Source organism: Globicephala melas, chromosome 4 (genome assembly GCF_963455315.2).
Source record: "Globicephala melas chromosome 4, mGloMel1.2, whole genome shotgun sequence".
Classification (NCBI taxonomy): Eukaryota; Metazoa; Chordata; class Mammalia; order Artiodactyla; family Delphinidae; genus Globicephala; species Globicephala melas.
Genome location: NC_083317.1, coordinates 132,275,320 through 132,563,677, shown reverse-complemented (window position 1 = coordinate 132,563,677; position 288,358 = coordinate 132,275,320). Strand labels below are relative to the sequence as shown.

Here is a 288,358-nt window from a genome sequence, read left to right as displayed (position 1 = left end):
GGCCCCCTGAGCACCTTTCCGCTGTCAAAGTCCTCCAGATCACCTCTTTGAATGCAGAATGAGAAGCGACAAAGTCTCCTCTTTGCTGTAGAGCTAGATAGCCACGACATTCAAAAGTGCCCCTGAACAGTGGTGTAGAAGGTCCTAGATAGCATGCCAGGGGCTCCCACTGCTGACGCTGAGGAGCCATGTGAGACACGGTGTGTAGTGTTCATTCTGGGTGTACTTACCTACCGGCTCTTCCTGGCAAGCTGTAACTCGACCTTTGATGCAGTCTGGAAAATGGACAGTTTCCCCCCCGAACACTGCTAGGCTTTTGGCAGGTTCAGGGAGCACCTAAATCTGATACCTAGCACCTTTAAGAGTTCATGCCATTCGCACAGCGCACAACCAACTCCCTGGCTACAAAACTATTCAGAGAAGGTGCCACCGTCCTCCTGGGGTCCCCTTTGGTTCCTGAGAAACTATACGCACGTGGGCTGTGTGCAACTCTGAGACCGGGACCCTTAGAGAACTGTAGTACCTCCCAACGGGAAAGAAGGATCGTTCAGCGTGAAAACTGCCTAAAATACAGTGCTCTGTCAGTCCATTCTTGCATGCTGGAATGTCTTTGGAAGGAAAGTGGAATTTTCTTGAGAGCGGTGGTGGGTTTCCGCTTCCATTCCTGGGGCATCCCAGAGCCGCCTTTACACAGAAGGAACACGACACTGAGCGCCAAGCTGAAGGCAAGGTCCAGGAATTGCATCCACCAATGCCAGGCAGGCGTGCAGCATTTCCCAGGGAGCCCTACTCAAAGCAGTGGCTAAACGCTAGTGGGCTTTTCAGGACTCCTGGGACTCCCGCGCCCTCACCACATCTCACGGCAACACCATGTGTACCGGTTGTCACGTCTTAGGCGACCTACCGACGTACAGGCACCTAGGCCCTTCGCATCGTCTCTTGGAACGAAGAGTGAATTCAAGGCAAAACACTGCTCTCTTTGTTGCACCGTTGGCCCATCTTTCAAAAGTCCTCCCGAACACGGGTCTGGCAGGTCTTACGTGGACCGCAAGCGGTCCCCGTTGCTGAACCAGGACGGCAATGAAAACACCCCCTGCTTAGCGTTCGCACTGGGAACACGAAGCTGCCCTCGCTTGCCAAGCATACCGTCGACTTTAGGCGCAGCCTGACAAACGGACTTGTTGCCCCTGCAACACTGCCTGAGCTCTGGTAGGAAAAAAGGACACTTTTTGGCCTCACCTAAGGAATTACGTCGGTCACGCCTTTCAGCTCCCTGTGTGCCGAAGTTTTATCAGGGAAGGTCCAGGGTGCTCCTTGAGTGTCTTTTCGCCGGTCAGAAGCTACACGTACGTGTGCTGCGTCAAGTCTGACCGAGGGGCCTAATGAGAAAAGCATTATTTTCCCAACGGGAAAGCAGGACACTTGCGGCCTCAGATTTAAGTGAAAAACAGCGTTGTTGCCCGTGCCCTCTTCACAGTGGTAATGCCGAGTGATTGAACGGCAGGTTTCCTAGGCTAACAGACAGTTTCCTACTCGTTACAGAAGGCCTCCAGCAGCCCTTGTTCACATAACGGGAAAGCCAGACCTGTCCCGCAGGCTCAACGTAATGGCAGGGTTTCCACGCACGACTTGACGTGTACAAACGATTTCCATGAACCCTTAGGGAAAGCAGCGCATTAACGCTGGAATGCTTCTCCCAGGACTCCCTCTGCCCCACCACGTCCCTTTGGAGGAACACTGTGCACTCAATGACTCCCGTTGACCGATTGAGCACCGTTCGGCGACCCAGGTACCTCCGGATCATCTCTTGGAACGCAGTGTGTGAAAGGCAGCAAACTGTTGCCTTCGTTGGATAGAGAGATTGACAAGTCTTTCAACTGTGCCCCGACCCGAGTTCTGGAAAGTCTTCGGTGTGATGCCAGTGGCTCTCAGGGCTGACCCTGAGCTGCAATGTAACAAGCTCTGTGCTGACTGTTCATTCTCCGCTTGCATACCTGCCATCTCTCCCTGTCCAGCAGAAACTTGACTTTACATGCCGTCCGGAAAATGAACGGTTTCCTCCTGAAGCCTGCTAGTCTTTTGGCAGTTTCAAGGACACCCAGATCTAGCTAGCGCCTTAAAACGCCTATGTCACTCGGACAGTGCTCATCTCCCTGCGCAAGAGATTATTCTGAGAAGGTACCACAGTGCTTCTTGTGTCTCTTCTGGTGCTTGAGAAAGTACACGTACGTGGGGCTGCGTTCAACTTTGATGCCGGGACCTTAGGAGAAACGTTGGATTGTCTCAAGTTGAACGAAGAATCCTCGTAGCCTCAAAGGTGCCTAAACACAGCGTTCCGCTAGTCTTCCCTTGCATGCTGGAACGTGTCTCAAAGGAAAGGGTGCTATGCAAGAAAGAAGAAAGGTCTTTCCACTTCCTTGCCTGAGGCGTTCCAGAGCCCCCTTCGCATAAAGGGCAGACCACACTGGTCAGGAAGATCCAAACAAGGTCCGGGAACGGCATCCACAGTGCCTGCAGGCATGCAGCATTTGCCCAGAAGCCTTAGTCAAAGCAGTGGCTTGATGCTAGGGTGCTGGTTCAGGACTCCTAGGACTCCTGGGTCCTCACCACCTCGCATGGAAAAAGACTGTGTACCCAATGTGTACCCAATTCTTAGGGGACCCAACCAAATACAGGTACCTGGGCCCTTCGGATCGTTTCTCTGCAAGAAGAATGAAAGGCGACACTCTGCTCCCTTCGCTGCCCGTCTAGACTGCCGAGATTTCAAAAGTCCTCCCGAACACAGGCCTAGCAGGTCTTCGGTGTTATGCCAATGATCCCCACGGCTGAACCACTGCTGCTATGAAGAAACACTGTGTTTACGGTTCATGCTGGGAACACTTCCCTGCCGCCTCTCTCTCTCTCTCTCTCTCTCTTCCAAGCAGAAGGTCGACTTCAGAGGCAGCCTGACAAACGTACAATTTGCCCCTGAACACTACCCTGGGTTTTGTAAGACACAAGGACAGTTTGGCCCATCCCCGGGAATTACGTCGTTGAGGCCATTCAGCCCACGCAGGACTACCCTGGTGCCAAAGTCTTATCAGCGAAGGTCCAGGGTGCTGCTTGAGTCTCTTTCTGTGGGTCAGAAACTACAAGTGCGTATGCTGGGTTCAATTTTGATATTGGTTACCTAAAGCCAAGAGCATTATTTTCCCGGCGGGAGAGCTGAAAGTGCGGCCTCAAAGTGTCCTGAGAAACAGTGCAGTTCCTCATGTTCTCTTCACAAGTAGAATGGCTATGTGTGGGGAAAGGGAGTTTGCCTAGAGAAACACTCTGTTTACTACGCCGTGCAGGAGGCCTCTGGGCGCCCTCTATCCATCAACGGAACACTCTACTGTTCCACAACGACCCAAGTGAGGTTCAGGTATTCCCTCCACGAATTGACGCGTGCAGAGGTTTTCCAGGAAACCTTAGGCGAGTAGTGCATTGAAGTTAGTATGCCTTTCCTAGGGTCCCCGCTGCCTCACCACGTCCCTTGGAAGAACACTGTGTACCGAATCTCTTCTTGGCCCCCTGAGCACCTTTCCGCTGTCAAAGTCCTCCAGATCACCTCTTTGAATGCAGAATGAGAAGCGACAAAGTCTCCTCTTTGCTGTGGAGCTAGATAGCCACGACATTCAAAAGTGCCCCTGAACAGTGGTGTAGAAGGTCCTAGATGGCATGCCAGTGGCTCCCACTGCTGACGCTGAGGAGCCATGTGAGACACGGTGTGTAGTGTTCATTCTGGGTGTACTTACCTACCGGCTCTTCCTGGCAAGCTGTAACTCGACCTTTGATGCAGTCTGGAAAATGGACAGTTTCCCCCCCGAACACTGCTAGGCTTTTGGCAGGTTCAGGGAGCACCTAAATCTGATACCTAGCACCTTTAAGAGTTCATGCCATTCGCACAGCGCAGAACCAACTCCCTGGCTACAGAACTATTCAGAGAAGGTGCCACCGTCCTCCTGGGGTCCCCTTTGGTTCCTGAGAAACTATACGCACGTGGGCTGTGTGCAACTCTGAGACCGGGACCCTTAGAGAACTGTAGTACCTCCCAACGGGAAAGAAGGATCGTTCAGCGTGAAAGCTGCCTAAAATACAGTGCTCTGTCAGTCCATTCTTGCATGCTGGAATGTCTTTGGAAGGAAAGTGGAATTTTCTTGAGAGCGGTGGTGGGTTTCCGCTTCCATTCCTGGGGCATCCCAGAGCCGCCTTTACACAGAAGGAACACGACACTGAGCGCCAAGCTGAAGGCAAGGTCCAGGAATTGCATCCACAAATGCCAGGCAGGCGTGCAGCATTTCCCAGGGAGCCCTACTCAAAGCAGTGGCTAAACGCTAGTGGGCTTTTCAGGACTCCTGGGACTCCCGCGCCCTCACCACATCTCACGGCAACACCATGTGTACCGGTTGTCACGTCTTAGGCGACCTACCGACGTACAGGCACCTAGGCCCTTCGCATCGTCTCTTGGAACGAAGAGTGAATTCAAGGCAAAACACTGCTCTCTTTGTTGCACCGTTGGCCCATCTTTCAAAAGTCCTCCCGAACACGGGTCTGGCAGGTCTTACGTGGACCGCAAGCGGTCCCCGTTGCTGAACCAGGACGGCAATGAAAACACCCCCTGCTTAGCGTTCGCACTGGGAACACGAAGCTGCCCTCGCTTGCCAAGCAGACCGTCGACTGTAGGCGCAGCCTGACAAACGGACTTGTTGCCCCTGCAACACTGCCTGAGCTCTGGTAGGAAAAAAGGACACTTTTTGGCCTCACCTAAGGAATTACGTCGGTCACGCCTTTCAGCTCCCTGTGTGCCGAAGTTTTATCAGGGAAGGTCCAGGGTGCTCCTTGAGTGTCTTTTCGCCGGTCAGAAGCTACACGTACGTGTGCTGCGTCAAGTCTGACCGAGGGGCCTAATGAGAAAAGCATTATTTTCCCAACGGGAAAGCAGGACACTTGCGGCCTCAGATTTAAGTGAAAAACAGCGTTGTTGCCCGTGCCCTCTTCACAGTGGTAATGCCGAGTGACTGATCGGCAGGTTTCCTAGGCTAACAGACAGTTTCCTACTCGTTACAGGAGGCCTCCAGCAGCCCTTGTTCACATAACGGGAAAGCCAGACCTGTCCCCCAGGCTCAACGTAATGGCAGGGTTTCCACGCACGACTTGACGTGTACAAACGATTTCCATGAACCCTTAGGGAAAGCAGCGCATTAACGCTGGAATGCTTCTCCCAGGACTCCCTCTGCCCCACCATGTCCCTTTGGAGGAACACTGTGCACTCAATGACTCCCGTTGACCGATTGGGCACCGTTCGGCGACCCAGGTACCTCCGGATCATCTCTTGGAACGCAGTGTGAAAGGCAGCAAACTGTTGCTTTCGTTGGATAGAGAGATTGACAAGTCTTTCAACTGTGCCCCGACCCGAGTTCTGGAAAGTCTTCGGTGTGATGCCAGTGGCTCTCAGGGCTGACCCTGAGCTGCAATGTAACAAGCTCTGTGCTGACTGTTCATTCTCCGCTTACATATCTGCCGTCTCTCCCTGCCCAGCAGAAACTCGACTTTACATGCCGTCCGGAAAACGAACGGTTTCCTCCTGAAGCCTGCTAGTCTTTTGGCAGGTTCAAGGACACCCAGATCTAGCTAGCGCCTTAAAACGCCTATGTCCCTCGGACAGTGCTCATCTCCCTGCACAAGATATTATTCTGAGAAGGTACCACAGTGCTTCTTGTGTCTCTTCTGGTGCTTGAGAAACTACACGTACGTGGGGCTGCGTTCAACTTTGATGCTGGGACCTTAGGAGAAACGTTGGATTGTCCCTAGTTGAACGAAGAATCCTCGTAGCCTCAAAGGTGCCTAAACACAGCGTTCCGCTAGTCTTCCCTTGCATGCTGGAACGTGTCTCAAAGGAAAGGGTGCCATGCAAGAAAGAAGAAAGGTCTTTCCACTTCCTTGCCTGAGGCGTTCCAGAGCCCCCTTCGCCTAAAGGGCAGACCACACTGGTCACGAAGATCCAAACAAGGTCCGGGAACGGCATCCACAGTGCCTGCAGGCATGCAGCATTTGCCCAGAAGCCTTAGTCAAAGCAGTGGCTTGATGCTAGGGTGCTGGTTCAGGACTCCTAGGACTCCTGAGTCCTCACCACCTCGCATGGAAAAACACTGTGTACCCAATGTGTACCCAATTCTTAGGTGACCCAGCCAAATACAGGTACCTGGGCCCTTCGGATCGTTTCTCTGCAAGAAGAATGAAAAGCGACACTCTGCTCCCTTCGCTGCCCATCTAGACTGCCGAGCTTTCAAAAGTCCTCCCGAACACAGGCCTAGCAGGTCTTTGGTGTTATGCCAATGATCCCCACAGCTGAACCACTGCTGCTATGAAGAAACACTGTGTTTACGGTTCATGCTGGGAACACTTCCCTGCCGCCTCTCTCTCTCTCTCTCTCTCTCTCTTCCAAGCAGAAGGTCGACTTCAGAGGCAGCCTGACAAACGTACAATTTGCCCCTGAACACTACCCTGGGTTTTGTAAGACACAAGGACAGTTTGGCCCATCCCCGGGAATTACGTCGTTGAGGCCATTCAGCCCACGCAGGACTACCCTGGTGCCAAAGTCTTATCAGCGAAGGTCCAGGGTGCTGCTTGAGTCTCTTTCTGTTGGTCAGAAACTACAAGTGCATGTGCTGGGTTCAATTTTGATATTGGTTACCTAAAGCCAAGAGCATTATTTTCCCGGCGGGAGAGCTGAAAGTGCGGCCTCAAAGTGTCCTGAGAAACAGTGCGGTTCCTCGTGTTCTCTTCACAAGTAGAATGGCTATGTGTGGGGAAAGGGAGTTTGCCTAGAGAAACACTCTGTTTACTACGCCGTGCAGGAGGCCTCTGGGCGCCCTCTATCCATCAACGGAACACTCTACTGTTCCACAACGACCCAAGTGAGGTTCAGGTATTCCCTCCACGAATTGACGCGTGCAGAGGTTTTCCAGGAAACCTTAGGCGAGTAGTGCATTGAAGTTAGTATGCCTTTCCTAGGGTCCCCGCTGCCTCACCACGTCCCTTGGAAGAACACTGTGTACCGAAACTCTTCTTGGCCCCCTGAGCACCTTTCCACTGTCAAAGTCCTCCGGATCACCTCTTTTAATGCAGACTGAGAAGCGACAAAGTCTCCTCTTTGCTGTAGAGCTAGATAGCCACGACATTCAAAAGTGCCCCTGAGCAGAGGTGTTAAAGGTCCTAGGTGGCATGCCAGGGGCTCCCACTGCTGACGCTGAGGAGCCATGTGAGACACGGTGTGTAGTGTTCATTCTGGGTGTACTTACCTACCGGCTCTTCCTGGCAAGCTGTAACTCGACCTTTGATGCAGTCTGGAAAATGGACAGTTTCCCCCCCGAACACTGCTAGGCTTTTGGCAGGTTCAGGGAGCACCTAAATCTGATACCTAGCACCTTTAAGAGTTCATGCCATTCGCACAGCGCACAACCAACTCCCTGGCTACAAAACTTTTCAGAGAAGGTGTCACCGTCCTCCTGGGGTCCCCTTTGGTTCCTGAGAAACTATACGCACGTGGACTGTGTGCAACTCTGAGACCGGGACCCTTAGAGAACTGTAGTACCTCCCAACGGGAAAGAAGGATCGTTCAGCGTGAAAGCTGCCTAAAATACAGTGCTCTGTCAGTCCATTCTTGCATGCTGGAATGTCTTTGGAAGGAAAGTGGAATTTTCTTGAGAGCGGTGGTGGGTTTCCGTTTCCATTCCTGGGGCATCCCAGAGCCGCCTTTACACAGAAGGAACACGACACTGAGCGCCAAGCTGAAGGCAAGGTCCAGGAATTGCATCCACAAATGCCAGACAGGCGTGCAGCATTTCCCAGGGAGCCCTACTCAAAGCAGTGGCTAAACGCTAGTGGGCTTTTCAGGACTCCTGGGACTCCCGCGCCCTCACCACGTCTCACGGCAACACCATGTGTACCGGTTGTCACGTCTTAGGCGACCTACCGACGTACAGGCACCTAGGCCCTTCGCATCGTCTCTTGGAACGAAGAGTGAATTCAAGGCAAAACACTGCTCTCTTTTTGCACCATTGGATTGCCTATCTTTCAAATGTCCTCCCGAACACGTGTCTGGCAGGTCTTAGGTGGACCGCAAGCGGTCCCCGCTGCTGAACCAGGACGGCAATGAAAACACCCCCTGCTTAGCATTCGCACTGGGAACACGAAGCTGCCCTCGCTTGCCAAGCAGACCGTCGACTTTAGGCACAGCCTGACAAACGGACTTGTTGCCCCTGCAACACTGCCTGAGCTCTGGTAGGATAAAAGGACACTTTTTGGCCTCACCTAAGGAATTACGTCGGTCACGCCTTTCAGCTCCCTGTGTGCCGAAGTTTTATCAGGGAAGGCCCAGGGTGCTCCTTGAGTCTCTTTTCGCCGGTCAGAAGCTACACGTGCGTGTGCTGCGTCAAGTCTGACCGAGGGGCCTAATGAGAAAAGCATTATTTTCCCAACGGGAAAGCAGGACACTTGCGGCCTCAGATTTAGGTGCGAAACAGCGTTGTTGCCCGTGCCCTCTTCACAGTGGTAATGCCGAGTGATTGAACGGCAGGTTTCCTAGGCTAACAGACAGTTTCCTACTCGTTACAGGAGGCCTCCAGCAGCCCTTGTTCACATAACGGGAAAGCCAGACCTGTCCCCCAGGCTCAACGTAATGGCAGGGTTTCCACGCACGACTTGACGTGTACAAACGATTTCCATGAACCCTTAGGGAAAGCAGCGCATTAACGCTGGAATGCTTCTCCCAGGACTCCCTCTGCCCCACCATGTCCCTTTGGAGGAACGCTGTGCACTCAATGACTCCTGTTGAGCTGTTTGCCATTTTTCATTTGGATATTTTTGTGTCAGTGTAGAAGATGCCACTCTGTTCTGTTGTGTTGATGAAATTTGTACACTGCGCGCGAACTGATTTTTCTGAGTCATTCTGTCTCTTCGGGAGGAGGGTGCGGGGCAGAGTGTCACCTTCAACATTTTCTCTGTAGAGAATCAGGTCAGTTGTGCTCTCTCTTCTGCCTTCGGATTCCTCTTCTTCTTTCCATGTAGTTATTTTGGCAAGGACTTCCTCTACCTTGGTGAATGAAAGATGTAAGCGTGCTCAGGGTTAGAGTTAGGTGTAAGCTATATCTGGTCCCCTTCCCCCTCCTCCCTATCTGTCTAAAATCTCAAGTAATGTCAGGACTAGGCCATTCCCCCACAAAACTCAGCTAGTTTCATTGCAGTGCTGTTTTCCCTCTGTCTCTTCCATAATTTGGTATACCTTCTGTGTCCCTTCTCTGGCCAAGGGACACTTCAGACTTTTCCCTGTTTGAATGGGAGGTCTGTGTACATTTCGAGACCAATCCTTTCTTTGTTATGTATGTGTTGGCAAATTGTAGTCCACCCGATGGGTGGTCTTAGGCCAGCCTTTGTTGCAGTCCCGGCACCAGCCTCTGGGGACTTCTCCCTGTGAGCCCCAGACTACTCATGTATGTGCTCTGCTTTGGTGGGCTCCAGTTCCTCCCACTGACTCTGGGTGAAGCTTGGCACAGTGCTCCATTTCAGATCCGCCTGTGCTGAGCTCCACTGAAGCCCGAGTTTGGGCCCCATGGACCTCTGGGTCCTGGTTTGGAGAACCCTCCATGACTACACTCACCCGGAGCCTTTATGGGCAGTGGGAGGGGGGCACCCCACCCCTCACTCAGGGTGTTGCCATCTATGAACTCCTCTCCTGTCTCCAATGTGGTGCTCTGCCATGACAGTGAACAGCAGATGGGCCTTCCCAGCCTTTATCACTGCTTTTTCTGCCCAGTCAACCTTCTGCTCCTAGATTAGGCATAGATCTGCATCTTCTCGTATATCCACCTGGCACAAAAGAGATCCACCTAGAGGGCTTGGCATAAACTTTGGGCCCAAGGGCTCACTCCATCCCACCTAGCCAGCTTAGGCTTGAGGTGATGACATGACCAACCCACCAGGCTTCTGGCCCTTCATCAACCTGCTCTTGCTGTAGGCTAACCACCCCGCAGGACAAGACCACTCCCCTACCCCACACATCCAGGGAAGGGACTGAGGTCTACCCAGCTGACATCAGGGTGGTGGTCTGGCCTGGGGCTCCCAGACTTACCTTTGGGTTTTTCTGGAGAAATGGTCCAAAGCCTATTGGGTGAAACCTTACCCAACGTCTACAGCCCTGAGGACACTTTGACTGTGACCTTTCTTGAGGCCACAATCTCAGCACATCAGGACACAGCAGAACCATATTTCCAGCCAAGTGAGTTTAGGAGGGAGCTCTTCTAGGATATGGATGTCTGGTTACCCAGGTTCCAAGTTCAGCTGTGCCCTATTGCCAGGGAATTGGTGTCACATCTGGTGGTTCCCTGGCCTGGGTTTCTTCCTGACTCCAGTGACACCAATCCAGCCCACCCAACAGCTGTGGGGCAGCTTAGGTGTAGCCAAGACCCCAGATTTGTGGACACAGCTGCTTTCAGACCAGGCTCTCTTCCTTTTCATCAGGGATGTGGCCCAGAACAAGCCATGGGTCTTCTCTGGGTCTCCTCAATGTCCCCATCTGCACAGTAGTGCTCATTCTGGCATTGACTTTCTAGGGAAGCCATCAGGTGGATAGACCTAGAAACACCTACAGTGCCTTTCCCACCTGTGGCCTGGTATGACATGGAATGCAGGCACACACTACACAAAGGAAGGATTCAGTCAAGGGCTGGCTTAGAGCAGAATACAACTGAAACTGGCCTGGGTCTACTCTGGGATCTAGTGAGAGTCACTCATCTTCCAACCTACTTCCCAGGCCCGCTGTGGGAAGACTGAAAGTCAAGAAACTTCAGACATCACCCGCTCTGGCATACAACCTTCCAGGTCCTCCTGTTGCAGGTAGATTCAGGTCCAAGTGTCACCTCTTGGTCTCTGGGTTGGGCTGCCCCTGCAATGGCTCCCAGCATCCTTGTGGATATGTGGTATGGTCACTTACTCCTGGTCACATATCCTTGTGGATATGGGGTATGGTCACATACCCCATCCCTCCAGAATGCATGGACATTGTGATTTGGTCCTTGCCTCTAGATGGATTTAGGGAAAGTCTGTGACTTCTACTCATTTCCTCTCACCTGTGATCGTTTGTGTGTGTGTATGTCTCTGTGTGTGTATATACATATATATGTACATATATGACGCACAATATACATTTGTATTATATATTTATAATGTAGAAAGATTTATGATACATGATATATTTATATATCATAAATATATATCATGATATATTATATATCATATATATATTTATATATATAATAAAGTGTATATATATGCATACACACAGTGGAACATTACTCAGACATAAAAAAGAATGAAATAATGCCACTTTGCAGCAACATGGATGGACCTAGAGATTATCATATTAAGAGTCAGTCAGACAGAGAAAGACAAATACCATATGATATCAGTTATGTGTAGAATCTAAAAATGATACAAATGAACTTATTTACAAAACAGTGATAGACTCACAGACATAGAAAACAAACTTACGGTTACCAAAGGGGATAGCAGGGTGGGAGAGGGATAAATTAGGAGTTTGAGATTAACATATACACCCTACTATATATAAAATAGATAAACTACAAGGACCTACTGTATAGCACAAAGAACCATATTCAGTATCTTATAATAACCTCTAATGGAAAAGAATCTGAAACAGAATATGTATATTTTGGGTGGTATGTGGAAGGAAGCTTTTCCCCAAAGATTGGTGGTTTTAAAATAAGGCCACAAATTCATTGATACTCTTCCCTTTAGAAGGTACAGGCTCCCCTGAGTGTGGACTATCCTTAATGACTGGCTTCTAACAAATAAAATGTAACAGAAATGATGGTTTATGCAAGGGACGATAGCTGCCACATCCTAAGAATATTCAGGCACTCCTGTAAAGTCTAGATGGCAATGAGCATAGGCCTCTTGCCAACAGCCAGCATTAGTTTGTTGACTGTGTGAGTGAGTGAGCCCCTTTGAAAGCAGCACGGCCAGTGGCATCCAAGCCTTCCTCCATGAATAGCTTGATGGCAACCTCATGAGTGACCCTGAGCCATAACCACCTAGCAAAGCTTCTCCTGAATTCTTGTCCCTCAGAAACTGTGTAAGGTAACAAATGTTCATCATTGTTTTAAGTCAATAAGTGACAGGGTAAATTTTTATGCAGCAGTAGGTAACTAATATACTGAGAGCAGTAAGAACTCCAACCCCTAAGACTAATGAGAGGCGAGTAGGGCTCCAGCCCTAGAGGAAAGGGGGCACTGAACTGGAAATGAAGACAGAGACTCAGGTGGAAATTGGGAGCAGTCAAAGCAACAGGAACCACATGTTGGACTGAGTCCTGGAGACAGAGCTATGAATACAGAGATTATTTTATTCCCCTGATTTGGAGTTGCATTGCTGCAGAGCCTGGAGCAGGACTGAGTCTGGAAGGTTGGCTAGTAATGGGTCAGTCTGTGCACAGGGTCCAAAACCTGGTAGAAATGTTGGCTTCCTGATCTGGCTCCAGGCAGACTGACGTCCCAGGGCCTAAACTATCCCAGGATGAGTTGTCTGAACCTGCTAGATACAGGGACCAACAGACAAGTAAAATCACATCGCATGGCAGATCAAAGGTCTTAGTACAATTCGAAAGTTCAGGAGTCAAAAATCAGAGCTGGAGAGGAATACATAATTGAGACAGAGCAAATAGTAACATCTCAGGATGAAGGCTGTAAGAAGGGGACCTGAATCGGGCAGGAGGCCCAGGGCAGGCCAGGTACAAATGCCCAAGCCCTTAATGTGCATCAGCAGACTTCTTTTAAACAGAGATTGCTGCCCTCCCCCAGAGACTCTGAGCCTAAAAAATCAAAGGGGAGCCTGGCAATCTGCATTTCTAACCAGTTCCCAGGTGTTGCTGATGCTCCTGGGGCACTTTGAGAAGCACTGAGCAAGGTAAGAAGGCTGGGATTATGCAGGGCCATGTCCTGGGTCTGTCACCAGGAAGAATCTGTAAGGAAGATCGCTTTGAGCAGAGAAACGTTCATGTTCCCTGAATCCAATTAGACATCTGCATGTCCCACCCTTATGCCCCTTCATATTTCTTAAGCCCCACCCTCTGCTCTATGCTACTTTTTTACCGTTGAAAATGAAGTAACTGTAAAATAATTGCTATCATTTATTGAGCCATTACTATGTACTCTATTTATATCATACAATTCTGACATCAAACAGTAAGGGGAATACTATTATTATCTCCAATGTACAAATGAAAAGAACCTAGAGCTTACAGTGGGCCCAAATCATTCAGGAAATTGGAACAAACCTTTAGACATTATCCTAACTGTATAACAGTGACAAATGTATATCTCTTTGGAAGCAGGAAGCCAAAGTTTTCTCACAGAAAAACAGAATCCACTGGGCACCAAAGTACCACATAATGAACTTTAGCTGTCATTTCTTTTCAAAGAGAAAGAAGACAGAGATGGTACCTAGTTTAATGAAAGCTTAGATGCAGCTCATATCCTTTTAAAGTAGAATATAAGTGAGACTCCGTGGAGTTTTCTCTAAAGAATGCTTGTTATATAGCAAGCTTCAAGAAACATCAAATTGAAGTCAGGGGAAATCTCTACATTGGTTATTTCTTTCCTATCATGTGCACAAATGACCACAAATCTGTGGCTTATGTATTTGTGACTCTGCACTAGAGACATAGCCCCTCTAGCTCCATTTAGCACTGGGTTAATTACAGTTGGATAGGAAAATTGAAAACATCTGAAATGTCTGACGAATTATTTATATAATCCATATGATAAATAACATACAGCATTCAAAACATATATTTTAGAAAAGTTTTAAAATATTTAACATCATGTACAGGATATATTAAATGAAAGAAAATTCAGTTTATATCAACTTCAAAAAATGTCATAGATTGCTATCTTGGTTTGGGTTCCCACAACAGCAGACTATGAGTCAAAAATTCAAGTTCAAGTAACTTATTTGGGGGTGACAACAGGGCACACTGTGAGGAGAGGGGAAGTGGGACAGGAAAGGAGAAGCCAATAAAGTTTGCAAAGTCATGCAAGTTACCACCATGGACAAACCAAATCAATTCAACTGGGAACTCTGGAGTCCAGGCAGACGGCATAATCGGTCAGACTGATCCTGCAGAAAGGGTAAATAATCCGGTATTTAAACAGCAACTTCTGTCAGTCACTGTTTGAAGGCTGTCCCCAAGGGCCATTAATTCTCTGGCACTTCCAGCTTACCATGAACGATGCAAAGTAGGCTCTGGGTGAAAAAAAAACCCTTAGGGGAAGAGGTGTAGATGCTGCCAATTAGAATCAAGCCAGGGTGAACTGTGTAGGAAGGGCTGAAGGGAAAATTGGCAAAGCATCCAGAGCGTCTGCTGTACCTGGGTACCCCAGAACCTAGAGCTTGAGAAAAGCTGTGTACTATTAGTTTTTCAGAAAGTGCCATCCCAGGGAGCAGGAGTGAGGGAAAAGGGAGGGAGGCAGAGAAAGAAAGTTCAATCATTCAAGGGTGAATTTCCAAGCTGGCCTCCACGTGGTAACAAATGCACTAGTTGCCTGATCTCATAAAACTGTCTCGAGAGGATGTATGAACAACTGCATCCCCAGATAATCTGTCCTAAGAAACGAGGAGAAGATTTTAGCCTCAGCTTCTGCATCTCACTGGTGAAAAATTTCCCTGTGGTGCATAAGCTCCTTAACACTTCCAGGTTCTGTATGTGGGGGCACCAACTGGGCCTGTGACCTCTCACACCACAAAAGCATGAAGGAAACCAAGAGTGGGAGGCCGGGGCATCCAGATTGGACAGGAGGAAGACTGCAGGGCATGCCTGGGTGGAGCTGACAAGTCCTTATATACTCAGTTACCCCCGTGGCAGCCAGGACAGAAAAGGTGGCCAAGGACCTCAGAAATGGTCAAGGCCAAGAGGATCTGAGATGCTGCCTAAGACATGCCTAATGCATTTTTGTTTAATAAATATTTACATAGATTCACACAAAAAAAACACTCGCATGTACAAACACAATCACATATAAAAAAGACAAGTTTTTAAAAAAGACAGTGGTGAAGAGCCCACCAAATTTTATTCCCTCCTTTATTCTTTGATATATGTTTAAAATTTTTAAATTTTTAAATTTAAAAAAGGTGTTTTGGTTTTATAGTAGGTAAAGTTCGTGTTGACTATTTTAGAAAGAGAGGCAGAGTAGGAAACATTTATTTTCCAAAGTAAAACAAACCAGTAAAAATGATCATTATTCTATGTTTTACTTGATGGGCACAGACAACATTACTTTCTTTAATGAAGGTTGAATCTTTTAAGAGATTGTTTAGAAAAGTATCAATAAGTAGTGTTTTAAATGTGAGAAGTATAACTCTTGCCTTATAATAAAATTCGTTTCCAAGTAATTTAAAAATGTACTTTATGTATCTTGCTTCATTATTTATTCATTCACTGAATAGCTGTTATTCACCAAATACTTTCTGAGCCCCTATTATGGGCAAGGTCCTTGCCAGTCACTGGTGAAAACAAGAAGAATCAGAAAAAATTTCCACCAACTAGGGGCCCATATTGGAATGGTAGACAGGTTATAGCAAAGAAAATTCATACTCAACAAGTACCCAAAAGATTTCTTACTTTTGCAATCTCCAGTGCAATGAAGTTGGGGCCATATGACTAGTTCTGTCCAACGAACTGTGAGCAGAAGAGATGTATGTCACTCTTGGACTAAGGAAGCTATGAACTGATGTTCTCTACCCCTGGAACGATGATCCTAAGGGCCACATTTTGCTAGATGACATAGCTGCAAGAGGGACAAGGACCACAAAACCTGCATCAGACCTTGCATGAATAGGATACAAATCTTTATTGTTCACCACAGATTGAGTACAGACTATTTTCTTGCTTTGGGATCCACACAAAACCTGACAATCTCATGGGTTATTTTTGTCTAGTAAACATACCAGAGAAACACACCCAAATACATAGCCACCAATACCCAAAGAGGCTCACCAAGCGACACACCTTGTTTTGTGTGGTGTCTCTCACTTTAGAAGGCATAACCTGACATACCTCACATATCAGACCTCTAAAAATTTACCAATGTAGCAGACTTTTAAATTTTTGCATTGTTTTTCTTCCACGCCTAAGAAGATGTGACAGAAAGGACATGGCACCATTGTAATGTTCTTCCCAGAAGTTCATTACCCTGGTCTAATCAAGAGAAAACATCAGATAAACACAAAGTGAGGGACAGTCTACAGAATATCTGACCAGGACTTTTAAAAAATGTTAATACAAAAAAAAGACAAAAAAACTCAAGGAAAGACTGAGCAACTGTTAGAGACTGAAGAGGCTAAGAAGACATTACAACTAAATGCAACCCTGTATTCAATCCTGGAAAAGAAAAAAGACACTGGTGCGAAAACTGGTGAAATCTGAATGAAGTCTTTGGTTTGGTTAACAGTGCTGCACGGATGTTTCATAGTTTTGAGAAATATGCCACAGTTGTGTAAGCTTGTCAACATTAGGGGAAGCTGAGTGAAAGTTATAGGAGACCTCTCTGTACTATCATTACAACTGTTCTGTAACTCTAAAATTACTAAAAAAAAAAAGTTTGTAGAAAGGAAGCTGGAAATTTCTGGTTGATAAGATGAATATAAAGAACCGTAGACATAAAGGTACCTGGGAAATAAAAAAAAATGTCATGAAGAGGCTAGGAATAGGACAGGAATAAAGATACAAACCTACTAGAGCATGTACTTGTGCATACGGGAAGGGGGAAGGATAAGCTCTGATGAAGTGAGAGAGTGGAGTGGACATATATACACTGCCAAACATAGGGTGGATAGCTAGTGGGAAGCAGCCGCATGGCACAGGGAGATCAGCTAGGTGGTTTGTGACCACCTAGAGGGGTGGGATAGGGAGAGTGGGAGGGAGGGAGATGCAAGAGGGAAGAGATATGGGAACATATGTATATGTATAACTGATTCACTTTGTTATAAAGCAGAAACTAACACACCATTGTAAAGCAATTATACTCCCATAAAGATGTTAAAAAAATCATTTCTGGAGTAATAAATGTTCTGAACAGCTCAAAATAAACAAAGTTAAAGTGAGCAAAAAAATAATAAGATAAAGGTACATAAAAGTGCATGTGTGTGTGTATTTTTGTCTATTGGTGTGTCTGGATCTGTGTGTGTGTGTGTGGTTGGGCGACATCTGGTGTGGGGGTGTCTTTGGGTGTCTCTGGGTGTGTGGCTGTGTTTGTGTGTGTCTGGTGCAGGCAGGGTGGGTTTACATGAGCACATAGTTCTACTGTGAGGGAATTAATAAGCCAAGGCGCCTCCATGAACCTGAGAGTGAGTGCCTCCTTAAATTTTTAGCCCTAGGTACCTTGCTTAACTCACCCTAGAGCCAGGCTTTTAAAGAAGCTGCCAGGAAGAACAAAAGAAAAAAACACAGGGGGCACCTGGATTTGAACCAGGGACCTCTTGATCTGCAGTCAAATGCTCTACCACTGAGCTATACCCCCTGATGCTATTATGCCTCCTATAAGCACTTATTCCACTTTTATGAGTTTCATCATACTTCATAAATATCTGTGTGGCTGAGATTTCTGCTAGATTTAATTTCATCCCTGATTCCGTTATAGCCACATCATCTCCTACTTATCCCAGAGCTTGTATGTTCATTCCGTTCTCAGAACTTAAAGCTCAGTGCTCTAATATCAAACTCTCCAGTGTTTAAAATACACCACCAACTGCCCATAAATCTCCAGGCACATCAGTGAATGTTGTAAATATCGTGGGCTGCCATCAAGTATTGGACATGGAGGTGGTCTTAACTGGAAATCCACAACTGGACTACAGAGGTTCATGTTCAGCTCTGAATTACAGGCAAATATTGTATGTGTGCATGGATTGTATATGGTACATGATTTTATCAGATTTTCAAGGGGATCTCATCCAGGTGAACTGTCTCACTTTACAGCTGGAAAAAGAAACAGATAGGAAGTCCAAAATTCACCTTTGAACATCACTGATTCCTAGTTCCTTGAGTTCCAGTCTGAGAACTTTCAATCTTGTGTATTGAGAAGAAAGGTCAAGGAAATCTCTGTCACTGCAGTAAGTTCTCCCTGATGAAGGCTGGAAGCTCTGTGAAGCTAAGGAGCCCACAGCCCCCAGAGCTCCAGCTCACAGCTCTCTGAGGGCTGTAGACGACCCTTCCCAGCCACTCCACTCTGAGGTTCTACCGAAACTTCAGATTGCAAACCCAGTGTGCCCCAAACTACACTTGCTGTTTTCCTGCTCAAACCTGCATCTTCTCCTATTTTGCTTTGTTGTAATAATAGTCCATATTTACTAAACACTTGCCATGTGCCAGGCTCAGTTCTAGCCATAACTTCTGGCTCAATCATCAGAAATAAATCCCACAAAACAGATATTATAGTTAGCATACTGATTTTACAAGTAAGAAAACTAAGGCACAGAGTGGCCATGCAGCTGAGAGGTGGTGGGGCCAGGATTTCATTGTGGGCTCAGAGCTGGGTGCCAGGCCTACCTATGTAACCATCTGATTAGCCTTCTCCCTGTCTTGATTGGTGACACCACTGCATACTGTCATTTGGTCAAAGAATGTAACACAGCACTGGGCTTCTTCCAACCTCTCCTCCCAGTGCCAGTTAATCACTGGGTACTGCTGAGTTTAGCTTTGACATCACTTACGCCCACCCCCACCCTTGCACCTCAGTGCCACCACCTCCTAAATGGCCTCCCAGCTTCCACCCCTGACATCCATCTCCTACTGCTCCCACAGCAGTCATTTTAAAGTCAGGTGCATCTAGACTACTCCTCTTAAAGGCCTTCATGATAAACTGCAAGACTCTCAGCACAAGAGTTCTTACATTTTGATCCCTGTCTGCCTCCTCAGCTTCAGCCTCCTCTGCTGACACTCCCCATAGCACATTTTGTGCTCCAGCTGCCTCCAACTGCATCCATCTGGCTCCAGCCTCTGCCCATGCAGTTTTCTCTGCCTGGGACCCAACCCTCACTCACCGCACCCCTGCCTCTCCTCCACCCTCCCTCTGGTGCGATACTGTTCTTCTATGAGACCCTGACTTGCCATCAGCTCCTCTTGGAAGCCTCCTGTAACCTCCCTCCTCTGGACAGAGGTAATAACTGCCTCCTCTGCATTCCTGAAGCTGGCCCAGCTCGGTCCAGCTCACAGCTATCTGACTTCTTATTTTACAGGCCTGCTTCCTGGCTGAAAGCACACTGAGTCCAGAGGCTGTGTCTTATTCACTTCTGGGTTCACACTTTGCACAATTCTGGCATGTAGTAGGGGCTCAGTGGATGTCATTCAAGCTGATTTTAAAATGCAGCAGTGCCTGAGCGTCAGGCAGGAGTTAAACCTAGACTAAGGCCTGACCTCTGGCCCCACCCTGGCTAGGGAATGCAGGCACCCAAGGTGGGGTGCTCGCTGCAGGCAATGAACTGGGGATGGAAAGGTAATAGAAAGTCCCCAAGCTTTAGATCAGGAAAAGAGTGCAGTTTCCTAAATTTTAGGCCAGTTCATGTTTATCCACAGCAGTGCTCAGTGAACAAGGACTCTATTCCCTGACTGCCCCCAGGACACTATAAAGTGTGGGCATCATCACTGTTACTGGGTTTGCCCTGCAGCCAAAATGTTCTAAAAGGCTATGGACAGTTGTAGCATTTTGGGAGCATTGCTAAATGGAAATTTGTGACAAAGCTTTTAACAGAAGGAGAACAGAATGAGTAGTATAATGAAGTCATTGAGAACGTGTTCTCCTAGTTTAAATCCTGGACCTGTCTTTGTAGCATCTCCAAGTCTCAGACTCCTTGTGTAAAATAGAGATAATGTATCTCGTAAAATTTTGGTGAGAAATGAAGGAGATAATTAATGTAAAGTACCTAGTCTGCTGCCTGGCATATATACAAGGGACATTAGTTATTATTCAACCAGTCATGAGCTACAGAATATATTAAAGTCAAAATCAATCCATATTCTTCTAAAGCAAAAAGAAAAATGTGGAGGGGGCACCTGGATTTGAACCAGGGACCTCTTGATCTGCAGTCAAATGCTCTACCCTTGAGCTATACCCCCAGTGAAATGGCCTTGTTTTTATATTCTATCTCTCTCTCAACATTATAGCTCTAAACACCTGCAGTGACTCAGTGGAGCTATAATTAGAGAGAATGCTGCCTGGAAGGAGTCTGGGCATCATAGAATTTCATTACGAAAAAAGACCTGACTCCTGAGAATTAAGTTCTCTGAGCCTGGAAACTCTCTTGACTTTCATACCCAAAGCCTCTTCTGTCTGCCATAGCTTATACAAAGTGAACCTTGGTTCCAGGTAAAAATCATCAGATTTTCCACAAATAGCATCATCAGTATAATGTGATGATTGGATTCCTGTCATGCTTCCTTAGCCACAGCTCCCAGAAACTGAGATCCTCATTGCACTTCTGATTTCACAGAACTGATCTCATAACTGGCACTCAATAGACATTTGTTTCATTAAATTGATTCTGGAAAATATATGTATAAATAATGATTTGTGTGAGATAGCTTTTCCAAGACGTAACTGTAAGATGTTTTTACTCACACAAAAACAGATGGCCAAGGAGATACACTCTTATGTAACATAACTTGCTTGAAACTTGGAATACTGCCAACTCCAAAATGTCATTTGAAGAAGAGAAACAAGATTCTAAATAAGAGCTTCTTAATCAAGTAAATTATTTATCATGGTCTTACCATCAAGATTCCTTTTCAACTTCCAAACGCCACCACAGTTGGAGCAACCTGTATTTCTGGGCACCATAAACATCCCCTCTTCCCCTAATAAATTCTTCATGTGCTTCTTATGGAGTCTTAAACCTATTAGGAAGGCTCTCTTCTGCCAATTTCCTGACCATATACATTATTGAAATCTTTTCAAAAGATCCTAGTGTGTCAGGGTGGTGGTTGGTTGGGAGCCCAGGAGAGGGGAGTCTCCACTACATTCATTTTCCCTCCTAACTCAGGCTGGAATTGAGAGATAAGAAAAGAACCACAGGTACTCTTTGCTCATTGTTATTTTCTCACCCTGGATTTCAGTGGGAGTAGAGATTTTAGCAGTAACAGATGTATCGTGTGCTTTGTATCGAAGAACTCTGGCGTTGGAAAGGATTTAGAGATCATTTATTTCAACCACTTCCTTTGCAGACTAAGAAACAGATGGAGGGAAGATGGAAAACCCTGCTTAAAGGCACAGACATAACAGTAGCAAAAGCAACAGAACCAAGGGTCCATTCCACTGGCAACTCCTTAGAGGCTATTTGGAAGCCTCCAGTGCTTGGAATGACGCAGGTGCTCATCAAATGTTTGTGGAATAAATATCATACTGTAGTTATATAGTTAGACCAAACATCCTGGTTTGCTGGGGATTCTCCTGGTTTTAGCACTGTATGTCCTACATCTTGGGAAATCTCTCAGAAAACCAGGCTGGGGTTGTTCGGTCACCACAAATATGACCTTATTTTTTATCATTCGTAGTATTTCCTAAACCTAAGGAATTCCTAAACCTAAGGAATTCCTAAACCTATTTCACTTTCCACTGTCTCAATTTTTTTTTACCATTATCACATACCTCCTCTACTAATATTTATTATTTGTCTTGAAATCAACCCACTTTTTTTTTATATTTAGCCTCATCCTAAGCAGAAATATTCTTGAAATCATGCCAACTGTATTTCTTTGTAGTGCACCTCAAAATAAATACACAGCTTTTGAAATATATTAAAATTGTATTTAACACATGTTGCGCTTAACTACTTGCCATGTACCATTCTAAGTGATTTACAAGTATTGATTCATTTAATCTTTAAAACAATCCAATGAGAGAGGAACTATTGTCATCCTCACAGTGAGGAAATTGAGGCACAGTGAACTTAAATAACTTGCCAAAATATTGGCTCTCTGTACACAGTTGCCAAACAGAAATACACAGCTGGTAAATTTATCCATGTTCCCCAAAGTCATCTTGGAAACCCTCAGTGATAATCACAGTGTGATGATAATTTTATGTGTCCACCTGACTGGGTCACAGGGTGCCCAGACATTTGGTGTCTAGATGTGTCTATGAGGGTGTTTCTGGATGAGATTAACATGTGAATCAGTAAAGGAGTAAGGCAGATTAATCCCCTCTTTTTCGGTGGGCCTCTTCCAATTCACTAAAAGACTGAAAGATCAAGTAAGAACAGAATGGAGGTTCCTTAAAAAAATACAAATAGAACTACCATACGACCCAGCAATCCCATTACTGGGCATATACCCTGAGAAAACCATAATTCAAAAAGAGTCATGTACCACAGTGTTCATTGCAGCACTATTTGCAATAGCCATGAGACGGAAGCAACCTAAGTGTCCATCATCCGATGAATGGATAAAGATGTGGCACATATATAAATACAATATTTGCCATAAAAAGAAATGAAATTGAGTTATTTGTAGTGAGGTGGATGGATCTAGAGTCTGTCATACAGGGTGAAGTAAGTCAGAAAGAGAAAAACAAATACCATACAGAGTGAAGTAAGTCCGAAAAAGAAAAACAAATACCGTATGCTAACACATATATATGGAATCTAAGAAAAAAAAAAGTCATGAAGAAGCTAGGGGTAAGACGGGAATAAAGACACAGACCTACTACAGAATGGACTTGAGGATATGGGGAGGGGGAAGGGTAAGCTGTGACAAAGTGAGAGAGTGGCATGGACATATATACACTACCAAACGTAAAATAGATAGCTAGTGGGAAGCAGCTGCATAGCACAGGGAGATCAGCTCAGTGCCTTGTGACCACTTAGAGGGGTGAGATAGGGAGGGTAGGAAGGAGGGAGACGTAAGAGGGAAGAGATATGGGAACGTATGTATATGTATAACTGATTCACTTTGTTATAAAGCAGAAACTAACATACCATTGTAAAGCAATTATACTCTAATAAAGACGTAAAAAAAAAAGTATACCACACACACAAAAAAACCCCCACAAATAACCAGTGTTGTTGGAGAGGATGTGGAGAAAAGAGAACCCTTGTACACTGTTGGTGGGAAAGTAAATCGAGGCAGCCACTATGGAAAACAGTATGGAGGTTCCCCAAAAAGCTAAAAGTAGAACTAACATATGATCCAGGAATTCCACTCCTGAATATATATCCAGAGTAACTGAAAACACTAATTCAGAAAGATACATGCACCCCAATGTTCATAGCAGCACTATTTACAATAGCCATAATATGGAAGCAGCATTGTTTACAATAGCCAAGATATAAAAGCCAAGATAAGTATTCATCAACTGTTGAATGGATAAAGAAGATACAGGTATTGGAACATTATGCAGAAAAAAGAATGAAATTTTGCCATTTGCAACAATATGGATAGGGAATTGGAGGGTAATATTCTTGGTGAAATAAATCAGATAGAGAAAGGCAAACACTGTATGTGTTGCGGAGCACAGGCTCCCGGACGCTCAGGCTCAGGAGACCCCTAATACACGGGACAAATGAAGGAATATAACAAAACAGAAACAGGTTCACAGATATACAGAAAGAACTAGTGGTTACCAGGAGGAGAGAAAAAAGAAGAGAAGTAAGGGAGGGGAGGGGGGGTTAAGAGGCACAAACTACCATGTATAAAATAAATAAGCTACAAGGATATATTGTACAACACAGGGACTATAGCCAATATTGTAAAATAACTTTTTTTTTACATCTTTATTGCAGTATAATTGCTTTACAATGGTGTGTTAGTTTCTGCTTTATAACAAAGTGAATCAGTTATACATATACATATGTTCCCATATCTCTTCCTTCTTGCGTCTCCCTCCCTCCCACCCTCCCTATCTCACCCCTCTAGGTGGTCTGTATAATAACTTTAAATGGAATATAATCTATAAAATTTTTGAATCACTATTTTGTACACCTGAAACTGATATTGTAAATCAACTATACTTTAATAATTAAAAAAATAATCCAATAAGAGGTACCTCCTCCTGCCTGACTACTTTGAGCTGAGACATCAATCTTTTCCTGCCTTCAGAATGATGCTGAGCAGGACCCTGTGGGACTCCTGGGCAGAAAGACCTTCTGTGCCCCCATTTCTTTGATTATAGGAAATAGCCTTCATTCAGTCTCCATGACCTTCCCTGAGTTCCAACGGGCAGATTCAAGCAGCTGTTATTTAGGGAAGGGAGGAGATATGAGACATGGGAGAAACAAAGTCAAGAGAAACAGTAGTTCAGCCTTGGGGCAAGGTCCTGGATCCCCATCAATGGACACACACACAACAATATCTTTGAGCTATTTTGCAGATACTGAAACCCCCTCCAGGTAGGAAAAGTTAACGATTAATGATGATATGCTGCCTACAAGAACAAAGACTGCAGACCAATTAGAACCAGAAGGTTGATGATGCTGACTCCCACTTACCTTACCACCAACCAATCAGAAAAATGTCCATGAGCTTGATCATGGCTTCTTTGAATCATTACTATAAAAACTTCTTACTACCCTCTCCAAGGAGGCACAATATTTGGAGGCACTAGCCTGCTGTGTTCCCTCTTTGCCTGGCAAAGAAATAAAGCTACTCTTTCTCTTTCCTCCTAAATTCTGTCTCCGTATTTCTATTTGGCAACTGTGTACAGATAGCCAATATTTTGGCAGCAGAAATCAAACTGAAACATCAGCTCATCTGGGTCTCCAGCTTGCTGACTACAAATTTTGGGACTTTTCAGCCTGCATATTCATGCGAGTCAATTCCTTATCATAACTATCTTTATATACATACATACATCCTATTGTTTCTGTTTCTCAGGAGACCCCTAATACACAGGACATGCTCTGGGAAGAATTGTTGGGCCTGTACTGGCCTTGAGGCTCCTGTCCATATTGTTGAGATTTCATATACTTCATGAGGCCCAGAACAGCACCTGCCACAAGATGGGGGTTCAGTAATGATGGTTAAGCTGACCTGCTGTTTTATTCCTAACTTCATGTTCCTTTCACCATGATGACATCACATATGTGAATTTACTCTCATTGTCAAAACTTAAACAAAAGTAAAGGTTAATACGTTATAACTATAAGGTATACGAGCCAATAATCTGTCCTGAGTTCCAAAGCCTATACTCAGTCACATTGGACCTACAAAGAGGAGGGGATTACAGCACAAAACATCTTACGGAGACCTTGGAAAAATTGTGATAATCATTCAAAATGTGCTCAACCACAGGAAACTGAGTCTTCCAATATTTCCAGATTTGATAGAACTTTTTTTGTAATGCGGATGAAATAGAATTTAGATTTTTCAGTAATTAGAAAGATTTTTTCCTCTTATATTAATATATTTCTTCACAGTTGAATTCTTTTTCACTTTTTTTTTTTTTTTTTTTTTTTGCGGTACGCAGACTTTTCACTGTTATGGCCTCTCCCGTTGTGGTGCACAGACTCCCGAATGCGCAGGCTCAGCGGCCATGGCTCACGGGCCCAGCCGCTCCACGGCATGTGGGATCTTCCCGGACCGGGGCACAAACCCGTGTCCCCTGCATCGGCAGGCGGACTCAACCACTGCGCCACCAGGGAAGCCCCTCTTTTTCACTTTTTAATCCTCAGTTTTCTCAGCTGTAAAATGGGGATGTTGTAATTAGAATATCTCTTATATCCTTTCCAGTTCCAGCAATCTATGACTCATAAATTCGAAACTTAGCTTCTAGTTCGGGATCATGTCAGAGAGTACAAGTGTGCTCAAATAACAGAAGAAAAGATGACTAAGCTATGTGGGAGGTTTCACATACAGTGCAACATAAAAAAGAAAGGGAGGGACTTCCCTGGTGGTCCAGTGGTTAGAACTCCATGCTTCTAATGCAGGAGGCATTGGTTGGATTCCTGGTTGGGGAACTAAGATCCCACATGCTGCTTAGCATGACCAAAAATTTTTTTTTTAATTTTAAAAATTAAAAGGAAAAAAAAGGGAATATGTTCTTATCATGGCCATGAGATTTGCCATCAATGTTACTACCCTAACTTTTCTTCGTTTTATTCTGCACAAGATTTCTTTTCTTATAAATACTTAGGCTCGATGGAAAGATGCTCAACATCATTAATCATAAAAGAAATGCAAACCACAATGAGATATTGAAGCCGAATCTGGTCTCTGTACCCTGAGACTGAATTAAATCTTGGAGACAGAGTTTTGGGTGAAGTAGAAAAGAATAGCTTTATTGCTTTGCCAGGCAAAGGGGGCCACAACAGGCTAATGCCCACAAAACTGTGTCCCTACCTGGAGCGGGTAGTGAGGAGTTTTATAGTAATGACTCAAAGAGGGCATGATCAGCTCATGAACATTCTTCTGATTGGTTAGTGGTGAGGTAAGTGGGAGTCAGCATCATCAACCTTCTGGTTCCAACTGGTCTGGGGTCTACTCCCGGCTTGTGGGCAGCATACAGTTAACTTCTCCCACCTGGTGGGGGGTTTCAAGTATCTGCAAAACAACTCAAAGACATTGTACTGTATATCCCTTGAGGGGGAAACTGGACCCTGACCCAAGGCTGCACTATTGTTTCTTTTGACTTTTGCTCCCTTATTTCATATCCCCTCCCTTCCCTAATTAGCTTCTCTTTGAACCTGCCCTCAGGGAAGATCATGGAGGCTGCATGAAGCTTATTTCCTATCAAGAAATGGGGGACAGGGGACTTTCCTGGAGGCACAGTGGATAAGTCTCTGTGCTCCCAATGTAGGGAGCCAAGTTTGATCTCTGGTCAGGGAACTAGATCCCACGTGCATGCCGCAACTAACACATGCCACAAGTAAGGAGCGTGCCTGCTGCAACTAAGACCCAGTGCAACCAAATAAATAAAATTTTTTTTAAAGAAAAGAAATGGGTGACACAGAAAGACTTTTGTGCCCAGGAGCCCCATGGGGTCCTGTTTGCTATCAATATCACCTCACGTCCATTAGGATAGCCACTATCAAAAAATAGAAGATAACAAATGTTGGTGAGGATGCAGAGAAGTTGGGACCCTTGTTTATCCTCCTGCTAGTGGGAATGTAAAATGGTGCAGCCATTATGGAAAACAGTGTGGAGATTCCTCAAAAAATTAAAAATGAAATTAGCATATGATACAGCAATCCCACTTCTGGTTATATATCCAAAAGAATTCAAAGCAGGATCTTGAAGAGATATTTTCACACTCATGTGCACTACAGCATTATTTACAATAGCTAAGAAATGGAAGCAACCCAAAAGTCCATTGACGAATGGCTAAAGGTAATGTGAGATATATATATATATATATATATATATATATATATATATATACACATGGAATATTATTCAGCCTTTAAAAAGAAGGATATCCTACCTCTTGCGGCAAGGCAGATGGGCCTGGAGGACATTATGTTAAGTGAAATAAGCCAGATACAGAAGGACAAATACTGTATGATCCCACTTTTATGAGGAATCTAATAAACTCACAGAATAGGATAGTAGATAGAATAGTGGTTACCTGGGTCTGGACAGACAGGGAAATGGGAAGGTATTGGTCAAAGTGTACAAAGTTCCAATTAGAGCAGAAGAATAAATTCTGGAGACCTCCTGTACAACATAAGGCCTATATGCAGTTGACAGTACTGTACTGTATTCTTGAAAATTTGCTAGGTCAGTAGATCTTATGTTCAGTGCTCTTACCACAAAAGAAAAATTATATTAAAAATAAACAAATAAAAATTTAAAAATATAAAGGGGGTAAGAGGAAGCTTTTGGAGGTGAGATGTTGGATAGCCTTGAATGTAGTAGAGGTTTCATGAGTGTATACTTATTTCCTAACTCATCAAATTATTGTTTCCTTTTAGATATGCACAGTTTTTTATGACAATCATACCTCAATAAAATGGCTTAAAAAAATGAAAGAACAAAGAGTACTTGTCAAGGGCTGAGGGGAGGAAGGAATTCATTTTTAATTAATGTAGAGTTTCATATACTTAATACTAATGAACTGTACACTTAAAAATGATTACAATGATAAAACTAATGTTATGTACTTTTTACCAAAAATGCAAACCAACAACTATGTTCTGATATTAGAAAATATTCATTAATGAAGCATGCCACCTCAAAAAACCAAACGCATATTGTAGAAATGGCAGGAACATGTAAGCACTTGTCTCACTGGATGGTAAACTCCTCAGCCTCCAACTAAGTGAACAGATGTTGCCTGATTCACAGACCAAGATAAACTCTTCCTCTATAGCAAACCCAATGCCTCTCACTGCTCCCAACAGGGCACAGCACCAGGTGATGCTGTTCATTCCCTAGATGGTCACTGGGACATTGATTTTAGTCCCTTTTCAGTATCCACCTAACAACAAAGCAAAATAAAGCTAATATTAGCCTCTGTTTTTCTGTTCTGGGAGAAATGGCCTCTGGATTTAGCCCCGTGAGCAAAGCTGCAAATCCACCTGTCCCATGCCCAGAATTTCTCTTCTGTGGCATGTGGTCTAAGGAAGTCTTTCAAGTTTTGTTAAGCCTGCAGACGGATAAGAAAGTCGGGGACTGTGCATGTTAGCTTTATTAAGAGCAAGGGTGGCGGTGTGGGGTGCTTTATTAAGAGCAAGAGTGGCGGTGTGGGGCGGTGTGGTGAATGTCCCAAAGTCCCATGGGAGAATGCCCCATGACCCAAGTGAATTGTCAAGGGGAAGATTAACCAAACGGTATTTTTAGTAATTGCCTTTGCAGTTCATATCTCAAGAACATTCAAGGGAAATTTATCTGTTCTACTTAGCCCTGAGGTCATAGTAAGTGCTGTATTTTATTTTCAAACTCTCTCTCCCTTTCTCTTTTCCTTTCCCTCTCTATTTCTGTCTATCAAATCTAGGTTTTCCCAAGGTTCAGTTTATTCTCTAAGTGAAACAAGAGCTCTTTTACAAAATACTTTTAAGTTATTCAGATTGCAGTGTTCTAATTCAGAAGTTACAATTTCAGGTAGAGATGTGCCTCATTTATGTGAAAGTTTGGTCCTTAAAAGTTACTGTGTACACCGCTTTCAGTGTGGCCTTCCATGAATGCCTCTGCTAATTTGTTTCATGAAATATTGTCTTTGCTGACAAACATGCCCCCTCTCTAAGCTTTCCTAAAAATCTCCAAAAAATAGCCAACCTGCTAACCCTTTGGCTAGCACACTGAATATGAGGTTTTTGGGAGGATAAGGAGGATAATTTAATTCATAGAGGTGGTGGTGGGTATGAAGTCTCTTTAGCTAAGATGGAACTACATCTCCCAGAATTCCCTTCCCTGCATGGTTCTGGGTTAGGGCTGCACTCACAGGAAAGGTGCAGGAGGCGTGAAAGTGTAAGTGACGTATTTCAGGGCAGGTGCAGCTACAGGCCACTCACACTCACCAATCTCATGGCCCACCTTGGCTTTGGGCAGCCCCAGGCTCACAACTCTGTCCACTTCCCACTGGAGCTTCTCCTTAACTTTCTGAATCCTGGGCCAAGTTCATGAGCAGCGTTAGAGTGTAGTGTGCCAGCAGGTCACCCACATTGTTGAGGTTGGAGGTTTGGAGACATTGAGAGACTGCTGTGGGTTCCAGTTTGTCTTTGTGATTCTAGTTTGTCCTTTCTTGCCCCTGCTTCACGTTCATCTTCCCTTCTGGACTGCAGGCCTCAGTGACCTCAGGCCCAGCACAGACACAGGACAGCAGACTCACATACACTGCTAAACCAGCTCCCACAATTGCATGAGGTCTTGTCCCTGCAATAAATCCTTTAAATCACTTACATGGTCCTACCTTTCTGCTTGAATCCTAACTAGTTACTGGAGGAAACGTCAGCAAACAACATGTAGAAGCTGAAATTCTTTTTTATTTTTTTTTTAATAAACGCAAGCTCTTGCACGGCAATCCAAATTTATTGAACTACTGATGCTAAGTTACACAAAATTGTACCACTTTTTTTTGTGTGTGGTACGCGGGCCTCTCACTAAGGCTTTTAGTTTACATTTGGCCACCTCAAAGTAGTTGTAACATTAGGTTGGTCAGTTTAAATACTGTGGCTACCTGTTGGATTAGACATACAATCTGTACACCCAAATGTTAATGCATACAAAGCAACAGGTATTGTTAAATAAAATAGCAATAATTACTGCAGCTTAGGCCTTGTGACCAATTACACATGATCAAAATTACTTCCCACATTCACATCCACAGTACTCGTTCACCATTTAACATTTCAACCAAAACATTACACATGTGAAACAATCACTAACAGGCAAAAATACTAAACCTGTTTATTTGGTATTGCAAATACACTTATGCATGAGCAAGCAGGGGAGTCACAGTGAGAATCTCCAGCTGCAGAAGCCTGAACATTATTTACAAAAATTAAAAAATTATTTGAATATATACACTTCTTGTTGTAGACCCCCACTGTACACACAACTATAAATGTTGTTCCCTATGTAAACAAAAGAAGAAACATATAATAAAAGATTTGAAAAGTCTGGACATTTTCTTCCCAACAGATATTAAAAGCAACGTCTTTAATCTAAGACATTTTTACTGAAAGGACTATCATATTTTAAAGACAAGATCACTATCTCCACAGTTCTTTTAATTAAAAAAACTGTATAGCTGTGTTAATCAAAGTGATTACAATACAAGGTAAGTGAGTAAAATACAATGATAATAACCTTGAATTTCTTTAAAAAAATTACAATAAACTACAAGTATCAAAGAAGCAAAGTTATCTGGAGTAGTCTATATAGGAGCTCTTTGGGCTTTCTTTTATTATGGTAAAATAGTGGTGCTTTTAGGATTTACATTATTATACTCTCCAATACAAAGTATGGGATGTGTTCACCATTTTCATACATATATAACATTGGTGGATGAAAAATGTCTCTTAGCAGTAATACTGGATTGTAGCCTCTGGTTTTACCAGCTGCATACTCTAGGACTATTATATAAGTAAAAAAATCTCTCTTGTGATACTGGAAAGTGATTAGAATGTGCAAACTGATGTAGTAGCTTTCACCTGCCTCTTAAAGTGCTCCGCCACAGAAAATTTAGCATGTTGGTAGGTTTAACAAAGTTGGAATGCTGGCACCATTGAAGTGAGCAACAGTTCTTCAGACCTGGCTCAGAGCTGCAATGCATTTATCAATAGTATATTAAAGCAGCTGACATGATGACATTTTGCGGTCCTTCCTAGGCACTGGAGTTTTTCTGTAAATTTGCTGCACTAGGTCATAAAAGATCTCATTAGCATTTATTTTATTTTGCAGAGGATTCTAAGATGGCATATTGTCTTGCTAGATGTTGACCTTGTTTCTTTCCTACAACTCTTTCATCTATAATCATTGGAACATCATCAGTGTCTTTAACTCGAAGAATCTGTTCTCTCAGACATTGTAAATCATTAAATGTGGACTCTGCTGTGATGGAATAAACTAATGTAACGCTCTGTCCGTTTTTCTTTTTTTTTTTTTGCGGTACGAGGGCCTCTCACTGCTGTGGCCTCACCCCTTGCGGAGCACCAGCTCCGGACGCGCAGGCCAAGTGGCCATGGCCCACAGACCCAACCGCTCCGCGCAATGTGGGATCTTTCCGGACCAGGGCACGGACCCGTGTCCCCTGCATCGGCAGGCAGACTCTCAACAACTGCGCCACCAGGGAAGCCCTTTTTTTTTTTTTTTTGGCTTTGTCCGTCTTTCATGTACAAATCCCTCATTGCTGTAAATTGTTGCATTCCCGCAGTATCCCAGATTTCAAGCATACACTGTTGTGCATCTACTTCAGCTTGCTTTCTATAAAAATCTATATAGGATCATATTTTTCAACAAAAATTTCTTGAACAAATTGTACAGTCAGAGCAGATTTTTCAACTCCTCCCGAGCCAAGAATGACTAGCTTATACTCATGCATATTGCAAACTTGTAAAACCTAGTACCTCTTGTGCTGTCACCGGGTCCCTGCAGCCAGCGTCGCCTCCTGCTCCCTCCGGGTCGCCGCTCCCAGAGCCACGCGGTACTGCTGCTACTGCTGCCGCCGCAGATCCAGCTGGTTTACCGAAGATGAAATTCTTGGACCTGATCAAATTCTGCTTTGTAAAGCCCTTCACCTCAGTGGAAGGTAGTGGCATCCAGACTCAATCTCTCATTTTCTCTGGAGCGTCCCTGCAAGGCAGTGACTGGAAGAATAACTTCTGGCTTCCTTGGGGCCTCCCTGCACAATCTCACCCTTATTGCTCTCTCTTGATTCCACTACCTCAGTCCCCTGGTACTCACCACTGTCCAGCCATGCTGGTTCATGTTTCTTTAGAGTCTCTTTATATCTGAAATAAGACCAGTGTATAACAAATCATAATTTCTTATATACAGTTTTAATTTTTTTCTCGTTAAACTTTATTTAGAAGTAACTCTGAAAACTTCAGAGGTAAGAATTTCTCCTCTATGGTATAAGGGGAAGAATATGGAGCTAGCAGTCAACCCCAGCTCTGCTCCATCAGTCTGACCTATGAGCAAAGCCCTGAATCTCTTTAGATCTTCCAACCTTCATCTGTAGACAGAAAGAACCGAAATTGATGACCTCTCAAGACCTCTCTAACTTCAAACATTCTATACAGAATAAACTTCTAAACAATGCTCTAAATACACTAAGAGAAATTTCATCTTTAAAGGAACTGGAAGTAAATAGCTGTTTGTACATTTTCAAAGATATGTCAGACATAGCTGTGTTAAAGCTTTTTCTGGAATGAAGCTCAGAGCAAATTTAATCACTAATGATAAATTAACTCTAATTTTTAGCATACAGTTTACATAGTTTTTGATCTTTTATTTTGATAATCTTGCTTTTCTTTTAAGTATCCTGCCTCGATACTATTTAGGAGTATGTGAAATATAAACTGTAAGGAGGTAATTAAAATATCCTAGTAGCTCTGAAGGAAAACTACTTCAGGTTAAAGCTCCTTTACTGTGTCACCTGGAAACAGCAAGTTAATGCATTATTTTAATATTACTGTGAAGAATACAGCTCTCAAAGGGCCCTGATTAACTTTTAGGAAGCAAATTAAGTTTGGGGAAAAAAGCAAGCATAAAGTTTTTGCTGATTTAACCTACTTCATATGGATTGAAATAGCTTCACTCTTTGTCTTACAATAATATTCTGCCATCGACCTGGATCCTCCACTCTACCTCACTTTGTGTGAGGGATGTTGGACACTAATTTCTATCTAGTCCCCTGAAGAAGGACCAGGGCTGAATGTCTCACTGTATCTCCAGTCTCTATGCCCAGGAACGGCCAGATCCCTGCTCCAAAACCAAACCCAGGGGCCAAAGCTCTGCTCCCTATGGACAAGTAGCCCAGGTGTCAGCTGCCTCCCTTCTCCAAACTCCTTGCATTACCTGTGAGTCTATTTCTTGAGGACAAGGAAACGTAACTCTGAGGGTAAAACTAAGAGCCCAGAGAGCAGAGTCAAGGGCCACGGAATTAATATTCCCAGATAGTAGTATTGAGCCCTGATAAGAAACTAGTCAAATGTGCCTTGTTGGATTGCAGAATTGCTGGATTTCAGAATTTGAGAATTTCAGTGGCTGCTGTGTGCAACCTGTTTTCTCTCTTTTGGAATGGGAGTGTCAATTGCAGTTACCCCATGCCTATCCCACTACAGTGGGACAGATAATCTCTTCAGTTCACAGGTCTTCAGATTGAGATTAGTACTCAAGGAGCCGGATTTGAGGAACCAGACCCAGGGAACCTCATTTGCACTTAGACCTTGAGGCTGAACCTGATTTCATAATGGGGTGAGACTTCTGTAGGGACTTGGGAGGAGTAAATATATTTTGCACATGGGAGGAATGTAAACAATTGTGGTCAGAGGATATTGTGTTTTAAAACATGACCCCAAATTTCTTTATCACTCCTCCCATGGAAAAGTGGTATCTGTGTCCCCGCTACATGATTCTGACCAGGGACTTGAAACTTCTAAAGGAGAGTAGAGGTATCCAGGAGAGTATGGCAGAAGTAATGATGTGTTACTCCCAAGGTTAGGTCAGAAAGGGATATGCAGCTTCCACCTGCTTCTCTTGGTATTCTTGCTTTTGGATCCCAGCCACCATGCTGTGAGGAAGCCCAAGCTGCCATATGGAAAGGTCACGTGTAGGTATTCAGGCCAACAGTCCCAGCTAAAGTCTAACTACAAGATGTGAGTGATCAAGTCTTTAAGTCATTCTAGCTCTAGCTGTCAAGTCATCCTCAGACTTCAAATCCTCCCAGCTGAGGCCCCAGACAATGTAGACAGAGACAAGCCATCTCCATCATGCTCCTTCCAAATTCCTGACACACAGAATTTGACACACACTTTGGGATGGTTTAATTTACTGCAGTACATAACTGGAACCACCTATCTATATTTGTAGTCACTGTTGTAGCTGCTGGGGTATTCCACCACTTCATGCTTCAAGCAGGACTGGAGTTTGCAGTGCCATTGGGTCCTGTTCCTTTCCTGTCTTGCTGACTATCTCCAACCACCATCACAACATATGAAGCTAAGATCCAGACCTTGTCCCTCCCCTTATTGGCTCTGATTTTACATGTTAAAATGCACTGCTTTATGGATGAAACCCACGATAGCACAGAAACACAATCATGAGTAACATGATTATGAGTAGGCAGTAAATAAGGCAAAGGAAGAGTCTAATAGTTGACACTTGGCAATATGGGATGATGGGCTGAGCCTGAGACTTCTGAATTTTTTGTTTTGTTTTTATTTATCCTGTCACTTATATTTAGAAAGTTACATTACATCTCCAGTTTCCATTTCATCCAGGACAAAGACCAATGACCAGTAGATGGTGAGTTTCTGGCAAATCACCAGCTTCACTTGACAGAACTCCACGCCAGATGCCATTGCCTCAGACTCCTCTAGACAAGCTAGGATTCCCCATGAGGGAAAGAGAGCAGCTAGTAGCAATACTTTCTCTCACTTTCAAATTTCCTTGTCAGCACCCACCATCCCTTCTACACAGTCTCAGTCTCCTTTGGGTCTGAGATATCAAGACTTCAAGGAAAGTGAGATGTTCTTCTCTCAAAATTGAATCTGGCACATAGCTCCTACACCAGTGCTATCAGCTCCTCTTACAGTAAGTAATACATGTCACACATGTACTACAAAGTCTTCAAAATAATGACAGCAATGCAAACAAGAAGACCTATGTTTGGGGGAGGTCTGCAGGATTAGATGAAATAACCACTAGATTCACTAGATTGCCAGCTGCTAAATGTGACAGCAACTCCTTCCCACTGGCCTGAGACCTTGGATAGCATATCATAGAACCAGGTAACAAGGCCTGTGGAGGGCAGTGTGGAAAACTGGGCAGCGGGTAGTGAGACTAAGAAGAAAAAGTGGAAATGGACAGATGGTGGATCCTGCAGCTGAGAGCTGATTCTTCAGTTTGACATGGTTGACCTATAGATTTCAAAGGGAACTTGGTAAAGGTCAAGTTGTTTGACCATAGACCAAACCCTTGCTCTCCATAAGGTCCAGAATTTTTATTTGCTTTGCTCTCACTACTGTTTCTTTACTTCCCAAGAACTTCAGAAGGAGCTTAGGCAGTTGGGGGAGGAAGAAAGTGGGAGATCAAAGAGAATTTAAGTCCTAGATCTAAACTTTGGGACCCTAAAATATTGTGTTATTTTTTTAAAAAAGTGCCACTTCCAGGAACCCAGTTCTGTAAATAGTTTTCAGAAGTGAAGAGACAGAGATTGGCTGATGAAATTTTCATTTGCCTCTAGCAAATATAATTAGAGCTGTCCTGCCACCACCAATTTGCAACCATAAAACCAAAAGAAGAAAAAGAAGGAGTAAACAAGAACAACTCAGCACAGCTTCCAGGAACCAGAACATTTCCCAACTAACCATCTTTAATCAGCCCCATCTTGCCTCCTCCCACTGTGTCTCAACCTAATGTCATAATTCAACTGCAAATATACTTAATAGGAAACATCAATCCTAATCCTATTTGTTCTGGAATCACTCAAAAACCACCAAGGTTTGGTCAGAATAGAAAAGAAAAACAATGAAAACTACAACTTTGTGCACATAAACTACGCTCAAGGATTCTGTACATCCCCAACCGTTTCAGCCATACATGCTTCTAATGAGGAGAATCTAACTCCTTCTGGGCAGGCTGGCACCTGGCTTCTGGCCTGATGGTAATTATTAGGTCTCCCTGACATGGCTTTGACTCTAAGCCAGAGCTGTTCATTGGAAATGTAATGTGAACTGCAAATGTGAGCTCCATATAAAATTTTAGATTTTCCTACAGCCACATTTAAAAAGTAAAAGAAACAGGTGAAATTAATTTGCATAATACATTTTAATCCTATATATGAAAAATATTGTCATTTCAATATTTAATCAATATGTGGCTAGTGTGCAGGTAAGCCTGTCCTTATTTTTGTTCCTTTCTGATAGGAAGTGACACTCCTGAGTTAAGAAAATGAAATGGGAACCCCTGTTCCCTGGAAATAAGCTTGCCAGGTAAAATTTAAGACACGTAGTTAAATTTGAATTTCAGATAAACAATGAACACTTTTTTAGTATAAGTATGTCCCAAGTATTACATGGGACATACCTACACTACAAAAAATATTTCATTGTTTATTTGAAATTCAAATATTTCTATTTGGTAAATCTAGCAACCTGAAAGGCGTTATTAGAATTGAGTCCTTCTTCAGCTAAAAGAGAGTATGTAAGTGGTGAGTGAAGATACCTCTCTCTTATGAGAACCACAATTAAGGTAGTAGGCGGGGGACATGTCTTCAGGTGGCCAGTAGAGGTAGGAAGGGCCAAGATGTGTTCTACCTTGGCCCAGCATAGACAGGAAGGTACTGGCAATCCCACAAAAGAAGGAGGAAATGGAGAGAAAATATGACCAGTACTTGGGGCACTGGTGAAGGGGCACTGAGGTGAAGGGCTTTACAAATGGAGAGAAAATATGACCAGTACTTGGGGCAACAGAAGATGATGGAACACAAGGAAGTCAGAGGCAGGTGTGCTGGGAGAGTCCTTGTGCTCAGGGTGAGAAGCACCCTTATCAAGGATGAGTAATGAGGGCACCTGCTAGGAATGTACACAGGCTGAGCAGCAGGTGGTGCTGACTCACCACCTACTCCTCTCTACCCTGTTTTCTTCTCTTTCCATGAATTTGACAAAATATCTGTGATCCCATATGGATATACCGTTTGCAAGATGTTGATCTTAATGTGGCATCTGCTGCTTTCCAATTTGCTATGGATTTTCTTTAATAAAAAAGTCTTTTATTTTCATTTTATGTGCTAAGAGCTCTAAAAATAGGTGAGGAGATAAACACTGAGGTTGTTCAATTTATTCCTTTGTATGCTACGTGAGAGGGGTGAAATATGCCCCCCCAAAATTCCTAGAAATTCTAAAAGGGTAACCTGGTTAAAGCTAAGGGGCATAGGGATTACAGAACTTTGGGGGTGATATGTTTTCAATTGCTAGGTGTTGAGCACTTATAAAACTCAGAGTTAAGATTCAGAGTGTCTAATACAGTAGATTGGGGCTGGGTCTCGAAAATTTGCATTTCTAACCATTTCTCGGGTGATGCTAACACTGCTGGTCCAGGGACCACACTTTAAGAACCATTGCCTTAGACAATGAGAGAGTCTCCACAGGGATTTAAATAATACCTGTTGAGACTTTTTGTTTTCTCATTAGTTAGAGACCAAAAGAATATAAACTGCATCAGCAGTGGTCCTGCAGAGCCAGTGGTCTCTGCTGCTGCTGTTGATGGTGCACCTGAATTATGTGGGTTTTCACATCATGAGTCAGATGGTTTAATTGAAGCTCTGGAGGTTGGAGGAGGAAGTGTCTAAAAGGTGGTCCTTTGCAATCCAAACCAGATGCTTACCACTCCTGGTCACATCTGCTCTTTCTGCCCTATGTCGTTCATTGTGCTTCCTTCTAATCAGCCCTAAATTTCCCTAGTCTATCCCGCTGCCTCAGCCTCCAGCCAGTCCTACCCTGGGTCAGAGGAAGGTTATCTTCCTTAGCCAATATTCAAGATGATTGGCATCCAAAAATTTGCTTCTGGGTATAGGAAGCCTTCCATGCTATTTTCCTGAGCATGGTGGTTAGAGGACCCACTTGGTAGTGACATCTTCCATTCCCTTGTTACATTTTTGTCTAGAAGGAGAGAGCCCATCAGTCCCAGACAAATGTGGAAGATGGAACTCTACATAAGGCCACTAACAATGAGACAGTGAGATTTTCAGCACTTACAAAAAGCATTTCCTTCTTCTAACCTCTCCTGAGCCTATCCACTTCCTTCCCAGTAGGCTTCTGGGATGCAAGCTTATTCTCACTTTCTCTTTAAGAATTTCGTCCTCTTAGAACTGTCTCCAAGACTTCCTGTCAACCCAGGTCCCCCGTGTCCATCCACTTTTAATTTAAGAACTTAATAACTAAGTTAAATGGAGTTATAAGAGATGTCCAAGATCAAACATAAAGAAACCACAGAGAAGCAGGGGGAAAAGGCCTACACAAGGTCGCACCAGCTTGGAAAAGAAAGTCACACCTGTCCACCAAGATGATTGGACTCAATGTGAGCTTCCTGATTCCTTGGAATGGAGACCCCAAGAAGAAAGAGAAGTCTTCAAAAAGAGACAAGACTGGTTTCCCCCCTTCCTGGTAGGGAAGGCTCTGTGACCCGTCCTGGCCACTGCGGTGTCTTCTGCTGAGACTTCTGATTTCCTTGCTGAGGCTTTCCATTTTTCATCTGTTTCAAGTGTGTTCATGGGCAGTTGCTAGTTGGAGCTTTTTTTTTTTTTTTTTGCTTCAAAATCTTTGTTAGGGGAGACCTTCAAGATGGCTGAAGCGTAAGACGTGGAGATCAACTTCCTCCCCACAAATACATCTGAAATACATCTATATATGGAACAACTCCTAAAAAACACCTACTGAATGCTGGCAGAACACCTCAGATTTCCCAAAAGGCAAGAAACACCCCACGGACCTGGGTAGGCCAAAAGATAAAAGAAAAAACAGAGACAAAAGAATAGGGATGGGACCTGCACCAGGGGGAGGGACCTGTGAAGGAGGAAAAGTTTCCACACACTAGGAAGCCCCTTCATTGGCGGAGATGGGGGTGGCAAGGGGGAAGCTTTGGAGCCACAGAGGAGAGCGCAGCAACAGGGGTGCAGAGGGCAAAGCGGAGAGATTGCCTCACAGAGGATCAGTGCCGACTAGGACTCACCGGCCCAAGAGGCTTGTCTGTTCACCTGCCGGGGCGGGTGGGGGGTGGGAATTGAGGCTCAAGCTTCGGAGGTCAGATCCCAGGGAGAGGACTAGGGTTGGCTGCAGGAACACAGCCTGAAGTAGACTAGTAGCCACAGCTAACCGGAAAGGAGACCGGGAAAACCTCTGACCTGCCTAAGAAGGAAGAGATCATTGTTTCGGGATGCGTGTGGAAAGGGGATTCAGAGCACCGCCTAAATGACCTCCAGAGATAGGCATGAGCCGTGGCTATCAGCACGGACACCAGTGACAGGTATGAAATGCTAAGTCTGCTGCTGCAGCCACCAAGAAGCCTGTGTGCAAGCATAGGTCACTATCCACACCTCCCCTCCTGGGAGCCTGTGCAGCGCAACACTGTGGGACAATGACAATTTCTCCAGGAGAACACACTGTGTGCCTCAGGCTGTTGCAATGTCACGCTGGCCTCTGCTGCCACAGGCTCGCCCTGCAGTCCGTAACAATCCCTCCCCCTGGCCTGAGTGAGCCAGAGCCCCCTAATCAGCTGCCACTTTAACCCCGTCCTGTCTGATCGAAGAACAGAGACCCTTAGGTGACCTACACACAGAGGCTAGGCCAAATCAAGAACTGAGCTCTGCAAACAAAGGAGAGAAAGGGAAATCTCTCCCAGCGGTCTCAGGAGCAGCAGATTAAATTTTCAAAATCAACTTGATTTACCCTGCATCAGTGGAATACCTGAATAGACAATGAATGAATCATCCGAAAACTGAGGCAATGGACTTTGAGAGCAACAACATATATATATTATTCCTTTATCTCTTTCTGTGAGTGTGTATGTATATGCTTCTTTGGGTGATTTTGTCTGTATAGCTTTGCTTTTACCATTTGTCCTAGGGTGCCGTCTGTCCTTTTTTTTTTTTTTCAGTATAGTTACTAACACTTCTTATCATTGGTGGATTTGTTTTTTGGTTTGGTTGCTCCCTTCTTTCTTTCTTTCCTTTTTAAAAATTTTAAAAATTACTTTAAAATTTTTTTATTTTTAATAATTATTTTTATTTTCTATTTTAATAACTTTATTTTATATATATATATATTTTTTCCCCTTTTATTCTGAGCCATGTGGCAGACAGGGCCTTAGTGCTCTGGCCAGGTGTCAGGCCTGTGCCTCTGAGGTGGGATAGCCAGGTTCAGGACATCGGTCCACGAGAGACCTCCCAGCTCCACGTAATTATCAAACGACATAAACATCCCAGAGATCTCCATCTGAATGCCAAGACCCAGCTCCACTCAACGACCAGCAAGCTACAGTGCTGGACACCCTATGCCAAACAACTAGCAAGACAGGAACACAAACGGACCCATTAGCAGAGAGGCTGCCTAAAATCATGATAAGGTTACAGAAATCCTATAACACACCACCAGACGCAGACCTAACCACAAGAAAAGCAAGATCCAGCCTCATCCATCAGAACACAGGCAGTACTCCCCTCAACCAGGAAGCCTACACAACCCACTGAGCCAACCTTAGCCATTGCAGGCAGACACCAAAAACAATGGGAACTATGAACTGGCAGCCTGTGAAAAGGAGACCCCAAACACAGTAAGATAAGCAAAATGAGAAGACAGAGAAACACACAGCACATGAAGGAGCAAGGTAAACACCCACCAGACCAAACAAATGAAGAGGAAATAGGCAATCTACCTAAAAAGAATTCAGAATAATGATAGTAAAGATGATCCAAAATCTTAGAAATAGAATGGAGAAAATACAAGAAACGTTAAACAAGGACCTAAAAGGACAAAAAAGCAAACAAACAATGATGAACAACACAGCAAATGAAATTTAAAATTCTCTGGAAAGAAAAAAAAAAAGCAAGAATAAAAATAGAAAAAAAAATTCTCTAGAAGGAATCAATAGAATAACTGAGGCCAAAGAATGGATAAGTGACTTGGAAGATAAAATAGTGGAAATAACTACCACAGAGCAGAATAAAGAAAAAAGATGAAAATAATTGAGGACAGTCTCAGCGACCTCTGGGACAATATTAAAAGCACCAACATTTGAAATATAGGGGTCCCAGAAGAAGAAGAGGAAAAGAAGGGACTGAGAAAATATTTGAAGAGATTATAGTTGAAAACTTCCCTAATATGGGAAAGGAAGGAATTAATCAACTCCAGGAAGAGCAGAGAGTCCCATACAGGATAAATCCAAGGAGAAACATGCCATGACACATATTAATCAATCTATCAAAATATTAAAAGCAGCAAGGAAAAACAACACATAATATACAAGAGAATCCCCATAAGGTTAACAACTGATCTTTCAGCAGAAACTCTGCAAGCCAGTGGGCGTGGCAGGACATATTTAAAGTGATGAAAGGGAAAAACCTACAACCAAGATTATTCGACCCAGCAAGGATCTCATTCACATTCGACAGAGAAATTAAAATCTTTACAGACAAGCAAAAGCTAAGAGAATTCAGCACCACCAACCCAGCTTTACAACAAATGCTCAAGGAACTTCTTGAGGCAGGAAACACAAGAGAAGGAAAAGACTTACAATAATACACACAAAACAATTAAGAAAATCGTAATAGGAACATACATATTGATAATTACCTTAAATGTAAATGGATTAAATGCTCCCACCAAAAGACACAGACTGGCTGAATGGATTAAAAAAACAAGACCCGTATATATGCTGTGTACAAGAGACCCACTTCAGACCTAGGGACACATACAGACTGAAAGTGAGGGGATGGAAAAAGATATACCATGCACATGGAAATCAAAAGAAAGCTGGAGTAGCAATTCTCATATCAAACAAAATAAACTTTAAACAAAGACTATTATAGGAGACAAGGAAGGACACTACATAACGATCAAGGTAATAATCCAAGAAGAAGGTACAACAATTGTAAATATTTATGCACCAAACATAGGAGCACCTCAATACATAAGGCAAATGCTAACAGGCACAAAAGGGAAAATCGACAATAACACAATCATATCGAAAATCGACATAACAAATCAAAGGAACTTTAACATCCCACTTTCACCAATGGATAGATCATCCAAAATTAAAATAAAGAAGAAAACACAAGCTTTAGATGATACAGTAAACATCATGGACTTGATATTTATAGGACATTCCACCCAAAAGCTGCAGAGTACACCTTCTCTCAAGTGCCTATGGAACATGCTCCAGGATAGATCATATCGTGGGTCACAAATCAAGCCTTGGTAAATTTAAGGAAATTGAAATAGTATCAAGTATCTTTTCCAACCACAATGCTATGACACTAGATATCAATTACAGGAAAAAATTTGTAACAAATACAAACACAGAGAGGCTAAAACATACACAACATAATAACCAAGAGATCACGGAAGAAATCAAAGAGGAAATCCAACACTACCTAGAAATAAATGACAATGAAAACACGATGACCCAAACCTATGGGACGCAGCAAGAGCCATTCTAAAAGGAAGTTTATAGCAATACAATCCTACCTCAAGAAAAAAGAATCATCTCAAATAAACAACCTAACTTAACAACTAAAACAACTAGAGAAAGAAGAATAAAATAACCCCAAAGTTAGCAGAGGGAAAGAAATCATAAAGATCAGATCAGAAATAAATGAAAAAGAAATGAAGGAAAAGATAGCAAAGATCAATAACTCTAAAAGCTGGTTCTTTGATAACATAAACAAAATTGATAAACCATTAGCCAGACTCATCAAGAAAAAAAGGGAGAAGACTCAAATATATAGAATTAGAAATTAAAAAGGAGAAGTAAAAACTGACACTCCAGAAATACAAGAGATCATGAGAGATAACTACAAGCAACTCTATGCCAATAAGATGGACAACCTGGAAGAAATGGACAAATTCTTGGAAATGCACAACCTGCCAAAATTGCCTCAGGAAGAAATAGAAAATATGAACAGACCAATCACAAGCACTGCAATTGAAACTGTGATTAAAAATCTTCCAACAAACAAAAGCCAAGGACCAGATGGCTTCACAGGCGAATTCTATCAAACATTTAGAGAAGAGCTAACACCTATCCTTCTCAAACTCTTCCAAAATATAGAAGAGGGAGGAACACTCCCAATCTCATTCTACGAGGCCACCATGACCCTGATAGCAAAACCAGACAAGGATGTCACCAAGAAAGAAAACTACAGGCCAATATCACTGATAAACATAGAGGCAAAAATCCTCAACAAAATACTAGCAAACAGAATCCAACAGCACATGAAAAGGATGATACACCATGATCAAGTGGGGTTTATTCCAGGAATGCAAGGATTCTTCAATATATGCAAATCAATCAATGTGATACACCATACAAAAAACTGAAAGAGAAAAATCCATATGATCATCTCAATAGATGCAGAGAAAGCTTTCGACAAAACTCAACACCCATTTATGATAAAAAACCCTCCAGAAAGTAGGCATAGAGGAAACTTTCCTGAACATAATAAAGGCCATATATGACAAACCCACAGCCAACATTGTCCTCAATGGTGAAAAACTGAAACCATTTCCACTAAGATCAGGAGCAAGACAAGGTTGCCCACTCTCACCACTCTTATTCAACATAGTTTTGGAAGTTTTAGACACAGCAATCAGAGAAGAAAAGGAAATAAAAGGAATCCAAATCGAAAAAGAAGTAAACCTGTCACTGTTTGCAGATGGCATGATACTATACATAGAGAATCCTAAAGATGCTACCAGAAAACTACTAGAGCTAATCAATGAATTTGGTAAAGTAGCAGGATACCACAGAAGTCTCTGGCATTCCTATACACTAATGATGAAAAATCTGAAAATGAAATCAAGAAAACACTCCCATTTACCATTGCAACAAAAAGAATAAAATATCTAGGAATAAACCTACCTAAGGAGACAAAAGATTTCTATGCAGAAAATTATAAGACACTGGTGAACGAAGTTAAAGATGATACAAATAGATGGAGAGATATACCATGTTCTTGGATTGGAAGAATCAACATTGTGAAAATGACTGTACTACCCAAAGCAATCTACAGATTCAATGCAATACCTATTCAACTACCACTGGCATTTTTCACAGAACTAGAACAAAAGAATTTCACAATTTGTATTGAAACACAAAAGACCCCAAATAGCCAAAGCAATCTTGTGAATGAAAAATGAAGCTGGAGGAATCAGGCTCCCTGACTTCAGACTATACTACAAAGCTACAGTAATCAAGACAGTATGGTACTGGCACAAAAAACAGAAAGATAGATCCAGGGAACAGGATAGAAAGCCCAAAGATAAACCCACGCACATATGGTCACCTTATCTTAGATAAAAGAGGCAGGAATGTACAGTGGAGAAAGTGGTGCAGGGAAAACTGGACAGGTACATGGAAAAGTATGAGATTAGATCACTCCCTAGAACCATACACAAAAATAGGGTCATAATGGATTAAAGACCTCAATGTAAGGCCAGAAACTGTCAAACTCTTGGAGGAAAACATAGGCAGAACACTCTGTGACATAAATCACAGCAAGATCCTTTTTGACCCACTTCCTAGAGAAATGGAAATTAAAAAAAAAAAAACAAATGGGACCTAATGAAACTTCAAAGCTTTTGCACAGCAAAGGAAACCTTAAACAAGACCAAAAGACAACCCTCAGAATGGGAGAAAATATTTGCAAATGAAGCAACTGACAAAGGATTAATTGCTAAAATTTATAAGCAGCTCATGCAGCTCAATAACAACAACAAAAAAAAAACCCAATCCAAAAGTGGACAGAACGCCTAAATTGACATTTCTCCAAAGAAGATATAGAGATTGTCAACAAACACATGAAAGAATGCTGAACATCATTAATCATTAGAGAAATGCAAGTCAAAACTACAAAGAGATATCATCTCACACCAGTCAAATGGCCATCATAACAAAATATACAAACAATAAATGCTGGAGAGGGTGTGGAGAAAAGGGAACACTCTTACACTGCTGGTGGGAAAGTGAATTGGTACAACCACTATGGAGAACAGCTTGGAGGTTCCTTAAAAAGCTACAAATAGAACTACCATATGACCCAGCAATCCCACTCTTGGGCATATACTCTGAGGAAACCATAATTCAAAAAGAGTCATGTACCAAAATGTTCATTGCAGCTCTACTTACAATAGCCCAGAGAAGTGTCCATCATTGGATGAATGGATAAAGAAGATGTGACCACATATATACAATGGAATATTACTCAACCATAAAAAGAAATGGAATTGAGTTATTTATAGTGAGGTGGATGGACCTAGAGTCTGTCATACAAAGTGAAGTAAGTCAGAAAGAGAAAGACACTATATGCTAACACGTATATATGGAATATAAGAAAAAAATGTCATGAAGAACCTAGGGGTAAGATGGGAATAAAGACACAGACCTACTAGAGAATGGACTTGAGCATATGGTGAGGGGGAAGGGTATGCTGTGACAAAGTGAGAGAGTGGCATGGACATATATACACTACCAAACGTAAAATAGCTAGCTAGTGGGAAGCAGCCGCATAGCACAGGGAGATCAGCTCCGTCCTTTGTGACCACACGGATGGGTGGGATACGGAGGTTGGGAGGGAGACAGACGCAAGAGGGAAGAGATATGGGAACATATGTATATGTATAACTGATTCACTTTGTTATAAAGCAGAAACTAACACACCATTGTAAAGCAATTATACTCCAATAAAGATGTAAAAAAAATAGTTATTTTATGACAAGGTCCAACAGACATATACACACACAAGACCACAAAATGATCAGTTGAGGGGTGAACTTTTACTCTAAACAAATCTTATATAAAATTTTGCCTCAAATAAGCTAACATTTTAACAAGGCTCGATTACAAATATTTCCCTTTATATCAATATCATCAGTCAATATTATTGCATGCCCAACATTCCATAAGGCACTGAGAACCAAATAATAGAATCGTAAGGATGTAGCAAGTCAGAGAGTTTTAACACAGCAGTCCTACCTGGGAACAAATAATATACCTATTGATGGATCTCCACTCCAACCCAGACTCTTGCTATCAGAGGCTCACTTGGTGATTTTATAGCTCTTTATCTACCAAGGATCGTGAATTTTTTTTCCCTACAAATATTTGTTCATTGTAATGGATTGTATGCGACACCATCCAGATATCCCTTCATGACCTACAGAGTTAATTTGCCCCAGCTCTCGGGAATTTGTTGTCTGACATCACTCAGCTGTCAATTCCTTTGAGAACTGCCACTGGAGAAGAGAGGTTTTTTGTTTTTCTTAAGTCTCTGAAATGTGCACATTGATACCTTTTATTTTCTTTAACATCTTTATTGGAGTATAATTGCTTTACAAAGGTGAGTTAGTCTGTACTTTATAACAAAGTGAATCAGCTATACATATACATATATCCCCATATCTCTTCGCTCTTGCGTCTCCCTCCCACACTCCCTGTCCTACCCCTCTGGGTGGTCACAAAGCACTGAGCTGATCTCCCTGTGCTATGCGGCTGCTTCCCACTGGCTATGTTTTACATTTGGTAGTGTATATATGTCCATGCCACTCTCTCACTTTGTCCCAGCTTACCCTTCCCCCTCCCCGTGTCGTCAAGTGCATTCTCTAGTAAGTCTTTTCTTTATTCCCGTCCTGCCCCTAGGTTCTTCATGACTGTTTTTTCTTTTTTAGATTCCATATATATGTGTTACCATACAGTATTTGTTTTTGTCTTTCTGACGTACTTCACTCTGTATGACACACTGTAAGTCCATCCACCTCAGTACAAATAACTCAATTTCGTTTCTTTTTATGGCTAATATTCCATTGTATATATGTGCCACATCTTCTTTATCCATTCATTTGTTGATGGACACTCAGGTTTCTTCCATGCCCTGGCTATTGTAAATAGAGCTGCAGTGAACACTGTGGTACATGACTTTTTGGATTATGGTTTTTGCACGGTGTATGCCAAGCAGTGGGATTGCTGGGTCACATGGTAGTTTTTTTCAGTTTTCTAAGGAACGTCCATACTGTTCTCCATAGTGGCTGTATCAATTTACATTCCCACCAACAGTGCAAGAGGGTTCCCTTTTCTCCACACCCTCTCCAGCATTTATTGTTTGTATATTTTGTTATCATGGCCATTCTGACTGGTGTGAGATTATATCTCATTGTAGTTTTGACTTGCATTTCTCTAATGATTAATGATGTTGAGCATTCTTTCATGTGTTTGTTGACAATCTCTATATCTTCTTCGGAGAAATGTCTATTTAGGTCTTCTGCCCATTTCTGGTTTGGGTTTTTTTTTTTTTTATGACATTGAGCTGCATGAGCTCCTTGTGAATTTTGGAGATTAATCCTTTGTCAGTTGCTTCATTTGCAAATATTTTCTCCCATTCTGAGGGTTGTCTTTTGTCTTCTTTATGGTTTCCTTTGCTGCGCAAAATCTATTGTTTCATTAGGTCCAATTTGTTTAGTTTTGTTTATATTTCCATTTCTTTAACAGGTGGGTCAAAAAGGATCTTGCTGTGATTTATGTCATAGAGTGTTCTGCCTATTTTTTCCTCAAAGAGTTTTATAGCCTCTGGCTTGAAATTTAGTTCTTTAATCCATTTTGAGTTTATTTTTGCGTATGGTGTTAGGGAGTGTTCTAATTTCATTCTTTTACATGTAGCCATCCAATTTCCCAGAGCCACTTGTAGAGGCTGTCTTTTCTCCATTGTATATCATTGTCTCATTTATCAAAAATAACGTGACCATATGTGCGTGGGTTTACCTCTGGGCTCTCTATCCTGTTCCATTGATCTATATGTCTGTTTTTGTGCCAGTACCATACTGTCTTGATTACTGTCGCTCTCTAGTATAGTCTGAAGTCATGGAGTCTGATTCCTCCAGCTCCGTTTTTCGTTCTCAAGATTGCTTTGGCTATTTGGTGTCTTTTGTGTTTCCATATAAATTGTGAAATTTTTTGTTCTAGTTCTGTGAAAAATGCCAGGGGTAGTTTGAGAGGGATTGAACTGAATCAATAGATTGCTTTGGATAGTATAGTCATTTTTACAATGTTGATTCTTCCAATCCAAGAACATGGTTATCTCTCCATCTATTTGTATCATCTTTAATTTCTTTCATCAGTTTCTTACAGTTTTCTGCATACAGGTCTTTTGTCTCCTTAGGTAAGTTTATTCCTAGGTATTTATTCTTTTTGTTGCAATGGTACATGGGAGTGTTCCCTTAATTTCACTTTCAGATTTTTCATCATTAGTGTTCAGGAATGCAAGAGATTTCTGTGCATTAATTTTGTATCCTGCTACTTTAGCAAGTTCATTGATTATCTCTAGTAATTTTCTGGTAACATCTTTAGGATTTTCTATATATAGTATCATGTCATCTCCGAACAGTGACAGTTTACTTCTTATTTTCCGATTTGGATTTCTTTTATTTATTTCTTTCTCTTCTCTTGATTGTTGTGGCTAAAACTTCCAAAACAATGCAGAATAATAGTGGTGAGAGTGGACAACCTTGTCTTCTTCCTGATCTTAGTGTAAATCGTTTCAGTGTTTCACCATTGAGCACAATGTTGGCTGTGGGTTTGTCATATATGGCCTTTATTATGTTGAGGTAAGCTCCCTGTATGTCTACTTTCTGGAGGGTTTTTTATCAGAAACGGGTGTTGAATTTTGTCAAAAGCTTTCTCTGAATCTATTGAGATGATCATATGGTTTTTATCCTTCAGTTTGTTAATATGGTGTATCACATTGATTGATTTGCATATATTGAAGAATCCTTGCATTCCTGGGATAATCCCCACTTCATCATAATGTATGATCCTTTTAATGTATTGTTGGATTTTGTTTGCTACTATTTTGTTGAGGGTTTTTGCATCTATGTTCATCAGTGATATTGGCCTGTAGTAGGCCTTTCTTTCTGACATCTTTTTCTGGTTTTGGTATGAGAGTGATGGTGGCTTCACAGAATGAGTTTGGGAGTGTTCCTCCCTCTGCTATGTATTGGAAGAGTTTGAGCAAGATAGATGTTAGCTCTCCTGTAAATGTTTCATGGAATTCGCCTGTGAAGCCATCTGGTCCTGGGCTTTTGTTGGTTGGAAGGTTTTTAATCACAGTTTCAATTTCAGTGCTTGTGATTGGTCTGCTCATATTTTCTACTTCATCCTGGTTCAGTCTGGGAACGTTGTGTACTTCTAAGAATTTGTCCATTTCTTCCAGGTTGTCCATTTTATTGCCATAGAGTTGCTTGTAGTAGTCTCTCATTATCCTTTGTGTTTCTGCAGTGTCAGTTGTTACTTCTCCTTTTTCATTTCTAATTCTATTGATCTGAGTCTTCTCTCATTTTATCCTGATAAGTCTGGCTAATGGTTTATCAATTTTGTTTATATTCTCAGAGAACCAGCTTTTAGTTTCATTGATCTTTGCTATTGTTTCCTTCATTTCTTTTTCATTTATTTCTGATCTGATTTTTATGATTTCTTTCCTTCTGCTAACTTTGGGGTTTTTTTGTTCTTCATTCTCTAATTGCTTTAGGTGTAATGTTAGGTTGTTTATTTGAGAGGATTCTTTTTTCTTGAGGTAGGATTGTATCGCTATAAAGTTCCCTCCTAAAATTGCTTTTGCTGCATTGCATAGGTTTTGGGTCATTGTGTTTTCATTGTCATTTGATTCTAGGTATTTTTTGAGTTCCTCTTTGGTTTCTTCAGTGATTTCTTCATTATTAAGTAGTGTGTTGTTTAGCCTCCATGTGTTTGTATAACTTACACACTTTTTTCCTGTAATTGACATCCCACAATATGATCTATCCTAGAGAATGTTCTATGAGCACTTGAGAAGAATGTGTAGTCTTTTATTTTTGGATGGAATGTCCTATAAATATCAATTAAGTCCATCTTGTTTAATGTATCATTTAAAACTTGTGTTTCCTTATTTATTTTCATTTTGGTTGATCTGTCCATTGGTGAAAGTGGGGTGTTAAAGTCCCCTACTATGATGATGTTACTGTCAATTTCCCCTTTTATGGCTGTTAGTATTTGCCTTATGTATTGAGGTGCTCCTATGTTGGGTGCATAAATATTTACAATTGTTATATCTTCTTCTTGGATTGATCCCTTGATCATTATGTATGTCTTTCTTTGTCTCTTGTAATAGTCTTTGTTTTAAAGTCAATTTTGTCTGATATGAGAATTGCTACTCCATCTTTTTTTTAATTTCCATTTGCATGGAATATCTTTTTTCATCCCCTCACTTTCAGTCTGTATGTGTCCCTAGGTCTGAAGTGGGTCTCTTGTAGACAGCATATATATGGGTCTTGTTTTTTTTCGCATTCAGCCAGTCTATGTCTTTTTGTTGGAGCATTTAATCCATTTATATTTAAGGTAATCATCGTCCCTTTCTTTTTCTCTTCTTCTTCTGTGACCCCTATAATTTGAACGTTGGTGCACTTTATGTTGTCCCAGATGGCTCTGAATGTGTCCTCAATTTTTTTCATTTTTATTCATTCTGCTCTGCAGTATTTATTTCCACTCTTTTTGTTTGTTTGTTTTTTGCAGTACACGGGCCTCTCACTTTTGTGGCCTCTCCCACTGCAGAGCACAGGCTCTGGACATGCAGGCCCAGCAGCCATGGTTCACGGGCCCAGCCGCTCTGTGGCATGTGGGATTCCCCCAGACCAGGGCACAAACCCGCATCCCCTGCATTGGCAGGTGGACTCCCAACCACTGCGCCACCGGGGAAGCCCGTTATTTCCACATTTTTATCTTCCAGGTCACTTATCCATTCTTCTGCCCTGGTTTTTCTGCTATTGATTTCTTCTAGAGTATTTTTAGTGTCATTTGTTGTGTTATTCATCGTTTGTTTTCTCTTTAGTTCTTTAGGTTGTTGTTAAACTTTTCTTGTATTTTCTCCATTATGTTTCCAAGATTTTGGATCATCTTTACTATCATTACTCTGAATTCTTTTTCAGGTAGACTATTTCTTCTTCATTTGTTTGGTCTGGTGGGTGTTTACCTTGCTCCTTCATCTGCTCTGTGTTTCTATGTCTTCTCAGTTTGCTTAACTTATTGTGTCTGATGTCTCCTTTTTGCAGGCTGCAGGTTCGTAGTTCCCATTGTTTTTGGTGTCTGTCCCCAGAGGCTAAGGTTGGTTCAGTGGGTTGTGTAGGTTTCCTGGTTGAGGGGACTAGTGCTCGTGTTCTGGTGGATGAGGCTGTATCTTGTCTTTCTGGTGTGCAGTACCATGTCCGGTGGTATGTTTTGTGGTGTCTCTGACCTTATTATAATTTTAGGTAGCCTCTCTGCTAATGGGTGGGTTTGTGTTCCTGTCTGGCTACTTGTTTGGCATTGGGTGTCCAGCACTGTAGCTTGCTGGTCATTGAGTGAAGCTGGGTCTTGGAGTTTAGATGGAGATGTTTGGGAGATTTTCGTGATTTGATATTACGTGGAGCTGGGAGGTCTCTGGTGGACCACAGTCCTGAACTCGGCTCTCCCACCTCAGAGGCACAGGCCTGATGCCCAGCCAGAGCACCTGTCATCCACACTGCTCAGAATAAAAAGAGAAAAGAAGAAAGAAAGAAAACAATAAAATAAAATAAATTTATTAAAATAAAAAATAATTATTAAAAATAAAATTTTAAGTAATTAAAAAAAAGAAAGAAGAGAGCAACCAAACCAAAAACCAAATTTGCCAATGATAACAAGTGCTAAAAACTATACTAAAACAAAAAACGGACAGACAGAACCCTAGGACAAATGGTAAAAGCAAAGCTATACAGACAAAATCAAACACAGAAGCATACACATAAACAGTCACAAAAAGAGAAAAAGGAAAAAATATATCATTGTTCTCAAAGTCCACTGCCTCAATTGGGGATGATTTGTTGTCTATTCAGATATTCCGCAGATGCAAGGTACATCAAGTTGATTGTGGAGATTTAATCTGCTGCTGCTGAGGCTGCTTGGAGAGATTTCCCTTTCTCTTTGTTCGCTCCGCTCCTTGGGTTCAGCTTTGGATTTGGCCCCACCTCTGAGTGTAGGTCGCCTGAGGGTGTCTGTTCCGGTCCAGACAAGACGGCGTTAAAGAGGCAGCTGATTAGGGGTCTCTGGATCACTCTGACTGGTGGGGCGGGGGAGGGAGCGGCACTGAATGCAGGGCGAGTCTGTGGCGGCAGAAGCCAGCATGACCTTTCAACAGCCTGAGGTGGGCTATGTGTTCTCCCAGGGAAGTTGTCCCTGGATCATGGGACCCTGGCAGTGGCAGGCTGCACAGGCTGCTGGGAGGGGAGGTGTGGATAGTGACTTGTGCTTGCACACAGGCTTCTTGGTGGCTGCAGCAGCCTTAGTGTCTCATGCCCGTCTCTGGGGACCTCGCTGATAGCCCCGGCTCGCGCCTGTCTCTGGAGCTCGTTTAGGCGGTGCCCTTAATTCCCTCTCCTCACGCACCATGAAATAAAGAGGTAAGAAAACGTCTCTTGCCTCTTAGGCAGTTCCAGACTTTTCCCTGGACTCCCTCCTGGCTAGCTGTGGTGCACTGGCTCTCTTCAGGCTGTGTTCATGCAGCCAACCCCAGTCCTCTGCCTGGGACCCGACCAAAGCTTGAGCCTCAGCTCCCAGCCCCCACCCGCCCCGGTGGGTGAGCAGACAAGCCTCTCGGGCTGGTGAGTGCTGGTTGGCACCGATTCCTCTGTGCTGAAATCTCTCCGCTTTGCCTTCCACACCCCTGTTGCTGCGCTCTCCTCCGTGGCTCCAAAGCTTCCCCCCTCCGCCACCCCCCATCTCCGCCAGTGAAGGGGCTTCCTAGTGTGTGGAAAACTTTCCTCGTTCACAGCTCCCTCCACTGGTGCAGGTCCCATCCCTATTTTTTGTCTCTGTTTTTTTCTTTTGCCCTACCCAGGTACGTGGGGAATTTCTTGCCTTTTGGGAGGTCTGAGGTCTTATGCCAGCATTCAGTAGGTGTTCTGTAGGGGTTGTTCCACATGTAGATGTAGTTCTGATGTATTTGTGGGGAGGAAGTTGATCTCCACGTCTTACTCTTCCGCCATCTAGAATCTCCTCCCGAAGAGAGTCATTTTAACCCACTGTCACACTCCCTGCCAGGAACAGCCTGCCTCCCATGACTGGCTAATGCAGGGATTAAAGGCCTGCCTACTTTCCCCACTTCAGGACAACTCCAAAAGGCCATCACAGCTTCAGAATTACTAGCAGCATCAACTGAGGCCCTCTCTCTCTTCCCAGTCCTGTTTATTTCTCCTCCACCTACTGTTTTTGATCCTGAGAGCACTCCCTGATAAATTTCCCCCATGCAAATCTCCACCTGGAAGTTTGCTTTCTGATGAGCCCAATCTGCTCCGCTTATGGAACTTCCTAACACTGGGCCAATTAGAGGTTGAACACTTTACATATGACAAAAGGAGTACCACGAGGGACAAAAGTGATTTCACTAGTAAGTTCTGCTACTTATTGACACTAAAATTATTGCCATGTTCATTGGGATGTCAATAAGTACACCCCACTATTTTTTCAAGTCTCACTTTCGATAATATCATATTCATATATTCATTCCCGATGACATTTTAGGTCTTTACAAAGGCCTTATGAATTCAAGGTTCAAGAGACCAAAGAAGATCCTAAAATGAGATCCATATGAATTTAGAGGACTTTTCAGCCTCAACTTCATGGTATTCAGAACTACATTAATGATCTCTGTCTCCCTTTATAATTTGATGATCAAAGTAGAAGTTAGGATGATGACTGAAATAGAGTAGAAGTAAAAGCCATTCACTTATGTGTTCAATTCAAGTAACATTTTTCTGACACTCTCTATAAAAAGCTGTTGCTGTTATTGTTGTTCATACTTGGAAGGCTAAAAGAAGTTCAGAAGATGTGACACAGAAAAAGTAGGGTCTGTGTCAGAAGTAAGGTTTATCCAACCTAGCACAAGATGGCACAGATAGGTTAGAACCATTATCAGGAAGCACTAAAGCTATAGCCAGAATACTGCCAGGTATCAATCAAAGGGTGAGACAAGGAAGAAGATAGGAGAACAAGGAGCCGGCTGATTCTTGAGAAAATAAGACATTGCACAGAATCAAGTATCTGACACAATTTAAAGCACCTGGTTCAGAACTAAGCCTGTGTGGATGGTAAGTAGGTGGTGGAGCTTCCGTTCTCAGGTTGCCTGGTACATGTAACAGGAATCCAAGTGGTGACTTCATTTCTGCCCTGGACAACCTCTTAGTTTTCATCCCCTTTTCCCTACACTCTTCTCCTCAATATCTCACCCATTAAAAATGACAGTGGGGACTGGCAGGTGGAGAATGTGATGGTAAATAGAGGGTCACAAGTCCCCTTAAATATCAAACCCCAACCATACATGCATTCCTTCTCCACACATATTTCCCCACACTGGAAAAAGCAACAGCTCTCCTATGTACCACATTCTAGGACACCCTGTGATCACATAACAACAGAGGTCTCCCAAGTGCAGTGTACCAGAGAATGGGTTGTTCCCTCTTCTGATGAGGTGGGAGCATCCCGACAGGCAGCTTTGCACAAAAAATCCTGTTTTAGCCTATATGGGGCTGACAGGTCGGGGAGAAAATGGAAATCTAAATTCTCTCAGTCCGGATTATCCTGTTTTGTAACATCCTTGATTAGATCACGGCTGGAGAAGCAAGGGTGTAACTTGCCCAGACTGTAAGACTCCTGGCCAGAGTTGGTGACTAATAGTACAGGGCTGTAGGTTAGTGTGTGGTTGTTGTTGTTTGTTAACTGTGTCAGGTTAGGTAAGGTAATTGTAATCCTAATTTTGAGATACCTCAGATGAGCCCCAAATATCTCAAAGTTTGACTAAAAATTCTCAAAATAAAGTTGCTCTTATTTTTCTTCTACTTAAAAATAGGCTACATGAGAGTTTAGAAAAGGACGCCATGTTTGGCTTGGAGAATACACCCAATATATGTTATTATCTGCAGTTCCTTTCATACTTCTCTCCCTATAATTCCGGATTGCCAAAAAAATTAGGAATCACTGGCCTGAGGTGTCCAAACTTAGGGTCTATCCCTTTCCCAAGTGACAGCCACAAAACAAACATTGTATCAGACTCCATCTAAACAAAGGATAAAGATAAACTAAAAAAGAAATATCTAGTAATGTGCTCTGTGACCTTGAGCAACAGCTCTCCCCTTTCTGGGCCTTAGTGTTCTAACTTAAATCCGGAAGACCATAAGCTCTAACACCCAGTCCAAAAATGATCTGACCAGACACAGGCCAAACCCCACCCCAAGCCACCTGGAGATTTTACTATTCACGAGTCTTGGCTCCTCCCACTTCCCTTTCAATCCCTTGGTTAAATAGCTTCCCCTCTAATGGCTTTTGCCCTGGAAGCAGCACGTCCCAACTCCAGCCAGAAGCAGCTCACCCCAGAATGAGAGCTGCCACCCTCCTTGTGGCCAGGGCAGCAAGCCTTCGCCTTAGCCTCCTGCTTTCCTTCTGGCTGGACCGAGGTGTAGGAGCCAAGGAGTTGAGGTTTGTGACATTGGTGAGTAGACTTTCCTCATTGCTTTTCCTATAAAATTGTTACCAGCAGGGTCTGAAAATCAAGTGTCAGGTTTCATTTTACCCTAGTGTAGTCTCCTGAAGACCAAACTCAGAAAGCTGAATATGCAAGTTTTGCAACTTCCTCATAATGAAGAGCGAACATGTCCTGACAAAAGCCCGTTTGGTTTGGTTATTTTTTACTTTACGAATGTTATTTATCTATTCACTTACTTTACAATGCCTTGAATGTAGATCCCTTTTGATAGCTACTCGAGGCCAGGAGACACCTCCTCTAGGTCTGTTTAGCACCAGAAGCTAAACTGGCTTCATTCAATTTAATGACTATGTGTTGGCAAGCCAAAAAACAGTCATTTTCTAAATTAAGTAGCCCTTTCCCTTTTTCCTGATATATTTATAAGCAGTCTTTGAAGCATTAAAGTAAAACTAAACTCGAGTTGTAGGATGACTTCCTGAAGCATAGATTTGGTTGACCATTAAAATCATGTTTTTCCCAACCCATGGTATGTGTGACAAGTTAGGAAAGGGGGGATGGGGCAGCTACTGTATGTTGTCAAGGAAAGAAAATATACTGTTGGCATCGCCTTAAAAAATAGATAGGGAGAGAGATTGCAAAGTAAAGGGGATTTACTACTTTACTGTCTTGGAATTAATTCCTTTATATCTCTCACTTTCTGTGTGGTCTTTGATTCTCTCTGTTTCTCTATTTCTCTTTTTTCTGTTTTACTCACTGTCTGTCTCTGCCTCTGACTCTCTCCTTGAAATTTGCAGGCTTTCTTGATCTCTTTTTCTTCATCACATTTTTTCATTTGGTAGAGTGAAAGTATGCTGATAAGTACATTTTCTTTCTGAAAGAATATCCAAAATTTATTTTTATAATTTCAAGGAAAGTCAACTTTTACTTAAAAATTAAACACGAAGTTTTTATTTTTCTTAGCTTGCTGTACTCAGGACTCCTTTCTTTACCTTCTAAAGAAAAATTTCATAACCATATGTTTATGCAAATCATGATTTTTAGTCCAATAAATCTTTACTATGAGTCAACAATGAGAGAAAGAGAGAGACCAGCAATGAGAGAGAGAGAGAGACCAGAGAAATATATCATCAATTTGTTTATGAATGATTCACCAGCTGTCAGGCTTCTGTGTTGGAAAAAAAAAAAAGCTGTAGAACACTGTGTACTTTATATAGGGAAATCCATGTAAGTTACACTTTTACTTATATCAGTGTGTTCCTTGCAAACATGTGCATTAAGCAAGTGTAGGGACTCTGCAGGAATTGTACTGTCAACACCATGACAAGCTGGTTGAGGGGAAATCCTTTTTGGGATATTACAGTGAACTCTCAGCTAACAGCATCTGGTCCATTCTTTCCTCCATGTTTTACAACATCAGGCTGACTTCCCTTAGCTACCAAACTGTTGTGGGTTTCCTTTCTCCCTCTACACTCTCAGTTAGCATGTGTTCAGGGACTACAAGTTAATACCTTACAAAGGTAACTCTCTAGGAGCTAAAAAAATTTAACAATTACCACACATGACTAATGTTAACAATTTTTCCTACCTCAAATTTCTTCCATTAGTGGTAGATTAAGGGCAACTTAATACATCTTTCTTGGCTGGAAGATACCACTGTCTTCTTTTTACTGATTAAAGAGAATATCTGACTATAAATGGTTTAATTATATACCGAGGAAATTCCCTAGAAAATTATTAGGAGAACAAGAATAAAAGAAAGTACCTCTGATTAAAGTGATAATATTAATGACAATAACCAATAGTTACTTAATTTTTTACTATGTGCCAGGCACTGTTTTGAAATTTCAATAGATTATGTTACAGTATCCTCCCAACAGCCCTATAAAATAAGGTTACCAGAAAACACAGGATGCCCAGTTAAATTTGAACTTCAGATAAACAGCAAATAAATTTTTAGTATGTTTATGTTTCCATGCAACATTTGGGCATGCTGCATTTTTGTTTGCTAAATCTGGAAACCATTCTATAACATTTTTGTAAAAACCTTATTAACCCTATTAACCCTGTTTTATAGATGAAGGAATTGAGGCACAAAGAGATTAAGCAACTTGCTCATGGTCACACAGCTAGGATTTGAACCCAGGCTGTATGATTCCAGAAGCCTGCCCTTAATCACTAGACACATTCTGTTCCTGCTGCGTGTGCCTAACCCAGCACATGAAGCTGAGGCTTCTCCATCCTGTGTATTGGCTTCACTCATAGTCAGCAAGTGGTTTCCTTGCTTTTCTACCGTGATACAAAAAAGAAAACAAAGCTTCCCCGGTTCTGAAAAACTGTTCTTGGCAGAAAGAGCAGGAAACTGTCCGGTTCTTGTTCTCTCTCATGAACACAGTCACCACATGCTCTTTTGAAAGAGGTTCACCAGTGTGCATCCATTGGAATGCTAGTTTGACAAGTTGTTAACAGGTGTTTCAATAGTCAAATCAGATTGGAGAAGAAAACGTGGGTTAAAATGTTTTTAAAGGTCTCTTAAAGGCAGAACTTTTCAGAGTCTTTAATAGTCTAATATTTACTGTGGCTTTCAAGGAAAGGATCTAGTAAATTATATTTCCTAAATTTTGACTACAGAATACACCTCCTCTTTTTTTCCATAACGTCTCATAGAAAACCCTTAGAGAATTGCTGTTTTATAATTTATAGAGAGAATAATAAGTATGGTGAGTCTCAAGGTACCCATCAACCAGCTTCAGTAATTATCACTCATGGCCAACCTTGTTTCATCTATATGCTGATGCACTCTTAATGGACTTTTAAAAAGTAATCTCATACATCATTATTCCACCCATAAATGGGGAAATGCCATTTTAAAGCATTCTCTCTCCCCTAAGCCAGGAAAAACCACAAGTTCAGGTGATCTCAAAGAGAATAATTCCTTCTCATTCTACCTGGGTTTTACAAAGAAAGGGATGATGTCACAAAGTCTCATTCTTCGTGGTTAACCATGCAAAATTTCTGCTCAAGTAATAGAATATCCTTGATGCAAATAGCCTCCAAATCTTCAGCACATCATCTCTATACTGGGATGGGTAACTTCCATACTGTGGTTAGGTAAACTCAAATTGTTCTGGCCACCACACACTTTCAGGGATGGCAGACCTTCTGGGTTTCTCCTCAATCCTCCAAGGAAAGCAACAGAATGACAATTTACTGCTCAGGCTGGCAGTCTAATACTGTTACCAATTTTCTAATGCTATGTGTTAAAATAAAAGTTCAAAGCCATACCTAGGAAAATACCGAACTTTCATTAATTCAAGTTCTAGCATCATTTACCAGGTATAGGATTGAGAACAGGTCATTTAATCCATCTGAGCCTCAAATTTCCTAAACTTAAAGTTGGGGATAATGATCATAACTATAATTTCTATTTCACAAAGTTGTCTTTAGGTTCAAATGGCATGATATACATATGTAAGTGTGAACCATGATACAAATGTAAGGTGCTGCTGTTAGTCACCTGTCTAAAACAGAAACTTTCCAACTTTTTGGATAAAATCTAGGTGAGACTTAATTATACATTTTTTAAATGGTGGTAAAATATGCAGGACATAAAATTTTCCATTTTAACCATTTTAAGTGTACAGTTCAATTGCATTAGGTGTATTCACATTGTTGTGCTACCATTAAAACTATCCATCTCCAGAATTCCCTTCATCTTGCAAAACTGAAACTTCATATCTATTAAACAGCAATTCCCCAGCCTCCTCCCCCTCAGCCCCCACAAGCACCATTCTACTTCCTGACTCTATGAATTTGACTACTTCACATACCTTGTGTAAGTGGAATCATACAGTACTTGTCTTTTTGTGACTGGCTTATTTTACTTAATGTCCTTAAGGTTCTAGTTGATCCTTCATTATTTTTCAGCAAAGAAAACTTAAGGTATTAGATAGTTATCATGTCCTCTAGAACCACAGGCTAACAGCTTACCTTGTTTGTACTCAAGTCTCCCCCACTTGTGAATTCTAATGTATTTTGTCTTGGGGGAGACACACATCTGTATGTAAGTACGGCTTGAGGAGGGGAGAAGCTGGAGGGGAGAATAGAGAGGGGATACTACCACAGGTCAGGAAAAGCACAGTGAAGACCTGAGTTGGATCAGAAAGCAGTAGAATTGGAAAAGAAAAAAAGAGTTTCTTTTAAAAATTGTGAGGGCAGAAGAATCCCTGTGGGTTGACTGTGGATATTAAGGAAGAGAAAGAAGTCAAAATAACCCTGTTTTCTGTTGGAAAAATGATGAAGCCATGAGATAGGGTACATGAAAGGCATTTAACATTTGAACTTCTTAAAAAGAAATATGAGAGGGAATTCCCTGGGGGTCCAGTGGTTGGTACTCAGTACTTTCTCTGCTGGGGCCCTAGGGTTCAATCCCTGGTTGAGGAACTAAGATCCTGCAAGGTACGTGGCACCACCAAAAATAAATAAATAAATAAAAGAAGAAGAAATGAAATAAGGGCTATAAATACCAAAGAAATTTATAATATTATGTATTACACAACACCATACAGCACAGTGGTTAAAGTACAGGTTCATGAATCAGACCACCAGGGTTTGAATGCCAGCTCAACCTTTTCCAAGCTGTGTGACTTTGGATGAGTAACTTAACCTACCTGTGTCTCAGTTTCCTCATCAGTAAAATGGGGATAATAGTGCTTCATGGAGTTATTGTGAGGCTTAACTGATTTAATACACAAAAGTACTTAGAAGCCTATATGGTAAATGCCTAAAACATTGTAACCATTGTGTTGTGTTGACTATATACAGTCACACAATTATCTCGTGTGTTGTTTATAATGTTCACATAACCAGTTAATTAAAATGTCAATTTTTTCTATTCATTCTTTTTATTCTCAAAGGATGAAGTATTTTCATGTCTTTTTTCATTTAAAATTGATGAGTTTTCTTCCCAGCTTTTGGCCCCTGGCACAATAAAATCTGGAAAAATATGTATATATTTAAAATGTGACAAGAAGTTAAACAGATTTTATTCATTTCAACCATTGTTTGACTTACTAATTGGTTGATTTACTGGTCCTTCTTAACTTTTGTCTAGAATAGATTATTATTGCCCTTTTATTTGTCTTCATCTTCATTGTTGTTTGAACAGTACCTTTGAACACAGACAGAAACTTCTCAAGTCCTATAAACCTTTTTTTCACTTCTATTAAAATAAGAATTACAGTTACAGCTACCATACTGTAAGCATCCACTAGATGCCAGGCTCTTTGTATTTTGAATCCTCCTAATGACACAGTAAGGCATGTGACATTGTCTTGTTATTACATAACAGTAATGGAAAGGAGCTGTGGTATACTTGGTGCTGTAACTCTCTGGTGGCACATCTCCAACTTCTGGACTGGCTTATAGAAGCCGTACCAGATAAAACTCTTCCCTGGAAAACAAAAACCAGGGTTCTTGCCTCAGCTCACAAACAGCCCTTCCATCTCTCTCCCCTGCATTGTGGCTCCCTAATCGCCAGGGCCAAAGAGCAGTGAAGCCATCCATGGGGACCTACAGGTCTTTCAGAGACATTTGCTGGACAGACCACTGTGCACTGAGGGTTTCTACTGGGACAAGTAGAAGGTCACTTCAGTTTACATTCACAGGCCTCTCCCACTTTTATGCCAATGCATTTTGCAAATTTTCAATGTGGTGAACTGATCAGGGACATTATATTGGGCTCATGTCATTTCAGTCAGCGAGCTTGCCACCATGGGCTCTTGAAAGCTTTCAAAGCTCCCTAAATCCAAAGGAAGAATTAGTTTTTCTTTTCAGTCAGGGAAATAAAACTGGGGGAGAGATGATTAGAAATTAATAGAAATATTTCCTGAAGGAGAAATATTTCCCTTTGCTCAACGGGTAGTTCTTATTTGCCCTAATATGCTGCCCATTTTTGGCAGCAGGAAAGGAATACAGCAAGTATCTAAGTTAAGGCCTGAATAATATTTATAATAACAACAACCAAAATTATAGTAACAGGGGCTTCCCTGGTGGCACAGTCGTTGAGAGTCCGCCTGCCGATGCAGGGTATACGGGTTCGTGCCCTGGTCCGGGAGGATCCCACGTGCCACGGAGCGGCTGGGCCCATGAGCCATGGCCGCTGAGCCTGCGCATCCGGAGCCTGTGCTCCACAACGGGAGAGGCCACAACAGTGAGAGGTCTGCATATTGCCAAAAAATAAAAAAAAAAAATAATAATAGTAACACACATAATAACAAATCTCATGTACTGAGTGCATCCTATGTGTTCAGTACTATGATGATGGCTTTGCATATATTACACATTTAATTCTCGTGATCCTCCTGCATAGGAGATAATGATTTTCTCATTTTACAGTGAGGGAAGTCGAGACATGCAAAAGTTTAAGTTAAATCATTTTCCCAGGATCATCTGGCAAGGTGTTGGTCTCAGGTCTAACCGACTCAAGCCCAGAGCTTTTCTGAGATGTCATGCAGTTCCACTCAATATAACACATAGTTTCATCCCTCCCCTCTCCTGCAGGCCTCTGTATTCTCCTATGCCCTGGATACCTCTCATTAGCGTGCCAGGCCTTTCGATCTTCCTCATGGTGAGTGCAGGGCATATTCCTACCCTGAGTCCTTTCACAGCTAGTCAGCTTCCCTTCTTACCTCTGAAGTGGCATTCATTTACTTGACTCATTCATTTCTACCCAACTCTTTCACTTTTTAATTCTCTTTACTAACAGAGTTATTTCTCAGTTCCTAAAAGAAGAAAATAAAATAAACTTTAATTCATGGCAAGGTTTGTGCATCAAGAGATTTTTCATGAGCATACCTAACAAAATAAGGAGTGGAGTTTAATGCCATGAGCGAAGGTCCCTTTTAGAATTTCCAGAATCATCCCAAAGTTGAGTGATGTGTATTGAATTCCAAACCTGGAAGGACACCATGATGGTTTATTGGACTCCCATCTAATCTAGAAGCAGACTCATTGTTCTAGAAGCAAAGTCACAAATGCAGGGGATAAAGGGAAAGATAAGAGAGTGAAATAAAGGAGGAAAAAAGGAGCACACACAGCACACCTTGATGATAAGTAGGGATGAAAACTCAAAGCCCTTCTGAAATGAGAAGATTGGAAAGAAAGCCATTATGTACCTAGAGGTAGCTGGACCCAACCCAAAATTGATTCATTCATTAAAACAAAGCACATTGTGTGTGTACTTACTGTGTGTCTGACACTGTTTTGGGGATAAAGCGGTGTCCATGATGGCAAAGATTCTGCTTTCAAGAAGTTTATGGGGGGCTTCCCTGGTGGCGCAGTGGTTGAGAGTCTGCCTGCCGATGCAGGGGACACGGGTTAGTGCCCCGGTCTGGGAAGATCCCACATGCCGCAGAGCGGCTGGGCCCGTGAGCCATGGCCGCTGAGCCTGCGCGTCCGGAGCCTGTGCTCCGCAATGGGAGAGGCCACAACAGTGAGAGGCCCGCGTACCGCAAAAAAAAAAAAAAAAAAAAAAAAAAAGCTTATGGGGAGAGGAAGCCAGATACTTAAAAACACATGCACACACACAATTAAAAAAAAAAAAAAGAAAATATCAAGGAAAAAAAATGAAACCATGTGATGAGAAAGAGATGGAGCAGGCATTACTTGATACTGGGTGGTCAAGAGACACCTCTCTGCAGAGGTTGCCTTTTCAGGACAGACCTGAATTCAGTGACCGAGTGAAAGTGCCAGGAGATGCAGAAGCAGGGCATCCCAGGCATATGGAACATGAAGGCTCTGAGGCTGGAACACAATGTATTGGATAGAACAGCAGAGGGTCCTTTGGCTAAGTGTGCTTAGCAAGAATGTAAGGGGAGAACATGGTGGTTGGGCAGGGCTATATTAGGTAGGGTCTAGTGAGCCACTGTAAGGACTTTGGATTTTATGCAAAGAGTAATGGGAAATGATATAATATCTGACAGTGAGAGGGAATAAATTAAACAAGACTGGCCACACATGAGTTGATCATTGTTGGAGCAAATGGTGAATTCATAGGGGCTCATTATAAAAATCTCTATTTTTTTATATCTTTTTAATTTTCTGCAAAAGAAAAGTGTAAAAGAATGAGAGAACATTAGAGAGTTCTAAGCAATCAAGAGACTATACTGATTAACATTTTTAAAAGAGCACGTGACTGCTGCCAGGGAAGGGGGACTGGACATCATGTCCTGCAGTCATCAGGGTCTCCACATCCTACACAGTGCACCAAAGCTGGTTAGCAAGCTCGAGGGAGCAGGATCAGTCACATGGGTACCAAACCGTGGTTCTTTCTAAAAAGTTACCTGTGATTTAAAAGGGTGAAGTGAATGTGATGTGGTGGGGAAAACAATGGGCTAGCATTCATGGGAAGTAGGAGATCTGCACGGCTAACTCTATTTCTCTGAGCCTCCGTTTCCTTATTTTTTCAGTGCAGCAATAGTGCTGACCTGTCCTCACAGAGTTGTAAGAATTAAAAGAGATGGCAGGTTGTACAAAACCATGAAGGGTAGCACAAACATAAGGGGTTGTTATTATTTTGGATGTCTTCCTTTTGCAATTACCACCACTACTGCAAATAGTCTTACTGCTAATAATATAGTCTTAGATTTCTAAAGGATTTGTTGGAGTGTGATTGCTGGACTGAGAACAGAGGTTATAAATATGGCAGGAAAGCAGTTAAGAAGATTGCCCTGCACAGACTTAAAAAAATGTCTGGGCATAGTCCAAAGGCTCCAGGTAAACTGGAGATATTTCAGAAGCTCAAGAATACTACCTATGTGTGCTTGAAGGCACAGGTGTGTGAGCACACACACACATTTTGATTTCTAGCACTGGATGTGGGAGATGGTTTATTAAGTGTTTCTGTGGAACACCCCTTCCATAGAGTTCATAGCATGTTTGAGCCACTACCTCAGAAACCATGAAAACCTATGGAAATGACCTGTAAAAACAGAGCAGGAAAGCTTGCCCATGTTCCATGGTTTTGTTCCAGCTCTGCTCTTTAAAACATTCCCCTAAGGGGACGGCACTTGTTTTTCTCCCCAGGCCATGCTGTCATTTAGTTGCATAACCTCAGTTTTATCTTTTAAATAATATTTGGGGATGCTTCTTACATCAAGGTTTTGGTTTCCTCTGATGCAACATAACCCTCCCCCCGCCACACACACACACACACACACACACACAGCTTCCAATCTTAGTTCATAAAAAAGCCCCAGATTCCAGATCGTCCACTGGTGGGACACTGAGGGGTATGTTTGAGCAGAGAGAAGCGAGCCTCTGCATGGGTTCAGAAGATGGTGTCGGATTCACACAGCTTGTGTTTTCACCTCTGCTCTACCACTTATATACTGTGTGACCTTGGGCAGGTCACTTAAGTCAGTTTCCTGGCTTGTGAAATGAAGATAATGATACTAACTGCTTTGTATAATTGATAAGAGGATTAAATGTATGAGAAACACTTAGCACAGCTTCTAGGACAAAGCAAGCCTTCAAAAAGTATTGAGGGGTTATAGTGGTTATAGGCTGGTAGGAAGTGTTGTAAATTATTTTACTACAATGTCTCTCATTCAACTTCTCTTTGGCTAACTCAGTGGCTCTCAACTAGGGGTGGTTTTGCCCCCTAGGGGACATTTGGCAATGTCTGGAGACTTTTCGATTGTCACAACTGCGGAATTCTACTGGCATCTATGGGGCAAAGGCCTTGGATACTGCTAAACATCCTACAATGCACAGGACAGCCCCCACAGCCAAAATGTCAACAGTGCTGAGGCTGAGAAACCCTGGAAACTAAATAATGTGGGCTTTATAATTCAATGAAACCATATAATAACTTTAGTTACTCAGATCTGGGATCCAAAAAGTGTAAAAAGTGTTTTGATTGTAGAAACAGAAGCACTAATGATTAGCCTCGACAATTCCTGATCAAGTCACCCCTAGTGACTAGTAACTGTATGTGCTCATCAGAGAGTATGCAGCCTTTCTTCCAGCCATGAGGTGACTATTTATAACAATAATTCCTTACCTGACCAAAATAGTTTCTTAAGATTCACCACACCATTGTCCCTCTGTTTGCCATAGCCTGTTCTACTGAGATTTCAATTTCTCACCAGTTCAGGGGGACAAAAGATAAGTTTTATTCAGACACCAGAGACATCATCCAGGTTTTAGAAGCCTCCCTCATTTTCCTGGAATCCCATCTCAAAGATGACTAAAGTCTGAGATGGTTCTAAGGACACTTCTGTGTCTGCTGAACTATTTAACAGGATTTAAAAAGAGCAGCCTATTGGCTTTCTTTCCAATGGAGAAATTTAGCCAGGTAATAAGAGTGACAAGTGCAGGAAATTTCAGAAAATCCAAGGTGTTATGCAGCCCTCCGCTGTATTAAAAATTTTTGCTGACATCAGTGCAGACATCATCTTGTATTTATTTTTTCTTTCCTTACCTTTTGCTTATAAAATAGCTTTGTGTTTGCTTTGGTATTCTATTCAGAAAGCATAGTAGAATCAAAAAACCAAGGTTGCAAAAGTATAGACGACTCTTCCCAAAGATTAAATGTGCAATCAAAAAAGTACAATGTTTATTGTGTATGGTATTAGGGAGTGTTCTAATTTCATTCTTTTACATGTAGCTGTCCAGTTTTCCCAGCACCAATTATTGAAGAGACTGCCTTTCTCCATTGTAGATCCTTGCCTCCTTTATCAAAAATAAGGTGATCATATGGACATGGGTTTATCTCTGGGCTTTCTATCCTGTTCCATTGATCTATATTTATCTTTTTGTGCCAGTACCATACTGTCTTGATTACTGTAGCTTTGTAGGATAGTCTGATGTCCAGGACTCTGATTGCTCCAGCTCTGTTTTTCTTTTGCAAGATTGCTTTGGCCACTCGGGGTCTTTTGTGTTTCCATACAAATTGTGAAATATTTTGTTCTAGTTCTCTGAAAAATGCCATTGGTAGTTTGACAGGGATTGCACTGAATCTGTAGATTGCTTTGGGTAGTATAGCCATTTTCACATTGTTGATTCTTCCAAAGCAAGAACATGGTATATCCCTCCACCTGTTTGTAACATCTTTAATTTCGTTCACCAGTGTCTTATAGTTTTCTGCATAAAGGTCTTTTGTCTCCTTAGGTAGGTTTATTCCTAGGTATTTTATTCTTTTTGTTGCAATGGTAAACGGGAGTGTCTCCTTAAATTTTCTTTCAAATTTTTCATCATTAGTGTATAGGAATGCAAGAGATTTCTGTGCATTAATTTTGTATCCTGCTACTTTACCAAAATCATTGATTAGCTCTAGTAGTTTTCTGGTAGCATCTTTAGGATTCTCTATGTATAGTATCATGTCATTTGCAAACAGTGACAGCTTTACTTATTCTTTTCTGATTTGGACTCCTTTTATTTCCTTTTCTTCTCTGATTGCTGTGGCTAAAACTTCCAAAACTATGTTGAATAAGAGTGGTGAGAGTGGGCAACCTTCTCTTTTTCCTGATCTTAGTGGAAGTGCTTTCAGTTTCTCACCATTGAGGATGATGTTGGCTGTGGGTTTGTCATATATGGCCTTTATTATGTTGAGGAAATTTCCCTCTATGCCTACTTTCTGCAGGGTTTTTTTAATCATAAATGGGTGTTGAATTTTGTCGAAAGCTTTCTCTGCATCTATGAGATGACCATATGGTTTTTCTCCTTCAATTTGTTAATATGGTGTATCACATTGACTGATTTGCGTATATTGAAGAATCCTTGCATTCCTGGAATAAATCACACTTGATCATGGTGTATGATCCTTTTAATGTGCTGTTGGATTCTGTTTGCTAGTATTTTGTTGAGGATTTTTGCATCTATGTTCATCAGTGATATTGGCCTGTAGTTTTCTTTCTTTGTGACATCTTTGTCTGGTTTTGCTATCAGGGTAATAGTGGCCTCGTAGAATGAGTTTGGTAGTGTTCCTCCCTCTTCTATATTTTGGAAGATTTTTGAGAAGGATAGGTGTTAGCTCTTCTCTAAATGTTTGATAGAATTCGCCTGTGAAGCCATCTGGTCCTGGGCTTTTGTTTGTTGGAAGATTTTTAATCACAGTTTCAATTGCAGTGCTTGTGATTGGTCTGTTCATATTTTCTATTTCTTCGTGAGCCAATTTTGGCAGGTTGTGCATTTCTAAGAATTTGTCCATTTCTTCCAGGTTGTCCATCTTATTGGCATAGAGTTGCTTGTAGTTATCTCACATGATCTCTTGTATTTCTGCAGTGTCAGGTTTTACTTCTCCTTTTTAATTTCTAATTCTATATATTTGAGTCTTCTCCCTTTTTTTCTTGATGAGTCTGGCTAATGGTTTATCAATTTTGTTTATCTTCTCAAAGAACCAGCTTTGAGTTTTATTTATCTTTCCTATCGTTTCCTTCATTTCTTTTTCATTTATTTCTGATCTGATCTTTACGATTTCATTCCTTCTGCTAACTTTGGGGTTTTTTTTGTTGTTCTTCTTTCTCTAATTGCTTTAGGTGCATGCTTAGGCTGTTTATTCGAGATGTTTCCTGTTTCTTAAGGTAAGATTGTATTGCTATAAACTTCCCTCTTAGAACTGCTTTTGCTGCATCCCATAGGTTTTGGGTCATCTTGTCTCCATTGGCATTTGTTTCTAGGTATTTTTTGATTTCCTCTTTGATTTCTTCAGTGACCACTTCGTTATTAAGTAGTGTATTGTTTAGCCTCCATGTGTTTGTATTTTTTACAGATCTTTTCCTGTAATTGATATCTAGTCTCATAGTGTTGTGGTCGGAAAAGATACTTGATACAATTTCGATTTTCTTAAATTTACCAAGGCTTGATGTGTGACCCAAGATATGATCTATCCTGGAGAATGTTCCATGAATACTTGAGAAAAATGTGTATTCTGTTCTTTTTGGATGGAATGTCCTATATATATCAATTAAGTCCATTTTGTTTAATGTATCATTTAAGGCTTGTGTTTCCTTATTTATTGTCATTTTGGATCATCTGTCCATTGGTGAAACTGGGGTGTTAAAGTCCCCTACTATGAATGTGTTACTGTCGATTTCCCCTTTTATGGCTGTTAGTATTTGCCTTATGTATTGAGGTGCTTCTATGTTGGGTGCCTAAATATTTACAATTGTTTTATCTTCTTCTTGTATCAATCCCTTGATCATTATGTAGTGTCCTTCTTTGTCTCTTCTAATAGTCTTTATTTTAAAGTCTATTTTGTCTGATATGAGAATTGTTACTCCAGCTTTATTTTGGTTTCCATTTGCATGGAATATCTTTTTCCATCCCCTCACTTTCAGTCTGTATGTGTCTCTAGGTCTGAAGTGTGTCTCTTGTAGACAGCATATATATGGGTCTTGTTTTTGTATCCATTCAGCCAGTCTGTGTCTTTTGGTGGGAGCATTTAATCCATTTACATTTAAGGTAATTATCAATATGTATGTTACTATTCCCATTTTCTTAATTGTTTTGGGTTTGTTATTGTAGGTCTTCTCCTTCTCTTGTGTTTCTTGCCTAGAGAAGTTCCTTTAGCATTTGTTGTAAAGCTGGTTTTGTGGTGCTGAACTCTCTCAGCTTTTGCCTGTCTGTAAAGGTTTTAATTTCTCCATCAAATCTGAATGAGATCCTTGCTGGGTAGAGTAATCTTCTTTGTAGGTTTTTCTCCTTCATCACTTTAAATATGTCCTGCCACTGCCTTCTGGTTTACAGAGTTTCTGCTGAAAGATGAGCTGTTAACCTTATGGGGATTCTCCTGTCTGTTATTTGTTGTTTTTCCCTTGCTCTTTTAGTATGTCTTAATATCTTTTAATATGTTTTCCTTGTATTTAATTTTTGACAGTTTGATTAATATGTGTCTTGGCCTGTTTCTCCTTGGATTTATCTTGTATGGGACTCTCAGTTCTTCCTGGACTTGATTAACTATTTCCTTTCCCACATTAGGGAAGTTTTCAACTATAATCTCTTCAAATATTTTCTCAGTCCCTTTCTTTTTCTCTCTCTGGAACCCCTATAATTCAAATGTTGGTGCATTTAATATTGTCCCAGAGTTCTCTGAGACTGTCCTCAGTTCTTTTCATTCTTTTTTCTTTATTCTGCTCTGCAGTACTTATTTCCACTATTTTATCTTCCAGGTCACTTATCTGTTCTTCTGCCTCAGTTATTCTGCTATTGATCCCATCTAGAGTATTTTTAATTTCATTTATTGTGTTGTTCATCGTTGCTTGTTTCACCTTTAGTTCTTCTAGGTCCTTGTTAAATGTTTCTTGCATTTTCTCTATTCTACTTCCAAGATTTTGGATCATCTTTACTATCATTATTCTGAATTCTTTTTCAGGTAGACTGCCTATTTCCTCTTCAGTTGTTAGGTCTGGTGGGTTCTTATCTTGCTCCTTCATCTGCTCTGTGTTTTCCTTTCTTCTCATTTTGCTTATCTTACTGTGTTTGGGGTCTCCTTTTTGCAGGCTGCAGGTTCATAGTTCCCGTTGTTTTTTGTGTCTGTGCCTAGTGGCTAAAGTTTGTTCAGTGGGTTGTGTAGACTTCCTGGTGGAGGGGACTAGTGCCTGTGTGTTCTGGTGGATGAGGCTGCATCTTGTCTTTCTGGTGGGCAGGTCCACATCTGCTGGTGTGTGTTGGGGTGTCTGTGGACTTATGATTTTAGGCAGCCTCTCTGGTAATGGGTAGGGTTGTGTTCCTGTCTTGCTAGTTGTTTGGCATAGGGTGTCCGGCACTGTAGCTTGCTGGTCGTTGAGTGAAGCTGGGTGTTGTTGTTGAGATGGAGATCTCTGTGAGATTTTCGCCGTTTGATATTATATGGAGCTGGGAGGTTTCTTGTCGACTAGTGTCCTGCTGTTGGCTCTCCCACCTCAGAGGCACAGCACTCACTCCTGGCTGTAGCACCAAGAGCCTTTCATCTACATGGTTCAGAATAAAAGGGAGAAAATGTAGAAAGAAAGAAAGAGGATAAAATAAAATAAGGTAAGATAAAATAAAGTTATTAAAATATATTTATTAAGAAAAATATTTTTTTTAAAATAAAAAAACAAACAAACAAAATGGAGGGATAGAACCCTAGAACAAAAGGTGAAAGCAAAGCTATACAGACAAAATCTCACACAGAAGCATATACATACTCACAAAAAGGGGAAAAAATAATAAATGTTGCTCTCAAAGTCCACCTCCTCAATTTGGGGTGATTCGTTGTCTATTCAGGTATTCCACAGATGCAGGGTACATCAAGTTGATTGTGGAGCTTTAATCTGCTGCTCCTGAGGCTGCTGGGAGAGATTTCCCTTTCTCTTCTTTGTTCGCACTGCTCCCGGGGTTCAGCTTTGGATTTGGTCCCGCCTCTGCGTGTAGGTTGCCGGAGGGCGTCTGTTCTTCGCTCAGACAGGATGGGGTTAAAGGAGCCGCTGATTCGGGGGCTCTGGCTCACTCAGGCCTGGGGGAGGGAGGGGTGCGGATGCGGGGCGAGCCTCCGGCGGCAGAGGCCTGAGGGACGTTGCACCAGCTTGAGGCGCGCAGTGCGTTCTCCCGGGGAGGTTGTCCCTGGATCCTGGGACCCTGGCGTGGCGGGCTGCACAGGGTCCCTGGAAGGGAGGTGTGGAGAGTGACCTGTGCTCGCACACAGGCTTCTTGGTGGCGGCAGCAGCAGCCTTAGCATCTCATGCACGTCTCTGTGGTCCGCACTGTTAGCCGCGGCTCGCAATCGTCTCTGGAGCTCCTTTAAGCAGCGCTCTTAATCCCCTCTCCTCACGCACCAGGAAACAAAGAGGGAAGAAAAAGTCTCTTGCCTCTTCGGTACGTCCAGACTTTTCCCCGGACTCCCTCCCAGCTAGCCGTGGTGCACTAACCCCTTCAGGCTGTGTTCACGCTGCCAGTCCTCTCCTTGCACTCCGACTGAAGCCCAAGCCTCAGCTCCCAGCCCCGCCTGCCCCGGCTGGTGAGCAGACAAGCCTCTCGGGCTGGTGAGTGCCAGTCGGCACTGATCCTCTGTGCGGGAATCTCTCTACTTTTCCCTCCGCACCCCTGTTGCTGTGCTCTACTCCGCAGCTCTGAAACTCCCCCCCTCTGCCACCCGCAGTCTCCGCCCGTGAAGGGCCTTCGCAGTGTGTAAACCTTTCCTCCTTCACAGCTCCCTCCCACTTGTGCAAGTCCCATCCCTATTCTTTTGTCTCTGTTTATTCTTTTTTCTTTGGCCCTACCCAGGTATGTGGGGAGTTTCTTGCCTTTTGGAAGGTCTGAGGTCTTCTGCCAGCTTTCAGTAGGTGTTCTGTAGGAGTTGTTCCATGTGTAGATGTATTTCTGATGTATATTGGTAGGCAATGGAGACTGAAGATGATTGAGCAAGCTGTCATATGGTTTTAGCTGTAATTTGGGGAGTAGTCATCTTTCCAACTTGTGTAAAGGAAACTGCTAGTGTTGGAGGGTCTCCTGCAGAGGTGGGGGGGGTGGCTGAGGCTCACCGTGAGGACAAGCCAAAAGCTTTCTCTGCATCTATTGAGATGATCATATGGTTTTTCTCCTTCAGTTTGTCAATATGGTCTATCATGTTGATTGATTTGCATATATTGAAGAATCCTTGCATTCCTGGGGTAAACTCAAATTGATTAAAGACCTAAATGTAAGGCCAGACATGCTAAAACTCTTAAGAGGAAAACATAGGCAGAACACCCTATGACATAAATCACAGCAAGATCCTTTTTGACCCACATCCTAGAGAAATGGAAAGAAAAACAAAAATAAACATATGGGACCTAATGAAACTTAAAAGCTTTTGCACAACAAAGGAAACCATAAACAAGATGAAAAGACAAGCCTCAGAATGGGAGAAAATATTTGCAAATGAAGCAACTCACAAAGGATTAATTTCCAAAATTTACAAGCAGCTCATGCAGCTCAATATGAAAAGAACAAACAACCCAATCCAAAAATGGGCAGAAGACCTAAACAGATACTCCTCCAAAGAAGATACACAAATTGCCAAAAAATCATGAAAGGATGCTCAACATCACTAGTCATTAGAGCAATGCAAATCAAAACTACAATGAGGTATCACCTCACACCAGTCTGAAATGGCCATCATCAAAAAATCTACCAACAGGTCTTCCCTGGTGGCGCAGTGGTTGAGAGTCCGCCTGCCGATGCAGGGGACACGGGTTCGTGCCCCGGTCCGGGAAGATCCCACATGCCGTGGAGTGGTTGGACCCGTGAGCCATGGCCGCTGAGCCTGAGCGTCCAGAGCCTGTGCTCTGCAACGGGAGAGGCCACAACAGTGACAGGCCCGCATACCGCAAAAAAAAAAAAAACTACCGACAATAAATGCTGGAGAGGGTGTGGAGAAAAGGGAACCCTCTTTCACTGTTGGTAGGAATGTAAATTGATACAGCTACTGTGGAGAACAGTATGGAGGCTCCTTAAAAAACTACAAATAGAACTACCATGTGACCCGGCAATCCTACTACTGGGCATATACCCTGAGAAAACCATAATTCAAAAAGAGTCGTGTACCACAATGTTCATTGCAGCTCTATTTACAATAGCCAGGACATGGAAGCTACCTAAGTATGCATCGACAGATGAATGGATAAAGAAGATGTGGCACATATATACAATGGAATATTACTCAGCCATAAAAAGAAACGAAACTGAGTGAGGTGTCATACAGAGTGAAGTAAGTCAGAAAGAGAAAAACAAATACCGTATGCTAACACATATATATAGAATCTAAAGAAAAAAAAGGTTCTGAAGAACCTATGGGCAGGACAGGAATAAAGATGCAGATGTAGAGAATGGACTTGAGGACATGGGGAGGGGGAAGGGTAAGCTGGGACCAAGTGCGAGAGTGGCATGGACATATATACACTACCAAATGTAAAACCGAAAGCTAGTGGGAAGCAGCCGCATAGCACAGGGAGATCAGCTAGGTTCTTTGTGACCACCGAGAGGGGTGGGATAGGGAGGGTGGGAGGGAAATGCAAGAGTGAGGAGATATGGGGATATATGTATATGTATAGCTTATTCACTTTGTTATAAAGCAGAAACTAACACAGCATTGTAAAACAATTATACTCTAATAAAGGTGTTAAAAAAAAAGCATGATGACATGCATACAAATTCAGTAGGATCTTAAATTGTTGAAAATTAGATTTTTTAATCTTCCACTGGCAAGTCCTTTATCTCTAACCTCCTAAAAACTAATAAATCATTGGCTCAAGATGGTCACAAATTGTATGTAGCATTTTAAAGCCACTATTATGATATGTCAAAATGTTAACACTATTATTACTGTAATCATAATTCAGGAAGGAATACTTCTCATCAGAGTTTTTCGACAATAAAGTGATCTTGCTAAGCTTTGTGTTCCTTCTTGTCCTGTCTGATGTGTAAACCGGTCTCCATGTGTGGGTCGCCTGACTCCTAATGGCTCATCATCTTGTTATTCACATTACCTGAAACAATAACAGTTCACTAACAGTTTTCCTGTGTTTCATGTAATGTGAATAACAAGATGATGAGCCTTTAGAACGTGTTACTGAACTTAGAACAGCAGTTCTTAACCTGAGATTTACTTGGGGAGGTCTTTAAAATCCTAATGCCCTGATGCATCCCAAACTAATTAAACTAGAATCACAAGGGGTGGGATCCAGTCCTCAGAATTTTTTTTAAACTCTCCAGGTGATTCCAATGAATAGCCAAGGTGGAGAACCAGAGGTTTAGAAGAAAAATCTATCATTATGAGCAGAGGCAAAACACCTAAGTTAAGTTTGTAACATTACTACCTCAATCTATTTTCAGGTTTTTAGGCATGGAGACCGAAGTCCCATCGAAACCTTTCCTAACGACCCCATTAAGGAATCCTCATGGCCACAAGGATTTGGCCAACTCACTCAGGTTGGTTGGATTTCACCAAGTTACTGATGAGTCTCATGGGAAACTCTGTGGGATTGTTACATTATTGAAACCATATAACTACTTTACTCATATCTGGGAAAGTGTTTTGCACAGTTACCTGGGATCTAAAAAGTGTAAAATGTGTTTTGATTGTGGAAAGAGAAGCACTAATGCTTAGTCTCAACAATTTCTGATCATGATCAAGTCACCCCTAGTGACTAGTAACTGTAGGAAAATTGTATAGAATTGCCTGTTTTGATCGACACATAGCTTCACAGAACTTACTTTCACTAATTTTTGCTTTTATTTGTTCCCATAGCTGGGCATGGAGCAGCATTATGAACTTGGACAATATATAAGGAAACGATATGAAAAATTCTTGAACAAGTCCTATAAACATGAACAGGTAAGTTGGGAAGCTAATAGTGGGAACCTTGCCCCTTGAAATAGTTTAGCATAATGTATTTGTAAAAATTCCCTGTTTCTCAAGGAACTTATAAAAGTCAGATGTCTTGTTTACAAATGTACTTCTTAAAAAAAATGTATGAATATAAGTAAGTTCAACATGGACACCTACAGTAAATACTTAGGCTTGGCAAGTAGCCACCACTTGATTGGTCTCTTTTGTCAATTCAGCTGTTGGCATACCAAGTTGCTTTATGCCATGGCATGCTCATAATATTATCTCTTCCATAATAGGTATTATGATCATGATGCTACCACAGTGTCTGCTAATATTTTGGTGTAGGTGTTCTGCCCTTTCTGAAATACACTATTAGCTCCACAGGAAAAAAAAAAAACCCGCAGTTCCTCTCTATTGGATTCTCCTTTGATTTTCCCACTCTAGGTTTTTGTTCGAAGCACGGATATTGACCGGGCTTTGATGAGTGCTATGACAAACCTTGCAGCCCTATTTCCCCCAGAAGGTATCAGCGTCTGGAATCCCAGCCTACCCTGGCAGCCCATCCCAGTGCACACAGTCCCGGTTTCTGAAGATCGGGTCAGTATTATGGAAAACGGGGATTTCATTGGTTCTGGAAGAAGGAAGGCAGGCTGCTCAGGACTTGTGGAGTTGGGAGTCTGGACACTTCATGGGCTGTGCAGTCTTAATTCTTTCCTAAATAAAGGTGCAAAGGACATAGAAAGTCCTAACAGAAGGGAGTAGGAACAGAATTTCTCTTTAGAGCTTTATTATCCACTTTGTTTTGCTAGTCTTTCAACTTTTTGGCAATCCCCATTCCTAGGCAGGGTAAAAAAGAAAGATCTGATTATGTAATTAGTGCCCAACACGCTATATGTGTCATCATATTCACCTTTCATAACAATCTTGAATGGGCAATATTATTGTCCTTCTTTTCCAGCCAGGGAAAAAAGTGCTCGAGAAGTCAAACAAAATAGATCCAAAGTCACACAGCTGATAAACATCACTACTGAGACTAGAACCAGGCTGATCTCATTCCAGAGCAGTTTCCTTTAGTGTAAACTAGTGGTTCTCAAAGTTAGCTGCCTGTTAGAATCACCTGGAAATTTTTTAAAATCCTGATGCCCCGGGCACATGCCATAATAAATCAGAATCTCTGAAGGTGGGACCCAGGCATCAATATTTTAAAAAAATCTCCCTAGATGATTCTAGTGGACAGCCAAGTCTGAGAACAAGTACCATAAACCAAGTTGCCTAAATGAGGTTGTTTGAGAGAAACTCTCAAATTTATTTACACTAGGTGGGACTGACCAAGAACTCTTTTATCTTTTCAGAGGTATTGCTATTTTTTAAAATAGTAATAAATAAGTCTAACTAATCTTCCAGATGTGGAATTTAGGACTGTGTGAAGGAAATAGTTTGGGACAAGGAACCCTTCCTAATTCCCCTGCAGTCACATTATAACATGACCATCTCCTCTCTTTATGACTGAGGCTTAGCATGACTACCAGACCTAGAATGTTGCTCAGAGAGCTCTGGGGTGGGTTACCAAGAAATTTGACAATTGCCAAAACTGGTGACTTAAGAATTTTTCCCACTTGCTTTGTAGAAAGAGCTTAACCCGGTCAACCTCACTCTAGGTAAATCTACTCCAGTCAAATTTTCTGCTGTTTCCTGAAAAGATAGGATGATTTATTTATGCCTCTTTCCATCAAAGAATCAGAAGGAATCATTATGATTATCAGTGTTCTTAGGAGCTTGTGAATATTTTCTTCCAAAAAGAAAAAAATTTCACTTTGACCACAGCCTTTTCTACAAAGACTGGAAGGAAGCACCAAATTTAGCCAATATAGACCAGGGTAGCTGTTTAACCTTTAATCTTGAAAGATAATGATTAAATTACATAGTAAAGAGAATGCAGGTGCTATTAGAAGAGGAAGAAAAACAGGGAGAGTGAGGAAGAGGGAGAAAGAAACAAGTAAGATTGTCTACCTGTGGCTTCCTGCTACCTACTAAGATGAAAACAATTCTCTCTAACATCAACTAGAAAATTTAACAAAATCAATCAATCAACCAAAGTTATTCCTAGAACTTTGCTAACTGCTATACAGAAATAGAAGAGAAATATGAGGCCAGTTTTCTTCCCTAATTTATAATCCATTTGATGAAAAAATATTCACACTTGTGAAGTGTGTAGAATACAATGCAAGTGGAGGGCAACGATTTCAAGAACAAGCTGCACATGCTGGAGGAATTCAGAGAATAAGACATACTCGGAGCTACCACAGGGCAGTCATTCAAGTCTTCATGGACAGAGTGAGAACTTGAACCAGATCTTGGAGGAGGGTAGGAAAGGAGAGCAGCGCAGCCCAAAAGCTTAGCTTTGAGTCAAGGTAGAGTGCTTGTCCGTCTATGTTCAGAGTTCATATTTAGAAAGAATGAAAATAAGACTGAATAAGTGGTCGGGCACAGGTTAGAGAACCCAAATTTAATAGCCAGAAGGAATCTTGAGACAAAGGCAGCGTGATGTAGATGGAGGGCTGAATTTAGAGCTGGGAAAACCTGAGTCTGAGAGCCACCTACCACTTCAGATACTTGACCTTGAGTAACTTCCCTGCACCTCAGTTTCCTTTTCTGTAAAATGGGAACAACAGTACCCACCTAAATTCTTCACAGGGATTTGTGAAAACCACCTCAGTTAAGAAAAGGAAATGACTTTGTAACCTGCAAAATTCTGGACAGACGGTTAGGTGATTATTACATTTTCAGCCTGATTCTTTCAATATGTGAGATGAGAAAACGAAAGTCTAGAAAGGTTAAGTAATTCATTAAAACCTAGACCTTTAAATTAATAGTTCTGTGCTTTTCCCCTCAACAGTGTCATTTCTCCTGTGGAAAATTGTGAAAGCCAGGGTGGGAAATTTAGATGTAAAGCAGGGGACATAGAAAAACTGTGTACCTCCCTCAGTACTGTGCACACACACGATGAGCAGTGCTTTGGGGCATTTGTCTGACAGTGGCTTGGAGGGAAAATACTGAGCTCTCTGAAAACAACTGTTGAAGTCATGCAGGAGTGAGGACGTGAAGGCCTGAAATTAGATGGTAAAGACATCAGGGGAAGGAAGGCGAGGTAAGACAAGGCGACACAGAAGAAGGTGACAAGGAAGCAACTTACAAAAATAAAATGGTTTTTGAGTAGGTACTAATATGCCAGACCCTGTTCTAGGCTTTGACAGCTCAGCAGTGAACAAGATAGACAAGACTCTGGATATCCTCGAGTTTATATTTTATAGGAATGATAGGATGATAAAGAAGAAAATAAATACAATAATTTCAAATGGCAGTGAGTTCCTTGAAGGCAATAAAACAAGGTAATGTGATAGTGGCTGGGCAGGATGTCTAGAAGAGCTGGAGTGGGGGGAGTGTCTCAGGCAGGGAACACAGAGACCCCCAGCCTGTGTGTTCAGGGGACAGCAAGAAGGCCCCCAGTGTTGCTGGAGAGGAGTGAGTGAGGGGGCAGCAGTAGGAAGGCAGGACAAAAAGGTCACTAGGGCATGAGTTTGGATTTTATTCCTAGTAAAATGGAAAGCCAGTGAAAGTTATAAACTACAGAATGGCATGATCTGATTGATGGTTTTAAAATACTGATACTAGCATTTACAAAAATAAAATACAAAGGATTAGTGTAGTTGCTGTGTGGAGGATGAATTGTGATGCAAATTGATCACATAGGAAGCTCTTACAGTAGTTGAAACACAGATTATGGTGGTCTGGACTGGGAGGGGACAATGAAAGTAAAGAAAAGGGGTCTATTTTGGATATACAGTTGTCTCTTGATCAACGAGGGTTTCAACTACACGGGTCCACTTATATGTGAATTTTTTCAATAAATTCGTACTACAGTACTACATGATCCCCAGTTGGTCGACTCCTCTAGATGCAGAACAGTGGATACAGACTGTGAAGCTACACTCAGATTTTCAACTGTGTGTGGGTTAACCGCCATAACCTCTGCATTGTTCAAGGTCAACTGTGTTTTGAAAGTAGACAGGCAAAAGTGATTAGTCTATGAAGCAGGATGATAAATTTCGTCATTGGCAAAAGTAGAGAGATTACAAAAAGGAAATTGTTAAAAATGAAGAAGTGGAGTTCAGGTTTGTACATGTCAAATTTGAGGATGAAGAGAACATCCAACTGGTGATATCCACCAAAGGCTGAAAATACAAGACTAGCTCAGATGGAAAGTAAGAGCAACAAAATGAACTTGGGAGTCACCAGCCTATAGATTATAATTAAAACTACAAAAGATTGTCAAATTTAAACTCATTTTTGGATGATTATTTTGTCCTCATAATAGGTTTTCAAATATATTTTTCTATGTGTTTATCATGTTCCCTTATTTTAACAGTCTGCAACTTTGCAAGAACGTATTTCAGTGAATCGATCTCTTAAGATTCTTTCTGGAACCTCTAATTCACTTCTCTGTACTTGTGTTTGTGTTTGTGTGTGTGTATGTGTGTGCACGCATGCACATAGATGTACCTCTAGTGCTAGAAATGAAAGAGGTCTGGAAGGAAGCAAGATAATTGTTATCATTTCACAGGAAAAACCGGGAAGTGTGAATATTTACCAATAGCACAGTTCTATTTAGGCAAGTTCATGAAATGAAAAAGATAGATTTTGAGTTCTGGGTATATATCCTACTATTTAAGACCAGACGATCATTGATCTCTTTTTCCTCAATTTTAGAATTCCATTCAGCTCAAAACACATTTGAATCTTTTACTCAGGTCACTTTATACCTAATGGCTGCAGCTTCTTTAGTTCTTTTGACTAATACAAAATTTACGATTTCTCTTTTTCCTCAGTTGCTATACCTGCCTTTCAGGAACTGCTCTCGTTTTCAAGAACTTGAGAGGAAGACTTTGAAATCAGAGGAATTCCAAAAGAGGCTGCATCCTTATAAGGTTAAAAAATGTGTTATTTAGTGGTATGCAGAAATAGTGGAAATTCTGGGACAATTTGAATATTATCAAATTACCCTTCAATCAGGTTATACCAATTTCTACTCCCATCAGAAATACATAAGAGTGCCTCTTTCTCCACAGCCTTCCGAACAGTGTGTAGACAACTATGAGGATATTTGCCAATCTGTAAGTGAAAGATGGTATCACTAGAAGCATTCCCTCCAAAATCAGGAATGAGACAAGAAAGATCAGTATCATTACTATTATAGAACACTGTGCTGTAGTACTTTTCTCTTACGATGAGTGAGCTTTGGGTATCTTCGTCTAGTTAAAAGCCATTTGTATTTCCTATTCTGTTCATATCCCTTCACCATTTTTCTTTTGGGTTATTGGTTTTCTTCTTTTTATAAAGTTTTAGGAGCTTTCTCTCTCTTAACTTTTTTTTTTCCTGGGATACAAATGGCCCTCTTTTTATTGTTTGCCTATTGATTTGTTTACAGCGTTTTTGCCACATGGTTGTAAGTGTGCTGATATAGCCATCTATGGTTTGTATATTTGTAGTCATATTTAGAAAAGCCTTAGCCACTCCTTGGTTATAAAGGAAGTCTGCAATGCTTTCTTATAATTCTACTATAGCTTCATTTTTACATTTACATATTGGACCCATTTACAGTTTATACTGGTGTTACGTGTGAGGTATGTATCCTGCTGAAGTTTTTTCCAGAATATTACCTAATTGCTCTATCACTGTTTATTGAGTAGTTCATCTTTTCCCCACTAATTTGAGCTGTTACATATTAAAATTCCCATATGTATAAGGTCTATTTCTAGAATTTTTTTCTTTTTAATTATTCTTTCATTTTATTAGCCAAAACCACAGTTATAATTATTACAAATTTTATATGCTTTAATATTTAAAGCATATTACATATTCTCTCCCTCATTCTCTACTTTTTCTGAGTTTTCATGGGTATGTTTTCATTTAACTTTTCAGTGTTTCTGTTGGGGTTATATTAAATATATAAATTAACTTAGGGAGAATTTGCAACTTTGTTGCAAATTTGTTGAGTCTTCCTTTCCAAGAACATGATACATTTTCCTATTTGTTCTTATCGTCAAGATTGTTTTAAGGTTTTCTTCATATAGGTCTTTATATTTTTTGTTAAGTTTGTTCCAGGCTTATAAGATCTGCAAAAAAATCATGGCTTACGTCTACTTTTCCAATATTTATACCTCTGATTTATTTTGCCTATTTGTACTGGCCAGTACTTACAGTCCATTATTACATAATAATATTGGTAGTGGGTATCCTTGTCTTACTCCTGATTTTAGAAGTATTTCCCTATTAAGCATTCTGGCTTTTGGACCAAATAGACATACTTTTATCAAGTTAAGGAATTAGCTATCTTTCCTATTTTCTTAAGTGTTTTTGTCAATATTGGTGTTTAATTTTTTTAAAGGTCTTTTCAACATTTTTAGTAAAATCAAGTTATTTTTCTCTTGGATCAATTAATAAGATTAATTATATTTATAGATTTACTATTATTGAACTATCTTTACATGTCTAGATTCAAGCCCCCCTTGTTTTAGTATGATATTGAATTATCTGTTAATATTTTACCTAGACTTTTTACACTGATATTCAAAGTAACTTTGGACAATAGTTTTCTTTTCTGGTCAGTCTTTGTCAGTATCAATGCTTATACAAATTTTTTGGAAGTTTTCTTTCTTTTATTATGCTCCAGGTCAGTTAAAATAGCACAAAGCTTGGTAGAATTTCCCAATAAAATTACCTGGCCATGGAGCTTTTGTTTTGTTTTGTTCTGTTTTGTTGGGGGAGGTTGTGGGCTCTTTAATAATTATTTCTGTTTATTTTATGGAAATCCATTTGGGTTAATATTAGCAAATTATATTTTCCTAGAAAATTTATTCATCAGACAAACAGTATCTTCCAAAGGCTTCCCAGAAATTGCTACCAATTCATCATGCAGACAGCTGACCAATGGGTCTCATTACCATGACAATCCAAAAATAATACAGAACCTAGAGAAATGTTTGCATCCCATCCAAATCCCACATTTATAGCCAGATACCAGACCCAGTTTCTGTTGTGTCTTCCTGGGGTGCTTTGGTCTGAGACATGCTTTCCCTTCTCACCTTCCACTCATTTACATGTGAGTTATACTTCACCTACTTCCAAGATGAATTTGATGCAGTGCACTTCAGTCTGATTCCAGGACAAACCAGGAACATGTGGCAGTAAGCCAGCAGGTGCCCACATTTTTAATGTAATAATAAGAAATGATCAATTAGCATTTGTAAAAATCTTTGGTGCACGTAGCCAGTATTACTGGTGCACTTTCATGTGAAGAACAGCAGTTCTCAATGGGGGCAAGTTTGCCTCACAGGGACCCTTTGTCAATGTCTGGAGACATTTTGGGTTGTTGCAACTGAGGGACTAGGGATGATGTGGCATCTAGTGGGTAGAGGCCAGGGATGCTGCTGAGCATCCTACAGTGCACAGGGCAGCCCCACAGCAAAGAATTATCCAGCCCAAATATCAATAATGCCCAAGTCGAGAAACCCTGGTGTAAAAATTTTTTCCCTCTGTGTGTGTTTCAGGATTTTATAGAAATCTTGCCAAAATTTACAGGATACCATGACCAGGACCTTTTTGGAATTTGGAGTAAAGTCTACGACCCTTTATTTTGTGAGGTAAAAGAAAAAATATCAAAGATTAACTTACCATCTGATTTTATGATTTATGCCTATTTTGAAACAGATGAATACATTTTCTTTTGCTTTTATACAGATGTATTATTTAGACTTCCTTTGACATTGAAACATAAGTCAAGACTTCTTTATATTAACTTGAAAATTCTGACTTCTTCTCTCTCTTATTTACGTATACACCCTTTAGAAAATTATAAGCAGTGACTTCCCTGGTGGTCCAGTAGTTAAGACTTTGCCTTCCAATGCAGGAAGTGTGGGTTTTATCCCTGGTTGGAGAAGTAAGATCCCACATGACTCATGGCCAAAAAACCAAAACATAAAACAGAAGTAATATTGTAAGAAATTCAATAAAGACTTTAAAACTGGTTCACATCAAAAAAACATCTTAAAAAAAAAAGAAAATTTAGGCAAAATTGCTTTTTCTGTGCCTTACCACTTAACTTATTTTTCAGTCACTCAGGAACGCTGGGCTCCACTTCATTAAATAGACTTTAATGAAAATAGCAATAGTGTTGTACAGAAAGAAGAAGAAAAAAAAATTACCTGATTTCTGTATGTAGAAATAAGCAAGCTAACTTTAAGCCAGGCTATTAAAATTGCTTTATCAGGAAAGAATTTCTCTTTTGCTATACAATGCATGTGAAATAAGCTTTTTAGTTAGATAAATTACTATTTTTTCAGGGCTTCATGATGTTTTTCTCAATCACCATTCTCCACCTGCTGGCCAAAAGGAAAACTCTATAATCCTGTTTTCTCAGCCAGTTCACTGAATCTTGGGGCAAAATTCTGACCAGCCACAAGACTCCTATACACCTCTGATTTTGAGGTCATTGTGAGTGTCTGGAGACGAGAATTACTTTCATAGTTCCATCTTGATAGCAAATGACACAGTTTGCACCCCTCTATGTTAGAGTTCATTGACCCAAGCACAGGCGACATTCCCAATATTTTCACTTTATCATCAGCATCTGTTTCAAGGAAGATTTGTTAGTCTTATAAAAGAGTCTTCAATAAAAACAATAACCCACTTTCTGGTTCAACTCTTGGGTTTTTTTTTCCCCTTACTACATTTTGATCTGAGCTATTCCAAGTTGTGGCCACATTACTTTTTTTTTTTTTTTTTTACTTCTCTCTCACTTAATTCTTCTGTAGGCTACTTCACTTTGGTCTCCTCTTTCATGAAATCTCCCTCTCTCCCAAGAAAGGCTGGACTCAGTACTTTTTGTGGGGGAAGGGGGATTAAAAAGTCAATACAGAGGACAGTCAGAAATAAAAATATACATTTTCTTCCTTTGTCTTTGCTACAGGGTGTTCACAATTTCACTTTACCCTCCTGGGCCACAGAGGACACCATGACTAAGTTGAAAGAAATATCAGAATTGTCCCTCCTGTCCCTCTATGGAATTCACAGGCAGAAAGAGAAATCTAGACTGCAGGGGGGTAAGTATTTTAAAAATGAGAGAAGCATTGTGGTTAAGTGATCTGGGTCTGAGTCCTGGTCCCACCGTTAATAAGTTATGTGACCTTGAATTAGACAGGTAATCACCCCTGTACCAGTTTCCATTCTGCAAATTGGGGATAATAATAATACCCACTTCTTTAGTAGTAAGGATTAAAATGAATGTATGTATTCCAAAGGCTTACCACAAATAGCACCTGATACATAATACACTATCAAACATTATGTGTTTTTATGATCATTAATATTACCCACTCTGAGCCTTAGTTTTCCCGTCTGGAAAACAGAAGCTTTGGGCTAAAGCTAAATGATACTTTTCATCCTTTCCAGATCAAAGAATCATGGATTTTATATCTGAGACACATAAAAATCAATTGTGTCTGGTGGCCTATAGGGTGAATTTTTCAAGTGGGAGGTATAGCAAAAGTGGCCTGTTTTCCTAAAACCCTTGGCGGTAGCCACTGTTAAAGTCAATACAGTTTACTTTGCAGGCTAATTATGCCCTGTAGATTAATACCTATTGCAATTGACAAGCTTATGACACAGCTTAAATTTTTCCATTGGTGTTGAAAGATGTTTGCTTCTCAGTGATGCCTCTTCTCAGCTGGATTTGGCCCTCTGTAGAACAGGACATCTAATCATAATGAAGGAGCCCAGCCCTTGTAATCAGTATAGATGTGTCGAAGAAAGAAGCCAAGATCAGGCAGGATGGGGATAAATGCTGAGGCTCTGAGGTCAGCTGAGTGGCAGGCCAAGACCCCTGAGGATATGACAGGTCTGAACCTGTGTTGTTAATGTAGACATTAAAACTAAAGATGGAGAGAAAGACGTCTATTATGCCAGGCTGTCATAACAATGAAGAAAATTTAAGTCACAGGAGATGTTCTGAGTCATATACTCTAGAGACTTTGAAGAAAACAATACAATCACATCAGGACTCCAACAATTGCCAGACACTATTCACCATGAGGTTGGACAAGTTCAGCAGACCCCCAGGAGAATACAGAGACAAAGCATCCTGGGGGTTGGAGCAGACTGGGAGGATGTTCACTCAGGGCTGCAGAGCTAGAGAAAGAATTCAAGTCACCAGCCAGGAGAGGAGTCAATTATAGCTACAAAACCTCATATAAAGAGTGAAGTAAGCTGTAACTAGAACAGCTAATGAGGTATGAAGTCAGTATGGTTGGGAGTAATTTCATATGAGGTGAACAAAGTACCTTGGGACAAATAATTTAGGGCAGTGGTCATGAATGATGTAATAGTGTTGCAGACCTGCTGTTACAGAGCCCTGGTTGCACAGTGCAGAGAGAGACTTGATGAGAATGTACAAGTCCTCACTCTGTGCTGAGGACATGAACCACAAGACCCAGACCCTGGGGATGGGAGAGCATCCAGAGATGAGTCATAGATGGAATCTGGTGTCTTAGGAAAAATTAGCAGGCAGGACACAGACTGTGTGTAGGAACAGAGCCCAAGACCCAACTCAATCCTACGTACCAAACAACAAAGGATGCAGAGGGTGAAAGTTGGGCCTCATTGGCCACATAAGCACCAGATCTCATTCCTGAACCAGCAGGAACCAGCAGTATGGTGGCCAAATGCATCAGATGGTAGAGACAAGATTCTTCATTTCCCCAACCTAGTCATGATGGGCTCAGGAATTCATCCCCTCACTACTAAAGATGCAGTCCATGGACCAGCAACGTCAGCATCACCAAGCCCCTAGAAAGAAATGCAGAATCCTAGGCCCCACCCCAGACTAGCTGAATCTGAATCTGCATTTTAATGAAATCCCTAGATACCTCACATGTACAATAAAGTTTCAGAAGCACTTCTCTAGATGTAGGAGATGGTGAAGAAAAGGGCAGGGAAAGCCAGGTAGGGGTTGACTAGAATCTGTTAATAAATGCAGGGGCCTGTATCCGAATATAAGATGGGGGTTTTCCCAGCAGCTTGCTTCATATTTCCTTTACTTTTTTCCCTTGGCTACTAGAGATTGCATTTTGAGGAAGTCACTTCCCCTCTCTGGGTCTCAGTTTCCCCATCTGATGAGTTCACCAAACTAGATTTGTCTATCAGAGTCCTTCCCTAAGGTGGTCTCTGGGTCTTGGACTCTATAAGGACTGGCACTCATATGCATACACCTGTCCTATTTTCTAGGGGAAGCCCAGTGCTATTGATAAGCCAGGAAATTGTTTCCTTAGTGATTCCTGCCAAGACACAAGCTCAGCATATTGTTCAGATCTGGCAAGGCAAGAGAGATTTGTCAACTACACGCTTGTTATGAAGCACCTGAACCCAACCCTGCAGAGAAAGCATGTACAGTCTGGGAGACAGTCACAAGGGAACATCAGGACTTTGACTGGCATCTTCTTACCTTTGCCAAAACTTCTGTTCCATCACTTGGTTTCAAGGGTGACACTGTTCAGTAATATCCTGCTCCCATTGCCTTCCCCCACAACACACCCCCATACACACAAGAAAATCTCTAGGCTAATTCCTAAGGCTAATTTAGGAATATATGGCTGGTCCTGTTTGTGTTAATGCAAATTGCTTCTTGCTATAGATCAGATGTCGGCAGGCAACAGCCTGCAGGCCAAATCCAGGCTGCTGCCTATTTTTTGTAAATAAAATGTTGTTGAAGCTCAGCCACACTCATGCATTTAGGTAGTATCTTTGGCTGCTTTTGTGCTTCCACTTGAGAATGAATGGTTGTGACAGAACACCTGGCCCACGGAGCCTAAAGCATATACTACTGGCCCTTTATAGAACAAGTTTGCCAACTCCTGATATAGCCCAATAGTGACAGAAGTGAAGTTTATGTCTTCAAATCAATAATATTCTGTCTAATGTATGCAGATTTAATAAATGATGCACCAGGGAACTTAGAAGCTAGCTACAGTGAGGCCTAATAATTAAGACCAAGGTTTTGAAGCTGGACATGCTGAGTTCAGTGAAACTCAGCCCCTCTACTTACAAGTTGTATGATCTTGGACAAGTTGCTGAACCTCTCTGAGCTTTCCCTCCTATAAAACATGACTAGTGGGCTTCCCTGGTGAAGCAGTGGTTGAGAGTCCGCCTGCCGATGCAGGGGACACGGGTTCGTGCCCCGGTCCAGGAAGATCCCACATGCCACGGAGGAGCTGGGCCCATGAGCCATGGCCGCTGAGCCTGCGTGTCTGGAGCCTGTGCTCCGCAATGGGAGAGGCCACAACAGTGGCCCACATACCGCAAAACAAACAAACAAACAAACAAACAAACAAAAAGAAAACACCATGACTATTGGCATGCCAGAGCCTGTGGATTATTATGATAGTTACCCCTATTTTCTCCTGGGACAAGTTGCACAAGCACCCCAGAACCAAGAGCTGATCTATTCCGTCATCAACACTGAAAGCTGCTGCAAAGGCACCTGCTGACAAGGGACAAGTTGCTGATTGAAGGTGGCTGTCATGACTCCCAGAAACTCGGCCACAGAGTTTAGTTCCATCGTGGCCCGAAGATCAAGCCTAAGCTCTGAAGGGCTCCCAGAAGGCAACCTTCCCTGAAGCAGAAAGGTGCAGACCTGTGGGAAGTGCAGCCTATAGTTCCCTCTATTCCTAGTCAAGGAAGCCCTAGCACCCACGGAAAGAGCAGATCACCTCCCTCTTTTATTGTGCTTATTGGTACACAGACCAATAGACAGTCTCTTCTCACTGTTTTATGAGCTTTTTGAGGACAGGGACCATGTCTGATTCACCCATCGTAGCTGCTCAGTGCGTGATTTGCTGAGTGGACCACAGAGTCTGGGATCATAATCTTTTGTTAACATCAATGCCCTGCGCATTACAAAAGAAAACTGGTCATCCTTAAGTGAGGACACCACATGCACTGTAGAGAGATGACCAACAGAGACACAAGGAGTCCTCGGTGGATGGTGTGGAAGCCCCTGGGGCAGCACGTCCTCAGGACAGCACCTGCACCACGAGGTATCCTCAGCCCCAGTGTCTGCTGATGGGATGGAGACTCTGTGCTGTGTCTGTGTGCCTTTTACCACCTCAGGAGCAACAAATGCAAAGGGCAAAAGCTTTCCTCTATTGATGACAGTTGGAGACCTCAGATGAAAACTAAAAGTGCTGGCTGCCCCCCTAATAGTGACACCCAGAGTAACCTGGAGCAATGGTCCACAGAAGACAGTCTGCACCCTTGCAGACATCCAGAGAGCTGCTTTCTCCCCTGGCCTCTCACAGGTGTGGCTGCCAGAGGGATGAAGACAGAGAGGTGCATGCCACCCTGTGATTTCAGACCTGCCCTGGACAAGAGCAATGGCTAACAACTATCTGTAAAAACCTGTCTGAAATTCCAAGTTCATCAACCTCCTAACTTGAGTTTTAACAAAATCTGGTATACTAAAGTCCTAACATGCCAATCCAGCTCTCCTTCCCCAGCTGAGTGAGTCACTTAATGGCTCTGAGCCTCAGCTTCCTCACTTATAAATGGGGATAGAAGTCAGGATTCAGTGAAATAATGTATACAAATCACACTATTAGCACACAGCAGATGCTCCACCAAAATGGGTTCTTGCCCTCTCTTCTTAAGTCTTAAGAATCCTGGCAGAGAGAATCTCTGTATGAATGAGCAAAAAGCTTATGAACTAAAATATAAGCCCATATTTGGTTCAGCTCAATTGTTGATCTATCTTCTTTAAGGTGTCCTGGTCAAAGAAATCCTCTATCACATGAAGAGTGCAACTCAGCCATTGAACCACAGAAAACTCATTATATATTCTGCAGTAAGTATTTTGTTCCCATTCAGCATCTGTTTATTCAAGTGTGTGAGTTCTTTCAGGAGGGGCCTTCATCTTCTTCATCATCATTTCCCTGTTCAAATTCTTTAAAATTAAATACATAATTCTGGCTCTCAAGGAATTTACAGTTCAATACTGACAAGAAGAAAAGTAAGCACATAAATACCATGCAAAGCAGAATCGCAGTGTCATACAAGCCAGTGCTTTGGTGCCTCAGAGAAGGGAAACATCACTTCTGTTCCAAACTAAAACCAGAACAGAAACAGGAGAGGGAAAGTGATAGGAGAATTACAAGGAAAGCTGAGTGTACAGACTTCGTGATGAATTGGAATGTGGGCGGAGGGCAATGATCTGGAAGCTAAGCCACAGATGAAGGTAAATGTTTCAAGTCTCAATGACTGGAAGGAGGGTGGAACCACTAATAGAGGTGGTCATGGGTCAGATGAATATACCATTAGGCAGTTGGGTTTGAAATGCCAGCTGCATCCAAGAGGAAACTTCAGATAGTAAAGGGGATATAAGAAGGAAAGGGAAGGAAATCTACAACTTGAAGTCAGAGCTACAGTTGGGTGTAGAAAGGAAAGAGAGAGAGATTTTGGAGAAGGCATCCATCTCGGAGCAGGAGCCAGGGAAAGAGGCATTGTTGGGGGAGAAGTCTAGAGATGTACTATGCACTGAAATGGGTGTCCCTTGAGTCTGGGATGAGCAGGGAAACAGGACAGGGAGGGATAAGTCGGTCTCCCATCCACTTCTGCAGGACAGAGGATTTCTTAGATGTGGTCTGGCTGGAGAAAGCCATGGTTTCATTCTGCAAGAAGATGGAAGAGATTATTAAAGATACAGGCAGTCTATCATCTGGGGTTCTAAATGGTATAGACTAGAGAACGAGCTCATGGAGGGAACAGAATGCAGTGCTTCTTTGATAAAGGCAGGCCTGAAGTTAATTGATTCTTTCAGGGTTTCTAGTTTCTAATCTGGTTTCCAGTTCTAACTTGTGTGACTTTTGGCAAGTCATAAATCTGTCACTCCTTTTTTTTTCTTTTTCTCTAGTAAATCAGTTCTAACCCCTTTGAGTATGTATATGCTGCCATAGAGTTTAGGCAACCAAATGTTATGCCCATTTTGTAGATATGAAAATTGAGGATTTCTTAAGATTAGATAACTAATAGGTGGCAAAACTGGGGCTGAAAACCAGTCTCATGCCTTCCAGCTATTCTGAGATAAACCTTTAACAATTCTTTTTAAGCTACACACTCTACTTCCTTACATTTTATTCTGTCTAAACATTTGTAACTTCATATATTCTTCCCCAACTTTAAAATCACAGATGATGCTAATCTGTAAAAAAATATATAATCTAGCATTAATATATGCCAAATTATTTTAAAATTTAATGAAAATCAATGAAACAGGCTAAAAGAGAGAGATGTTCTACTGGGGAAGGCATAGGACAAAATCAGAAGGCTTGGCTCGGATTTTACTTTCTTTCACTTTGGAGATATATGACATAAAGCCAGTTACTAAATTTCTTTTTTTTTTTCTTTTTTTTTTTTTTGGACATGCCATGAGGTTTGTGGGATCTTAGTTCCCCTACCAGGGATTGAACCCGGGCCCTCAGCAGTGAAAGTGCACAGTCCTAACCACTGGAAAGCCAGGGAATTCCACCCAAGTAACTTAATTCCTTTGGGTTTCAGTTTCTTCATCTTTTGAAAGGAAATAATTATATGTATGTAAATCTCACTGCCTAGCACCCAGTAGATGCACAATCAAAATTTGTCCTTTACCTCTCTACTTCTTAAGTCATTGGAGGTATGGACAATTTAATTGAATCAGAAACCATCATGGTGCTCTACAAATGCTTGATACACGTCTGTTGACTGTAAATTTGAACCAGAGATAAAGATCAAAAATGTTTGTTTCAAATCTCTGTAGCATGACACTACTGTGAGTGCCCTACAGATGGCGCTAGATGTTTACAACGGAATCCTTCCTCCCCATGCGTCCTGCCACTTGACGGAATTGTACTTTGAGAAGGGGTAAGTGTCTAAGAGGTGTGTCTAAGTGTCTGAGTGTCTAAGAAGTGTCTAAGTGTCTAAAATTAATATCACTGGATCCTAGGTTTTGTTATCATTATTGTTGTTACTGACTTAAGAGTTGTTTTGTCTGTCTGTCTGGTTGGTTTGGTTTTATATTCAGAGGGAAGAATGGTGGTGAGTAACACTATCTTTGCTTAGTCATGACCTCCGTTTTCTTTGTTTTCATGACGACCTTTATTGGGAAATAATGTACAGACACAGTAGACGAAAAATTTGAAAGAACCACCCTAAGTGACAGAAATTACATTTTTTAAAAAAGATTAAGGTATTCTAAGAAGGATGAGGACATTACACTGTTCTCTTGGAAAACACAGGCTGGTAAAAGATGCCAAGAGAAAAATTAAGTTTGTTGATGGTTATAAATAATGTTCTTTCAATTAAAGATGTCAAACATATCCATGCAGCTTCTGGCAATACATATCCGTCAGGTAGGATTCTTAAAGTACAACCTCTGCTCAGTGTTCACCACTTTGCAATCTGGTGTGGCCCTCCCCAGCTGACCAAGGCTTGGCTCAAGCCCACTAGAAAGGCCAAGTTTAGAGAGACCAAGTGTCCTAGTTTACCCAGAACTGGAGAGGTTCCCAGAACATGTAAGTTTCATTGTTAAAACCAGGAAAGCCCTGGGCAAACCAGGAAGAGTTGGTCACTATAGCCAAGGTCATACCAAAAATTTGTACCTGCTGTGACACCGGCATTCTCGTTGGGAGGAAGAGACCTCTTGAATATTATTGATGGAATAAGAACAAGGCAGGGGCTAAGTTAGGGCAGGGACCCCAAATTTTTATTTCAGGATTAGCTGGGGAGGTGCATTTTGCTCTCCCCTTACGGCATTCACCATAGCCGCAGTCAGGACGATCTTGACTACAATTACACAGGGCCCTGTGCTCAGAAGAGCCCGTGCTTGGTTTAATGACCCAGTGTCGCCATTCTGAAATTCTTAATAATTTTTAAACAAGGCACCCTGCATTTCTTTTTGCAAATTGTAGTCCTGGCTATAGGTTTCTGGCCACCTGAATTTGTAGAGTAGGAAAATAGCAACACAGAGACCTATTCTCTACCAAGATCTTCACTGCTTACAAAGAAAGTGAGTTCTGCACAGTTAGGGAAAGGTAAGTTTATCCTTTGTTGAACCTCTAACTGGGTGCCAAGCACAATGAAATAGAACTGAAATGTGGTCTTAGCAAGTTTTGCTCTCAAATATCTAGAGTCAGAATGGAGAGACAAATCCCATAACATGGAGAAAATCCAAACAGAGCTGAAAATGGGAATGAGAAGACTGTGGACAAGTGCTCTGTCAATACTGGCTTCAGGCACAGAGTTAATAAATCCAGTGAAAATTCCAGAATCAGCTCTAGGAGTAGGCTCTGTCTCTTCGGGATAAGACAAAAGAAACTATCCACTTTCCTCGAGCCTCCCTCCTCTCTGATTTCTGTACCCAGTAGTCCTGAGCCTGCTTTTATTTAGGTCACTGAAGCATTTTGTCCCACTGAATCATTCTCTCACCACCTTGAATAAATCCATATTATGAATTAAGTGTGGGGTATTTTTCAACTAAGAGACACTGAACAACAGAAAAAAAAGTAACCAACTGTCACTCACAGGCAGAAGTCAAGTTTGTTGTTATATTAAGATTTTTTTTAACACTCCAGAGGAGTATCAAAAGTTAAACTTGCTTGCTTATAGATTAGGAACAAGGAGAACCCAAGTTAACAAATATAGGCATATGTATATACCAGCAAATTAGGGGATCCTCTGTGTAAGGTGATTCCACTTTATCCCTATGAGAAAATAAAGAGAGAAAAAGAGAATTTTTAGATTTTTATCCACCTTAAACATACAAACTTTTAAGTTTGTAGATAAGATAGCTAAATAGGGCTTCCCTGGTGGTGCAGTGGTTGAGAGTCCGCCTGCTGATGCAGGGGACGCGGGTTCGTGCCCCGGTTCAGGAAGATCCCACATGCCGCGGAGCGGCTGGGCCTGTGAGCCGTGGCCGTTGAGCCTGCGCGTCCAGAGCCTGTGCTCCGCAACGGGAGAGGCCACAACAGTGAGAGGCCCGCGTAACACACACACACACACACACACACACACACAAAAGATAGCTAAATATATTCTAAAACTATTCCATTTTTGGTTGCGTACATAAACTTAAAATCATATACTATATAAAATAATTCACTAAGTTAAATAGTGCTTCTTCTCACTTTCATATTTTATGAAACACTTTTATTCAAACTCTTTGTATGCACCTTTACTTGTGTCTTTACCACCGGAGCCAATTTTGAGTCCCCTAAAAATGTTTTCCAAATATATTAATTAATAAGGGTAATTTTGGCTGCTGTACAGATGAACCTCAAATCTCAGAAGCTTAACTCAATGGAGATTTCATTCTCATTCATCTAACAGTCCAATGCAGATGTTCCTGGCCAATAGGAAGTGACTCATCCATGGTGTGATTCACACATGGTGATTTGGGGACCCAGGATTCCATCTTTTGGACCTACAGTCTTCAAGAGTGCTGTGCTCACCTGCAGAGAGCTTGTAAAAAAGAATGAGAGGGTGGAGAAGACAATCTGCTTAGCAAGCACCTCAGCCCCGAAGGGGCATATGTCACTTCTACTTACATTCTACGATACTAGCTAAAATTAGTCACTTGGTGCCTCCTGACTGCAAGGGAGTCTGGGAAGCGTACTCACTTCTCAGCTGTAACTTTATTCTATGTAAAGAGAATCATGAATTTTGATTGACTGTTAGTCATCTTTGACATATTATCATGATATAAAGGATACTGTCATTGAAAAAGTTATTCCAAGATATAAGTGCTCATTCATATAATATTAGGGAAGTTTTTAGAAACATATAAATGAATATTTGTGGTTACTACTGTTTATATGGTTTCTTAAAGTGATTTATTTGAAAGGCTTGTTTATAACAACATCCAAAAGTTGCAGTTGTGAGGTTACTATACTTGAATTTCTCTCCTGTCTCTTTGGCAAATGACTTCCATAGGCAGCTTGTACTAGCTTTACAAGGTTGGTTTGGGCCAGTGGTCCTTCCCTAAACAGTGTATTTTTTTTTTAAATAAAGTGGTGAGAGAGCCCTCCTCAACACGAGCAAATGTAAGGACTTGAATACACACCCACCCCCTCCTTCTGAGGTATCATTTTTATAAGTCTTGCTGTATATTCAAGCACATATGTTATATATTATTCAGTTCCATGTTTCTGGCCTGGTTAAGGAGAGGGAAGATACATTCATTCAGGGGGAAGACTGAAAGAAATATTGAGAGAGGAAAAAGAAAAGGAAAGAGCAAATGTGAAGCATGAAAGAGAGAGAATAGGAGAAAGAAAACCCAACAACCCACCTGCGCCCCACTTCTTACTTGAAGGTTCACCAAATCACCCCCAACTCCCCCAACCATTGCCCCTCAGCTCCTTCTCTGACTAAGCATCCCGGTCCCTGCCTCGCATGCCCCTGGTCATCTAACAAACCAGCCCTCCCATTTCCACCCTCCCAATCTGGCCCACCTGCCCCAGTCCCCCTCTTCCCACAGCTAAATTGGCTAATATCTACTCTTTCCCATAAATTCTTCCACTAGTCCTTCAGCTGACATGGTACAGGCTAAGTAGAAAGAAATTCAATGGAAGTTCAACAACACAGAACTAACAGAGGTCTTTCCTCCTGTTCCTCTACCTTCCTTCACCAGGGAGTACTTCATAGAGATGTACTATCGGAATGAGACGCAGCATGAACCACATCCCCTCACGCTGCCTGGCTGCACCCCCAGCTGCCCTCTGACAAAGTTTGCTGAGCTGGTTGCCCCTGTGATCTCCCAAGACTGGTCCACAGAGTGTGCCATGAGCAACCATGAAGGTACTGAGGACGCTATGGACTAGGGTGCACACAGAGCTCTGCAGAGAGGGCAGAATACCCTTTCTCCAGACGGTTGGTGCTTTGAGAATATAAACTGGCTTCAACCCCATCTTTGGGGGAAATAGGTTTGGGGTGATAATTGTATGTTTCAGAGACCTCAACTTCAGGCAACTCCTACCTCTTTACCTGGCCCTGCTCCTACTTGCCGTAAACCTTGTCAACCTACATAAACCCAGGAGGCAGTAATGAAGCAGAAAACATTTACTTGGGATCAAAGAATTGCAATTCGGGGAACACATATCAAACTGGAACAAAATTAGAAATGTAAGAATGGGGGCTTCCCTGGTGGTGCAGTGGTTGGGAGTCCACCTGCCAATGCAGGGGACATGGGTTCAGGCCCTGGCCCAGGAAGATCCCACGTGCCACTGAGCAACTAAGCCCGTGCACCACAGCTACTGAACCTGCACTCTACAGCCCACGTGCCACAACTACTGAGCCCACGTGCCACAGCTACTGAAGCGCACTTGCTAAGAGCCCATGCTCCACAACGGGAGAAGCCACAGCAATGAGAAGCCCACGCACCATAATGAAGAGTAGCCCCCCCTCTCCGCAACTAGAGGAAGCCCGCACGCAGCAATGAAAACCCAAGGTGGACAAAAATAAATTAATAAAATAAATAAATTAAAAAAAAAGAAATGTAAGAATGTTCTGAATATCTCCCAGGAAAAATGTATTGAGTATTTAGGAATAAACCTACCTAAGGAGACAAAAGACCTGTATGCAGAAAATTGTAAGGCACTGATGAAAGAAATTAAAGATGATACAAATAGATGGAGAGATATACCATGATCTTGGATAGGAAGAATCAACATTGTGAAAATGACTCTACTACCCAAAGCAATCTACAGGTTCAATGCAGTCCCTATCAAACTACCACTGGCATTTTTCACAGAACTAAAACAAAAGATTTCACAATTTGTATGGAAACAAAAAAGACCCCGAATAGCCAAAGCAATCTTGAGAACGAAAAATGCAGCTGGAAGAATCAGGCTCCCTGACTTCAGACTATACTACAAAGCTCCAGGAAACAAGACAGTATGGTACTGGCACAAAAACAGAAATATAGATCAATGGAACAGTATAGAAAGCCCAGAGATAAACCCACGCACATATGGTAACCTTATCTTTGATAAAGGAGGCAAGAATATACAGTGGAGAAAAGACAGCCTCTTCAGTAAGTGGTGCTGGGAAAACTGTACAGGTACATGTAAAAGTATGAAATTAGAACACTCCCTAACACCATACACAAAAATAAACTCAAAATGGATTAAAGACCTAAATGTAAGGCCAAAAACTATAAACTATTAGAGGAAAACATAGGCAGAACACTCTATGACATAAATCACAGCAAGATCCTTTTTGACTCACCTCCTAGAGAAATGGAAATAAAAACAAAACTAAACAAATGGGACCTAATGAAACTTAAAAGCTTTTGCACAGTGAAGGAAACCATAAATAAGACCAAAGTACAACCCTCAGAATGGGAGAAAATATTTGCAAATGAAGAAACTGACAAAAGATTAATCTCCAAAATTTACAAGCAGCTCATGTGGCTCAATAACAAAAAAACAAACAACCCAATCCAAAAATGGGCAGAAGACCTAAATAGACATTTCTCCAAAGAAGATATACAGACTGCCAACAAACACATGAAAGAATGCTCAACATCATTAATCATTAGAGAAATGCAAATCAAAACTACAATGAGATATCCTCTCACACCAGTCAGAATGGCTAGTGGGAAGCAACCGCATAACACAGGGAGATCAGCTCGGTGCTTTGTGACCACCTAGAGGGGTGGTATATGGAGGGTGGGAGAGAGGGAGATGCAAGAGGGAAGAGATATGGGAACATGTATATATGTATAACTGATTCATCTTGTTATAAAGCAGAAACTAACACACCATTGTAAAGCAATTATACTCCAATAAAGATGTTTTAAAAAAAGAAATAAAATATTAAAATAAAAAAACTTATTGGAATGTTGAAAGTGTGGGTGTGATATCTGTTCTGAGGACAAAAGGAATGTATAAGGCTTCGATTCTGGTATCTTCAGAAAACCTAAGCAAACTCACAGGTCCTACTGAAACCACTTACTATAAATGAAGAAATATTCAAATAACCCCCTTTAGAGTCCTGTAGATTTGCCATGTGCAGATGTAACTTGCCTAGAGAACACCATGCTACATTACCAGCAGGAATAAAGATGAAACAGTTTCTAGAGATGATTTCTACTGGATGCCAGAGTCTAGACCAAAGCCATTCTCTCTCCTAGTTGGTCATGGGATGACTGACATATGACATCAATTGATGTGTTTGTGTTCTTTCTTTTCCAAGTAAATATTTGGCCTTGGGGCCATCATTTAATTATCATTTCTCCTCCATGCATGTAAGCCAAATGAAAAATAATGAATAAAGTCATTTTAGGAAGTTCAAAAGCACCACTTTTATAATTTTTTTTTAAAAAACTGTGTGTATGTACTTAGAATTAAATTCCTGAAGGACAGATTTTAGGGGCTATATTTTTGTTTGGGGTTTTATTTTAATGTAATAAGAGGGAAAATATTAATGTAAAGTAAAGTGACTTTGGTTTAAATGAATGTTCTAAATTAAAAGTGTATTTAGTTTGGACTTTGCTACTTCAGATAAAGGCTAAGCTGATGGATAGCTCTGCTTCATCTATTTAAGATGGAACTGGCTAAGAAAGCAACCTCTGGAAATTTACAATGTAGTGGGGAAGTAAAGAGATACATATTACAAGGTTACGTCTAATGACTCCAGGGGTTGCTATGGGAATAGAGTTACCTGGATTTGGAGGGAAGGAGGAAGCAAGAAGCATCAGGGAAGGCTTCCTACAAGGGTTGACAGCATACGGAATCAATGTGGAAGGAGGTTTCTTCTAATGGTGTGGTACAAGGTGCTCAAAAGGCCTTTATCAAATGTACTAGTGGCTTGAAGTTGGATAGGATAGAGGAGTTAGTTGGCAGAAGATTCAGGATCCAAAGAGATTTCCACAGGTTTCCTTCAAGGGGCCAATTTTAATGGGAAAAAATGTCATCTCCACAGGAGCAAGGATTTTTATTTGTGGTATTCTCTCTTGTATTGGTTCTCAGCACCCAGAAGTGCCTGTGCCTGGCATGGATTAGTGCTCAATAAATATTTGCTCATGATGGTATAAATTAGTTATCTTTCCTCCCTGAACCTACTCTTTCTATCTCGATTAGTAGCAATACCCAGTAATCTGGGAGTTATCTGGTTATCACTCTCTCCTTCATTCTCCAAAGCCATCTGTCACCTCTTCTTATCAAATCTACCTGCAGTATGTTTGTAGAATTCTTTTCCTCAAAAGACCAACATCAACAATCCAATGTCCAAGTAGAGTGAAATATAATTAAGCAGAAGAATATGTTAATAAAAAGAAAACTTAGGGATTGGTGTGCTGGATCTAGTTCATACAGATCTCAAGTGTAGAAAGTATGTATCACTTCCCAACTCTGAGATCAATGACTTCACTTTGGCAGTTTGAAATTGGTCATGCTGTCATATAGGAGTATTTTCACTACAGAAAACAGCATATCCCACAAATTAGAGTTTTGTTTTATGTTTTGGGTTTTTTTTTAAAATCCAGTTTACCAGCACACCACTGGTTTTAGTTCATAGGAAGTTTGTAACACAAAGTGGTCTCCAACAAAGTGAATTCAATATTTGAACTTCTTTAAGGAAAAAAGGATTCGATTTGTTCTATATGGTCTCAAAGAGTGATGTGAGAGGCAGCAGGTAAACATTTCAGGAAGACAGATTGTGTTCAATGCTGGGAAATCCCTGGGACCAGAAATGTCCATTTAGGTGGATGCCCACTTGCCTTGGCAGAGACTCTACAGAGCAGGCTGAAGAATGGAAGGTGGTAGGGGTTGAATGACTCTTTAGTAGGGCCACCAAATATAGCAAATAAAAGTACAGGATGCCCAGATAAATTTGATAAATAGCTCTAACTACTGAATTTTTATAATTTATTGAAAAAAAGCTGAATTTGAGACACTAACAGTGCCCTGAGAAAGCCAGTAGAGGAAGCAGTACAAAACCATTAACAGGACATATCCTGTATATACAGAATGCCTGACCACCCTACTCCTTAGGGTATTTCCATCCATGAAATTCTCCTTATACCTATGAGCAGTGTTTTCACCTAGTGCTGGTAGGCCCAATTAACTTCATTCTCATATCAATTAAATTAACCAGAGGCTTTGCTGGGAAATTCATAAGTCTAAGTTTCATACTATGTTACTTGAAAGTAATAAAATTCTTGTTTTAGAAAATGCTTCTTTAATTCCAAAATTTTACTAAAATAGTCAGACTTTCTTCACTTGCATTCTCCCAACCCTACCTCAATCTCCAACTCCAGTTATTTGGTAGGAAAGAGATTTACTGTTAGGAGGTTCCAGTTTCCCCTCATAATCTTTGTAAAGCTGAGAATCTATAGCACATAAACACATGCCCAAGATTTAACCATGAGCTTCTTACAGGCAGGATCCATACTTTTTTCCTCCTTGAATCTTCAGCCAGTAGGCAATGCTGAGAACCTGGTGCCTTTAATCAATATTTGCTAATTGAACAAATGTTCCACCCTCCATACCTAGCCTGATTTCCTCATGGCTGGGCCCGGATGTCAGAAGCCTGGATGTCAGTTGTTCAATAAATGGGGGAGAGAAGCTATGAATGAGCCTTGAATGTAACTGCACTGTAAAGACCCACTCATTGACTATATATCTGTATATTTATACCACTGTGTCTGTGTCTTTGGCCTCTGTTTCCAGCATAGTCACTTTGGCATTCTCCTGTTCTCCCATTTCTATTTAAAGGCCCTGTTCAATAATGTCCCTTCCAGCACCCCTACTTCCTCAGAGATGAGGCCATCTGATTACTATACCTTTTTCACATCCTTGTTATTATCATGAATTTCCCAGGAGATGTCTCATCATTCATTAGTGACATTGGTAACTTGCTTTGGTAAACCCCAACTCACTCATCACCCCCACTCCTGCCCTCAACCTAGGCAATTCTGACAGTCATAATAATGGCCTTCTCCATACACTGACTGCTTCACTGATACCCACCCCTAGATCAAATCAACCACACAGCTTCTTCATTCTGATCTGATGAGTGTAGCTAAATGAAACCAACTATCACCATTTCAAACTATGAATGTGGACATTTCTAGTCCAACCTCAGCTGGATCTTTCAACACAGCATGATAAATGTATTCACCCTTACTGGACTCTTTCCCTGTTTTCTACAGGAAGGTCTTGTTGATTTTCCCAAACTTCTAATTCCATCTTTTCTTTAATTCTCATGAAGTGTCCTGAGAAGATCAAAATAATCCACTGAAAACTCTTTCAGTTCTCCTGTCACTGCCTCAAAATATCTCAGTAGCTTTCACCTGTCTTTCCTGCTGTCCCTCAGGAAAACATGCTCCTCCTTGAATAACTTAATTCCTCTCCTCAGGCATATGATCCCACCTCTACAGTCTCCTTGGACCTCGATGAATCTCCTAGTTAGCTTCATTTTCTTCCTCTGCTCTGGCTCTGTCCCCTCTGCTAAGAAAATATTCAAGTCTCTTATCAAGAGCACCTTCAAGTGCCTGCTCCATCTCATTCTCGTCAATCCCAATTTTCTCAAACTAAAAATTTACATTCTCCAACTCTATTTCCTCCTCTCCTTCTCACTCCTGAACTATTCTGTAAAATGATATTCATCCTTCCTTCATCTCTTTTTTGAAACTTCCCTTTTGAAAGTCATCCGTGCCTAATTCAGTGGCCTCTTTCCCTTTTCCTGTCAAAATCACACATCCCCATTTTATAGGGAAGAAAACTGAACGTCACAAAAGAACCATGAGTGGTAGTGTCGAGATTCAAGCCTGTAACACTCTCCAGGCATTAAGTTTGATAAGGAAACAGCAGCAAGACCAGCAAAATCTCCCTATGTGACTTGTAGACTTTGTTACAGATGTGGGGAGGCAGGCAAGGAGGACAGAGAGATAGAGAATTTGACAAGCTCAAACAATCCAGCATGGTGAGTACTATAATGAAGAACACACAGATAACTATAAAAACATATAGCAGAGGCAACTAGCCTAATTCTAAGGGGTCAGAAAAGCCTTTTCAAAGTGGGAGATGTTTAAACACAAACCTGAAGGAGACAAGGAATTAACTAGGTGAGTGGAAATGAGAGAGGAGAATGTTATAGACAAACAGGGAAAATACATAAAGGCCAAGAGGCTAAAGACAGCATGGGGCATTTTAGGTACTGGAAAAAGTATCTCTAGTGAGAATGCAAAGATGCTAGAAAGGCAGGCATTAAGTGTCTCGTAGGTCAAGTTGAGTAGTTCTGGTCATTAAAAGATTTTAGGCAGCGGACAGATGATGTGACTGGCCTCTTGTTTTAGACAGACCTCTTTGGGTCTAGTGGGAGAATGGATTGAAGAAAAGTGGGTGGGGGAAGAACAGTTGGGAAGCTGTTGAAATAATCAAAAAAATTGGTAAAAGTGAAGGAGAAAAGCAAAAATATTCAAAGAGAGAAAAGTAGAGTAGACTGGACTTGGGGATTAATGGCACCAGGAAGAGGCTTTTGACACATATTGCCAAAATAGTTTTCCAAAAAGTAGTACCAATTCACACTGCCTTCAGCAGCTTTCCCCATGTAGTAGGACATCTTGTCAGTCATTACCCACATTAGACCTCTTTGAAATAAGATACAATTAATCACTCTCTTTTCTCAGATTCCAGGACATTCCTCTAAACAAACTCACAAAATCTTTTACAGTACAAGGGAGCATATAATTTTTAAAAATAAGCATGAAGGAGAAGGAAAGAGAGAGAGAGAAAAAACCTCTTCTGAGTCTTCTCTTTGTTCTCAGAATTTTGTTGAGTTTCTGTTGGATTGGTAACTTCTATCAACTCCCTAAATGATGGTGTCCCTTGTTTTCTTATTCCAGTCACCATGCATCAGTATTACCCAGGACTCTATCTTCTACTTCTCTAATCCTTATTTTCATATCTATATATAGAATTCTAGACCTGTTTTTTTCCAGCTGCCTACTGATCATCTCTACCAGGATAATAACCCATCTCAATCCTACATTTGAAACAAATTTTATTATCTCCTCTACTCCAAATGGATCCTTTCTAATGTGCTTTCAATCTCACTTCACAGCTTAATCATCTTCTCATTCACCCAACCTGGAACCTATGGGGTGGCCTTGACCACAACATCTCCTTTACCAGTATATTTAGTCCATGACAAAGCCTTTCAATTATACTTTAGCAGCATCTCTTGAATTCCCTCATCTGCATTCTCAGGGCCACACTTCCAGTGCTGAGCCCTCTGTATCTTGTCAAAGGCATTTTAATAGCTATCAGGCCGAGAATATCTCCACCATCTTTTCTTTTTCCAGTTTTGCTGGGTCATGTCAATTCCATGTGTAATAATTGCTGATGATTTCCATTTGCCCCATGATAAACCAGACCTTCTAAAACCTGAGCCTCAACCTACATATCTGGTCTCACCTCGCCACAACCTATATTCCAGGCACAGGCAATTGCTCATTATTGCCCAAAGACACTCTCGTGCAATTCATTCTGTCTCATGACAAAAGTTTATTTACCTCAAAGGCCAGCTCAAATCTTATCATTTTCTCAGAAGACTTTCCAAACTCTCTTCCAAATGAACACTTTTTGTTCATTTCAACTTTCTCTCTGTTCCAATGGCATATCTTTTACACCTCTACTTTACTATTTATCACATCACCTCATAATTATCTATCTGGTTCTCGCATTAGATATTTATCTCCTCACGAGCAAGGATCATGAAACCCCAGAACCCAACACACAGCTGGCCTGCCATATGTTGTGTGCTCACTGCATATCTAGGAAGGAGAAAAGGAAGAAAAAAGATTCGGAAAGCATATTACAACATAGACCAAAAAAAACTGAAAATAAATTTCCAAATACAGAAAGTCAGCCATGACCATTAATTTTAAAGAATCATTAGTCTCTTGCCTTCTTCCCTCATTTTCATTTAGTCCTTTCCTTTCTTCCTCAATTCTGTTTATTTCCCTCCAACTTTACATTAACTCCATCTGCGGTGCTAATGGCACTGGTCCACCAAGATCTAATTTGATTAATATTCACCTTCTCACGGCACCAAGAGGCATCCTGACATCATGAGAAAAACACTGAACTAAGAATTGAGAACCTATGAGTTCTAGATCATTAATTCTTTCCACAAATATTTACTGAGCTCCTGCTTTGTGTGAGGTACTGTTCTAAGCGCTTGGGGTATGTTCATGAACAAAAAAGATAAATGTTCCTCCCTTCATGAAGCATACATTCTGTTAGAGGGAAGGAGAGATGGATAATAAATAATAAACATAATAAATAAGTATTTTGGAAGGTGAGGATCACAAGTGTTAAGTGGGGATAGGTGTGGGGAGAGGACATATAGGTTACATTTTTAAATAGAAAGCCCTCGTTGAGAAGATAAGATTTGAGCAAGGAAGGTGGTGGAGTTACCTGGTGCAGGGATTTGTGAGAAGAGCATCTAGACAATGGTAACAACTATAGCAAAGGTGGTAAGGGGGAGAATGCCTGGTGTGTTTGAGGAACAAGAAGGCCTGTGTGGCCAAAAGAGAGTAAGTGAAGGGAGCGTGTAGGAGAGGAAATCCAAGAGGTTAATAAGGCAAGATGATACAGAGCCTCGTAAACTGTTATCAGGATTTTGGCTTTCATTCTTAGTGAGATGAGCATTCATTGCAGACTTTGTTTTAAGTAGAGGAGTGGCATGATTTGACTTGAAGCCATTTGGCTACTGTGTTGAAAATAGATTGTAGGGAGAAAGGATAGAAGCTAGGAACAAGTAGGAGGGCATGGTACTGATCCCATAAAAAGATGATGGTGGTTGGGGATTTCCCTGGTGGTCCAGTGGTTAAGGCTACACCTTCCAATGCAGGGGATGTGGGTTCAATCCCAGGTTGGGGAGCTAAGATCCCACATGACTTGTGACCAAAAAAACCAAAACATAAAACAGAAGCAGTATTGTAACAAATTCAATAAAGACTTTAAAAATGGTCCACATCAAAAAAAAAAAAAAAAATGATGGTGGTTCAAACCAGACTGGTGGCTGAATCATTCGTTTCTGGATATAGTTTTTGGTAGAACCAACAGGATTTCCTGAGAGATTAGGTATAGGACGTGAGAGAAAGGGAGGAATCAAGGGAGACTCCAAGATTTGGGGGCTGAGATTCTAGAAGTAGGAAGTTTCCATCAACTGAGATGGGGGAGGCTGTGGGAAGAACAGATTTGGTAGGGGAGGGTGGTGGGGAGCAAGGGGTCTAGGAGCTCAGTTTTGGACTTGTTGAGATTGAAGTGCCTATTAGATGTCCCAGGGAATGAGTTGAATAAACAGTTGGATATCTGAGCCTTGAGTTTGGGGAAGATTTAAATTTGGCAGTCATTAGTGAATAGATGGTTTTAAACTCATGAGACTTATAAGACCCAATGTATTTCAACCCAAATGCAATTATCTGCTTAATCTTAGCCAAATTATCTAATCTCTCTGCTTCTCATTTTTTTCATCTCTACAATGATAAGGTTAAGCTAAATATGTGATTTTCAACTGTGTTCCATGGAGCAGTAGGGTTCTGTAGACAGGGCTGCCAGGATCAGAAATATGTTTCCTCTCCTATTGCCTAAACCAACTAGCAATCCCATATTTTTACAATGAAAATCAGACATACATTTAGAGATAGTGCAAGCAGATATTTATGATGTATATACTATAGTGGACTAGGGTGTGTGTTGGGTGGGAGAAGTATCTTTCCAGATGAAATAATGAATAGCATCTCATAAAAAACAACCCCATATATCTGCTTCATGACTGGTCAGCTATCAAAGGGATATGTGTAAATAAAGGTACAAAATAGCAATAGTACACAGTTATCCTAAAAATTCTTACCATAGTCAACATGTGCTCAGGTTTCTTCTCTAAAAGATATTTACTGAAAATTAAATTCAAAGAGTATTGATATTCCATTTATTTTAGACCCAATTACTGATGGCAGTATTCAGAATTCCCTTTGACCCTGACACCATGAACAATTGATACTTTTTAAAAATAAATTTATTTATTTATTTTTGTCTGCATCAGGTCTTTGTTGCTGCACATGGGCTTTCTCTAGTTGCGGTGATCGGGCGCTACTCTTCATTACCACGCAAAAGTTTCTCATTGTGGTGGCTTCTCTTGTTGCAGAGCACGGGCTCTAGACATGTGGGCTTCAGTAGCTGTGGCACATGGGCTCAGTAGTTGTGGCTCACGGGCTCTAGAATGCAGACTCTGTAGTTGTGGCACACGGGCTTTGTTGCTCTGTGGCATGTGGGATCTTCCCGGACCAGGGCTCGAACCCATGTCCCCTACATTGGCAGGCGGATTCCTAACCACTGAGCCACCAGGGAGGCCCAATAATTTTAACTGTAGAAAAATGCATGAAGTTATTGCTGAAAGAGGACCTTAGAAATACTTCAGTCAATTACCTTTACTTTATAGTGGAAGAGCTGAGGCCCAAAGGTCAAAAGTCATGCTGGAACTGGAACCTAGGTCATTTCCTATTTCTTAGTCCAGTGCTCTTTTCACCACACTATGCTGATTTCATGGCTGTTTCAGAAATGGCACTGAAATTTTACATGAAGGCAGAAATCAGCAATGATATGTGATCTTCATATTTTCCTAATCAGTTAATTTTATTATCTTCATGTTTTCCTAATCCATTACTTTACAATAATGTTCTTCGTATTTTCTCACAGTTGTAAGGATCATCCTTGCCATTGTCTTTTGCCTGGTGTCTGGTGTCCTAATCGTGCTGCTGTTTATCCTCATCCGCCACAGGCCCTGCTGACAGAGAGACTCTGTGGAAACATCTGAACAGATGGCTGAATAAGGGCGGACATGCCAGGCCAATCCCCTGTGCTGCCGCATTCCTCAGTGATGCAGCATTCAAAGGACAGGTTTTCACCTTGTGGGCATCACCCCATCTTTTGAGCCTGCCTAGAGAAGAGTCTGAACTCACAGTGACCCAGGGACAGCTGCCAGACTGACTGATGAATGAACACCAGGTCATCCTGGTGCGGGCTTCTCATTCAGCTGGAAGGAAACTGTTCTGCAAAGGATAGTCATATTCTCTGGCACAAATGTCCAGAGAAAAATAAGAAGTCAAATTCCAATCAGCCTTTTGCCTTCAAAGAGCAAAAGCTTACAAGGGGTGACAAAGACATAGATTAAAGAAGACTGGATAATGGGAAAAATTAGACTAGAAGTAGTATGATATAGGATGATTCTTAAGAAATAGGACTCAATCAGAAGGTATAAATAAATCTTTTTTAAATCTTAAGTAGGTTTAATGCAAACATGCACACTAATTTTTCTTCTTATTAAATGTTTGAAGAAGGAATTTGACAACACATGTAGAAAATAAGTACTGCTATATTGCAAAGGGAGGGGGTGACTTTTTAAAGTTTTATTAAATTTTTATTACAAGTAATTGTATCCAAAACAAAAATAAATGCAGATAATAAAGAAGAGTATAAAATACAAAATAAAAGGTCTTCTTATACACTTCCAATCATCAGAGGCAATGTTGTCAAGAATGTCTGGTTTTAGTTCTCCTAGCGATTAACATGAATTTTATGAATTACTTTTATTTTATGAAATTTTTACATGTTTTACTGCTCTTATAACCCATGGAGTCCTCTTTCTTGTATTCTTTTTCCCCTTCCTTGAAGTTTGTTTTTTTTTTTTTTTATGGGTGCATGGGCTCTAAGTTTTCTGGTTCTAATATGTCTATATAATGCCCTCCCGCTTACCTATCAGTCAGCTGGGTATAAATTTTCCTATTGAAAAATCATTTCCCTCAGAATTTGAATTCAGTATTCTGTTGTCTTCTAGCATACAGGTCTGCTGACAAGAAGTCTGATATCAAGGAAACTCTGTGTAGAACTTGAATTTCTTGGTATTCTCCATGCCTCAATTTTCTCTCACATTTTCCAGATTTTTGTCTTATTTTTCTGCATTCTAAGAAATTTCATTTTCCAGAACACCAACTTGGTCTTCAGCAACAATTATTTCTTTTTTATTTCCAAGAATTCTTCCCTATTCATTGATTGTTCATTTTTCATTGTGGCCCCTTCTTATTTTAGGAATGCAATCTATTCTTGAATGTCTTCAAGAATGCTACTTAGAATTTTTTCAAGTTCTCCTCTGCTCCCTAAATTATCTCTGTGTTCTCTGGGCTCAGTTGTTTGAATTTATTAATCTTGGACCTTCTCTTTCATGCTCCAGGTTTGTCTCAAATTCTTGTGAATCGTAATCCACAAATGAAGAACTTTGTAGATTAGTAGGGATGGCTGGTGTTGGTTTCCTAGTTTTGTATATCTATTTTCCCGACAGACATCTTTAATAACTGCTTTAAAATTCTCTTTTGCTAATTGCACCATCTTGGTTCTCTCACGATCAGTCTTAATTCATTGCCTTTTTAGGTTACATTTTCCTGTTTCTTTGTATATAGAATAATTTTGGATTGTGTTTTAAACATTGTAAATGATATGTTATAGAGGATCTGGATTCTAGTATGTTCCTCTAGAAAGTTGTGGGTATTTTTTAAGCAGTTAGTTAAATTGGTTGAATTCAAGATGCAAACTATCTCCCCTGCAATGGATAGCAACTAAAAGATGGGGACAGGGACAGGTTTCCAAACACCAGAGCTCATGAAAATAAAATTAGTCCATCTAATGAAAACTTACTTTTACCAAATTAACACAATAATTTTGTAGACCAGTGTTCTGTAGACCACAATTAATGATCTTTTCCAGGGAAACATGCTGAAATGAAAATATTACAGCTTTCCCCATTAAAGATACATTGCTCTTTTGGAAGGCAGATCTAGGCTTTAAATAGTGTGCCCATTATAGAGTGGTCAAATGTGAAATAAAATAGACTGAGGCAAAGAATTGATGGCATTTGATGCTGGTTCATTGCACATGAATAAATGACTTCATTTCTCTGTTCCTCTCTCCTTTGCAGACTCCCAGATTTGCAGCTCCCACATGCCAATTTCAAGCATTTCAGTTTCATCTTTACCATTTGGGCATTAGCTATACTATTTATGGCTTAATATATTTTATAATGTTATCCTATCCTATATATGAACTCAGAAATGCTGGCTATAAATTTTCTAATATAGATTAAACTAAATATAGACTACCGTTATCATAAAAAGTTGATATGTGCAGTATCTAAAAACCACATGTGGCATTTAGGAACCACCTAAATAATTTAGGAACCACCTAAATAATTCAAGAGTCACTGAAAGTATTCAAGAGAGGTCCATTTGGTTTTCAGTGGGAGCTATATGTGCCAACCAAATGTATTAACTCATTTGAATCTCACTATACATCTATGAGGAGGATACTGTTTTATATACATTTTACAGATGTGTAAACTGAGACACAGAAAGACTTGCATGTCCTAGTCACAGAGCAGACTCTACGGCTGACCCAGATTTCCGCCATAACACACTGACTTCAGAGCCTGTGCTCATAGCCATGATACAATAGTGCCCCTTGAGGTCTGTTTCCAGACCCAGACCAAGTTTTCAGATGCACAGAGATTGCTTCCAGTACAACTACACCATTCTAACGTGCATTTTCATTATGTGCTCTTTAATCATCCTATATATACTCTTCTATGAAGAGACTGTAACCTTTGGAGACCAATCGAGGAGTCAGCATTTGGGAAGGATTTGGCTAATCTGAGGTCTTGGAAAGGGGGTTGAGGTACATTCGAACCATAGGCCATCTATTAGACAATATACTTTCATCACATTATATTACTCCCTGTGGTTCCTACTGACACCAAAATGCCACGCAAGTCTCAATTTGTCAACCATTCCTGAGCCCCACATTTATGCCTGTCAGTTTGCTAATCAATGTGAAGGATACATGATTGCCCATTACCTATCACTGCCAAACTAACTACCCCAAAATTCAATGGCTTAAAACAGGCAATTTATTTTGCCCACAATTTTATGTGTCAGGAATCCTGGAAGAGCCTAGAGGGACAGTTCACCTCTGATCCATGTGGCAGCAAGTAGAGTGGCAAGAACTAAAGGACCCATTTCCAAGATGGCTTCTTCACTTGGGGGTCTGATACTTGTGTTTCTTGGTCACCTTTTTCTCCATATGGTATTTTATCCTCCAGAGCCTCTTCATATAGCTTGGGCTTTTTGCAGCATGGTGATCTAGGATAACTGCACGTCTTACATGGTGTCTTGCTTCTATGAGGAAGGAAGCAGAAGTGGACAGCTCAGTTAAGAGTTATGCTCAGACTGGTATAGCATCACTTCTAACATATGCTGTTGTTCAAAAGTGTCATGGGCTCACCCAGATTCAAGGGGGTGGAAAAATATTCTACCTGCTGATGGGAGAGTATCAAGGTCATATAGTGAAAGAGCATGAGGGGGTGGGAAATATTATTGCTGTCATCTTTGGAACATACAGTCTTCCACACCTCAAAAAGCTTTTACTCTAACTCACGGGTTCATCAATAAAAGTCCATGGATAAAATTTAGGAGGTCTGTGAACTTGGAAGGAAATAAATCATATTTTTATTTTCTCTAATCTCTAAACTTTAGCATTTCTATCCATTCTGAATGTAGGCACAAACTACAGGAGTTATAGCAATACCTGTGATTTTGTTACCAATAAAAATCACAGATATTTTTACAGCACATTCAGTTGGGTATCAGGGGCCTGATCCTGGCCTATGGGAGCTTCAATGGGGCCATCTCCCTACTGACCTATTCCATGTTGGGCCAGTGGGAAGTGAAGAAGATCAATAACGCTCACACTACTGGCTTCAAAGCAGTGAGCTGGGCCCCTGCTGTCATGCCTGGAAGCTTCATAGACCAGCCATCTGGGCAGAAGTCCAACTACGTCAAGAAATATGCATCAGGTGGCTGTGACAACCTCATCAAACTGTGGAAGGAGGAGGAGGACAGCCAGTGGAAGGAAGAGCAGAAGTTGAAAGCACACAGTGACTGGGTTTGAGACATGGCCTGGGCCAGCTCCATTGGCCTGCCTACCAGCACCATTGCCAGCTGCTCCCAGGATGGTCGAGTGTTCAGTTGTACCTGTGATGATGCCACGGGCAATACATGGTCTCCCAAACTGTTGCACAAGTTCAATGATGTTGTATGGCATGTGAGCTTGTCCATCACAACCAACGTCCTGGCTATCTCAGGCAGAGACAATAACGTGACCCTGTGGAAGGAGTCAGTCAACTGGCAGTGGGTGTGCATCAGTGATGCCAACAAGGGCCAGGGTTCCATATCCACTTCAGTCACAGAAAAGTGACTGAGAATGAGCAGTGACAAGACAGGCAGGGCCTCTACCTGCTGCCTCCAGGACTGCCCTTTCCTGGGCCAACTGACCACACACCTGGGAGGAAGAATGCCCAACTCCCACAATATCACTTGCTCCTGGGAGTCATAACAAATGCAACCAGATTCATCATCTGCCTTAACATGATTTGATATGGTTTGTAATATACTGTCCAGCTGAATGCACTCTTGTTAAGAGGGAAAAACTACAAATGACCTTCAAATCTATTATTTTAAAATATTTTGGGTCATTTTTATGTAACTTTTAGGTGCAGGCATCATTTGTGGGGGCAGGGGGGTGTTTCCAAAGTATTTAAATAAATTCATATTGCTTATAAACAACAAAAACAAAAATGCCTGGATGCTATAGCTTCAATTCTGAGAAAAAAAATAATTATGAACTTAATATTATATATCCAGTAAACATGTCAATCAAATGAGAGGGAAAATTAAGTCACTTTCAGACTTGTAAAAATTCAGTAGGCTTATTCCTCATGCATGCTTTTAAGAAAATTACTTTTGAAGATATTCTTTAGTCAAAACAAGAATAAAATTCAAGAAAGGTAAAGACTGGAGATCCAAGATAACTGACTAATCCAGGACAAGAAGTCAGGATGACAGGTTGGCATCTATCCCAGAGAGCACCTGGTCCAGATTGAAATAAAAATTCAGAGGGTTCTGGGAAATGTATCTACAATAATTACATTGCATCCCTTACCACGAATAGAATATGTTTAGGAAGATAGATAATATCAGTGACTTGATGAAGACACATGATTAAAAATTAAATTAAAGACACTTTGAAATCAATATTAACAAATCACAATAATGGAAACAATGTGTATTGATATTTTCAATTTTAGACTCAACCAATGGACACACCATGAAAGGATTAATTATGGTTACAGAAGAGATGATAAAACCTCACAAAAGTTGGCAGAAGAGCATGTGGTAAAAGAGAAGGTAAAAAAGAAGGGCATGTGGTAAAAAAGAAGGGCATGTGGTAAAAGGGCATGTGGGCATGTGGTAAAAAAGAAGGGCATGTGGTAAAAAAGAAGGGCATGTGGTAAAAGAATAGTGGTAAAAGAGGTAGAGAGAAATATAGGAGTCTTAATTTACTCATTTTTAAAAATAATAGCTAACACTGGGTACTTATTATATGCCCACTCTAAGAGATAAACATGAATTAATTCACCTAATTTCCCAGTATAAGGAAAGCAAGGCACAGAGAAGCATCTAAATTTCTATCATATATTGCTTCTTACTTCATGGAAAGTCAAAGAGATGCAAAAGTTATTTTGTGAATGACTAAGAAAATAAAAGATTTTTCTATATTATTTCTAAAAATAATAATATATTTACTAAAGGCACAAAAATAGGTATATATATTAACTTGGTGATTTTTATAGCTCTTCAGGAGTTAAATCAGTTTTGTATAGTTCATGAATAGAGAGATCAATGAGGGGAAAGAATATAAATTCCAGAAACATGCATACATGCATATAGAAAATTAATATATGGTAAAGTTGGTTTCAGTGAATAAGAGATATGGTTAAGAAAATGGCTAGTTTCTCCCTCCTGAAGCCACCAGCTCTCCCACGGGACCCGTCCCCACCAGGGCTCCTGTGACCCCAGTGGCCACCACCTCCTGCTCTGTACCCAGTCCCCCCCATGGGGAGCACTCTCACAACCCTGGCTGCCACAACCTCCATGCCCCCTCCTCACTGGGGTGGACTCATGTACTACAGGGAAGCCTCTGGAGCAGACCCCTGTTGGTGACCCACATGCAGAGGTGGGGCTGAAACCACAGCTGAGCCCCAGGGGCCATGTAGCTAAGGAAGAAAAGCTGACATCTCTCCTCACAGCTGCACAAACAGCAAATTGACACTCCCACGACTGGCTTTGTAAACTCAGTACCTACAGAACATCTGAATGGACAACGAATGCTCCCAGCCAAGACAGGTCTAGCTTTAGCAGCTGTAGACTTCGTGGGCACATACATATGGGTGTCAGGTCAGGCCACAGTCTGAGCTGCTCACATAGCGCCCACAGCAGGTCCAAATCCATGATTACTGCAATCCTGGGACCTGACTTTAGTGGATCTATGCTGGTGGCATGGTGAAAACGATGTCTGAGAGACACCAGGGCCAATTGCCAGCATACCTATGGTTAAGGTGAGGCCAAGAGTGGGGCCAACAGTAGTGTAATCTGAGAGCTCACACAATGGGTGAAAGGTGACATGACAGAGCACACCTACAGGTGAACAGCTCCAGAAGAGGAATACTGAGTGGCTTCCCTCCCAATGGGAGTGCTCCAATCCTGCCTACCTTGCACCACAGATCAGAAACACAGCTAAGGAACAGATCTTGGGGCCTATACTACGACAACTAAGGAACAGACCCCACCTCTGTCAGGGCAGTGACAACCACAGAGCAAAGGGGATGCCCTGTTCAATATCCAGTGCAGGCTCTGGTCACCATAACATCAGTTACACCTCCTAACAAGGGGATAATGACCAGCATACACTGAGGAAAGAGGTGGCAGACATCTGTACTAAAAATAGCCCTTGCACCAAAAAACATTAAATGTACTCAGGCTATACAGGGATGTTCCCACATAAAAATAGCCCGCCAAGACAGTCTAAGTGTCTGGCATTGAGAAGAAGAACCCCCAGAGCATTAAGCCTTGAAGCCCAGCAGGGCTTGGGTGCAGGAGCTCCACAGGGCAAGGGGAAACAGAGACTCAACTCTGCGAGGGTGCACACAAGGCCTCACATGAACTGGGACCCAGCACAAAGAAGTACCTCCATAGGATCTTGGGTGACACCTACATAGGAGTCTTGGTGGATCTCCTGGGGAGGCGAAGGTGGACTATAGTTCACTGTGGGCTCAAGGACACTGGTAGCAGAAGCCCCAGGGAATATTGATCAGCATGAGCTCTTCCAGAGGTCCCCATTTCAGCACCAAGACCTGACTCCACCCAACAACCTGTAGGCCTCAGTGGTGGAAAGCCTCAGGCCAAACAACAAGACAGGAACACAGCCACACCAATCAGGAGACAGGCTGCCTAAAGTCATACTGAGCTCACAGCCACCTCAAAACACACTCTTTGACAGGGCCCTTCCCATCAGAGGGACAAGGCCCAGGTCCACACACCAGAGGGCAGGCACAAGTCCCTCCCACCAGGAAGCCTGCATAAATTCCTGGACCAACCTCAACTACCAGGAGCAGACATCCAAAGCAAAAGGAATTATGATCCTGCAGCCTGTGGAAAGAATATCAGAAACACAGAAAGTTAGACACATGAGATAACAGAGAAATATGAAGGAACAAGATAAAACCCCACAAGAACAAGATAAAAACCCATAAGAACACTAAATGAAGAGGAGACAGACAATGTACCTGAAAAACAATTCACAGTAATGATAGTAAAAATGATACAAAGGGCTTCCCTGGTGGTGCAGTGGTTGAGAGTCCACCTGCCGATGCAGGGGACACGGGTTCGTGCCCTGGTCCAGGAAGATCCCACGTGCTGCAGAGCAGCTGGGCCCGTGAGTCGTGGCCGCTGAGCCTGCGTGTCTGGAGCCTGTGCTCTGCAACGGGAGAGGCCACAACAGTGAGAGGCCCGCGTACCACAAAAAAAAAAAAAAAAGATCCAAAATCTCAGAAAAAGATAGGAGCCCAGATTGAGAACATACAAGAAATGTTTAACAAGGAGCTAGAAGATTTAAAGAAAAACAAACAGAGATGAAGAATACAATAGCTGAAATGAAAAATACACTAGAAGGAATCAATAGCAGAATATCTGAGGCAGAAGAATGGATACGTGACCTGGAAGACAGAATGGTGGAAATCACTGCCTCAGAACAGAATAAACAAAAAAGAATGAAAAGAAATGAAGACAGCCTCAGAGAACTCTGGGACAACATTAAACACACCAACATTTGTACTATAGGGGTCCCAGAAGGAGAAGAGATAAAGAAAGGGCCTGAGAAAATATTTGAAGACATTATAGCCAAAAACTTCCCTAACATGAGAAAGGAAACACTCACTCAAGTCCAGGAAATGTAGAGTCCCATACAGGCTGAATCCAAGGAGGAACACATGAAAACACATATTAATCAAACTGACAAAAATTAAAGACAAAGAAAAAATATTAAAAACCACAAGGGAAAAGCAACAAATAACATACAACAGAATCCCCATAAGGTTATCAGATGATTTTTCAGCAGAAAGTCTGCATGCCAAAAGGGAGTGATTGATATATTTCCAGTGATGAAAGGGAAAAATCTACAACCAAGAATACTTTACCCAGTAAGGCTCTATACAGATTTGACAGAGAAATCAAAAGTTTTAGACAAGCAAAAGCTAAAAGAATCCAGCAACACCAAATCAGCTTTACAACAAATGCTAAAGGAACTTCACTATGTGGGAAAGAGACCAGCAACTTAAAACAAACTTGTACATATATAGACTGCTATATCAAAACCTCATGGGAGCAGCAAACCAAAAACCTACAATAGATATACACATACAAAAGAAAAAGCAAACCAGAAGCAAAACTAAAGATGTTCATCAAAAAAAAAAAAAAGATGTTCATCAAACCACAAGAGAAGAGAACAAAAGAGGAAGAGAAGAAGAAAGACCTACAAAAACAAACCCAAAGAAATTAAGAAAATGGTAATAGGAACATACACAACGATAATTTCCTTCAATATGGATGGATTAAATGCTCCAACCAAAACACACAGACGGGCAGAATGGATACAAAAACAAGACCCATATACATGCTGTCTACAAGAGACCCACTTTAGTCGTAGGGACACATACAGACTGAAAGTGAGGGAATAGAAAAGAAAGAAAAAAAGAAAACTGGAGTAGCAATACTCATATCAGACAAAATAGATGTTAAAATAAATACTGTTACAAGTGACAAGGAAGGATACTACATAATGATCAAGGGATCAATGCAAGAAGAAGATATGGGCTTCCCTGGTGGTGCAGTGGATGAGAGTCCACCTGCCAATGCAGGGGACACGGGTTCGTGCCCCAGTCCAGGAAGATCCCACATGCCGCTAAGCGGCTGGTCCCATGAGCCATGGCCACTGAGCCTGCACGTCCAGAGCCTGTTCTCCACAATGGGAGAGGCCACAACAGTGAGAGGCCCACGTACCAAAAAAAAAAAAAAAAAAAAAAAGAAGATATAACAATAATAAATATATATGCATCCAACACTGATGAAAGAAATTAAATGATACCAACAGATGGAGGGATATACCATGTTCTTGGATTGGAAGAATCAACATTATGAAAATGACTATACTACCCAAAGCAATCTACAGATTCAGTGCAATCCCTGTCAAATTACCAATGGAAATTTTTTTTACAGAACTAGAACAAAAAAATCTTAAAATTTGTATGGAGACACAAAAGACCCTGAATAGCCAAAGCAGACTTCAGGAGAAAAAACAGAGGTGGAGGAATCAGACTTCAGACTTCAGACTATACTACAAAGCTATAGTAATCAAGACAATATGGTACTGGCACAAAAACAGAAACAGATCAATGGAACAAGATAGAAAGCCCAGAGATAAACCCATGCACCTATGGTCAACAAATATATGACTAAGGAGGCAAGGATATACAATGGAGAAAAACAGTCTCTTCAATAAGTGGTGCTGGGAAAACTGGACAGCTACATGTAAGAGAATGAAATTAGAACACTCCCTAACACCATACACAAAAATAAACTAAAAATGGATTAGAGACCTCAATGCAAGACTGGACACTATAAAACTCTTAGAGGAAAACATAGGAAGAAGACTCTTTGACATAAATCACAGCAAGATCTTTTTTGATCCACCTCCTAGAGTAATGGAAATAAAAACAAAAATAAACAAATGGGACTAATGAAACTTCAAAGATTTTGTACAGCAAGGGAAACCATAAAAAATATGAAAAGACAACCCTCAGAATGGGAGAAAATATTTGCAAACAAATCAATGGACAAAGGATTAATCTCCAAAATATATAAACAGCCCATGCAGCTCAATATTAAAAAAACAAACAACCCTATCAAAAATGGGCAGAAGACCTAAATAGACATTTCTTCAAAGAAGACACACAGATGGTCAAGAAGCACATGAAAAGCTGCTCAACATCAATAATTATTAGAGAAATGCAAATCAAAACTACAATGAGGTATCAACTCACACCAGTTAGAATGGGCATCATCAGAAAATCTACAAACAAAAAATGCTGGAGAGGGTGTGGAGAAAAGGGAACCCTCTGGTCCTGTTGGTGGGAATGTAAATTAATGCAGCCACTATGGAGAACAGTATGGAGGTTCCTTAAAAAACTAAAAGTAGACTTACCATATGATCCAGCAATCCCACTACTGGGCAGAGAAAACCATAATTCAAAACGACACATGCACCCCAATGTTCATTGCACCAGTATTTACAATAGCCATGTCATGGAAACAGCGTTAAAGCTCATCAACAGACCAATGGATAAAGAAGATCTGGTACATATATACCATGGAATATTACTCAGCCATGAAAAGTAACGAAATTGGGTCATTTGTTGAGACGTGGATGAATCTAGAGACTGTCATACAGAGTGAAGTAAGTCAGAAAGAGAAAAACAAATAACGTATATTAACACATACATGTGGAACCTAGAAAAATGGTACAGATGAACTGGTGTTCAGGGTAGAAATTGAGACAAAGATGTACAGAACATACGTATGGACACCAAAGGGGGAAAGCTGCAGGGGTTGGTGGTGGTGGTGTGATGAATTGGGCAATTGGGTTTGACATGTATACACTGATGTGTATAAACTTGATGACTAACAAGAACCTGTTGTATAAAAAAATAAATAAAATTAAATTAAAAAAAAGAAAGAAAACACAATGATCCAAAACCTATGGGATGTAGCAAAAGTAGTTCTAAGAGGGAAGTTTATAGCTATACAATGTTACCTCAAGAAACAAGAAAACTCTCAAATAATAAAACCTGACCTTACCCCTAAAGCAACTAGAGAAAGAAGAACAAACAGAACCTAAAGTTAGTAGAAGGAAAGAAATCATAAAGAGCAGCAATAGATGAAATAGAGATGAAAAAAACAATAGCAAAGATCAATGAAACTAAAAACTTGTTGTTTGAGAAGGTAAACAAAATTGATAAACCTTTAGCCAGACTCATCAAGAAAAAAAGGGAGCAGACTCGAGTCAATAAATTTAGAAATTAAAAAAAAAGGAAAAGTTACAATGGACACCACAGAAATACAAAGGATCACAAGAGACTACTACAAGCAATTATATGTCAATAAAATGGACAACCTAGAACATAAGGAAAAATTCTTAGAAAGCTACAACCTTCCAAGACTGAACCAGGAAGACATAGAAAATATGAACAATCACAAGTAATGAAACTGAAACTGTGATTTAAAAATCTTCCAACAAACAAAAGTCCAGGACCAGATGGCTTCACAGGCAAGTTGTATCAAACATTTAGAGAAGAGTTAATGCCTATCCTTCTGAAACTCTTCCAAAATGTTGCAGAGGAAGGAACACTCACAAGCTCGTTCTATAATGCCGCCATCACCCTGATACCAAAACCAGACAAAGATATCACAAATAAAGGAAACTACAGGCCAATAGCACTGATGAACATAGATGCAAAAATCCTCAACAAAATCCTAGCAATTTGAATCCAACAATACATTAAAAGGATCATACACCATGATCAAGTGGGATTTATCACAGGGATGTGAGGATTTTTCAATATCTGCAAACAAATCAGTGTGATACACCACATCAACAAATTGAAGAATAAAAACCATATGATCATCACAATAGATACAGAAAAAGCTTGTGACAAAATTCAACATCCATTTGTGATAAAACCTCTCCAGAAAGTGGGCATAGAAGTAACATACCTGAACCTGATAAAGGGCATATATGACAAACACACAGCAAACATCATTGTCAATGGTGAAAAAACTGAAAGCATTTCCTCTAAGATCTGGAACAAGACAAGGATGTCCACTCTCGCCACTTTTATTCAACATAGTTTTGGAAGTCCTAGCCACGGCAATCAGAGAAGAAAAAGAAATAAAAGGAATCCAAATTGGAAAAGACTAAAACTGTCACTGTTTGCAGATGACATGATACTATACATAGAAAATCCTAAAGATGCTACCAGAAAATTATTAGAGCTCATCAATGAATTTGGTAAAGTTGAGGATACAAAATTAATGCACAGAAATCTCTTGCATTCCTATACGCTAACAATGAAAGATCACAAAGAGGAGTTAAGGAAACAATCCCACTTATCATCACATCAAAAAGAATAAAACACCTAGGAATAAACCTACCTAAGGAGGTAAAAAACCTGTACTCAGAAAACTGTAAGATACTGATGAAAGAAATCAAAGATGACACAAACAGATGGAGAGATATACCATGTCCTTGGATTGGAAGAATCAACATTGTAAAAATGACTATACTACACAAGTAATCTACACATTCAATGTAATCCGTACCAAATTACCAATAGCATTTTTCACAGAATAAAAACAAAAATTTTACAATTTGTATGGAAACCCAAAAGACCCCAAATATCCAAAGCAGTCTTGAGAAAGGAAACCGGAGCTGGAGGAATCAGGCTCCCTGACCTCAGACTACACTACAAAGCCTACACTAATCAAAACTGTATGGTACTGGCACAAAAACAGAAATATAAATCAATGGAACAGGATAGAAAGTCCATAGATAAACCCACACACCTATGGTCACCTAATCTATCACAAAGGAGGTCAGAATATACAATGGAGCAAAGACAGTTTCTTCAATAAGTGGTGCTGGGAAAACTGGACAGCTTCATGTAGAAGAATGAAATTAGAACATTCTCTAACACCATACACAAAAGTAAACTTAAAATGGATTAGAGACCTAAATGTAAGACTGCATACTATAAAACTTTTAGAGGAAAACATAGGCAGAACACTCTCTGACATCAATCACAGCAAGATCTTTTTTGATCCACCTCCTAGAGTAATGAAAATGAAAATAAACAAAAAAACAAATGAGACCTGATGAAACTTAAAAGTTTTTGCACAGCAAAGGAAACCATAAACAAAACAAAAAGACAACCCACAGATTAGGAGAAAATATTTGCAAATGAAGTGACCCACAAGGGATTAATCTCCAAAATATACAAACATTTTGTTAAGCATTTTTGCCTCTATGTTCTTCAGTGATATTGCCTTTAATTTTCTTTTTTCCTGATACCTTTGTCTGGTTTTGGTATCAGGGTGAGGGTGGCCTCGTAGAATGAGCTTGGGAGTGTTCCTCCCTCTGCAAATTTTTGGAAGAGTTTGAGATAACTAATGAGAACCTACTGTACAGCACAGGGACCTCTACCTAATGCTCTATGGTGACCTAAATGGGAAGGAAATCCAAAAGAGGCAAAATACATATAGCTGATTCACTTTGTTGTATGGCAGAAACTAACCCCACGTTGTAAAGCAACTATATTCCAATAAAAATTAATTTTAAAAAACCCAAAGCAAAATATACAAACAGCTCACACAGTTCAATATAAAAAAAAACCCAATCATAAAATGGAAAGAAGATATAAAATAGACATTTCTCCAAAGAAGACATTCAGATGGCCAAAAAGCACATGAAAAGATGATCAACATCACTAATTATTAGCAAAATGCAAATCAAAATTACAATGAGATATCACCTCACACCAGTCAGAATGGCCATCATAAAAAAATCTATAAACTATAAATGCTGAAGAGGGTCTGAAGAAAAGGAAGAATGTAAATTACTACAGCCACTATGGAGAACAGTATGGAGGTTCCTTAAAAAACTAAAAATAGAATTACCATATGACCCAGCAATCCCAGTACTGGGCATATACCCAGAGAAAACCATATTTCAAAAAGACACATGCACCACCAGGGAAGCCCAAACATTTCCTTTTACTGAAGTAGATTTGATTTACAATGTTTTGTTAATTTCCAGTGCACACCAAAGTGGTAGGTTTATATATATATATATATATATATATATATACATATATATATATTCTTTTCCTGTTTTAGATTCCACATGTAAGTGATATCATATGATATTTGCTTTTCTCTGTCAGACTTACTTCATTTAGTGTGATAATCTCTAGGTCCATCCATGTTGCTGCAAATGACATTATTTCATTCTTTTTTATGGCTTAGTAGTATTCCAGTGTGTGTGTGTGTGTGTGTGTGTGTGTGTGTGTGTGTGTGTGTATCTCACATCTTCTTTATCCATTCATCTTTCCATGGACATTTAGGTTGCTTCCGTGCCTTGGCTATTATAAACAGTCCTGCTATGAACATTGGGGTGCATTATTATTTTGAATTAGAGTCTTCTCCAGATGTATGTCCAGGAGTGTGGTTGCTGGATCATACGGTAATTCTATTTTTAGTTTTTTAAGGAACCTCCATACTGTTCTCCATGGTCTCTGCACCAACTTATATTTCCACCAACAGTGTAGAAGGGTTCCCTCTTCTACACACACTCTCCAGCATTTATTGTTTGTGGACTTTTTAATGATGGCCATTTTGACTGGTGTGATGGTATACCTCATTGTATTGATTTGCATTTCTCTAATAATTAGTGATGTGGACCATCTTTTCACATGCCTGTTGTCCATCTGCATGTCTCCTTTGGAGAGATGTCTATTTAGGTTTTCTGCCCATTTTTTGATTAGGTTTTTTGTTTTTATTGTTATTGAGTTGTATGAGCTGTTTCTATATTTTAGAAATTAATCCCTTGTCGATCCCATAGTTTCTAAATATTTTCTCCCAGTTTGCAGGTTGCCATTTCATTTTGTTTATGTTTTCCTTTGCTGTGCAAAAGCTTATAAATTTGATTAGGTTCCATTAGTTTATTTTTCCTTTTATTTCTTTTGCCTTGGGAGACTGACCTAAGAAAACATTGCTACAATTTATGTCAGAGAATGTTTCACCTAGGAGTTTTATGGTGTCCTGTCTTATGTTTAGCTCTTTAAGCCATTTTGAAATTATTTTTGTGTATGTCATGAGGGAGTATTCTAACCTCATTGATTTATATGCAGTTGTCCAGCTTTCCCAATATCACTTGCTGAAGAGACCTTTTCTCCATTGTATATTCTTGCATCCTTTGTTGATTAATTGACTGTAGGTGTGTGGGTTTATTTCTGGGCTCTCTACTCTGTTCCATTGACCCTTATGTCTGTTTTTGCGCCAATACCATGCTGTTTTGATTACTGTAGCTTTGTAGTATTGTCTGAAGTCTGGGAGAGTTATGCCTCCCTGTCTGTCTAGCTATTTAGAAAGAATATACCAGAACTTCAACCGAAAATAATTTTCAGATAAATAATATTTTATATTTCTAAATGAAATCATTTAGAGTATACCAAGAAATCATGTAAGATTATACAGATAAATGTATGTATGTGTACATATGTATGTACAATTTTGGAATAGGAAAAGCTGAATTTCAAGCTTTTTAAAATTAGAAATGATAATTTATGAGATTAATAAATAAAACTACATATGTATTAAAAATTAGAGCACAGAAAAAGATGGCATAAACGAAGTTAACAAATGACAAATCTGAAGGGAAAATGGCAACATTTATGATAGTGGGCTTTTTACCTTCCATTTACAGTTAAGTAGCTCTTAGAAATTAGAAGAAGGTGGCCAAGAATCCAATAGAAAAACTAGCAAAGCACAATGCACAGAAAAGAAAATACAAATCTCTTCTGAATGGAAACCTTTTGAATGATCTACAGTTTGAAATGCAGCAGAACTATTCAGGAAATTAAGAAATTTTGTGTGCATTAAATTTTGGAGTTGAACCAACCTTAACGACCCTCCTGAAAGCAATATATTGACTTGGTAGGATAAAAAGAATCAGTGAGGGATGAATTAATGGGGCATAAGGAAGTAAAAATGAAGAATGTAAAAAGGAAAAGGGAGGGGGACTGGACAGAACTGAAGGTCACTGGTCAAGGGAAGAAGAAGCCCACCCAAGAAACATTTTAAATATGAAAGAAGAAAAAAGAGGGGCTGGTGTTTAAAAAAGTCAAATGATTAATCATGAACTTTAAGCTGGACAAGCAAAGAAGAGAAGTGGGAAGAGTGCAGAGCCAACTCAAAAGGGAAATGGAGAGATCAAGTGTACCAGAGGTTTTTATGAGGCTAAATGGAGTTTGGGCAGGAAAGAGCTAGAAGGATCAATCTAGTCAGTAACTGAGATTTTAGACTTTGATTTTTAAGCTGGATCAGATGCCCAAATACAAAATATGACCCAATAAATAGGTAATTAAATTGATGTGAAAGTACTCATTGGAGCTGAATTCAAGCAAGACCTCATTGTAGTTTCGAGTTCCATTTCTCTAATAATTAGCAATGTTTAGCATCTTTTCATGTGCCTAGTGGCCACCTGTATATCTTCTTTGGAAAGACGTCTATTTAGGTCTTCTGCACATTTTTCGATTGGGCCAACTTCCTTCTTTTATTTAAGGACTTTTCAAAGGGAAGGGACATTATTATGGAGAATAATATTATAATAATATTATAATATATAATTATATATTATAATAACATAATATTATTTATGTTATTTTTGAAAAATGTTATTGCCCTTTTCCTTTTGGTATACAGTCATATAGGTTTTAACACATGTATAAATCCATGTATCCACCACCATAATCAGGACACAAAATTATTCCAGACCCCCAGAAAAATCACTTGGGCTATCTTTTTTTTTAAACATCTTTATTGGAGTACAATTGCTTGATAATGTTGTGATAGCTTCTGCTGTATAACAAAGTGAATCAGCTATACGTATACATATATCCCCATACCCCCTCCCTCTTGCATCTCCTTCCAACTCTCCCTATCCCACCGCTATAGGTGGACACAAAGCATGGAGTTGATCTCCCTGTGCTATGCGGCTGCTTCCTACTATCTATTTTACATTTGGTAGTGTATATATGTAAATATCAATCTCTCACTTCGTCCCAGCTTACCCTTCCCCCTCCCTGTGTCCTCAAGTCTATTCTCTACGTCTGCGTCTTTATTCCTGTCCTGCCCATAGGTTCTTCAGAACCTTTTTTTTTTTTTTTTTAGATTCTATATATTTGCGTTAGCATACGGTACTCTTTCTGACTTACTTCACTCTGTATGACAGACTCTAGGTCCATCCACCTCACTACAAATAACTCAATTTCATTTCTTTTTATGGCTGAGTAATATACCATTGTACATATGTGCCACATCTTCTTTATCCATTCATCTGTCGATGGACACTTAAGTTGCTTCCATGTCCTGGCTATTGTAAATAGTGCTGCAATGAACACTGTGGTACATGACTCTTTTTGAATTATGGTTTTCTCAGGGTATATGCCCAGTAGTGGGATTGCTGGGTCATATGGTAGTTCTATTTCTATTTTTTTAAGGAACCTCCATACTGTTTTCCATAGTGGCTGTATCAGTTTACATTCCCACCAACAGTGCAAGAGGGTTCCCTTTTCTCCACACCCTCTCCAGCATTTATTGTTCATAGATTTTTTGATGATGGTCATTCTGACTGGTGGGAGGTGATACCTCATTGTAGTTTTGAATTGCATTTCTCTAATGATTAGTGATGTTGAGCATCCTTTCATGTGTTTGTTGGCAATCTGTATATCTTCTTTGGAGAAGTTTCTATTTAGGTCTTCTGCCCATTTTTGGATTGGGTTGTTTGTTTTTTGATATTGAGCTGCTTGTATATTTTGGAGATTAATCCTTTGTCAGTTGCTTCACTTGCAAATATTTTCTCCCATTCTGAGGGTTGTCTTTTCATCTAGTTTATGGTTTCTTTTGCTGTGCAAAAGCTTTTCAGTTTCAATAGGCCCCATTTGTTTATTTTTGTTTTCATTTTCATTACTCTAGGAGGTGGATCAAAAAAGATCTTGCTCTGATTGATGTCAGAGAGTGTTCTGCCTATGTTTTCCTCTAAGTTTTATAGTATCTATTCTTACATTTAGGTCTTTAATCCATTTTGAGTTTACTTTTATGTATGGTGTTAGAGAAAGTTCTAATTTCATTCTTTTACATGTAGCTGTCCAGTTTTCCTACACCATTTACTGAAGAGACTGTCTTTGGCCCATTGTACATTCTGGCCTCCTTTGTGATAGATTAGGTGACCATAGGTGTGTGGGTTTATCTCTGACTTCCTATTGTGTTCCATTAATCTATATTTCTGTTTTTGTATCAGTACTATAATGTCTTGATTAATGTAGCCTTGCAGTATAGTCTGAGGTCAGGGAGCTTGATTGCTCCAGCTCCGGTTTTCTTTCTCAAGATTGCTTTGGCTATTCGGGGTCTTTTGCGTTTCCATACAAATTGTGAAATTTTTTGTTCTAGTTCTGTGAAAAATGCCAGTGGTAGTTTGATAGGGACTGCATTGAATCTGTAGATTGCTTTGGGTAGTAGAGTCATTTTCACAATGTTGATTCTTCCAAAACAAGAACATGGTATATCTCTCTATCTGTTTGTATCATCTTTAATTTCTCTCATCAGTGTCTTATAGTTTTCTGCATACAGGTCTTCTGTCTCCTTGGATAGGTTTATTCCTAGGTATTTTATTCTTTTTGTTGCAATGGTAAATGGGAGTGTTTCCTTAATTTCTATTTCAGATTTTTCAGATTTTTCATTAGTGTGTAGGAATGCAAGAGATTTCTGTGCATTAATTTTGTATCCTTCTACTTTACCAATTCATCGATTAGCTCTAGTAGTTTTCTGGTAGCATCTTTAGGATTCTCTATGTATAGTATCATGTCATCTGCAAACGTGACAGTTTTACTTCTTTCCCGATTTGGATTCCTTCTATTTCCTTTTCTTCTCTGATTGCTCTGGCTAAAACTTCCAAAACTATGTTGAATAAGAGTGGTGAGAGTGGGCAACCTTGTCTTTTTCCTGATCTTAGTGGAAATGTTTTCAGTTTTTCACCATTGAGAACAATGATGACTGTGGGTTTGTCATATATGGCCTTTATTATGTGGAGGTAAGTTCCCTCTATGCCTACTTTCTGGAGGGTTTTTTTTTATCAGAAACTGGTGTTGAATTTTGTCAAAAGCTTTCTCTGCATCTATTGAGATGATCATATGGTTTTTATCCTTCAATTTGTTAATATGGTGTATCACATTGATTGATTTGTATATATTGAAGAATCCTTGCATTCCTGGGATAAACCCCACTTGATCACGGTGTATGATCCTTTTAAATGTGCTGTTGGATTCTCTTTGCTATTATTTTGTTGAGGATTTTTGCATCTATGTTCATCAGTGATATTGGCCTGTAGTTTTCTTTTTTTGTGACATCTTTGTCTGGTTTTGGTATCAGGGTGATGGCGGCCTTTTAGAATGAGTATGTGAGTGTTCCTCCCTCTACTATATTTTGGAAGAGTTTGAGGAGGATAAGTGTTAGCTCTTCTCTAAATGTTTGATAGAATTCGCCTGTGAAGCCATCTGTTCCTGGGCTTTTGTTGGTTGGAAGATTTTTAATCACAGTTTCAATTTCAGTGCTTGTGGTTGGTCTTTTCATATTTTCTATTTCTTCCTGGTTCAGTCTTGAAGGTTGTGCTTTTGTAAGAATTTGTCCATTTCCTCCAGGTTGTACATTTTATTGGCATATAGTTTCTTGTAGTAATCTCTCATGATCCTTTGTACTTCTGCAGTGTCAGTTGTTATTTCTCCTTTTTAATTTCTAGTTCTATAGATTTGAGTCTTCTCCCTTTTTTTCTTGATGAGTCTGGCTAATGGTTTATCGATACTGTTTATCTTCTCATAGAACGAGCTTTTGGTTTTATTCATGTTTACTATTGCGTCCTTCTTTCCGTTTTCATTTATTTCTGCTCTGATCTTTATGATTTCTTTCTTTCTGCTAACTTTGGGGCTTTTTTCTGCTTTCTCTAATTGCTTTCGGTGTAAGGTTTGGTTGTTTATTTGAGATGTTTCATGTTTCTTGAAGTAGGATTTTATTGCTATAAACTTCCCTCTTAGAACTGCTTTTGCTGCATCCCATAGGTTTTGGGTCGTCGTGTCTCCATTGTTATTTGTTTCTAGGTATTTGTGGATTTCCTCTTTGATTTCTTCAGTGATCTCTTGGTTATCAAGTAGTGTATTGTTTAGCCTCCATGTGTCTGTATTCTTTACAGTTATTTCCCTGTAATTGGTATCTAGTTTCATAGCATTGTGGTCAGAAAAAATATTTGATAAAATTTCAATTTTCTTAAATTTACTATGGCTTGATTTGTGACTCAAGATATGATCTATCCTGGAGAATGTTCCATGAGCACTTGAGAAGAAAGTCTATTCTGTTGTTTTTGGATGGAATGTCCTATAAATATCAGTGAAGTCCATCTTGTTTATTGTATCATTTAAAGCTTCTGTTTCCCTCTTTTTTCATTTTGGATGATCTGTCCCTTGGTGAAAGTGGGGTATTAAAGTCCCCTACTATTATTGAGTTACTATCAATTTCCCCTTTTATGGCTGTTAGCATCTGCCTTATGTATGGAGCTGCTCTTATGTTGGGTTCATAAATATTTACAATTGTTATATCTTCTTCTTGGATTGATCCCTTGATCATTATGTAGTGTCCTTCTTTGTCTCTTGTAATAGTCTTGAGAATTGCTACCCCAGCTTTCTTTTGATTTCCATTTGCATGGAAATGCATCTTTTTTCCATCCCCTCACTTGCAGTTTGTATGTATCCCTAAGTCTGAAGTGGGTCTCTTGTAGACAGCATATATATGGGTCTTGTTTTTGTATCCATTCCGCCAGTCTATGTCTTTTGGTTGGAGCATTTAATCCATTTACATTTAAGGTAATTATTGATGTGTATGTTTTTGTTACGATTTTCTTAATTGTTTTGGCTTTGTTATTGTAGGCCTTTTCCTTCTCTTGTGTTTCCTGCCTAGAGACGTTCCTTTACTATTTATTGTAAAGCTGGTTTGGTGGCGCTGAATTCTGTTAGCTTTTGCTTGTCTGTAAAGGTTTTAACTTCTCTGTCAATCCTGAATCAGATCCTTGCTGGGTAGAGTAATCTTGGTCGTAGGTTTTTCCCTTTCATCACTTTCAATATGTCCTGCCACTCCCTTCTGGTTTGCAGAGTTTCTACTGAAATTTCAGCTGTTAACCTTATGGGGATTCCATTATATGTTATTTGTTGATTTTCCCTTGCTGCTTTTAATATTTTTTCTCTGTATTTAATTTTTGATAGTTTGATTAATATATGTCTTGGCGTGTTTCTCCTTGGATTTATCCTGTATGGGACTCTCTGCACTCCCTGGACTTGACTGACTATTTCCTTTCCCACATTAGGGAAGTTTTCAACTATAATCTCTTCAAATATTTTCTCAGTCCCTTCCTTTTTCTCTTTGTCTTCTGGGACCCCTATAATTCAAATGTTGGTGCATTTAATATTGTCCCAGAGGTCTCTGTGAGTGTCCTCTATTCTTTTCATTCTTTTTTCTTGATTCTGCTCTGTGGTAATTTCCACTATTTTATCTTCCAGGTCACTCTTCCGTTCTTCTGCCTCAGTTATTCTGCTATTGATTCCTTCTAGTGAATTTTTAATTTCATGTATTGTGTTGTTCACCATTGTCTGTTTGCTCTTTAGTTCTTCTAGGTTGTTGTTAAACGTTTCTTGTATTTTCTCCATTCTATCTCCAAGATTTAGATCATCTATACTATCATTACTCTGAATTCTTTTTCAGGTAGACTGCCTATTTCCTCTTCATTTATTTGATCTGGTGGGTTTTTACTTTGCTCCTTTATCTGCTTCATATTTCTCTGTCTTCTCATTTTGCTTAACTTACTGTGTTTGGGGTCTCCTTTTCACAGGCTGCAGGTTTGTAGTTCCCGTTGTTTTTGGTGTCTGCCCCCAGTGGGTAATGTTGGTTCAGTGGGTTGTGTAGGCTTCCTGGTGGAGGGAACTGGTGCCTGTGTTCTGGTGGATAAGGCTGGATCTTGTCTTTCTAGTGGTCAGAACCATGTCCGTTGGTGTGTTTTGGGGTGTCTGTGACCTTATCATGATTTTAGGCAGCCTCTCTGCTAATTGGTAGAGTTTTGTTCCTGTATTGCTAGTTGTTTGGCATGGGTTGTCCAACACTGGAGCTTGCTGGTCGTTGAGTGGAGCTGGGTGTTAGCGTGGACATGGAGATCTCTGGGAAAGCTCTCACCGATTGATAGTACATGGGGCCAGGAGGTGTCTGTGGTCCAATGTCCTGAATTCGGCTCTCCCACCTCAGAGGCTCAGGCCTGACACCCAGCTGGAGCACCAAGACTCTGTCAGCTGAATTTGCATTCCTTTGGTTGATGAGTTTTTCGTCTCCTTCCCCCGGTTCTCTGTTCCTTGTCACTCCCACCTTCTGGGTTTCTCTTAGCACCATTTTGACTATCTATGGGATAAAGTCAGAGGTGCTTTCCCCCTAGGGTGCAAATATAGTTGTGGTAGGAGTTGGGGGTGAGGTTTTAGAACCATTTCCCTTCACACTAAGACTTTCCTTTCACAGTTTTTGATAGTCTCTTCCCAGCCGCCCTGATTTAAAGGGGAAATGGATCATGGTCAAATTAGCCCTAATGCCTTCTAATGCATTTCTTAACCTTCTGAGCTATCTTTTAATAGTCACTACCTCCCCCTAACTATAAACCCTGACATCTAATCTGGTCTTCATCTTTGTCTTTTCAAGACAGTCATATAAATGAAACCACACAGTATGTAACCTTCTGTGACCAACTTCTTGCATTCAACATGCTTCTGAGATTCATCCACATTGTTATGTGTATCAAGAGTTTGTTATGTGTTACTACTAAGTAGTATTCGTTAATATAGATTACCACACTTAGCTTACTCACCCACTGAAGGAAATTGTGTCATTTCCAATTGTGGACAATTATGAATAGAGCTATGATAAACATTTGTGTATAGGATTTTTTGTGGATATACATTTTAAATTGTTAAAGCAGTTACCATGAGTGAAGTTTATGTTTAATTTTATAAGAAACAATCAAACAGTTTTACAGAATGTCAGTACCATTTTGCATTACCATGGAGGTTTTTATTTCTTTTTTAATATTTATTTAGTTGGCTGCACTGGGTCTTCGTTGCGGCTCATGGGATCATAAGTTGCGGCATGCGGGATCTAGCTCCCTGAGCAGGGATCAAACCTGGGCCCCCTGCATTGGGTGCATGGATTCTTAACCACTGGACCAGCAGTGAAGTCCCTACCATGGAGTTCTGATTGCTTCACATCCTCACCAGCACTTGGTGGCCTTGGCAATTCTTAAAAAACTACTCAGAAATGTAGTGCTATCTCATTGATTATTTTCATTTCCCTAATAGCTAATTATATTGAATGTTTTCTCACGTGCCTATTTGCTACCCATTTTATCTCTTTGGTGAAGTGTCCATTCACGTCTTTGGTGGATTTTTAATTAGGTGTTTGCTTTCTTATTGTTGACTTTTGAGAGTTCTTTATATAAGGTGAATAGAAGTTCTTTGTCAATATGTAATTTGTAAACATTTTCATTCTCCTAGCAGTGTATTTGCAAAGAAAAAGATTTTTATTGTAATGAGGCTCAATTTATCATTTTTTATTTCATTAAGAATCATACTTTTGATTCCATGTGTAAGAATTCATCACTAAATCCAAGATCTCTTATTTTTTTCTAAAAATTTTATAGTTTAACATTTTACATTTAGTTCTATGATCTATTTTGAATTAATTTTTGTGTACTGCGTGAGGTTTAGTTCAAGATATATATATTTTTAATCTATGGATGAATAATTGATATATGTGTCTATCCCTTCAACAATACCACACTGTCTTAATTACTGTAGCTTTATAGTGAGTATTTAAATCAGGTAGTATATGTTAAAACATTAAAAAATGTAAAAGTATGACTCTCATACAGGTATAAAAATGAACACATGTGAAATTCACTTGCTAGTAAGGGAACCAAACGAATGTTAAAATCAATCAAAGGGAAGGTCAAAAGAGCACACTGGAGTAAAGGAATATTGAAATGAGTCGCAAATGGAAACAAAACTGGTTTTTCCATAGGGTGTGAGAGAAGGCATTTGAACCTCTACCAGATGAAAGAGAATGTCTCTCTATCTTACAGAGTAAAATAGTTCCCCTAGAATCAAAATCTGATAAAGTGGAAAGATATGTTATAGACAATGCATAGTTTTCCATTGGAGTACAGTTTTTTTCCTACGGATTGCTCCAAATTTATTCTTCCCTTTAAAAACTTGCTTTACTTCCTTTTTTTTTTTTTTTTTTTGCTTTTTCATATAAATGTTAGAATCAGCTTTTCTAATATCTACCAAAAAATCTTTCTTGGGTTTGTATTGGCATTGCATTAAATCTATAGTTCAATTTAGGAGGAATTTATATCTTTCCTTTGTTGAGTCTTGCAATTCAAGAATACAGTATATTTTTCCATTAATTAAGCCTTCTTTCATTTGTTTTATCTGCATTTTGTAGTTTTCAGCAGGCAGATCCTGTATATCTTTTGTTAGATTGAAACCAAAGCATTAGATCTTTTGAGCTACTATAAGTTGTATTTTAAAAATATTTTGCCTTCTAGTTTACATTGTTAGTATATAGAAATATGATTGGTTTTTGAGTGGTCGTGACCTTGTCCCACACATTTATTAGTTCTGGGAGTTCCGTAGATTGCTTGATATTTTCTACATAGAAAATTATGTTATGTGAGAATAGGATAACTAACAGGATAATTGTTTCTTCCTTTCAACGTGTATGTGTTCTTCTTTTCCTTGCCTCATCGCACCGGCTAAAATTTCCAATACAATGTTGAATAAGAGTGGTGAGAAGACAACTGTGACTTATTCTTGAGCTTAGGGAGAAAGCATTTTACCATTAAGTATGATACTAGCTGTAGATTTTAAAAAAAAATAGATACTCTTTAGCAAGTTGAGGAAATTCCCTTCTATTCCTAGTTTGCTGGGAGTTTTTATACAGAATAGTTGCTGGATTCTCTCAAATAATTTTCTGCATTAATTGATATTCTCATAAAGTTTTTCTTCTTTAGATTAATTAGTAATTAATTAGTTAATATGGTAGATTACATTGATTTATTTCTGAATAATGAGTTAGCCTTTCATCCTGGGATAAACTCCACTTAGTGTCTTGTATTATTCTTTTTATATATTCCTCAATTCAATTTGGTAATTTTTGTTGAACATTTTTCCATCCATGTTCATGAGAAATATTCATCTGTAGTTATCTTTTCTTATAGTGCCTTTGCCTGCTTTTGGTATCAGAGTAACTCTGGCCTCATAAAATGACTTGAATGTGTTCCCTCTCCTATTTGACAGAAGTGTAGAACTGTGCTCTATTTCTCCTTTAAACATTCCTAGAATTCACCTGTGGAAGCATCTGGACTAGGAAATTTCTTTTTGGAAGATTATAAACTACGAATTTAATTTCTTTAATATTTATAGAACAATTCAAGTTACATATTTCATCATGGTTGAGTTTGCGTAGTTTATGATTTTTAAGAAAATGGTCCATTTCATCTAAGGTATTGAATTTCTGAGCGTGGAATTGTTCATAGTATTTCCTTATATTATCCTTTTAACATCTACAGAGTCTATAGGGATCTCTCCTCTTTCAATCTAATATTGGTAATTTGCATCTTCTGTCTGTTTTTCTTTGTCAGTCTTGCTAGAAGTTAATCAATTTTATTGACCTCAAAACCAGCTTTAAGTTTGATTTTCTTTATTAATTTTCTGTTTTTCAATTTTAATGATTTCTATTCTTATTTTTCCATCCTACCTTGCCTTTGGTTTAGTTTGCTCTTCTTTTTCTATTTTCTAAGGTAAAAGCAACCGATTGATTTGATTACATTCTTCTTTTCTAACATAGCATTTTAATGCTATAAAATTTCCTCTAAGCACTATGTTAGTTGCACCCCACAAATTTTGATGTTATATTCATTCTCATTTTATTCAAAATATTTTATATAATTTATCCTGAGACTTCCTTTTTGACACATGGATTAATTAAAAGTATGTTGATTAACTTCAAGTGCTTGGATATTTTTCTGCTATATTTCTTTTACTGATTTCTAGTTTAATTCCGTTATGTTCTGAAATACACACTTTGTATATTTTGAATTCTTTTAAATTTTTTAAGGTTTGCTTTATGACTTTGGGTATGGTCTATCTTGGTAGATGTTCCATATGAACTGAAAAGAATGTATTTCTTCTATTGTCAGGTGAAGTGTTTTTCAAATGTCAGGTTCAGTTGGTTGATAGTATTGTTCAGTTATTCTATATTCTTGATTTTTTATCTATTATCTATACTACTGAGAAAGGAGTATTGATGTCTCTAATTCTAATTATGGATTTCTCTTACTTTCAGCTCCATCAGTTTTTGTTTACTGTATTTTGAAGCTCTGTTGTTGTATACACAGTTAGAATTGTTATGACTTCTTGGTGAATTAACAGTATTTATCCTCAGTAATTTTATTTTCTCTCAAGCCCCCTAGCTCTGATATCAATATAGCCACTCAGCTCTCCTTTGACTAGTGTCTGCATGGTATATTGTTTCCATCCATTTACTTTTAATGTATGCATATCACTATATTTGAACTGAGTTTCTTATAGATGGCATAAATTTAGATCATGGTTTTTTTAAATCCATTTTCACAATTCCTGTTTTTAAACTAGTATATTCAGATCATTCACATTAATGTTATTGTTGATATGTTTGGATTTAGATTGATGGTACTCCAAATCCTGGTGTTCTTCCCCAATCTGCCTGTTGCTATTTACTTTCCAGAGTCTTCAAGTAGTTGTTCCATGCATTCTGTCCAGGTTTAGTAGTTATATTCAGTGAAAGAGAAGATATGAAATGTGCTTACTCCATCCTACATATATGTGGAATTCTGGGAATAATTATTTTTAGAGCTTCTCTGAATCTGAGGATCAGATTCCAAGTTTCTGACTGTCATGCTAAAGTTCCTATCAATGCTAAACATCACTAATTATTAGAGAAATGCAAATCAAAACTACAATGAGATATCACCTCACGCTACTCAGAATGGCCATCATCAGAATATCTACAAACAATAACTGCTGGAGAGGGTATAGAGAAAAAGGAACCCTCTTGCACTGGTGGTGGGAATGTAAATTGGTACAGCCACTATGGAGAACAGTATGGAGGTTCCTTAAAAAGCTAAAAGCAGAGCTACCATATGACCCAGCAATCCCACTTCTGGGCATATACCCAAGAAAACCATAATTCGAAAAGATACATGCACCCCAATGTTCCTTGCAGCACTATTCACAATAGCCAGGACATAGAAGCAACCTAAATGTCCATCGACAGATGAATGAATAAAGAAGATGTGGTACATACATACATATAATGGAATATTACTCAGTCATAAAAAAGAACAAAATAATGCCATTTGCAGCAACATGGATGGACCTAGAGATTGTCATACTGAGTGAAGTAAGTCAGACAGAGAAAGACAAATATCATATGATATCACTTACATGTGGAATCTAAAGGAATGGTAAAAATAAACTTATTTGCAAAACAGAAATAGAGTCACAGTAGAGAACAAACTTGTGGTTACCAAGGGGGAAAGGGGGGAGGGAGGGATAAGTTGGGAGATTGGGATTGACATATACACACTACTATATATAAAATAGGTAGCACAGAGAACTCTATTCAATACTGTGTAATGACCTATGTGGGAAAAGAATCTAAAAGAGAGTGGATATATGTATATGTAGAACTGATTCACTTTGCTGTACACAGTAAAGTAACACAACATTGTAAATCAGCTATACTCCAATAAAATTTTGTTTAAAAAGTTCCTATCAGATCACAAAATCTCAAAGTTGCTATTAAATCAACATATTTAAATAAATATTTTCCTTTAACAATCAAAAAAATAATTCTCGAGCACTTCTGGAATGGGCAGCTCATAAAGCTCTTCCCAGTTTGCTGCTGCAGCCTCAGAATTTCCCCACAGTTCAGAGATGCTTGGGGTGAGCATCCACAGTGATGCAGACATTTCTAAGACCAAACCAAACAAAATCTCTAGATTAGCAGATGACTGATGTCACAAAATCATGCCATTTATGAAAGTACCATTTTTGACGGTTTTACTGCCTTTTCCCACTGTAGTGCTTGAGCATATTACCTATTGTCTTTCAACCTAGAGAGTGAAAAATATTATTTCTCAGGACCCAGAGCCTCTATCTACTGTGAAGAAGTAATTTCAGTGGTATCAGACTATAGAAACTTCCAAATTCTTTCAAAATTTGTATATATCCTTGATATATACCCTTTGAATGGTCTAATCATTGTATGCAAGAAGCTGGGGCCCATCTCCTGTACCAAATATTTGTGAGGTTGCACAGAACCACCCATTAGTTTGTAGACACAGTCTGCCGTCTATTGTCTGTACGTGGTCTTTGCATGCTTACTTTCATAGTTTAAAAATATAACTCAAAATGCAAATTATATGTTTTGGTGTTTCTTATGAATGGATGAGACTGCAAATCTGGATTTTTTTATCCACAATCCAATGGTCTATCTCCTTCATCCTAAACATCATATCTAGCTAAAATTTACCATTCTTAATTCCTTAATATTGGGCCAGAACTTGGGCTTTCAAAAAATATTATTGAGGGAATGGGTTGTATCAATCAAATTCCGGGGTGGCTTTTATTACCTATGCATAGTTTGAGGTTCAATAAGGTCTCCAGCTGCGGCAGGAAAAAATAACACAAATTTTCCTTATCTATATTTAAATTCTATGGTCAGAAATGAAGAAGAGAATGTAGAAAAGGGTAGACCAAGCCTAGGCAATTCATTTCTCTCTTCTTGGAAACTTCTGTCCCCCAAACCTTCCTAGGTTCCCTCCTTATCAACATTCAGATCCCAAATGATCTCAAATGTCATTTCCTAGACAGCCTTTCCCAACCACCCGGGTAAAGTAGTCACTCTGCCCCTCTCTCCAGTCCCATTACTCTCTAGACCATTATCCTGTTTTTATTCTTCAGAGAACTACAATTAACAAACCATTCGATGCATTTATTTGTCAATGTGTTTATTGACTTTCTTCCTCTCCCCGCCACCTCCCACTAGAGGTAAAGGCCATTTTCTTGTTCACTATTACATCCCCAACACTTAGAACAGGATCTGACCCATAATATTTGTTGAAAAAATTAATAGATATAATTATTTTGTGACATCAGCCATCTCCTAGCTTAGAGATTTTTTGGTTTGGTCTTAGAAAAGTCTGCATCATTGTGGATGCTCACCCCAATGATCTCTGAACTGTGGGGAACTTCTGAGGCTACAGCAGCAAACTGGAAAGCACTTTATGAGCAGCACATTCTGGTAGTGCTTAGGATTTTTCTTTTAATTGCTAAAGGAAAATACTTATTTAAGTATATTGGATTAATGGAAACTTCAAGATTCTGTGATCTGATAAGAACTTTAACATGACAGTCAGAGACTTGGGATCTGATCCTCAGATTCAGAGAAGCTCTAAAAATAATTATTCCCAGAGTTCCACTTATAGGTAAGATGGAGTAAGCACATTTCATATCTTCTCTCTCACTGAATGTAACTACCAAACCTGGACAGAATGCATGGAACAACTACTTGAAGACTCTGGAAAGTAAATAGCAACAGGCAGATTGGGGAAGAACACCAGGATTTGGAGTACCATCAATCTAAATCTAAACATATCAACAATAACATTAATGTGAATGATCTGAACATACTAATTTAAAGACAGGAAATTTCAGAATGGATTAAAAAAACAAACATGACCTAAATTTATGCCACCTATAAGAAACTCAGTTCAAATATAATGATATACATACATTAAAAGTAAAAGGACAGAAACAATGTACATAATCCCAATAGAAGAGTATCATATCATATCAAGCACATATATCATTCATTTGTACTTTTAGTCATCAAATATTTATTGGAAATACACTAGACTTAAGACATTATGCTGCATACTTCTAAGTACTAACTCATCACCTTAGGAGCCATGTTTAAGAATTAATTATGTTGAAGAGTAACCCCCACTCGCCACAGCTAGAGAAAGCTCGCACACTGCAACAAAGACCCAATGCAGCCATAAATAAATAAATAAATTTGAAAGAAAAGACACATCCTTAAAAAGAAAAGAAAAGAAAAATATACCATATTCCTACCACATGACATTTTATGTATATCTTTCCAGATATTTTCTGATGTGCATGTATGTGGGTTTGTGTGTGTCTGTGTGTGTGTGTTGTGTATATACCAGTGCCTGTCTAAACTATTTTACTTGAAAATAGATGTATGACTACCTTATGTGAAATACTACACTCTGGGACTGTGTTTCTGGAGCTCTAACAAAGAATATTACATTAGATCAAATCAATTTGTTCAACAGAGAAATGTATATAATAAATTGAGAAGCTAAAAAAAAGAATTAATTATGTTGGTCAGGAAACTAGATGATGGTAGCTGGATCAGAGTGGGATAGGGTAGAAATGGCAAACAAATAAACAAAGAACCTACAACCCAATACTTGAGATAGCTTTTGATTCATAAAGGCAAAGTTTCCACCCATTAACCAAGATTACCAGGCAAAGTAAAGTGGAAATAAAATGGAAAGGGCAAAATCAGTTGAATAAAGGACACAAATATATCTTTATTGGGTTGTACACTTCCTTTTAACTAAGCATGGTAAACAAAACTAAACTAGAATACACATTAGTTAGTCCACCATTGTCGCCTAGAAAATAGTATTACAATTCGGAAGGAAGTTAAGACAAAGCTGGGAATCCTCACTGATGGGGAATATTATGTATATTTTCTATTTTGTTTAAACCAATACTCTTTCCTTTAATCTATGATTTTTTTTTTAACCATTTCTATCCTTCCCATCCTGATCCAGTATCATTATCTGGTCTACTGACTAATATAATGCGTCTTAAGTGTGTCTTTTAAGATTATGAGTTAGTACCTTAAAAGTGCAGAACATAGGGCTTCCCTGGTGGCGCAGTGGTTGAGAGTCCGCCTGCCGATGCAGGGGCCGCGGGTTCGTGCCCCGGTCCGGGAAGATCCCACATGCCGCGGAGCTCTGGTCCCGTGAGCCATAACTGCTGAGCCTGCACGTCTGGAGCCTGTGCTCCACAACGGGAGAGGCCACAACACTGAGAGGCCCGCGTACCGCAAAAAAAGAAAAAAAAAAAGTGCAGAACATAAAATCATATCTTAAACTTAGTAAATTTTCAATAATGTTTGATAAATGAATGCATAAATAAATATGATACTTGTTTGATGTGAGATAAATGTTTGCTCTCCTACTGGGATTTGTAGATTCCAGTAACATTAAGTAGGATATTCTGACAATCCTAGAAGAATAGCAATAGGAAATACTTTCAGAGTATTTATTATGTGCCATAGACTGTTTCAAAGGCTTCATAAATATTAACTGCTTTGTAGTCTCAGCAAACATGAAAAGAATATTATTAGCCCCATTTTTCAGATGAGAAAACTGAGGTACAGAGAGGTTTAATAACTTGCCTAAATTCAGCTTCTTTAATGGGCTAGTAAATGATAGAAATGAGATTCACATCTATGTAGTGCGACTCCAAAGTTCATGCTCTAAACTGCTACCATGTGGTGGACCAGTAGTTCTCAAAGTTAAGTGTACATCAGAATCACCTGAAAGGATTGTTACACCATATTGTTGGGCTCAACCTACAGAGACTCTAATTTAGTAGGTCTAGGGTAAGAGCCTAGAATGTGCTGCTCTAACACATACTCAGGTGATACTTGATTTGGTTGAGAAGGAAAAAAATTGCACCTGTGGACATTTCCTCTCTTTAATCCACTCTGGCTGAGGAAGTTCCTGATTCTGACTGAACATTACTGAAACTTTTGATACCAACTGTGAAAGCCTAGTGGATTTGGGTAAACTAAAGTATAATTCAGTATTCCTTCTCCCTACTACTTGACCTTAAAAAGTATTTTCTTCTTTGTGGTGAAAACAATGTCAATCCTAGATTCTAGCAATTACCCAAATGAAATGATACCATTGGCTGATGACCGTTGGGACTTTGGGTTGATTTCTCCCTCATTACCCACCCCCTCCAATTTTACCTAAGGAATGCAGCAACTAGAAAATGACAGTATTCTGAAAAAATATTTCTTGCTGTTTTTCTTTGTTTAAGATAAAAATGTTTGAAAATATAGAAAAGCACAATGAAATTAAGAAACATTTATTGTAGTACCACCAGCAAATGTTAACTGATTTTGATGTATTTACTTTGTCATTTTCCCATTCATATCTTTTTTTAAAAAAATCAAGAATTGGGATCATCTTATTAAAGAATCTCAGCAAATAGTGTTTGAAAAGTCTCCCTGATACAGGTGAGCTAACCTGGAGCAGTCCCATGCTGGTCTATGATCTCTTTACAGATTGCTTCATTCAGGGTATATCTGAGCAAAGACGTACATTACCAGAGACACTGATCTAACCCTCATCAACAAAAGCCCAAGCTGCCTTAATGTGACTTTAGGTATTTGCTCATTGTTAAGAGGACAAGAATTAGGTGATTATATCTAGTTATGCTTTCGATCGCAAAGAATTTCTCCCATTTTCCTTGCTCAGATTATGTCACTAAACTCTGATCAAAAAATGAAACAAGGAACATTTAATGGAGACATGAGTGTTCCTATTAATATACGTCTAATACCTGGGTATTTTATTACTTTAAGCATCCAAACTGTAGTCCTGTATTACCTAATTAAGCTACTTATAGTGATTAACTTAATGGGCAAATTTCCATTTCATTTCATAGTGACAAGTAGAAAATATGAATCCTTCTGACATGCTGGTCAAGAGTCATGTTCTTCAAAGTTTTTTCACTGCTCTTGGTGTAGTTAATGAAAATTACTTGCTAGCTGGGGTTTCCCTGGTGGTGCAGCGGTTAAGAATCCACCTGCTAATGCAGGGGACACGGGTTCGATCCTTGGCCCAGGAAGATCCCACATGCCGTGGAGCAACTAAGCCCATGTGCCACAACTACTGAGCCTGTGCTCTAGAGCCCATGAGCCACAACTATCGAAGGCCACGTGCCAGAGTAGCCCCTGCTTGCTGAAACTAGAGAAAGCCCCCGCACAGCAGCAAAGACCCAACACAGCCAAAATAAAAACAAATTAATTAATTAATTTTTAAAAATTACTTGCTAGCTAACAAAACTTGGACAATCTCTCTAATCTGTTTCCTCATCTGTAAAATGGGGATGATAGCATTATTTATTTCACAGAATTGGTTAAAGATTATTATGAGTTGACTCATGCAAAGCACCTAACAAAGTATCTGGCACTTGGTAAACACTCAGTGAATAGTAACTAATAGCTATTATTAACAATAAGGTTTATATAATTCCTGTTTTCAGACAATCTCTGAGAAACAATGTTAGAGTTCATAATCATGTGATGGGTTTGGTAATGTGTAAAAATTGATGTAACAGCTACTTCAGTGGGTAAGTGTAATAGGATACTTAAGCAGAAGTGCTGTAATGAGCTGTGAGTTAAATGTACATGAAGAAATGTGCTTTGCTAAGAACATGAGGACATGCAGAATCATAGGTCACTTCCTTTTTCAGAGTATTGCCTCTAAGCCTGGGTTCCACACCTTTAAAATGCCCAGAATAACAGAGAAGTTACAAAAATGAAATACAAAATAATTTATGTGTAGTATGTATAAATTATATCTGTTATATATAATAATACATTAAATTATATGCAAATAATAAAGTTGACTTTAAAAATAATCTTTGGCACTTTACCATACAACTGAGCAATTCCATATTTAGGTATCTACCCCCCAAAAATGAAGATACCCAACCCAAATTTTGTACATCAATGTTCATAGCAACATTATTCAAAATCACCAAAAACTGGAAACAAGAGACTTCACTGGTGGCGCAGTGGTTAAGAATCTGCCTGCCAATGCAGGGGATATGGATTTGATCCCTGGCCTGAGAAGATCCCACATGCCACGGAGCAACTAGGTCAGTGTACCACAACTACTGAGCCTGCACTCTAGAGCTTGTGAGCCACAACTACTGAAGCCCACGTGCCTAGAGCCTGTGCTCTGAAACAAGAGAAGCCACCGCAAATAGAAGCACTTGCACCACAATGAAGAGTAGCCACTGCTGGCCGCAACTAGAGAGAAAACCTGCGCGCAGAAACAAAGACCCAACGCAGCCAAACAAAACAAAACAAAACAAAACCTGGAAACAATCCAAATGTCCATCAACTAGTAAAAGGACAAATAAATCGTGGTACATTCATACAATGGAATACTACTAGGAGATGATCTAGTGGTATAGCCAATGAGTCCAACTCCAAGATAGCCTGCAGATCTAGGATAAAACATGACTGGAGGCTATAGTCATTAAAGGGATTAAACACCTGGATTACAGGGTTGAAACTTAAAAGAATCAACATCAGAATTGGAAATCTTTTCATAGGAAATCTTTATAGACATTACCCATGTGTTTATGTACTTTATTTTTGCTACATGTTTGGCATATATAATATAATATATAATATATTTAACATACTGTATATACATATTACAAAATAAAATAACTGTAGGAATACTCTAAACAATAAGGAAGGCTACAATTTCCTGCAAAATGAGGAAGAACTGTACCAAATTGAATAATAAGAAAGTCAAGAGATATTCTTGCACATTTATTTGAAATGACCTATGTCCAAGGATGTTTATTCCAGCCTTGTTTTCAAAAAAGCAAAAAAATGGAAAGAACCTACATTTCCATCAATAGGAGAGAAGTTAAATTATGATTCATCTATACAATGGAATAATTTTCAGCCTTTACAATGAATGAGACAAATTATATAGACCAATCTTGAAGATATATTGTTAATAAAAAACATAAGATACTGAACTGTAGGTGTGGTTTGCCCATTTGTGTAAAAATCAACTATACATACATATATGTGTGTGTATATATGTATATATGTGTATATATATCAAATTTTCATGTATATATATTTATGTATGCATAGAAGATACTGAGAATCATGGAATGGTTGATGATTTCTAGTTCTGATTCTTATAACATCCTAGAATGGCTGGGATTTTAAAAAACTAAAGAAAAATTTAAATGCTATTAGTTTAAAAAATTTATTTATTTATTTGGCTGCGCCGGGTCTTAGTTGTGGCACATGGGATCTTCATTGCCACATGAGGGATCTTTTAGTTGCATGCAGACTCTTAGTTGAGGCATGCAGGATGTAGTTCCCTGACCAGGGATCGAACCCAGGCCCCCAGCATTGGGAGTGGGGAGTCTTAACCGCTGGACCATCACAAAAGTCCCTATCAGTTTTGTAAGTGTCATATTTTTTAGGGATCTGAGTTTAGACTCAGACTCACTGGTGCCTCAATGAAACAAATTATAATTTCATTAGTAGTACTAGTAGTTGCAGCAGCATTCACTGAACTCTTGCTATGTTCTAGGTACTTTTCCATGTACTTTAGATGTGCATGGAGACCTTCACAATAACTCTATGAAATATGTATTCCTTTTTTTAAATTCATTTTAAGATGAGGAAACTGAGGCACAGAGAGACTGGATAACTTGCCTAACCCTCTCTCTCTCCCCTCTCTTAAGTGTACACTATGACTGGGTTCTTCACTCATCAAGAACAAGGGACAGTCAGTATCATTTTTATCATCAAAGTTCTCATCTGATTTCAGCAGGACCGCTGCCAGGATGAATTCCTTGATCACTCTGTGAACATAGTACTTGAAATGCTTGGCTCACCCTACCTCAGACAGATTTAATGAGCACTGAGAGGTGAACATATGTGAAATATGTTAACATTTTAAAGAAATGTACAAAGAAAAAATACATTCTATGACTGTATGATTCTAAAATGCTTGAGACAGACAAGGTTTTACAACCTCAATACAGGTGATATTACTATTTACCTAGCTGGTAATTTCTTTAAGAAGAAAAATCCTTTTTCTCTTTGGATCTCATGCATTTAAGGAAAACTATTATATTTCCCTTTTAAAATAAGTCTAAAGAAACTTGCAATTGAAGGGAAATTGCAGCAGAAATTCCTAAGAGAGGGCATGGGGACAACAGATGATAAGGAGACACTAAAGAAAAAGAAAAACACGGTAAAGGAAACAAAAAATAACAGCTCCCACTGACAAGCAATAAGAAAAAAAATCTGTCCAAACCAAACTGTTTAATAGCCCTCTACTCTTAATAAGGGCAGAACTGGCTCAGAACAGGCATAATTCAGAAATTATAAAGTATTACAATCTGATAGTGTCTTTCTTTTATAGGAGATTATCAAAATATTTTACCCAAAGAGCAAATTGACAACCTCCTTATTCTCTAGAGGAAATCTCTTGCCCAGAGTATTGGAGGTTTACCAGAGATGGTACCAAAGCCTGAGAGAGATTTCTGCCCTTTGATTTTACACTCAAACTCCCTCTCCTGTAGAAAAATATGCAGCATTCATACTTTAGCAAAACATAAGCAAGAAAACGGTAGACTGTATTGTGAGAGGGCATTGTGACTTATTCACGGAAAGCCTTTTCTCAGCACTGGCAGCTCTGAACTGTAAGCCAGAACACGGCTTATGGCAGCAGGAAGGTTACAAAGCAGTAAACATCTTTCCTCCCTAAATAGTCTGGCTTATAAAGAGAGTAATTATATTGAGCAGATAACAACGTGGAACACAGTGGGAACAGAAGAGAGTCTGGAGCAGAACAGAGTTGGAACTGAAGAGCTGGAAGGAAGATGATTATTTATTTGATTTATTTACCTTTTTTTTTTTTTACATCTTTATTGGAGTATAATTGCTTTACAATGGTGTGTTAGTTTCTGCTTTATAACAAAGTGAATCAGTTATACATATACATATGTTCCCATATCTCTTCCCTCTTGCGTCTCCCTCCCTCCCACCCTCCCTATCCCACCCCTCTAGGGGGTTATAAAGCACCGAGCTGATCTCCCTGTGCTACGTGGCTGCTTCCCAATAGCTATCTATTTTACGTTTGGTATATATGTCCATGCCACTCTCTCACTTTGTCACAGCTTACCCTTCCCCCTCCCCATATCCTCAAGTCCATTCTCTAGTAGGTCTGTGTCTTTATTCCCGTCTTGCCCCTAGGTTCTTCATGATATTTTTTTTCATAGATTCCATATATATTTGTTAGCATACGGTATTTGTCTTTCTCTTTCTGACTTACTTCACGCTGTATGACAGACTCTACGTCCATCCACCTCACTACAAATAACTCAATTTCGTTTCTTTTTATGGCTGAGTAATATTCCATTGTATATATGTGCCACATCTTCTTTATCCATTCATCTGTCGATGGACACTTAGGTTCTTTCCATCTAATGGCTATTGTAAATAGAGCTGCAATGAACATTTTGGTACATGACTCTTTTTGAATTATGTTTTTCTCAGGGTATATGCCCAGTAGTGAGATTGCTGGGTCATATGGTAGTTCTATTTGTAGTTTTTTAAGGAACCTCCATACTGTTTTTCATAGTGGCTGTACCAATTCACATTCCCACCACCAGTGCAGGAGTGTTCCCTTTTCTGCACACCCTCTCCAGCATTTATTATTTCTAGATATTTTGATGATGGCCATTCTGAACAGTGTGAGGTGATATCTCATTGTTTTGATTTGCATTTCTCTAATGATTAATGATGTTGAGCATTCTTTCATGTGTTTGTTGGCAGTCTGTATATCTTCTTTGGAGAAATGTCTATTTAGCTCTTCTGCCCATTTTCGGATTCATTTATTTGTTTTTTTGTTATTGAGCTGCATGAGCTGCTTGTAAATTTTGGAGATTAATCCTTTGTCAGTTGCTTCATTTGCAAATATTTTCTCCCATTCTGAGGGCTGTCTTTTGGTCTTGTTTATGGTTTCCTTTGCTGTGCAAAAGCTTTGCAGTTTCATTAGGTCCCATTTGTTTAGTTTTGTTTTTATTTCCATTTCTCTAGGAGATGGGTCAAAAAGGATCTTGCCGTGATTCATGTCATAGAGTATTCCGTCTATGTTTTCCTCTAAGAGTTTGATAGTTTCTGGCCTTACATTTAGGTCTTTAATCCATTTTGAGCTTATTTTTGTGTATGGTGTTATGGAGTGTTCTAATCTCATACTTTTACATGTACCTGTCCAGTTTTCCCAGCACCACTTATTGAAGAGGCTGTCCTTTCTCCACTGTACATTCCTGCCTCCTTTATCAAAGATAAGGTAACCATATGTGTGTGGGTTTATCTCTGGGCTTTCTATCCTGTTCCATTGATCTATATTTCTGTTTTTGTGTCAGTACCATACTGTCTTGATTACTGTAGCTTTCTAGCATAGTCTGAAGTCAGGGAGCCTGATTCCTCCAGCTCCATTTTTTGTTATCAAGATTGCTTTGGTGATTCGGGATCTTTTGTGTTTCCCTACAAATTGTGAAATTATTTTGTTCTAGTTCTGTGAAAAATGCCAGTGGTAGTTTGATAGGGATTGCATTGAATTTGTAGATTGCTTTGGGTGGTAGAGTCATTTTCACAATATGATTCTTCCAATCCAGGACCATTTTATATGTCTCCATCTATTTGTATCATCTTTAACTTCTTTCATCAGTGTCTTATAATTTTCTGCATATAAGTTTTGTCTCCTTAGGTAGGTTTATTCCTAGATATTTTATCCTTTTTGTTGCAACGGTAAATGGGAATGTTTTCTTGATTTCACTTTCAGATTTTCATCATTAGTGTATAGGAATGCAAGAGATTTCTGTGCATTAATTTTGTATCCTGCTACTTTACCAAATTCATTGATTAGCTCTAGTAGTTTTCTGATAGCATCTTTAGGATTCTCTATGTATAGTATCATGTCATCTGCAAACAGTGACAGCTTTACTTCTTTTCCAATTTGGATTCCTTTTATTTCCTTTTCTTCTCAGATTGCTGTGGCTAAAACTTCCAAAACTATGTTGAATAAGAGTGGTGAGAGGGCTTTCCTGGTGGCATGGTGGTTGAGAGTCTGCCTGCTGATGTGGGGGACACGGGTTCATGCCCTGGTCTGGGAGGATCCCGCATGCTGTGGAGTGGCTGGGCCTGTTAGCCATGACCGCTGGGCCTGAGCGTCCAGAGCCTGTGCTCCGCAACGGGAGAGGCCACAACAGTGAGAGGCCCGCATACCGCAAAAAAAAAAAAAAAAAAAAAGAGTGGTGAGAGTGGGCAACCTTGTCTTTTTCCTGATCTTAGTGGAAATGTTTTCAGTTTTTCACCACTGAGGACGATGTTGGCTGTGGGTTTGTCATATATGGCCTTTATTATCTTCAGGAAAGTTCCTTCTATGCCTACTTTCTGCAGGGTTTTTATCATAAATGTGTGTTGAATTTTGTCGAAAGCTTTCTCTGCATTTATTGAGATGATCATATGGTTTTTCTCCTTCAATTTGTTAATATGGTGTATCACGTTGATTGATTTGCGTATATTGAAGAATCCTTGCATTGCTGGAATATACCCCACTTGATCATGGTGTATGATCCTTTTAATGTGCTGTTGGATTCTGTTTGCTAGTATTTTGTTGAGGATTTTTGCATCTATGTTCATCAGTTATATTTGGCCTGTAGTTTTCTTTCATTGTGACATCCTTGTCTGGTTTTGGTATCAGGGTGATGGTGGCCTCGTAGAATGAGTTTGGGAGTGTTCTTCCCTCTGCTATATTTTGGAAGAGTTTGAGAAGGGTAGGTGTTAGATCTTCTCTAAATGTGTGATAGAATTCGCCTGTGAAGCCATCTGGTCCTGGGCTTTTGTTTGTTGGAAGATTTTTAATCACAGTGTCAATTGCAGTGCTTGTGATTGGTCTGTTCATATTTTCTATTTCTTCCTGATTCAGTCTTGGCAGGTTGTGCATTTCTAAGAATTTGTCCATGTCTTCCAGGTTGTCCATTTTATTGGCATACAGTTGCTTGTAGTAGTCTCTCATGATCTTTTGTATTTCTGCAGTGTCAGTTGTTACTTCTCCTTTTTCATTTCTAATTCTATTGATTTGAGTCTTCTCCCTTTTTCTTTTGATGAGGTCTGGCTAATAGTTTATCAATTTTGTTTATCTTCTCAAAGAGCCACCTTTTAGTTTTATTGATCTTTGCTATCATTTCTGTCCTTTCTTTTTCATTTATTTCTGATCTGATCTTTATGATTTCTTTTTTTCTGCTAACTTTGGGGTTTTTGTTCTTCTTTCTCTAATTGCTTTAGGTACAAGGTTAGTTTGTTTATTCGAGATGTTTCCTGTTTCTTAAGGGAGGATTGTATTGCTATAAACTTCCCTCTTAGAACTGCTTTTGCTGCATCCCATAGGTTTTAGGTCGTCATGTCTCCATTGTCATTTGTTTCTAGGTATTCTTTGATTTCCTCTTTGATTTATTCAGTGATCACTTCGTTATTAAGTAGTGTATTGTTTAGCCTCCATGGGCTTGTATTTTTTATAGATCTTTTCCTGTAATTGATATCTAGTCTCAAGCATTGTGTTCGGAAAAGATACTTGATACAATTTCAATTTTCTTAAATTTGCCAAGCCTTGATTTGTGACCCAAGATATGATCTATCCTGGAGAATGTTCCATGAATACTTGAGAAAAATGTTTATTCTGTTGTTTTTGGCTGGAATGTCAATAAATATCAATTAAGTGCATCTTGTTTAATGTATCATTTAAAGCTTGTGTTTCCTTATTTATTTTCATTTTGGATGATCTGTCCATTGGTGAAAGTGGGGTGTTAAAGTCCCCTACTATGAATGTGTTACTGTCGATTTCCCCTTTTATGGCTGTTAGTATTTGCCTTATGTATTGAGGTGCTCCTATGTTGGGTGCATAAATATTTACAATTGTTATATCTTCTTCTTGGATCGATCCCTTGATCATTATATGTAGTGTCTTTCTTTGTCTCTTCTAATAGTCTTTATTTTAAAGTCTATTTTGTCTGATATGAGAATTGCTACTCCAGCTTTCTTTTGGTTTCCATTTGCATGGAATATCTTTTTCCATCCCCTCACTTTCAGTCTGTATGTGTCCCTAGGTCTGAAGTGGGTCTCTTGTAGACAGCAGTCTGTGTCTTTTGGTGGGAGCATTTAATCCATTTACATTTAAGGTAATTATCGATATGTATGTTCTTGTTCCCATTTTCTTAATTGTTTGGGGTTTGTTATTATAGGTCTTTTCCTTCTCTTGTGTTTCTTGCCTAGAGAAGTTCCTTTAGCATTTGTTGGAAAGCTGGTTTGGTGGTGCTGAACTCTCTCAGCTTTTGCTTGTCTGTAAAGGTTTTAATTTCTCCATCAAATCTGAATGAGTTCCTTGCTGGGTAAAGTAATCTTGGTTGTAGGTTTTTCTCCTTCATCACTTTAAATATGTCTTGCCAGTCCCTTCTGTTTTGCAGAGTTTCTGCTGAAAGATCAGCTGTTAACCTTATGGGGATTCTCTTTTGTGTTATTTGTTGTTTTTCCCTTGCTGCTTTTAATATGTTTTCTTTGTATTTAATTTTTGAAAGTTTGATTAATATGTGTCTTGGCATGTTTCTCCTTGAATTTATCCTGTATGGGACTCTCTGTGCTTCCTGGACTTGATTAACTATTTCCTTTCCCATATTAGGGAAGTTTTCAACTATAATCTCTTCAAATATTTTCTCAGTCCCTTTCTTTTTCTCTTCTTCTTCTGGGACCCCTATAATCTGAATGTTTGTGCGTTTAATGTTGTCCCAGAGGTCTCTGAGACTGTCCTCAGTTCTTTTCATTCTTTTTTCTTTATTCTGCTCTGCAGTAGTTATTTCCACTATTTTACCTTCTGGGTCACTTATCCGTTCTTCTGCCTCAGTTATTCTGCTATTGATCCCATCTAGAGTATTTTTAATTTCATTTATTGTGTTGTTCATCATTGCTTGTTTCATCTTTATTTCTTCTAGGTCTTTGTTAAATGTTTCTTGCATTTTCTCTATTCTATTTCCAAGATTTTGGATCATCTTTACTATCATTATTCTGAATTCTTTTTCAGGTAGACTGCCTATTTCCTCTTCATTTGTTAGGTCTGGTGGCTTTTTATCTTGCTCCTTCATCTGCTGTGTGTTTTTCTGTCTTCTCATTTTGCTTATCTTACTGTGTTTGGGGTCTCCTTTTTGCAGGCTGCAGGTTCGTAGTTCCCGTTGCTTTTGGTGTCTGTCCCCAGTGGCTAAAGTTGGTTCAGTGGGTTGTGTAGGCTTCCTGGTGGAGGGGACTAGTGCCTGTGTTCTGGTGTATGAGGCTGGATCTTGTCTTTCTGGTGTCAGGTCCATGTCTGGTCGTGTGTTTTGGGGTGTCTGTGGCCTTATTATGATTTTAGGCAGCCCCTCTGCTAATGGGTCCATTTGTGTTCCTCTCTTGCTAGTTGTTTGGCATAGGGTGTCCAGCACTGTAGCTTGCTGGTCGTTGAGTGAAGCTGGGTGTTGGTGTTGAGATGGAGATCTCTGGGAGATTTTCGCCATTTGATATTATGTGGAGGTGGGAGGTCTCTTGTGGACCAATGTCCTGAAGTTGGCTCTCTCACCTCAGAGGCACAGCACTGACTCCTGGCTGCAGCACCAAGAGCCTTTCATCCACACGGTTCAGAATAAAAGGGAGAAAAAGTAGAAAGGAAGAAAGAGGATACAATAAAATAAAATAAAGTTATTAAAATAATTATTAAGAAAAAAATTTTTTCAAGTAAAAACAAACAAAAAAAGACGTATAGGACCCTAGGACATATGGTGAAAGCAAAGCTATACAGACAAAATCTCACACAGAAGCATACACATACACACTCACAAAAATAGGAAAAGGGGAAAAAATAATAAATCTTGCTCTCAAAGTCCACCTCCTCAATTTGGGGTGATTCATTGTCTATTCAGGTATTCCACAGATGCAGGGGACATCAAGTTGATTGTGGAGATTTAATCCGCTGCTCCTGAGGCTGCTGGGAGAGATTTCCCTTTCTCTTCTTTGTTCGCACAGCTCCTGGGGTTCAGCTTTGGATGTGGTCCCGCCTCTGCGTGTAGGTCACTGGAGGGAGTCTGTTCTTCGCTCAGACAGGATGGGGTTAAAGGAGCCGCTGATTCGGGGGCTCTTGCTCACTCAGGCTGTGGGGGAGGGAGGGGCACAGAGTGCGGGGCGAGCCTGCGGCAGCAGAGGCTGGCTGGACGTTGCACCAGTCTGAGGCGTGCCGTGCATTCTCCCGGGGAACTTGTCCCTGTGTCACGGGACCCTGGCAGTGGCGGGCTGCACAGGCTCCTGGGAGGGGAGGTGTGTAGAGTGACCTGTGCTTGCACACAGTCTTCTTGGTGGCGGCAGCAGCAGCATTAGTGTCTCATGCCCGTCTCTGGGGTCCGCGCTATTAGCCGCGGCTCGCGCCAGTCTCTGGAGCTCCTTTAAGCAGCGCTCTTAATCCCCTCTCCTCGCACACCAGGAAACACAGAGGGAAGAAAAAGTCTCTTGCCTCTTCAGCAGCTCCAGTTTTTCCCGGACTCCCTCCCCGCTAGCCGTGGCGCACTAACCCCTTCAGGCTGTGTTCACTCCTCCAGTCCTCTCCCTGCGATCCCACCAAAACCCGAGCCTCAGCTCCCAGCCCCCGCCTGCCCCGGCGGATGAGCAGACAAGCCTCTCAGGCTGGTGAGTGCCGGTCAGCAGCAATGCTCTGTGCGGGAATCTCTCTGCTTTGCCCTCCGCACCCCTGTTGCTGTGCTCTCCTCCATGGCCCCAAAGCTTCCCCCAACTCCGCCACCCGCAGTCTCCACTCGCGAAGGTGCTTCTGGTGTGTGGAAACCTTTCCTCCTTCACAGCTCCCTCCCACTGGTGCAGGTCCCATCCCTATTCTTCTGTCTCTGTTTATTCTTTTTCCTTTTGCCCTACCCAGGTACGTGGGGAGTTTCTTGCCTTTTGGGAGGTCTGAGGTCTTCTGCCAGTGTTCAGTAGGTGTTCTGTAGGAGTTGTTCCACCTGTAGATGTATTTCTGATGTATCTGTGGGGAGGAAGGTGATCTCCGCATCTTACTCTTCCGCCATCTTCCCCCTCTCTCCTCTCTTCCTCCTCTCTCCTCAATTTCATATTTACTTTTAAGGATTTTGTTTTTAAGCCTTTACTCAGAGATGGACCAAGTTCTTGGTCTTAAAACTTCCTGATGCCAGAAAAGGATGGAAAAGAGAGAAAATTCCTCCCCTTTTTGCAATAGAATTGGAAATGTCAGCAAAAGGTATTGGTTTGTTTTCTTTGTTCTTTTTATCAGCAAAGCCAGTGTGTTGCTATTGTTTGCTGGCCTGACAGAAAAGGAATCAAAGCTTTCACTGTACAGCCTTCTATTCTTCAGCCAAATGCTGAATCAACAGCCCAGATTCTGTAACAGCTTGGTTTACAGCCTAGACAGCTTCTGTTCGTGTCATGTACTGGGTCACAAAAAGGATAAAGGGAGAACAGAAAGGAGCATGAGAGAGAAGTGAAATGAGCACTTTGAAGGTTATTTGGGCTGGTATCAAATTAGCTCCTCAGGAAGGCAGGACTGGAATTATTAGCTTCCTACTACATATGTTTTTTGTTATTTCATGTGTTGTGGGAAAAATTAATGTTTTGTAAAATCTCTAACCTCATTCAACAGAGTGCATTCAACTATTCTCAACAAATCCTTTTATGATCTTCATAACTCTTTTGGGAATTTTGATTTATTGATTTTTAAAACTGTTAGTGAAGGACTTCCCTGGTGGCACAGTGGTTAAGAATCCTCCTGCCAACGGGTTCGATCTGGGAAGATCCCACGTGCTGTGGAGCAACTAAGCCCATGCGCCACAACTACTGAGCCCACGTGCTACAACTACTGAAGCCCACGTGCCTAGAGCCTGTGCTCCACAACAAGAGAAGCCACTGCAATGAGGAGCCCGTGCACTGCAACGAAGAGTAGCCCCCACTCACTGCAACTAGAGAGAAAGCCTGTGCACAGCAACAAAGACCCAATGCAGTCAAAAAAACAAACAAAACTGTAACTGACTCTACCTAACAAGCACAGTCAAAGTTTTGATGCAAAATCAGATAAGCAGCCTCCAATCCAGAGGTTTGTTAGGGTCTCAGGGTGCCCTCACAGCAGCTCTCACAGTACAAGTTGCTAGAGGGGTTCAGTGACCCCAGGGCTATGAGTTAAAAATGATGACTTTTAATAATGATGGTTGCATTCTGAGCTAGAGGGAGTCAGACTTTCTTTTGGGACATTCAAGTCACCACACCCTCCCATCTGGTTTGTGGTACTGAATTCCCCATCTTCCAGGAAACTTGCAGTAGAAGAGATGTTCAAGACCACAGTTATGAAAAAAGCAGCAGCAAGGAATGGTTGGCTGCCCTTTTCTACAAAAAACACTCTAATAATCTGAAATTGCATAATTGAAATGCCTCAAGTCAATGAGGACTCTTTTGAGTGACATTAATTAGGGTGTTTTTGTGATCAGTGTTGACTAAGTAGTGAGCTATGTAGGAGTCCTCTTTAACTCCCTTGATGACAGAATGCCTTCTGGTCATTTTTAATGTAAAAGTCCCCTTGACTGAAGTTGGGGGACTGATAAAAAGTGAAGAAAAAAGAAAAAATTAAAGCTGGAGAGAGGAAAAAAGAGAGAGAGAGATCACTTAAACATGTTTGGAGATAAAACCACCTATCCTTGCTCATCCTTTGTATGGGTCACCACCGTTAACTGCTCATGTATATCCACCTGCTCACTTCTTAAAATATTGGGTGAGTGTTCCCAAAGTTGAACTAGGTTTTCCCCTTTTCCCAAGACATCTTTTACCAAATGGAAGAATAGGTGAATGAGTTAAGGAATGAAATTGAGGAAGGCAAAGGAAAGAACCAACAGCTTCTAGGACCTGATTTCTTAATCTACCTGATATACCATGTATACTTGGACTCTGGGCACAAGTCAACTGATAATGTGATAAATTAACTCAGACACTAAAATACTGCCATTTTACCGTTATAAAAGAAAAATATGAAAATTCCCTCTTTACTCCAACCATATGCAGCTTAATTTAAGTTGATTTTGGGTTATTTTGCAGTTTCACTTCCCTCTTGTCATTTATTTGATTTCATTAGAAACAGACTATTTACTTTCCATTTCTTTTATTCCTAATTTAGGCTACAAATGGGCTGTAACTGAGGGAAACTGCAGATGAGGGTAAATCACATTTGCTGTTAATTTGAAATTACAGACCCTTGATCTTTTTGAGGAGGTAATTTATCTATAGGTAATTTTTTTTTTTTTGGTACGCGGGCCTCTCACTGTTGTGGCCTCTCCCGCTGTGGGGCACAGGCTCCGGATGCGCAGGCTCAGCGGCCATGGCTCACGGGCCCAGCCGCTCCGCAGCATGTGGGATCTTCCCGGACCGGGGCACGAACCCGCGTCCCCTGCATCGGCAGGTGGACTCTCAACCACTGTGCCACCAGGGAAGCCCTAGGTCAAATTTTAATTTAAAAAATACAGTTTTATAAAATTGATGTTGATAAGAATAAAAAACATAGTCATAGGCATTCTATATTATTCTGAGAAAATGTTCTATAAAGTGTGAAAGAGTTGCACTATTTGTTTTTCCTTCATTAAAAAATTGCTAATATAAATTTTTAGTAGAATTATAACCAGAAGTAACTTCTGAATGAGCAAGGAAGGAGGTGATCATGGCTAGTAGAGCTTGTGTGTTAAATGATGTGTAAGCAGTTTAGAGCATGGACTTTAAAATCCAAGAGACCTTTAAAGGCTTTCTGGTGAAAAGATGCTGGGAAAGCTAAATAACTTCTCTAAAGTCTTGGGCTCCTTTTCTATAAAATAGGGATAATAATAGCATCTTACTTTACATGGTTGTGATGAAAATTAAATGAGATGATGCATTAAAGTCCTTAGCACAGTACACAAAGTAACTACTCAATAAACAATAGACATAAGATAGGATGATATATGATATGAGATTTCTCTGAAACTGGCACAAAATCAATCAGAATTTTGAATTAACTAGAATATCTTTTCCTTGGTCATTTGAGAGAGTATAGAAAACCCTAAAATAAATTAATAACTTTTTTGGGAAGGTGCTAAAAATAATGATTTACTACATTTTGTTTGTTCTATTTGAATGTTTCACTATTATTATTATTCATCAGGGGTACTTTTGCAAAACCTGGTTGCTTTAGAACCGGTTTGGTTGGTGACAGAGATTTAAATTCAGGAATAAAAATGATTTCATTTTAATATTTGTAAAAAAATCTCAAATTGTTTAACATATGGAAATATAGAAAAAAACAGTTTTCTAATAGTTACATACTTTTCCAGTAATCAATACTGACATGCAGTCACATAGGTTAAAGAAATCCACATTAGAGAAAATATATGTCTCTAAGGTTATATAGAAAAAAAAAGGGGGTAAGAAGGACATTAAACGTAATGATCTGGCGAATTTTCAAAGACTTCTTTAATTCAAGCTATCCATATGACTTTTGGAAGATTCTGTTATCAGACCATAAATGATACAACTAAGCCTACAGATGAGACTATATGTTGGAAATTCCTCAGTGTGGAAATGTTAATAACTCTCAGGAAAAGCTTAACTCTCATACTTCTAAATAACTATTACTATATATATTTTCTCTCTGGTGGAAATCAGTGTTAATCATATTGTAATTCTCCTAAAACCACCTGTGACCCCCCCTTAGGCATCTTTTCCTCCACCTGCTGATAGTAATAGTAATCACTACACAGTTTGTGTTCTGGTCATGGCAGAACATCTTAAATTTCCTAAGGAATACAGAGGAAGGACCAAAAGAAAATCTAACTTGTCTATTCTATTTGCTCAAAGTGTACCATTTCACCTATAAGTAAAAACAGTCATTGATTACTTTTAGAAAGTCCTGGGCTTTGGAACCAGGCCGATGTGGGTTCCAATTTAAATTCTAAGTAGCATTTACTTAATTGGGAGGTTTTGGGCAGGTCCTATAAGCTCTCTGAAACTTGAGGAGTTTCCTCATCTGTAGAAAACAGGTAACAGTATGTTGTAGCACAGGGCAGGGCTTATGGTAAACCCCTGATGCACAGGAATGCCCTCCATTTGTAACTCTCCTCTGACCTCTCATGCCTATCTTCAACTCCTCTATTTTCCACATAGTTATATAAACAAATACGTATCCACAGATTAAAAAAATAATCTCCCCAACTCAGAGTTGGATTTAGCTCATTAGAGATTAGAGGTCCTCAATTTTACACCCATGAAAAAAATCAAGAAAACTCAACAAAATTCTCATTTTCCCCATGATTATTATTTTGATTTTTTTTTTTTTATAAAACATTGACTAACAAATCCTTTCCAAGGTTTTTTTTTTTCTTTTTAAATTTGGCGGGGGTGGGGGTGGGGGCGTGCATCTTTCCTTTGCTGGTGCCCTAGATACTTGTTTAAACTGCCTACTGTACAATCCAGCACTGCCCCAAATGTTGCATTATTTGCTTTTAGAATTAAGGAGAAAGAGAATAAAAACCACATAAGGAAGAGTGAAAGTTACCACTTTTGGAACATCAGTGATACTTACTAAATGACCTATAAAAGTTAGTTTCCAACAAACGTAAGGTAGATAGCTAGTGGGAAGCAGCCACATGGCACAGGGATATTGCCTTGGTGCTTTGTGACTGCCTGGAGGGGTGGGATAGGGAGGGTGGGAGGGAGGGAGACGCAAGAGGGAAGAGATATGGGAACATATGTATATGTATAACTGATTCACTTTGTTATAAAGCAGAAACTAACACACCATTGTAAAGCAATTATACCCCAATAAAGCTGTTAAAAAAAAAAAGTTAGTTTCCTTTTGCTCTTCTTTCAGGGTTTTTAAATAGTATTAATTTACTCCTATTATGAAAGTTAAAGATTTGGCTCATTTAGACCATCTCCTTCTCCCTTACCCCATTTTTGAGAGTTTATGAGCTTTACTCTTCTATTATATACGTTTATAATATTAAATAATATTTAATAATATTTCTATCATTAGATAGAATATTTTGATTCTTCTCAAAACAACTGTAGTTGATATATATATTACCTTTATCTCATTGATAAGGAATTAAGATTCAAAGGTTAAGTAGCTACCAAGTGGTAGAATTCAGATTTGAACATTTGCAAGATAGAGCAAAGATAAAAGAAAAAATATATGCTCCCAAGTGAGTGAATACACTGTCAGAAGTGAATACAAATAGGAAAAAACTGGTACCTTACTTGCTGTAACTAAACTATTGTTACTTCCTAGCACAGTGTATTCTTTCTACTTTCAAAGGTTGTCTGACAGGCAGATCTATAATAGATTCAAAGTAACTATAACATTTTTTGAAATTGGGTGGCTGCAATGACTAGTATATGTGAGTTACTTTTGTATCAGTAAGCTTTTTTCCAAATCTAGGAAAACTGAGTAACCTGTCAAAATGGCTGAAGCCCTTACCTTAAATACCATCCTCAGCTAAAGATAAAAGTAAGTCGAGAATGAGGAGAGTCAGTTAAGAGAGGTTGCAGGAAAAGCACAGTAAACAAGCATGATTTTGTTACAGATTTAAGTCATCGCCTATTCCATTGATAAGAGTTTCTAGAGATTTGGTCATCCTCCTCTTCCAGAGTCAGAGAGGGAGATGCCCTTACAAATGGAGATTTCCCTTACAAATGTAATGTTTCTTACAAAAGTGCAAGTCCTACTTGGTTTTTAGAGCACTTCTAATGTGTGCTGTTTCTCAGAAAATAACCAGCTTAAAACAATTAATATGCCAAGGGACATATTTTAGGGTGGCAAATTCTGCTCTGGAAACTACATACATATATACAGATACATATGTATATATGTCAAGGAATTCTCATGTCAATTTGCCAAATGTTGTCAATAATTTCAAGTCTATATATTAGTAAGGTATAGAGAAACACAAAAACTAAATATATGTGGTGAGATAAACCTTGAGACAGACTACAGGAGACAAATAACAACCACATAAGAAATTAAAATGAAGTCCACTAGAGATCATACTAAGTGAAGTAAGTCAGAAAGAGAAAGACAAATACCATATGATATAACTTATATGTGGAATCTAAAATATGACACAAATGAACTTATCTACGAAACAGAAACAAATTCACAGATATAGAGAACAAAGTTGTGGTTGTCAAGGGCGGGGGTGAGGAAGGGATGGATTGGGAGTTTCGGATTAGCAGATGCAAACTATTATATGTAGAATGGATAAACAACAAGGTCCTAGTGTATAGCACAGGGAACTATTTCAATATCCTGTAATAAACCATAATGGAAAAGAATATGAAAAAGAATACACACACACACACACACACACACAACTGAATCACTTTGAGTACAGCAGAAATTAACACAGCATTGTAAATCAACTATACTTCAATAAAATAAAATTTTCTAAAACAATAACAAAAAAATGAAGTCCAATAGAAAATGATTCTGTGGGAACTTCAAGCTTGCCAGCTCAACTGGAAAGTATTTTCTAACAGTATGTGTCTGCACAAGACCTTCTAAGCAGCACCATCCAAGAGAAGTTTAACAGGAACCACATATACAATCTTACATTTTCTAGTAGCTACATTTTAAAAAAAGAAACAAGTGGGGGCTTCCCTGGTGGCGCAGTGGTTGAGAGTCCGCCTGCCGATGCAGGGGACACGGGTTCGTGCCCCGGTCCGGGAGGATCCCACGTGCCGCAGAGTGGCTGGGCCCGTGAGCCATGGCCGCTGAGCATGCGCGTCCGGAGCCTGTGCTCCGCATCGGGAGAAGCCACAACAGCGAGAGGCCCACGTACCGCCAAAAAAAAAAAAAAAAGAAAAGAAACAAGTGAAGTTAATTTTAATAATGTCTTTTATTTAACTGAATATATATCTAAAATATTTTTTCAACATGTAATCAATATAAAAATTTTAATGCAATATTTTAGATTTTTTCATATTAAATCTGGTATTTTAACTTTATTTCAAGTATTTGGTAGTATGGGGTTAGTGGTTACTATACTTGAAACAGTTCAAATCCTGCTGAATTATGCAGAGTTCTTAGGGATTCATTTAGGATCTGGGCTTTGATATAATTAGGCAGGTCCATTTAACAACAATAGGGAGCTTGACACTCAGGTGTTTGTCTTACGTCTAAAATCTTAAACCTCTCCTGTCTTTTATACTAACGTATGCCACTGATAAAAGCTATTGATATCTAAAAAGCTGTGAAATGTTGTAAATATATATCACATACTTTGTAAATTTGATATATGTGCACTATGAAAGTATCAGAAAAGCTAATGCAAACTCGGATTCTGAATAAAAAGATAAATCCAGAAAGAGAAATTTGAGGGTCATGCCTTGTATTTGTCACTCTTTTTAAAAAGGCGGGGGCTTCCCTGGTGGCGCAGTCGTTGAGAGTCCACCTGCCGATGCAGGGGACACGGGTTCGTGCCCCGGTCCAGGAAGATCCCACATGCCGCGGAGCGGCCGGAGCCTGTGCTCCACAACGGGAGAGGCCACAACAGTGAGAGGCCCGCGTACCGCAAAATAAATAAATAAATAAATAATAAATAAAATAAAAAAAATAAAAAGGCGGGCAAAGACTAGGGAAAGAAGAGACAAGTCCTCCTACGCTTCCTGACAATCATGCTTAGTGCTAGTGTTTTTTGGGTTTTTTTTTTAACATCTTTATTGGAGTGTGTTTTACAATGGTGTGTTAATTTCTGCTGTATAACCAAGTGAATCAGCTATACATATACATAGTGCTAGTGTTTTGAGAAGGATACTAACATGTGCAAATCAATTAACAGCAACCAGGGGAATTGTGAAAAGGCTTGAAACCACATCCTGTAAGCAACAGTGGAAAGCACTAGGAATATGGCTTCTGAAGACAGAGGGTGTGGCCAGGGTGGTTAAGCAGAGAGATAATAAGCAGAGGAGAGTGGGGTAGATACGAGGATTTGCTGTATTGGCAAATACTTAAAAGGGGTGTCACAGAAGAGGAATAGGCAAAAATAAATAAATAAAACTACTCGTGAAATAGAGGGCAAGCTGGCTGAATACAAAGAAAGTGGTTTCTAAAACTGCAATGAAAAAAATGCCTTGGAAGCCAGGGAACATCCCACTTTAGTGGAATTTAGGAGGGGTGGGTCAAGGCGGGGGAGGAGGGGAAATTCATGACGCCTAAGGCTCTTCCTAACTCCAAGTATGGATTTTATTTTTCCCAAATATTGAACAGAGAGGTAGTGTGGAGGTTTAATAGTTCACTGGCCTTGATGTTACAAGTCCTGTAGCTAAATCTCGGCTCAACCTTTAGGAGTTAGGTTACCCTGGGTAAGTTTCTTAGACTCTCTCGGTTTGTTTCCTCTATAAAATAAAAATAATACGTCCCATATCTACTTCTGGGATTACTGGAAGGCTTTGTAAACTATAAAATGCTACATAAACACAAATTTCTGTTTCCCTGGGATAAACCAAAGAAGGCCCCTTAACTCAGCCCTCCTATTTCTTTTTCCTTCTCCTCCCTTTATACTGTATTTCAGGTCCTGTTGTAACCAAGCAGGACCCTATGGGGCCTTCCTGGGACAGATTACCCGCCCCTTCAAGTCCTCCGCCTGCCTCTTGTTTGTGAAAAAAAAACTTTAGCCTCCTAGGCCTTCCCACAGTTTCAAAGAATAAATTTAATCAAAGAAGTGAGAAGCTGCAGAAACAAAGGAAAACAGTCAACCAAGACAAAATAATAATAGTTTAGCCATTAAACAAAGTCAAGGACCTTTAGTTCGTTCTCAAGGGCTATAGATAATATTCTGAGACATATCCTTTAAGCTGTTTTGCAGATACTGAAACCCCCACCAGGTGGAAGAGGTTAACTGTACACTGCCTACAAGCATGCAGACCCCAGATGGATTGGAACCAGAAGGCTGATGATGTTGACTCCTGATTACCTCACCACCAAACAATCAGAAGAATGTCCCTGAGCTGATCACACACTCCACAATCCTCTCCCTCACCCTGCCTTTAAAAACCTTTCCCTGAAAGCCACAGGGGAGTTCAGGTCTTTTGAGCATTAGGGGCCTGCACTCCTTATTTGACACCTACAATAAACACTGCACTTTCCTTCCCCACAACCTGGTGTCAGTACATTGGCTTTACTATGCACCGGAGCCAGCGGGTCCAAGTTTGTTTCCGAAATAGTATTCCCACACCCAGCTATTCCTGGTGCCACCCCTTAGATGTACCTTATCTTACTGATGGAATACAGGAAAGTCTACTGTAAGGATAAATGCAGTCTTTTTCTACCTCAAGGTAGGGCAAAGGGTCAAAACAGTCAGGAAACAAAATCTGTAACAGCCATTGTCTACATTCTTCATCCTGCAATTGCCATCTCTAAAAACGAGCCAACCAGTGCAAGGACCGCCAAAGAAAATATTATACTATTTCAGGATTGCTCTACTGAGGATTAAACCTCCTACCAGAGACCTTTAACCCTCATTAAAAAAATGAATTCATGCCAGCCACCTACACCACCCATGTTTTGAAGTTTGCAGCAGAATTTTAAAGTTTGCACTGTTAAAACCAAAAAGAACTGGATTAACTTCAAATTATTTTTGAACTGTGGTCTTTAGATTTCAGGTCTGAGAGTGGAGACTGAACTTAATTAAACCCTTACCCACAGGTAACACATACTATCACCTCTTTTCTGTAACCTGATTCCCCTCCCCCAGCTTCCATATACGTTCAGGGAGATGGCATCGAAGGTACAGGTCCTAGAGTGAGATTGCTTGGGTCCACTACTGTGGAGAGGGGCCTCAATTTATCTGCAACACAAAGATAATTCCTACTTCACAGAGTTGAGGATTAACTAAGTAAACCCCTTGACACGTGATCAGCAATAAAAGGGAGCTATCAGTACTATTCTGGCACTCCCACCAGCAAAAGGCTGTCGGTATTTCCGAAGCTTTGGTCTCCGTGACTTCCCAAACCAACCGATATTTAAACCCTTTTCAGCTGTCTTCTGGGAGTGTCAACAGCAAGTGAAACTGCCGGCTCGCGATCCACCAAACCGGGTATAGACTGCCTCGAGGATACTCCATGGCACTTTAAGTCAAGACTAGGTAAATGCTTTAAAACAAGACCTCAGGGGATTAGGAGTGCAAAACCCGTGCCGCGTCACGACCACTGGCGGCACTCAGCCACACGCTGAAAGACGGGTTCCCTTCCCGCGCTGCATGGACTCCAAATCCCACTGCCGGCCTCGACATTCTGCGCATGTCTAACTGCATTGAGTGAGGAGGGCGGGCGAAGCAGCTAGCAGAGTAGCGGGCGGAACGCGGAATTTCATTGAAAGTGGGCGAATAAGACGCGGAGGGCTGGATGCGAGAGGGCGGAGCAGAAAGCGGAAGAATTGAAATCAGCTGACCGGGTCTTGTGACAGCCTGGGCGGGGGCGACGCAGGCGTATTGGAACGCGGTCGCTCAAAGCCTGTGCGAAGATGGCGGCCTCCAGAGTGAGCTTCTGAGAGGCAGAGGGAGGAGGCGGAGGGGGCGAAGGGGGCGGAGGGGGCGGGGAGGCAGCGCCGCCGCGGCATCAGGACCCCGCGGGAGCAGAGCTAAAGGGCCCTCGCGGGGGAAAGGGGAAGTGGCGAGGGAAAGGAGGCCGGAGAGCGCCTCATCCCACTCTGGACGTTGAGCCGGCGGCGGGAGGAGCTCGGGCTGGAGCCTCTCCAGCCTCCCGCGAAGGTAAATCACTACGGGCACCGGACTCTGGAGCTCTGCTTTACCCCCTCGCCACGCCGCGGGGACTTGGGGGACCAACAGCAGGGAGAAGGAGGGGTGGTGTCTGGGCCACAACTTCCTTCAGTTAAGGAAAGCAGATTACCCTCCCCCCAGACTGCTCGTCTGGTTCCTGCCCTCCGACCCCGCCCGCCCCCCGCGGTTTTGAGTGACAGTCGCCCAGGGCCCTGCCTTGTTCAGCCCCTCCCCTCTTTTTGCCTCGTTTTCTGGTTTTCTACCCATCACGGTCCCCCACTCCACTCTGCACATCCTTACCCCACACAGCCCTTATTCCTTTCTGGGCTCCGCCCTCGGGATTCCCTTCCAGCTTCCTAGTCTGAGCACTCTACCCGCTGGAGGCCGGGAACTCTTGTTTCCTTGGGTGGGCGACCCTCCTTCCTCCCACGCCCTGCATAGACTTTATTTGCTTAGCTTTGTTTCGTTTTGTTAGGAATTGGGGAGCACCCGCGTGGTTTCTTCTCTAGTTCCTCCCTAATCCAAAATGAAGTTTTCGTCCACAGCTTTTCCTTTTTGCAAGGTAGCTTATTCACAGGGGCCTTTCCTTCGCTGCTGTGATTTTGCCTCTGAATGCGGCCTTTGGAGTGGATGAAATAGGACTTAGACGCTTAGTGAAGAGGCTGTTAAACGCGGATTTGACTTAGGGCACATAAGAAGAGTGTATTCCCTTAAATTGTATCCTTACTGTAGGATGTTAAGTTAACCACTCTTGTCTTGAGATTGTTACCTGTATCATTTGCTTAGGGGAGAAAATTAGAAATCTTCCCCAGATGTGGCGATGGTTTCCTGAAGTAATGATTTCTCAATTCCCCTCTCTGCTTTTCCCTTTGACCCGACCTTGATTTCTCTCAGGGCCTCTACCTGATGCTGTTGCCTCACTGTGAAGGACTTTATACTGTAGGGTTATTTTGAGCGTCTTGGAATATAGTGTCTTGGGTAAAAAGTTAAATTTCAGAATATTTCTTCAGGACCTGTCCCGAGGATTGTCTTACTGTGTTTTCTTTCTTGCTTGATGGATCTGGTAGATTTCTAGGTTTGAAAGTACAGTCAGCAGAGTTTAAGGAAATTACTCACGGTGGTCAGGTTTTGTAGTTATGTTACCAGTACTCTGTGAGTTTACGGGAATATGAAACAGAACTTGCCTTTAAAAAAAAAAAAAGGAAATTTAGAAAATTACTTGTCAGTAATTGGGTATCCCCAAAAGACTTGATTTCACTAGTCTTTAGAAAGTGCTTTATTGTTTGACTTAATTTAGGATATAACGTAAGATCTTGTTAACATTTTAAATGTAATGTGAAACAGTTTAAGCAGCTATGTCTCAAACTTGGCTTTTGCGATTAATATCACAATGGAACATAAGTCCATCCTTGTTTAGAAATATTACATTATACTCCTTGTTTGAAAACAGGAAGTAGAACATATTAAGGGAGGAAAAGAGGAGTCAGAAGGTTAAGAGATAGGAATGTAAAGCTGTAGTGCAGTTCATGGAAAATATCACAATTTGTATTCCACTGGGAGGTAATGGATATTCCTGTTTTTCTAAAGTGGCAGTAGTAAATAGTCTAAAATATATGAATGGTATGAGAGGGAAAGTTATGGAATTATGGAAAGCATAAATTCTTATTTGTAAGAATTAACTTTATCCACAAAATGGAAGCTGGTTGCTTAGGTGGACCGAAACAATACTGGCTATATTACTGAATTTGTAAAAAGGTTGGTAGTGGAGTCAGGTTCTCAGTAGCTGTTAAATTCTGGTTGAAATAAAATGTTTAAACTAATTTGGCTCCATTCCTCAACCAGTTCTATTTACACAGGTGAATTTGAGGTTTCCTTCACACATACCTTTCCCCTTTTTCTCTGATTGAAATACTTAAAATTGGTAAAATAGAAGTAAGGCTAAGCAGATAAACTAGCAAAAATTTTGTTGCTACTAATACTGTAGTTTTAGGCCTAAATGTTAACTGTAATACTTATTAGTGGTTAAAGGGGAGTTGTTTTGAAAGAGATCCTTTAAGTCAGTGTATCTCAACTTTATCAAACCCAATAAATGCCAACTTTTTATTTCAAATAATTAGTAACAGCCCCTTTACTATCCTGAAATAATAGTTTATAAATAATATAACCACCTTCTGGCTTTGGCCCTGGGACAAAAAGAAGCTTTGCTTCCACTGTTAGAACAAAAAAGAACTGGACTAACTTTAAATTCATTACTTTTTTTTTTTTTTTTGAAACCTATTAAAAAGCTGAGGCCACAGAGCAAACCACTGGCCCAAAGTTTAAGGAGAGAAAGAGTATGTATGAACTGACATTCACCTTCAGTAGACACAGCTGGACACTGTTAAGAAGCGTTCAGCTAGAATAGCTGACAAGAAAAGGAAGCCTGGGTGCACCTTCTTCCAATCTCTTTACCTACAAACCTCACTGGGTACTCCTAGAAAAGACTGGGTTGAGCTCTGGGGAGTGTCTGCTGTGGTGCTGACTTAAAGGAGGAGAAGAGCAGCAGAACTTTCTGGAGGGGCAAGAAAACTGTGCTCTGAGTCTTCCCCTCTGTCTGTTCTATGGAACAAAAGCCTTAATCTGTGGAGGGAAGGGCATCTCTGCTAGCAGGCCCTGCTGGTGAGCATTCATTGAGCTGAGGGAAGACAGAAGTAGGGGGAAAGAATCTTCTCTTGGGGGAGGGGCACTGAGCCCCAAACTGCAGCCTGGGGAAACAGGAAGATCACACCCCTGTGATCCAGAGACACAGTGTATGTCTAAGAGTAAACCTTAATCAGAACAAGAGAGACTGTACCCCCAACTCACTGCCATCAAGCTAAGAAGCTGTGAATAATGAGCAACTGCAAAATACTACAAGGTGAAGAACAAGATTATGCAAAGAGGCTCAGGGCAAAGAATCAAACAGACATTGCTTTAGTAAACCACCCCCCACCATAGGCACAAGCTATTCTTTAGATATTCGAAGGCTGTGGTACACTGAGGATAACCGTAGCAACAGCAAAATCATAAACCCAGCCCAACTCCTAACACCCAGCACTAAAGACCTAGCAAAGAAAAGGTGTGCCCATTTCCTGTCACAAAAATTATTTACCTCTATCTCTACTGTCTTATACATGTCCAGCTTTCAACAAAAAATTACAAGTCATACAAAAGGCAAAAAAAAATTCCCAAGAGAAAGAGCAATAATCAGAAATACTCTTTGATTAATGCAGATGCTACTATCTGGTAAGGAATTTAAAATGACTATAATTAATATGTTAAAGGTATGAACAAAAAGTGGACAATGTACAAGATCAGGTGGGTAATTTCAGCTGAGAGACAGAAACTATAAGAAAGAATCAAAAGGAAATGTTAGAAGTTTCATTACATAGTAAAGAGCTGCAGAATGCCTTTGGGCTCATCAATAGATTTGACACAACCAAGGAAAGAATCAGTGAACTTGTAGATGTCAGAAATTATCCAACTGAAACACAAAAAAGAGTTCAAAAAAAGAACAAGATCTTGGGGATAATATCAAACATTTATTATAAATACATGCATAGTTGGAATCCCAGAAGAGAACAGAGCAGAAGAAATATTGAAATATTTGAGGAAATAATAGAAAATTTCCCCAAATTAATGTCAGACATTAAACCACAGGTGCAAGAAGCTTAGAGAACACCAAGCAGGATAAATACCTGCCCCTTTAAAAACCAACACAAAACACACCTAGACATAGCAAATTCAAGCTGATGTAAGCAAAGGACAAAGAGAAACTCTTGAAGGTAGCCAAAGAGAAGCATTACAGAGGAACAAAGGTAAGAGTTACAGCAGAGAAACCATGCAAGCAAGAAGACAGCTGAGTGACAACTTTAAAGTACTGAAAGAAAAAATAAGAAATATAAAAAATGAAGACAAAATATAGATACTCTGAAAAGCCATGAGAATTCAAAGTATAATCTCTCAGTTTGTATGATATATGTATTCCTGGAAAATTATGTGCATATTAAACTGCAAAACATACTTTGTGATTTGTATTTTAACATAAAACTAAATTCTGGGGTTAACTATAAATAGGCTTTTATCTATGTGAATGACCACTTGGATATTTGAAAGTCACTTGAGGACAATTCTTCAATCTATGGGACTGTCTTATACATTAAGGGGTATCTAGCCCCATCCAGTAAGTCCTAGTAGTGTTTCTAATCATAGTGTCTCAAGGATCAGCATTCCCCCCCCCACCTCCACCCCTGCAACCATTACTTTAATTCAGAATTTTAATCAGTGTTTTCAGCATGTTTTTCTGCTTCAGCAGTGTTCACACATGCTTAGCACATGCCAGTCAGTAACGTCTCTTGTCATATGGTGTGATTCTTAGTTCTGGGAACTCCTTTGAGAATCACTGATTTAGGGGATATCTTTGTAGCAAGTAACTTAAGCCAACATGGTTGTGATCATTTTTGCAAACTTAAGACACAGTTGCCTGTGCAAAGTTACATTTAAGTATGGTTCAGTCAATAAAGCTGAGCATAATTTGCTAGTAGTTCTTTTCAGATGCTCTTAAGTTTATTCAGCAGCCTACATATTTGAGTTTTACTTGTACTTTTATGGACTACTTAAGAGGAAGAGTGATCTCTAAAATAAAGTCTGAAATCAGTGGGGTTTTTATAGTTTCAGAACTTAAGTTGCCCTTAGAAGTAGGCCACACTGCTTATGCTGTGTTCACATATTTAGCACATGCCCATTGGTAATATCTTTTTTGCAGTTGATCAATAAGAATTTGACCTTTTGATGAACAAATTGAAAACAAAATCCCTAAAGCAATCTAAATTATTTTAATGTTCTGATTTTGCCAAGTATAGTTGTGAAACATAATGGAAGGATTGATAAGGTTATGATTAGACTTTCTCTAATGTGTAATAAATTCCGTACTAATTATATTAAAATTTAAATTCTCTTACTAGTGCTGTGGGGTTTCTCTCTCTCTCAGACTTGTACAGAATGTATTTTGGATGTTTATCAAATCTTAGAGTAGATAAGCCATTTCTCTCTATAAGCCATTTCTCTCCCCAAACTAATAGGACTGGGTTTAATTTTAAAAGTAGAATTTTCCTTTTTTTTTTTTTTAAGATAACTGGTAGATTTGGAAGTGTTCTGTAAACTGTGAAGCACTATGGCAGAGTTAGGAATAATAGCGATTTTTCGGAAAGAGCCAAACTAGAAGCCTACTGTTGTTGCTATTTTGTATTGGGTGAAAGAAAGGGAAATAGCAGCCACTTAAACTCTTTGTCTTTTACTAGTATAAAGAGCACAGGGTTTGGGTATTAAGATGCTTACTGTAAAACTTTCTTCAAGTTATATTTGTTATATGCTTAGGAAATTTAGTCCCCCATTATGCGTTTACTATATTGTTAAGAAAAACAAGTTAAAATGTGGAATTTTTTACCATTAGGGTCTATTTAGCATATTAGAGCAAGATTATTAAGTGCCTGTTTGTGAGCTGAAGAACAGTTTATTGAACTAGTACATTTTGTTCTTGCATAAGCCAAGTTAGCTTCAAAGATAAAATGAAATAGAAATTGTGTCTAGAAAGTTTTAAGAATGTGTGCAAACTAAAAATGTGTAAGTGATCAGTACCACTGATTTCACAGAATTGCTTAAGTGAACACATTTCTTAGTTGTTTTTTTGTTTTTCTCCAGGTGAATATTTTAAGGCATTTTTAAGTTTTGGAAAGGGAAGAGTAATAACCATGCATCTTTCCTGGCAAAAACATTAATTTCTTTTTTACAACAGATAGACGTCTATTTTGTGAGAAATAAGAATTATTCCCTCAGATTGAATCTAAAATATGAAGAGATAGGTATCTTTTTCAATATCTGATTTACATTGAAGAGAAAAAGCCAGCAAAATTAACTGCTGTGGTATATATGCTTGCTTCTCCCCCCCTTGAGATCATACTAAGTGTTTCTTCAGATTTAGGGGTTGCTTTTGAATTTCTCTTGCCCTTTTATTTCATGAATATATATTCAGTTTCTAATTGGAGAGGAATGGATTTTTTTAAAGAGAATGAGGGGATCTTAGATTATTTTTCCCTATGGTGGCAGAAGTATTTGAAAGTTTATTTTAATGTGGCAGACAATTCAGAGGTTTCAATATTGTAACTTCTGGGCAATTATTTGGAGATGTGATTGTCAGCTGAAATTTGGTGTTACCACTGGCTTTCTTACCACATTTATTTCTGGAGTTATTGGGTTCTTCAGCAAGTTAAGAAAGCTAAGATAGGGTGTACTAAAACCTTACTTTGTGATCTATTTTATAGTTATTTAAAGATCCCTGTATGGTAGGTGTCATACACATTACATATTACTGATTTGTTGTTTATTTAGAAGGAAATGCTTTTGCCTATACTTGAGTTATATATTAAAACATGAAAATTTAAAAAGATGGTTAAGGTTCATATCAGTTTTCTTTCATACACAGCACATTCTAAGACAGTCTAGTTGTAGCTTTTTAATGTGGGTAAAAATTAATGTTCTGTTAACCATTTATATTTTTTACCTTTTATTTGAAACTGAACTAACCTAGTGATATAATTCACTTAGGTTTTGAATCTAGTTACAAATAAAACTAGGTGTTTAAGGGCTTCCCTGATGGCGCAGTGGTTGAGAGTCCGCCTGCTGATGCAGGGGACACGGGTTCGCACCGCGGTCGGGGAAGATCCCACATGCCGCGGAGCGGCTGGGCCCGTGAGCCATGGCCGCTGAGCCTGCGCGTCCGGAGCCTGTGCTCCGCAGCGGGAGAAGCCACAACAGTGAGAGGCCCGCATACCGCAACAACAACAAAAAAGTAATCAGTCCTAAAAAAAAAAAAAAACAAAACTAGGTCTTTAAGAAGCCAGTAATAAGGGATTCTCTCTTCCGTCATTACTAAGGATTAGCCTTTGACTTAGCAATCGTTCTCCTTCCTCCTGCATTTTCAGTAGGATATAGATGTATGAGGAAGTATTAAGTTCATAAATTAGTTTCTATCATGTGAATGTCTACCATATTTTCAGGTGTAGTTTTACAATGTAGCAGAAAAGCAGTGTTTCTTTTGTAGGAGAGTTTGGTCAGAAAATAAAGGCAAATGTAGTTTTCCCCCAATTTAAAAGTTTTCACCTATAGCCAAGTTGAAAGAAATTTACATTAGGCTCCCCTATATTCACCTCCAAGATTTACACATTAATATCTTGCTATACTTGATTTATCACGTATCTATCCATCTTTCTATTCACCTTATTTTTTGATGCATTTCAAGACAACCTCATGTTTTTAATTCATTATTTGAGAGCAGAGTTAATGATGAAAGAGTTCATTCTTTAATTTTATAGAGTCAAGCTGGAAAGTTAATATCTGCTCTCTGGAAGTTGTCATATTTGTGTAAAAATCATTTCCAGTTGGTCATGCAAAATGTATGCTTTGAAGGCAAGTAGCCTTGATTAAAGCCAATTCTTTCATTCATTCACTAGTGTATTATTTTTCTGAGCATACTCATTCAGCCCTGGCTAAGTGCTCTGTTTGAGTTTTTACTTAACACAAGCCATGCACGTAGACTTAATTTTGCTATGTGTGCAAATTCTTTTGCTTATAGCCTGGCCGTAATCTGCTTGGGTGCTTGTGGTGTTGAGTCCCTTCATTCTGCTTTTTGTTCTTAGTGTCATTTTGATGTAGTCTTCTCTCATTGGACTCTCAAATCCTGCAATTTTTCGTCAAAATCATACCATCCAAAAGATTGTTCTCATTTTATCCATAAATGATCTTAAATGGATTGTCAGTTTTGCTGCCAGTAATAAATTAAAGAATGTGAGAACATTAAGTGTTGTTTGAAAGCATGAAGCAAGGGAGCTCATTGAAAAAGGTGAATCTAGCCAAAATGCCAGTTAACTTGAATTTGACTTTTTAACCCTTAGTACAGTTCTCTCAAAAGAACAAACTGAGAAGTTGCAGAAAAGCTCTGTTGGTGGTATAATATTAGGATACAGAATAAGAGTAAGTAAAGCCAACTTTAGAGTTTAAGTGAAGCAGAATTACAGGGACTTCCCTGGTGGTGCAGTGGTTAAGAATCTGCCTGCCAAGCCCGTGTGCCGCAACTACTGAGCCTGCGCTCTAGAGGCTGCGAGTCACAACTACTGAAGCCTGCATGCCCTAGAGCCCGCGTACTGCAACAAGAGAAGCCACCGCAGTGAGGAGCCTGCACACCACAATGAAGAGTAGCCCCCGCTCGCCGCAACTAGAGAAAAGCCCCTGCGCAGCAATGAAGACCTAACGCAGCCAAAAATAAATAAAACTAAAAAAAAATTAGAGATACTTTCAATGTGATTTAGTTACAAAGGGCATGTAAACTTGAGTTTTTCTCATCAAAAAGGTCTTTGAGAATTTGAAGTGGGACAGTCCTGCAGGGAAGGAGATGAAATTTAAGCGGTAATTAGTTTGAACAGATAAATTCTTGCTAATTTGAATAGCACCTTAGCAACTGGCAGGATGGCAAATGCTGATGATACAGCTGCTACCAAGATCTCATCCAACAATTTTTACACTTTTTTAGCTGGACAATTTGTTGTTTTTTATCGAATATGCCTATAAATGACTTATGCTATTTTGCTTGATGCTAGAAATTCTGCAGATTTTTCATCGCTATTAATGCGAATTATGGTTGCTTATGAGTTTTTGCCTGTAAGCAACAGTTCTAGAACCACTTTTAGAGCTTATTTAAGAACTATACAGAGGAGATAATTGAATGGGGATTAAATTATTTTTCTGGAGTTTTATGGAAACTTTTTTTCCAACAGTTTCATAAGCTGTAACTTATAGGCATCAAACATAAATTTTAAAACATTAGGTTGGTTTCAGGTAAAGAAGCATTTCTAAGAGCTGAAATTCTAAATGCCTAAGTGGGAGATATTTTAAATGTAGTAAATAAGATTGACTTGCAAAATAGTATATTTTGTAGGAATAAAGTTGAAATAAAGAGAAGCTTATAGTTAAGATGATTTTTTTTTTTTTTGCGGTACGCGGGCTTCTCACTGTTGTGGCCTCTCCCGTTGCGGAGCACAGGCTCCAGACGCGCAGGCTCAGCGGCCATGGCTCACGGGCCTAGCCGCTCCACAGCATGTGGGATCTTCCTGGACCGGGACACGAACCCGTGTCCCCTGCATCGGCAGGTGGACTGTCAACCACTGCGCCACCAGGGAAGCCCCTAAGATGATTTTTTTTAAATGTCATCTATCATGGTTATCTTGGCTTTTATATTTTTTCTTTTTAAAAACACTTTAGGAAAGAAATTGTAAAGAATAAAATAATAATAATGATAATACCCTGATGTACTCCATCCAGTTTAAGAAATATGATATATTGGTATAGTTATTTTTGAATGAGCACATTAAAAACTATGAATACTGATTAAATCAATAGAACACTATTTTTGAAAGTAGAAGTTCTATGTGACACATATTGATGATATACATTGAATAGTACAAGGGCTGAAGTTAATAGATAAAAGATTTAGGATCAAATAATTTAATAAGAACTTTCCCTCCATAATGCCTTAAAAAGTACAGGGGCCTGTAGGTAATCTTCAAAATGAAATAATAATGCTCCAAAGAACTATTGCATATCTGGGTTAGTATATTTAAAGTACAGTAGTAATTATTATGATTGCTAACAAAAATATATTTTTGAGTGCTTATTCTGATCCAGACATCACACTAACCCGTTTATTCAAGTTATCTCACTTGGTCCTCACCATGGCCTTTTGAAACAGGTACTGTCATCCCTATTTTATAGATAAACTGTGATTCTGAGAAGATAGGAAACTTTTGTTCAAGGTCATGCAGCCAGTAAATGGCAGTTATCACTAGTTTGTCTTTGACCATAAGTAATATTTTTAAAACTCACCACTTTTATCTTGGTGATAGCTTATTAAAACTACTTCAGCTTGTGTCTTATTAACACTAGCTTCTTGTGCTCATCATTAGTTAATGTTTAGTGTGTGCGATAGCAACTCTAGTTATCTGTGCTACAGGGAGGTATTCCAAGTGGGTCTTCCCAGATTGAATTATCACTTGACCACGGCACTTGGGGGACCTCTAGACTTGCTTTTACTCATTTTCCAATGGTTCTTTTGAAGTTGTTCCAACTGTCACTTTAAATGATACATAGTCAAGCTCAGAATATTTTTGTCTTATTTTTTCTGCATTTTTCTGGTATCTGTGCATTACCATTATCCACTAGTGAATTATCTGTGTGTCTAGAAATATCCTCATGGTCTGAAAGAGTTAATGCAGTTTCCACACCAATTACCTTCATTAGGTGAAATGACTTTATCGCAAAGTGGTTGAGGTTTTATTGAGCATATAAAATAGATTTACTTGAAAATGGAGAGGTTAATATTGCACCATTGGGAAGTAGGTCCCAACCTATCTCATTAATCTGATTGTTTTAAAAGCTCATTGTTTGTTAGAATAGTATTTTTCTGTTGAATTCTCCTTAAAAAGTATCCTGAAACCACATATTGGTAGCAGATTTCTGTTGTCATGTATTTGTTTTGAACACTTTGTTTTTTTAAAAATATGTAAGTTTATCTATAGGTGGAAACATTTAAAATGTTTATTTTTACATAGTAGAGTATTTCAGCATTGGCAACATCTTTTTTGTTTTATTTCTTTTGCCCTGTGTTAAGTACTGTAATTTGTTTCACTGCTTGAAATTGTGAGTTTCAAAGTTTCCAACAATTGCCTAATCATATTTCCAGGTGAAGATAATAATTGGAACTAGTTCTGAATTAATCTAGGAATGTGCTGTCAATGATAAGTCTGTAATTACATGGTCAGAATGAATTTATTTTGATTTTCTAAATTTGAAGGAAGGTATTATAGTTAAGCTTAAGTTCATAGAATGTGGAGTTAAGCAGGTTGAGTTCAAAAGCCTGGCCCAATCACTTACCAGTTGTTGTGACCTTAGAGAAGTGGTTTAATTTCTCTAATTCTGTTTTCTTGTCAATAAAATGGGGATCATCATTCCTGTATCTTAGTGTTGTTATGGGGACAGTGAGATACATAAATGGGTGGTAAATGCCCAGTGTCATCATTAACACATGATGAATACTTAATAAAAGTTGCATAATTTCAGGACATGTCATAATTTTTTGGTTAGGGTCATCTACCCTCGCCAATTTTAGGATAATCTTTACTGAGGATTCAGAATAGTAAAACATTATCCTAATTTCCATTTTGAGGCTGCGCAGGCACTAACATTAGCTTTGAATTATCCCATCATTTCTGGGGTTGACTTGGCTACTTAGGTAAGTATTTCCTGCCTTCATTATCTCTCTGGTATATCCTTACCTAAATATAACATGGCTGAAGGTGAGCTTTTCAGGTAGAGGAGTGATTTTCTTCCATAAAGAGCACTTCCATTTTACTAGCCTTAGCCTTTTTTGGATTGTTGTCATTCAGGATTGGATGCAGAATAGCAATATCACTTGTTGCTTCCTAAAACATGAGAGGTAGTTATCAAGTGTGCTGATTTTGGCCATAGGAACTTGTATTGATGTCCAGAGAATCCTTTAATCCTACATTATATTTTTCTGTTAGCATTGTCATCTGCATCAGGAATACAGTATTTTTTTTCTGACAGGCCAGCTAGTGGTATACTTCTTAAATTTTTAAAATTTAATTTTTTGGGACTTCCCTGGTGGCACAGTGGTTAAGAATCCACCTGCCAGTGCAGGGGACATGGGTTCAATCCCTGGTTCAGGAAGATACCACACGCCACGGAGCAACCAAGCCCATGCGCCACAGCTACTGAGCCTGAGCTGTAGAGCCTGCGAGCCGCAACTGTTGAAGCCCACATGGCCTAGAGCCCATGCGCTGCAGCTACTGAGCCCGCGTGCCTAGAGCCTGTGCTCCACAACAAGAGAAGCCTGCGCACCAGAATGAAGAGTAGCTCCTGCTCGCCACAACTAGAGGAAGCCCATGCGCAGCAACAAAGACCCAAGGCAGCCAAAAAAAAAATTTAATTTTTTGAGGGTAAGAACACTTAACATGAGATCTACCCTCTTAACAGATTTTTAAGTGTACAATACATTATTGTTAACTATAGGCACAGTACTGTACAGCAGACTCTAGAACTTACTCATCTTGCATAACTGAAACTTTATACCTGTTAATTAGCAACTCCCCATTTCCCCCTCACCCCGGTCCCTGGCAACCACCATTCTACCTTTCTGCTTCTGTGAGTCGGACTATTATAGATAACTTGTGTCAGTGGAATGATGCAGTATTTGTCTTTCTGTGACTGGCTTATTTCAGTTAGCATAATGTCCTCAAGTTTCACTGGTGGTGTTGAATATTGCAGGATATCCTTTTTTAAGACTGAATAATATTTCATTTTGTGTGTATACCACATTTTCTTTATCCATTCATCTGTTGATGGACATTTAGGTTGTTTACACATCTTGGCTTTTATAAATAATGTTGCAGTGAATATGGCCATGCTGTCTCTTAGTGGTCCTAATTTCAGTTCTTTTGGATAAATACTCAGAAGTTTGATTGCTGGATTATACGATAATTCTTTTTTTTTTTGGCTGTGCCATGCGGTTTGTGGAATCCTAGCTCCCTGACCAGGGATCAAACCCAGGCCCACGGCACTGAAAGCGCTGAGTCCTAACCACTGGACCGCCAGGCAATTCCCGAATCTATTTTTTAATTTTCTGAGCAACTTCCATACTGTTTTCCATAGCGCACCATTTTACATTCCCATCAACAGTGTACAAGGGTTCTAGTTTCTGTACATCCTCACCAAAACTTGTTGTCTTTTATTTTTTTGATAATAGCCATTGAACAGGTGTGAGGCAGTATCTTGTAGTTTTGAGTTGCATCTCCCTGATAGTGACATTGAATATCTTTTCATATACCTGTTGGCCATCTGTATGTCTTCTAGTAGTTTAATTTTATATTAATGTGTTTTATCTTCTCTCCCTTTATCCTAACCTTGGAACTCTCTGGAGTCTAGTATTTTCATCACCCCCGAGTTCATAGGTCTCCAAAAAGTTGTAGATAAGCCTTCTTGATGTAAACTTGTTTTAATTCATTCCCCTCCTAAAAAATCCGTTTGAGTTACATATTCCCCCAAACCAGTGACACTTATGAGATCATTCTTTAGGGTTTTTTTTTTAATTCTTAAATTTGCTTTGTTATTGTGAGATTTCCCCCTCCCCTTTGATTTATTAGGGATCTTTACTCCTGGGTCATGCCATAAGTTCTCTGTGGCTGTCATTTTAAACTCATATTATTTTTTCTCTCACTTTCCTTTTAAAGTCCCTTGATGAGGTCAGCCAGTCTTCACTCAAAGACATTTTCTTTCTTGTCAGTTTTCTCTAGATAGGCCTTTGGTTCAGTCAGTCATTCTGATGTAAGAAATTGTGGACTCAGAATCCAAACTCCACTCTTCAATGTCAGCCATTTACCTTTTCTGTCCTCCTTTTTCTTACATTTTTCCAATCTTCAGTTACAGTATGTAAGGGGAAAATATCATCTGTAGACCTATAGTTTTTCACTTTTTTGGCACCTTTTCAGAGATCCAGCCTAAGTTTCTTTTCAGCAATATCGTTTACTACAAGTAATTCAGGAGGCAGGGATGATGTGTGCTGGTGTAGTAATTCTTGGTTGGCTGCCTGTGTCATTTCAGATATACAATCCAGAAAAAACAAAACAGCACACCAAATGATAGGACTATATTTAACTGTCTCCATGCACACTAGTAGGAAGATGTCATTGACTGTTAAGAGATATTTCCTCTCTGGTAACAATAATGGTTTCTCTAAACTTGCTGTTACTTGTGGTTCTCCTATTATTCCTCAGAGCATGAATTGATGATGTTTTTCTGGAAGGTTTGCGAAAACCTTATTTGGGAGTACCTGTTAGAATATCAAGTTTGAAGTGGCTATCAGAATTGCTCATGGGGTTGCTGAATTTCATTCATTCACTCAAATACTCATTGAGCACCTGTTTTGTGTTAGGTACTCTTGCCAGCTCTGGAGAGCCTAGAGAAAATGAGCATAACAGACAAAAATACCTCTCTGGATATTCTAGTAGGATTAGATAAATAATAAATAGACTAAATTGCACGTTAGACTCTGAAAGGTACCCTAGAGAAAATATGAGTAGGAGTTAAGATAGAGAGTGTAGAATGAGGAGGGTAATCACAATTTAAAACAAGATAGTTAGCCTAGGCCTCATTGTAAAGGTGACATTTGGACAGAGTTGAAGGAGCTGAAGGTGTTAGCCATGTAGATATCTAGGGGAAGAGCGTTCTACAATACATAGAGTACAGAGGCCCTTGCTAATTTGCTGATAGAAAAACAAGAAGAATGAAGAAAGCAATGTCAAAATAGAGGTATCTTTAAAAATGTGTTTGCCTCTCAGATACATATCCAAGAGAAATGAAAACATTCACACAAAATGATTGTTCATAGCATGATTGATAATAGCCAAAAAGTAGAAACAACACAAATGCCCATCAACTGATGATAAAATGTGTTGCATCTATACAATAGAAGGAAACTGATCCATGCCACAACATGGATAAACTTTGAAAATGTTATGCTAAGTGAAAGAAGCCAGTCACAAAGACCACATATTGTATGATTCTATTTGTATGGGATTCCAAAATAGGCAAGTGCGTAGTGACAGGAAGTAGATTAGTGGATGCCAGGTGGTGGGAGTGAGGGGGATTGGGGAGTGGCTCCTAGCAGGGGTTTCTTTTTGGGGTGATAAAAATACTGTGTTGGTTGTAGAACTCTGTGGATATGCTAAAAACCCATGAATTGTACACTTTTAAAAGGGTGAATTTTATGGTGTGTGAATTGTGTCTCAAAAAGCTGTTATAAAAATGTTTTTGGATAAAAATGGTTTTATTCTAATTATGAAAAGAATACTTGTTGACTAAAAAAAGTTTAGACATATAAAGATGTAAAGAAAGCTAAGTGAACCATACTTCTAACCATACTTCTAACCAGTTTGCATTATTGACCCTTTGGTATGTACCTTACAGTATTTTTTAGAGAGCATTTCTAATTATTAAGGGTAGGAAGCAATAGCCAAGTGACACAAGAAATAAATAACCATATTCATTTTTAACTTTTATTCAGTGTGAAGCAAATGATGCAGAATTTTCAAAATTTATCATCAGTCTTTCATTAGTAGCCAGTTTATGCAATTATTGTGTAAAATTAGCTAAATTGAAATTTTTTCATGAGATAAATGGATTCTGGATTTTTTACACCTCAAGGTTATAGTCAACAAACTAATCTTGAAATATGGCACATAACATGGTCCCTCTGCCTGTGGCTGTTAGGAAGTTCAACAATCTTCAACTGTCCTGTTTAACTAGAGAGTTCACTAGCCAAACTGTAATAAACATTTATAAACACTTAATTTCTGCACTCATCTTGATGTTTGCAACTACACTTTGAGTAGCATTGGTCTAGTATGGAATACCATGTGACTTAAAAATTATTTTCTCAAAGTATAATTCTGTGGAAAAAGGTTAATATTCTGTAAAAACAGGTTAAGTGGTATGAATGACAATCTCAATTTTGTTTAAAAAGTTATTTTTTCTAGATAGAAGAAGGGAAGCTAGAATGATTATCTTTGGATGCTAGGATGAAAGATGCTTTACTTTATGAACATTAAAAATGTTTTATGTACTTGAATTACTTTTATAATGAGACTATTAAATTAAACCTTACTTATTTACAATAGGTTCCCTTTAAAGTGACAGGGACAGCAAGATGGCTGACACTTAGCAACTAAGTGTTTAGCTAAGTGTTTTGTCTAATAGACAAAAACCTATTAGAATTGGTTTGACCCTTGGGTGCCCATCATGTGTTAAGACATTGTTTGGCAATGTGAGATTTAAAGATTCATTTACTTTAACATTTTTTTAATTAGGTTCTCTGCAATCGAGATGTTGATAGAGGGCGATTCTTGTCCTCAAGAAACCCAGTGTAGTGGAAGAGAGCTGTGGCAATATGCTGTGCTAAAGGCTGTGATAGAGAGGTGAACAGACCATCCCTATCCTTTAAAACCTTATGGTCGTGTAGAAAAATTGGTGTCTTAAAATCAGTGCCATATGGCAGGCTATGAAATTATGGTATGGGAGATTCAGGGAAAACTCTTAAGGATAGCACTATTATGAAATTTATCCATATTTTTATCTTTCAGGTTTCAGCACAAAATGAACATAATTAGGGAAAATAAGGATTTAGCATGTTTCTACACAACAAAACATTCATGGAGGGGAAAGTAAGTATTTCTGTTGGCTTTACTTTTCTCTGCCTCTATAAAGTATTTTAAACATTACTTTTTTAGTGTCTTGAATAGTACTGCACAACTCAATAATGTCATTCAGCCCTTCTCTTCTGAAAAGCATATGTACATATTTTAAATGCAAATGCTACATTTAGAATAAATTATTGTTCTTTTTTCTTTTGATATGTCGGGTTTTCTCTGTCTGTCTTGGGAAGGAATTTGGTAGGAATTAAAAGGAATATAAACCAGTTATCCACTGTCTTGAATGCTATCAATTAACGATGAGGTTATGTAGTAGTGGAGTGTTAACTTCACAACTCTGTTGCTTAAAGATAAGCCTATGTTATCAGTACATATTCATTTCCATTTGACTCTCAGGGAAAATATGCCAATATTGCATTTTGTAATCTTTTTTTAAACCTGTAATGAAATGTAAAAATTGGGTTTGGTCTCTTCCTTGGGAGGGGATGATGACATTTTTCAGTAACTTGTGTGGTCAAAGCAAGGTGTACATGCTTATGTATCCTTTTGTAAAATGGATAGTAATTCCTACCCCTCAGACTGATATAAGGATTAAATGAATTGATATGGAGTATGTGAAGGTTTTAAAATTATACCTTAAATACATTGAGTATTCAGTGAATGGCACCTTTTGACCATTACAAAAAAATTTAGTCTATGGTCATTTTGAGTAGTAATAAGTAAAATGAGTGTGCCACACTTTGACAAATAGGTAACCACATTATTCCAGATCAGACCTCAGACAGATAAAACATGACATGTGTACAAAGCCAATAACTTTAGTTCTTATTCTTTTTTTTTTTTTCCTCTGGAGGATGAGGAGAGAGGTTGGGGTAGTTCTTATTTTTAACTTTCCATTTTTTAGGTAATAGTGTTGTAACTTCTTAGAATGGTGCAACATCTGAATTCTGTAGTGTTTCTGGTTTGCATTAAGAAACTGACTATAATTTTGAAAGATTTGAGTGTTTAATTTTGTTTCCTTTTAGTAGCTCAGTTGTATGCGCTACTTAATTGTTATCCTGTGGAATACTTGTCTTGAAATTTTTTTCTTCAGGTAATTTCATAAAGCAAAGTTAGAATATTGGCGCATCCAGAATAGTATGAGTCTCTTTAGTTCTTTTAGCCTTAAAAAAAGTTGTATATTTAAATGATCTTTATTTTTTCCTCAAGAGTTAAATTGCTCTAATCATCATAATATAGCTTTTGTTTTTTAATACAATTATAGCATACTGTTGAATTAATTCTAAAGAACAAACTTCCAGTAATACTTTTTGCTTCGTGAGCTTATCAGTAACTGTGATCACCTGGAAAAACTTTTAATGTTCTTAGTAATGACTGTGACTTAAAACAATCCTTTTTTTTCTTTCCTTTTTTGTAATTATTTGGAGCAGAACTATTTCTGTGCTCCAAGCACAATTCCTTACCTCCATCATTCACACCTTGAAACTTTTTTGTTTTGTTTTTATAACAGCTTTATTGATATAATTTACTTAACATAAAACTCACTCTTTTTAAGTGTACAATTCTGTGGTTTTTTTAGTATATTTGTAGAGTTGTGAACCATCACCACTAACTATTTATAGAACACTTTCCTCACCCCCCAAAAATACTCCTCTAAATATATTAGCAATTCCTCCCCTCTCCCCTCTTCCCTGCATCTGGCACCCACTAATCTATTTTTTGTCTCTGTATTGCTTATTTAGGACATCACATATAAATGGGCTCATCCAATATGTGATCTTTTCTGACTATCTTCTTTCACTTAGCGTGTTTTCAAGGTTTATCCACGTTGTAGCATGTGTTAGTACTTCATTTCTTTTTATTGCCAAATCTATTGTATGGATATTGCCACATTTTGTTTATCCATTCATCTGTTGATGGACACTTATAGTGTTTCTACGTTTTTACTATTATGAATAGAATAGTGCTACTATAACACATACAAGTTTTTGGGTGAATATATTTCCAGTTCTCTTGGCTGTATACCTAGGAGTGGAATTGATGGTATTGGGTTGGCCAGAGTTCATTGGGGTTTTTCCGTAACATCTTACCAAACACCCAAACGAACTTTTTGGCCAATCCAGTATATGGAGTTACATAGAATTATATGGTAACTCTATGGTTAACTTTTTGAGGAATAGCCAAACTGTTTTCCAAAGTGGCTGCGGCATTTTATAATCCTCTCATCAATGTATGAGAATTCCAATTTCTCAACATCCTTACCAACACTTGTTATTGTCTTTCTTTTCATTTTAGCCATTCTAGTGCATATGAAGTGGTATCTCATTGTGGTTTTGATTTGCATTTCCCTAATAACTAAGATGTTGAGTATCTTTTCATGTGCTTATTGGCCATTTTTTGTATATTTCATGAAATGTCTATTCAAATCATTTACCCAGTTTTTAATTGAGTTGTTTATTCTTCTGTTGTTGAGTTGCATAAGTTCTTTATGTATTATGAATACAACTTCCTTATAGAGGTTTGATTTGCAACCCTTCTGCTCAGTGGGTTGTCTTTTCACTTTCTTGAGGGTATGCTTTGAAGCACAAAGGTTTTAATTTTGATGAAATTTTGATGAATCCAATCTATTTTTTTCTATTGCCATTTGTGCTTTTGGTGTCACATCTAAGAAGCCATTACCTAATCCAAGGTCTCAAAGATTTATTCCTATGTTTTCTTCTAAGAGTTTTATAATTTTGATTTTGGGTTAATTTTTGTGTGCAGTGGGAAGTAGGGATCCAGCTTTATTCTTTTGCATGTGGATATCTAGTTATCCCAGCACCATTTGTTGAAAAAACTATTCTTTCCCCATTGAACTGTTTTGACAACCTTGTCAAATATCAATTGACCGTAAAAGTTTATTCCTGAATTCTCAGTTCTATTCCATTGATCTATATGCCTTGCCTACCGTTATGGCAGAACCATATTGTCTTTTTTTTTTTTTTTTTGGCCGTGCCACACGGCTTGTGGGGTTTTAGTTCCCCGGACCAGGGATCAAACCTGGGCCCATGGCAGTGAAAGCGCTGAGTCCTAACCACTGGACTGCCAGGGAATTCCCAAAACCATATTGTCTTAATTACTGTAGCTTTGTACTAGGTTTCAAAACTAGAAAGTTTCAGGTTCCAGCTTTGTTTATTTTCAAATTATGTTGCCTTTTCTAGGTCTCTTGCATTTCCAAATGAATCTTAGAGTCAGTAGTCAATTTTACAAAAAAGGCAACTGGAATTTTGATACGGATTGCATTGAATCTATAGATCAATTAGGGGAGTATCGCCACCTTAAGAATGTTAAGTCTTCTGATCCACAAACATAGGATGTCTTAACATTGAAATCTTTTAAAATTTCTTTCAACAGTATTTTGTTGCTTTCAGTGTACACACCTTGAAACTTTTAACTTCTTGAAAGGTACTACATTTTCCAGATAATGAATCATTTCATTAGGTTATATACATTATTATGTGGCACTGAATCTTTTATTATATTACCTATTTTATGTAGCCAATTCTAATCTAAGTTTAAAGTATTTCTCATTGGTCTTATGAAAAAAGTAAATGGTCAATATTAAAAATTTTCTGTTGTTTCAGAGTTGCTATTTGAACCCTCTCTCTAGCAACACATCTATATGCAACAAATTTTGTGTGTGATTTTGGGGGTTTAGGGCCTCAGTTTTAAAGAGATTCCAACTCAACCCCAACATTTTAGAAAATGTTATTGATAGTGACAGTAAAGATGGACAAATATTTTTCTTTATCTTAATATACCTAAATTAAAGATAACCTTTCCAGATATTTCCCTTGGGGATATTCATGTGACCTATTTCATTTTACCTTTGTAATAGTTTTCATATGTTTACATTGCAGCCGCTACTCATGTTTTTAATGATTAAGGTCTCTTCACCCCTTGGCTAGCAGAAATGCTGTGTTTGTCATTTTCCCACTTGTAAAGTACACAGTTAAATTATATCTTTGTCTGGAAGGAGCAGGAAGGGGGAGGAGATTTCAGTGGTAAAAAGCACTTTTCTTTCATGAAAGAACAAAGTTTCCTTTTTGACCTGGCAAGTCATTTCTGATAGGAAGGAAGATGCATACATTTCAGTTAAAGCAGAAATGCAGATTCACTATGGAAAACTTCACAGTAATGTTGAAAATTAGATGCTTAATTTTTTTCTGGATGGAAATTACATGTAAAATCTACCTGTGGATCACTTTAATATTTGCATACATTAATTGTAGCAAATGCTCTGAATTTAAAAGTAGCATTTTAGTATCTGAACAGGATTTTAACTGCAGTACATTGGGATATATCATAATCAGTCTATGAAATTCATTGGCAGTTGCCCACTACATTTATAGACAGCCTGTGTAATGACTAGATACAGGAAATTGAGAGAAGAGTTGAGGGAAAGGGAAGCTAGTGAATTTCTCATACCTTTCTTATAATGTAGGAATAGAATCCTACAAGAGAAGAGAGACTCTTCTCTTTAGCTGCCTGGCATTTACACATCTCACCAACTCTGATAACTCTAGGAAACCTGGGGTTTTTTTCCCCTGCTTTGTTGATTTTAGCCCTTGACCCTGCCAGCCTCTAAACCTCACATGCGTCCATCCTGAATTCTCTTTGTGTTTTCTTTGTACATCTCTTTGTGCTTATTATCAAGCAGTCTGGTATTTGAATATCTTTCAAATGCAATAGGATCACATCTGCTAGGAATTTTATATTTTACACACAATGCTCTATTAAAAGCTAGTTTTAGGAGCAAAGAGTCTTTCCAGCAAATGATACTTGAACACCTGGACATCCACATGCAACAAAATGAATCTAGGCATGGATTCTACATCCTTCACAAAATTAACTCAAAATGGATCACAGACCTAAGTGTGAAATGTAAAATTATAAAATTCCAAGAAGATAACATTGGAGAAAATCTAGATGACCTTGGGTTTGGTGATGACTTTTTAGATACAACACCAAATACATTAGCCATGAAAAAAATGAATTGATAAGTTGGACTGCATTAAAGTTGAAAACTTCTGCTTTGTGAAAGACACTATCAAGAGAATGTAAAGACAAGCTGGGAGAAAATATTTGCAAAAGACATATTTTATAAAGCACTGTTACACAACGAATCCTTAAAACTCAACAATAAGAAGACAAACAACTCAATTAAAAAATGAGCCGAAGATCTTAACAGAGACCTCACCAAAGAAAATATTCAGGAAATTCCCTGGCGGTCCAGTGGTTAGGACTTCACACTTCTACTGCAGGGGGCACGGGTTTGATCCCTGGTCGGGGAACTAAGATCCCACATGCTGTGCGGCGCAGCCAAAAAAAAACAGGAAAGAAAATATATAGATGGCAAATAATTCAGAGAAATGCATGCAAATGTAGAGATACCACTACACATCTACTAGAATGGCCAAAATCCAGAACACTGACAACTCGAAATGCTGGTGAGGATGTGAAGCAACAGGAAATCACATTTATTGCTGGTGGGAATACAAAATGGTATAGCCGCTTTGGAAAATAGTTTGGTGGTTTCTTACAACACTCAACGTTCTCTTACCGTATGATCCAGCAGTTACACTCAGTTTACCCAAAGGAGTTGAAAACTTATGCCCACACAGAAACCTGCACACAGATGTTGATAGCAGCTTTATTCATGATTACTGAAACTTGAAGACAACCAAGATGTCTTTCAGTAGGTGAAAGAGTAAACTGTAGTACATGCAGACAATGAATATTATTCAGCACTAAAAAAAATGAACCATTAAGTCATGAAAAGACATGGAGGAAATTTAAATGCATAATAATATTAAATGAAAGAAGCCCGTCTGAAAAGGCCACGTGCTATATGATTCCAACTGCAGTATATGACATTGTGGAAAAGGCAAAACTTTGGAGACAGTAGAAAGATCATGGCTTTCAAGGTTTAGCAGGGAGGAAAGGATGAATAGGCAGAGTTCAGAGGATTTTTAGGACAGTGAAACTACTCTATGATACTGTAATGGTGGATACATGTCATTATACTTTGGTCCAAACCATAGAATGTAAGGCACCAAGAGTGAACTCTAATGTAAACTGTGGATTTTGTTGGATAATGATGTGTCAGTGTAGGTTCACCAGTTTTAACAAATGTATCACTATGGTGGGGCTTGTTGATAACGGGGGAGGCTGTGCATGGGTGTGAACAGGGAGTATACTGGGAATCTTTGTACCTTCTGCTTAATATTATTGTGAACCTAAAACTGCTCTAAAAAAGCCTGTTTAAAAGAAAGCTCCATGTGAGCAGGAAAAAATATGGACCCTGCATCACAGAAAATAAGTCCTTAAAATACTACGTTTCGGGCTTCCCTGGTGGCGCAGTGGTTGAGAGTCCGCCTGCCAATGCAGGGGACACGGGTTCGTGCCCTGGTCCAGGAAGATCCCACATGCCGCGGAGCGGCCGGGCCCGTGAGCCATGGCCGCTGAGCCTGTGCGTCCGGAGCCTATGCTCCGCAACGGGAGAGGCCACAACAGTGAGAGGCCTGCGTACTGCAAAAAAAAAAAAAAAAAAAAAAAAAAAAAAATACTACGTTTCATGGGATGCCCTTTAATTAGAAGTGGGACATTTTCTCACTGAGTTACCGCAGAATGTTTCCTATACATTTCTTTTTTCTCTTTTCTGAGGAATACAACTTCTAATGTAAATGAGCCCTCTCAGGTGAAACTCATCTTTCAAGTGGAGTTTGACCAGAATGGAATATCCCGGTAATATAATGAGATGAATGATCAATTAATTTTGTTCTGTATTTTAAATATGAATTCAGCAGTCGTGGATACTTGAAACATAATGATACTGATAATAATTAGTTCAGTGACTAGTGGAGTGTTGAACCCTCCCGCCCATTATTCAGTCAACAGAATAAGAGCAATAAGAATAACATTTATTGATTATAAACACTAAGTGACAAGCACTTTACATGGATTATTTAATTCTCACATTATGAGCTAAGTATGCATATTATCCACATCTTTCAGATGCGGAAACTGAAGCTTAGAGAGGTTAAGCAAGTTATCAGAGGATACACAGTAAGTGAACAGTTTAGGCAGTATTTGAACCCAGGCAGTGTGACTCCAGAGCTGATGGGCTTAACTGTCAGAGTGCTTACCATTGATCTCTTAACTCTTTGAGAAAACTTGCACTTCAGTTATCCCTAGTTACGTTATCTGATGGACTAAAATTTAGTTCAAGTAACTAGATTCTCAAGCTTTTAATAATAAAAGGAAAAACTCTAGATTCTGTGAGAATCCTAAAGGCTCCTAGAAATTGGTGTCCAAATCTTTTTGTTTATTTATTTTATTTTATTTTTGGCTGCGTTGGGTCTTTGTTGCTCCACGCAGGCTTTCTCTAGTTGCGGCCAACAGGGGCTACTCTTTGTTGCTGTGCGTGGGCTTCTCATTGTGGTGGCTTTTCTTGTTGTGGAGCACAGGCTCTAGGCACACGGGCTTCAATAGTTGTGGCACACGGGCTGAGTTGCTCCGCGGCATGTGGGATCTTCCCTGGCCAGGGCTCAAACCCATGTCCGCTGCATTGGCAGGCAGATTCTTAGCCACCGCTCCACCAGGGAAGCCCCCAGATCTTACTTTTAAATGGTTGAGGCACCTAGGTGTTCAACCTAGGAAAGAATTCGCACTGAAAGTCTGATTGGCAGAAAAATTAGGTATGCTTCATATGAAGCTGAAAGACAGAACTTGGACCAGAGGGTGAAATTTGTGGAGAAGTATATATTGGCTTAGAACTAAGGAACAATAGTCAATATCTGCAGTACTGGAAAACAAATAGATTAGTTGGTTCTCTCGTACTGGTAGTCGTCAACTACTAAAAGTAGCCAACTTTACTCAAGGTACTATAAGGGTTCGAGCTGTATGTTATAAGGACTAGATGAGGTAACATAAAAGCTGTCTTCCAACTCTGATTAGATGTGTTTGGCTTATTTGAGACCTGTTGCATAGACTGTCCACTGAAAGGATTGAGGATCTTAACTTTAAAAGTAACACACAAAGGTTTTATTATCCCAAGAAATTTGAGAACCATTATTTTATAATAAACACAAGCTTTTTCTATACCTTACAAAAAAGTAATGTTTAATTTTCTCTATTTTGAGAGAACTGAATAATATGAATTTTTGTGCAGAAGGGTATGACATTGTGATGGTGGCCAATATTTTTGTAATATCTCTTTCTCTTGATACTATTGTACATGCCTAATTGATATAAGCTAGTTAAGAAATTCAAATCCGAAATAAACTTTCATACAATGACCGACAGGTATCTTAGCTATTACTACTTTGAGGTTTATTTCAGATGTCTGAATTAGTTAACTAAATAACAAACAAAATATCTGCCCAGAGGAAACTAGGTCTTTAAGGGACTCTTATTCACTGCCACACCGTTCAACCCAGCACACTATGCTCATTTAATATTGGATCAATCCATGATAATACTTAATATGCAATATCTGATCTAATATATTAGTTTTTTCTCTCCCCCCCCAAAAAATTTGCCATATGGAAAAAAATCGTGATATAAAAAGTTGTTTCAAAGAAGAAAGCAATATTCATAAGGACTAGAAAGTTTAAGAATGGCATAACATTTTTATTTGCAGGAATTAATACAGGAGTGTGTTTGTTTTCATGTAAGTTAATATAAATTTAATCTGTCTGTTAAAAAATCTGAACATCACTTATCAAGATCCAAAACTGGAGTACATCCCCAGTTTTTGCTTCAGCGGTCTTGCTTTGCTGTCAGATGATCTTTCTTATCAGCACTATTGTTAGCACATCTTTTGTTCTTATCACCCAGTTCTTTATCACCGATTGCTATGGGAGCAAAATGACCCAACACAGAAAGCAGTTGTCTCAAATACTTTGTAATTTATTTGAGTACCATTAGTTTCCTGATTCTAAATAACCTTATAGTTAATGGGTAATGTAAATCATTTCTTAATAGGCTATCACATTGGAATAAATCTGTGAGTTAAGAAAACTTAAGGAGTGGAAGAAATGCCTACTCCCTACAGGCATTTACTGATGTGTGTGGCTTTAGTTCCTGAAGAAAAGTAAACAAGTGCAGTAAATATATTGAATATTATATATTTACTAATGAATATTAATTTCATTGGGGGCAAAGGTGTTTGCTTTCACATTTCATCATGTGTATGGCATCATCTGTCATATATTTCTCATTTTGTCTACTTTATTCTTTATTCCTTTTGTAGTTGATTTTATGTAGCTGTATATTTTGTAATAAGAACTTGTTTTTAGTATGATAATTTTTAAGAATTAGCCAAGAGATTCATCTCAGACCCATAGAACTGCAAATTAAATTATTATGATTTAAAAATGGCAATTTCATGGACTTCCCTGGTGGTGCAGTGGTTAAGAATCCGCCTGCCAATGCAGGGGACACGGGTTCGAGCCCTGGTTCAGGAAGGTCCCACATGCTGCAGAGCAACTAAGCCCGTGTGCCACAACTACTGAGCCTGTGCTCTAGAGCCTGCGAGCCACAACTACTGAGCCGGCGCACCACAACTACTGAGCCCGCGCACCACAACAACTGAAGCCCGCGTGCCTAGAGCCCGTGCTCCACAACAAGAGAAGCCACTGCAATGAGAAGCCCGCGCACCACAACGAAGAGTAGACGCTGCTCGCCGCCACTAGAGAAAGGCCTCGTGCAGCAATGAAGACCCGATGCAGCCAAAAGAACAAACAAAAACCCCACAACATTGCAAATCAGCTATATTTCAATAAAAAATATTGTAAAAAAATTAAAATGGCAGTTTCTCATTACAGATAATGAATAAAATGTATTTTCTTCCTAAAGATATGAACTTAGTCTTTTCCTGGTGTCACAATGGTTATGAAGAAAAAAATTGGTGTGCTGTTAATTGCTATCTGATTTATATTGTGTTTTAAAAGCAAGAGTAAACTCATGGGTCATATAGATCTGAATGCATGGACTGGTCTGTTTAGCTATTGGATAACCATTTATTGAGTACCTGGCTTTATGCAGTGCTGGGTACTATGCTAGGAGTTAGAGTTTCAAAGATAAGGAAGACATGTACCTCCTTGAATTTATAGAGTATTTGTCTATTCTTTATGACTTAAGACACCAGTGACTTGGTGAAAGTAAAATTTAAGAGAAAAACCTTAAATTGCAGGTGTAACTAACATACCATACATGTGAGCTCATTCAGATTTTAATCTCTAAATCTGATCTCCAAGGGACTTTTTAGATACTCTTTGAAGGTTTAGGGCTGCTTATAAATGTTTTAAATGACCTAGAAGTATTTGCCCTAACGTTAAAGAGTAGTCCAGCAGCCATTCTAGAGGAGAGAGGCATGGGGAGCTCTTAGAAGAAAGGAAGGGGAAGAAAGGGGAATGGAAGGGAATTCTCCTGAGAATTTTCTTACAGCTCTCTTCTTAGGAAGGCTTTAGAGCTCTGTATTTATCTGAAACATAGCTCTGAGTTTACTAGTCATGACAGTACTTTGGGCCTAATGAGCACCTCACTCCAGCATCCTTTTGCTGCAGGATCTAGATTGTGTTCTCTCCCATATGGTAGCCACTAAACATGCATGGCTATTTAAGTTTAAATAAAATTTAAAATTCAGTTGCTCATTATCCACATTTCAAGTGCTCAATAGAGCTACCTAATTGGACAGTGTAGATACAGAATGTTTCCATCATTTTGGAAAGTTCTTTTGCACGGCACAAATCAGGATGAAAAAGTTACATGAGAAAAATGTTAGAAATTAGAAAGGGCTTCGTTGTGTGGAGGAAATTAGTATAGAATTGAAAAGTATATTTTCTTAACTGAGATCCTCTAAGATTTTGAATATGACAACATTAGTTGACATTTGGAACATTTCAGGCATTTAATTCTTACACTTTTGCTGCCAGAGTAAAATAAATAAGTTCTGTAGTTTTATTTCAGGATTATAAAAATTGGCATGTTTGAAATGAACTCATGTACAAAACAGAAATAGAGTCAAAGATGTAGAAAACAAACATGTTTACCAGGGGTTAAGGGGGGGAGGGATAAATTGGAAGATTGGGATTGACATGTACACGCTACTATATATAAAATAGATAACTAAAAAGGACCTATTGTATAGCACAGGGAATTCTACTCAGTACTCTGTAATGGCGTATATGGGAAAAGAATCTTTAAAAAAGTGGATATAGGGCTTCCCTGGTGGCGCAGTGGTTGAGAGTCCGTCTGCCAATGCAGGGGATGCAGGTTTGTGCCCCGGTCCGGGAGGATCCCGCGTGCCACGGAGCGGCTGGACCCGTGAGCTATGGCCGCTGGGCTTGTGCATCCAGAGTCTGTGCTTCGCAACGGTAGAGGCCACAACAGTGGGAGGCCCCGCGTACCGCAAAAAAAAAAAAAAAAAAAGTGGATATATGTATATGTATAACTGATTCACTTTGCTGTACACCTGCAACTAACAACATTGTAAATCAACTATACTCCAATAAAAATTTTAAAAAAGTGTCATGTTTGACTCTCAAGATGATTCTGAAAGTTAGAATTTGTGAGTTCATATTTCTGTCATACATTTGATTTCATTATGTAATCTTCTGAGGCAAATATTGCTTTAATAAGATTTTCTTTGTTTTTCTTTGTTCCCATTAGTTGATTAAGCTTCTGAAGTTTTGAGACTTTTTATCTGTTTAGATAAATCCTCATCCACTTCACCAATCCTTCAACTTCTCCCCACTTTAGAAAGCAGCAAATGAATGTTTTTATGTTAAAAGGAAGGGCTCTCATTCTTTAGTTTCCCATTCCACTTTAGACATATGAAATTAGGGAGAAAAATTTGTAATATAGCAATATGGAAGACTAATACAATCTACCGTTTTTCCCCAAAATGGGAATTTCATCATTTTTATTATATAATATTATGATTAGAAGAAATAATAGGGAAATTAAAATGTGAAAGAGAGCTCTTTTAATCTTAATGGGAATACTCCTAGTGTGTGACCCTTGAGTCAGCTAGTGGCTGCTGGATTAAGGTGCCTTTTTACTGTATTAGTAGTTTAAAGCAGAAAAGCACAGTCTTTTCCATACATATAAAAAAGGCATCTGGGGGGCTTCCCTGGTGGCGCAGTGGTTGAGAGTCTGCCTGCCAATGCAGGGGATGCGGGTTCGTGCCCCGGTCTGGGAGGATCCCGCATGCCACGGAGCGGCTGGGCCCGTGAGCCATGGCCACTGGGCCTGCGCGTCTGGAGCCTGTGCTCCGTGACGGGAGAGGCCACAACAGTGAGAGGCTCGCGTACGGCAAAAAAAAAAAAAAAAAAAAAAGGCATCTGATTGTGTTTAACATACATTTTTGATCATTTAAAAATCTCTTATTAAAATACAAATAGATATTTCAATAAATATTATCAATTAATACATTCTTCTGATATTCAACTGTTTTCCTAAAATGACTGTCTTTGGTCATGGTGTATTACTATTTGAATATGCCATTTGATTCATATTGATAGTATTTATTTAAAAATAGATTGGTGTATTTTTTTTCTTTTTTGTATTGACTTACTAGATTTTAGTATCACTGAAAGAATTGAGAAGCTGTCCTTAGTCTGTTTCTTGGAACAATTTAAGAAGCATAGGATTTACCTGTTCCTTTAAGATTTCATCTCCTTGTTTGAGCCTTGGTACTTTTTTAGGGTGTAATTGTTTGCAGCTTTCTTAAATTCTTCTATATAGGGGTTGATTTATTCGTAATTTTCAAATTTATCAGCATAGACTTACATCATTTTTTTTCTTCTGTGTCTATGGTTATAAATTCTTTCATTCCTAATTTTGTTTTTGTATTTTCTTAGACCTATTTTATTTCCAAAGAGCTAATTCTTCAGTTTTAAATAAATTTTTCTAATTCAGTTTCCACTTTTATCATTATGAATTGCTCTCTCTTCTAAAGGATTACTGATACCCAGATGGTTTTTCTCCTTCATATATGTTGCTTTAAGTGAAGGAAGTGAAGTGAGAAGTGAAAATTGCTTGTCTGTGATGTAGCCTTCCTACTTCTATAAAATTGCAGCACTTAAATGTAATAGGTAGTTGCTTAAATAGAAATTATTTAGATTCCAGAATAGTAGTGTGACAGACCAGTTGTAGGCCATAGCTTTTCCTTCATTTGCATCATGTTCTTGTCGAAAGGATATTTTGAAACAATTAGTAGTGTACAGTGTCTTTTTTTTTTTTAATAAAATTTTCCCATTTAGAATCTTTTGGCATCCTCTGGCAGTGATTTGCTAACTTCATGTATACTAACAGCACAAGATTGCTTGCATAGGTTTTACTTTTCTACTTAAGGATCTTACTGTTTCACAGTAAAATGAGTGATGGGTGGGTCTTAATACCAGTAGCATTTCAGAACATTAAAAATGTGAGAATATAAAACGAAGATATATTTAGTCACGTTAATCAGTTAACACATTTCTATTTATTTATTGAAATGTTCCTTTTGTGTTATATGTATTTTGTTATAAAATGTTTCTTTTATTTAAGACTAAACTTAAGTACTTCCTTTGTAGGTATAAGCGTGTCTTTTCAGTTGGAACCCATGCGATTACTACATATAATCCCAATACCCTAGAAGTAACAAATCAGGTAATTATGTTAGAAGCTATTAGGTGTTTGAACTCCATTTGAATTTTAAAAGCCAGGTTAAAACCTGACCCATGACTCCCTGTCTGAAATCAGTACTTTAGGGTAGAAGTGTCAAATCTGAAAAAAATTAATATGCTTATATAATGCTAAGTGCTCAGGACCAAGCATAAATAAAGGGGGCATGTGTGTGCTTATTTCTAGGCTCTAAGGGGTATAACATTTTAATATGTTACTATTGATTACAGCAGTCTTTTTAATGTAAAATTCGTAAATTCTTCATAATTTTAAAGGTAGCCTTGTTACTGTAATACAGGCATACATAAGTCACAAGTGCAGTGGTTGGAAAATACTTGTAATGAAAGTAAGGTTACTATTTATAAAGGCAAGACTAATGTGAATATGGGTAAGTAAACATAAATATATTCTAGTTTATTTTAATTCTAAATTAGGTATGTTTTACAGATTCTTCTTTTTGTTGCTGTTTTTGACACATTTGTAGGTAACCATAAAATGCTATTCCCCAGTTCTTTTCACATCTATGTATTTTAATTGTTTTGGATTAATGTCATCAATCATTGAATTTGGAAAACGGATAGGACTTCTTTATTGTCTCTGATGACTGAAAACTTTTAAAAGTTTGTTTTATAGAATTATTGTAAGACAAAACCGTTTCTAGACCTCAATACTGTTTTGTAAAATTTTCTCATTTAATCAGTGATTGTGAAATTAAAGTAGTAAAAATAAGTGTTGCATTTCCCCATAGTATAGCACAAGTTGAAAGAATTCCTTTCTTTTTGTTAGTGGCCTTATGGAGACATTTGCAGCATCAGCCCTGTTGGAAAAGGGCAAGGAACAGAGTTCAACCTCACATTTCGTAAAGGCAGTGGAAAAAAGTCAGAAACATTAAAATTTTCTACAGAGCACAGAACAGAACTTCTTACAGAAGCATTGGTAAGAACCATTTCATGTTAATAAACTAAATTTCTCTCTTCTTTTTCTTAATGAAACAGTTACATTAAACTACAAATATTAATGTTCTGAGTCCCTGTTCCCACTATGCTTATTTTTTTCTTATTGACCCTTAACTCGACACTGTGAAACTTACACTTTTTTCTTACTGATAGGCTGGTTAATCCTTTATATTTGATAGTTTTTAAATACATTATACAGAACAAAGCAGTTTTACGTTTAATTAATCTATCCTGTTTTTCAGTAAAATTTCACACTTTATTGAATATCCTTAAACTATAACTTTAATAACATTTTTTTGTAATAGATTTATTTATTTATTTATTTTGGCTGCATTGGGTCTTTGTTGCTGCACACAGGCTTTTTCTAGTTGCGGCGAGTGGGGGCTACTCTTTGCTGCAGTGCAGTGGCTTCTCTTGTTGCGGAACACGGGCTTTAGGCGCACGGGCTTCAGTAGTTGTGGCGCGTGGGCTCAGTAGTTGTGGCATACGGGCTTAGTTGCTCCGCGGCATGTGGGATCATCCTGGACCAGGGCTCGAACCTGTGTCCCCTGCATTGGCAGGCACATTCTTAACCACTGTGCCACCCGGGATGTCCCTAATAACATTTTTTAATATCAGGGTTACCAAGTTAGGATTTTAACTTTGGATAGAAAGTACTGAATTGAAATGTGAGTCTTTCTTACCAATCTGTGGTTATAAACTATGCTTGTATCTTCTCTTTCAGAGATTTAGAACTGATTTTTCAGAAGGAAAAATCACAGGAAGGGCAAGTATTTAACATTTATTAATATCTATCTTTATTATTTCAAATGTTGTGCTTTAGAAATCATTCCATGAACTGTGTGTTCCCTTTATGGCAAAGTTAAAGGGGAAAAAAATGAAACAACTTTAATGTCTCCTGATATCATGTGATAGAGAGATGAGTGTAATTTAACAGGAAACTCAAATATGAATAATTAGACTTATGACTGTTACTGCTGATAGTTGGGAAAAAATCTTCAGCTAGAACTCAGCATTAAAAACAATGCTTCATTCACGAAGTCTTTATTCAGTATTCTGAAACAGCAAGAGAAGCTTCACGCTGCTGATAATACTTGTTAGACCATGCAATAGTTGTTTGGTGTAGGAGATTCCTATTTCAGAAGTATTAAAGTTTTAAGAATGTTTATGTATTGAAACTGTCTTATTACATGTTCTTGCACTGGATCTGGCCAATAATGAAGCTTTGCAGGGTGCACTGACAGCTTTCAGGAAGCTCATTAGAATTTAACTTTTCCAGGCCTTCTCTAGTCACGTTACAGCAGCATTTAAACTAAATCAGAGTCTTCTGGGGACGGTAAATGGGTGTTGATACTTTTTTCACTCCCTTGAAATAGGGGGGATGTAGAGTAATGTGTAAACTCATAGCACTGTCCAGAACGCTAGCCTCTGGCAGAAGGCAGGATCTGAACTCTCATATGCTGGCAGCACTGTTCCCCTGTTTTTTTTAAAAGCCCTCACGCATCCTGTATATAGATGTTCTATTCCTGTTTTAGTGTCCCAAAAGCCTCACTGATCTCAACTCAAGCAATTGACTGGTTGCCCAGGAGCCATTTAAAATAGCTTAATGGTGTTTGGTGAGCTGCTTGTTTCTTATACATGATGAGGCACAATCAGATTTATATAAATCATAATTTGGTATGCTTATTTTCGTTATTTTATGTTAGTGGGTAAGTTTTCTGTATATCTCGTCTGTTTGGAAAACAACTGCTTCCAGAAGCATACTTAGAGATTTTGTTTATAAGCTTCCTTTTATATCCGTTAACTTCAGCAACTTAATACTTTTCAAAATTTTGTGGTGAAAACAGTATCCCTAGAAGATTGCCTGAAGGACAGCAATTTTACATAAGTTGAATTTGGCCTCAGGCCTCTCATTGCCCCTGGATATACTCTAAATCAAGGTCTCTCAAGACTGTCTTGGCCTCCACAGTCCTGAAGGACAGTGATTTGTTTCCCTTGGCAAATCTCTTTACTTGACAGTTGATTATCAGCTGGAGGAATGGAGAGTATCCTGTGCGAGTGGGCTGTGGGGCATGTAAACCAGCATAGTTGGGAAAAGCACCACTTTTTGTGGCCTCCCTTCTACCCCCACTTCTGCTGGAAAGGTGTGGCACTGCTCCATCCTTTAGTTCAGAATCAAGGCTCTAGATATATTCTTGGGTTAATGCAGGCCTTTTTGTCTTTCAGCAGAATTCCTTTTATGAAACCATAATGTGCATGATGCCATAGATCAGTAATGCTGAGGGGATTGATGTGATATGATCCTGTGAACTTCATTGCTGGGTTTAATGTTGGAGTATTAGCAGAGGTGTTTATTATCTAATGCCTTACTGTCTTTTCTGAACACCTGCAAGAGAATTTTTCTCTTATTTTAGTATTAGAAATAGTTGTACTCTTGAGCAGCAACCAGTTTATTTTTACCTTAAGAATCATGTAACTGACCATGTGTTCCTCTTCATATTGATGGGTAGAAAACTTTGTGGTCTTTTTGGGTAGACAAGGGAATGTTCACTACACATCCGACATTTTGTTATCCTTATTTTCTCTTTACCTCATTTTGCCTTTATTTTAAATTATTCTATACACATCATTTTAGTTAGCAGCCTCAATTAAACATTTTTTTCTTTTTAAGAGTAAAACTGGGTAGTAAATGGATGTTGACCATTGTAATTATTTCTGATACTAGGTACTTTAATTTACAAAGGAATGTTCTCTAAATGGAATTTTACTTGCTAATGAGATCAAACTTCTAAAGATGTTTCCAATGGTGTGATTAGAAAAGCCTACGGTGTTTAAATTGAATACTGTAACAGTCCTGAAATGTGACTTAGCTCTTTTCTATATCTAACTTGGTTAAAAGAAGCATAGGGACCTCAGCTCAGTGCTCTGTGATGACCTAGATGGGTGGGATGGGGTCGGGGGCGGGGGGGGGGGGGGAGATCCAAGAGGGAGGGGATATATGTATAAATATAGCTGATTCACGTCGTTGTACAGCAGAAACTAACACAACATTGTAAAGCAACTATAATCTAATTTTTAGAAATCCATTAACAAAAGTTGAAATCTTTTCTCCAATAGAACTCTTGAAGAATAACATTTCTATTTAGGATTTCCCTAAAAAAATTTTTTTATAGATTTGCATAAAGGTGACTTAAAATTGTTTCACAAAATATTGTAACCCAAACCTTTGTTAATTGTAAAAGGACATACTGTCTTCAGTTAGCATGAACATTCTTAATTGAATAAACATAAACCTCCAAATGTCTAAAATAAAAATGATTTTAACAATTTGGATAGTATCTCTACATATTTATAGTTTTTGGTTGTTTCAGTAGTGACTGATAAGTTAAATGTAACTGTGTTTTATGGTAAACTTAAATATGAATCTAAAAGTATTATTATCTTTCTCTCTAGAGATATAACTGCTATAAGCATCACTGGAGTGATATAAGAAAACCTGTCATTTTGGAAGTAACACCAGGAGGCTTTGATCAAATTAATCCTGCGACCAACAGAGTCCTCTGTTCCTATGACTATAGAAATATTGAAGGCTTTGTAGATCTCTCTGATTATCAAGGAGGGTTTTGTATACTTTATGGCGGATTTAGTAGATTGGTAAGTAGTGTTTTTAAAAAGCCATTTTAAAAGGGACATGACCGTTTGAAGGACAGCAGTTAATTTTGAAATTTCCTGAGTCCTCAGGGAGGAAGTATGATATGTATTATGAGTGCAGGCTTTGGTATCAACGAGACCTGAGCTTGAATCCCAATTTGCAGCTCTATAAAATGAGGAGAGTAATAGGTATGTTAATAGGTTTTTGTGTTTTGGATCGAATCAGATAATCTATGTAAAATGCTTAGCACAGTGTGTGGCTTAATATTCAATAAATGGTAGTTACAGTTTTATTTTCATTATTATTAATGTCTTACCTGAAAGTTTCTAAGCTTTCTTTGAAAAGGTATTTTAAAATCTTTTTTTTAATAGTCTTCTTTCCTTCGCCCAGCTATTTGTAATCTGAATATTCATTGAAACTTCAAATTTGGAATTTATTGCATGTTTTTGTCTTGAAATTCTGAATTATATGTAAATTTTGGGATACGGCAGAATGCCCTGTATGTTGGCAGTAGAAGCTGAGCTGTAGAAGATGACCATCTTTTTTTATAAGAAACGTCCTGCCTTAATTAAACCCCACATCTCAAAGATGAGCATTAAGAGGGTCCACATGGAGAGGCTCAGCTGAACTTACTCTCAAGAATCCTTTCTCTTGAGAATTTTAATTCCCATAGCTACCTTAATGTCCTGGGAACACTACTCCAAGATTTAGTGTTCTGTAGATAAATTATCCATCCCTGGGTAACAGAGCCAGGGCAAGTCTTTTGGATATACAAGAGGCTAGAGGGTAGCAAAAGGGAAGTAAAAAGAATGGTGGGGCTTCCCTGATGGCGCAGTGGTTGAGAGTCCGCCTGCCGATGCAGGGGGCACAGGTTCGTGCCCCGGTCCAGGAAGATCCCACATGCCGCGGAGCGGCTGCGCCCGTGAGCCATGGCCACTGAGCCTGCGCCTCCGGAGCCTGTGCTCCGCAACCGGAGAGGCCACAACAGTGAGAGGCCCGCGTACCGCAAAAAAAAAAAAAAAAAAAAAAAAATGGTGGATGAGGTGAACAATCTGACTTACAAAATATGTTAACTCTTCAGAGTTACAGGCCTTTACTCATCCTAGATTTCACTGCTTACCCAGATGATGGGTACCATCCTAGTGTCCCTCATCTAGGAATGTACATGTAGACATTTTGTTACCTCTGAGTCTAGACCCAAAAGGTGAAGGCCCAAAGAGAAAATTAGTTCCTTCTCCCACACTAAAGCAGCCTAAAGCCTGCTGTCATAGTGCCGTCCAAAGGTCTTTCTCTTCCCTGGGTGGTGGAAATTTATAATGATTAACACCTTGGTGGAAAACATACCTAATTACAGGAATATGGCCTCACAGACCTTAACAGAATCACAGTAATTCACCAAGCCTTACAATGCATAAGGTAAACATTAAGGATAAGAATTGCCAACATTTTTTATTGCTTGATGGCATCAAGCACTTTTAAATTTTAATCATCCACTTTCTAAGCATACTGTCTGCCTTTTAAAAGACACTAGCTAAAATGAGACATTCACTACAAATATGAGACCATGACAGATCCATTCAGCAAACCTTCATCTGGTACCTGCTGCATCCATAGTGACTAGATATGCTGCTGGGAATAAAATGAGGTTTTAAAACATGATCTGATCCAGTGTTTCTCAGCAGGGTAGTTAGTGGCATTCTGGGCAGGACAGGTCTTTCTTGTGTGGGATTCTCCTGCCCTGCCCTTCACGGGATATTAAGCATTTCTGGCCTCCAGGTACCAAATGCAAGTAGCAATATATCCTTAACCTTTGTAATACACTCTGGAGGTTGGTTTGTAATATTCATAGGCCAATGACTTGTAAACATTTAAACATTCTTTAAGGTAATCTTACAAGAAAGTCCACTATATAAAAACAGACGAAGTCAGAGCTACCTTAGTTGAAACTGGGAATCCTGTCCACATAGTACCCACGCCCTGACTGGACTTAGCTGGGGTTCCTGGGGCCTCTTCTGGAAGCCCCAGAGCGCTGTTTTCCACGCGGTGATGAGAACCAGACTCTGAGAAGTTAGGAGATAATTTCTATTCAGTGATTATTTTGCCAGGCTCTCTATCTCAGACTTTGTGATTTTAATTTAATAATAGTATTTCAGCCACAACACACTGCTTATTTACTTCTGATAAGATCTACCTTTTTTTGCTAGAAGTGCCCCTTCAGTCACTTTCCTATGAGCTGATTTCACTAAGGTCACATTTTAGTTATTTCAACGCTGACTTTTTAAATTTCAAAATTTGTGCAGCATTTATTTGCATCAGAACAAAGAGAAGAAATTATCAAAAGTGCAATAGATCATGCTGGCAACTATATAGGTATTTCATTGCGGATCAGAAAAGAACCTTTAGAATTTGAGCAATATTTGAATCTTCGCTTTGGGAAATACAGCACTGATGAATCCATCACATCTTTAGCAGAGTTTGTAGTCCAAAAAATATCACCTAGACATTCGGTAAGCCCATATGTTAAAAGTAAAAATTTGTTCATCTGATTTTGACATTTTTCTTCAATAATTTTTTAATATGTATCAATTTTGTTTGAAGGAACCTATAAAAAGAATTCTAGCACTTACAGAAACATGTTTAGTGGAACGTGATCCAGCAACCTATAATATTGCAACATTGAAGCCCTTAGGAGAAGTAAGTTTCAGCAATATTAGCTTAAATGAGATTTCTCCTTATTGATAAATTAGAATAATTTTCTTTCTATTTTAATGTTTTTTAATACCTGAAGAATAGGAAACAGGAAGAATCTGTATTCTTCATTGTATTTACTGATCTTAGAACAATGAATATTGCAAAATTTATTTTCCAAGTATACAATGAAAACTTTTTATTTGATATTGTGTGAAAATTTGAATGAGACTTTTAAGTGGCTCTTAAAGTCTGATATTATAAACAAGTTACATCTTTAAATATTGACTTCTGTCAGCTAAATGATGTGTAGTTTTTCTAATGAAATACTGTAAAACTAAATGTCTTTCGTGGAACTTGTGTTTTATTTTCCTTAGGTATTTGCATTGGTTTGTGACTCAGAAAACCCACAACTTTTTACCATTGAATTTATAAAAGGCCAAATACGGAAATACTCTTCAACAGAAAGGTATTTTTTAAAATTCATCTAGCTTTTAAGATCCTCGTATGTGCAAGGCAAAGTGCTTCATTAAAGTGCTTCATTACATAAGTTACATTAAAATTATGTAACTTAGGAAAAGACAACTCTATTTTGTTGCATATGTAAAATGTCCTTCATTTAGTTTTCAAGTTTCTAAAGAGTATAAAAATGGTGACTTGATTTTAAATGAAAGGATGAAAAATAAAGTGTATTTCTGAAACTTACACTTTTAAAGTATTTAAAAAATAGCACCTTTCACTTTCATTCTTAAATTGTTTGGGTAGTGGCAGCAAGTTACTTTAATATAAATATACTCAATGAAACTAACACAGCATTGTAAATCAGCTATAATTGTGTGCAGGTTTTGTGTGGATGTAAGTTTTAAACTCCTTTAGGTGAATACAAAGGAATGTAATCACTGGATCATAGGGTAAGAGGATGTTGAGTTTTGTAAGAACTGCCAAACTATCTTCCAAAAGTGGCTGTACCATTGTGCATTCCAACCATTTTGCATTCCAACCAGCAGTGAATGAGAGTTCCTGTTGTTCCACATCCTCATCAGCATTTGGTGGTGTCAGTGTTCCAGATTTTGGCCATTCTAATACTGGTGTTGTGGTATCTTGTTTTAATTAGCATTTTCCTGATGTCATATGATGTAGAGCACCTTTTCATGTGTTTATTTGCTGTCTGTATATCTTCTTTGGTGAGGTCTCTGTTAAGGACTTTGGATCATTTTTTAATTGGATTGTTTTTCTTGTTGTTGAATTTTAAGAGTTCTTTGTATATTTTGGGTAATAATCCTTTATCAGATATGTCTTTTGTAAATATTTTCTCCCAAACGTGGCTTGTCTTTTCATTCTCTTGATGAAGTTTCTTGAAAAAGTAAAACTGTAGAGACAGAAGGAGATGAATGGTTGCCTTGGGGTGATGGAAGTGTACAAAAACTGGTTTGTGATAATGATTGCACAACTGTACAAATTTACTAAAAATTACCAGACTGTACGATTTAATTGAATGAATTTTGTGATTTGTAAGTTATACCTCAGCAAAACAGTTAAAAATCTTAAAATTAAAAAACAAGAAGAAAACGTTAACACTCCATGCCTTTAGTAACTCATACATGGTATGTAACAGCAAAGTGAAGAGCTAGTATTGGAATGTCAGGTTCTCTCCTAATGCCACTGTTCTTTTTAGCTTCCCTTGTACCCAGAGTGCCCCCCTGAGCAGGTAGCCTGCTAAAGGGCCTATGCTCCCTTCTAAATCAAAATTTTCCTAAATTATCAATCCTAAAACCTTTTTATTTTTAACCTTGCTTAGAGATTCCTTATTAGCAAGTTTGCTGGATGGAGTAAGAGCCTCTGGTAACAGAGATGTTTGTGTAAAAATGACATCAACTCATAAAGGTCAACGATGGGGGTTACTCAGCATGCCCATTGATGAAGAAGTAGAGAGCCTTCATCTCAGATTCTTGGCTACACCTCCAAGTAAGTATTGATTTAAATGTAATTTCATTTGCATCCATCTACTTAACAATAATTTAAGAAATATAATGCAGATCTCTAAATCTTTTTGAACATTTCATCTCCTTACAGATGGCAACTTTGCAGATGCTGTATTCAGGTTCAACGCTAATATTTCATATAGTGGAGTTCTCCATGCTGTAACGCAGGATGTAAGATAAATTGTATCATAATATGTTCATTGTCATTAACTTTTGGTATGGAAACTTCTTTGAACTATTCTTCCTTACCTAGGGTCTCTTCTCAGAAAACAAAGAAAAACTGATCAATAATGCCATAACGGCATTATTGTCCCAAGAGGGGGATGTTGTTGCTTCCAATGCAGAACTTGAGAGTCAGTTCCAGGCTGTGAGGAGGCTTGTGGCTTCCAAAGCTGGTTTTCTAGCCTTTACTCAGCTTCCAAAGTAAGTTGCCTTAATTTTTTTCTTCAGAGAATTTGAACAACTCAAAATAGCAAATAATCAACAGTTTACCTCTTTATATCTGAGTAAAACCTGATACCTTTTAATATGGTGATATAGTAGTTTCTATTCATGAGAAATAAAAAAGGAAGGTGAATGGAAATTATATTTCTGACTTATTTATCCATTCACCCGTGATATTACTGACTCTGTTTTAGTGAATTTGAATGGGAAATTTTATGCCTTTTAGTTTTAATTAACCTTAAAAAAACTCTTCCCCTTGAAAGAAAAAAATTATTGTGATAACTGATATGTTCCACAGATGGGATTCAGAATATGTAATTGCTATAGTAATGCAATAGAAACTTAAGATGATTTATGTTATATTTTAATAATAAAATAATAGAATAATGCTCAGGCATTGCTACTATATGCTGTTGTTTTGTTCTACAAGGTTTCGGGAGCGTCTAGGAGTGAAGGTAGTAAAAGCACTCAAGAGGAGCAACAATGGAGTAATCCACGCAGCCGTTGATATGCTCTGTGCCCTCATGTGTGTAAGTACTAGTGTTTTTCTTAAGTAAACTGATTTTGTTTAAGTTGACTGATGGTTTAAACTTCCACAAATCCAGATTTTCATTGTACCAATTAAATTCAGTGTTTCTATATTTCCTAACTTGCTCTCATAGCAATCTACTTATTCAAATAAACATTTGTTTAGCATAAACTAGGCACCATGCTATGTACTAGAAATACAAAGATGTTAAGGCAAAGTTACTTCCTTGAAATTGCTAACAGTTTAGTAAGGTAGGCATACGTATACAATATAAAGTAGTAGCAGCCATGGGATCCGTAAAAAGCAGCACTTAATTTTGGTTTTGTGATGAGGAGAAGATAAAAGATTCTAAGCCAGTCTTTCTGGAAGACATTACCTTGATCTGAATTTTGAAAGGCAGGCAGGTATTTTCTAGCTGTGAGAAGACTTTCCTAGGAAGAAGGAATAGCATGTGCAAAAGCATATTTGGGAAGCAACAAATAATTGAATATGACTGGATCATAACATATGTATGGGGGCACATGGGATTAGGAGTTATAGCTAGAGATGTATGCAGAGACAGCCATAAAAAGCCTTTTGTATCAGACAGAGAAGCAAGATTTGTATGCTTTAGTAAGGAACAACTGAAGGATTTTTCAACAGGAGTGATAACATACCATGTTTGAATTTTAGAAAGCTCATGGATGGTATGTGGAGTGTAGATTAGAGGTCAAGTTAAGAGGCGGGTAGAGCAAATTATCATGTGAGACATGAGATGCTGAGGTAGGATGGGCTAAAGAAGGCACATTTGAAAGCTGTTTGAGAGGTAAAAATCTAACTTGATGACAGCTTGTTGGGGGGGAAAAGCAGCTGTTCAATATAACTTTCAAGTTTCTGATTTATCTCAATTTTGTGTAGAGTATATGAGACTTTATTCCTTATATTAAGTGTTTTTAGGCAGACTTAGTGGTATACAGTAAACATAAGTAATCACTTGTTTAAAACCTTATTTATTCCCCAAAGTGGATTTTATTATTTTTACTACAAATAATTCCATTAAAGAATTAGTGAGGGACTTCTTTGGTGATCCAGTGGTTAAGACTTCGTGCTCCCAATTCAGGGGGTCTGGGGTTGATCCCTGGTCAGGGAACTAGATCCCACATGCCGCAACTAAGAGTTCGCATGCCGCAACCAAAGATCCTGCATGCCGCAATGAAGACCCTGCACACAGCAACGAAGATCCCGCATGCTGCAACTAAGACCCCGCATGCTGCAACTAAGATCCCGCATGCTGTAACTAAGACCCAATGCAGCCAAATAAATTAATTAATTAATATTAAAATAATAATAATAAAAAGAATTAGTGGAATAACTAGAACATAAAATAACAGTAGTGTGAAGTAAACACATTGAGACCTCATTAAAAATTAGGTGTTTGCTGTGTATTTTACATGAATTATCTCATTTGAACTTCATAATAGTCCAGTGAGGTAAGTACTGTTATTCCCACTTTGTAGCTGAGGAAAATGAAACTAAGAGAGTTAAAATAATTTAACTCTATCTAAGCTTGGTTATAGTCAGTAGCAGAATTAGGATTTGATCTTTACTCTTAACTATCATGCTGGAATCCTTTTTATGCTCTTAGTTTATTCCAGCAGTCAAAAGACAATCATCTTGAGACAGGAAGTATTTACTGCTAATTTTAGTACTTACTTTTTTTTTTTTTTTTCACAAACCCTTGTGTCGAGGGCTGACTTTCAATAGATCGCAGCGAGGGAGCTGCTCAGTACTTACTTTTAAATGCTAAGTTTTATCATTTCAAATTTATATTACAAACTTGGGGGAGGAAGAATGGATGTCATTTGCTTTTTAAGAAGGAGATCTGTGACTTTTTCTCTCAAAATTACCTTGTGCAGTACTATCTACAGTTACTTGTTAGGCAGATCATCCACGAAGTCTCATCAGACCCAGGAGAAATTATCACTTCTGCCCTCTTATCACGAGATTCCTTTCTGCCTTAAATTTTAAAGACTATGGTTTTTAGTTCTTTCAGTGTTCAATGAGTACTCTTTATAAATGACTTTTGTGTGATGCCACTGCTTATGAATTATCACTGTTTTTAATCAATAGCCCATGCATGATGACTATGACTTAAGACAAGAACAGCTAAACAAAGCTTCTCTTCTCTCTTCAAAGAAGTTTCTGGAAAACTTACTGGAGAAATTTAATTCCCATGTGGTAAGTTATAATTAAATTTGTCTTAATGAGAGATACCATACATATTGAAAGGTATTGTGTAAGTACAGCATGGACAGTTTTTTGTTTTGTTTTTAAATTGTGGCCCTCAACTTTTGGTCAGTATTGGTTTAGCTTGGACATTAATAATAAAATAATCTGTTTTAGGACTATATCCATTTATCTGGAAAGGATAAGTTGCAAAGCCTTTAAATTTTTAGTTATATCACAGATTTTTGCTTTTTTTCTCTCTCTTTAAAAATGTCATTATGAAATAAGTTGCTTAAAAAAAAACTGAGCCAAATCTTTGTTCCTCAGTCATTAGTAACAGTTTTGGAGATAGGCAGTAATATAACATCTAGAAGGAATATGAACAAATTGCCAGAGTTTTGCAAGTGTTGTCCAAGATTGCTTATTATACAAATACACATTAACCTTAGTTATATATGTTTGAGGAGTCTTGGTTCTCTAGAAATTTGACAGAATTTTAATTATTTTCCCTTTGAGATATGGTAAGCACTGTGGATTTGATACATTAGTAAAACAAGTAGTGCTTCCAGTAGTACTCAAGTTAAGAGTACTTTGAAACTCATGTAGGGAAATTAAATGTTTACTTCTAACATATAGAATAACAGAAAGAAACCCATTACTGCTATGTTTTAAGTGAAGCTCTCTGTACTAAGCCAAGGCAATATGTTACTTTGTTTCAGGATCATGGGACTGGTGCCCTAGTTATTAGTTCACTCTTGGACTTCCTTACTTTTGCCCTCTGTGCTCCATATAGTGAGACAACAGAAGGGCAGCAGTTTGATATGCTCTTGGAGATGGTAGCATCCAACGGAAGAACACTTTTTAAACTCTTTCAGGTGAGAGCTTATACTTTTATCAGATCACAACTAATCTAAGAGAACCACTTTTTGGGTCAGTTTGTTTTTAAAATAGTACATGTATGCTTCTGTGGTAATATAAATAAATATAGCCTAAGTACATTATCATTTTAGGACATTTAATTCCATGAATTTCATTGTGTTTCACATAGAGCTCTGTTGATAGCCTTTGACCACTATTTGACACTGTTGCCCATCTTTTCCATCTTAGAAGTAGTGAAAAACTCATTTTTTTTCTGTGGTAGACCCAAAGTTCCCTTTTGTAGTTTTTTGTAGTTCCCTACAAAATTTCCAAATAATAAGATGAGCTTTAGCAGGGCTGTTCGTAAGCAATTGAAAATATTTATTTCATATAATACCATAATATTTATTATGTACATGTGTGAATATGATATTTATATTTTATGTTTATATTATAAATGTTGATTTCTGTTATTTTAATACCATAGTTATTTGATATCATTCCAGTAAGTAGAATATATATTCAAATAAGTGCCAGCTGTTTTCTACTACTATAAACTCTTTAAGTATGTGTGAAGCTATATTGTAAGAATACCTAACATTTTTAAACCAAACTGTGAACTGACTTTGAGATGTAGCCTTTACTAATTTTATGGCTTTTATACCTTGCATAAAATTGTGTATCCCTCTTAAGAGCAACAGCTAAATATGTTGGGATAAGATTCTTTTATTCTATGATACTTTTCTCTCCCTATTTTGAAGCATCCTTCCATGGCAATTATAAAGGGAGCTGGATTGGTTATGAAGGCAATAATAGAGGTGAGAGAACAATTTTGAAATGTTAAACTTACTTGAATGTTGATTGGCTATTTTAACTTGGGCTGACAAAATTACCTTTCAGTCTTTTATGGAAAATATGCAGTTTTTCTGGGTAAGAAAAGTAATTTTAAATCCTTAGATTAGTTTTAAACTAGTTGCAGAAACAGTCCTCAATAATAAACTAAGAATTTAAAGTTCTTAAGTGGATTTAGAGCAAATGAATCTTTCTGGTCCTCCATTATTTGTTTGGTTTACTTTAAAAGAAAAGTTAGCATTTTTTCTCTCTTCCTCTTTTTTTGGGGATGGTGGTGGTGATGGTATTGAAACTTTAGGTACTGAGTTTATATGGAAATCTGTTAATGGAGTTAGTTTGTAGCCAAGTAGTATCAAATAAGTATGGTAACAAAAAGTTCCTCATGTTAACCTGCATATGTAATTAAGCTCTAGAGATCAGGACATACTATTGGTGGACATGAGCTATTGCTTCTCCAGGATAGTTGCTTTAGCCTTATATGTTTTCTGGAAGATGAGATGGGGCTATGAATGTGAACTTACATACTGGATATTTACAATATCAATCTAATGGCTTTTGAATTCTTGTATTCTTCTATTGTCTTAGTAATAATTTGGTTAAAATGTAAGAGTGTTTGCTCCTTTTATCAAAAAATTCTGCCATTATTGCTCATAAATATAACAAGTAGCTAAATAGTAAGCACAGAATTAGTATACTCATAAGCAGCTATTAAAAAAATTATATATAGACATTAGATTGATTGGAACATCAAGGTTTATTTGCATTTTTAGTGTATACATGCAGCTAAAGACTAATTTTCCCCCTCCAGCTAATGGGTTCTATGCTCAATATTAGCTTCCAAAGTAAGTACCACATCTCTCACTTACAGAGCTTGAAGTAACCAAGGACAGTTAGGACTGTGAGACCATACAAAAGTATCTTCCTGACCTTGATCCACTAATATATTGCCATTCATTCAGAAATATTTAATGAGTGGCAGGTATAACCAAAAACCAACTTTGACTTCAGTGCAAGCCACATGTATCAGATTCGTAGCCAGTGACTACAGCCAGTGTCTGTGTAAGGCAGGCTTTATTTATTTACACTGAAATCCTGGTAGGTATCTTAAATTATTGTTTTCTGATTGCGAAAGCAGTATATGATCTTTTAAGAAACATTGGGTTGTTCAGAAAAAAACAAGAAAGAAATAAATCACCTGTATTTTTACCATCCAGAGACAACTGCTATTAGTATTTTGGTAAATTTCCTCTTAGACCATGTTCAAAATTATATATGTACATATACATACTATGTATATTTTATATACATACTACATGTTCATTTATGTCAAAATGATATATGTACGTATTCATACTGTGTATATTTGTATACTTACTGCATATTCAGTTATTCTATTTACTTGTACTTTTTTTCAATAACGTGAGCATTTTTACTTTTTGACAGGTTGTCTTAAATATCACACTGCTTGCTTAATTCATAATTCTATGATTACCTTTGATTAATAGTTCTATCTGTCCTACCCTTTTGTCAAAGTGGGTCTAAATAAGCAGAGTGACATCAGAATAGAAAGAACTACCTCAACATCACATCATTCTCTAAAAAAGATAAAGAATTGTATTCACCATGAAAATGAATATATCTTTAATAACAAAAGCAAGCCAGGTTTGCAGATGTCTTTGGTAGGAATTGCTGATTTCTGTGAGTCACCTCTCCCCTTCATTGGCTGATATTATATATACTAAGGGAATGAACCTAATTTTAATATTAAGCAAAGTATAATTCATAAGATAAATTTATCTGGGAACATTTAAACCTCATTCCAAAGGCAAATAATATTTTTAAAGTGACTTATACTACTGTTAGCTTATGTTATTTTTGGATAATTGAAGTGGCATTTTTAATTTTTATTATATTGTATACTGAATAATTTTATCTAGAGATATAAAATTAGTTTTACAAAATCAGGATAGCTTGCTTTAGATTGTTGCTTTAGGGATCATCTTGCCCTTTTTCCAAAGGAAGGTGACAAAGAAATTGCTACAAAAATGCAGGAGCTTGCCCTAAGTGAAGGTGCCTTACCTCGACATTTGCATACTGCGATGTTCACAATAAGCTCAGATCAAAGGATGCTTACAAATAGGTAGGTTAAATTTAATTTGCTATAAGTTAACTTGCTGTTTAGAGAAGGGGTTCAGATATTATGTAAAACAAACAGAATAAGTCTTTGAATTACACAAATGTTTCATTTTCTTTTGATTCACCTAGTTCTTTTCCTTTCCTTATGGAAGGATTTTACGTAAATGATCATTGTCCCTATCCCTGCATAACTTGGGAGGAAAAAAATAAAACTGCTTTTTTTCCCCCCACTCTGCTCATCAGGCTCTATACCCATAGTCATGGGACTGGAACATGGAAAAGAGTGCCTAGTAGCTTATGGAACTAGAGCCACATGTCCCCAGGGTTTTTCTCCTTTTATTTCTTCCTGACCATCTTGCATGTAGATGACCCACCTAGACAATTTTCAGATAATTTTGGTCAGTTAGGTACTCTAAGAATAAAGAAAACTTTAATATCTAACCAGCCTAATCTAAGCCTATCCTAAATCTCTTGTAGTTAAACAGTTTTCCCTTTGGCAAGTCTTTTTTTTTAAATGATAATCCTTCAAATATGAGGAAACACATAAATCTGTTTACTCCAGGCTATATGAATTCCAGCCCTTTTAATTTTCTTTATAATTTCTGACATGTGATCCTTTCCTATATCCTTAGCATACCATATTATTACTCATGACTCATATTAGTTAAAAAAATATATATAATAAATGTTTTAATCATGTTCTTTTTGACCTTTTGAAATAACAAATTGCTGACTTAGGGCTTACTTTGTTATGGAAATATAAATTGCATTTTTTTATCACCTGTGTTCGGTTATTGGATGTTGTAGTATGCTGCCCTGCCAATAGTTTTCTGCTGTTTATACTATTATAAGAAGCTATCTGCATCCCTTACTTGTAAATGTTAGTCACAAAAGTAGTCTTCTGTGTTGCTTGTGAGGATAAAAAATATAAAAGGAAGGTTATTTCCTTGGCCTACTGCCTTATTAGCAATGCTAAGCACCATCTTTCGTTACACTAGAAACTATTTGATGTCTAATTCTATTAAACCCCTTCATGTTAGCCCTTTGCTTCTTGTGTTCCTTTTTATTATAATCAATTGCGTTCCCTACTGTGATCAGTCACAATATTGAAAAGCTGTCAAATTATAGAAATACTACTTTTCATTTGCATTGCTTTATCTTTTACAAATTGCTGCTATAAAATGTTCTCTCTTATCCCTAATTAAAACCTTTTTAGGAATCATTGGTATGATACCTACCAAATGCCAGTGAAGGAAATTACAAGTGTCATTACTTCAATATGTTAGCTTCCAAATAGGCATAAGAGTGAACAGTTTTAGTAGTTTGTGTGTGTGTGTGTGTGTGTGTGTGTGTGTGTGTGTGTGTGTGTGTGTCAGAACAAAGCACAATTTGGGTTTTCCTATTGAACTTTTTTCTTCTGGGAATATAACATATAAATACGTAAGCCTGTAGATGGTTATTTGGTTATTCCCCTCACAGATTTCATGCTCATTCTTATTGCAAATGGCAGTTGAATCCTTATCAAAGCACAGAATGGTCTGTGGTGAATAAAATATATACCCTGTTTGTGAGGAGCTTCCAGTCTGTGTAGCAGATATCATCGTGGGGATTAAGATTAATAAATGGCTAAGTTACAGCTTCAACGTGAATCTTAGATTTTCACTTTGAACCGAAATGTGCTTTTAGCTCAAAAGTGCTTTAAGTCTTTGTTCAGACTCCAAAACTGAAAATATTTTCTCTCTCTGACCTTGTCAAAAAGTATATATTAGAACATAGTTGACTTTTGCTCATGTTCAGAATTCCAAAGAATTCCAGAATGCTCTGGTCACTATAGCAGGATTTGTTATACAAACTTAATTACATTATCAAGTCTAATTGTTTCCCTATCTTTAAAAGTGGTAAGAACCTACTTCTTCATGTTCAGGTCCATTGAAAATTAGTGAGTTCATCAAGGAAGCATTTTAGTTTGGAGAAAATACTAAAACGTTAGTAGTATTTGAATTAACTATCTCATACATCTCTCCAAATTAAAATATTAATTTTTAGTATTTAACATCAGAATGATTTTTAAAACTTTTTATTGGAATATAGTTGATTTACAGTGTTGTGTTAGATTCAGGTGAACAGCAAAGTGAATCAGTTATACATATATCCACTCTTTTTTAGATTCTTTTCCCATATAGGTTATTACAGAGTGATAGAATGTTTTTTTGTTCTTTTTTTTTGTTTTACTCTAGTCTTATTTCTTATATTTTGTTCTTAAAAATTCCTTTTTGTTCTACCTGAGATAAAGAAGCAAACCTTTCTCAACGTCTGCTTTTTTCAGACAGCTGAGTAGACATTTAGTGGGACTCTGGACAGCTGATAATGTAACTGCAACAAACTTGTTGAAACGCATTTTGGTAAGTCAGTTGAATAACTGGAGAAATGTATATATTCTTGCCCAATAAAATTTCATTGATAAGTTGTCTATACTGTTAAGGGTTTTTTTAGATTATCTGTTTGTTTTTAATCTAAAAGATATTTATCAAAGGAGTTGTCATATAATAAATGCTATGCTTAATAGCTAAATCATAGTATTAATTTATTTGGGTTTTGAAGGCTAGGTTTTTTTTGTGTGTGTGTGCAGTTGTTTTGAAAATGGACTTTATATCTTGTTTTTTTTTTATTTTTTTTTAATTTTTTTTTTATCTTGTTTTTGATTGTTGTTTTTAGCCACCAGGCTTGCTAGCTTACTTGGACAGCTCAGATCCAGTTCCTGAGAAGGATGCTGATCGGATGCATGTTAGAGATAATGTGAAAATAGCAATGGTAAATATGCTTGTCCTGAGTATCTTTTCGGGATGAAAGAGTACTTTTTTCTGAAACACATGTTAAATAGTAGTATTCTTTTAAAATTATTATTATTAACAGCTTTATTGAGGTAAAATTTACATCCCCCAAATTTTAACCTGTTTTTAGTGTCCAATTCTATAATCATTACATTTATGCAGTTATCACCACAATCTAATTTTATGAATAATAATAATCTTGTATTTTTTTTCTCTAACTCAGCATATTGGTACATTCACGAATGGATTTTTTTTTTAATTTTAAATGTATAAGGTGATATTTTGCACATAATATGTAATTGATAAATGTTGGTGAAGGTGATAATGTTGGTGATAAACGTTACTGAAAAAAATAATTTATGTAGGGCTTTTTTTCTTTACAGAGCTATCTTAATTATTAATGTTGGGCTATCTTTGAGAAAATTACTTAACATCTTTCAAGATATGCTATTATAATAATGTCTTATATGTGTTCTTTTCCTGTCTTCACCCCACTTCTGTCTGCACCCATCTCCCACTTATATCTTGCCATCCCTCTAAAAGGATTCATCTTGAAAACTAGGTAGAAAAGTTTAAGATTTCTTGGACAAAATGTATAATTTGTTGTAGAAATTTTCACCTTGTTCTTTCACTATTTTTTTTCAGTATTCATTTAATCATGTAAAATAGTGCAACTTGGCTTTAATTAGATTTTTAAAATAAATTTGAAATTATAGGACTGTAATGGAATTCAACGTTATTTTATAGGATCAGTATGGAAAATTTAATAAAGTTCCAGAGTGGCAAAGACTAGCTGGTAAAGCTGCTAAAGAAGTTGAAAAATTTGCCAAAGAAAAAGTGGATCTTGTGTTAATGCATTGGAGGGATAGAATGGGCATTGCACAAAAAGAGGTAAAAATAAAGTCTTCTTCCGAATTTCTAGCACTTCCATATATCCTAGATTACTTCAATTGTTGCTGTTCACAAAAATGGTACAGATACTTTTGACCGAACACCTGAAGAAATGTCACTTAATTCTGATAATATTTTTATATAAATTTTTCTTAATTCATAGTTTTATGAGTCAGTGGTTAGGATTTTAGTTAGTTAATATAAAATTCCACTCTTTCTTACATAAGTTTCTTCCCATAACTTCCAGTTTCCAGACTTTTAAATTCATATGTATCTTTTTCCTTCCTTCTCTGAACTTTGTTTTGTAGCTAGACAAATAAAGTTGCCCTTCTTGTTTAGCTTTTTTATTGAGAGCTAGCTAGACAAGTATTTTGAAAATAAGATTCACATTGTTAAAATTAAATTTACTATATGTACTTAAATTTCAGTATTATTGCTCCTCAAATCAAAATCAGATCTGAAACAGTTTTAGTCTCATTTTTCAGCATGTGGTATGTGCTGCAGAACCTAATTCCAGTAATATTCATCCTTCTATCTAGGATGGAATGTGCAGTGGTTAAGAATGATTTAAGGTTTCATGTAAAAGTTGACTTGATCTCAGTTTTTGTTGACCACACTTATATTCTTTCCCTTTAACCATCTCTTTATTTATGGTGGCTATTTTCTTATTCAAGGAAAGTAATATAAGTAACTTTCTGAAACAAACATGTTTCTTTTGAATTTCCAGAATATCTAAACATAAGGCATCAGGTGCAACAGAACAGAAATATTATTGTCTTGTGTATCTATCTGAAATTGATACCAAAATTGAGTTCTTTAGAAGTTGAGCATAATGAATTAATGCTAATTTGTATGAGTGACATATGCACTATAAAGAATCATTAAACAGGCTTTCAGAGGTCTAGGATAGTAAAGAGAATACTGAACTTTGAATTGGTTAACCTACATCTGAGCCTGGTTCTGTCACTTACTACTAACCCATATGGCAAGTTATGGGTTTTCAGAATTTCACTTTCCTCTTTCATAAAATCAGAATTAACAGTACCTCCCTTCTCTGTCCTTTGGGGTTGCTTTGATGTACAAGGAAGTCAATAATAAAAGCACCTATAATAAAAGACAGTGCATGTCTTGTCATGATAATATTGCTGTAGCATTTGAAAATTGAAAGTCTGTAGATACGAAATGAATGATTTTCACAGTTGTTAAAAATTACAAGCTTTTGGCTTCAGGAAGTTAAACCCATTTCTGAAATAACAGTTGTTTCAAGCTGTTGGGTATAATTATACTGAAAATAAGTTTTTGGCATCAGATTTCATATATAACATTTATCCAGCATACACTTGAACACAAAGCTATTTTAGCTAGAAATGTGGATAGCATCTGTTATTTAAAGATAAAAAATTCAGAGGGAAAACAATGTATTTTTAATATCAATAATGTTTTATTGGTCTGTTGGTTTCATTTACATGAGGTGTTATCTAAAGTGCTGAGCAATTATTTCTGCCAGGATACTGTTTTCAACATTAATTTCTTTATGAAACAGTGAATAATCTTTGTGACTATTTTATTCGTAGAAATATTAACACCAAAATATCTAATTAATGAACCTGTGCTTTAGCTAAAGTCTGAAAATTAACCATTGTCTAAATTAACTGTTAGTCTTAAAATGAACTGCATTTCTTATATAATCAGAATGTTTAGGGAGTCAGTTCCATTTGTAGCTAATGTTCTTTGTTGGATTAATAATAACCTTTGGCTAATGTATAAAATTGCTTTTTTTAATTTATGTTATTTTCAGTTTATGGATTTGTTTAGCCAGTTAGAGCTTTTAACCTAAGTCTCTAAATCAGTCAGCTTAGTTTATGGAGAGCTGGTTGTCCTTTTTCTGTATAGTGTTTACATTTTCATAACTCTAGACTCCCAGCTTTTTGTCTTGAAGGCAGAGGAAATTGAAGAAAGTAGTACTTGATTAGAGGTTTTAAGGAAGGGTTTGTCATTAAAACTAAAAATATGAACTATTTATATACTTTGTTCAAGTCACCTAACATTAGTTTTCATGATAGTGTACAGAATTAAAATTTGTAGGGAATATTTCCTTAATTAATGTTTTACATTTCAAACAGCATTTACTTTTTAAAATTTACTTTCCCTTTTTTCTTTCTGTGATATCTAGTCTGTTTTCTTGCTTTATTTTATATGATTTGCCACTTCCTTAATGAAGTTACAGACTTTCATGTTTTAATCTATAACTACTTTCTACTTTTCGCTTCTGTCACATTGAGGATTAGAATTTTCATGACTGAAATATCTACACGTTTTACTCGGAGCAAAGATTCTTAACCTCCAGTCCATATATAGACTTCCAAGAAATCTTTGAAATCTTCCCCTCCATTGTAAACCTTATATATGTGTCTTTCTCTGGAATAGGACCATAGCTTTCTTTGAATTCTCAAATGGGTTTATGACTGCCTAAAATTTGAGTCATAGAATTCAGAGAAGCAGGTGGGCCTTTTTCTGTCTTAAAGATGATTTATACTGGTGACATCCTTGTGGAATTTGTATAATAGAGATAGCATAGCAGATGTAGGCTCACTCTCTTATTTTTATTTCATTTAAATTTTTTTTTCCTTTTTTACAATTAAATTCAGGACAGAAACAATATGGTGAGTTTAAGTCCCTGCTACATGTGTGAAATGCATTAAACTGCCTGCATGTGGAGTTGTCTTTGATATTCTTTGTCTAGTAAATTAAAGTCTCACTTCACATGTGTCTGAATGTAGATACTTATTTCTTGTGCATTAGCTATTTCAATTTATACTTGCTCCTCTTGGCTTTGGTAGCAATTTAATAACCTATAATCTTTTGTGTTTATTGTTTTGCCATGATTTTTGTATTAACTGCATGTAAATGTTTAAAATAAGTCACCTCTTTTTGACTGTTACAAATTTTATTAGTCATCATTGTAAACTTTAACAAAATTTGGATTTAAAACAATAACTTTAGGCTACACGGAAAATATTTCAGCTACACTATAGAAATATATGCTGGCAAAGTATTATATTGTGATATAACCTAATATTCTGTATTCATATTTTATAGATTTTGTTTCATTAATTTTGTCTCTGCCAAAATTTGATGAAGGAAATGTTTCTCATCACTTACAAAGTGATGATATTCTGACTGAGCTTGTTTGGTAGCTCCAGATTGAGCACTATGAAGTTTTTTTCTTTTCCAGAATATAAATCAAAAGCCAGTAGTTCTTCGAAAGAGAAGACAGAGAATAAAAATAGAAGCAAACTGGGATCTCTTCTATTATAGGTAAACTTTAGGCCTCTCTTCCAATTAATTAAATTTGGTATTGCCAGATTTAATTTTTGGACAGTTGTTTTTTTGTTTTTGCCTGAATCTAGTGCTTTATGCTACAGGTATTTTTATGCTCTCAGGGTCAAGAATTATAACTGTTAAGATTGGTATGATTAGTGATGCTTTCATAAAATTAAGACCTTTTATAGAGTGTTGGTAGTCTGACGAGCCAAAGGTACTTTTAGCATTTTATTAAGGCTTAGAGATGGTTACTTTAAAACACTTTATCATGGCTTAGAAATAACTGTATTATAACTTCTTTCAGCCTTGTTGGAAATAGAGTCTTTAAAGAGTTGGATGATGAAACCATAAGGAGACTTGTGGGAAATGGGTATCCAAGTTAGCTGACCTGATATACTTTTCCAGCCTTTCTAATATGGTAACCCTTCCTCCCCATCTACTGCTCCCACCACCTCCCCAGCACCCTCCACCTCAACACCCTCCCCACACACACAGTCATACACACATAGAAGGACTTTGGAACATTTTGGGGAGTTTGCAAAAACTTTTTTGAGATAACTCACAATACTCAGTCTGGAAGCTGACCTATTGATTATACCTTGGTTAATAAGGGAAAATATGTGCTTTGGGAACTTCCCACAGTACTTTAAAAGTGTAGTATATATATAATACAGCCTTCAGAATATGCCTTGGTTTTCTTCCTCTGGAATCCCTCAGTTGTGTTGTCCTCCCTAGAATTCCCTTGGAATTCTGGCATCAGACTTTTTAGAAGGATTGCAGTTTGAAAGTGAATGGGTATAAAGCCCACCCACCCCAGTTTAGACTTGAATTCAAATTTATTATGATAGTTAAATAATTTCATGAATAAAAGGAAGGTATTTTGAAAATATCAATCAGAGCTTGACAGTTTAGCAGTATTTTTTCTTGGGTAGTTTTTAAGGTTCTAATCTAGAATGTTGCTCATCCCACACATTTCATACTCAATTATCCAGAAATTCTTATCCCCAATATGTAACTTGATATCTGTTTATAATTCTTTTCTGACTGGAATTTATATTAGCAATAAATATTAAAATTGAAATATCAGTTCCTTGTTTTAAAATCCACACAGATTTGTCTTATAGTTTGGCTTCATTTTTTCCCCCATTTTATAATGAAAACTTCTAAACATACAGAAAAGGTGAAAGAATTTTACAATGAGCACCTGTATACCTGTGACTAAAATTCTACCATTAACCTTTTACTATACTTACTTCACACAGTAGATTTTATTTTCTTTCTATGCTTGCTAAAGTTAATTAATTCCACTGTTTTGTTACTTATTATAAGTTGTAGTAGGGGAGATTTATAGATTTTTAAAACTGTTTATTGCTTCCCACTATTTTCTGATTACATGTATATCTAGGTTTGGTCAGGACCATGCCAGGTCAAACTTAATTTGGAATTTCAAAACACGAGAAGAATTGAGAGATAGTCTTGAATCTGAAATGAGAGCATTTAATATTGATAGAGAGCTTGGTAGTGCTAATGTGATCTCCTGGAACCACCATGAATTTGAGGTAAATTTTAATTTTCGTAATATAGTAGTTTTTTTTTGAAGCATGTATTAGTTTTGGAGTTTTTCTTTTTTTTTTAATTTGTAGTTGTTTGACATATATCTTTACCTTTCACTCATAATTTTATGAAGGAAATATTAGAAAACTTTCACTTTGCCTGAGACAAATGAAAAATTAATTTTGTTTAGTACCTCAGCTTTGTATGTGAAAATCATGTAGGAGTCAATAAATTTGATCCTGTGCATTCTAGATCTGTTCCTTGCTTTTTTTCCCCTTTAAATTCTTTATTGAAACATAGCCTGTTCTTATTTCTTTTAGCTTGTTTAATAGACTTTTTGTGGTAATTTGATTCTGAATGTGGCCATTTTTTTGCTGATTAATTAAAATACTAATGTGAAGAATGACAAAGTAAGAACAAGAAACATGTTGGTGTAGATAATCTTGTGTGTGTGTGTAAATTTTTATTATAGGTGTAAATTTGAGCATGTTTGTGACCCTGCCGGCTTTGCTGTTTAACCCAACTGCATTTCTTAAACATGTTAATGATTTGTTTTTGCTCATTCCCACCTCTTTGTGAAAACTTTCTTTTCTTTGGTTTTGGGAGTCTGTATTCTCTGGGATTTTCTCCTTCACTGTCCATTCCTCCTCCTTTGCTCATTTTTCCTTATTGCCCCAACTGTTAAATGCTGGTTGGCCCTGAAGGACCAGTTCTTGGGCTTCTTTTCATTTATATTTATTGCCTCAGTTATCTCATCCATTCTCATGGTTTAAATGTTTTTTATTTGCTGATGGCTTCAAGATTTTTATCTCCTGCTTAGACTTTCTTTCCTAGACTTCATACTTTTACCTTATAAATTGGATATCTAATAAGCTTCTAGAACTTCGCTGTAAAACTCTGCTCTGGTTCTTCCCTCAAACCTACTTCACTTTCAGTCTTTCTGATCTTAGATAATGGCTATTCCTTATTTTCTAGTCAAAACCTTTGACATCATCTTTTTTTCTTATGCCCCAAATTCGGTTCGTCAGCAAGTCCTATTCAGTGCACCTTCAAAATTTACCCAGAACCCAGCCCTCTTCTCTCTATGGGATTGTAGCAGTTTCCCTGCTTCCACCATTGCCTTTCTGTAATCTGTTATCAACATAGTAGCAGTGTGATCTTGTTATAATGTAAGTAGATCTTGTCCTTCTCTGCTCCAAGCCCTCCCTGGTGCTCTTATTGCTTCCCAACTCACTTAGTGAAAAGTCTGGGTCTTTAAAATAACTTACAAGGCAAGATCTGTAGCCCCAAAATCCAGCCATTGTTTCTTTGATCTCATCTCCTAATATTCTCACCATTGCCTGTAGCCACACTGGCTTCCCTGAAAACACCAAATTCATGTTCTTAATTCAAGGTCTTTCTACTTGATGTTCCTTCTGCCTAAAATACTCTTTTCTACAGAGAGCCTCATTTTCTTCAGGTCTTTTCCCGAAGGTTGTCATCTGAGTGGGCCTTCCCTGGCCACCCTGTTTAAAAATATAGCCCTCTTCTCTCTCTTTCTCTCTCTCTCTCCCTCCCTCCCTCCCTCCCCTCCCTCCCTCCCTCCCTCTCTCTCTCTCTCTCTCTCCCCTCTCTCTCCCTCCTCCCTCCCCCTCCCTCCCTCCCTCCCTCCCTCTCTCTCTCTCCCTCCCTCCCTCCCTCCCTCTCTCTCTCTCTCTCTCTCTCTCTCTCTCACACACACACACACACCTGGCCACCTTGTTTAAAAATATAGCCCTCTTCATACACACACACTTACACTCTCTCTCTTTCTCTCTCTCTCTCTTCCCCCGCTCCCCGCTTTATTTTACTCCATAGCACTTACTGTCATCCAACTACCATAAGTATTTTACTTTTTTATCTGCTACGTCTGTAAGGATAGAACTTTTTACGTTTGCTTAATGCTATATTCCTGATGACTAGAACAGTACATGGCACATACCTTATATTCTTAATAAATGGAGTTGAACAAATTAAAACTCAGAATTTATAGGAAAAAAATGAAATGGATATACATATATATTTGATTTTGTATAGTTTATATTTTTAGTAAACAGCTGTTTTAGGCTTTGGAAAAAGAGTTTTGATAATCTAGTCAAGAAATTCCTTTTTACAGCTGCTTGCAAATCTTTGCTTGAGACAAACCCCAGTTCCCAATCAAGGGCTACTCCCTCACATATCACTTCCAGTGTGTAACCTGGAGTAATTGTACATACAGAGAGTGAATACTGTATAAAAATGTACCATAAAACGTAGTTGATGTGTTGGGAGATCAGGGAAGACCTGAAGTGCCTTGTGTGAGTTTGGCAAACTGTGTGTAGTGTGGGATCATTTACTTCTTGCTTGATTGTAGCCAGCTGAGAAGGGAAGGAAGCACGTTATCCTTTAATGGTGTTTTTAGTGTTTTCTTCCCTTAAGTCTTCATGGACACCATATAGTCTTGTGACAGTTTTTATCAGCAAGTTTTACATTCATAAAATTAGTGTGTAATTCTGACTCTTGACATTTAACTAATGAATTACCAGATATTTTAAGAAATGACAAACTTTTTTGTTAAAGGCTGTCTCATCAAGAAAAGAAAAAAACTCTGAACAGAAAGAATTTAAGAAGTGATTATGTGGAAATTGCCAATAAAAGTATTGTAAACTAAAATAATGTAATTTGCTTTTATTAATAAAGGTTAAATACGAGTGCTTGGCAGAGGAAATCAAAATAGGAGATTATTACCTGAGATTACTGTTGGAGGAAGATGAGAGTGAAGACAGTGGATCAATTAAGAGATCGTAAGCTACTCTTCATATCTTGTTATGTTTGTTTTTACTGTTGGTTTCATGGCTAATTCTATTGTGAACATTTTTTTTAATCTAGGTATGAATTTTTCAATGAGCTTTATCATCGTTTCCTGCTCACCCCAAAAGTAAACATGAAGTGTTTATGTTTACAAGCCCTTGCTATTGTTTATGGCAGATGTCATGAAGAAATAGGACCTTTTACAGATACAAGATATATCATTGGAATGTTAGAGAGGGTAAGGATATCATTAAAAAATAACTGCTACTTGATAGTGTCATTGGAGTATATGTTAAATTTTCAAAGCTAAATTTAAGTTCTATTTGATCACGTTGCTGCCATAACTTTCTACATGAGTTTTTCTGTAATTTACATTATACTTCTTTAAATAAAAGTTAGATGAACAGTAAAATGACTAATGGGTTAGCGTTTGTCCATGTTGGTTTATTTTTTTCAGTTGCTGCTTTTGAACATCTTTAGCGACCTATTTGCCAATCTTTAATTTAAGTATGGATGAGCTGGACAGGTGTGTAAAAGAAAATAGTGACTTTTAGAGTTGAATGTTCTTTTGCAGTGGACATTTTGGAAAAATCTTAAATGATGCTAGCACACTAAACTTCAAAGTGTGAAAATAGAACTTTTTAGGACTACAACGATAAAGAAGGGGAACCTTGAGTTAGCACAGTTTTTTGGTGGGGGGGTTGGTTTTTTTTAATTTAATAAAGTTTGTCATTTAACATTTCAGCAAGGTGGGAGAAGAACAAACAGATCAATTCATCCATTATGCAGCTCAAATTTGAGTGTTCCTTACCTGTATACATTTTACTCTTTCATTTGTATTTACATTCCTCTTACATTTAACAGTTTAAATTTCAGGGAACTGACAGAATCATTTCACCAATTTTTAAAATGGTCATCAGTGCTTGCTATAATTGCCTTAACTGTCAGTCATGCTTTGTGGATTAGAAAACTGGTTCTGAATAAGTTTACAAAACACACCCAGGAAATAACCAGATGAAAACCCTTATTTTTTGCTGTTACACGAGATTTCTCTATTGAATTCTAATTCACTCTTACTCCAGTGAACTGAGTACTTGTGGCATAGCATGTGTATTTTAGGCAGTTACATTTTTTCCTTCTTGTGTTCATGATGATGTGATTTATGTGAAACATCACTTACCAATTCTTTAGAATTTTTACTTAACTTGGGAGTATCATTTGGGCTAATTCTTTCATTTACTTCAATTTTTATGTGCATTCTTAAAGCTATGTATTAATCTGTTTGTGACTTAAAATATCTGCCTTTCTAGGGAAATTAAATAAGGTTTATCAAATTGCAGAGAATGTAAGACATTGAGGAATTGCAATAATTGACAGTTTTCTCTGATTTTCTTTGTTTACAAGATGACTTTATTTCTTTTTGGCTGTTGGTTGATTTTGTCCAGTGATGGTAATGTCTTAATTTCTGTTTCTATTTACTTCTGACTAAATTCTCATTTATTTCAATAGTGCACAGATAAACTTGAACGAGATAGGTTGATCCTCTTCCTTAACAAATTGATCCTTAATAAGGTACAGTATTTTGCATAAATATGCTATTATTTCCAAGTTAAGTCACATGTATGTAACAAAGTAAATGATTACAGTTTGACTTAATTATCAAGACATGGTTCTTATCTTCTCCTTTTGCTCTCAACTCTTGAAGGGAAAAGTTTTTGCCAAATATTCATTTTTGAAACCAACACTGACTTGCTTAATTTTATTCTCACTTTTAGTAAATAATGCAGATGTTTTTAAATGAAATAAAATGAGTAAGCCCTAGGAAAATTTAATTTGAATTATAATCTCTTACAAACTTCTAAGAAATTACCAGTTTTTATCTTGCTTACAAAAACAAACTGGAACTTTAAAAAGTTTTTTAGTGTACTGGATTCTATTTCTGAGTACAGAATATTTATTAACAAAAAGACATTGGAAAAATGCAGGATAATTGTAGAACCAGAGAGTTTATCCTGGGTGTTATTCCCGCCAGGCTTTAATTTGTTTATTTTTATTTTATTTTGTTTTGCCCAGAATATATTTAAGTAAAAATTCTTTTTTAATTTAATTAATTAATTAATTTTCGGCTGCATTGGGTCTTCATTGCTGCGCATGGGCTTTCTCTGTTTGTGGCGAGCGGGGGCTACTCTTCGTTGCAGTGTGTGGGCTTCTCATTGTGGTGGCTTCCCTTGTTGGGGAGCATGGGCTATAGGCGTGAGGGCTTCAGTAGTTGTGGCATGTGGGCTCAGTAGCTGTGGCTCATGGGCTCTAGAGCGCAGACTCAGTAGTTGTGGCGCATGGGCTTAGTTGCTCCACAGCATGTGAGATCTTCCCAGACCAGAGCTTGAACCCGTATCCCCTGCATTGGCAGGCAGATTCTTAACCACTGCACCACCAGGGAAGCCCAAGTAAAAATTATTTATATGATCTCTCTGTAGTATAGTTTTGCCTTTTTAATTTTTATCTACATTTATGCTTCTTTGAACACAAAATCCTGAAAATACTGAGTAATACCAGTTATGTGCCAGTTTTTCCAAAGAGATTCCAAATATTCTCTTCTTTGAGAGCCTTTTAGGTAGTAGTATCTATTGGAGAGAAAGATTTTAAATTATGTAAACATGTTTCTGTCTTTCAGAAAAATGTTAAGGACCTCATGGATTCAAATGGAATTAGAATCCTTGTGGACTTGCTTACCCTTGCACATCTCCATGTAAACCGAGCTACAGTACCACTGCAAGTATGTATGCTTACCTAGATTTTATAAGTTTAACATTCTTTGAGTACAAATTTAGGATTAAAAGAATCATACAAATCTGAAAATATGTCAGGGTGTCTGGCCGTGAATCTCCTTCTCTGATAACTATAATAGTACTAATGCCTGGGAGATTAAGTCACACACACAAAAAGTGAAATAACCAAAATGGACAATGATGATCCAGTTTTATTTTTCTGATGTCTCTTTTGTCTTTTAAAGTAACTGCATCTCTAATGTGGCTTATTTTGAGGCAATATGTCCTTTAGGATTTAAACTGAATCCATCAGTTATGTAACTAGAACATTCAGCATTGACATCCACTGAGAGTATACTTTGCCTTGAGGAATCTGGAGGCCATATTGAAACCAGCCAGTAAGAGGACAGAGCTGCAGGTCTCTACCTAAAGGCCTCTTCTGATACCTAACTTATAGAAGGGATCTATACTTGGCTCATTGGTGTTAATGTTAAATTTTTGTTTAATCTCCTTCTTTGAGGAGATGTGTCATGTTTTGGCAGAATTGTGTACAAAAGTGCTATCTGAATATTAGGACATGGCATTTTCTATTATCAGGTACAAATAATAGTAATCATAATGCTTGCATCGTATTATAGTGTACCAGGTACCGTTCTGGTCCACATAATATATTAACTCTTTAAACCCCACAACAGCCCTCCCATTTTACAGATGAGGAAAGTGAGGAACAGAGAGACTAAGTTTGTTGTCCAGGGTCACCTAATAAAGGACAGAGCGAGAGTTAGAACTCGGAAGTCTGTGCTCTTAACCACTTTCCTATAGCTGTCTATATGAATCTAACTAAAAGCTGATGGTAATGAGGGTATTTAAAATCATGTTTTAATAAAATATACTAAGTACATAAAAATTCTATCCTAGATTCTTATAAACATCGGTATATGAAATTATAAGAATTATCTGTCATGAGGGTAGTAAATTGAAAGTAAGTGTTTAAAACCACTAAAAACTTTCCTGTTAGCATTTTAACTCTTTGATCTCAGGCATTTATTTAAACTTTTAGTTGGAGTGAGTTTTTTTCTTTCAAAAGAACTTTAGTATTTTTGAGCATTGTGGTTTTGGGTAATGGTATATGTTTGATTATATAGCTATTTGCAGTATTCTTTGCTACTAAAATTTTAGTGTCCTGAGAATTTATTAATGACCATCTGGAATATAGATGTCTTTGAGTTTAGCTTAGATTGCCAAGTGAATTTAGGAAACTGTTTACTTCAAATGCATAATAAGGAAGTAGCATTTTTGGACTATTAGTTTAGGCATCTAATCCTTAACTGTTAAGATTGGGTCACTTAAAATTTTAGATGGATTTCTAAAGAAATATAAACTCAAGAAATTAGTACTGTGTAACTTTTTATGACATCTGCCCCCTTAGATTTCTGCCTTGAAAAATAACTAAATATTTTTAAAACTTAGAGCAATGTAATTGAAGCTGCTCCAGATATGAAAAGAGAGAGTGAAAAGGAATGGTACTTTGGCAATGCAGACAAAGAAAGGAGTGGCCCATATGGATTTCATGAGGTATGTGTTTGGGAGAAACTTTGATGGAAGTCTTAGTCATTTTTTATATCCTCCTGATAGCACATATAGAGATGTGGAATATTTTAAATCTATGATTTGATTTACTGTCATCAGCTCCAAGGACTCTGCCATTCTATTTCCACATAAAGGACGAGATGACTTGTATTTCTAGACACACATACACACAAAATCATGTCTTCAAATCTTACTGTTTAAAAGCTATTGTTATGACACTGCTAATTATTAGAGAAATACAAATCAAAACTGCAATGAGATACCACTTCATACCAGTCAGAACGGCCATCATTAAAAAGTCTACAAATAACATTTGCTAGAGAGGGTGTGGAGAAAAGGGAACACTCCTGCACTGTTGGTGGGAATGTAAGCTGGTACAGCCACTGTGGAAAACAGTGTGGAGGTTCCTCAAAAACCTAAAAACAGAGTTGCCATATGATCCAGCAATCCCACTCCTGGGCATATATCTGGACAAAACTATAATTCAAATAGATATGTGCACCCCTATGTTTATAGCAGCACTATTCACAATAGCCAAGACATGGAAACAACCTAAATGTCCACCGACAGTTGAATGGATAAAGTAGATGTGGTACATATATACAATGGAATATTACTCAGCCATAAAAAAGAACAAAATAATGCCATTTGCAGCAACATGGATGCAACTAGAGATTGTCATACTAAGTGAAGTTCATACTAAGTGAAGTAAGTCAGAAAGAGAAAGATACCATATGATATCACTTATATGTGGAATCTAAAATATGATATAAATGAACTTATTTATGAAACAGAAACAGATTCACAGGCGTAGAAAACAGACTTGTAATTGCCAAGGGGGAGGGGGAATGAGGGGAGGGTTGGAGTGGGAGTTTGGCATTATCAGATGCAAACTAGTTTATGTAGAATGGATAAACAAGGTCCTACTGTATAGCACAGGAAACTATATTCAATGTTCTGGGATAAACCATAATGGAAAAGAATATAAAAAGTATATATATATAACTGAATCACTTTGCAGTATAGCAGAAATTAACACATTATAAACAACTATACTTCAATTAAAAATAATTTTAAAAATTAAAAATAAAAGTTATGGAAGTAGCACTCAGGTTTTTAATGACTTTTGTATAATAATTATGTTAAGCTATAATGCTTCTTTATGGTATGAACAGGTAAGTTTTAATATACAGTCTTAAATTCATTGAAAATTGCCTATACACTCCAAGGGCAATTTCCATCTTAATTAACATCTGGTGATGTTTGGTCCTGCCAACTTGGCTTCCAATTCTTGGCTTCCCAGGCTCAGTCGGAATTTAGTCAAAGATAGTTTTATAGAAGACCAGCCTTCCACTTATATATAATTTGGTTGCTTTATACTCTGCCTATGGTGTTTATTCTTTCCAGTGTTCCTTATGCTCTGCAGTTTGGCCAACTAAATGGTTATTTTCTGATATTAGCAGCCAAATTTGAGTTCCTGAAGGCCTGTCAACAGAAGTCTTTTGCTTTCTAATAGTGAATTTGTATGTGTATTTCATAGTTCAGTTTATATTTTCTGTAAAATAGAAAACATTAGCAAACCTTTTCATTTTGTTTGGTCTGCTTGTAATAATGATGCCTTCCATTCATTTAGATGCAAGAATTGTGGACCAAAGGAATGTTAAATGCAAAAACCAGGTGCTGGGCTCAAGGCATGGATGGATGGCGACCACTTCAGGCAATACCCCAGCTTAAGTGGTGTCTGTTAGCCAGTGGACAGGCTGTACTAAATGAAACTGACCTTGCTACCCTTATATTGAACATGTTGATCACAATGTGTGGATATTTTCCAAGCAGGTAAAATGTAATTGAACATTTCCATGGTTAACAAGGACTCTAAAACATCTTGTTCTCCCCATTTGTATGGGTGCTTGCTAAGGCATGGGATTGTTCTAGTGACTTAGAGCAAAGGTTTTCTATTTGTGGCTTTGCGGGAATGCTGCTTTGGATTTTGGAGCTTTTTGAAGCAAGATATAAGAAAATAATTTGCAAATTTTATTGATAAAGTAAGCTAAAAAGCAACTTTCTCTGGGAAACTTCAAATAATGTTACAAAATTGAGGCTTACTAGCAGCTCTCTAGCAACAGTAACAATTGTCATATTCATTGAATCAGGTATGAAAGTTTTGAAATGAACACTCTGTGATTCATAGACCAGTGGTGAGTGCCTAGTGACTGCTCCTGATCTGTCAGGTTAGCCTCTCCTGGTTTAAGAACATGAGTCTAGGCCCACATCTTGCCCCGCTTGACTAGTGAAGGTGAGACTTTGTTATCCAGTGATAGTCATAATTATAACCCTTGCATGGAACTTTTCAATTTTTCAAACTTTTCAGTCAAAATTTGCATATATATCATCTTGTTTTATTACTATAGTAAAGATACTTTCTGATGGAATTTAATGAGTAATTGTTAATTTTATAGCATTCGAGGCTTTTATAGTTCCAGTTCTCTTTAAAATTCAGAGCAGGCTTAAAAACATACAATTAGTATTTAGAAGTAATGTAGCACTAAAATTGAGGCTACACTTGGAAAATACTGAGAGTAGTTAAATTAAGGTTTACATTTATTGAAAAAGTTTGATATGCCCTTTGGGGGGAATATCCACTGACAGTGTGTTGGAAAACTCCAAGTTTAAATAATAAATAAGAGTCTCTGGCTGTTCTAGGGTACTGTTTTTCAAGGAAATCTTTTGGAAGGAAATGAAGTCATATTAAGCAGCCAAATAGATTTAAACCAAAATACCTAATCATGTTCCCAGCTGTATGAGAGCTTAGTCTTCATTAACAAAAATGTAAGGTAACATGCTTCATGCCTAGTAGAATGTCATATGCTCTGAACATACAAATCTTAATAAATATATTAAATGTTGACCATAAAAAAATGTTTTTCTAGGGATCAAGATAATGCCATCATTCGACCTTTACCTAGAGTGAAAAGGCTGCTGTCAGACAATGCTTGCCTTCCCCATATTATTCAGGTAAGTTACTTTTATGTTATAAACTAGGAACAATATTTTAAGAATCATTTTCCCTTATTTAAGTTTATTGTGAGCCCCAGTCTTTGTCTTATTGTAGTATGTTCCATTTTCAAAAGGCCTGAATTATACTTACCTCACTTACTCCTAATTGAGTTGATATTCTGAATATACTGTGGAAGGTTGTGTATCCAAGAGCCTAGACATGGGAAGCTTCCATGCTCCAGAATTATTCTCATAAGGTTTTATTTATTATCTGTTCTTAAAATCACAACATTGTAATAACTGAAAGGTGACAGTTTGTGGTGCATGTTGGTGTTGTTAGGGGTACTGGGAAGCACACCAGCATCCCACAGATGTGGGCATGGTGGGTTATATCTTAAGAAATAGTTACAGCAGTCTTGTCAGCTTGCCTCAGAGTATTTGAGTCTTAGTTATATGTTATCATGGATAACAACTAATCCAAAGCATTGAGTTGAAATTATGTAGGATATACTAAGTATCTTTTCTTTCTTTCTTATTGTTATTCTGCTCTTTGGGAATTAAGCTACTTAAACTCCAGATGAGCCCTAAGTCAGGTCACAGAGATGTCAGGTCACTGTTTCTCTCCTGTCTATAGATTATTCTGTCAAATCTAATTTTTTTATATTAACCACACATGGTGTGGCTTTAAAATATGTCAGTAACTTGTGCCATTTGTATCTCTCAGTTGTACATTGGTGTGAAAAGGGAGAGGAGAGTTACTCAGTATATTTTTACATTCACCAATAGTGAAAGTCACTGGTAATGAAAAAGGCTTCTGAATATGACAGTACCTTAACAACTTTTAAAAGAATTTTCCCCAACTTCTGTTATTTAAGCATACCAGCATTTCAACATTTGTGCGCTTTTCTGTTGTGGGCATTTCTTTTCAGAGCCTTAATTGAAAGCCACTACCACCCTGGCCTGTGTGTGTCTGCAGCTGCATATGTGAAGTGGTACAAGGAGAGGGATTTGTTCTCTATCCCGGCCTCTCTCCTGTAGAGAAAGGACCATGCCTAGAAAATCTGTCTCTCCCAAACATTTTCCCAAGACTTATGAAACTGAAAGGAAAGAAGCAAGGTTGAATTTCAGGCCAGGGAGAATTGACTGAAAAACAGATTTTAAGAGGTGTGGTCAGTGTAACATGAAACTTTGGGGGGAAGATCTATTTTAATTAACAAAAATTTTTAATAGTAACTGAGCAAGCAGGAAGATTGAAGAAATTTAGTGATAAACCTAGCTGCTTTTAACAGTATATGCCTCCCATATTTTTTTATACTGAGTTCAAAAAAACATTTCTTAGAAGCTGTTTTTGTTTTCACTTAATTTTCTATATTCTGGGAGGCCTTATTCTTGCTAAGCACAGTTAGGCAGTTGTAGCGGTTTTTAGGAACATTATCTATCTACATTGCTTGGTACAGATTTCTGTACATCATTTGACTGTAAGAGCAATCACCAGTTTTACCATCTGATACAGCTTCAGAATTTTTGGAGTCGTCTAAGATACAGTGAATGAATGTCCTAGGTTTTCTGATATAGTCACAATTTCAAATATTCTAGGTTGTTGCCTGTTAATTCCTGTATTTTTGTTAGAGTGATATCGAATCTTAAACACAAACACCATTAACACTAGGGAAAATCCTGTGTTATTATATCTCAGTTTTTCTTTTGTAAAGTATATCATAGTACTGTTTTACTATGTATAATCTAAATACTTCGTTGAATAGGTAAGACACCAAAAACAGAGAAATTTAAATTACTTACTTAAAAGACATATGGCTATTCAGTCTCATACACTGAATCTAGAACTTTGACCCCTAATCTGAGCTAGTACTTATTCTTGTTATTGTAATTTTTTACTGGTAGCATTTGACTCCAAATTGGGAATTCTTCAGAAGTAAGTGTTTATAGGAAATTGAAATGCCACTTTTATTAAAGAAATTTAATAAGTTTTATCTTATCAGGTGTTTAGTCATAGCAATACTGTATGCTTTTTTTTTATTAGCCCAGATTCATTCCAGTGATCCCAGATAGTTCCTTCAGTATTGCTAGCTCAGATTTCTGTAAACCACATATCTTGGTACTTTCTGGTAGTGGCACTACTGGTATTTGGTTACCCTCTTGCCTTGTACCTGCACTTGTAGATCTGTTTTTTAGTGCTGTTTCACTGAAAGCTGTTCTCTGCTCAGCTCTTTTGAGTTCTCAGATAGTCTTCAGAGGATGCTTCCTTTCAAATCAACTGACCTGAAACTAACCCAAAGGGTAGCTACTTTTTTTTTCTTCTTTTGTCATTAACAGAGAAATCCATTCAGGAAGATTCCTGCACAGGAAATAATTTTATCTATAATCATGACAAAGCAGCTTCAGGCATGTTTGCACTTTTTATGAATAAGTTTTGATCAATTCTTTATTAATATTTTACTATCTCTGCATTAAATGCTATAAAATATTTTTCAAATCTGTTTAGAACCTGGTAGACAAGCATACTGAGTCTGATTTTTATTTTGTTACACTACTTATGAGAAACTGTAACCCCAGCACATGAAATGCATAAACCTAAGATGAATGGTGATGTTGCAAGTTTTTTACAGCCCAATAACCAGACATTTTATTTCGTTTTTTTTAGCTACTGCTGACCTTTGACCCTATCCTTGTTGAGAAGGTTGCAGTTTTGTTATATCGTATTATGCAAGATAACCCACAGTTACCTCGACTTTATCTTAGTGGAGTATTTTTCTTTATCATGATGTATACAGGTTCCAATGTGCTTCCTGTTGCTCGGTAAGAACTCTAGTGATAATCTATTTGAAATTACTTGAATTGTACATGGACAGGTTTATTAAATTAGTTTTTTGTGAGCATATCATTGTATTTATTAAATTTTTCTTTATAAGAGCTGTTTATATGTGTCTGAAAATTTGAAAGTTAGAAGAATAGGGGAGGACTTACCTGGTGGCGCAGTGGTTAAGAATCTGCCTGCCAATGCAGGGTACACGGGTTCGAGCCCTGGTCTGGGAAGATCCCACATGCCACAGCGCAACTAAGCCCGTGCACCACAACTACTGAGCTTGCACTGTAGAGCCCACGAGCTACAACTAGTGAGCCCACGTGCCACAACTACTGAAGCCGTGTGCCTAGAGCCCGTGCTCTGCAACAAGAGAAGCCACTGCAATGAGAAACCTGCGCACCGCAACAAAGAGTAGCCCCTGCTCACCACAGCTAGAGAAAGCCCACGCGCAGCAACAAAGACCCAACGCAGCCAAAAATAAATAAATTAAAAAAAAAAGAATAGGGGAAAAATTATTCAGAATTACACCATTTTACCACATCTAACATAAGAATTGTATCATCTAGTATTTTAATCATACAGATTTAACTATATTCATATTATATACAGTTTTACATTTTGCTTTTTTCTTAAAATTGAGTAATTTTTTAATATTAATACATAACTGTAATATGACCATAATTTAAATTTTTTTCTAATTCATTTAAGTTCTTGCCTTAATTAGAAATTAAACTGTTTGGGAATATGGATTTACAAGTTGCCTTTTGTGGCTCTTATTTACATATAAAAGATGTGGTCTTAAACAACAAGGTCATACTGTATAGCACAGGGCACTATATTCAATATCCTTTGATAAAACATAATGGAAAAGAATATTAAAAAAAAGAATGTCTATATGTGTATGAGTCACTTTGCTGTACAGCAGAGACTGGCACAACATTATAAATCAACTATTCTTAAAAAAAATCTGGTCTTAGAAAACTGAGGTTACTAAATCTATATCAGTTCCTATACCTGATAAGTAATTTTCTTTTTCCTAGATTTTTGAAGTACACACATACCAAACAGGCTTTCAAGTCAGAGGAGGTAAGGCAAATTAATCCTCTGAATACGTGACTTAATACTGGGGAAGCTGTCTGGGCACTAAAGTTTACTTAGCTGTGAATTTTCCTTCCTTCCTTTCCTTATAAGCACTTGAGGGCAGGTATTGTTTTATTTTTTGCATTCCTTGTGGTACCTTGCACATAGAAAGTTTACGCTAATATTTTTAAAATGAAAATAAATTTTGCCTATTAGAATTAATAATTAAATTGTAGATATGAATTATAACCTGGCATTGCTATGAATATAATTTGTTCCCTTAGTGTAAAATTTACATTAGTAATGTTCATAAATAATTCAGTATATACCTGAGTCTCATATAGTCAGCTCAGATTCAGTAAGACTTCCACCTTCTTTTTGTTCATATCCCAACATGTTAGAAGTGCTAAGTTTCTTTTTTGAAGCTACTTAATTCTTCAGGTGCTCTCAAGTATTATTGCCATTTTACTGGGGAGGAAAAGTAGGAATCCAAAAAAAAGATAAGACTTATCCAGGTAGCTCTGACAAAATGTAGCTTTATACCTGCATTTTACAGATATTTATTGTAAACACATAACTGAATTGTGTTTGAAATTTTGTTAGGCTTTTCATGGAACATTGATTTTCATATTTTATTGAGAGCAGAATAAACCAAAACTAGACCACTGTTTAAGAGACTAACCAAGGAATGTTACACCAGTCTGACAACAGACACAAGACCAAAACTGCATGTTTTATAGAGAGGCCAGTAAAGCCCTAGAAAGTTATCTGTCTACAGTCTAATAATACTAAAGTGATACCCATGGAAGTATGATTTCCATAGCTTTATGCAAATAGAAAATGAGAATATAAAGTTTTTAAAAAATTTGCCCCTATTGTTACCACCTTAATGTAACATTAGGCACTTTTAATCATTCTTTTTTTTCCTTTTTTTCTGTGAAGTTATGCATATGTAATCTTTTTCTTCAAATTTTATAATATGAGAAACTATATACATCATTTTCCCTAACAATATTTTGAATTACAGCCAAACAATATTTGTTTATAGCAGAACTCTAGATGTAGGAATTATGAAATAATAGTATTCTAAAGAAGAAGCAATTCTTCACCCCAAAGTTTAACAGATAGTCAGTTTATGGCTTTTATTAGTAAAAAGCCTGAAAATATTCATCATCTAATTTGTCTTTGCACTAAGTGGTAAAACCATGTCTGGATTTTTTCCCCCCTGTCTCTCTGTCAGATCCTAGAAGAATAAAACATCCTCAGTTTGCCTAGAAGGAAATAAGAAAAGTATTCATAGTCTTTAGGAATTTTTTCCATCAGGTAAAGAAACGAGTTTAAAATTTTAGCATGATAAATATGAACATTACCCTGACTTCATTTGGCCAGTCAGAGAATATGGAGTTCTTAGTACAGTTAATTATAATTACTTTGTATAGAAATACTCCATCTAAATTCTAGCCACATTTCATGAGGATAGGCTCTTTAAGATCTCAATTTTTCTGGACTTATTTTTGAAAACAGAAGCAGGTGCAGGTGGGAACTACAGCCAACGATGTAACACAGAATAATTGATGTAAATCTTTGCAGAGTCTTCCTTGTGTTGTTCATTACTGTTATACATGGTCAAAGGCTAATTGTGCTAAATAATGTTGGCAACACCTGACCGATGAGGAGGTTAAGGCTACTGCAGGGTTAGAGCGGGTAGTTCCACCTTGGAGTTCATGCCAAGCCAGTTTATACCAGACACCTTGCACTTCTCATTTTGCCATTTTTCCATTTAAATTTCAAAAGCATAAAAGCAGTATGTTCCAGTTATTTTCCTTTCTTAAAATGTTCTCTAACCCCAATTCATTTATTAGAAAACTGAAAGATAACTTTAGTGTTTCTGATTACGTTTTGTTTTTTTTTTTTTTAAAGACGAAAGGACAAGATATTTTTCAGAGAAGTATACTTGGGCACATTCTACCAGAAGCAATGGTTTGTTACTTAGAAAATTACGAGGCTGAAAAGTTTGCTGAGATTTTTCTAGGAGAATTTGATACTCCAGAAGCAATCTGGAGCAGTGAAATGAGGTAAATAGCCAGCTGATTGTATTTTATACACAGAATCTTTGCCTCTTCCCATCTGGTTTGACTTCTGTGAAAAGATTTCCTTTCACTAGTTACATAATCTAAAGCTACAGTAGTCATTGGTGCCAAATCAGGTGACTGCTGTTGACAAGGCCCTGAGCTTTTTTCTGTTCTAAGATGATTTGACAAAATTACTGTTACCTTAATAGAGCTTTATATAAGGGTGGAGCCTATTACCACTGGTGCTTTTAGACAATGAATTAATATCTATGTAAGGGATATATAGGAATAAAATCAAGACACTCCTTCTGGGTATTTGGAAATAGAACTGTACCCCACTAATTAAAAACTATGCCCACATGGAATGGATCAGTCTAGAGATACCCACAATCATTTTAGAATGAGGGCTCCCTAGCCAGCACATATTGACCATAATCTGGAGGTTAGCAGGAGAATGCCATAGGAAAAGCCTGTTTCCACCAAGAAAAAGGAGAGGCCCAGAAGCAGATGTCAGTGTCCAGGCAGGCACTGTCCAGGAAAGACTCGGCAGTTAATGGTTCCAGTGTCAAGTCTGGCTCTCTGGAGAACCCCTTGGTCTTCTTAGCTGGATGGCAGTTGATCTTCTGAGTCAGTTACTCACTCTTCTTTGGCTGACTCATACTCACAATGCCACCTGCTCGTCATCATTTGGCTTCTCTGATAGGTTGACCTACAGGCTTGGCATATGCTAGCCATCAATTTGAATATATTCTGTATGAATATTCATATAGAAAATTGAAAATTTTCAATTTGAAAATTGAAATTTCATATTGAAAATATTCATATTTTTCATTGGGAACAAATGTATAGGAACATGAATACGTTTATTACAGTTATTCTGTATAATATTTTTCTCCGGAGATTGGTTAGTATGAGTCTCTCATCTAAAAGATGTAGCTCTCTGTATACTGAGCAAATCAATTTTCTGCTTAGCTGAGGGCCAGATCCCAGGTTGTGCTACATTAACTAAAATAAAGACCAGGCAGTGAGCTTCTTTGGGGTGATAGCTAACTTGATTCTGTGGCTGTGCCCTCATGCATGCAGATTCCATACCATTTGACTTTCTAATGACTGAATTTTCAATAAGAAGGACTGATATTGTCAGCCTTTTTCTCTATGGTCTTCTTTATAGATCATATTACAAATAAGTTTATATCCATGGAGTGTTTTTACATAGTAAGTTTAGAATACTCTGAGTAACATTCTTACAAGCTCTCATTTTAGGCCAATAACTAAGTTATTCTGAAGAAGATCCATTTAATTACCTTGAATGATTACCTGTCTTAACCTTTTCTTTAAAATAGAATAAAATAATGCCTTCATAATGCTTGGAGACTTTTCTAATTGTAGGCGCCTTATGATAGAGAAGATTGCTGCCCATCTTGCTGATTTCACACCTCGTCTTCAGAGTAACACAAGAGCACTTTATCAATATTGTCCCATCCCAGTTATCAACTACCCACAGCTAGAAAATGAACTATTTTGTAATATTTATTACCTCAAACAACTTTGTGATACAATCCGGTTTCCAGATTGGCCAATTAAAGACCCGGTAAGTCAGCAGATTAATTTTTGCCTTCTTAAACCGTAAAAAAACCTCTAATCACTTCTGGGTATTTCTTCTTTCTGTGATAAGAAGGATAATAGCTTTCTTAAATATTCCTCCTTACTTAAGCACTGTGTAATTCTTTCTTAAATATTCCTCCTTACTTAAGCACTGTGTAATTCTGAGTGTAGTTCAGTACATTTGGGTAAATCCCAAACTGAAAGAGTTTTTTCAGGGAGCATAAAAGGACTTTACAATCTTGATCTTTTGTGACAAAAACAAAACAAACTCAATTTCATGTATATAATACAATTACATACTATAATAGCTTGGTGGAAGCTCATCTTTATAGGAGATTCATTAAGCTCACAGATGCTGGAGTTAGGCAGTCTGGGGTTGAGTTTCAGTTTGGCCATTAATGGCTCTGTATGTACATTCAGTGTACCGCTTGACTTCTCTAAGCCTCAGTTATGGTAATAGTACTACTACTACCAATAGCAACTGTTTCATGTGGTGGTTGGTAAGATTAAGTGAGAATTCATATAAAAAAACACAGCATATTCCTGGCACACACTGGAGGCAGTAAGTGTGACTTGCACATTTGTATAGTAGTATCTGCTGTCGCAGTGCCCTTGGGACCCGTCCAACTTGAGCCCCTGGATACCTAGTGAAAGCCTGGAATAAAGTAGGCCTGGGTGCCCCTGTTGGTCTGTTACTATAGCAGAGGTTTTACCATTACCCTTACCATCAGAAGACTTAAGAACAATTGCCATTTGTACCACCAGGCACTGCCTCTTTACAGTGCAATGACCAAATGAAGGCAGGTAGACACTGCTGCTTGTTCCGGATTCAACATGAGATAGCAGAAAAAGTGTGGGCTTTTTAGTCAGACCTAGGTTTGAATCCAGCTCCATCACTTATTAACTGGGAAGTATGCAGCTGTCTCTCAGAACCTCAATGTTTTCATGTATTACTGAAATTTTATATAAGAATTAAATCTGCAGTCTGTAAAGCACATACCTTCTTGGCACATAGGCATGCAGCAAATATTAGCCCTCTTCTTCTCACCCCTACCCAGACTCCCTTGTGTTCACTATCCCTTATGTTTGTTTGAATACCAGTATACCAGTAATTATGTTAGATCACCTTGAGAAGCATGCGATCATATACTGCTTCCTCTCTTACTACAGTGAATGCTAATTCCAAAGTTTTCCGTACTTTCTGAACGTTTCTTTAACAGTTAAAAGTAGAGACAGGGCTTCCCTGGTGGCGCAGTGGTTGAGAGTCCATCTGCCGATGCAGGGGACACGGGTTTGTGCCCCGGTCCGAGAAGATCCCACATGCCGCGGAGCAGCTGGGCCCGTGAGCCATGGCTGCTGAGCCTGCGCGTCCGGAGCCTGTGCTCTGCAACGGGAGAGGCCACAACAGTGAGAGGCCCGTGTACTGAAAAAAAAAAAAAAAAAAAAGTAGAGACAAAAATTGGCAGAGAATTAAAATATCACTTTAGGGACTTCCCTGGTGGTCCAGCGGTAAAAGAATCTGCCTTACAATGCAGGGGACGCGAGTTCAATCTCTGGTCAGGGAACTAAGATCCCACATGCCACGGGGCAACTAAGCCCGGGCACCACAACTACTGAGCTCTCGCGCCTCAAGTAGAGCTCACGTGCTCTGGAACCCGCGCATCACAACTACGGAGCCCATGTCCTCTGGAGCCGCCTGTCACAACTAGAGAAGCGAGAAACCCACACACCACAACTAGAGAGAAGCCTGCGTGCTGCAGCAAAGGATCCCGCATGCCTCAACGAAGATCCTGTGTGCAGCAACTAAGACCTGACACGGCCAAAAATAAATTAAAAAAAAAAATTAAAATTAATAAATAAATAATAAAATATTACTTTTAAAAAATATAGCCCCATAACAAATACCTTGCTATCTGACCATTTAACAGTGCTAGAAGGTGATTTTGGTTATTTGTATTTTAGAAAGCTGTTAATTGGTTAGCCTAGAAATGTCAGTTGAAATAAATACAGCACAACAATTCTGTAATTTAAAAATTATATTCTGAAATAGTTTTACTTTAATAGATATAAATTTTAATTCTCTGTCTTTAAGGTTAAGCTTCTAAAAGATACCCTTGATGCCTGGAAGAAGGAAGTAGAAAAGAAGCCACCTACAATGTCAATAGATGATGCTTATGAAGTGCTTAATCTCCCTCAAGGACAGGGACCGTGAGTCATTTTCAGTATCATCTTCCTCCTTCTTGCAGTTTGTGTTATACATGAGGAAGAGATTTGACAACAGTGTGTCTAGGATCGTAAATGACAAACGTATAGGAAAGAATGCAGATTTAATTTATCATCAGTGAAGTTTTATAGTAGAATAGATATGTTAGAGAAAAAGTTTAAAAGACATTTTAAGTATAGACTGAATTTGTTCATTTTTGACAAGGCTGATAGTTAAAATAACTTAGAATTATAGTTTGAAGTGACTATTTGAAAAGTTAGTTTAAAATTCTTAGTTCTTCAAAACCTAAATATGGTTTTGTAATTTGAAGTGAATATGGTAACCTTGCATAGGGAATGTTTAGGTTTTATCTTTTATGTGTAAAGATAACACATAGGAATCATCTTACTTAAATCTTACTGGGTTTAATTTGATATCTACTATATGATCATATACAGTAAAAGTAAGATTCTTAAAATATCATTTTAGATGATTGTGTAAGTACTTTCTTGCACCTTACTTAAGCACTTTTAGATGATTTTAGATGATTGTGTAAGTATTTTCTTGCACCTTACTTAATTCATGAAACAGTTTTCCTATTTTGTAGGCATGATGAGAGCAAGATTAGAAAAGCTTACTTCAGACTTGCACAGAAGTACCACCCTGATAAGAATCCAGAAGGGAGGGTATGTACTGCCTTTGGAATTAGGGCTTTGGGGTTGACTTGCTTTTGCTTTATTACTATTTCAGGCAGAGGAAAGATACGCTCATCTTATGCGCCAGTGTCTGCCTCATAATATATGTCCAGTATATGTTTAATTAACCTCTGACCCACGTGCCCAAGTTTTCAGCGTAAATGATCTTCTCTCATTTTATCAAAAGGACTACACTGTGACTAGTAACTTTTGGGTTTTATTCTCTTTCCTTACCCATGTCGGTTTGAGAATTAACTCTAATGGGCAGTCACATGAATAACTGAAAATTAGGATATGGGTGAACTTAATTCATTTGTAGTGATGCCATTGCCACCCAGATTGCTTTGGGTAATTTATTTTTTTCTAATGACATCCAACTTCATATCACTCTTAATGAAAAAGTAGAAAATTTGCTTCAGACTTAAAGTCATCTGCTGCCAGCATTCCCTGATCTTGTCTTTTCCAGCTTCCTACTACAGCGCCAATGGAGATTCATAAAAGATAAAATCAGACAAGGACCAATAAAAACAGTACTCATAGTTTGTTGCTAGAAACTTGGAGTAATTTCCACTGATTCAGGGCTAGTGTTTTTTATTAGAGACAGGCAGTATTCCTGAATAGGAAGACAGCATTGAAAAAATGTCACTTTTATATGTTTAAGGCATTTTTAATCAAAAGCCTGGGACATTTTTTGAGAAATCTAAAGCAATTCAAATTCATCTGGGAAAGAAAACAATCAATATAGGAAGAAATTTTGAAATTAGAATTAAGTTGCTAAACTTAAACTACCAGATATTAAAATACTCTATAAAACTGCAATAGTAAAATAGTATTATACTGGCACAAGGATCAACATATAGATAAGGAACATTATAGTATAGTAGTTTAAGAGCACAGATAGAGTCAGACCTGGGTGTGCGTCTTAGCTCTGTGAGCAATGGGCTTTGTGACTTTAGGCAAGCTAACATCTTTAAGGTGAGGTTAATAAGGGTACACACCTCACAAGGCTGTTTTGAGGATTAAGTGAGATAATGTATGTAAAGCATTTAGCACAGTGCCTGCCATAGTGCTCAAAAAACAGTAGTTCTTATCATAACTATTTTTGTAACAACTCAGAAACTATCTCTGGTGTGTATGAGTTTAATATGACATATATGGTATAAGCTACTGAAGAATAATTTTCAGTAAATGGTACTGAGATCATTGAATAAGTATTTGGAAAAAAAAATTGTTTCACCTTAAAAGTATACCACCTATATTACAGTTGGAATGAATCCCTTTATGTAAAAAACAAAACAAAATAGTAACCAAAGAATTTACTGGCAAAATACAAATCATCTGTGTTCTAAGTTGTAATTCGAGATGTTAACAAAAGTTAATTGTCTTTGGTTACATACAGGATATGTTTGAAAAGGTAAATAAAGCCTATGAATTTTTATGTACCAAATCAGCAAAAATAACAGATGGACCAGATCCAGAGAATATAATTTTAATTCTGAAAACACAGAGCATCCTCTTCAACCGTCATAAAGAAGGTAAGGCATGTGTTATTCTCAAATTTTGATTTACCCTCCAGCTAATTCTACCATGCTTCTTGTTTCTGCAGCCTATTTCTAATTATTATTGCAAAAGACTCTTAGAATTGCATTTTAGATATAGTAAAAGAGTAGTTTTCTGTAGTTAGAATAGTTTACATTTCCAACCAGATTTCATTGTTCCGTCCTAAAGTACATTTCTGTTCTCTGGAGGTACTTGGTTAGTTTTTGTCTTTAGCCATTTAGCAGTAAACATATTAACTGAGATATAAAATGGACCTGGCATTTAAGGATCATTAAATGTCTTTTATAAGACTGTACCTATCCATAAACCTCTAAAGGCTGAAAACTCCAAGAGTGTTCTGGTTTTTAAAAAGCAACAGAAACTTTTCAAATGATCCTATATATCCCTTCACACCTCATTTCCTGTGGTAGCTTTCGAAACCCTCTGATCCTGTGGGACAGTTTGAAAAATTTATAGATAAAATAGGTGTGATTTTGTAACCAAAAGTGGGATCCAGCTGCTCACCATTCAAAAGCCAATAAAGAGGCAAGGTTGGTGGAAAGGAAAGTTTGCTTTATTTTGGATGCCAGTAATCAAGGGGGTGGGGTGGAGGAAGGGCAGCTGCCTGTTCAAAGGCTGATTCCCCCCACCCCAAACCAGTGGGCAAGAGGTTTTATAGGCTGAGGGAAGGGGCTACATGCAGAAACAGTCCAGTCAGCTGACAGTCATCCTAAAATTGGTCATGTGGTGGTCTGACCAGTGTCATCTTGATTGCTTTAAGTACAGTTAGTCTTCAGTTCCAGGGTCAGTTTGTTCCCATTTCCTTGAGGCCACTTCTCAGAATTGTGGCAGCTTATGTCATGGCTATAGTCTGGTCATCATGTAGTTAACTTCTTCCACCTGGTAGGAGTTTTCAGTATCTATAAGACAGCTCACAGGATATGGCTCAGAACATTATCTGTAGCCTTTGAGGAGGAACTAAAGGTCCTTGACTTTGCTTAATGACTAAACTATTATTTGGTCTCCTTTGACTGTTTGCCTTTGTTTCTGTATTTCCTCACTTCTCTGATTAAACTTATTCTTCGGCTAAAGTTTTTGCACAGGTGGAGGACATGGAGGGCAAGGACCATAGGGTCCTGCTCTGTTTCAATTTCAGGATACAGGTTATTGGAAATCTCCAGCATGTTTTCAGGGCTATTTAGTAGCAGCCAGAAAGCTAGGAGCACGTTGAGAATTTTTAAGACTCTGTTGAGGGTGGGAGTTGGGTTCAATATGGCATGTGTCCATTGGCTTGGGAACTAAACTTGTCTTACACACAAAGTGGGAGACCCATTTGCTCTATAGGATGATGGGAGAAAAGAGAGGACAGTGGGGATCTGAGATAAGCAGGAGTGTTGGGTAATTGAAGACAAGTAGGGTTCCAGTTTAAGTATTGGAGGGGACAGCGTAGGGATTGAGCAGCTTGGTCATTAGAGAACAGTGATTAATTGATTCACTTTTGCATATGAACTCAACAGAAAACATTTGTAAAGCATTTAGTTATATGGCATTTATCACTAATCAGAATGAGTTTAAAGAAGTCTTTTTCAAACCATTGGTTGTTTTTTGATGGCTGGTAAATCTATATTAGCCACAAGGTGCAGTTGTAGCTCATCATTGGTATATTATCAAGGTCAGAATGTTTTTTCAGGCTGTCTTCCACTTTTCCCAAAGGGGGTTTATACTCAGTAAGTTGGGATGGGGGTCCTGATCTGATAGAACTTAACATTAATTCACTCTTCTTCTTATGTATGTATGTGTTAGGACTACTGGGACCAGTTCCAAGGGGCTTTTTTTTTTTTAAGCCATCTTAGAAATGAGTTAATTTAAAGCAGATTATTTGTCATCTTCAAAAGGCAAAAAGCTTTATGCTGATTTCAAGTGGGATGACAGAGATACTTATAAAGTCAAAGCCAATTAATTTACATATTTCCACCTCATAGTTTAGTTTAAAAAAAAAAGAATGAAAAGAACAGGAATTGAGCACCAGTATATTTCAGATTTCACTTTTAAATTTGCTTGTCAAAATATGGAATTAGCCAAATACAGTTAATAAATTAACTTTCTATTTTGTATTCATAGTAACAAATTATATTCAGTATTTTCAAACATTTATTTTATGATAACTGGTAAAATAGGAAAGTACTCCTGTTATTCAGAAAGCAGAATATAAAATATTCACTCATTTAAATCAAATGTTTCTATCTCTTTATAAAGAGGTATGGGTCTCTGGTGCATTGGCTATGTCTTGCTGTCTGTGATCAGGTGAAAAGTTATAAAGATCACATGGACAACATAGAAAACATAGATATTTTGCAAAGGATCAAAACCACTATACACAAAGTTCAGTTTTAATCTACCAGAAAATACTCTTTTTCTAGTGGAAACATTTTAGAAAAGTCCACCAAACAAGTTTGCTAGTTGAAAAGATCCAAGGGATTTGTACTTGGTTTAATTTCTTTTTATAAACTAGAATTAGGAAACATTTAAGATGTTGCATATTTTAATCTCTTTTTTTTTGGCAACATAATTGAAAGTAGTGTCAAAATTAACTTAGAACCATGATTATTTCAGATTTACAGCCTTATAAATATGCAGGCTACCCCATGCTAATTAGGACAATAACAATGGAAACTTCAGATGACCTCCTTTTCTCAAAAGAATCACCATTGTTGCCTGCTGCTGCAGAGCTGGCTTTCCATACTGTTAACTGCTCAGCCCTCAATGCTGAAGAGCTCAGAAGGGAGAATGGAATTGAGGTAATATGGAATGACCTTTGTCCTTGTCTTCAAGCTAGTTTAGGCAAACTGTATGTCTCTTAGCAATAAATAATTCACCAAGTACAAATACAGTTGATACAGTTTCTTTAATTTTTTGCAACAGATAACAATATTCTGTATATTATAATACCAAAATTAAAATAAATGGAGCTTTATTTCACAACGTGAATTGGAGAATATTGGATTCAAAATTGGTGAGCTTAATATTACTTGCAAAATAGCATAGTGGGATGCTTAAAAAAACTTCAGGGTCCTTTGTTTACTTGTTTATTTAACAAATGTTAATTGAGCAAATATTTCTTTGCCAAGTTTCAGATATTAAAAGGTTATTAATGTTTTATCCCTACCAGAAAAGGCTTTTCAGACTCCAACTCAAAATGGAGAGTTGATGGCTGTCTTCTTTTTCTGCAGGTGTTACAAGAGGCATTTAGTCGCTGTGTGGCTGTCTTGAATCATTCTAGTAAACCAAGTGACATGTCTGTACAGGTAAGACTAAAACATATGGTTCCAAGAAAGTTACGCTAGACTAGTAGTTCAGACTTTAACATCTGTAAGAATCACTTGGAGGGCTCATTAAAACCTGGGTTGCGGGCTTCCCTGGTGGCGCAGTGGTTGGAAGTCCACCTGCCGATGCAGGGGACGCGGGTTCGTGCCCCGTCCGGGAGGATCCCACGTGCCGTGGAGCAGCTGGGCCCGTGGGCCATGGCTGCTGAGCCTGCGCGTCCAGAGCCTGTGCTCCGCAGCGGGAGAGGCCACAGCAGTGAGAGGCCCGCGTACAGCAAAAACAAACAAACAAACAAAAAACCTGGGTTGCTGAGCTCTGCCTCCCAGGTCCCCTGCCCACAGAGTTTCTGATTCAGTATGTGTGGGGTGGGGCGTGAGAATATGCTTTTCTAACAAAATTGCCAAGTGATACTGATGCTGTTGGTCTGTGTATCACACTTTAAGAACCACTGTGCTAAATCATACGTAATCTGTTGGCTTAATTTTTTTTTACCCAGTTTCAAACATTTGTCATTTTGCCATTTTTAGTTCACTTATTTTCTATCCCCTTCCTTAATTTCCTTCTCTACCTCCCTCTCCCATCCCTAGTGTTTTCATTGGCTTTTTTTCTGTTGAATTCTTTAATAGAAAATCCATCAGGAGTTCATTAAGATCACTGTAGATGCATCTTTTTATGTGGCCTTTTGTTTATGCCAGCAAAATTTAGAATATAAAACAATCGAGTACAGGCTTTTGAGTTTCATCCTTATTTTTAAGTACAGTACATTATTAGAATTCTGGACAAAAATACTTTATTCCAGAGGTTGGCAAACTTCTTTTTATAAAGGGCCAGAGAGTAAATATTTGAGGCTTTCAAGTTATGTACAGTCTGTTGCATATTTTTATTTGTGATTTTTGCAACTCTTTCAAAATGTAAAAACCATTCTTAGCTTTCTGGCCATACAAGAACAGGGTTGACTTGGCCTGTTAGCCTTAGCGGCCATGGTTTGCCAACCCTGCATCTATAGGGAATCTTAACCAGAAATACTAATAATTCAATAGAAATGTTCTGTTTAATTTTGGAGTGTCATATATACCATTAAGCATTATTCACGAATCTCCGCTGATTTGATTTCCACTGTCTTAAATAAGGAATGCACATGTGACCTTTTTTTTTTCTCTCTTATGTTGTCTGCAGGTGTGTGGACACATAAGCAAATGCTATAGTGTGGCCGCTCAGTTTGAAGAATGCCGAGAGAAGATCACAGAAATGCCTGGCATCATCAGGGATCTCTGTCGGGTGCTCTATTTTGGCAAGGTAGAGGTCATCTTTACCACTTTCTGGATTCAGTCAGCAGTGGGTTTTCTTGTCAAGTAGCCAGTCCCCAATTTATTAACTAGTTGTTTTCCTAAAATTATTTTCAAGTAAATTACATTTTTCACTAAAGCCTTGCTGTAAATGGTGGCTTTTGTTCCTGGGCTGGCCCACAAAGAGTAAGACTAGAGTGACATATCTAGAGGGAAGTTGGTCTCATGTGAATATTTGAACAGAGGCAGGGAAGCAAGAGAGAAGACTAGACTAAATCAATCTAATGAAAGTAAAGGACCACGTAAAACCTGAAACTTAAGAGTTGAGTCATTGCCTGGTGGAAAAGCTATAGGGATCTGAGAGCTTGCTGTTTCCTCCCAGTCTGGTACTGCCAGGGGAAGTTGTCTGTGGGTGATGTGATAGGTGGCTGGGAAGGAGAGTGATTTCTCAGGTAACTGGGCAGAGTGACAGTTGTGTTGGAATAGAACAGGATTAGGGTGCTGATCTCAGGCTAAGGTATCTAGAAATAAGGAATCTGATGAAAATAATGTCCTCAACTATATTTACTTGATGTCCTTAGAAGTGTTTAATAAGAATGCAAAGTCTGGTATAAAGAAGTAAATCTGTACACCTGCACTAAAGATATCATTGATACACTTAAGATCACTAGCACATGCGTTGCTATTAATGCCTTATCAGTATTTTTAAAAATTAAAAATACAAGAAGTGAAACAAAGAAAACTGTATTCCCAAGTCTTTGACACTAACTAGCCTCAAAGATAGTAATTCTGATACAGATCAAAACCACAATGAGCTATCACCTCACATTAGTGAGACTGGCTATCACCAAAAAGTCTACAAATAATAAATGCTGGAGAGGATGTGGAAAAAAGAGAACCCTCATACACTGTTCACGGGAATGTAAATTGGTACAGTACAGCCACTATGGAAAACAGCATGGAGGTTCCTTAAAAAAACTGAAAATAGAGCTACCATATTATCCAGCAGTTCCACTCCCGGGTACATATCTGGAAAAATGAAAACACTAATTTGAAAAGATACATGTACCCAACGTTTATAGCACTATTTACAATAGCCAAGATATGGAAACAGCCCAGGTGCCCATCAATAGACAATTGGCTTAAGATGTGTATACACACACACACACGCAACAGAATGTTATTCAGCCATAAAAAAGAATGCTGCCATTTGCAGCAACATGAATGGACCTTGAGAATATTAGCTTAATATAATAAGTCAGAGAAAGACAAACACTGTATATCACTTATATTTGGAATCTAAAACATAATACAAATGAATGTATATACAAAACAGAAACAGACTCAGACATAGAAAATAAACTTATGGTTACCAAAGAGAAAAGGGAGAGAGAGGTGAGAAGGGACAAATTAGGAGTATGGGATTAACAAATAAAACTACTATACATAAAACAGATAATAAGGATCTACTGTATAGCATAAGGATTTATACGCAGTATTTTGTAATAACCTATAATGGAATATAATCTGCAAAAAATCAAATCTCTATGCTCTACACCTGAAACTAACACAATATTGTCAATCAACTATACTTCAATTTAAAAATTAATTAATTTTCTAAAAATAGGAATTCTGTGTCTTTTCACAGGGTTACTTTTAATTTTAGGCTTTAAAAGATATAGGATTCAGATATAAACTGGTATTGAAAATATAAGAGGAGGTAAACACACAATAAGTTAGCTAGCTTGACATACATTGGCAGCCTGTTTCTCTTGGGAGCTTTTTTTTTAATCCTGTAATTCCATTATTCTTACTCTCAGAGTATTCCACGAGTAGCAGCTCTTGGGGTAGAATGTGTCAGCTCTTTTGCTGTGGATTTCTGGCTACAGACACACCTATTGCAAGCTGGAATTTTGTGGCATCTGCTTGGTTATCTGTTTAATTATGACTACACACTAGAAGAGAGTGGTATTCAGAAAAGTGAAGAAACAAACCAGCAGGTAACCTTAACACTACTTAAACATTGAATTTGAACCCATACCGTAGGTTAATGCAAAGCAAAGCCCTAGCTCAAAGCCTCAAAGGCATAAACTGTTTTTCAAGATTATTAAGTTTATTGCTCTTTAAGCCCCCAAACTTTTTTGTTGTTGTTGTTGTTATGGTACGCGGGCCCTCTCACTGTTCTGGCCTCTCCTGTTGCGGAGCACAGGCTCCGGACGCGCAGGCTCAGCGGCCATGGCTCACGGGCCCAGCCGCTTCGCGGCATGTGGGATCTTCCCGGACCAGAGCACGAACCCATGTCCCCTGCATCGGCAGGCGGACTCTCAACCACTGCGCCACCAGGGAAGCCCTAAGCCCCAAAACTTTTTATCTTAACCACTTATCCCGGAAGGATTCAAGGCAAGGGAATTTGCAATAGCATATTCTGCACATAACTTAATCTTTTCTTGAGTACTCAGAGTCACCTTTATTTTTGCAAAATTATGGTTGTGTATATCAGGGAGATCCTAACAGTGCTATTGGGGCTAGCTCCCCTAAACACTTGAGAACTTAGGTGATTTTTACAGATATTTTTTTCTGTCCTTTCCTGTTCACTGTCATTCATTACTCATTGTGATATGTGCCTGTAGCGATCAGATCTACCTACCCATCCCTATTCCCCACCCTATCCCCCAATGTGCTTGTTCCAGTTATCTACAACATACCATATTAGGTATAAATGAGTACATAGATTCTGATGGTCTTTCATATAAATAAAAGAATAAGCTCTGATGTCAGTGTTGGGGACTTTTTTGTTTCTTTTTTTTTGCTTTCTGTTCCTTAATATGTTCCATACTGTTTTGATTCCATAAAGGTACTGTTGCCTGTGTAAGATAACAGATCTATTTTAATGTCTTAATGTCTTAATTTTTTTATAACAGGAAGTAGCCAACAGTCTTGCCAAACTGAGTGTCCGTGCTCTGAGTCGCCTTGGAGGGTATCTGCCTGAAGAACAAGCAACACCAGAAAATCCAACCATAAGGAAAAGTGTAGCTGGCATGCTGACCCCCTATGTTGCTAGAAAACTTGCTGTAGTTAGTGCTACTGAGGTATGTGCTTCAGAAGTAGCCTGGGTTTTTGATAAATACTGCAAGATTCTTTAGATAGTAGAGGAATATAACAATGTTGATTGCTCTCGGAAACCTAAAAATTGAAAATGTTCACATGCTTGTTCTCTCAACTAAGAAATTTGGTTTGTTGTTGTGGCTTGATGCTGATGTTATCATATCAGCTCTACAAGTCCAGTCTCTCTGTAAGGGTAGATTAACTTCATGTTTCTCAGCTGTAGAGCTCCCCATAATTCTTGATAATATTGAATCAGAAAGGAACAGGACAAGAGAGTGAACTTGGAATGGACAGAGGACTGGGAGTCAGGAGACCCAGATTCTATTTTTAGCTGTTTGTTATAAGCTATAACTTGCTTACACTCAGCATGGAAATCCTAAAAGTCAGTATATACACACATATGCATTCATGACAAAAATAAGTATGATCGTGGCAGATCGCCCAACCTCTTCTGTGAGAATCATTGAGAAACAATCTAAGCATTAGAGAATTGACCTATAGAAATCCATTAAATAGAATATCTTGAAGCCTCAAATTGTAAAGGTATATGGGAAGACATTAGAAGATGTTTAAAGTATTTTAAGTGAAAAGATTAAATCCCATTTTTGGTATTAAAAAATTGAATGGATGGATCTGTATCAATATGTTAACTGTAGTTATCCCTGAATTGTAGAATTGTAGGCTATTTTATTTCATTTTCTCTGATAATCATCTAATAGTTTTAGAAGAAAAAAGGCCTCAGTGTTCCAAATGTAAAATATTTTTAGAATTTATAAACAGCTTATTTGTTTTTTTAATCTAATCTGATTGAGTCTGTTTTCTGGTGCAAGACACTGCCTTTCAGATCCCCTGAGTAAGAGAGAAGTGCTTTAGATGCCAATCTTGATCTTGGTTCTTTTTCCGGACTTTGTGTTCACCAGTGTGAAGTATTTTGCTGACTGAAAACATTCTTTCCAGAAATACTAACAAGTTGTTGATTAACTACTACAGGAAAGAAAAAAAAAAAGTAACACTTCAAAATTTTGGCCTGGACTCCATCTGGATTTAATAAAATACTTATTTTAAACTGCCACTTCTCAGAGTTTTAAAATTTTCTTCATGATAAATTTTTTCAGTTATTTTACTTAACTGGTAGTTCATGTTTTGAAAACAAGGGTTGGATGTCTTTTTGTAAGATGGAGGTAATAACCCACTGCTTTCCTCCTAGCACAGAGCTCTGTAAATGTAAATTGTAAAAAGTTCTTATTAAAACATTTAGAGAATTCCTGGTATCCCAATGGTTAGGACTCTGCTCTTTCACTGCCGAGGGCCCGGGTTCAGCCCCTAGTCAGGGAACTGATATCCCACAAGCCACAAGGCACAGCCAAAAAACAACAACAAAAAACATTTAAAGGAGAGTTAAATGTCTATGTGTACACTTAAAATTGAGGAGAGCTAAACAAAGGGAAAGCACCCTGGATGGCTAAGCAGGCATAAGCTATGTCTGCAGAACTACAAGGTTTGGCCAAGAAAACCGGAACTGAGTCTCTGCCCGTAAATTTTACTTCCCTTCCTAGGAGTATGCTTCATAAAGACTTAGATTTTGTTTTCAAATATATGTATGTAAAGGCAGTATGGTATGATTCTTTTTAAGCTTACATTTACTGAGTTTATAAAATGCTTTAACACAGGATATCATATGTAATTTTCACAAAGCAGAGCAAATGTTAAGAATGTGAAGTCAAAACAGACTCAAATTTGAATCCCAGTTTCACCACTTAAGGGTTGTGAGACCTGGGGCAAATAATTTGATCTTTCTCAGTCTTGATTTTTCTCAGCTGCAAAATGGAAAATATTAACATACTTGGTAGAATTACTGAGATCTGTTATACTTAAGGCACCTATTACGGTGCTTGGCATGTCATAGACAATATTAATGAATGGTAATTTCAATATATTTCCTAAATATTATAAAACAGTAATGTTCTTTCTCCTAGATTTTGAAGATGCTTAACAGTAACACAGAGAACCCCTATTTGATATGGAACAATTCTACAAGAGCAGAGCTACTTGAATTTCTTGAATCCCAACAAGAAAACATGATTAAAAAAGTATGTTATTGTTTTATAAATTACTTACTCTAATGGAATCTCTGGAAATATAACTTAGTATTGATGAAACAGAAACCCATTATTTCTCTATTGGGTGTTGATCAAGCCTATAGGTTTTGCTACCTAATATTTGGCCCATTTAATAATAGCATTCTTATTATATTTAATATACATTAGGATTTTTTGTTGTGTTTTTAGTTACCATTTACATATAGCTGTCTTCTATTTTAACCAGTTTTTGTGCCCAGAAGCTCTGTTTTAATTGTTCTCTTTAGCCTCTTTTCCCCAGTAAATTAAAATTGCTTTCTGGTATCAAAATTGAATAATTTCTCCTATCCTGCCACCTTCTAGAGGAGAAACTATTAAGCCATGAGAAAAACAAAAGACAGTAAGTAGAATGGGAGATAAGGAGAAGGCCTGGATAACACATACATTAGAGGTTGAGTCTTGATTGTTTAGAAGAAGTTGTGCTTTGGGGTTTGGACTTCATTAAAGAGTAACCATCACTGGGTGTCCTGAATTATTCAAAATTTAGTTTTGAATTCATTTCATGATAGTCACTCAGAGCTCTTCATTGATAGAAGTTTTGAGAATTACAGAGCTAGGGAGAACAAGTCTCAGATTTCTATGTATCATCTATTCTTTTTTTTTTTTAACATCATTATTGGAGTATAATTGCTTTACAATGGTGTGTTAGTTTCTGCTTTATAACAAAGTGAATCAGTTATACATATACATGTTCCCATATCTCTTCCCTCTTGCGTCTCCCACCCTCCCTATCCCACCCCTCCAGGCGGTCACAAAGCACGAAGCTGATCTCCCTGTGCTATGCGGCTGCTTCCCACTAGCTATCTACCTTATGTTTGGTAGTGTATATATGTCCATGCCTCTCTCTCACTTTGTCACAGCTTACCCTTCCCCCTCGCCATATCCTTAAGTCCATTCTCTAGTAGGTCTGCCTTTATTCCTGTCTTACCCCTAGGTTCTTCATGACATTTTTTTTTTCTTAAATTCCATATATATGTGTTAGCATACGGTATTTGTCTTTCTCTTTCTGACTTACTTCACTCTGTATGACAGACTCTAGGTCCATCCACCTCACTACAAATAACTCAATTTTGTTTCTTTTTATGGCTGAGTAATATTCCATTGTATATATGTGCTACATCTTCTTTATCCATTCATCCCATAATGGACACTTAGGTTGCTTCCATCTCCTGGCTATTGTAAATAGAGCTGCAATGAACATTTTGGTACATGACTCTTTTTAAATTATGGTTTTCTCAGGGTATATGCCCAGTAGTGGGATTGCTGGGTCATATGGTAGTTCTATTTGTAGTTTTGGGGTTTTTTTGCGGTACGCGGGCCTCTCACTGCTGTGGCCTCTCCTGCTGCGGAGCACAGGTTCCGGACGCACAGGCCCAGTGGCCATGGCTCACGGGCCTAGCCACCCCACGGCATGCAGGATCTTCCCGGACCGGGGCACGAACCCGTGTCCCCTGCATCGGCAGGCGGACTCTCAACCACTGCGCCACCAGGGAAGCTATTTGTAGTTTTTTAAGGAACCTCCATACTGATCTCCATAGTGGCTGTACCAATTCACATTCCCACCAGCAGTGCTAGAGTGTTCCCTTTTCTCCACACACTCTCCAGCATTTATTGTTTCTAGATTTTTTGATAATGGCCATTCTGACTGGTGTGAGATGATATCTCATTGTAGTTTTGATTTGCATTTCTCTAATGATTAATGATGTTGAGCATTCTTTCATGTGTTTGTTGGCAATCTGTATATCTTCTTTGGAGAAATGTCTGTTTAGGTCTTCTGCCCATTTTCGGATTTGTTTGTTTGTTTTTTTGTTATTGAGCCTCATGAGCTGCTTGTTAATTTTGGAGATTAATCCTTTGTCAGTTGCTTCATTTGCAAATATTTTCTCCCATTCTGAGGGTTGTCTTTTGCTCTTGTTTATCGTTTCCTTTGCTGTGCAAAAGCTTTTAAGTTTCATTAGGTCCCATTTGTTTATTTTTGTTTTTATTTCCATTTCTCTAGAGGTGGGTCAAAAAGGATCTTGCTGTGATTTATGTCATAGAGTGTTCTGCCTATGTTTTCCTCTAAGAGTTTTATAGTATCTGGCCTTACATTTAGGTCTTTAATCCATTTTGAGCTTATTTTTGTGTATGGTGTTAAGGAGTGTTTTAACCTCATACTTTTACATGTACAAGTCCAGTTTTCCCAGCACCACTTATTGAAGAGGCTGTCCTTTCTCCACTGTACATTCCGCCTCCTTTATCAAAGATAAGGTGACCATATGTGCGTGGGTTTATCTCTGGGCTGTCTATCCTGTTCCATTGATCTGTCTTTCCGTTTTTATGCCAGTACCATACTGTCTTGATTACTGTAGCTTTGTAGTATAGTCTGAAGTCAGGGAGCCTGATTCCTCCAGCTGCATTTTTCGTTCTCAAGATTGCTTTGGCTATTCGGGGTCTTTTGTGTTTCCACACAAATTGTGAAATTGTTTGTTCTAGTTCTGTGAAAAATGCCAGTGGTAGTTTGATAGGGATTGCATTGAATCTGTAGATTACTTTGGGTAGTACAGTCATTTTCACAATTGGATTCTTCCAATCCAAGAACATGGTATATCTCTCCAACTGTTTGTATCATCTTTAACTTCTTTCATCAGTGTTTTATAATTTTCTGCATACAGCTCTTTTGTCTCCTTTAGGTAGGTTTATTCCTAGGTATTTTATTCTTTTGGTTGCAGTGGTAAATGGGAGTGTTTTCTTGCTTTCACGTTCAGATTTTTCATCATTAGTGTATAGGAATGCCAGAGATTTCTGTGCATTGATTTTGTATCCTGCTACTTTACCAAATTCATTGATTAGGTCTAGTTGGTCTCTGGTAGCATCTTTAGGATTCTCTATGTGTAGTATCATGTCATCTGCAAACAGTGACAGCTTTACTTCTTCTTTTCCAATTTGGATTCCTTTTATTTCCTTTTCTTCTCTGATTGCTCTGGCTAAAACTTCCAAAACTATGTTGAATAAGCATGGTGAGATTGGGCAACCTGGTCTTGTTCCTGATCTTAGTGGAAATGTTTTCAGTTTTTCACCATTGAGGACGATGTTGGCTGTGGGTTTGTCATATATGCCCTTTATTATGTTGAGGAAAGTTCCCTCTATGCCTACTTTCTTCAGGGTTTTTATCATAAGTGGGTGTTGAATTTTGTCAAAAGCTTTCTCTGCATCTATTGAGATCATATGGTTTTTCTCCTTCATTTTGTTAATATGGTGTATCATGTTGATTGATTTGTGTATATTGAAGAATCCTTGCATTCCTGGAATAAACCCCACTTGATCATGGTGTATGATCTTTTTAATGTGCTGTTGGATTCTGTTTGCTAGTATTTTGTTGAGGATTTTTGCATCTATGTTCATCAGTTATATTTGGCCTGTAGTTTTCTTTCATTGTGACATCCTTGTCTGGTTTTCGTATCAGGGTGATGGTGGCCTCGTAGAATGAGTTTGGGAGTGTTCCTCCCTCTGCTATATTTTGGAAGAGTTTGAGAAGGATAGGTGTTAGCTCTTCTCTAAATGTTTGATAGAATTCGCCTGTGAAGCCACCTGGTCCTGGGCTTTTGTTTGTTGGAAGATTTTTAATCACAGTTTCAATTTCAGTGCTTGTGATTGGTCTGTTCATATTTTCTATTTCTTCCTGATTCAGTCTTGGCAGGTTGAGCATTTCTAAGAATTTGTCCATGTCTTCCAGGTTGTCCATTTTATTGGCATACAGTTGCTTGTAGTAATCTCTCATGATCTTTTGTATTTCTGCAGTGTCAGTTGTTACTTCTCCTTTTTCATTTCTAATTCTATTGATTTGAGTCTTCTCCCTTTTTTTGTTGATGAGTCTGGCTACTGGTTTATCAATTTTGTTTATCTTCTCAAAGAACCAGCTTTGAGTTTTATTGATCTTTGCTATCGTTTCTTTCATTTCTTTTTCATTAATTTCTGATCTGATCTTTATGATTTCTTTCCTTCTGCTAACTTTGGGGTGTTTTCGTTCTTCTTTCTCCAATTGCTTTAGGTGCAAGGTTAGATTGTTTATTCGAGATATTTCCTGTTTCTTAAGGTAGGATTGTATTGCTATAAACTTCCCCCTTAGAACTGCTTTTGCTGCATCCCATAGGTTTTGGGTCATCGTGTCTCCATTGTCATTTGTTTCTAGGTATTTTTTGATTTCCTCTTTGATTTCTTCACTGATCAGTTCGTTATTAAGTAGTGTATTGTTTAGCCTCCTTGTGTTTGTATTTTTTACAGATCTTTTCCTGTAATTGATATCTAGTCTCATAGCGTTATGGTTGGAAAAGATACTTGATACAATTTCAATTTTCTTAAATTTACCAAGGCTTGATTTGCGACCCGAGGTATGATCTGTCTTGAAGAATGTTCCATGAGCACTTGAGAAAAATGTGTATTCTGTTGTTTTTAGATGGAATGTCCTATAAATATCAATTAAGTCCATCTTGTTTAATGTATCATTTAAAGCTTGTGTTTCCTTATTTATTTTCATTTTGGATGATCTGTCCATTGGTGAAAGTGGGGTGTTAAAGTCCCCTACTATGAATGTGTTACTGTCGATTTCCCCTTTTATGGCTGTTAGTATTTGCCTTATGTATTGAGGTGTTCCTATGTTGGGTGCATAAATATTGTTATATCTTCTTCTTGGATTGATCCCTTGATCATTATATAGTGTCCTTCTTTGTCTCTTGTAATAGTCTTTATTTTAAAGTCTGTTTTGTCTGATATGAGAATTGCTACTCCAGCTTTCTTTTGATTTCCATTTGCACGGAATATCTTTTTCCATCCCCTCACTTTCAGTCTGTATGTGTCTCTAGGTCTGAAGTGGGTCTCTTGTAGACAGCATATATATGGGTCTTGTTCTTGTATCCATTCAGCCAGTCTGTGTCTTTTGGTGGGAGCATTTAATCCATTTACATTTAAGGAAATTATCAATATGTATTTTCCTATTATCATTTTCTTAATTGTTTTGGGTTTGTTATTGTAGGTCTTCTCCTTCTCTTGTGTTTCTTGCCTCGAGAAGTTCCTTTAGCATTTGTTGTAAAGCTGGTTTGGTGGTGCTGAACTCTCTCAGCTTTTGCTTGTCTGTAAAGGTTTTAATTTCTCCATCAAATCTGAATGAGATCCTTGCTGGGTAAAGTAATCTTGGTTGTAGGTTTTTCTCCTTCTTCACTTTAAATATGTCCTGCCAGTCCCTTCTGGCTTGCAGAGTTTCGCTGAAGGATCAGCTGTTAACCTTATGGGGATTCCCTTGTGTGTTATTTGTTGTTTTCCCCTTGCTTCTTTTAATATGTTTTCTTTGTATTTAATTTTTGATAGTTTGATTAATCTGTGTCTTGGCGTGTTTCTCCTTGGATTTATCCTGTATGGGACTTTCTGTGCTTCCTGGACTTGATTAACTGTTTCCTTTCCCATATTAGGGAAGTTTTCAACTATAATCTCGTCAAATATTTTCTCAGTCCCTTTCTTTTTCTCTTCTTCTTCTGGAACCCCTATAATTCGAATGTTGGTGCATTTAATGTTGTCCCAGAGGTCTCTGAGACTGTCCTCAGTTCTTTTCATTCTTTTTTCTTTATTCTGCTCTGCAGTAGTTATTTCCACTATTTTATCTTCCAGGTCACTCATCCGTTCTTCTGCCTCAGCTATTCTGCTATTGATCCCATCTAGAGTATTTTTAATTTCATTTATTGTGTTGTTCATCGTTGCTTGTTTCATCTTTAGTTCTTCTAATTCCTTGTTAAATATGTCTTGCATTTTCTCTATTCTGTTTCCAGGATTTTGGATCATCTTTGCTATCCTTATTCTGAATTCTTTTTCAGGTAGACTGCCTATTTCCTCTTCATTTGTTAGGTGTGGTGGGTTTTTATCTTGCTTCTTCATCTGCTGTGTGTTCTTCTGTCTTCTCATTTTGCTTATCTTACTGTGTTTCCGGTCTCCTTTTTTGCAGGCTGCAGGTTCATAGTTCCCGTTGTTTTTGGTATCTGTCCCCAGTGGCTAAAGTTGGTTCAGTGTGTTGTGTAGGCTTCCTCGTGGAGGGGACTAGTTTCCATGTTCTGGTGGATGAGGCTGGATCTTGTCTTTCTGTTGGGCAGGTCCACTCCTGGTGGTGTGTTTTGGGGTGTTCGTGGCCTTATTATGGTTTTAGGCAGCCTCTCTGCTAATGGGTCCATTTGTGTTCCTGTCTTGCTAGTTGTTTGGCATAGTGTGTCCAGCACTGTAGCTTGCTGGTCGTTGAGTGAAGCTGGGTGTTGTTGTTGAGATGGAGATCTCTGGGTGATTTTCGCAGTTTGATATTACAAGGAGCTGGGAGGTCTCTTGTGGACCAGTGTCCTGAAGTTGGCTCTCCCACGTCCGAGGCACAGAACTGACTCCTGGCTGCAGCACCAAGAGCCTTTCATCCACACAGCTCAGAATAAAAGGGGGAAAAAGTAAGTAAGTAAGTAAGTAAAAAGAAAGAAAGAAAGAAAAGAAAGAAAGAATGAAAGGAAGAAGATAAAATAAAGTAAGATAAAACAAAAGTTATTAAAATAAAAAATAATTATTAAGAAAAAAAAATTTTTTTAATTAAAAAAAAAAATGGGCGGACAGATCCCTAGGACAAATGGTGAAAGCAAAGCTATACAGACCGAATCTCACACAGAAGCATACACATACACACTCACAAAAAGAGGAAAAGGGGAAAAAATAATATGTCTTGCTCTCAAAGTCCACCTCCTCAATTTGGGATGATTCGTTGTCTATTCAGGTATTCTACCGATGCAGGGTACATCAGGTTTATTTTGGAGATTTAATCCACTGCTCCTGAGGCTGCTGGGGGAAATATCCCTTTCTCTTCTTTGTTCGCACAGCTCCTGGGGTTCAGCTTTGGATTTGGCCCCGCCTCTGCGTGTAGGTCGTCAGAGGGCGTCTGTTGTTCGCTCAGACAGGATGAGGTTAAAGGAGCAGCTGATTCGGGGGCTCTGGCTCACTCCGGCCTGGGGGAGGGGGGGTTACGGATGCGGGGTGAGTCTTTGGCGGCAGAGGCCAGTGGGATGTTGCACCAGCCTGAGGCTCGCCGTGCGTTCTCCCGGGGAAGTTGTCCCTGGATCACGGGACCCTGGCAGTGGCAGGCTGCACAGGCTCCCGGGAGGAGAGGTGTGGATAGTGACCTGTGCTCGCACACAGGCTTCTTGGTGGAGGCAGCAGCGGCCTTAGCGTCTCATGCCTGGCTCTGGGGTCTGCGCTGATAGCCACGGCTCGTGCCCTTCTCTGGAGCTCCTTTAAGCAGCTCTCTTAATTCCCTCTCCTCACTCACCAGGAAACAAAGAGGGAAGGAAAAGTCTCTTGCCTCTTCGGCAGCTCCAGACTTTTTCCCGAACTCCCTTCCTGGCTAGTCGTGGTGCACTAACCCCTTCAGGCTGTGTTCACGCCGCCAACCCCAGTCCTCTCCCTGTGCTCCGACCAAAGCCCGAGCCTCAGCTCGCAGCCCTGCCCTCCCCGGCGGGTGAGCAGACAAGCCTCTTGGGCTGGTGAGTGCCGGTCGGCACCGATCCTCTGTGCGGGAATCTTTCCGCTTTGCCCTCCGCACCCTTCTTGCTGTGCTCTCCTCTGCGTTTCCGAAGCTCCCCCAGCCCCCGCCACCCGCACTCCCCACCCGCGAAGGGGCTTGCTAGTGTGTGGAAACCTTTCCTCCTTCACAGCTCTCTCCCACGGGTGCAGGTCCCATCCCTATTCTTTTGTCTCTGTTTATTTTTTCTTTTGCCCTACCCAGGTATGTGGGGAGTCTTGCCTTTTGGGAGGTCTGAGGTCTTCTGCCAGCGTTCAGTAGGTGTTCTATAGGAGCAGTTCCACGTGTAAATGTATTTCTGATGTATCTAGTTTCAAGGTTTTCTAATAATTTCAAGGATACAAATAATCATGAGGCACAAGCAAAGCAGGGGGAGGTCCTGGGTCACCAGTGCAGCTCCTGTAGTGCTTTCTTGCAATCTTCTCTTCACAAAGACAGATCCACGCAAAATGGAATGATAACCCTCGAGCCCACAGATGGAGACGAGGGGTCTTTGAAGGCGATTCTAAGGCAGCTTCGCATGGAGCAGCATAAGTCGGGATCCTGTAAAGTGTTGTCTCCCTGAGTCACCAGGGAAACCACAGACTTAATCTTGTCACCCTCAAAGACCTGCAGTGGGATGACCTCCACATCTTTGCCATGTCTGACAGCCTGCTAGTGTTGGAGGGTCTGCTGCAGAGGTGGGGGTGGCTGTGGCTCACCGTGGGGGCCTCATCTATTCTTTTACCAGGAGAGAACATCATTCTCTCTTCATTTATTAGCCCTTTACAACTTACTATACACTTTTACATATTATTTTAGTCCAACCTAAATTTTGAGTGATTTCCACCTAAATCTTCTTGGGGCTATTTTTTTCCCATTCCTCTTTCCTATCTTTTTCTTTGTCCTTAAATGGAAATTCTTCTTGATTTGTCAACCCCTCTACTATTACCTTGCCTTTTTATTCAGAGACCCTGTTTTCCAGCACTTTTCACTTAATGTATTACTTTTTAAAACCAGTCCAAATGTGTTCATTTCTTAGCTCTATCACCCTGTATCTGACTGGGCCAAATGTTTGCTGAGCGGATAGAGAAGAGCCACGTGTCATACTTGCTTATGAACACTTCATTGGCTGACCTCAGTGATCTTTTGAAATATTAAAATGAGTTACAATTTTGATCTTTGGATTAAGAAATAACGTAATTCTATGCCTTTTCCAGAGTCTATATTACTGATTACAAACATTAAAATTGCATTGAGTGCTGTGATGTGTATCCCACCACATTTTTCCCTCTGGAAAATGAATGGATCTTTCAAGTTATTTATCTGCTAAGTTATTAAACTCTGAATATGGATAGATTAATAAACCAGACACTAATGATTCCAATTTACCTCTAACAATCTGTTTTCTTTTTTAAAAAGGGTGACTGTGACAAAACCTATGGATCAGAATTTGTCTACAGTGATCATGCCAAAGAACTTATTGTAGGGGAGATTTTTGTTAGGGTCTATAATGAAGTCCCTACTTTCCCACTCGAGGTAAGCTCTCTATTTTAAATTTTGTCTGACACCTTTGATCATTTGTTATTGAAAGCTACTAGTTTATTCACATTGAATACATTGAAATAATACCTGTTTTTTGCCAAATGCTTTATACTAACTTGGGTATGTGATGGGGTGACCATTGATAACTTATGATCCTCTTTATTTTGAATGTTAAAGAATTTAATTTTGTGGATTCATGAATAAGAATTTATTCCTTTCCCAGCTGTTTCTGATATTTTATGCATAATGCTACCCCACTGTACCATGTATATATGCCTTCAGCTTTACTGTTCTCTCATGGAAGTGTAAGGCCATTTACTTACTCATTCCATCATGTTGAATATCAGACCACCAGACAGTAGTCCGTCTCTGTCCCATTTTTAGAAGAAAATAAGAAAATAGAGGTGGAAAGCAAAGAGAAGTTTTAGAAGATGACTGGGGTCACACCAGGTCATCTCTTGTGATGATCCCAAATCACTTCTGGAAGCAAATGATCTTCTTTTCCTTCCGTAGTGCTTGGAAATCATGTAGGAAATTTTTGTTGCAGTTATTTTGGAGGGGTGGCAAAGAGAATTTGTTGGTTGATTGGTTTGTAAGGAAGAAAGAAGTGAGGCTATTTCTCTAAAGCAAAGAGTTTGCTCTTGGAAAAAAAAGAATTTACTAAACTGTAACATTTACTATTACAGAATAATATCTATAAATAGCTGCTAAGCAGAATGAGTTCAGTGATTTGTGAAATGTCTTTGAAAACTGTCTTTTGAATTTATAATCTAAATATATATAATTTTTAAATATAAAACTATAACCAAATTGTAGAAGTTACATATCATACTATCAATACCTTGGTAAAGGGAAGACATACGCATCTCAGAATTATTATACTGAGATACTGATGGGAGTATATCAAATCTCTAATGGATTTGGACAAAAATGTTAAACACTTCCTAATGCAATTGGGTTTTGTCCCCTTTCTCCCCCTTTCCCCACTTAATCCATAGGTATATTCATGTGTATGTATAATTTAATCACTTTCATGGCTTGAAGTATTTTGTTGTTGTTTTCTCTGCTGTGGAGTCTTTGTTATAGGTTATTTCTAAGGGCACACTCGTTTTTAAATATTTTTCCACTCAACTTAGGTTCCAAAAGCATTTGCTGCAAGTCTCTTGGATTATATAGGCTCCCAGGCCCAGTACCTCCACACATTCATGGCTATCACTCATTCTGCAAAAGTGGAGTCAGAGCAACATGGAGACCGCTTGCCAAGAGTGGAAATGGCTTTGGAGGCTCTGAGAAATGTTATAAAATATAATCCAGGTGTGTGACTATACCCTTGATGAATAAGATCCTACAATGGAAGAGCCCAAAAATTCCAGTTCTCAATTTTACCAGGGAAATGCAGGAAAACTTGTACTTGGTTATAATGTTATACTTTGTATAACATTAAGAGGAATTGACCCCATAATATTTTTACCTCTAAAAAGAGAGGTAAAAATGGAAAGAGAGGTCAGGTCACCATGCTTAGAATAATTCGTATCTTTAAGAGCATATGACTTTCAATGAGTTGAAAGGGCAGAGTAGCTTGCTAGTGTAAAATATCACATTGATGACATAAATTGACATACTAAGTATCAATATAAGGGCTTAAATTAGATTTATTTATTAGGTGATCTCATTTTTGTGTCTTCTGGTCCCTAACACAATGCCATGTTTTTGAAAAACTGCCTGAAGTTTTTGGTGTATAAAAACTGAAATAGTAAAGTGAGAATTGTCACTTTTAAAACATCTTTAAGAAGGACATTTCCAAGAACATTATCACTCTTGCCTGACTTCAGGGAGATGGATGGGTGAAAATCTGAAAGCTTCTTCCAATTCTAACTTTGATAACAAGTATAGAATATAAAACCTAAAACAATATATATTCAGTTTAAGTTACATGAAGACCTCAAATCTTTTTTATTAACACTTAATATTATCTTTCATGTACTTCTTTGCTCTTTTCACTATCTATTACAGTAATACATTATTCAAATAAAATAACCAACAATAATTAAATATTTAAGAAAATAAGTCATTCCCATGGTATATATACATGGGGATGTTTTTAAAGGCAGTATTATAAAATCTGAAGAAAACTTCATTTCTTATTGTTTGGAGTTGACATATTAGATACAAAGGAATTGCAGTAAAGCTGGCTATTGATTTGGCACCTTCTTGTTTATAATGTAGTTCTCAAGTGGCAGGGTTCTAACTCAGTCTTAATTAAAAGCCAGATGATGTCACACTCTCCCCAAATGTAATTAGGCTGACTCTAATTACTGTAGCTCTACAGTCTTGAGGTAAAGAGTAAAAATACCACCTTACACTTAATTTTTGAGTTGTATTTGGATTGTGTGTTTGATAAATTTCTTGTTTTTAGCCTGTGGGTTAACTAGGGGTGGGGATGGAAAAGACGACAAAACAAACCTAAGATAGTCTAATATCATTTAACTTCTTAAGATTTACTGCTCCTTGTGATACTTCACTCACCTTGTGTCACAAATGTTAAGAAAAGTTTACCAGAGACTTATAATTGACAGTAAACAAAATGTATATCAGTTTCCTAAAGGTGGATAATTTAGAACATCTCTTGGAAATAAAAATTAAACATTTTATTTTTACTTCCTAGGCTCTGAAAGTGAATGCATTGGGCACTTTAAGTTAATATTTTCTCTTCTTCGAGTCCATGGAGCTGGTCAAGTCCAGCAGTTGGCTTTAGAGGTAAAAGAATTTTGTACTAAAGCATGTTGTCTTTCCTACAACTTACTATACATGGTTTGATCCTTGATTAATCATCATCTAAAGTTGAATGGAAGTTTGCATATGGTTTTTTTCATTTTTCCTATTAAGCCAAGTGAATATGTTTTTAAAATTTGAATTAATATGCTCATTTTGAAGAGCAAGTATTGTACAGTGTTCAAGGTACTTTCCCTCTGTGGTCATCGTCTGTCATGCATTAGAACTTGGGATGCATTTGTACAGTGTCATGTGGCGTGAGTTAAAGAATGGGCTTTACTTGGGAAGCTTGGAAGCCACAGATCAACAAGAAAAGGAGGCAGGATTTCCCAGATCTCTCAGTGTCCCCACAGAGAGACATGTTGAGACCAGGGCACTGTGCTGGCTGCACACTGTGGGTTTGTGTTCCCTCCCCCTAAGTTGCTCTCCCTTCTTATGGTCTGGTACAAAAGCAATCTTTCCAGTGAGGGTGACAGACAGACACCTGGTATGTTACGCTGTTTACAGGAGCTGTCTAGGAAAGGCAGCTGCCCAGAACCTGTGGGCCTTGATGGTCCAAGAGTGGTTGGAGGCCCCTCCTTCAGGAGAATGAAATCATTGGTCCCACAGGAAGCTGTTTGGGTGGAGCCTTTTCCTCTGGGAGAAGCAGGAAGACCCTGGTCACAGGGGGCTCCTTGTCCAGGCAACCCAGAGTGAGCTCCCAGGGTCTTTTTTCAGATGATCCTGCCTATTATAACACACGATTTATTATGAAGAACACCAAATTCAACACTGTGGTAACAGTTTAATGAGTACTTTATGAATGATTAAGTGTTCTTAGATTGCAGTTTGGTTTAAAAAAGATGTTTAATAAAATAATAAATGTTAAATTGTTCAAAAACCTTAACAAGCATGTTCTTTAAATTGAAAAGCATGCTTCTCCACTTAATTCCTTCAAGTATCTTGTAACTCTTTAAATAAGCATTATTAAATCTAGGATATTTTGCTTTGAGATGCTGACCACATAGTTCAAGTTAAGTGACATTGATCTTTAGATCAATGTATATAATAAGTTAGACTTAAAAGGTCATCCTCCTTGAAAGAAAAACATGCATATTTCTGTATAATGGAAAGATAGACCTAATCTGTTGTGCTGGGCACTGAAGACATTTACTTTCTCCCTCTAAAAGAAAAAGTCCCAGTAGTAAAGATGATTATCTTCCTAATCACTTGCCACCCCAAATCTACAATTGGAAAGCACTACAGTGTACACCATAGTTCTAGAGCATGAACTGGTGTAGAATTGAAGCCTTCTTATAAGCCTCAAGATTGTGAATGGGTGCTAAAATATTTGTTTAGATGATTATATTTAATTCTTACCTCTAAATTAATAGAAGGCTAATGTATATAATATATGCATTAGCATTAACATTTTTTATTCTCAAAAGAACAGGCCAATCTTTTAAAATTAAACCCTTGCCTAAAAATTAAATATATTGTCCTCCAAACATTTTTCTCACTTTGGTAAAGCCTTTAAGTTTATTTAGGTCTGACTAATTTGACTTAATTTGTTTAGGTCCAAAATTATTTCCAGAACTCTTAACATCCTATTTATTAATTTTCAGGTTGTGAATATAGTGACGTCTAACCAAGACTGTGTCAACAATATTGCTGAATCAATGGTTTTGTCCAATTTATTGGCTCTTCTACATTCTTTGCCATCAAGTACGTATATTCACTGGAATTTTTGAAACAACAGTACAGTCAACCCATTGAGGGGAGCAGTTACACAGATGATACAAAACCTCTGACACAGTGTTATCTGTGTTTTGTTTTGGAATATTTTAAGTGGTATTCTTTTTTTTTTTTTTTGTGGTACGTGGGCCTCTCACCGTTGTGGCCTCTCCCGTTGCGGAGCACAGGCTCCGGATACGCAGGCTCAGCGGCCATGGGTCATGGGCCCAGCCACTCTGCGGCATGTGGGATCCTCCCGGACTGGGGCATGAACCTGTGTCCCCTGCATCAGCAGGCGGACTCTCAACCACTGCACCACCAGGGAAGCCCTAAGTGGTCTTCTTTATATTAGATGTGTCTTTCTAATTATGTTTTTACATAAGTTAATTATTTTGCATTTCTCATATCAAAAGTTGAAAGAGGTAAGAGAGATCGAAAAGCAAAAGGAAAATAATCTAGGATTTTCAATTTGTTGAGTATAAGCTACACGTGAGTAATTGAGAATTGACTAATATTCCATGGTTTATTAAAAAAAAAACACACACACACAGTTGATCTTGGATGATAGGAAAAAATGCTTAAGATAAAAATCACCTTGTGTTAGCTTAAAGTTCAATCCTGCATTATTTGTCCTTTACTGATTTGATGCTGATAGCGACTGTTACCACCAAATGGTATCAGTTTTTTAAAATACACCAACCTGATTTCTTGAATACAGCCTGAAATAATATAGACTCCTTACAAACTGTACAGTCTTCTAGCATAAGTGCTAGGATCAACCTTGAGATTGCTTTTCAAAGGCAATTGGCGATACTAAGTCCAACTTTGCCACTTAACTGTCAGCAGACATTGCTCAGTTGGCTTTGCTAGCCCCTTGGAAGTCATGTTAATCTTGACTTCACACCTGTTCACCTCCTTGAGAGCAGCAACCTGTCGCATTCGTTTTATGCCCCAGTGCCTTGCACGTGTTAGGGTCAGTGAGTTGAGTGGAGTTCAGTTTCCATTGAATATTTTTGTTTTCTTTAATAAACCACGTTTATTAAAATGCTCTTTAAAATGACAACTTTTAAAAGTCATTCACAGATTATTTTTATCATCCCTACAACCTTAGTTGGTTTTTCTTTTTTTTTAGTTTTTAACAGCTTTACGAGGCTTCAAACAATGCAAAATTAAACTGATTGATGAAGTGAAGAATGTTACAGAAGTCATAACTTGAAAGTTGTTTTATATTCATATCGGATTTATATAGTCCAGTCATTATTTTAATCTTACCGGTAAAATAGCTGACATCTAGATATCTCAGCCTACTCTGCTATCATTTATATTTTAGACTAAATTATCTTTAACTGTTTGCTAAGGGACATTAAAAACATAAAATGTTAACTTCCTCTAACCCCTACAAAGACTTGTTTTCCTTTGAAACTATGGTTAGAACAGTGGTAGGTTTTCAATGAAGTACTGTTGCTTCTCTTAAAAATCTGCTTTTGAGTGTTTTTTCTCCTGCCTGTTAACTTAGCTCAGTCTGGCTACCATCCTTTGTTGTTTTAGTCTCAGCCTAATACTTGGCAGCCTTCACCCTCTTTGCCAACTCTTTACTCCTTTGGTCACCTGTCTGTTGTTGCCATTTTGACTTTAGAAAAGTCCAGTAGCTGAGTCTACTTCAATGACAAGGGTGAGAAGTGCACAGACTATGTGCAGAAGGATGCTATTGTGTCTTAGATTGGAACAGTGTCTTGCAACTGCTACTTCCTACTCATTTCTCTAAGATACTAGCACCACATAAAAATTGTAGATCCCTGAATAGAGTGTTCTCAGGGTGTCAGGAGGTGAGAAGATTTTGTTTGCACAGTGAACAGTGAGGTAGCAAGACAGTATGGCATAGTGGTTATGAGTGTGGATTTTGGAAGTCAGACTTCTATAAACTTCTATATACCTCAGTGGTATAGTGAGCTATATCTCTCACTAGCTATGAATCCATGGGTTGGTCAAACTGGGTCTCAGCTTCCTCACTCATGGAGGCCACAATTCCTGTCTTGCTGGTTATTGTGAAGATGTAAGTATAATACCCTGTGTAGAACACCTAGTTCAGTGCCTGGCACTGGTGCCCAGTAAATGTAAGCTAATGTGATGATACATTCTTTGAAATGTCTTTTACTTTGTAGGTCGTCAGCTTGTTCTGGAAACTCTTTATGCTTTGACATCAAGTACAAAAATAATCAAAGAAGCAATGGCAAAAGGTAATGTATGGAGTGCTTTCTCATCCAGTCATGCTCAGTAATGGTGAGGCTTATTTTGAGCTGCTTTGTATAGTCTGATAAACTAGAAGAATGCTTTGAAAGGCTTACAGTTTAAAAAAAAAAACAAACTGCATTGAGTTGAAACAAGGTTGAAAATGAATTCTACTATGATTCTATGATTAGAAAAGTCATTTTTTTTTATTTAGAGTATAAACACTAATTCTTTCTTTCCTTCACAGGAGCTTTGATTTATTTACTAGACATGTTCTGCAATTCAACACATCCACAGGTTCGAGCCCAGACAGCTGAACTTTTTGCTAAAATGACAGCAGATAAACTAATAGGTCCAAAGGTGAGCACAAAATGGGTTCTTAGAAAGAAATTACTAAAGCTCTGTAACTTTGATAACGGATTTCATGAGCGTTACCAGTCTGAGATGGTGAGGAAATAACTTAATGTGAAAGTTGGAAGATCGACATACCTGAAATTATTCCTATATATTACTAGTTAGAGAAAAATTATAGTCGGCGAAGCCTGCACTAGAATTGAGAAGTCTTAAGAGAGTATTTGAATTATGGTGATAAAACTGTTCATCTCCCTTGAAGAAAGAACAAAAGTATATTTAAGTTATGACGGATGATACGTTAGGTTAGACTTTCACACTTCGAGGATTGGCCTGTGGAGGTAGCTTGTGAAGGAGATACACCCCACACCTGTATTAGTTAAAGCCGTATAGCACATGAGTGTAACGGCACCTTTGCTTCCCCTCTCTGCAGGGAGATCTCCCATTAAGAATCTGGAGCTAACAAGATGATCTCTGGAACCATGGTCCAATTTGCAGAGCAGGAACCTGTTAGAACAGCACTTCTAAATAGAATTGCATTCAGACACAGGTGTAATCAAAGTCCCCTTCTTCTGTTATTAAATCAGTTTCACATGAAGTAATGCTCACTGAAGCTAGCCCAGATATGAAATGAAGGCTCCTGAGCCTCCACTTCCAGAGTGTTAGGTTTTACTTTACATCAGTAAAACACATTAGATTCAGTTGTTTTTTTTTCCTTGTCTGATCTCCTGAGAATCTGTCACAGGACCTGGAACAGTTTTACTTTGGGAATATGGTTAATAATCTGTCATCAACAGGGTTGATGGGATAAGGGCGATTGCATTTGGATACCTATAGCAAGGGTCCATAAAATCATGAACACTGATTTTTTAAAAAAAATTTTTGGCCACACCATGCGCGGCATTTGGGATCTCAGTTCCCCGACCAGGGATCTAACCCGTGCCCTCTGCATTGGAAGGCAGAATCTTAATCACTGGACTGCCAGGGAAGTCCATGAATATTGATATTTAATATTGAGTTTTCTTAAAGCTAGAGTTGGGTAGCACATAATTATAATGTCTAATATTACATGTTTTAAATAATGTTTTAGATATTTAAAATAAATATGTACTAGAATTGATTTTTGAGCGCTTCAGTAATTTTTTGACCTTTGAAATACATGAGGGACAGATTTTACCAAGGTGAATATATTTACACTTAAATTTTCTGTATAGGAAAAATACAAGTGTCAGCTCCTTAATTGAATGATTTGCAGCAAGAGATTCTAGAACTGGGGTCAGTAAACTTATTTTCCTTTTTGGTAACAACTTTATTGAGATATAATTGACATGCCATACAAGTCACACATATGAAGTATACAGTTCATTGGTTTGGGCAACAACAATCAATTTTAGAAACATTTTCATCAACCCAGGAAAAAAACCCATTCCCTTTAGCAGTCACTTCCCATTCACCTTCCCCTTAGCACCTGGCAACCACTAACCTACTTTCTGTCTCTATAGATTTGCCTATTCTGAGCATTTCACGTAAATGGAATCATATGTGTCTTCTGTGTCTGGCTTCTGTCACTTAGCATAATGTTTTCAAGATTCCTCCATGTTGTAGCATGTGTCAGTACTTCCTTCCTTTTTATTGCCAAATAATATTCCATTGTATATATATACCACATTTTGTTTTTCCATTTATCATTTGAAAATGGACATGTGGATTATTGCTTTTTGGCTATTCTGCGTGAGGCTACTGTGAACACATGTATACAAGTTTTTGTGTGGATATGTATTTTATTTCCCTGAGAGTAGAATTTCTGGATCATATGGTAACACTATTTTAAACTTTTCAAGGAATTATCAGACTGTTTTCCACAGTGGCTGCACCATTTTACATTCCCACCAGTGATGTGTGAGGATTCTGATTTCTCCACCTCTTCTCTGACACTTGCTATACTGGGTGGGCCAAAAGGTTCATTCAGTTTTTTCCGTAAGATGGCTCTAGTAGCACTTAGCTGTCTTTAACTTCATTCAAAACAATTTTGTTAGATTGAATGTGACAGCTGTCATATCAACGTGCATTTAAAAAAAGACTTAATATTGGTTAATTTTTGTGTAGCCATTTTAATATTGAACATTTTTGGCATATTATGCTTTATTATTTCAAGAAAGGTAAAAATGCAACTGAAACGCACAAAAAGATTTTTGCAGTGTATGGAGAAGGTGCTGTGACTGCTGGAATGTGTCAAAAATGGTTTCAGAAGTTTTGTGCTGGAGATTTCTCGCTGAACGATGCTCCACGGTCAGGTAGACCAGTTGAAGTTGATAGCGATCAAATCGAAACAATAATTGAGAACAATCAATGTTATACCACGCAGGAGATAGCCAACATACTCAAAATATCCAAATCAAGCACTGAAAATCATTTGCACCAGCTTGGTTATGTGAATTGCTTTGATGCTTGGATTCCACATTAAGTTAAGCAAGAAAAGCCTTCTTGGAGCTTCCCTGGTGGCGCAGTGGTTGAGAGTCTGCCTGCCAATGCAGGGGACGTGGGCTCGTGCCCCGGTCCGGGAAGATCCCACATGCCGCGGAGCGGCTGGACCAGTGGGCCATGGCTGCTGGGCCTGCGCGTCCGGAGCCTGTGCTCCACAGCGGGAGAGGCCACAGCAGTGAGAGGCCCGTGTACCGCAAGGAAAGAAAAAAAAAAAGCCCTCTTTACCATATTTTCTCATGCAATTCTCTATTGAAACGTAATGAAAACGTTTCGTTTTTAAAACAAGTTGTGACGGGCAACAAAAAGTGGATACTGTACAACAGTGTGGAATGGAAGAGATTGTGGGGCAAGCAAAATGAACCACCAGCAACCACACCAAAGGCCGGTCTTCATCCAAAGAAGGTGATGTTGTGTATATGGTGGAATTGGAAGGGAGTTCTCTATTATGAGCTCCTTCCAGAAAACCAAACAATTAATTCCAACAAGTACTGCTCCCAGTTAGACCAACTGAAAGCAGTACTCCATGAAAAGCGTCCAGAATTAGTCAACAGAAAACACATAATCTTCCATCAGGATAACGTAAGACCACATGTGTCTTTGACAACCCGGCAAAAACTGTTACAGCTTGGCTGGGAAGTTCTGATTTATCTGCCATATGCACCAGACATTACACCTTAGGGTTTCCATTTATTTCAGTCTTTACAAAGTTCTCTTAATGGAAAAAATTTCATTTCCCTGGAAGACTGAAAAAGGTACCTGGAACAGTTACTTGCTCAAAAAGATAAGTTTTGGGAAGATGGAATTATGAAGTTGCCTGAAAAATGGCAGAAGGTAGTTGAATAAAAGGGTGAATATGTTGTTCGATAAAGTTCTTGGTGAAAATGAAAAATGTGTCTTTTATTTTTACTTAAAAAACCGAAGGCACTTTTTGGCCCACCCAATATATCTTTGTTGAGTATAGTCATCCTAGTGGGTATGAAGTGTTATCTCAGGGTTTTGGTTTGCATTTTCCTGGTGCCTAATGATGTTAAATGTCTTTTCATGTGCTTAAGTGGCCATTTGTACCTCTCTTTTAGAGAAATGTCTGTTCACATCCTTTGCTCATTTTTAAATTGGGTTGTCTTTTTACTATTGAGTTGTAATTGTCCTTTATATATTTTGGATACCAGTCCCTTATCAGATATATGATTTCAAATATTTTCTCCCATTTTGTGGATGTCTTTCCACTTTACTGATGGTGTCTTTTTTTAATTTTGCTGAAGTCCATACTATCTTTGTTGTTGTTGTAGCTTGTGCTTTTAATGTCATATATAAGAAGCCATTATCTAATCCAAGTTTACAAAGATCTATGCCTGTATTTTTTCCCAAGAGTTTTATAGTTTTAACTCTTGTATTTATGTCTTAGATCCATTTGACCCAGAAAAGTGACACACATCCTGTTTTGTGGATGCTCTCTATCATGTAACTGACACTGTTTCCTTTAGTTCATTGGCTGCTAGGAGTTCAGGGCTAAATTTGTAATATATTGCTTGCAATTTTACAGAGCTTTTGATGTTTCCTTTGTGTACTGACTTCCTATTAGTCTCATTCATTCAAGTAAGAATCTGAATGAGTATACTCAGAGTATACACTGAATGAGATATTCATTCAAGTATGTGCTTGTGACAGGGGCTGAAAATACAGCGACAGCAAGACAGACTTGGCCAGGGAAGTTTTCTATGAGATGAGATTTGAACACAGACTTGAATGACACAAAGGAGGGAAAACTATGTGAGGACCTGAGGGAAAAACTTATCTTTCCAACCTTCATTTTCCCTTTGTCCTTATGCCTCAGACTAATTTTCAGTTTGTGTGTATGTGTGTGTTGGATATATTTTTTTAAGCTGTTTTTTAAATCCTTTCTGGAAAAAGGCACAGTATAATGTAAAACATAATATAGCAAAATAAATGCACTAAAAAATACTTGTACGACACAAAGGTAGCATGAGAAAAATTTGTGAGGGTGTGGGGTGTGGGAGGGGTGGAGGGACAGGGCAGCTAAGGGCCTTCTGGGAAGAGGGAACAGCATGTGCAGGGCAGGATCTGGCAGAGTGGTGTGCTCTGGGAACTTCACACACCACTGGTGCTGAATTTCTTAATGTTTCTTAAATTTGAGGAGGAGAGAGGAAATGAACCTGGATAGGTAAGTAGTAGCAGGTCGTAGTGAGTCTTGTTACCTTTGCATAAACCAAGGTTTATCTGTTCTCTCAATCCAGAATTTTTGGATGATAGTTGTGGCCCATATCAGCCATAACACAAATTACAGCAACATTCTATCTTAGAGAAATGTAAAGCAGACCAAATATTGAGATGTTTCCAATAGGTCTTTTTTCTTTCTCAAACCTCCTCATCTAGGTTCGAATTACATTGATGAAATTTCTCCCGAGCGTTTTTATGGATGCCATGAGAGACAACCCTGAAGCTGCCGTCCATATTTTTGAAGGAACTCATGAAAATCCTGAGTTAATTTGGAATGACAGCTCCAGAGATAAAGTGTCCATGACAGTTAGAGAAATGGTGCTCGAGTAAGTCAAGAGACACGCAGTAACTTAGGGCCTTCAGATGGGGTCACCGGGCAGGCAGGCATGCCTCACGTTGTCTGTCACCTCTCTAAGGCTTACTCTACGTGCATGAAAGTGTGTCTTGTGACTGAAGTTTGATGTCCTTTCCCCCTTTTTTTTCCCAAGGCACTTTAAAAATCAGCAAGACAACCCTGATGTAAACTGGAAGGTAAAGTATACTTTTATTCAGAGGAAGGAATTCTACATTTTACTGTAAATTTTTGTTGTTTTTTTAAATTCCTGATGAGTGAGTTTAATGCCAACCTTTTAGATACTTTGTCATTAAGAAACTTAGGTCTTCCCCTTGAAAATAAGGTTTTAAACATAAAAGTAGGAATACTCACTTTCAGAGTAAGTAACTTAATCAAAGGACTTTTTCTGAATTTTGTTAAGAGAAAATAAAACAATAATTTTGATTTGATTATATAATGACTATTTAAGGACTAGTTAATTTCATAACGATTTCTTTAATAGGGTTTTTATTTCTTGCTTAATGTACAACTAATGATGAGTAAGTGACTTGACTATTCTTTCTCTATTTAAAGTTGCCTGAGGATTTTGCTGTGGTGTTTGCAGAAGCAGAAGGTGAACTTGCTGTTGGAGGAGTTTTCTTGAGAATCTTTATTGCACAGCCAGCTTGGGTTCTAAGAAAGCCTAGAGAATTTCTTATTGCACTGCTAGAAAAGTTAACTGAGCTCCTGGAGAAGAACAATCCTCATGTAAGCTTTAGCTGTCAGCCAGACATTTCATATAGTTTGCTAAACACTATTTGCTAAACATGTTGATAGTGTTTCTGTTAAAACACCATCCTCATTGACCATACATTAAGAATTGGCTACCTCTTTCAATGTAGCAGCCACCCTTAAATTCACATATGCCTTGTCAAAAGTGAAACTTCTTGGTAAAAGTTGGAGTTATGTATACTGAGAGGATGCTATTTCTAACAATTATAGTAGCTCTGAAAGGTTTCTTCCGTCCCATTTCCAGTGATTGTATGGTTTTAAGGAGAAACCTAAATGTGCAGTGTAGAAACCTAAATGGAAGTGTGTCCTGCTAGGGCATGTTCTTCACTTAGCTTGCCATAGATGGCAGGAATGACCCTACTTAAAAAAATTGACAGGGGAGTCTTAACTACATGGGTGAACCCTGTACCTATGCTCAAAGCCAAAGGCTAGCAGGAAAGCAGGAGTGAGTAGGAAAGTAGACTTGGTCTTGGCTTGGCAAGTCATAAACCCTGATGTAATATAAGGTTTTGTTATTTGAACTCATATATTGAAAATAATTGAGGTACATAATTAATTAAACAAGCTGGCTATAGAGGTGATTAAGAGCCCGATCTGTGGTGTTAGATGGTCCTGGACCCCAGTACCAGCCCCACCAGTGACTAGCTCTGTGACCTGGAGTAATGCCTCCTGATTCTGCCTCAGTTACCTCATAGAAAGGTAACAGCATCTGCCCCTAAGGCTGAAGTTTTCATGAGTTTTGATAAATGTGGAGTACTTAGTATAATGTCAAGTACTTAGAAATCATTAGTTACTATCATTAGCTTTGCAAGACTTCAAAAAAAATTAACATTACGTTAGATATTTACATATGTCTCTTTCTATAGTCACATTTTCTCTTTACTAGGATTTTTACTACATATATAGTTTGCTTAAAAAATGAAATCCTCAGAAAGGAGAAACTTGGAAACAGAAAAACGTATAACATTTTCCTTCTACATTGCTTTCTTTTTCGGTGCATCCCAGCTTCCATGTTTATTTAAGACATGTTATGTTATGGATATGTATGTTTGCATATAATGGTATAAGCTACAGGTTTTTGCAATCCATTTTCCACAATAGAAAGTGCATTATGGCAGCCAGACATGTTAATTAGTAGGATTTTTAATAGAACTGGGGAAAACATTTTCGCTAGTTTTTCATTCTCCTGAATTATTGATGTTCTTTGATATTGGCATTTCTGTAACATTATCTGAAAATTTCTAGTAATATCTTTTGAGAGGTGATTTCTTAATAGACATCTCTTTTATCTGCAGTAGAAATGAGATGTGGAATAGAAATGCCCAGAGAAAGGCTGCTTAGATTAATGTATCACATTCTTAAAGTCTTTTAAATTCATGCCTTTGTCAAGATGGGGAAGTTTGTTGTTCTTTTAGGATTTAGGGATCACTTTTAAGTATCAGCACTTAGAACTTGTGGGCCCTTAGTAACACCAAATAATTACCAAGGATGTTTAGGACTTCATCAGTATTTTACAGTTTGCTTGTTTGTTTGTTTTATACCCTCTCCAGGGAGAAACTCTGGAAACTTTGACAATGGCAACAGTATGCCTCTTCAATGCACAGCCTCAGCTGGCTGATCAGGTCCCACCATTGGGCCATCTTCCCAAAGTTATCCAGGCGATGAATCATAGGAACAATGCCATTCCTAAGAGTGCCATTCGAGTTATTCATGCCCTGTCTGAAAACGAGGTATTGATGAATCCATTTAGTAGCTTATAGTTCTAGAATTTATCTGTGCTCCCTCTTCCTGACTAATGTACATTGAAGTATAAATCCCTTTCCTACCATGTGCCTTAATCCATACGAGCCTCATGGTATTGTAACAATTCTTAAACTGGTTTAAATGATCTGATTAATAGGAGACTGAATTTGACTTAGTTCATTATTAAACTTGAGCTGAAGGGACTTCCCTGGTGGTCCAGTGGTTAAGACTTGGCGCTTCCACTGCAGGGAACATGGGTTCAATCCCTGGTCGGGGAACTAAGGGATTTTCGGCGTGGCGCGGCCCAAAAGAAAAAAAAAACTTGAACTGAATGTAGGTTTTTCATATATTATTGTGGTATTTACCTTGTTACATAAAATATTGCTAGTCTACAAGTAACCTTCTCTTTTTGGGCACTTAGCTGTGTGTTCGAGCCATGGCATCTTTGGAGACAATTGGCCCACTGATAAATGGAATGAAAAAGAGACCAGATACTGTTGGTCTAGCCTGTGAAGCAATTAACCGAATGTTTCAGAAGGAGCAGAGTGAATTAGTGGCACAAGTAAGTGACTTTCTAGATTTCTATTTTAGGGAAGGCAACATACCAAACAAATAGATTTTCACTTACTTAGCACTGATTTTGGTTTCCCTGACTTGGCAGAGAGGTAACTTGTGAATTTGTGCATGTGTAATTTTATATTTTATACACACACACACACACACACACACACAGGCACATGTATATATACACACAGAAAAGGTGGGCCAGCTACCCAAAATCCTACCAATATCAAAGTACTTTTGTGATGTCTGAATTTTAAATTTTGGTTATTTACTAAGCATTTATCCTTAACTTGCTTTGTAAAATTTATTTTATCCTTTTTGGAAAGATTCATTCTGTTTATTCATTCCTTTGTTTCTTTTAAGTCATGTTCAAAAAACATGCCAATGTTTTTATAGTCCTTTTCAAAGAGACTACCCATCTAATGAAAAGAAGACTTAGTGGGTACCAATGTTGCAGACATCAAGGGAACAAAAAAACATATAATAAATTTAGAAGCCATTGAGAAAGTGATCTTTCTAAAATACAACTCTTAAAAGTGTAACTCATTCTTCACTTAAAAATCCTTCAGTGGTTTACCATTACCTGCCAGATGACAAAGTGACATTTGACATCCTTAGCCTGAATACAAGGCCCTTGCATCCTTATTATCTGGCCCTCCTATTTCCCAGCCCCTTTTCCTCTCACATCTTCTCTCCCCATCCACCCCCACTTCCATCTCTGTTCCTTGTTCAGTCAGGTTAGAAGTACTGAGTACATTTCAAGGAGGTAATTGGATGCTCTGAGGTTCAAACTTATAATTGGCTAGGAGGGTTGTTGTATTGGAAAGAACATGAGTTAGTTCTACCACTTGATGGCTCTGTGACCTCAGGCATGATATTTACCCTTACAGTACTCAGATTACTCATCTGTAAAATAAAGTTATGACTTCTCACAGGGTTGTTCCAAGAATAATATCTGTAAAAAAGAGGTAGACTGACTTAGTTACTTCCACCTCTTTCCTTTGAATCTCAGAGTGGGCAGTGAAAATTGTGTGGTAGCAGAGTATTACTTAGCTTTTATTAGGCTGATAGAAAATGTATGGTGAATGCAAAGGTTGATGTTTTAAGAAAATGTGAAAACTAATATACTGCCAATATTGTTGCCCATCAGTACATGTCCTTAGAGGAAGCAGACCAGTATACTCGCTGAAGCTCAGGTTCTGTACTTTATAGGTCCAGACACAGATTCCATTACTATCTCGCTCTGTGACTGTCAACGTGTTTTACCCTCCATGCGTTGATTTTTCCATCGGCAATATTATAGTTATGCCTACATCATTAGGTGTTGGGAGGATTAAGTAAAATAATCAGCATATAGCATTTAAAATAGTTGATGGAACAGAATAAAATCTCATTAAGTAAAAATGTCATTATTATTAGATACCCTCACCCCCAAAATTCTGCATCTGGCATTAAAATAAAATAAAGCAGAGTGTCCTCTTCCAGATATGGTTCTGGGGGTGAAATTATTTCCTCAGTGGATGGCTTACGTTTTTTAAAGTGTATATATTTGTGTTTGTGTCTCTCTCTATATATGTAGACACACAGACACATATATACACACATGTACACACATATGTATACTTGATATTCTCTTCTAGGCCCTGAAAGCAGATTTGGTCCCATACCTCTTAAAATTACTTGAAGGCATTGGCCTTGAAAATCTGGACAGCCCAGCAGCCACAAAGGCTCAGATTGTTAAAGCTCTCAAGGCAATGACTCGAAGCCTGCAGCATGGAGAACAGGTGAGTCTACACAGAGGTAACTTTGATCTGCCGGTTACAAGGCATTTTCAAAGCCAGGTGTCTTGGCCATTGGTGATCTATGCACCTCAGCTCAGGTTCCACCTACAGGTGTGGTTCTTGACCGTAACTGGAGCAGATCCCAAAACCAGGGATGGACTAGCATAGCTGCCTCATAAAACACAAACTATATACTCAGATAGTCACTGGGAGGATTCTTTCTCTGGATAGTGGTAACATGTTGCACATTCTTCAACATAGAAGAATACTGAGCATTTAGTTGCCGGTTAAGATTAACTTTCAGTTCTAGGAGTTACTGTGGAGTAGTGATAACCGCATTCATTAACCATCCCATAATACCATTTTAAAAGATACAGAACATCATTTTAGTTTCATCTCCTTCCGTTATTAGCACTTACAAAGTGTTGGCTTCCTTTTTGTTGTAACTTAGATTCTATTAATGTGTTTCAGCTGCATGCATATGCTGAGTTCAAACCAGTTTAGTAATTTAATTTTCCTCATTGGTTTTATTCTTAATGTTGCTTCTGAGGAGTTCCTTATTCAGTATTATTATATAGCCCTATCTAGTAACGCTCTCTTTTTTTAAGGTGAGGTGAAATTTACATAACAAAATTAACCATTTTAAATTGAACAATTCACTGGTATTTAGTGCATTAACAATGTTGTATAACCACCACTTTATCTAGTTCCCAAAACTCTGTACCAATTAAGCAGTTATTTCCCATTTCTTCTTCCCCTCAGCTTCTGGCAGTCACCACTCTGTTTTCTAGGAATTCACCAATTCTGGACATTTCACATAAATGGAATCATACAACATGTGACCTTTTGTGTCTGGCTTCTGTCACTTAGCATGTTTTCAAGGTTAATCTGCGTTATAGTGTGTTTCAACACTTCATTCCTTTTTAAGGCTGAATAATGTTCCATTGTGTGTATATGCCACAATTTGTTTACCCATTCATCTGTTCATAGATGTTTGGACTATTTCTACCTACTAATGTTCTTCTGTAGGTTTAAATTGACTTAAAGCTCTCCTTTAGTGAATCCACTGTGTTTGTGTGTTCCAAATAAAGAAACATTTTTTATGCTGTTGTCCCTCCTAGCAGTATTATCATTTGAACTATTTAAGGTGATAATAAAGAAGAGAGACAGCATGTGCTGCTGCAGTCATTAACTATATGTTGAATAAAGTTACCTGTGGGCGTTCTGAATGCCAAGCAAAGGCACTCCTGTGTACCATGCACCGGCAATTGTCCTCCCCTCCAGATTCCTGTTGATGACAATTAGCAGAGCAACCTTGACCCCCACCTTCCACTCCCAAGGGAAGGAAAGAATTATGATAGTTTCCAAAATAGGAACTTTAGCACCTTCACAACTAATCACTTCCACCATTGCTTCTCCCCAAGGTTGGGACAAAGAGTCTTTTGGACTCACACAGTCCCCGTGTATATCTCTACTTTAATGCTTACCACTAAGTTATCTGGCATTGTTTGTCTCCCCTACTAAACTGTAGGCACTTCAGGGACAGAGAAAGTCTTTCTCATCTTTGTGTCCACTGTGCAACCCAGTGATCTGAACTTTGATCTGAACTTTGATATGCGAAAGATATCCTCTACATTGGAATTTCCTAAACTTTGTTTTAATCTATGTCACAGAAAGAAACATGTCTTCCATCTTAGTCCAATACACATTTACACACATGTTATTTATACTCATATGTGTATATATATCACAGAACAATTTTGCCCACTTTACATGTGATACTCTGATGCTTTCTATATTAATCTATTTTATTTTCTCAAGCATGTTGATCACAACTGTCTTAATAGATTTCTTAAACTTCTAACAGGCCACATCCATAGTTTGAAAAAGTGCTTTACATTGTAGCTTGAGGGACTTCCCTGGAGGTCCAGCAGTTAAGACTCCGCACTCCCAGTGCAGGGGGCCCGAATTTGATCCCTGGTCAGAGAACCCGAATGCCGCAACTAAGCGCCTTAATGCCACAATGAAGATCCCATGTGTCGCAACTAAGACCCGGTGCAGCCAAATAAATAAATAGATGTTAAAAAAAAAAAAAAAGTTGTAGCTTGAGTTTTGCAGTATCTCCTCCCCAAACCCCTTCCTCGGGAATACTTCATGAACCCACACCACACTGTCAGCCAGTTGTTACTATCACAAGAACATCTTCATGCCAAAATTACATACAAGTCAGTAAGTTCAAATAGTAGAGTCCAAGTTTAGAGGGAAGACTGATTTAGGGACTTCTTTGCGTCTGGCTTAATGAGATGTGCCTGGTGTAGAGTGTCTGATGAATGTGAGGTCTTGGTTCATCTTTGGTTCTTTCCTCAGCTGGCCTCTTCCTTTTGTCTTGGAAGTTTGCTTTTTCTCTTTAATTTCATCTACCAACATCTAGCACTTAGTTTGTTTAAATTCAAAGAGTTTGTTTTACTTCCCTAGGTGAATGAAATCCTGTCTCGTTCTTCAGTCTGGAGTGCCTTCAAAGATCAGAAACATGACTTGTTTATTTCTGAGTCACAAACAGCAGGATACCTCACAGGTAAACCACACCCAATTCTCTTCCCTAAGACACATGGCAGAAGCCACTTGGACCTTTCTTTTGCCCTGTCTAGACTAAAAATGGCATTTAGAGGGTTTTCCTAGGTTCCTAGCTACCTGTCTTGGAGATGCTGTGGGCATGCAGTGGACCTCTGGTTCTAGCCCAGACAGCATGCGAACTGCTGTGGTGTTGAATGTGTGCTGACTGCAACGCGGACTCTGCTTAGTTTTGATCCAGTAAATCCATGGTGTCATATGTTGTATTTGGAGTATGGCTGTATTAAAATGTTTATCTTGAACATGTAAAAAAAGAGTAGAGAAATATCTACTCAGAAATATCAGTATCAGAAACATGACAGCATCGTTCCATTCTGTCAGAATACTAGGTTGAAATTCCAAATATGCATACTCACATGTGAAATATTTTTTCTTCAAAGTTACCAGTGATTAATCTGAAGTTTTACTAAATATTTAGGGTTTATCTTTTCGTGGGAGGAAATATGTGGGTATCATAAAGGAAAGGATGTTTTACTGCCTAGGGATCAGAAGATAAAACACTTCAGAAGCTTGGGACATTTGTCCATTTGACAGACTTATTTTAGTAAGTCTGAAAATGAAATATGGTCTTTGGTATAAAAGTGTTTTTTTTTTGGTATAAAAGTTTTTAGTTTGAAATTAACCTTAGGAATATTAAGTGGTTCTTGCAGTCTGCCTGAAATTATAATATTTTTAAAATGTCAGCCCTGCGTCCTCCTCTAACCAGAGATGATGTAGGTAAATTGAGAGAAAAAATTAATTACCCAGCGTTTCTCACACCAGTGTAACTGTTTTAATAATCTTGATCACTAGTATAGAAATTTATAAATCCTGAAGACCAAATCTTAAATATTTCAGAAGTGAGGACTTTGGAGAAAGTTTTACATGGTTTTAATTTTAGACGTGGTTGTGACATTACTGTTTTTTCCTCCACTGTGACCTCTTTAATATTAAAACACTAAAATTTATAATCAGACTTATAGAGTTTATGAACATGTGGTACATGTGTGTACATTAAGAGTAGAGTGCCATGGGTTTCCCTTCTACCTTTCCCATCCCCTGCCCTATGATGTCTATGGAGAGAAATACCTAGAATATAGTCTTAGTCTCTTCCATATCTCTTTCAAATTCGGGGTAAAGCTGTAGCTTCTAAGTAGGAGTATGTTCTTATAGACACACTAAAAACTTTACCTCTTTAGACTCTTTTCCCAAAAAGTTTACACAATACCACCTTTTCATGGTATTATATTCATTACTTTGTATGTAAGAATGGTATGATTGGAAAATCTGCTGTATTTTTTCTGGCTGAGAGTAAACTTATTTAAAATTTTACCTTGAAGAATAGGAAGATGTAGATTACAAGCAGGGACAGGAAGCCCTCTTCTAATTCTTTTTGTTCTTGAGTGTACTTCACATTCATTGCATTCACTGACTTGACTGGATGGAATAAAAGACTGCAGGTGATCCTTGATGTACTAACAGCTGTGGGTCAAAAGGTCTGTCGTTAGAATACAGAAGAGAGAAGGATTTATCTTCAGAGACCTACAGTTCCTTTAGAAATCACTTGGTCCTCACCCCCACCCAGATTCCCTGATAACTATAGGAAAAGTTCAGGGAGCCAAAAGGTTTCTGTCTGTGCCTTTCCTTTTACTTGGATCCCTGGCGTGGCTTCTGAATGAGTTATGAGAAGCAGCTTTGATGGGCTGCAGAAGGTTAGGGAAATAAAAAGGCTGGGGTTTATAAATTTCTTCACAGCCGTGGTCTGGCTCAGGGGGCAGCAAGTTCCATATAAAGCCATCGAGGGGTAGGTGGTATAAATCCCAGCCTGGAAAGGGCCTGGAGTTTTACTCTGGCCATTCTGAAGGTCATTGTTGAAGCCCAAGGGCACATCAGTTGATGTTGGACAATCTAGACTAGCTCTGAGCTGTGTTGGCCCCCAAATTGTCCAGTTCTTAGCACATCATCAGTCTGGGATGTTCTTTTGTTGTGAAAGTACTACCGGTTGAACCGATGTATATTTATCTCTTGGGTTGTCAAATGTTTTCTATTTTGTGTTTGAGCTTTTCCATTGAATTGTGTGTCATTGTTTGATAAAAGAGGCTAGTACTTCTAATAATGATAAAATTCCGTTATGTGGAACTCCATGGAATGTATACAGTGTTGTGTTGAATTGGAATTTTAAATTTACCCCACCCTGCCTTCAGTCTTGAGAAGATTCAGTTTGTACCAGCCTCTGTCTAATCAATTTGCAAATGAAATAAGGTGCTGTGAGAACATAAGTCGTCACCAGCCTTTTCTTCCAATAAGTCGATTTTGTTTAGGAGATGGGGAGAGATGAGAGAAAGCTAATTACTATTTCAAAATAAGATGGGAATGACTAATCACATTTATAATTTTCTTCTTCTTGGCTGCTGAGCAAATGTCACTCAGTCACATGTTCAGGATTTGGGGTAAAAATTAAAATGTCCTAGGTAGGATTACTCAATGTTGATAAATTGGGATGAGACTGACCCTCTAGCCTGGCATATTGTTTTGTTTTATGATAAATGTTCATCTAAAAGTGCCTCAATGGGACTTTACCCATGGTGCAGTTAAGCTGTAACTGCTCATTGTGTAGGGCCTTGGGTTACTTAGCCATTTATTTTGTTTTAGAAGAGCTTGGTGCTAACAAGCTCAAAGCCCTATAAAAATAATTTCAGCAGTGAAAATCCTCAAATTTCCTCACCTAGAAAATCAATAGAGAAAGAAGGAACAACAGGGAAAGAAAAAGTAGTGGGCCAAGGCAAAGATGCTTTTAGGAGCTAGACTTGGAGATGAAGAACTCTGTACTATATATTTATTTACTTCTATTTTAATTAGAGGCATGTGAAATAGTTATCTTGTTTTCCTAAGGTCATCAAAGGGAGCAAGGGTGCATTTCTTGGGCCTCTCATCAAACTGGTCCATTAGTTCTTTGCAGAGTTGGTTTTTATTACCTTTTGGTTTTCTTTTTACACATGTCCAAGACTACACAGTGGGAGCCATGTTAAGAAAGATTCCCTAAGGTCAGTGTCGGTTTATTGTAGGACATTGCTGCTAAGACAGGGCTTCTTTTTTCTTCCCCCCACTGAGAATCCCATGTTCATTTTCACCAAAGGCCGTGCTCCTTCCACTACTCCATCATGGCAGCCAATTCCGTTCTGTGGGATTCTTGGTTTTCACATCCCTCTTAAAGAGTCCAGCTGCCTTACACAGTGTGCCATGTGCCCCGTTTCTGGCAGCCCCTACTCTTTCCTGCCATGTTTCTCTGGAGAACACAGTGTCGTATCCTAGCAGACTGTAGCTTCCAGCCCCTAGAAACCAGACGTGTCTGGAAGAGGCCAGGAGTGTGAGGGAGAGAGTATCTCAGACTTCATTTAGAGAAATACCAGGAATTGACTTGTCTTTCCTAAAGAGGCAAATGGTGGGGCTAGAATTTGGTCTCTTCTGAATAATCCTTCTAGGCCCATCATTCACAATTTAGATTTTAGCCCAGAGGTTCCCAAAATTTCTCAGTTCACAGTGCCTTACTATCTTTTTTTTTTTTTTTTTGCGCTACGCGGGCCTCTCACTGTTGTGGCCTCTCCCATTGCGGAGCACAGGCTCCGGACACGCAGGCTCAGCGGCCATGGCTCACGGGCCCAGCCACTCCGCGGCATGTGGGATCTTCCCGGACCCAGGCACGAACCCGTGTCCCCTGCATCGGCAGGCAGACTCTCAACCACTGTGCCACCAGGGAAGCCCTATCTTAGTCATTTTTTTTCTTGATCTACCCTTAGGCCAAAAGAAATGCTTAATAATTAAGTTTATTAAGTAGTTATATCCAAACAACTTGCAAGTAGTTGTTTGTATGGTATCCAACAGATGTCACTTGTCTCTCAAATTTAAAATAGCCCATGTGAATTTGCCCCTGGGTGCCTCAGCGTGTAGTCTGAGAACCACATCCTTAGTCCTTTCTCTATATGTAGCATTCATGATTTGGTCTCATAATCTATTCATTTGATGTGAACTAAGTTGAGCCCACATCAGAAGTGCTCAGGAACTGTACCAATCTGGAGTGTTTAGGGGTTTATTCTTAAGGGTTGCATCCTTGGTGTGTTCCCTAGCAATCTTGCTGCTGCCTGAAGTTCAGAGTGGCAGGTTGGTGGGAAGTGATGTAACCGTGTGGCGCTATTGCTCTGAACCGCTGTCAGGGGGGTATGGTCTCTTTCCTGAGCAGTCTGTGGAAGGCCTGATGTCCTGATTGGTGGAAAGCAGGGGTTGATAGATGCAGGCCCACCTTGCCTTAGAAAAGGGAAAATCCTTTTTCTAGGTTTTCTAAGTTCCCGGGCACTCCAAGTGGCAAGCGGCACCTCACGTGAGCTGAGTTGTCTCTGGCCACTGTGTAACCACGTGCTGCATACACAGTGTCTGCTTTCTTCACGCCCTCAGTACAAATGCTCATGAGGTTAAAAACAAGATGAATCTGAATTGTCCCCCTTTTGTCCTGCTTCAGTCCCTGTTATACCTTAGCCTTCATCAAACTGCTCTGCTGTTTGCACTTCCTTATGACTTCCCTTGCTGCTTATGTTTCTTTTTTTCCCCTCAGGTGTCTCTCCTTCCCTTCTAACTGGCAGCAGTCCCCTTCACCTCAGGAGCGGGCTTTAGATCCGCTCTGCCAGGCAGCTTGCTAACTTCTGTGTAGCTCTCTGAAGCAGGTAGAGAACCATTTTGCTAAATGCATGCCGCTTCCACTGCTTTTCTAGTCCTAACCCTTCAATGTTCCTTAGCTGTTTGCCTTGTTTCCTATGATCTCAGCTAAAAGTATTGTTCAATATGCAGTATTATGCTACAGTACGGTGTCTCTTGCAAGTACTCTGTACAGTTGTGCAGTGATTCTGAGGTGTAATTAAATGTCTCTGCAGTTCATGATAAACTAGAGGGCTAAAGCCATTATATGCTCATAGGCCACATCTTCATAAATGCTGGCATAGATAATGGCATTTTTGTGCACTAGAGATTGTTAGAATCAAGACATATAAAACTAAAATATTGATACCTTTTCCATAGCACTCTTATTTTTACCTATGAGCGATGTCCAGAGCTTGCGTTTTCTTTCTCAGAGACCTTGGTGTAGCAACCCTTGTTCATTTGGTGTTACTTGTTATAGTAGCATTTCTTTGCACCAAATGAAAATAGGTTATCTCGAATGTGGATAGAAGTGTTTTTTGTTGGGAATTCATCACATATGACTTTCGAATGGACTGACCCAAGTACAGAGTTTCTTTCCTCTGTTCCTATTTTTTTCTCATTTGACGTTAGCTATATCCTTCAGCGTCCAGGATTTTTTGAAAGATTGAACTTCCCAGATGTGAGAAGGGAAATTTTTTTCCATATTTCCACACCAGTGTTACTGTCCAGCATAAATTTTGAAATGATTTTTAACTTTGTCGTATAGTAAAGGCAAACCATGAAAATGGTGCTGTGTAGCTGTTTTAAAGTTTTCGTTGTATGCTTAGGTAATCCTAATAGATTGTATCAGTTCCTTGTGATGGGGTGCTTGACCTGGTTCTGACATTTTTGTAAAGGTCAGTGTTCTCACATGACTCTGCTCTTTAGAAGGTGTGTATTTTTCCTTTCTCTCTTGCAGGACCTGGAGTTGCTGGCTACCTTACTGCAGGGACATCGTCATCAGTCATGTCTAACCTGCCGCCTCCCGTAGACCATGAGGCAGGCGACCTTGGCTATCAGACTTGAAACTTTCTTGAGAGACAATAAACGCTGAAAGGCCAGTGCCCCGTCCACATTCCTCCAGCTGATACGTTGAAGAAAACTCTTAACTGCCTTTCTCCTGGTTTCATGACAGTGTTATTCCTTTTTCTATAAGTATATTTTTATTTAGGAAAAAAGTCAGTGATTCTAATTGTATCACGTTATAAGAAAGCACTCTGTGGATCAACCTAAGCAGGTACACAAGAATTTTTTTTCTTGATGTATGTAAGCACATTTTGTTCCTTTATATCTGTTTACAAGACTGTGAATCAAAAAGACAAAACTTTCTTCCTAGTTTTTATAATGTTTTTTTGAACTAGTGTGACTGTGGGGTTGAACTGCAGTCTACAGAAATTGGGAAATCTAAGTCACCCCTAAGAAGGGCATTTCCCTCTCCTGCATCGAGTCTGTGTGGCTGTTCTCCTACCTATTAGGTTTTGTCCTTGCACCTGTTCGCTGGTATCCTCTCCTCAATTATTAACCTTCTGAGAGCTCACAGCATACGTCGGTATGTATAACTGGCTTTACCAAATTGAATGAAAAAGGAGTTGTGCAAAAAAATTTAAAAATGGATGTCAAGATGTTATGTAAGAGATTAGTGTAATTGTGAAATGTTCTATACATTATCAAATATATAAAGCTTTCTATATTGAATGTACATTATACAGATCATTCTTATGTGTACATAAAATTTTAAAAATAAAGGGAATTGACTGCTTTGTTAATGAGATATATTTGTTCTCGTTTCATTTTTCCCTTTGAAGACCTTGTATATCTTTATTTCTAAGACAGATTTTGTAGTAGTAGCAGTAAACAGACTTTGCCTCACATTTCTAGTATCTCATACAGCTACATTGACATATTATGTTCATTCCTAAATCCCTTCATTAGTATTTCAACCACATCTAAATTTCAAGACACAGACAGCATCTCATTTATTTTCCATACAATATTCAGGAATGGGTCAGGCTGTTAATAAATAGTTTAATGCATGTGACACATTAATTCCAATATTTTTAAGAGGAAAGAAATTTAAAGAGTGAGAGGAGATTTCACATAACACAGATTTCAGCACTGAGGTCTTCTAGTGTGATCACAGACTACAAGAAAATATAAACATGTAAAATATATAAAACACTTCTTAAAGAATAAGGAAATATCCAACCCTCCAAGTTGCCTTTGAAAGCAAGAACCAAGTTTATTCCACAGTTGATGTGTAAGAAGAGCTGGAATGGACACTTAATTCATATCATAAATTGTTAATTCAAAATTTTCCATCAGATTTATCCATCTCTCAACTTAAAGATTATGGAGTAATGTACCCATGTAAGTATTTTAACATATACCTAGGTTTTTAGTTTCTAAGAGGCAATATTTAGTTATAAAAATATGTTCACTAAAAGAGATTCTAACAGCTAATTTAGGAGTAGGTGTTTTAGAAGAGCATAAATCAATACAACAATATATTTTCTTTAAATACTAAAAGAACGTAAATATTGTGAATATTTACAATAAAGGCCCATTTAAATAAATCTGCAAGTCACTGATGTTTGAATACCAGTAACAGTTCATCTTTTTTTTTATATTTGAATTTTATTTATTTTTTATACAGCAGGTGCTTATTAGTTATCCATTTTATACGTATTGGTGTATATATGTCAATCCCAATCTCCCATTTCATTACACCACCACCAACTCATCTTTATTGAACATTATGCCAAGCATTTTATAAAGTGTCGTATGTGCATGACTTCAATTAATCCTCAGCAAACCTATGGGCTTGTTGCTGATATAATTCCCATCTTCCAGGTGAAGAACATGAGGTTCAGAGAGGCAAAGCAACTTACCGAAAGTCACACAACTAGTAAGTAACAGAGTAAGAAATTAAAACTACTTTTACTTGACACCATAGTCTGTTTTCTGAGCCACTATCCTGAGATAGCGATAATCTCAAATAGGTGTATGTGACTAGGAAGACTGAGTTTGTTTTTCTTTTTTTTTTTTAATATTTGAGTTATTACTTTTTTTTTTTCTTTTGGCCACACCTCACGGCATGTGGAACTTCCCCGACCAGGGATCAAACCCATGCCCCGTGCAGTGGAAGCACAGAGTCTTAACCACTGGACCACCAGGGAAGCCCCTGTTTTTCATTTTTAAACATTTTTTATTGTAAACTAAAACAGGTATAGAAAATCTCACTGAACAAATTAGTGAATCACTCTTGACCTCCCAGGCAGGTCAAGAACTTTGCCAGCCTCTCCAGAAGCCCCAACATGTGCCCTCATCAGAATCATAGCCCTTCCCTTCAAAAGTGACCACTTGTCCAACACTTCCTTGTGTGACTTCGTAGTTCATCACCCACATGTACATTGCTAGACACCAGAGTTTGGTCTTGCTTTTTTTCTTTTTTAAATGTGTCTTTGAGTCTCTTTCAATCTGGCTGCCCCTCCATCCCTTTCTTTTCCCCACCACTTGTCTGTCAAAGTCCCTGTGGCCATTTGACTTGTTGGTTTTCCTACAGTTGGAAGTTGCTGATCACACAGTCATGGTGTAATTCAGCTTGGTCCTCTGTCCTCTTTTGGAGTGGAGGTTTTATCTGAGATTTATGCGTGGGGAAATTTGCCCTGAGAGAGAAAAGTGAGACAGCATGAGCAGGGTAACAGGAAAGTAAGTATAGGATATCTGGAGGGGTGGGGTGGTATGGTGTGGGTGGCATATAGGGGTCCAGAGAGAACCGAACCTGAGGCCTAGGGAGGGGCCAGTTGGGCAGTGTCCTGAGTGCCATCGGCATGCAGGCCCAGATGTGGTTCAGGAATGAGAGCTGTGTTTTAAAATAGCAGTGAGCTGAGATCAATTTGGTGTGTTTGTTGGTGGGGGAGGGTGGTGAGAGGTGGCAAAACTGAAAGACACTAGTAACACACAGCCCATCTAAGGAGCAACGCAGGGGACGAACACGGGAAACGGGCAAGAGACCACTCTTGGAAGTCATGTAAGCCCGAGGATTGTCACTAGATAATCAGCTCCAGAACCCTTTTCAGTCCAGAAATTCTGTGATCCCTTTCCTAAGGCATATTGTCTGTTATGTGATGAAATGTCTCTAAATGCCTAAACTTTACTAGGATTTGGGGAAGAGCAATTTGCAAAAAGTATTGCAGATAAACTCAGTCTGCTTCTGGCAAACTGTTGACTAGAAATTTAACTACCTGCTTGGAATGCATGGCCCCCTATATGGTATAAGCACTTCCCTTTTAGTGGCCAGAGGGGCTGTGAACAAGGAATGCAAAGGCTCCCTTGCATTTGTTCCCTTATCTATAAAATAATGATCATTCTTAACCCATCCTTCCCAGGGCTGTTGTGAGGATTAAATACGGCTGTGAGAGGGTGTTGGGAACTGTGAGGCCTAAGAAGAGTGATAATAATGGTGAGCTGTTGTATCAATAGCAATTTTTCTCATTGTCTTCATACTTGGGATCAGGAATAGGGTAAAACAAATTCCAAGGACACTTTAGGTCAACATAAAGTGATTTGTAATTTTTTGTTAGTTTTTAAAATAGTCATGTTGTTATGTAATCACTAACTAAAAAGTCATTATCTTGGCTCCAAAATCAGAGATTCCATAATTTTTGGTCAGCAAAACCATCTGTTTCCTACACACTAAAACATCTTTTCCCTTAAGCTGTTGCCTGTGTACCATCAGATAAGGTCCAAGAGGCAAGACCCAGAGAATGATTTAAATTTGCTCCCAAACTGAGGACGCTTAACAACTGAGTTGATTGAAGAGTTCTGTACTAAAACTAAAACACAGACTGTTTACACAGTCAAATGAGTCTCACTATAAAATGAAATGTAGAATTCAGAGTTTGGAGTTGGTGGATTAGAAAAAGCTAGAGAATACAGAATTCCTTGGAAGGCTGATTTCTAGCAGGCAGGGATGCCTGGACAACAGCAACCAGCCTCCAGTTTCCATTCCACTATGAAGAGACCAGAGCTAAAACCTTGACCTGCAAAGGTCCGGTGGGTGGGTGCACAGGGATGGCAGCTGTGCCCATTGGAGAGCAGCCTCTGCTTGGCTCCACTGGGACCTTCTGGGGGAAGAGCAGTCGCAGTGTGCTAAATGCTCCCATGCTCAGGAAGATAGTATCAAGTCTGGATTTCCATGTGAAGTTGGCTTTTAAAACATGGGCAACCCATTCAAAGTTTTTAAAACCAAGTGGGCCATACAAAAGTATCTGCAGATTAGATTTGACCCAAAGGTATTCAGTCCTCTTGAAATGAGATCGAAAATAGGAGTTACACAGAGTTGGATGAATGTGCTTTCTGTCTAATGAGTTAATTAAGTCAGTTGTATTTTTAAATGACTGAACTGCTGTTGCAGTATGGGGTAGTTTCACCATCAGGTGCACTCCTGCTGCTTTCATGAAGAGAGGGAAGAGGACAAGACTTCAGCAAAGCTGTCATTATGGACAATATTTGTGCCCCGCCCCCACAAACTCATATGTTGAATCCCTAACCCCCAGTGTCTCTGGAAGTAAGGGCTTTGGCAGGTGTTTAGGGTTAGATGAGGTCACGAGGGTGCAGCCCTCATGATGGGGTTAGTGCCCTTATTAGAAGAGACACCAGAGAGCTTGCTCTCTCTCTCCTTGTGTGCACAGAAAAAAGTCATGAGAGCATACACTGAGATGGCAGCTGCTTATAAGCCAAAAAGAGAGGCCTCAGATGAAACCTACCTTGCCAGAACCTTGATCTCAGATTCCCCAGCCTCCAGAACTGTGAGAAATAAATGTCTGTTGTTTAGCCACCAAGTCTGGTATTTTGTTATGGCAGCCTGAGCTGACTGATACACTGGTGCTGGCTGGAGGACCAGTAGCAGAAGGGAGAGGAGAGTTTGCTCATAGATTAGCAGGACAAGAGCTGATCAGAACCAGAGCCACCTGAGCATTGGTTGCACTTAGTATAAATTCAGCTTCAGTACCTTTGTAAAGAACTGATAGCCTGTCCGGAAGTTGGGAAGGCAAACCTCCAAGGCTGGTCTACAGCACACACTGAAGTTTGGAATGGGCACTGGGTTAGAAGTAGGTAACTGGTTGGCTCCTAGGACCAAATGTGTGTTTCCTGTTTTGTTGATTTTTTAATGTGTTAAATTTTGAGTATCCAGATTATATCAGAATCACTAATGGATGCCCAAGGAC

At 38.7% G+C, this 288,358-nt stretch overlaps 2 protein-coding genes, 2 non-coding genes and 2 pseudogenes across 8 annotated transcripts; 3 read left to right on the top strand and 3 right to left on the bottom strand.

The window, feature by feature from the left end:
- Positions 1-17,540: 17,540 nt before the first annotated feature.
- TRNAC-GCA (transfer RNA cysteine (anticodon GCA)) lies at positions 17,541-17,612 on the bottom strand. Its single transcript has one exon. It is a non-coding gene; the product is annotated as a tRNA-Cys (tRNA).
- Positions 17,613-20,134: 2,522 nt separating this feature from the next.
- TRNAC-GCA (transfer RNA cysteine (anticodon GCA)) lies at positions 20,135-20,206 on the bottom strand. Its single transcript has one exon. It is a non-coding gene; the product is annotated as a tRNA-Cys (tRNA).
- Positions 20,207-31,306: 11,100 nt separating this feature from the next.
- Positions 31,307-32,060, bottom strand: LOC115862142 (ras-related protein Rap-1b-like; annotated as a pseudogene).
- Positions 32,061-55,859: 23,799 nt separating this feature from the next.
- ACP3 (acid phosphatase 3) lies at positions 55,860-95,249 on the top strand. The gene is made up of 10 exons (XM_030873491.2): positions 55,860-55,973; positions 74,799-74,894; positions 75,214-75,300; positions 75,742-75,894; positions 80,184-80,282; positions 82,905-82,997; positions 84,323-84,455; positions 89,163-89,245; positions 91,193-91,296; positions 95,060-95,249. The coding sequence occupies exons 1-10, from the start codon at positions 55,860-55,862 to the stop codon at positions 95,247-95,249; spliced, it is 1,152 nt and encodes a 383-aa protein (XP_030729351.1).
- Positions 95,250-103,924: 8,675 nt separating this feature from the next.
- On the top strand, positions 103,925-110,741 carry LOC132597184 (protein SEC13 homolog pseudogene; annotated as a pseudogene).
- Positions 110,742-161,553: 50,812 nt separating this feature from the next.
- On the top strand, positions 161,554-283,894 carry DNAJC13 (DnaJ heat shock protein family (Hsp40) member C13). 5 transcript variants are annotated; one of them, XR_009563829.1, is made up of 57 exons: positions 161,554-161,709; positions 177,999-178,079; positions 191,690-191,765; positions 192,567-192,716; positions 193,461-193,502; positions 196,190-196,390; positions 198,689-198,895; positions 198,987-199,082; positions 199,454-199,545; positions 200,875-201,041; positions 201,150-201,229; positions 201,312-201,481; positions 201,933-202,032; positions 204,141-204,248; positions 204,956-205,111; positions 205,856-205,912; positions 207,965-208,086; positions 210,409-210,484; positions 210,798-210,893; positions 211,661-211,804; positions 215,040-215,122; positions 216,534-216,687; positions 219,380-219,483; positions 219,569-219,728; positions 221,000-221,062; positions 222,165-222,266; positions 223,729-223,833; positions 225,482-225,684; positions 226,779-226,863; positions 229,508-229,662; positions 230,710-230,755; positions 232,670-232,824; positions 234,211-234,412; positions 236,519-236,634; positions 237,237-237,315; positions 238,724-238,859; positions 241,477-241,661; positions 242,094-242,168; positions 243,364-243,483; positions 245,294-245,473; positions 246,395-246,562; positions 248,555-248,668; positions 257,688-257,804; positions 258,947-259,124; positions 260,476-260,567; positions 262,187-262,286; positions 264,458-264,532; positions 264,772-264,884; positions 269,754-269,923; positions 270,086-270,128; positions 270,505-270,678; positions 272,253-272,432; positions 272,867-273,007; positions 274,650-274,793; positions 277,266-277,365; positions 282,007-282,115; positions 283,048-283,894. XR_009563829.1 is itself a non-coding variant. In XM_030873486.2 (56 exons), exons 2-56 carry the CDS (start codon positions 178,012-178,014, stop codon positions 283,152-283,154), a joined length of 6,732 nt encoding a protein of 2,243 aa, XP_030729346.2. In that variant the 5' UTR covers positions 161,554-161,709; positions 177,999-178,011; the 3' UTR covers positions 283,155-283,894. The 5 variants fall into 5 exon arrangements, 4 of the variants coding, with proteins under 4 accessions (XP_030729346.2, XP_060154591.1, XP_060154592.1 ...); XM_030873486.2 differs by lacking the exon at positions 282,007-282,115; XM_060298608.1 differs by lacking the exon at positions 282,007-282,115 and having other exon boundaries at positions 191,676-191,765.
- Positions 283,895-288,358: the final 4,464 nt, after the last annotated feature.

Excerpts from the sequence above, each read along its gene's own strand:
- ACP3 (XM_030873491.2), top strand. The coding sequence starts at position 55,860 with ATGAGAGCTGCCACCCTCCTTGTGGCCAGGGCAGCAAGCCTTCGCCTT. Across the intron at positions 75,301-75,741 it reads AGTCCTATAAACATGAACAG|GTTTTTGTTCGAAGCACGGA; the intron begins GTAAGTTGGGAA and ends TTCCCACTCTAG. Across the intron at positions 75,895-80,183 it reads TCCCGGTTTCTGAAGATCGG|TTGCTATACCTGCCTTTCAG; the intron begins GTCAGTATTATG and ends CTTTTTCCTCAG.
- DNAJC13 (XM_030873486.2), top strand. The coding sequence starts at position 178,012 with ATGAACATAATTAGGGAAAATAAGGATTTAGCATGTTTCTACACAACA. Across the intron at positions 215,123-216,533 it reads TGGGATCTCTTCTATTATAG|GTTTGGTCAGGACCATGCCA; the intron begins GTAAACTTTAGG and ends ATGTATATCTAG. Across the intron at positions 260,568-262,186 it reads TCCAGCAGTTGGCTTTAGAG|GTTGTGAATATAGTGACGTC; the intron begins GTAAAAGAATTT and ends ATTAATTTTCAG.